Source organism: Pseudophryne corroboree, chromosome 1 (genome assembly GCF_028390025.1).
Source record: "Pseudophryne corroboree isolate aPseCor3 chromosome 1, aPseCor3.hap2, whole genome shotgun sequence".
NCBI classification, from domain to species: Eukaryota; Metazoa; Chordata; class Amphibia; order Anura; family Myobatrachidae; genus Pseudophryne; species Pseudophryne corroboree.
Window position 1 is genome coordinate 846,782,584 of NC_086444.1, and position 288,358 is coordinate 847,070,941.

The 288,358-nt window shown below is 46.4% G+C and overlaps 1 protein-coding gene and 1 long non-coding RNA gene across 12 annotated transcripts; one reads left to right on the forward strand and one right to left on the reverse strand.

Moving 5' to 3' along the window:
* Positions 1-63,919: 63,919 nt before the first annotated feature.
* LOC134912839 (uncharacterized) lies at positions 63,920-73,226 on the reverse strand. Of its 4 annotated transcripts, none has more exons than XR_010176988.1 (4): positions 72,826-73,226; positions 70,765-70,889; positions 65,170-65,237; positions 63,920-64,306 (listed from the first exon to the last, which is right to left on the reverse strand). It is a non-coding gene; the product is annotated as an uncharacterized LOC134912839 (long non-coding RNA). The 4 variants fall into 4 exon arrangements; XR_010176990.1 differs by lacking the exon at positions 72,826-73,226 and adding an exon at positions 72,525-72,744; XR_010176989.1 differs by lacking the exon at positions 72,826-73,226 and adding an exon at positions 72,154-72,517.
* Positions 73,227-73,245: 19 nt separating this feature from the next.
* Positions 73,246-207,869, forward strand: SEC31A (SEC31 homolog A, COPII coat complex component). Of its 8 annotated transcripts, none has more exons than XM_063919932.1 (29): positions 73,247-73,396; positions 84,220-84,299; positions 115,751-115,874; positions 117,334-117,532; positions 118,529-118,624; positions 131,072-131,212; positions 131,310-131,452; positions 131,828-131,927; positions 133,161-133,322; positions 139,648-139,800; positions 140,758-140,994; positions 141,307-141,381; positions 143,056-143,094; positions 146,346-146,423; positions 146,741-146,816; positions 151,596-151,774; positions 153,028-153,154; positions 156,262-156,407; positions 158,630-158,803; positions 166,235-166,384; positions 167,554-167,646; positions 168,164-168,308; positions 168,992-169,324; positions 170,698-170,736; positions 172,480-172,535; positions 193,628-193,900; positions 194,105-194,224; positions 194,747-194,818; positions 207,333-207,869. In XM_063919932.1, the coding sequence occupies exons 2-29, from the start codon at positions 84,221-84,223 to the stop codon at positions 207,510-207,512; spliced, it is 3,789 nt and encodes a 1,262-aa protein (XP_063776002.1). In that variant the 5' UTR covers positions 73,247-73,396; position 84,220; the 3' UTR covers positions 207,513-207,869. The 8 variants fall into 8 exon arrangements, with proteins under 8 accessions (XP_063776008.1, XP_063776009.1, XP_063776002.1 ...); XM_063919934.1 differs by having other exon boundaries at positions 168,992-169,279; XM_063919933.1 differs by lacking the exon at positions 73,247-73,396 and adding an exon at positions 73,776-73,990.
* The last annotated feature ends 80,489 nt before the right edge of the window (positions 207,870-288,358 follow it).

A 288,358-nucleotide genomic window follows, 5' to 3' on the forward strand; every position in this document is an offset into this window, starting at 1 on the left:
TGTGCAAAAAATCACAGCAGCTATCAGGTCTATGGTGGCCAATCCCGGGATCGGCGGGATCCCGGGATTTAGGCCCAAAAATGGCCAGGATTCAATCCCGGGATTGGAAGCTCCAATCCCGGGGATTGAGGGATCAGCGTTGTGCTTCCTCCAGACCTCAGTTAAAGAACTGTGCCCAAAGGAGACGGACAGTACGAGGAAAGGATTTTTGTTAATCTAAGGGCAAGATACATACCAGCCCACACCGTACAACATGGAATATACAAACCAGTTAACAGTATGAAACAAAACAGCATCAGCCAGAGACTGATCAAAACTAACATAACCCTTATGTAATCAATAACGATATTCAAGCCTCTTATTTTCTCTTACGTCCTAGAGGATGCTGGGGACTCCGTAAGGACCGTGGGGTTTATAACAAAGCTCCAGACCGGGCGTGAGAGTGCGGATGACTCTGAAGCACCGATTGAGCAAACATGAGGTCCTCATCAGCCAGGGTATCAAACTTATAGAATTTAGCAAAAGTGTTTGAACCCGACCAAGTAGCTGCTCGGCAAAGTCGTAATGCCGAGACACCTCGGGCAGCCGCCCAAGAAGAACCCACCTTCCTAGTGGAAAGGGCCTTTACCGAATTTGGTAACTGCAATCCAGCCGTAGAATGAGCCTGCTGAATCGTGTTACAGATCCAGCGGGCAATAGTCTGCTTAGAAGCAGGAGCGCCAACCTTGGTGGCTGCATACAGGACAAACAGTGCCTCTGTTTTCCTAACCTGAGCCATCCTGGCCACAAACTTTTAAGGCCCTGACTACATCAAGAGACTTGGAATCCTCCAAGTCACCCATAGCCACAGGCACCACAATAGGTTGGTTCAGATGAAACGATCAAACCACCTTAGGTAGAAATTGAGGACGAGTCCTCAACTCTGCTCTATCCACATGGAAAATCAGATAGGGGCTTTTGTGAGACAAAGCCGCCAATTCGGACACCCGCCTTGCAGATGCCAAAGCTAACAACATGACAACTTTCCAAGTGAGAAATTTTAACTCAACTGTTTGAAGAGGTTCAAACCAGTGTGACTTCAGGAACTGTAACACCACATTAAGGTCCCATGGCGCCACAAAAGGAGGCTGGATGTGTAGCACTCCCTTTACAAAAGTCTGGACTTCTGGGAGAGAAGCAAATTCCTTCTGAAAGAATATTGACAGGGCCAAAATCTGCACCTTAATGGAGCCTAAAATTAGGCCCATATCCACTCCTGTCTGCAGAAAGTGGAGAAAACGGCCCAGGTGGAAATCTTCCGTAGGAGCATTCTTGGCTTCACACCAAGATACATATTTCCTTCAGATACAGTGATAATGTTTCGCCGTCACCTCCTTCCTAGCTTTTATCAACGTAGGGATGACTTCCCCCGGAATACCTTTCCTAGCTAGGATTTGGCGTTCAACCGCCATGCCGTCAAACGTAACCGCGGTAAGTCTTGGAACACGCAGGGCCCCTGCTGCAACAGGTCCTCCCTGGGAGGAAGAGGCCACGGATCTTCTGTGAGCATTTCCTGAAGATCTGAATACCAGGCCCTTCGAGGCCAAACAGGAACAATGAGTATTGTCTGGACTCTTTTTCGTCTTATGATTCTCAGTATTTTTGAGATTAGTGGAAGAGGAGGGAATACATAGACCGACGGAAACACCCAGGGTGTCACCAGGGCGTCTACCGCTACAGCCTGAGGGTCCCTTGACCTGGAACAATACCTCCGAAGTTTCGTGTTGAGGCGTGACGCCATCATGTCTATTTGAGGAAGCCCCCAACGACTTATCTCTGCAAAAAACTTCTTGATGAAGACCCCACTCTCCTGGATGGAGATCGTATCTGCTGAGGAAGTCTGCTTCCCAGTTGTCCACTCCCGGAATGAAGACTACTGACAGCGCGCTTACGTGATTTTCCGCCCAGCAAAGAATCCTGGTGGCTTCCGCCATTGCCACTCTGCTCCTTGTCCCGCCTTGGCGGTTTACATGAGCCACTGCTGTGACGTTGTCCGATTGAATCAGAAGAGGTAGGTCGCGAAGAAGTCTCCGCTTGTCGCAGGCCGTTGTATATGGCCCTTAATTCCAGCACGTTGATGTGTAGACAAGCCTCATGGCTTGACCACAGTCCCTGAAAATTTCTTCCTTGTGTGACTGCTCCCCATCCTCGGAGGCTCACGTCCGTGGTTACCAGAACCCAGTCTTGAATGCCGAACCTGCGACCCTCTAGAAGGTGAGCACTCTGCAGCCACCACAGGAGAGACATCCTGGCCCTGGGGGACAGGCTTATTTTCTGATGTATTTGTAGATGGGACTCCAACCACTTGTCCAGAAGGTCCCACTGAAATGTCCTCGCATGGAACCTGCCGAAGGGGATGGCCTCATAGGCCGCCACCATCTTTCCCAGTACTCGAGTGCATTGATGAACTGACACTCTTTTTGGCTTTAACAGGTCTCTGACCATGCTCTGGAGTTCCTGGGCTTTTTCCGTTGGGAGAAAAAGACTCTTCTTTTCCGTGTCCAGAATCATGCCTAAAAATGATAGCCGAGTCGCTGGAATCAACTGCGACTTTGGCAGATTTAGGATCCAGTCGTGTTACTGCAGCACGCTCAGGGAGAGTGACACGCTTTTCAGCAACTGATCTCTCGATCTCGCTTTTATCAGGAGATCGTCCAAGTATGGGATAATTGTGACTCCTTGCCTGCGTAGGAGCACCATCATTTCCGCCATTACCTTAGTGAAAATCCGGCAACGTCTGAAACTGGTAATGACAGTCCTGTACAGCGAATCTCAGGTACGCCTGATGAGGATAAATGGGGACATGAAGGTATGCATCCTTTATGTCTAGTGATACCATAAAATCCCCCCCCCCTTCCAGGCTGGAGATCACTGCCCGGAGAGATTCCATCTTGAATTTGAACCTTTTTAGATACAGGTTTAGGGATTTTAGATTCAGAATGGGTCTGACCACAAATAGGGTTGAATAGTACCCTTTCCCCTGCTGTATTAAGGGAACCTTGATAATCACCTGCTGTCGACACAGCTTTTGTATTGCAGCTAAAACTATTTCTCTGACGTCCTAGTGGATGCTGGGAACTCCGTAAGGACCATGGGGAATAGCGGCTCCGCAGGAGACTGGGCACAACTAAGAAAGATTTAGGACTACCTGGTGTGCACTGGCTCCTCCCTCTATGCCCCTCCTCCAGACCTCAGTTAGAATTTTGTGCCCGGCCGAGCTGGATGCACACTAGGGGCTCTCCTGAGCTCCTAGAAAAGAAAGTATATTTTAGGTTTTTTATTTTCAGTGAGATCTGCTGGCAACAGACTCACTGCTACGTGGGACTAAGGGGAGAGAAGCGAACCTACCTGCTTGCAGCTAGCTTGGGCTTCTAGGCTATTGGACACCATTAGCTCCAGAGGGATCGAACACAGGCCCAGCCTCGGTCGTCCGGTCCAGGAGCCGCGCCGCCGTCCCCCTTACAGAGCCAGAAGCAAGAAGACGTTCCTGGAAATCGGCGGCAGAAGACTTCGGTCTTCATCAAGGTAGCGTACAGCACTGCAGCTGTGCGCCATTGCTCCCCATGCACACCACATACTCCGGTCACTGATGGGTGCAGGGCGCTGGGGGGGGGGCGCCCTGGGCTGCAATATGAGTACCTTGCTGGCAAATACCACATAATATAGTCATAAAGACTATATATGTGTAAAATACCCCTGCCAAATATACATTTAAAAAGCGGGAGAAGTCCGCCGGAAAAGGGGCGGGGCTATCTCCCTCAGCACACTGGCGCTATTTCCCCTCACAGCTCCGCTGGAAGGACGCTCCCAAGGCTCTCCCCTGCAGTTTCCAGACTACATAGGGTAAAAAAGAGAGGGGGGGCCACTAAATTTAGGCGCATATTATATATATATATATATATATATATATATATATATAGCTGCTATAGGGAAAAATCACTTGTGTAGTGTGTATCCCTGCATCATATAGCGCTCTGGTGTGTGCTGGCATACTCTCTCTCTGTATTCCCCAAATGACTTTGTGGGGTCCTGTCCTCGTTCAGAGCATTCCCTGTGTGTGTGCGGTGTGTCGGTACGGCTGTGTCGACATGTTTGATGAGGAGGCTTATGTGGAGGCGGAGCAGGGGCCGGTAAATGTGATATCACCCCCTGCGGGGTCGACACCTGAATGGATGGACATGTGGAAGGAATTACGTGACAGTGTCAACTCCTTACATAAAAGGTTTGACGACATAGCAGATGTGGGACAGCCGGCTTCTCAGCTCGTGCCTGCCCAGGCGTCTCAAAAGCCATCAGGGGCTCTAAAACGCCCGCTACCTCAGATGGCAGACACAGATGTCGACACGGATACTGACTCCAGTGTCGACGATGATGAGACTAGTGTACATTCCAATAGAGCCACCCGTTACATGATTACGGCAATGAAAAACGTGTTGCACATTTCTGATATTACCCCAGGTACCACAAAAAAGGGTATTATGTTTGGGGAGAAAAAACTACCAGTGGTTTTTCCCCCTTCTGATGAATTAAATGAAGTATGTGAAGAAGCGTGGGCTTCCCCCGATAAGAAACTGGTAATTTCTAAAAAGTTACTAATGGCGTACCCTTTCCCGCCAGAGGATAGGTCACGTTGGGAGACATCCCCTAGGGTGGATAAAGCGCTCACACGCCTGTCAAAGAAGGTGGCACTACCGTCTCCGGACACAGCCGCCCTAAAGGAACCTGCTGATAGGAAGCAGGAGGCTATCCTGAAGTCTGTATATACACACTCAGGAATTATACTGAGACCGGCTATTGCTTCAGCATGGATGTGCAGTGCTGCAGCTGCGTGGTCAGATTCCCTGTCGGAAAAATAAGATTTTACTCACCGGTAAATCTATTTCTCGTAGTCCGTAGTGGATGCTGGGGACTCCGTAAGGACCATGGGGATTAGCGGCTCCGCAGGAGACTGGGCACAACTAAAGAAAGCTTTAGGACTACCTGGTGTGCACTGGCTCCTCCCACTAAGACCCTCCTCCAGACCTCAGTTAGGATACTGTGCCCGGAAGAGCTGACACAATAAGGAAGGATTTTGAATCCCGGGTAAGACTCATACCAGCCACACCAATCACACCGTATAACTCGTGATACTATACCCAGTTAACAGTATGATAACAACTGAGCCTTTCAACAGATGGCTCAACAATAACCCTTTAGTTAGGCAATAACTATATACAAGTATTGCAGACAATCCGCACTTGGGATGGGCGCCCAGCATCCACTACGGACTACGAGAAATAGATTTACCGGTGAGTAAAATCTTATTTTCTCTAACGTCCTAAGTGGATGCTGGGGACTCCGTAAGGACCATGGGGATTATACCAAAGCTCCCAAACTGGCGGGAGAGTGCGGATGACTCTGCAGCACCGAATGAGCAAACTCTAGGTCCTCCTCAGCCAGGGTATCAAACTTGTAGACTCTTGCAAGAGTGTTTGAACCCGACCAAGTAACAGCTCGGCAAATTTGTAAAGCCGAGACCCCTCGGGCAGCCGCCCAAGAAGAGCCCACTTTCCTCGTGGAATGGGCTTTCACAGATTTAGGGTGTGGCAGTCCAGCCGCAGAATGTGCAAGTTGAATCGTGCTACAGATCCAGCGAGCAATAGTCTGCTTAGAAGCAGGAGCACCCAGCTTGTTGGGTGCATACAGGATAAATAGCGAGTCAGTTTTCCTGACTCCAGCCGTCCTGGAAACATATACTTTTCAGGGCCCTGACTACGTCCAGAAACTTGGAATCCTCCAAGTCCCAAGTAGCCGCAGGCACCACAATAGGTTGGTTCACATGAAAAACTGCTACCACCTTAGGAAGGAATTGGGAACGAGTCCTCAATTCCGCCTTATCCATATAAAATACAGATAAGGGCTTTTGATAAAGCCGCCAAATCTGATACACGCCTGGCCGACGCCAAGGCCCACAGCATGACCACTTTCCACGTGAGGTATTGTAGCTCCACGGATTTAAGTGGCTCAACTCAATGCGACTTCAGGAAATCCAACACTACGTTGAGATCCCACGGTGCCACTGGAGGCACAAACGGGGGCTGACTATGCAGTACTCCCTTAACAAAAGTCTGAAGTTCAGGCAGTGAAGCCAGTTCTATTTTGGAAGAAAATCGATAGAGCCGAAATCTGGACCTTAATGGAACCCAATTTTAGGCCCATAGTCACCTCTGACTTGTAGGAAGTGCAGAAATCGACCTAGCTGAAATTCCTCCTTTGGGGCCTTACTGGCCTCACAGCACGCAACATATTTCCGCCATATGCGGTGATAATGGTTTGCGTTCACTTCTTTCCTAGCTTTAAATAGCGTAGGGATGCCCTTTTCCTTCAGGATCCGGCGTTCAACCGCCATGCCGTCAAACGCAGCCGCGGTACGTCTTGGAACAGACAGGCCCCCTGCTGCAGCAGGTCCTGTCTGAGCGGCAGAGGCCATGGGTCCTCTGAGATCATTTTTTGGAGTTCTGGGTACCAAGCTCTTCTTGGCCACCCGGAACAATGAGTATAGTTCTTACTCCTCTCCTTCTTATTATTCTCCTTACCCTGGGTATGAGAGGCAGAGAAGGGAACACATACACCGACTGGTACACCCACGGTGTTACCAGAGCGTCCACAGCTATCACCTGAGGGTCCCTTGACCTGGCGCAATATCTTTGTAGCTTTTTGTTGAGGCGGGACGCCATCCTGTCCATCTGTGACCTTTCCCCACGGTGTACAATCATTTGGAAGACTTCTGGATGAAGTCCCCACTCTCCCGGGTGGAGGTCGTGTCTGCTGAGAAAGTCTGCTTCTCAGTTGTCCACTCCGGGAATGAACACTGCTGACAGTGCTAACACATGATTTTCCGCCCATCGGAGAATCCTTGTGGCTTCTGCCATCGCCATCCTGCTTCTTGTGCCGCCCTGTCGGTTTACATGAGCGACCGCCGTGATGTTGTCTGACTGGATCAGCACCGGCCGGTGTTGAAGCAGGGGTCTAGCCTGACTTAGGGCATTGTAAATGGCCCATAGTTCCAAAACATTTATGTGTAGGGAAGTCTCATGACTTTTCCATAGGCCTTGGAAGTTTCTTCCCTGTGTGACTGCCCCCCAGCCTTGAAGGCTGGCATCCGTGGTCACCAGGACCCAGTCCTGTATGCCGAATCTGCGGCCCCCTAGAAGATGAGCACTCTGCAGTCACCACCACAGCGACACCCTGGCCCTTGGAGACAGGGTTATCCGCCGATGCATCTGAGGATGCGACCCGGACCACTTGTCCAACAGATCCCACTGGAAGATCCTTGCATGGGACTTGGCGAATGGAAATTCTTCGTAAGAAGCTACCATCTTTCCCAAGGCATAGATGCACCGATACCTGTATTTGTATTAGGAGGTCTCCGTCTAGAGACGCCAACTCCTTGGACTTCTCCTCCGGGAGAAACCATTTTTATCCTGTTCTGTGTCCAGAACCATACCCAGGAACAGTAGACGCGTCGTAGGAACCAGTTGCGACTTTGGAATATTCAGAATCCAGCCGTGCTGTTGTAGCACTTCCCGAGATAGTGCTACTCCGACGAACAACTGCTCCCTGGACCTCGCCTTTATAAGGAGATCGTCCAAGTACGGGATAAGTACTTCGGCCATTACCTTGGTAAATACCCTCGGTGCCGGGGACAGACCAACGGCAACGTCTGGAATTGGTAATGACAATCCTGTACCACAATTTGAGGTACACCTGGTGAAGAGGGTAAATAGGGACATGCAGGTAAGTATCCTTGATGTCCAGTGATACCCTGAAATTTTCCAGGCTTGCAATAATCGCCCTGAGCGATTCCATTTTGAACTTGAACCTTCGTATATAAGTGTTCAAGGATTTAAATTTTAAAATGGGTCTCACCGAACCGTCTGGTTTCGGTACCACAACATTTTGGAATAGTAACCCCGGCCTTGTTGAAGGAGGGGTACCTTGATTTCACCTGCTGGAAGTACAGCTTGTGAATTGCCGCCAGTACTACCTTTCTCCGAGGGCAGCAGGCAAGGCTGATGTGAGGCAACGGCGAGGGGGAGTTGTCTCGAACTCCAGCCTGTATCCCTGTGATACTACTTGCAGAACCTAGGGATCCACCTGTGGGCAAGCCCACTGGTCCCTGCAGTTCCCGAGACGCGCCCCCACCGCACCTGTCTCCACCTGTGGAGCCCCAGCGTCATGCGGTGGACTCAGAGGAAGCGAGGGAAGATATTTGATCCTGGAACTGGCTGACTGGTGCAGCTTTTTCCTTCTTCCCTTGTCTCTGTGCAGAAAGGAAGCGCCTTTGACCCGCTTGCTTTTCTGAAGCCGAAAGGACTGTACCTGAAAATACGGTGCTTTCTTAGGCTTTTGTGAGGAAACCTGAGGTAAAAAATTTTCTTCCCAGCTGTTGCTGTGGATACGAGGTCCCAGAGACCATCCCCAAACAATTCCTCACCCTTATAAGGCAGAATCTCCATGTGCCTTTTAAATGCAGCATCACCTGTCCACTGCCGGGTTTCTAATATCCTCCTGGCAGAATGGACATTGCATTAATTCTGGATGCCAGCCGGCAAATATCCCTCTGTGCATCCTTTATATATAAGACAGCGTCTTAAATATGCTCAATGTTAGCAAAATATTATCCCTGTCTTAGCGTATTAATATTATCTGACAGGGTATCAGACCACGCTGCAGCAGCACTATTTATGCTGAGGCAATTGCAGGTCTCAGTATATAACCTCAGTGTGTATATACAGACTTCAGGATAGCCTCCTGCTTTTTATCAGCAGGTTCCTTCAAGGTGGCCGTATCCTAAGACGGCAGTGCCACCATTTTTTACAAACGTGTGAGCGCCTTATCCACCCTAGGGGATATCTCCCCACGTGACCTATCTTCTGGCGGGAAAGGGTACGCCATCAGTAACTTTTTAGAAATTACCAGTTTCTTATCGGGGGAACCCACGCTTCTTTACACACTTCATTCATTCATCTGATGGGGGAACAAAACACTGGCTGCTTTTTCTCCCCAAAAATAAAACCCCTTTTATGTGGTACTTGGGTTCATGTCAGAAATGCGTAACACATTTTTCATTGCCGAGATCATGTAACGGATGTTCCTAGTGGATTGTGTATATGTCTCAACCTCGTCGACACTGGAGTCAGACTCCGTGTCGACATCTGTGTCTGCCATCTGAGGTAACGGGCGTTTTTTTGAGCCCCTGATGGCCTTTGAGACGCCTGGGCAGGCGCGGGCTGAGAAGCCGGCTGTCCCACAGCTGTAACGTCATCCAGCCTTTTATGTAAGGAGTTGACACTGTCGGTTAATACCTTCCACCTATCCATCCACTCTGGTGTCGGCCCCACAGGGGGCGACATCCCATTTATCGGCCTCTGCCCCGCCTCCACGTAACCTTCCTCATCCAACATGTCGACACAGCCGTACCGACACACCGCACACACACAGGGAATGCTCTGACTGAGGACAGGACCCCACAAAGTTCTTTGGGGAGACCGAGAGAGAGTATGCCAGCACACACCAGAGCGCTATATAATGCAGGGATTAACACTATAACTGAGTGATTTTTCCCCAAATAGCTGCTTGTATACATATATTGCGCCTAAATTTAGTGCCCCCCCTCTCTTTTTAACCCTTTGAGCCTGAAAACTACAGGGGAGAGCCTGGGGAGCTGTCTTCCAGCTGCACTGTGAAGAGAAAATGGCGCCAGTGTGCTGAGGGAGAAGCCCCGCCCCCTTTTTGGCGGACTTGCTCCCGCTTTTTCTGTAATACTGGCAGGGGTAATTTTACATCTATATAGCCTCTAGGACTATATATGATGTATATTTGCCAGCCAAGGTGTTATTTATTGCCCTCAGGGCGCCCCCCCCCAGCGCCCTGCACCCATCAGTGACCGCAGTGTGAGGTGTACATGAGGAGCAATGGCGCACAGCTGCAGTGCTGTGCGCTACCTTGGTGAAGACCGAAGTCTTCTGCCGCCGATTTTCCGTACCTCTTCGTTGCTGCTGGCTCTGTAAGGGGGACGGCGGCGCGGCTCCGGGAACGAACACCAAGGTCGGGTCCTGCGGTCGATCCCTCTGGAGCTAATGGTGTCCAGTAGCCTAAGAAGCCCAAACTACCACCTGTTAGGTAGGTTCGCTTCTTCTCCCCTTAGTCCCTCGCTGCAGTGAGTCTGTTGCCAGCAGATCTCACTGTAAAATAAAAAACCTAAATATACTTTCTTTCTAGGAGCTCAGGAGAGCCCCTAGTGTGCATCCAGCTCAGCCGGGCACAAGAATCTAACTGAGGTCTGGAGGAGGGTCTTAGTGGGAGGAGCCAGTGCACACCAGGTAGTCCTAAAGCTTTCTTTAGTTGTGCCCAGTCTCCTGCGAAGCCGCTAATCCCCATGGTCCTTACGGAGTCCCCAGCATCCACTTAGGACGTTAGAGAAACATTGATACCCTAGACAGGGACACTATATTGCTAACCGTAGAGCATATTAAAGACGCTGTCTTATACATGAGAGATGCACAGAGGGATATTTGCCGGCTGGCATCTAAAATAAACGCAATGTCCATTTCTGCCAGGAGAGGATTGTGGACTCGGCAGTGGACAGGAGATGCAGATTCTAAAAGGCACATGGAAGTTTTGCCTTACAAGGGTGAGGAGTTGTTTGGGGATGGTCTCTCGGACCTCGTTTCCACAGCAACAGCTGGGAAGTCAGCATTTTTACCCCATGTTCCCTCACAGCCAAAGAAAGCACCGTATTATCAGGTACAGTCCTTTCGGCCCCAGAAAGGCAAGCGGGTTAGAGGCGCGTCCTTTCTGCCCAGAGGCAGAGGTAGAGGGAAAAAGCTGCAACATACAGCCAGTTCCCAGGAACAAAAGTCCTCCCCCGCTTCCTCTAAGTCCACCGCATGACGCTGGGGCTCCACAGGCGGAGCCAGGTACGGTGGGGGCCCGTCTCAAGAACTTCAGCAACCAGTGGGCTCGTTCACGGGTGGATCCCTGGATTCTACAGGTAGTATCTCAGGGGTACAAGCTGGAATTCGAGACGTCTCCCCCTCGCCGTTTCCTCAAATCTGCCTTGCCGACAGCTCCCCCGGACAGGGAGGCAGTGCTGGAGGCGATTCACAAGCTGTATTCTCAGCAGGTGATAATCAAGGTGCCCCCTCCTTCAACAAAGATGGGGTTACTATTCCACAATGTTTGTGGTACCGAAACCGGACGGTTCGGTGAGACCCATTTTAAATGTAAAATCTTTGAACACTTATATAAGAAGGTTCAAGTTCAAGATGGAATCGCTCAGAGCGGTGATTGCAAGCCTGGACGAGGGGGATTACATGGTGTCACTGGACATCAAGGATGCTTACCTGCATGTCCTCATTTACCCTCCTCACCAGGAGTACCTCAGATTTGTGGTACAGGACTGTCATTACCAATTCCAGACGTTGCCGTTTGGTCTGTCCACGGCTCCGAGGGTATTTACCAAGGTAATGGCCGAAATGATGATACTCCTTCGGAAAAAGGGAGTTTTAATTATCCCGTACTTGGACGATCTCCTTATAAAGGCGAGGTCCAGGGAACAGTTGTTGATCGGAGTAGCACTAGCTCGGGAAGTGCTACAACAGCACGGCTGGATCCTGAATATTCGAAAGTCGCAGCTGGTTCCTACAACGCGTCTACTGTTCCTGGGGATGGTTCTGGACACAGAACAGAAAAAAGTGTTTCTCCCGGAGGAGAAGGCCAAGGAGTTATCGTCTCTAGTCAGAGACCTCCTAAAACCAAAACAGGTGTCGGTGCACCACTGCACGCGAGTCCTGGGAAAGATGGTGGTTTATTACGAAGCAATTCCATTCGGAAGGTTTCATGCAAGGATCTTTCAGTGGGATCTGTTGGACAAGTGGTCCGGGTCGCATCTTCAGATGCATCGGCTGATAACCCTGTCTCCAAGGGCCAGGGTGTCGCTACTGTGGTGGCTGCAGAGTGCTCATCTTCTAGAGGGCCACAGACTCGGCATACAGGACTGGATCCTGGTGACCACGGATGCCAGCCTTCGAGGTTGGGGGTGGGGGGCAGTCACACAGGGAAGAAACTTCCAAGGACTATGGACAAGTCAGGAGACTTCCCTACACATAAATATTCTGGAACTAAGGGCTATTTACAATGCCCTAAGTCAGGCAAGACCCCTGCTTCAACACCAGCCGGTGCTGATTCAGTCAGACAACATCACGGCGGTCGCCCATGTAAATCGTCAGGGCGGCACAAAAAGCAGGATGGCGATGGCAGAAGCCACAAGGATTCTCCGATGGGCGGAAAATCACGTGTTAGCACTGTCAGCAGTGTTCATTCCGGGAGTGGACAACTGGGAAGCAGACTTCCTCAGCAGGCACGACCTCCACCCGGGAGAGTGGGGACTTCATCCAGAAGTCTTCCAAATGATTGTACACCGTTGGGAAAGGCCACAGGTGGACATGATGGCGTCCCGCCTCAACAAAAAGCTAAAAAGATATTGCGCCAGGTCAAGGGACCCTCAGGCGATAGCTGTGGACGCTCTAGTGACACCGTGGGTGTACCAGTCGGTTTATGTGTTCCCTCCTCTGCCTCTCATACCCAAGGTACTGAGAATAATAAGGAGAGGAGTAAGAACTATACTTGTGGTTCCGGATTGGCCAAGAAGAGCTTGGTACCCAGAACTTCAAGAAATGATCTCAGAGGACCCATGGACTCTGCCGCTCAGACAGGACCTGCTGCAGCAGGGACCCTGTCTGTTCCAAGACTTACCGCGACTGCGTTTGACGGCATGGCGGTTGAACGCCGGATCCTGAAGGAAAAGGGCATTCCGGAGGAAGTCATCCCTACGCTGATTAAAGCTAGGAAGGAGGTGACCGCAAACCATTATCACCGCATATGGCAAAAATATGTTGCGTGGTGTGAGGCCAGAAGGGCCCCAACGGAGGAATTTCAGCTGGGTCGATTTCTGCACTTCCTACAGTCAGGGGTGACTATGGGCCTCAAATTAGGTTCCATTAAGGTCCAGATTTCGGCTCTGTCGATTTTCTTCAAAAAGAACTGGCTTCACTGCCTGAAGTTCAGACGTTTGTTAAAGGAGTGCTGTATATTCAGCCCCCTTTTGTGCCTCCAGTGGCACCTTGGGATCTCAACGTGGTGTTGGATTTCCTTAAGTCACATTGGTTTGAGCCACTTAAAACCGTGGAACTAAAATATCTCACGTGGAAAGTGGTCATGCTGTTGGCCTTGGCTTCGGCCAGGCGTGTGTCAGAATTGGCGGCTTTGTCATGTAAAAGCCCTTATCTGATTTTCTATATGGATAGGGCAGAATTGAGGACTCGTCCCCAATTTCTTCCTAAGGTGGTATCTGCTTTTCATTTGAACCAACCTATTGTGGTGCCTGCGGCTACTAAGGACTTGGAGGATTCCAAGTTGCTGGACATAGTCAGGGCCCTGAAAATCTCTGTTTCCAGGACGGCTGGAGTCAGGAAAACTGACTCGCTATTTATCCTGTATGCGCCCAACAAGCTGTGTGCTCCTGCTTCAAAGCAGTCTATTGCTCGCTGGATCTGTAGTACGATTCAACTTGCACATTCTGCGGCTGGACTGCCGCATCCTAAATCTGTAAAAGCCCATTCCACGAGGAAAGTGGGCTCTTCTTGGGCGGCTGCCCGAGGGGTCTCGGCTTTACAACTTTGCCGAGCTGCTACTTGGTCGGGTTCAAACACGTTTGCTAAGTTCTACAAGTTTGATACCCTGGCTGAGGAGGACCTTGCTTTTGCTCATTCGGTGCTGCAGAGTCATCCGCACTCTCCTGCCCGTTTGGGAGCTTTGGTATAATCCCCATGGTCCTTACGGAGTTCCCAGCATCCACTAGGACGTCAGAGAAAATAAGAATTTACTCACCAATAATTATATTTCTTGTAGTCCGTAGTGGATGCTGGGCGCCCATCCCAAGTGCGGATTGTCTGCAATACTTGTATATAGTTATTGCCTAACTAAAGGGTTATTGTTTAGACCATCTGTTGAGAGGCTCAGTTATTTTTCATACTGTTAACTGGGTATAGTATCACGAGTTATACGGTGTGATTGGTGTGGCTGGTATGAGTCTTACCCGGGATTCCAAAATCCTTTCCTTATTGTGTCAGCTCTTCCGGGCACAGTATCATAACTGAGGTCTGGAGGAGGGGCATAGAGGGAGGAGCCAGTGCACACCAGGTAGTCCTAAATCTTTCTTAGTTGTGCCCAGTCTCCTGCGGAGCCGATATTCCCCATGGTCCGTACGGAGTTCCCAGCATCCACTACGGACTACGAGAAATAGAATTACCGGTGAGTAAATTCTTATTTTCCCTCTCTGGGGGAGAAGCTGGCAAAGCAGACTTGAAAATTCGGCGAGGAGGCACTTCTTCGAATTCCAGTTTGTAGCCTTGGGATACAATTTCTAACGCCCAAGGATCCAAATCTGACAGAACCCAGACCTGGCTGAAGAGTCGAAGACGTGCCCCCACCGGCGCAGACTCCCCGCAGTGGAACCCCAGCGTCATGCAGTGGATTTTGTAGAAGCCGGGGAAGACTTCTGCTCCTAGGAACTAGCCGTAGCAGGCATTCTTTTCCCTCTACCTCTTCTGGACTTATGCGACCGAAAGGACTGCATCTGATATTGAGGCGTTTTCTTTTGCTGTGGGGGAACATAAGGCTGTTAGGGTCTCCTGCCCTGTGCTGCCACGTCGTCATGGCAACCGGGAGACAAGTGCTAGCGGAGTGACCTGAGCGCAGCTGATACTCCGGTTCGGGTCTTTTGCTGTGCAGTGGTTATAGGCTCTGTGCATGGCAGGGGATCCGGTGCTGGTTTTTGTGCTCACAGTCTGTGAGGTCTGAGTGGGGCGTGGACAGCACCTGCTTTATAAGGCCTCTTCTCAGGGTAAGCAGATGCTGCTGAATCTTTGTTGGTTAGTCAGTTTCTGAAAGTTAGCCAGTACTGTGTAGCTTTGTATTTGTTTGTTGCTTACTGCAAATAGGCCTGGGGATTTGGTATTACACTCTGCCAATCCAGACCTAGCAGTAAGACTGGAGTCAGTCGTTTAGCTTGCTGGGGTTCTGTTACTACTCTGTGAACTTAGCAAGTTTGCGGCTGTATTCTAAGACTTGCCTGTCTAATCCTGTCTCACTTTGCTAGGTGTCAGGGGTCAGTTTAGTGGCAGTAAGCTGAACCTGTGCACTGCAAGTGAGAATTAGGATTGTGGAGACTCTCCTTGTGTCTATCATTCCATCTCTGACCAAGGAGTTTACTGCCACACCCGTTGGTAACCCTTTAGGGTTTTGCTGTTGCCCTTAGCAACAGCATTTCGGGTTCTCTACGTATTAAAACACAACATCTTGCTTTTCTCATCTGAGCAGTTCTAATACAAGGGAGATACCCAGTTCCTTAGCCTCTGGGCTTCTCTGTTCACTTTGTGTGTATTTTGTTACCCTATCACCTTCTGTGTACGTTATGTCATATTCCCCAGTCTGTCTGTAAGTCCATTTGTTTTGCATAACAGTTCAAACACCAGTACATTCCTGCAGGCACTGGAGTGCATAACAGTCCTGACACCAGTACTTTCCTGCAGGCACTGGTGTGCATAACATATTCAGCAGCCTAATACTCCTGTTGAAATTTTGTGGGAATATGGAGCATACCCCTCAAAATACGTTGCAACAGGTGGTCGATCAGGTGCAGGTCCTGACTCGACAATTTAATGATTTGTCCATTAAAATGCACACCTCCCAGGCTGCTGGCGGAGCTCCCGCAACAGCAGCACCTGCAGGGGTTAAGGAGCCGAAAGTAAATCTCCCGGATCGTTTTTCTGGAGATCGCTCGCAGTTCTTTTGTTTCAAGGAGAGCTGCAAGCTATACTTCCGGCTTAGGCCTCAGTCTTCTGGGTCGGAGATTCAGCGGGTGGGCATAGTGATTTCCTTGCTACAAGGAGACCCACAGGTCTGGGCATATGGGTTGCAGCCTGACTGTCCGTCGCTTAAAAGTGTTGATGCTTTTTTTACGGCACTGGGCATGTTGTATGATGACCCTGACAAGACGGCCTCAGCCGAGGCTCAGATTTCGATCCTTAAGCAAGGGCGAAGGCCAGTTGAGGTTTACTGTACGGAGTTTCGGAGGTTGGCCCATGATACCCAGTGGAATGACCCAGCCCTGAGACACCAGTACCGAAGAGGTCTTTCTAACCAGATAAAGGACCAACTGGTACAATATCCCTTGCCTGATAGCTTGGATCAGCTCATGCAGTTATCCATCCGGGTGGATAGACGGCTGAGAGAGCGTAGGCTTGAAAGGGAGACTGAGATTTCCTTCCTTCCCAAGGGATCCTCAGACTCTGAGGAATTTTCCGAGGAGCCTATGCAGATTGGGGCTACCCGCCTCTCCTCGCGTGAGAAGACGCGGAGGAGACAGCAGGGGTTGTGTTTGTACTGTGGGAATAAAGGTCATGTGGTAGTATCATGCCCAGAAAAGCCGGAAAACTTCAGGGCCTGAGGGTGATGGGAAATATCCTGTCAGGCCAGAAGTCAGAATTTCCCAAGAAGACTTTTATCATTCCGGTGACCTTGAAGATCCTCGGTCAAACTGTCAAGACTGAGGCCTTTGTGGACAGTGGGGCCGACGGGGTTTTTATGGACCGCCAATTCGCCCTGAAACACTCTGTTCCCTCAGTACCCTTGGCATCGGAAATTGAGATTTGTGGGTTAAACGGGGAACCATTATCCCAAGGTAAAATTACCTCTTGCACTAGCCAGATTTCTTTGTTTATTGGAGCCACACACTCTGAAAAATTGTCCTTTTATGTGACTGTCTGTACTTTTGCCCCATTGGTGTTGGGGTTACCCTGGTTAAGGGCCCACAATCCTCAATTTGACTGGGTCTCTGGGGAGATTCTTAGTTGGGGTACTGATTGTTTCAGGAGTTGCTTGAGCCTTCCAGTCAGGCTCTCGCAGCTAAGTTTGCCAGGATTGCCAGGGTGTTATGCAGATTTTGCGGACGTGTTCTCCAAAAAAGTTGCAGAGGTACTACCTCCCCATCGCCCCTATGACTGTGCCATTGATTTGTTGCCAAATGCTAGGCTTCCCAAGAGCAGGTTGTACTCCCTGTCACGTCCTGAGACTCAGGCTATGGCAGAGTACATTCAGGAGAACTTGGCTAAGGGATTTATCAGACCTTCACAGTCTCCAGTTGGGTCGGGGTTCTTCTTCGTGGGTAAAAAGGACGGTTCGTTGCGACCCTGCATCGACTTCAGGGAATTGAACCGTATCACGATTAAAAACTCATACCCACTGCCTCTCATTTCGGTCTTGTTTGACCAGCTTCGTACTGCCACCATTTTTTCTAAGATTGACCTACGCGGTGCGTACAATCTAATCCGAATAAGAGAGGGGGATGAATGGAAGACTGCCTTTAATACCCACTCAGGGCATTATGAATATTTGGTGATGCCTTTTGGGCTCTGTAATGCCCCGGCAGTCTTCCAGGATTTCATGAATGATGTGCTCAGGGAATATTTGGATAGATTCTTAGTTGTATACTTAGATGACATCCTAATCTTCTCCCATTCCCTGGAGGAACATCGGAAGCATGTACGCTTAGTCCTCCAGAAACTCAGAGACCACCGGCTTGGGGCGAAGCTGGAGAAGTGCGAATTTGAAGTTTAGCAAATCGCATTTCTAGGATATATTATCTCCCCAGAAGGTTTCCAAATGGAGGGTTCCAAGGTACAGGCAGTCCTGGATTGGGTGCAGCCCACTAGTTTGAAGGCGCTTCAGCGTTTCCTGGGCTTTGCGAATTTTTATAGACGATTTATCGCTGGATGTTCGTCTATAGTGGCGCCCTTGGTGGCACTCACTAAGAAAGGGGCGGATGTTGCTCACTGGTCTTGTGAGGCTAAAGCGGCTTTTGCCCGTCTCAAAAGGGCATTTGTTTCGGCCAAGGTGCTGCGACACCCAGATCCAGAGCGTCCTTTTGTGGTGGAGGTGGATGCCTCTGAGATGGGTATTGGGGCAGTGCTTGCTCAGATGGGAGTGTCTGATAATCGCCTTCATCCCTGTGCTTACTTTTCCCGTAAATTTTCGCCTGCCGAGATGAATTATGACGTGGGTAACCGGGAATTGTTGGCTATTAAGGATGCACTCGAGGAGTGGAGACACTGGCTTGAGGGGGCTAAGTTTGTGGTCTCAATTCTCACTGACCATAAGAATCTGGCATATTTAGAGTCAGCGAAGCGTCTCAATGCCAGGCAGGCACGATGGGCTTTGTTTTTTGCTCGCTTTAATTTTTTGATAACATATCGCCCTGGGTCAAAAAACATCAAGGCTGATGCGCTCTCGCGGAGTTTTGCTCCAATCCAGGAGACCACCGAGGAGCCGTTGCCCATTGTTTCCCCATCATGTATTAAAGTGGGCATTACCCAGGACCTCTTATCATTAGTCCTTAGAGCACAGGAGCAGGCTCCTCCAGACCTTCCGGTAGGTCTTTTGTTTGTGCCTCCTAGGTTAAGACAGCGAGTGTTCCTGGAATTCCATGCCAAGAAGTCTGCAGGTCACCCGGGTATTGCCAGAACTCGGGAGTTGCTATCTAGGGCGGTGTGGTGGCCCTCGGTGGCTAAGGATGTGGATCAGTGGGTTCGGGCATGTGACATCTGTGCCCGAAATAAGACTCCTAGAGGGGTTCCTGTTGGCCCATTACATCCACTCTCTATCCCATCTAAGCCATGGACCCACATTTCAATGGATTTTGTGGTGGACTTGCCCAAATCCTCGGGGATGACAGCCATCTGGGTTGTCGTTGACAGGTTTTCGAAGATGGCGCACTTCGTTCCACTGGTTGGGCTGCCATCGGCCAGACGCCTGTCTGAATTATTTATGCTGCATGTTGTGCGTCTCCACGGGTTGCCACTTGATGTGGTCTCTGACCGCGGATCCCAGTTTGTGGCCAAATTCTGGAGGGCATTTTGTTCCGATCTCCAGATTTCTGTCAGCTTGTCGTCGGGCTACCATCCGCAGTCTAATGGGCAGACTGAAAGGGTGAACCAGTCCTTGGAGCAGTTCCTCAGGTGTTATGTCTCCAAGTGTCAGACTGACTGGGTTGCTCATCTGTCCATGGCGGAGTTTGCCTATAACAACGCGGCTCACTCTGCTACAGGGATCTCTCCCTTCCTTTGTGTGTATGGGCATCATCCTAAGGCCAATTCTTTTGACCCCCTGGACTCCACGCCTGGTGGTTCCTCTGTGGTTTCGGTCCTTAGAGGTATTTGGCGGAAAGTGAAGAAAGCCCTTGTGTCTGTGTCATTAGTGACCAAAAGGGTTTTTGATAAGCGGAAAAGACCCTGCAGCTTCAAATTAGGAGACTTCGTCTGGTTGTCTACCAAGAATTTGAAGTTGAGACAGCCATCTCATAAGTTAGGCCCCCGGTTCATCGGCCCTTATAAGATCACCAGGGTTATCAATCCGGTGGCATTTCAGTTAGATCTGCCCCGTTCTTTGGGTATCAATAAAACATTTCATTGTTCCCTTTTAAAACGGGCGATTAGTAATCCTTCTTCCAGTGGAAGACCTTCCCCTCTTCTGATACGTGGCCAGAGGGAGTTTGTTGTTGAAAGGATTCTTGACTCCAAGGTGGTTCGGGGTCGGCTGTCATTTTTGGTGCACTGGAAGGGGTATGGCCCGGAGGAGCGGTCGTGGGTACGCAGTTGTGATCTTCATGCCCCCAGACTGATACGCTCTTTCTTCTCGCAGTTCCCCGATAAACCCGGTGGTAGGGGTTCTTTGACCCCTCGTCAGAGGGGGGGTACTGTTAGGGTCTCCTGCCCTGTGCTGCCACGTCGTCATGGCAACCGGGAGACAAGTGCTAGCGGAGTGACCTGAGCGCAGCTGATACTCCGGTTCGGGTCTTTTGCTGTGCAGTGGTTATAGGCTCTGTGCATGGCAGGGGATCCGGTGCTGGTTTTTGTGCTCACAGTCTGTGAGGTCTGAGTGGGGCGTGGACAGCACCTGCTTTATAAGGCCTCTTCTCAGGGTAAGCAGATGCTGCTGAATCTTTGTTGGTTAGTCAGTTTCTGAAAGTTAGCCAGTACTGTGTAGCTTTGTATTTGTTTGTTGCTTACTGCAAATAGGCCTGGGGATTTGGTATTACACTCTGCCAATCCAGACCTAGCAGTAAGACTGGAGTCAGTCGTTTAGCTTGCTGGGGTTCTGTTACTACTCTGTGAACTTAGCAAGTTTGCGGCTGTATTCTAAGACTTGCCTGTCTAATCCTGTCTCACTTTGCTAGGTGTCAGGGGTCAGTTTAGTGGCAGTAAGCTGAACCTGTGCACTGCAAGTGAGAATTAGGATTGTGGAGACTCTCCTTGTGTCTATCATTCCATCTCTGACCAAGGAGTTTACTGCCACACCCGTTGGTAACCCTTTAGGGTTTTGCTGTTGCCCTTAGCAACAGCATTTCGGGTTCTCTACGTATTAAAACACAACATCTTGCTTTTCTCATCTGAGCAGTTCTAATACAAGGGAGATACCCAGTTCCTTAGCCTCTGGGCTTCTCTGTTCACTTTGTGTGTATTTTGTTACCCTATCACCTTCTGTGTACGTTATGTCATATTCCCCAGTCTGTCTGTAAGTCCATTTGTTTTGCATAACAGTTCAAACACCAGTACATTCCTGCAGGCACTGGAGTGCATAACAGTCCTGACACCAGTACTTTCCTGCAGGCACTGGTGTGCATAACAAAGGCAAAAAAATAAGAATTTACTCACCGGTAATTCTATTTCTCGTAGTCCGTAGTGGATGCTGGGTACTCCGTAAGGACCATGGGGAATAGACAGGCTCCGCAGGAGACTGGGCACTCTTTAAAGAAAGATTAGGTACTACATCTGGTGTGCACTGGCTCCTCCCTCTATGCCCCTCCTCCAGACCTCAGTTAGGGAAACTGTGCCCGGAAGAGCTGACATTACTAGGAAAGGATTTGCAATCCAGGGTAAGACTCATACCAGCCACACCAATCACACCGTACAACTAGTGATAACTATACCCAGTTAACAGTATGAACAATAGATGAGCCTCATTCAACAGATGGCTCAGAACAATAACACTATAGTTAAGCAATAACTATATACAAGTATTGCAGAAGTCCACACTTGGGACGGGCTCCCAGCATCCACTACGGACTACGAGAAATAGAATTACCGGTGAGTAAATTCTTATTTTCTCTGACGTTCTAGTGGATGCTGGGTACTCCGTAAGGACCATGGGGATTATACCAAAGCTCCCAAACGGGCGGGAGAGTGCGGATGACTCTGCAGCACCGAATGAGCAAACTCAAGGTCCTCCTCAGCCAGGGTATCAAACTTGTAGAATTTTGCAAACGTGTTTGATCCCGACCAGGTAGCAGCTCGGCAAAGTTGTAAAGCCGAGACCCCTCGGGCAGCCGCCCAAAAAGAGCCCACCTTCCTCGTGGAATGGGCTTTTACTGATTTAGGATGCGGCAGTCCAGCTGCAGAATGTGCAAGTTGAAGCGTGCTACAGATCCAGCGAGCAATAGTCTGCTTTGAAGCAGGAGCACCCAGCTTGTTGAGTGCATGCAGGATAAACAGCGAGTCAGTTTTTCTGACTCTAGCCGTCCTGGAAACATAGATTTTCAGGGCCCGAACTACGTCCAGCAACTTGGAATCCTCCAAGTCCCGAGTAGCCGCAGGCACCGCAATAGGTTGGTTCAAATGAAACACTGATACCACCTTAGGGAGAAATTGGGGACGAGTCCTCAATTCTGCCCTGTCCATATGGAAGATCAGATAAGGGCTTTTACATGACAAAGCCGCCAATTCTGACACAGGCCTAGCCGAAGCCAAGGCCAAAAGCATGACCACTTTCCACGTGAGATACTTCAACTCCACGGTCGGAAGTGGCTCAACCAATGTAATTTTAGGAAATCCAACACTACGTTGAGATCCCAAGGTGCCACTGGAGGCACAAAAGGGGGCTGAATATGCAGCACTCCCTTAACAAACGTCTGGACTTCAGGCAGTGAAGCCAGTTCTTTTTGAAAGAAAATAGACAGGGCCGAAATCTGGACTTTTATGGATCCCAATTTTAGGCCCATAGTCACTCCTGACTGTAGGAAGTGCAGAAATCGACCCAGCCGAAATTCCTCTGTTGGAGCCTTCATAGTCTCACACCAAGCAACATATCTTTGCCATATGCGGTGATAATGTTTTGCTGTCACATCCTTCCTAGCTTTTATCAGCGTAGGAATGACTTCCACCGGAATGCCCTTTTCCATCAGGATCCGGCGTTCAACCGCCATGCCGTCAAACGCAGCCGCGGTAAGTCTTGGAACAGACAGGGCCCCTGCAGTAGCAGGTCCTGTCGGAGCGGCAGAGGCCAAGGGTCCTCTGAGATCATTTCTTGTAGTTCCGGGTACCAAGTTCTTCTTGGCCAATCCGGAACGATGAGTATAGTTCTTACTCCTCTCTTTCTTATTATCCTCAGTACCTTTGGTATGAGAGGAAGAGGAGGGAACACAAACAGACTGGTACACCCACGGTGTCACTAGAGCGTCCACAGCTATCGCCTGAGGGTCCCTTGACCTGGCGCAATATCTTTTTAGCTTTTTGTTGAGGCGGGACGCCATCATGTCCACCTGTGGCCTTTCCCAACGATTTACAATCAGCTGGAAGACTTCTGGATGAAGTCCCCACTCTCCCGGGTGGAGGTCGTGCCTGCTGAGGAAGTCTGCTTCCCAGTTGTCCACTCCCGGAATGAACACTGCCGACAGTGCTATCACGTGATTTTCCGCCCATCGGAGAATCTTTGTGGCTTCTGCCATTGCCATCCTGCTTCTTGTGCCGCCCTGTCTGTTTACATGGGCGACCGGCCGTGATGTTGTCTGACTGAATCAGCACCGGCTGGTTTTGAAGCAGGGGTTTTGCTTGACTTAGGGCATTGTAAATGGCCCTTAGTTCCAGAATATTTATGTGTAGGGAAGTCTCCTGACTCGACCATTGTCCTTGGAAGTTTCTTCCCTGAGTGACTGCCCCCCCAACCTCGGAGGCTTGCATCCGTGGTCACCAGGACCAAGTCCTGAATGCCGAATCTGCGGCCCTCGAGAAGATGAGCACTCTGCAGCCACCACAGCAGAGACACCCTGGCCCTCGGGGACAGGGTTATCAACCGATGCATCTGAAGATGCGATCCGGACCACTTGTCTAACAGATCCCACTGAAAGATCCTTGCATGGAACCTTCCGAAGGGAATCGCTTCGTAAGAAGCTACCATCTTTCCCAGGACTCGCGTGCAGTGATGCACCGACACCTGTTTTGGTTCAGGAGGTCTCTGACCAGAGATGACAACTCCTTGGCCTTCTCCTCCGGGAGAAACACCTTCTTCTGTTCTGTGTCCAGAATCATACCCAAGAACAGCAGACGCGTCGTAGGAACCAGCTGCGACTTTGGGATATTCAGAATCCAGCCGTGCTGTTGTAGCACTTCCTGAGATAGTGCTACTCCGACCAACAACTGCTCCCTGGACCTCGCCTTTATAAGGAGATCGTCCAAGTACGGGATAATTATAACTCCCTTCTTTCGAAGGAGTATCATCATTTCGGCCATTACCTTGGTAAATACCCTCAGTGCCGTGGACAGACCAAACGGCAACGTCTGGAATTGGTAATGGCAGTCCTGTACCACAAATCGGAGGTATTCCTGGTGAGGTGGGTAAATGGGGACATGTAGGTAAGCATCCTTGATGTCCAGTGATACCATAAAATCCCCCTCTTCCAGGCTTGCAATAACCGCCCTTAGCGATTCCATTTTGAACTTGAACTTCCTTATATAAGTGTTCAAGGATTTAAAATTTAGAATGGGTCTCACCGAACCGTCTGGTTTCGGTACCACAAACATTGTGGAATAGTAACCCCGTCCCTGTTGAAGGAGGGGAACTTTGATTATCACCTGCAGGAGGTACAGCTTGTGAATTGCCGCCAGTACTACCTCCCTTTCCTTGGGAGTACCTGGCAAGGCTGATTTGAGGCAACGGCGAGGGGGAGACGTCTCGAATTTCAGCTTGTGTCCCTGAGATACCACTTGTAGAACCCAGAGATCCACCTGTGAGCGAACCCACTGGTCGCTGAAGTTCCGGAGACGGGCCCCCACCGCACCTGGCTCCACCTGTGGAGCCCCAGCGTCATGCGGTAGACTTAGTGGAAGCAGGGGAGGATTTTTGTTCCTGGGAACTGGCTGACTGGTGCAGCTTTTTCCCTCTACCCCTGCCTCTGGGCAGAAAGGACGCGCCTCTGACCCGCTTGCCTTTCTGGGGCCGAAAGGACTGTACTTGATAATACGGTGCTTTCTTAGGCTGTGAGGGAATCTGAGGTAAAAAGGTCGACTTCCCGGCTGTTGCTGTGGACACGAGGTCCGAGAGACCGTCCCCAAATAATTCCTCACCCTTATAAGGCAAAACTTCCATGTGCCTTTTAGAATCAGCATCACCTGTCCACTGCCGAGTCCATAATACTCTCCTGGCAGAAATGGACATTGCATTAATTCTAGATGCCAGCCGGCAAATGTCCCTCTGTGCATCTCTAATATATAAGACTACGTCTTTAATATGCTCTATGGTTAGCAAAATAGTGTCCCTGTCAAGGGAATCAATGTTATCAGACAGGGAATCAGACCATGCTGCTGCAGCACTACACATCCATGCTGAAGCAATAGCAGGTCTCAGTATAGTACCGGAGTGTGTATACACAGACTTCAGGATAGCCTCCTGCTTTCTATCTGCAGGCTCCTTTAAGGCGGCCGTATCCTGAGACGGCAGTGCCACCTTTTTTGATAAGCGTGTGAGCGCCTTGTCCACCTTAGGGGATGTCTCCCAGCGTAACCTATCCGTTGGCGGGAAAGGGTACGCCATTAGTAACCGCTTAGAAATCACTAGTTTCTTATCTGGGGAACCCCACGCTTCTTCACACAATTCATTTAACTCATCAGATTGGGGAAAAGTCACTGGCTGCTTTTTCTCCCCAAACATAATACCCTTTTTTTGTGGTAACCGGGTTAATGTCAGAAATGTGCAACACATTTTTCATTGCCGTAATCATGCATCGGATGGCCCTTGTGGATTGTACATTTGTCTCATCCTCGTCGACACTGGAGTCAGACTCCGTGTCAACATCTGTGTCTGCCATCTGAGGTAGCGGGCGTTTTTGAGCCCCTGATGGCCTCTGAGATGCCTGGGCAGGCGCGGGCTGAGATGCCGGCTGTCCCAAAGCTGCGTCATCGAACCTTTTATGCAAGGAGTTGACACTGTCGGCTAATACCTTCCACATATCCATCCACTCTGGTGTCGGCCCCAAAGGGGGCGACTTCACACTTATCGGCACCTGCTCCGCCTCCACGTAAGCGTCCTCATCAAACATGTCGACACAGCCGTACCGACACACCGCACACACACAGGGAATGCTCTGACTGAGGACAGGACCCCACAAAGTCCTTTGGGGAGACAGAGAGAGAGTATGCCAGCACACACCAGAGCGCTATATAACAGAGGGATTTACACTATATACAAAGTGAATTTTCCCCCAATAGCTGCTTATATCACAATTTGCGCCTAAATTTATGTGCCCCCCCTCTCTTTTTTACCCTTTCTGTAGTGTATACTGCAGGGGAGAGCCTGGGGAGCGTCCTTCCAGCGGAGCTGTGAAGAAAAAATGGCGCTGGCTGTGCTGAGGAATATAGCCCCGCCACTTCAGCGGCGGGCTTCTCCCGCTTTTTTAATAATAATTATGGCGGGGGATTAGGCACATATACAGTTTAGAACTGTATTATGTGCATTTTGCCACTTAAGGTATGCTTATTGCAGCCCAGGGCGCCCCCCCCCCCCCCCCCAGCGCCCTGCACCCACCAGTGACCGGAGCGTGTGGTGTGGGAGCAACGGCGCACAGCTGCAGTGCTGTGCGCTAACTTATTGAAGACCGGAGTCTTCAGCCGCCGATTTTCTCCGGAATCTTCCGTCTTCTGGCTCTGCAAGGGGGACGGCGGCGCGGCTCCGGGAACGGACGATCGAGGTCGGGCCCTGTGTTCGATCCCTCTGGAGCTAATGGTGTCCAGTAGCCTTAGAAGCACAAGCTAGCTGCAAGCAGGTAGGTTTGCTTCTCTCCCCTAAGTCCCACGTAGCAGTGAGTCTGTTGCCAGCAGATCTCACTGAAAAATAAGATTTTACTTACCGATAAATCTATTTCTCGTAGTCCGTAGTGGATGCTGGGGACTCCGTCAGGACCATGGGGATTAGCGGCTCCGCAGGAGACAGGGCACAAAACTAAAGCTTTAGGATCAGGTGGTGTGTACTGGCTCCTCCCCCTATGACCCTCCTCCAAGCCTCAGTTAGGATACTGTGCCCGGACGAGCGTACACAATAAGGAAGGATATTGAATCCCGGGTAAGACTCATACCAGCTACACCAATCACACCGTATAACTTGTGATCTAAACCCAGTTAACAGTATGACAAACGTAGGAGCCTCTGAACAGACGGCTCACAACAATAACAACCCGATTTTTTTTTTTTTTGTAACAATAACTATGTACAAGTATTGCAGACAATCCGCACTTGGGATGGGCGCCCAGCATCCACTACGGACTACGAGAAATAGATTTATCGGTAAGTAAAATCTTATTTTCTCTGACGTCCTAAGTGGATGCTGGGGACTCCGTCAGGACCATGGGGATTATACCAAAGCTCCCAAACGGGCGGGAAAGTGCGGATGACTCTGCAGCACCGAGTGAGAGAACTCCAGGTCCTCCTCAGCCAGGGTGTGCCCCTGACCAAGTAGCAGCTCGGCAAAGTTGTAAAGCCGAGACCCCTCGGGCAGTCGCCCAAGATGAGCCCCCTTCCTTGTGGAATGGGCATTTATATATTTTGGCTGTGGCAGTCCTGCCACAGAATGTGCAAGCTGAATTGTACTACACATTCAACTAGCAATCGTCTGCTTAGAAGCAAGAGCACCCAGTTTTTTGGGTGCATACAGGATAACAGCAAGTCAGTTTTCCTGACTCCAGCCGTCCTGGAAATCTATATTTTCAGGGCCCTGACAACATCTAGCAACTTGGAGTCCTCCAAGTCTCTAGTAGCCGCAGGTACCACAATAAGCTGGTTCAGATGAAACGCTGACACCACCTTAGGGAGAAACTGGGGACGAGTCCGCAGCTCTGCCCTGTCCGAATGGACAATCAGATATGGGCTTTTGTGAGACAAAGCCGCCAATTCTGACACTCGCCTGGCCGAGGCCAGGGCCAACATCATGGTCACTTTCCATGTGAGATATTTCAAATCCACAGATTTGAGCGGTTTAAACCAACGTGATTTGAGGAATCCCAGGACTACGTTGAGATCCCACAGTGCCACTGGAGGCACAAAAGGGGGTTGTATATGCAGTACTCCCTTGTCAAATTTCTGGACTTCAGGAACTGAAGCCAATTCTTTCTGGAAGAAAATCGACAGGGCCGAAATTTGAACCTTAATGGACCCCAATTTGAGGCCCATAGACACTCCTGTTTGCAGGAAATGCAGGAATCGACCGAGTTGAAATTTCTTCGTGGGGCCTTCCTGGCCTCACACCACGCAACATATTTTCGCCACATGTGGTGATAATGTTGTGCGGTCACCTCCTTCCTGGCTTTGACCAGGGTAGGAATGACCTCTTCCGGAATGCCTTTTTTCCCTTAGGATCCGGCGTTCAACCGCCATGCCGTCAAACGCACCCGCGGTAAGTCTTGGAACAGACATGGTACTTGCTGAAGCAAGTCCCTTCTTATCGGCAGAGGCCCTGAGTCCTCTGTGAGCATCTCATGAAGTTCCGGGTACCAAGTCCTTCTTGGCCCATCCGGAGCCACGAGTATAGTTCTTACTACTCTACGTCTTATAATTCTCAGTACCTTTGGTATGAGAAGCAGAGGAGGGAACACATACACCGACTGGTACACCCATGGTGTTACCAGAACGTCCACAGCTATTTCCTGAGGGTCTCTTGACCTGGCGCAATACCTGTCCAGTTTTTTGTTCAGGCGGGACGCCATCATGTCCACCTTTGGTCTTTCCCAACGGTGCACAATCATGTGGAAACAACTTCTCGATTAAGTCCCCACTCTCCCGGGTGGAGGTCGTGCTGAGGAAGTCTGCTTCCCAGTTGTCCACTCCCGGAATGAAAACTGCTGACAGTGCTATCACATGATTTTCCGCCCAGCGAAGAATCCTTGCAGTTTCTGCCATTGTCCTCCTGCTTCTTGTGCCGCCCTGTCTGTTTACGTGGGCGACTGCCGTGATGTTGTCCCACTGGATCAATACCGGCTGACCTTGAAGCAGAGGTCTTGCTAAGCTTAGAGCATTGTAAATTGCTCTTAGCTCCAGTATATTTATGCGGAGAGAAGTCCCCAGACTTGATCACACTCCCTGGAAATTTTTTCCCTGTGTGACTGCTCCCCAGCCTTTCAAGCTGGAATCCGTGGTCACCAGGACCCAGTCCTGAATGCATAACTGTGGCACTTTAGTAGATGAGCACTCTGCAGCCACCACAGAAGAGACACCCTTGTCCTTGGAGACAGGGTTATCCGCTGATGCATCTGAAGATGCGATCCGGACCATTTGTCCAGCAGATCCCACTGAAAAGTTCTTGCGTGAAATCTGCCGAATGGAATCGCTTCGTAAGAAGCCACCATTTTTCCCAGGACCCTTGTGCAATGATGCACTGACACTTTTCCTGGTTTTTGGAGGTTCCTGACTAGCTCGGATAACTCCCTGGCTTTCTCCTCCGGGAGAAACACCTTTTTCTGGACTGTGTCCAGAATCATCCCTAGGGACAGCAGACGTGTCGTCGGAGACAGCTGCGATTTTGGAATATTTAGAATCCACCCGTGTTGTCGTAGAACTACTTGAGATAGTGCTACTCAGACCTCCAACTGTTCTCTGGACCTTGCCCTTATCAGGAGATCGTCCAAGTAAGGGATAATTAAGACGCCTTTTCTTTGAAGAAGAATCATCATTTCGGCCATTACCTTGGTAAAGACCCGGGGTGCCGTGGACAATCCAAACGGCAGCGTCTGAAACTGATAGTGACAGTTTTGTACCACGAACCTGAGGTACCCTTTGTGAGAAGGGCAAATTTGGACATGGAGGTAAGCATCCTTGATGTCCAGGGACACCATATAGTCCCCTTCTTCCTGGTTCGCTATCACTGCTCTGAGTGACTCCATTTAGAATAGGTCTCACCGAGCCGTCTGGCTTCAGTACCACAATATAGTGTGGAATAATACCCCTTTACTTGTTGTAGGAGGGGTACTTTGATTATCACCTGCTGGGAATACAGCTTGTGAATTGTTTCCAATACTGCCTCCCTGTCGGAGGTAGACGTTGGTAAAGCAAACTTCAGGAACCTGCGAGGAGGAGACGTCTCGAATTTCCAATCTGTACCCCTGGGATACTACTTGTAGGATCCAGGGGTCCACTTGCGAGTGAGCCCACTGCGTGCTGAAACTCTTGAGACAACCCCCCCACCGCACCTGTTTGTACGGCCCCAGCGTCATGCTGAGGACTTGGCAGAAGCGGTGGAAGGCTTCTGTTCCTGGGAATGGGCTGCCTGCTGCAGTCTTCTTCCCTTACCTCTATCCCTGGGCAGATATTATGGGGACGAAAGGACTGAGGCTGAAAAGACTATGTCTTTTTCTGCTGAGATGTGACTTGGGGTAAAAAAGGTGGATTTTCTAGCTGTTGCCGTGGCCACCAGGTCCGATGGACCGACCCCAAATAACTCCTCCCCTTTATACGGCAATACTTCCATGTGCCGTTTGGAATCTGCATCACCTGACCACTGTCGTGTCCATAAACATCGTCTGGCAGATATGGACATCGCACTTACTCTTGATGCCAGAGTTTCGCATATATAGAAATGCATCTTTTAAATGCTCTATAGTCAATAAAATACTGTCCCTGTCAAGGGTATCAATATTTCCAGTCAGGGAATCCGACCAAGCCACCCCAGCGCTGCCCATCCAGGCTGAGGCGATCGCTGGTCGCAGTATAACACCAGTATGTGTGTATATACTTTTTAGGATATTTTCCAACCTCCTATCAGTTGGCTCCTTGAGGGCGTCCGTATCTGGAGACGGTAACGCCACTTGTTTTTATAAGCGTGTGAGCGCCTTATCCACCCTAAGGTGTGTTTCCCAACGCGCCATGACTTCTGGCGGGAAAGGGTATACCGCCAATAATTTTCTATCGGGGGAAACCCACGCATCATCACACACTTCATTTAATTTATCTGATTCAGGAAAAACCACATGTAGTTTTTTCACACTCCACATAATACCCTTTTTTGTGGTACTTGTAGTATCAGAAATATGTAACATCTCCTTCATTGCCCTTAACAAGTAACGTGTGGCCCTAAAGGAAAATACGTTTGTTTCTTCACCGTCGACACTGGAGTCAGTGTCCGTGTCTGTGTCGACCGACTGAGGTAAAAGGACGTTTTAACGCCCCTGACGGTGTTTTAGACGCCTGGACAGGTACTAATTGGTTTGCCGGCCGTCTCATGTCGTCAACCGACCTTGCAGCGTGTTGACATTATCACGTAATTCCTTAAATAAGCCATCCATTCCGGTGTCGACTCCCTAGAGAGTGACATCACCATTACCGGCAATTGCTCCGCCTCCTCACCAACATCGTCCTCATACATGTCGACACACAAGTACCGACACACAGCACACACACAGGGAATGCTCTGATAGAGGACAGGACCCCACTAGCCCTTTGGGGAGACAGAGGGAGAGTTTGCCAGCACACACCAAAAACGCTATATTATACAGGGACAACCTTTATATAAGTGTTTTTCCCTTATAGCATTTTAATATATATATACATATCGCCAAATAAGTGCCCCCCCTCTCTGTTTTAACCCTGTTTCTGTAGTGCAGTGCAGGGGAGAGCCTGGGAGCCTTCCCACCGGCCTTTCTGTGAGGGAAAATGGCGCTGTGTGCTGAGGAGAATAGGCCCCGCCCCCTTTTCGGCGGGCTTCTTCTCCCGTTTTTCTGAGACCTGGCAGGGGTTAAATACATCCATATAGCCTCCAGGGGCTATATGTGATGTATTTTTAGCCAGAATAAGGTATTATACATTGCTGCCCAGGGCGCCCCCAGCAACGCCCTGCACCCTCCGTGACCGTTGGTGTGAAGTGTGTGACAACAATGGCGCACAGCTGCAGTGCTGTGCGCTACCTTCATGAAGACTGAAAAGCCTTCTGCCGCCGGTTTCTGGACCTTCAATCTTCAGCATCTGCAAGGGGGGTCGGCGGCGCGGCTCCGGGACGAACCCCAGGGTGAGACCTGTGTTCCGACTCCCTCTGGAGCTAATGGTGTCCAGTAGCCTAAGAAGTCAATCCATCCTGCACGCAGGTGAGTTGAACTTCTCTCCCCTAAGTCCCTCGATGCAGTGAGCCTGTTGCCAGCAGGACTCACTGAAAATAAGAAACCTAAAAACTTTTTCTAAGCAGCTCCTTAAGAGAGCCACCTAGATTGCACCCTGCTCGGACGGGCACAAAAACCTAACTGAGGCTTGGAGGAGGGTCATAGGGGGAGGAGCCAGTACACACCACCTGATCCTAAAGCTTTAGTTTTGTGCCCTGTCTCCTGCGGAGCCGCTAATCCCCATGGTCCTGACGGAGTCCCCAGCATCCACTTAGGACGTCAGAGAAATAAAAAAACCTAACAAATACTTTCTTTATAGTGAACTCAGGAGAGCCCACTAAGTGCATCCAGCTCTGGCCGGGCACAGATTCTAACTGAGGTCTGGAGGAGGGGCATAGAGGGAGGAGCCAGTGCACACCAGATGTAGTACCTAATCTTTCTTTAAAGAGTGCCCAGTCTCCTGCGGAGCCCGTCTATTCCCCATGGTCCTTACGGAGTACCCAGCATCCACTAGGACGTCAGAGAAAGAAGATTTACCCGCGGTAGCTGTGGAAACCAGGTCCGCGAGGCCCTCCCCAAATAAAACCTCACCTTTGTAAGGTAAAGTTTCCATATGTCTCTTTGAATCGACATCACCCGTCCATTGGCGGGTCCACAGGGCTCGCCTAGCAGAAATTGCCATTGCATTGGCTCTTGAACCCAACAGCCCAACGTCTCTCGCAGCGTCTCTCATATATAACGCTGCGTCTTTAATATGACCCAAGGTCAATAAAATGCTATCCTTATCTAGGGTGTCAATGTCAGATGACAAGTTATCTGCCCATGCTGCTATTGCGCTACATACCCATACCGACGCTACTGCCGGTCTGAGCAAGGCACCCGTATATGTATAAATTGATTTTAAGGTAGTCTCCTGTCTGCGATCAGCAGGATCCTTCAGGGCTGCCGTGTCTGGAGATGGTAGTGCCACCTGTTTGGACAAGCGCGTTAAAGCCTTGTCCACCCTGGGCGAGGATTCCCACCGTAACCTGTCCTGTGCGGGGAAAGGAAACGCCATAAGAATTCTCTTAGGAATCTGCAGTTTCTTGTCCAGAGTTTCCCAAGCTTTTTCAAATAAAGCGTTCAGCTCATGAGATGGGGGAAAGGTTACCTCAGGTTTCTTCTCCTTAAACATGCATACCCTCGTGTCAGACACCGAGGGGGTCCTTTGATATGCAAAACATATTTTATTGCAATAATCACATAATGAATACTTTTGGCCACCCTTGGGTGTAACCTCGCATCATCGTAGTCGACACGAGTCAGAATCCGTGTCGGTATCAGTGTCTGCTTTGTCCAATCTTTTATGTAATAAAGACACATTTGCATTTAAAACATTCCACATATCCAACCAATCAGGTGTCGGCATCGCCGAGACCACAATCATCTGCTCCACCTCCTCCTTAGACGAGCCTTCTGCTTCAGACATGTCGACACACACGTACTGACACCCCCACACACACTGGGATATACAATTATGGGGACAGCCCCCCAGTAAGGCCCTTTGGAGAGACAGCGAGTATGCCAACACACACCCAGCACCACTGGAATAAAATCCAAGACTGTACAGCACTCTTATAGAATAAATAATACACTCACTGCGCCAATTAAATGTGCCCCACCCTCTTTTTGCCCTCTGTACTTGCTCAGCAGGGGAGAATCCGGGGAGCAGCTTCTCTGCAGCTTGCTGTGGAGAAAATGGCGCTGGTTAGTGCTGGAGGATCAAGCTCCGCCCCCTCAACGGCAGGCTTCGGTCCCGCTCAAATTCTTTATACTGGCGGGGTTTTTTCAATATACTGCCTCCGCAGTATTTAATATATTAGCCAGTGTCCCTTGAGGTTAATATTGCTGCCCAGGGCGCCGTGTGTGTGTGGGAGCAATGGCGCGCAGCGTTACCGCAGCCCGGTACCTCAGTGAAGATCTGAAGTCTTCTGCCGCCTGTGAAGTCTTCTTTCTTCTTATACTCACCCGGCTTCTATCTTCCGGCTCTGTGAGGACAGCGGCGCGGCTCCGGGACGAACAGCAAGGACGACACCTGTGTTCCGACCCTCTGGAGCTAATGGTGTCCAGTAGCCTAAGAAGCAGAGCCTATCAGTTAAGTAGGTCTGCTTCTCTCCCCTCAGTCCCACGATGCAGGGAGCCTGTTGCCAGCAGTGCTCCCTGAAAGTAAAAAAATCTAACAAAAATAAGATTTTACTCACCGGTAAATCTATTTCTCGTAGTCCGTAGTGGATGCTGGGACTCCGTAAGGACCATGGGGAATAGCGGCTCCGCAGGAGACTGGGCACAACTAAGAAAGCTTTAGGACTAACTGGTGTGCACTGGCTCCTCCCACTATGACCCTCCTCCAGACCTCAGTTAGGATACTGTGCCCGGAAGAGCTGACACAATAAGGAAGGATTTTGAATCCCGGGTAAGACTCATACCAGCCACACCAATCACACCGTATAACTCGTGATATTATACCCAGTTAACAGTATGAACATAACAGAGCCTCTCAACAGATGGCTCAACAATAACCCTTTAGTTAACAATAACTATATACAAGCATTGCAGACAGTCCGCACTTGGGACGGGCGCCCAGCATCCACTACGGACTACGAGAAATAGATTTACCGGTGAGTAAAAATAAGAATTTACTTACCGATAATTCTATTTCTCGTAGTCCGTAGTGGATGCTGGGAACTCCGTAAGGACCATGGGGAATAGCGGCTCCGCAGGAGACTGGGCACAAAAGTAAAGCTTTAGGACTAGCAAAAGACTAAAGAAAGTCAAGCAAGTCCCCTGGGCGCAGAGCCGCCTGTACACTTCTGGTATCAAAATAAATGCCACCACATTTATAAAACACAGATATTTAACACAATAAATAGACACCAGATTGCGTCCTAGGCGCTTAAAAAATAATTAATTTGTACAATACGTTCCTTTATGGAGATGGGATGGCCTCAAAATTGGTTTCCGTCTTGTATTCTAATCTCATCCGGTTGTATTTGTCAGATTGTGTTTGGTCTGTGTCCCCGGAGGGGGCGCTAGTGGGTCAGTGGAGGTAGGAGGAAAGAAACGAGGAGGTTGAATAACGTTTCTGCGCATAAGCGCAAAGGTATTTTATTAAGCAGATGATTTTAACAGTATTGAAGCAGAAATAATAATAACAGATGAAAAGTCAATTGCTCAGTATGATAACTGAAAAGTCTATGGCAGTGAATGGCAAATGAACTTGAGAAATAATATCCGGTAATATATAAACAACAGAATGAATGTTAATGAAATGGTTCTGGCTTGGAAACCAGTGCAGGGTTTTAAAACAGGAAACTTTAGGCAGTAATGGAAATGGCAAACCTTAGCATAAGCAGGAGTCCGACTCACAGTGCAGGTGATGAGGCACTGGCAGCAGCAAGCTGTGTCACAGGTGGAGGAATGAACACACCTGGAGTCAGTCTTCAACTGCAGGCTGAAGCACACAAGGTGGTGATGAGTGTGAAGCCTTATGCAGGTTGCAGGTATTGCTGGGCCTTGAAGTTCCACGGAAGAAATGCAGAATGACCAGGAGTATAAGTTCTAGCAGAGAACCAGGAACTCAGGAGAAGACAGGAACCGATCCTTTCATGTAGGTAGTCAGAATGACACAAAGTCCAGGATGCCTGTGAGGTGAAACTGTAGCCTCCTATATACCCCATGGTGTGCAGGGATTGGATGGAGGAAAGGAAAGTGGGTGCGGCCACGCACCGGATTGGCCGCAGCATACTAGCTTGTTTGGAGACTGTCATGGCGGCGCCCACGCCGCGGCCTAGCGGGGACGCGGCGCGCACACGCCTACTGGCTCAGGAGTACCCCCAGGATCCAGATGATGTCCCATGGCAGGGGCATAGGTGACAGGTGACCGCAGGGAGCCAGGACGGAGTCCGCAGCGGCGGACGGATGCCAGCCTGGTAAGTCGATTCCTGACAGTACCCCCTCCTTTAGGGGTGGACACCGAACACCCACGTGGTTTGGAGGGATGAGTGCTGTGGAAGACACGGACCAACCTAGGAGCATGGACATCAGATGAATTCACCCAGCTTCTCTCCTCTGGGCCATAACCGAACCAATCGACCAGGTACTGGAGACGTCCATACCGGCAACGAGAGTCCAGAATCTTGCTGATCTCAAATTCCACGCCCCGCTGAGTTCGAACCTTGGGACCTGCTGGAAGAGTATTCTGAAAGCGGTTTAGGACTAGAGGTCTGAGGAGAGAAATGTGAAAGGCATTAGGAATACGAAGTGAAGGTGGTAATTTCAACTTGTAAGCCACTGGGTTGATGACACTCTCAATAGGGTAAGGACCAATGAAGCGTGGTGCGAACTTCATGGATGGAACCCTGAGACGAAGGTTGCGGGTTGATAACCAAACCCTGTCCCCCGGTTTCAAATGGGGAACCGCACGTCTTTTACGGTCAGCATAGATCTTGTATCGACTGGAGGCTTTTTTGAGGGAAACGTGAATTCTTTTCCAAATGGAGGAAAACTGGGTCAGAGTAGTAGTGGCAGCAGGAACATCCATGTGAGGGAGTTCTTGGAATTCAGGTACTCGGGGATGTTGCCCATAGACTGCAAAGAATGGTGTTGTGTCTGTAGCAGTATGGTAGCGAAAGTTATGGGCAAACTCGGCCCATGGGAGCAGATTAAACCAATCATCCTGGGAGGATGTCACATATAGCCGTAGGAAAGTCTCAAGTTCCTGATTGACTCTCTCTGTCTGCCCATTCGTCTGAGGATGGTATGAAGACGAGAATTTCAATTTTATCTGCATGGCAGAACAGAGGGCCCTCCAAAACCTCGCTACAAACTGTACCCCCCGATCAGATATTATTTCGGAGGGTAAACCGTGTAAACGGAAGATCTCCTGTAGGAAGATCTGGGCAAGTTTCGGGGCAGAAGGGAGACCCTGGAGAGGAACGAAATGAGCCATTTTGGAAAATCTGTCCACTACAACCCAAATAGTGTTATGTCCCTGAGAAGGTGGAAGATCAGTAATAAAGTCCATTGATAGGTGAGACCAAGGACGACTAGGGACTGATAAGGGTTGTAACTGACCTGCTGGAGACTGACGAGGAGTCTTGTGCTGCACACATTTAGGACAGGATGCCACGAAATCCTGGATGTCCACTTTCATCTTTGGCCACCAATATGAGGCAGAAAGGAACTTGAATGTCTTCAGGACACCAGGATGACCAGTGAACTTGGATTGGTGGGCCCAAGCTAGCAACTTGGGACGGAGTTCTGGGGAAACAAAAGTCTTACCCGGAGGTGGAGCTGGAGAGACTTGAGAGGTAGCGAAAACCACGGGACTCAGGATGGAATGTGGCACAGAGTCAGATGTTCCCTCGTCTGATTCCATGGACCGGGATAATGCGTCGGCTTTCACATTCTGTGAACCTGGGCGGAAATGAAGCCTGAAATTAAAACGTGAGAAAAACATAGCCCACCTGGACTGGCGAGGGTTAAGGCACTGAGCTGCTTTTAGGTATAGCAGGTTCTTATGATCCGTGAAGATGTTAAACGGATGTTTGGCCCCTTCTAGGAGATATCTCCATTCCTCGAGAGCCAGTTTGATTGCCAATAACTCTTGATCTCCCACGGAGTAGTTAGCTTCTGCAGGAAGAAACTTGCGAGAGTAGAATCCACAAGGGTGGACTTTCCCATCAGATCCCTTCTGGGAGAGAACAGCTCCAACCCCAACATTAGAGGCATCTACCTCCAACTCGAACGGCCTGTTGACATCTGGCTGAGACAGCACTGGAGCAGACATAAAGGCTAGCTTGATCTTCCGGAAGGCTGCCAAGGCTTCTTCTGACCAGTTGGAATGATCTGCCCCTTTCCGAGTCAGGTTGGTAATAGGAGCGATGAGAGTGGAGAATCCTCGAATAAATTTTCTATAATAGTTGGCAAAACCCAGGAACCGCTGGATAGACTTGAGGGAGTTTGGAATGGACCAATTGGCAATGGCTTCCAATTTTGCCGGGTCCATCTGAAGATCCGATCCAGAAATTATATACCCCAGGAAGGGTATAGAGGGAACTTCGAAGGTGCATTTGGATAATTTCCCGTAGAGACGGTTCTCACGAAGACGTCGGAGAACTTCACAGACTTGTAGGCGATGGGATGGAAGGTCTTGAGAAAAGATAAGAATATCATCTAAGTAAACAACGAGGTACTTATACAGGACATCACGAAAAATTTCGTTCACGAAGTGTTGGAATACCGCTGGAGCATTACTCAACCCAAATGGCATTACCAGGTATTCATAATGGCCGTCTCGAGTGTTGAAGGCTGTCTTCCACTCGTCACCACTCCGGATTCTGATGAGATTATAGGCACCGCGGAGATCTAACTTGGTGAAGATGCGAGCCCCCTTAACTCTATCAAACAGTTCGGTAATGAGTGGTAAAGGATAACTATTCTTGACGGTAATGTCGTTGAGACCCCGATAGTCAATGCATGGACGCAGTCCTCCATCCTTCTTTTTGACAAAGAAGAAACCTGCACCAGCGGGTGATGATGACGGGCGGATGAATCCTTTCTGAAGATTCTCTTTAATGTAGTTACTCATCGCCTCTGTTTCAGGAACAGACAAAGGATAGGTGCGCCCCCTGGGTGGCTTCTTGCCAGGAAGGAGATCAATGGGACAATCCCATTCCCTATGGGGCGGCAGAATATCAGCAGCCTTTTCGCAGAAGACGTCTGCGAAGTCTTGATAAACTGCTGGGAGACTTAGCTGTGACTTCACTTCGGTAGACTTAATAGGAAACACTTGGGCTAAGCAGGAATGATGACAGTGGGAACCCCATGAGGTAAGCTGCAACGTTGTCCAGTCGAACTGTGGGTTATGTAGCTGGAGCCAAGGCATGCCCAAGACAATCTCCTGGGTGGCTTGAGGAATGACCAGGAACTTGATAATTTCTGAATGGAGAAATCCAACTCCCAGAACCACTGGGGTAGTTTGATGTGAAATGTTCCCTTTGGAGATTCTACTACCATCCACAGCAGTGATGTATACAGGACAAGAAAGTTCACAGGTAGACAGGCAAAATTTGTTTACCGCAGCTTGGGTGATAAAATTTCCTGCAGCACCGCAGTCCACTAATGCTGACGCAGACTGGAGCCCAACGGAAGTTTCTAGCGTCACTGGAATAATGAGATCTTGTGGAGAAGGAGCTTGACTGAATGATCCTAACTTGACTCCTCCCTTACAAGTCAGGATCTGGCGTTTCCCGAACGCATCGTGCAGGAGTTAATTTGATGACCCGCAGCAGCACAGTATAGGCAGAGCCTCTCTCGTATTCTTCTTGCCCGTTCCTCAGGGGTTAGGCGGGACCTATTTACCTGCATAGGCTCGTCAGAAGAAGAAGGAGGCTGGAACTGTACAGGAGGTATGGACCTTACTCTGCGAGGCTCACTCCGAGCGCGTTCAATATTGCGTTCGCGGATGCGAGAGTCCAGCTTTATACACAGGGAGATCAAGTCAGACAGTTGAACGGGAATGTCACGGGTTGCCAGTTCGTCTTTGATCCGATCCGAAAGTCCGTGCCAGAAAGTTGCTACCAGAGCTTGGTTGTTCCATTGGACCTCTGCAGCCAACGTCTGGAACTGGATGACATATTGTCCCATGCTTCGGTTACCTTGACGAATTTGGATCAGGTCTGCCGAAGCTGATGTTGCACGACCAGGCTCGTCAAAGATCCGTCTAAAGGTTGACACGAAGTCAGAGTAGTTATTGATCAGAGGGTCAGCACGTTCCCACAGAGGAGACACCCAACTCAGAGCAGATCCAGAGAGCAAGGAAATGATGTAGGCAACCTTGGACCTTGGCGTAGGAAAGTTATGTGGCAATAACTCAAATTGTATTTCACACTGATTGAGAAACCCGCGACATAATTTAGGACTGCCATCATATTTGCTCGGCACGGGCAGGTGCAGACGTGACATTGGAGCTGATGCAGCCAACACAGAAGAATTTACAGCACTGGCAGGTGCTGAAGTAACAGGTACAGTAGGTGAGAGCACACTGGGCAGAGATTGCTGCAGTGTATCCAGTCGGGAGGACATCCCTTGTAGAAAGTGAAGCATCTGCTGCTGCGCAACCTCTTGACCATCCAGACGGGAGACCAGATTTTGCAAGGCCTCTGACCCCACACTCCGTCCACCATCCGAGTCCATCGATCCTGGACTTACTGTCAGATTGTGTTTGGTCTGTGTCCCCGGAGGGGGCGCTAGTGGGTCAGTGGAGGTAGGAGGAAAGAAACGAGGAGGTTGAATAACGTTTCTGCGCATAAGCGCAAAGGTATTTTATTAAGCAGATGATTTTAACAGTATTGAAGCAGAAATAATAATAACAGATGAAAAGTCAATTGCTCAGTATGATAACTGAAAAGTCTATGGCAGTGAATGGCAAATGAACTTGAGAAATAATATCCGGTAATATATAAACAACAGAATGAATGTTAATGAAATGGTTCTGGCTTGGAAACCAGTGCAGGGTTTTAAAACAGGAAACTTTAGGCAGTAATGGAAATGGCAAACCTTAGCATAAGCAGGAGTCCGACTCACAGTGCAGGTGATGAGGCACTGGCAGCAGCAAGCTGTGTCACAGGTGGAGGAATGAACACACCTGGAGTCAGTCTTCAACTGCAGGCTGAAGCACACAAGGTGGTGATGAGTGTGAAGCCTTATGCAGGTTGCAGGTATTGCTGGGCCTTGAAGTTCCACGGAAGAAATGCAGAATGACCAGGAGTATAAGTTCTAGCAGAGAACCAGGAACTCAGGAGAAGACAGGAACCGATCCTTTCATGTAGGTAGTCAGAATGACACAAAGTCCAGGATGCCTGTGAGGTGAAACTGTAGCCTCCTATATACCCCATGGTGTGCAGGGATTGGATGGAGGAAAGGAAAGTGGGTGCGGCCACGCACCGGATTGGCCGCAGCATACTAGCTTGTTTGGAGACTGTCATGGCGGCGCCCACGCCGCGGCCTAGCGGGGACGCGGCGCGCACACGCCTACTGGCTCAGGAGTACCCCCAGGATCCAGATGATGTCCCATGGCAGGGGCATAGGTGACAGGTGACCGCAGGGAGCCAGGACGGAGTCCGCAGCGGCGGACGGATGCCAGCCTGGTAAGTCGATTCCTGACAGTATTGTACCGTAATTATTCAAACATGTGGAAGAAAAAAATAGCATACAATGTGTAGTATTTCTAATAGTCAGATGATCGTAATAGAAAAGATGCTCCACAGATATCTTGCGTACCCCACTCACAATAAGGTGAATGTAGGTGTATCCATAAAGGTATCTTTTAATATGGTGATATTAACTGCATCCAGACAACCAAACACTGTGTAGTGGTGGTTTGATAAAACACAGGCGTACCCAAAACTCACACGAAGGAAGCAGAGGGCACTCCTTGAAAGGTATCTTTTATATTTCTTCAAAAATTAAAGCGTACCCCAACTCACACTGGCACGGAGGACTGTAATCCTATCAAGGTTTCTTTATTCCGTAATGGTGCTGTCAGTAGACTTCAGTATTTTGGTTTAATGACTCGCCGATATACGGAGGAAGGGAAAATAATAACAAACAATGTGTGATATTGTTTCAAACCAAAAAATGCACAGGATAGAAGGCACCAGTGTTGCGTGGGACAGTCGTGTTTAACGTACCCCACTTACATCAGCAAAAGGATAATAATAAGCCCATAAAGGTATCTTTCATACGAAGACTATCATAGACCATGGAATAAAGGCTTAATCTAGAATGGATTGCTGTAGGCAGGCGTACCCCAACTCACACTGGATAGGTGACACACGTTCCTATAGCAGTATCTTTCACACCATGACACTCTAATGTAGGCGTACCCAAACTCACGTTGCAATGGAATAGATGAATCCTATCAAGGTATCTTTTGTGGGCTCAAAAAGCCTTTCTCCAATCAGTGTAGAATATTAGACAAATTCCCACATAAGAAATATGTTGTAAACTCTCCAGAGGAAATTCCAAATAAAATATCCAAAAAAAATTTTTTTGTACTTTATTCCGATCTGACAGAACAGCAGGTTTTTCAAATACGGGAAAAATCCAAGTTCAATACAAAACAATAAATGTCCATAAAAAAGTTATATTCAAATACCCAAAAAAAGGGATAAAATCTAAAAAAAGAAAAAATAGGAAAAAATGGAAATCTTGCTACTCACAGTCCAGATAATGTCGACGCGTTTCGGTCGTGAGACCTTTGTCAAGACATATCTGGACTGTGAGGAGACTAGGTATTTATAAGACCACTGTCCTATCTGTGAGTAGCAGGAAGTGATGCCGTCAATTAGCCAACTTCCTGTTCCTTGATTTCATTAATCATAACATTATGAGCAAAAGTTACAATACAAATAAGAAACATTACAGTTAGTGTAATATTATAAAAAGTATATCCATAAAATACATATATTCAACACAGAAGCATTCATTCCTAGACGATCGCGCTGGTTGCGCTTGGCCTTGTGGGATCTGTAGTTTTCTACGTCTAATTTAAGGTCCATATATGGTGTTTCCGCCGGAACCGGAAGTGGAAATGACGTCACGGACACTCGCGTCAGCGCTTTTTTTCACAGTGCATCCTGGTCTTGGTAGTTTAATGTCCCGGACTCAACGGATCACTGTGTACTATAACAATGTAGTGTTCCCGCTGTAGCCGGAAGTGACGTCTCGGCCGCTCATGTCAGCGCAAATGTCCCAATGCATTCTGGTCTTTGTAGTTTAATGTTCCGGACTCGGTAACTGTGTATCATAACAGTGAAAAGAGCATTTAGAGGAGGATACAAAGATCGATCACCGCATTCTGGCAATCTGTATATTGTTTTTAAAAACCATATAATAAAACAGTATCATATGTTGATGATTAGTGAGACATTAATAACATCAATTTGAGAAAATAAAAATGACAAAAAATAAATATAATAGTAAAAATAAGGTTTAAAAACCGCTCCTTAATGGAACATTTTCCAATCTCATTTATAAACAAGTGATATTAGCAACCCTCATACAGCCCCTAATTCCTGTTATTTTCAAATATATATATTAGGGTGTTCTTGGTTGTATCGTAGTCTAAGGTATATTTAAGATATATTTATAAGAACCATTTGAGCTCAAAGTCGCTGTTGAGCCCTGTTGGAATAAGAGTGTTATATGTGAAGATAGCTTTCATTTCTGCTTTGGCAAGTTGAGACAATGTATCCCTATGTCTAATGTTATTTTTAATGTGTTTAATTCCATAAAAGCCCACAATATTGGAAATTGCGCAGTTGTGGAGCTTTTTAAAATGTAGTGAAAGTGAATGGGTCTCCAGACCTTTTCTAATATTTCTTATATGTTCGCCCATCCTCACTTTCAAATCTCTCGTAGTTCTTCCGATATAAAAAAGCGAGCAGGAGCATTTAATAGCATAAACTACATTTTTAGTGTGACAAGTGATAAAATCTACGATTTTCACTTCAGTGTCGTTTATGCAAATGCTTTCGATCTTATTATGTCCCTCGCTGGAAATATTTTTACAACCTTGACACCCCCCACACCTGTAAAAACCTTTTGAGGTGATCCTTGATAAAGGTTGTACTGAGGGAAAACTGCTGGAGACAAGTTTGGATTTCAAATTTGGTGCTCTACGGTATATATGGATAGGTTTTTCTGGAACAAGGGTGCCTATGACAGGGTCTTTCCGTAAGAGGTCCCAATGTTTCCTAAATACCCCTTCGATCATACGGTGTTGAGAGGTAAATCCAGTAATGAATGCCCAATCGAATTTGGAATCCTTTTTTGGGTCCGGATCGCTGTTGATTTTTTTCTCAAGAAGGCTCACTCTGTTAATATCCTTAATTTTGGCTTTGACGGTATCGATCTTGTCTCGATCATACCCACATGCCACAAATTTTTCTGTCATGGCATGTGCCTGTATTTCAAAAACTTTATTATCAGTACAATTACGTTTAAGACGTTTAAATTGACCTGTAGGAATTGAGTTCAACCAGTTGTTGTGGTGACAACTGGTGGCCTCAATGAAAGTGCCAGAATCCGTTGGTTTGGAGTATGTTCTGGTGTGAATTATATTGTCTTCTATGTAGACTGTTATGTCCAGAAAGTTAATACTTATATTACTGTTTTCAAAAGTGAGTTTAATATTTAAATTATTGGTGTTCAGAAAGGAACAGAATTCAGATAAAGAATCCATTTCTCCCTTCCAGACGAAAAATATGTCGTCTATATATCTGGCATAGGACACCAGATCCGCCCCAAAAGGGTTGTTGGACCAGATGTTGTTCAGCTCCCACAAACCCATGAACAGGTTTGCGTAGCTTGGGGCGAATCTGGTGCCCATAGCCGTGCCAGTTTTTTGAATATAGAAGTCACTCCCAAACATGAAAAAATTGTTATTGAGAATGAAGGTTATGCCTTCTATCACCAACTCTTGAAGGTTTTTGGATAAATTGGACATATTGAGAAAATGTTTAACTGCTTGTATACCATCTGAGTGGTCAATGATGGTATAAAGCGAACTTACGTCCGCTGTTACCAGGATGTAGTTGCTCTGCCATTGGATCTTTTCCAACTGACATAGGAAATCCCCAGTGTCTTTCAAGTGTGATCTATTTTGAACCACTAATGGTTGCAAAATAAAATCAATGAACTTGGAGAGGTTGGATGTTATCGAATCAACCCCTGAGATAATGGGTCTCCCCGGTGGTTCTGTTGCATGTTTATGTATTTTCGGCAGGATATACATCACTGGTACTGTAGGATTCTCGATGTAGAGAAATTTCGCCTCCTTAGTAGTGATTGTACCCTTTTTCTCAAACTTGTCTATCATTTCCTTGAGTTTGGATAAGACTTGTTCAGTGGGGTTGTTTCTTAATTTCCTGTATGTAGATACATCATTCAGTTGGCGTAAGACCTCTCCTTCATAGTTCTCAAGGTCCATGAGGACTATGCCTCCACCTTTATCTGTAGGTTTAATGACCACAGTATTCAAATCTTTTAAATCTTTTAGGGCTTTTCTTTCCTTATATGTAAGGTTGCACCTTGATTGTTGATTCTTTTTGGTAGATTTGTCTGAGAGATGTTTGCAATCTTCAATGACTAAAGATCCAAAAGTCTCTATAAATGGGCCCTGTAGATATTTGGGATAAAAAATAGATTTTGGCTTGAAAGGGGTCACTGATGATGGTTCTACTTCATTATTAGCCTCCTGATTTGCAAAAAAATTCTTGATCGTTAATTTCCGTAAAAATCTCTGTATATCAATATAGATATCGAAGGGGTTGGTAAAATTGGTAGGGGAATATTTCAAACCCTTTTCCAACACCTTTGATTCAACACTGGTAAGTGTATGTGAACTTAGATTAAAAATTTTTACTGCTGAAGAGGTTTGTGAGGGTGCATCTGGGATGATTTGAATCGGTTTCTTATTTTTCCGAATTCTTTTCTTCTTACATTTCCCTTTGTGTTGTTTCTGCTTGCCCCCTCTCTTACCCCTGCGGGTTTTGTGACTAACTATCTCTGGTTGTAGGAATCTCGATTCCTCCCTAAAAAATGGCTCGTTCCCTCCAATGGTGAAGACATTAGACGTATACACGGAGTCTCTTCGGTTTCTCAGTGGTCTTTCTCTGTTGTTTCTTTTGGGGATTTCTCTCCATTCAGGTGTGTGGTTCCTTGTGGACTCAACCCGGTTTCTATAAGTGAAATGTTCCCTATAAGGTCTATAGGTTTGGGATTGGAAACCCTCATTTTTGGGTATGTACCTATTGCCCAATACGTTTTGTTGTTGTATGGGACTCCTTCCCCTCCTTGTTCTAAATGGAACTGTTCTTTTTAGCGGCCTATCCGATATTTTCATTAGTCTTGGGCTGAGCATTTCTTGTGAGGCCTCATCGGGAACAGTCAGTTCCTTCTTGTCCCTATTAAATTTCTTTAATTTTTTATCTATGAGTTGTTTTTGAGATCTTTTTATTTTTATTTCGATGTCTTTCTCACACTCCTTGTACTCCTTAGAGTCACAATACGGAGTCACAAGGGATTTGAGAATACCAATTTCATCTTCTAGTTTAGAGAGTTCTTTTTTTCTTTCCCTGATGATTAATTTCATCAGGGAAAGGGAACAGTTCTGTAGAATATTGTCCCATTCAGTCCTAAACTCCTCATTAGCTGAAGTAAAGGTAGAGGTTTTCGTAATTTTAAGACCCCGTGGGACAAGGTTATTAGCTAGGTATTTGTCCAGGGTAGCCACCTCCCACCAAATTTTACTCTCCTTTAGTAGGGTAGTTTCTAACTTTCCCATAACTGAGTCTAGATTGTAGTCTAAAAGTTCAGTAGCTTCTCTATTGTCTCCAAAGACATTTTCAAATAATGCAGTACGTTGGTCTCTGTACGTGAACATTTTTACAAAAGTTGCTGCCGAATGGGACTCGCTTTAACAATGGTGAGAAAAATGGAACAGCAAAAGACTAAAGAAAGTCAAGCAAGTCCCCTGGGCGCAGAGCCGCCTGTACACTTCTGGTATCAAAATAAATGCCACCACATTTATAAAACACAGATATTTAACACAATAAATAGACACCAGATTGCGTCCTAGGCGCTTAAAAAATAATTAATTTGTACAATACGTTCCTTTATGGAGATGGGATGGCCTCAAAATTGGTTTCCGTCTTGTATTCTAATCTCATCCGGTTGTATTGTACCGTAATTATTCAAACATGTGGAAGAAAAAAATAGCATACAATGTGTAGTATTTCTAATAGTCAGATGATCGTAATAGAAAAGATGCTCCACAGATATCTTGCGTACCCCACTCACAATAAGGTGAATGTAGGTGTATCCATAAAGGTATCTTTTAATATGGTGATATTAACTGCATCCAGACAACCAAACACTGTGTAGTGGTGGTTTGATAAAACACAGGCGTACCCAAAACTCACACGAAGGAAGCAGAGGGCACTCCTTGAAAGGTATCTTTTATATTTCTTCAAAAATTAAAGCGTACCCCAACTCACACTGGCACGGAGGACTGTAATCCTATCAAGGTTTCTTTATTCCGTAATGGTGCTGTCAGTAGACTTCAGTATTTTGGTTTAATGACTCGCCGATATACGGAGGAAGGGAAAATAATAACAAACAATGTGTGATATTGTTTCAAACCAAAAAATGCACAGGATAGAAGGCACCAGTGTTGCGTGGGACAGTCGTGTTTAACGTACCCCACTTACATCAGCAAAAGGATAATAATAAGCCCATAAAGGTATCTTTCATACGAAGACTATCATAGACCATGGAATAAAGGCTTAATCTAGAATGGATTGCTGTAGGCAGGCGTACCCCAACTCACACTGGATAGGTGACACACGTTCCTATAGCAGTATCTTTCACACCATGACACTCTAATGTAGGCGTACCCAAACTCACGTTGCAATGGAATAGATGAATCCTATCAAGGTATCTTTTGTGGGCTCAAAAAGCCTTTCTCCAATCAGTGTAGAATATTAGACAAATTCCCACATAAGAAATATGTTGTAAACTCTCCAGAGGAAATTCCAAATAAAATATCCAAAAAAAATTTTTTTGTACTTTATTCCGATCTGACAGAACAGCAGGTTTTTCAAATACGGGAAAAATCCAAGTTCAATACAAAACAATAAATGTCCATAAAAAAGTTATATTCAAATACCCAAAAAAAGGGATAAAATCTAAAAAAAGAAAAAATAGGAAAAAATGGAAATCTTGCTACTCACAGTCCAGATAATGTCGACGCGTTTCGGTCGTGAGACCTTTGTCAAGACATATCTGGACTGTGAGGAGACTAGGTATTTATAAGACCACTGTCCTATCTGTGAGTAGCAGGAAGTGATGCCGTCAATTAGCCAACTTCCTGTTCCTTGATTTCATTAATCATAACATTATGAGCAAAAGTTACAATACAAATAAGAAACATTACAGTTAGTGTAATATTATAAAAAGTATATCCATAAAATACATATATTCAACACAGAAGCATTCATTCCTAGACGATCGCGCTGGTTGCGCTTGGCCTTGTGGGATCTGTAGTTTTCTACGTCTAATTTAAGGTCCATATATGGTGTTTCCGCCGGAACCGGAAGTGGAAATGACGTCACGGACACTCGCGTCAGCGCTTTTTTTCACAGTGCATCCTGGTCTTGGTAGTTTAATGTCCCGGACTCAACGGATCACTGTGTACTATAACAATGTAGTGTTCCCGCTGTAGCCGGAAGTGACGTCTCCCCAAAAAAAGGGATACAATCTAAAAAAAGAAAAAATAGGAAAAAATGGAAATCTTGCTACTCACAGTCCAGATAATGTCGACGCGTTTCGGTCGTGAGACCTTTGTCAAGACATATCTGGACTGTGAGGAGACTAGGTATTTATAAGACCACTGTCCTATCTGTGAGTAGCAGGAAGTGATGCCGTCAATTAGCCAACTTCCTGTTCCTTGATTTCATTAATCATAACATTATGAGCAAAAGTTACAATACAAATAAGAAACATTACAGTTAGTGTAATATTATAAAAAGTATATCCATAAAATACATATATTCAACACAGAAGCATTCATTCCTAGACGATCGCGCTGGTTGCGCTTGGCCTTGTGGGATCTGTAGTTTTCTACGTCTAATTTAAGGTCCATATATGGTGTTTCCGCCGGAACCGGAAGTGGAAATGACGTCACGGACACTCGCGTCAGCGCTTTTTTTCACAGTGCATCCTGGTCTTGGTAGTTTAATGTCCCGGACTCAACGGATCACTGTGTACTATAACAATGTAGTGTTCCCGCTGTAGCCGGAAGTGACGTCTCGGCCGCTCATGTCAGCGCAAATGTCCCAATGCATTCTGGTCTTTGTAGTTTAATGTTCCGGACTCGGTAACTGTGTATCATAACAGTGAAAAGAGCATTTAGAGGAGGATACAAAGATCGATCACCGCATTCTGGCAATCTGTATATTGTTTTTAAAAACCATATAATAAAACAGTATCATATGTTGATGATTAGTGAGACATTAATAACATCAATTTGAGAAAATAAAAATGACAAAAAATAAATATAATAGTAAAAATAAGGTTTAAAAACCGCTCCTTAATGGAACATTTTCCAATCTCATTTATAAACAAGTGATATTAGCAACCCTCATACAGCCCCTAATTCCTGTTATTTTCAAATATATATATTAGGGTGTTCTTGGTTGTATCGTAGTCTAAGGTATATTTAAGATATATTTATAAGAACCATTTGAGCTCAAAGTCGCTGTTGAGCCCTGTTGGAATAAGAGTGTTATATGTGAAGATAGCTTTCATTTCTGCTTTGGCAAGTTGAGACAATGTATCCCTATGTCTAATGTTATTTTTAATGTGTTTAATTCCATAAAAGCCCACAATATTGGAAATTGCGCAGTTGTGGAGCTTTTTAAAATGTAGTGAAAGTGAATGGGTCTCCAGACCTTTTCTAATATTTCTTATATGTTCGCCCATCCTCACTTTCAAATCTCTCGTAGTTCTTCCGATATAAAAAAGCGAGCAGGAGCATTTAATAGCATAAACTACATTTTTAGTGTGACAAGTGATAAAATCTACGATTTTCACTTCAGTGTCGTTTATGCAAATGCTTTCGATCTTATTATGTCCCTCGCTGGAAATATTTTTACAACCTTGACACCCCCCACACCTGTAAAAACCTTTTGAGGTGATCCTTGATAAAGGTTGTACTGAGGGAAAACTGCTGGAGACAAGTTTGGATTTCAAATTTGGTGCTCTACGGTATATATGGATAGGTTTTTCTGGAACAAGGGTGCCTATGACAGGGTCTTTCCGTAAGAGGTCCCAATGTTTCCTAAATACCCCTTCGATCATACGGTGTTGAGAGGTAAATCCAGTAATGAATGCCCAATCGAATTTGGAATCCTTTTTTGGGTCCGGATCGCTGTTGATTTTTTTCTCAAGAAGGCTCACTCTGTTAATATCCTTAATTTTGGCTTTGACGGTATCGATCTTGTCTCGATCATACCCACATGCCACAAATTTTTCTGTCATGGCATGTGCCTGTATTTCAAAAACTTTATTATCAGTACAATTACGTTTAAGACGTTTAAATTGACCTGTAGGAATTGAGTTCAACCAGTTGTTGTGGTGACAACTGGTGGCCTCAATGAAAGTGCCAGAATCCGTTGGTTTGGAGTATGTTCTGGTGTGAATTATATTGTCTTCTATGTAGACTGTTATGTCCAGAAAGTTAATACTTATATTACTGTTTTCAAAAGTGAGTTTAATATTTTAATTATTGGTGTTCAGAAAGGAACAGAATTCAGATAAAGAATCCATTTCTCCCTTCCAGACGAAAAATATGTCGTCTATATATCTGGCATAGGACACCAGATCCGCCCCAAAAGGGTTGTTGGACCAGATGTTGTTCAGCTCCCACAAACCCATGAACAGGTTTGCGTAGCTTGGGGCGAGTCCGGAACATTAAACTACAAAGACCAGAATGCATTGGGACATTTGCGCTGACATGAGCGGCCGAGACATCACTTCCGGCTACAGCGGGAACACTACATTGTTATAGTACACAGTGATCCGTTGAGTCCGGGACATTAAACTACCAAGACCAGGATGCACTGTGAAAAAAAGCGCTGACGCGAGTGTCCGTGACGTCATTTCCACTTCCGGTTCCGGCGGAAACACCATATATGGACCTTAAATTAGACGTAGAAAACTACAGATCCCACAAGGCCAAGCGCAACCAGCGCGATCGTCTAGGAATGAATGCTTCTGTGTTGAATATATGTATTTTATGGATATACTTTTTATAATATTACACTAACTGTAATGTTTCTTATTTGTATTGTAACTTTTGCTCATAATGTTATGATTAATGAAATCAAGGAACAGGAAGTTGGCTAATTGACGGCATCACTTCCTGCTACTCACAGATAGGACAGTGGTCTTATAAATACCTAGTCTCCTCACAGTCCAGATATGTCTTGACAAAGGTCTCACGACCGAAACGCGTCGACATTATCTGGACTGTGAGTAGCAAGATTTCCATTTTTTCCTATTTTTTCTTTTTTTAGATTTTATCCCTTTTTTTGGGTATTTGAATATAACTTTTTTATGGACATTTATTGTTTTGTATTGAACTTGGATTTTTCCCGTATTTGAAAAACCTGCTGTTCTGTCAGATCGGAATAAAGTACAAAACAATTTTTTTTGGATATTTTATTTGGAATTTCCTCTGGAGAGTTTACAACATATTTCTTATGTGGGAATTTGTCTAATATTCTACACTGATTGGAGAAAGGCTTTTTGAGCCCACAAAAGATACCTTGATAGGATTCATCTATTCCATTGCAACGTGAGTTTGGGTACGCCTACATTAGAGTGTCATGGTGTGAAAGATACTGCTATAGGAACGTGTGTCACCTATCCAGTGTGAGTTGGGGTACGCCTGCCTACAGCAATCCATTCTAGATTAAGCCTTTATTCCATGGTCTATGATAGTCTTCGTATGAAAGATACCTTTATGGGCTTATTATTATCCTTTTGCTGATGTAAGTGGGGTACGTTAAACACGACTGTCCCACGCAACACTGGTGCCTTCTATCCTGTGCATTTTTTGGTTTGAAACAATATCACACATTGTTTGTTATTATTTTCCCTTCCTCCGTATATCGGCGAGTCATTAAACCAAAATACTGAAGTCTACTGACAGCACCATTACGGAATAAAGAAACCTTGATAGGATTACAGTCCTCCGTGCCAGTGTGAGTTGGGGTACGCTTTAATTTTTGAAGAAATATAAAAGATACCTTTCAAGGAGTGCCCTCTGCTTCCTTCGTGTGAGTTTTGGGTACGCCTGTGTTTTATCAAACCACCACTACACAGTGTTTGGTTGTCTGGATGCAGTTAATATCACCATATTAAAAGATACCTTTATGGATACACCTACATTCACCTTATTGTGAGTGGGGTACGCAAGATATCTGTGGAGCATCTTTTCTATTACGATCATCTGACTATTAGAAATACTACACATTGTATGCTATTTTTTTCTTCCACATGTTTGAATAATTACGGTACAATACAACCGGATGAGATTAGAATACAAGACGGAAACCAATTTTGAGGCCATCCCATCTCCATAAAGGAACGTATTGTACAAATTAATTATTTTTTAAGCGCCTAGGACGCAATCTGGTGTCTATTTATTGTGTTAAAGCTTTAGGACTACCTGGTGTGCACTGGCTCCTCCCCCTATGACCCTCCTCCAAGCCTCAGTTAGGATACTGTGCCCGGACGAGCGTACACAATAAGGAAGGATTTTGAATCCCGGGTAAGACTCATACCAGCCACACCAATCACACCGTATAACCTGTGATCTGAACCCAGTTAACAGCATGATAACAGCGGAGCCTCTGAAAAGATGGCTCACAACAACAAAAACCCGATTTTTGTAACAGCAACTATGTACAAGTATTGCAGACAATCCGCACTTGGGATGGGCGCCCAGCATCCACTACGGACTACGAGAAATAGAATTATCGGTAAGTAAATTCTTATTTTCTCTGACGTCCTAGTGGATGCTGGGAACTCCGTAAGGACCATGGGGATTATACCAAAGCTCCCAAACGGGCGGCAGAATGCGGATGACTCTGCAGCACCGAATGAGAGAACTCCAGGTCCTCCTCAGCCAGGGTATCAAATTTGTAGAATTTAGCAAACGTGTTTGCCCCTGACCAAGTAGCTGCTCGGCAAAGTTGTAAAGCCGAGACCCCTCGGGCAGCCGCCCAAGATGAGCCCACCATCCTTGTGGAATGGGCTTTTACAGATTTAGGCTGCGGCAGGCCTGCCACAGAATGTGCAAGCTGAATTGTACTACAAATCCAACGAGCAATAGCCTGCTTAGAAGCAGGAGCACCCAGCTTGTTGGGTGCATACAGGATAAACAGCGAGTCAGATTTTCTGACTCCAGCCGTCCTGGAAACATATATTTTCAGGGCCCTGACTACATCCAGCAACTTGGAGTCCTCCAAGTCCCTAGTAGCCGCAGGTACCACAATAGGCTGGTTCAGGTGAAACGCTGAAACAACCTTAGGGAGAAATTGAGGACGAGTCCTCAATTCTGCCCTGTCCGTATGAAAAATTAGGTAAGGGCTTTTATAGGATAAAGCCGCCAATTCTGACACACGCCTGGCCGAAGCCAGGGCCAACAGCATTACCACTTTCCATGTGAGATATTTTAAGTCCACAGTGGTGAGTGGTTCAAACCAATGTGATTTTAGGAACCCCAAAACTACATTGAGATCCCAAGGTGCCACTGGAGGCACAAAAGGAGGCTGTATATGCAGTACCCCCTTGACAAACGTCTGAACTTCAGGAACTGAAGCCAGTTCTTTCTGGAAGAAAATCGACAGGGCCGAAATTTGAACCTTAATGGACCCTAATTTTAGGCCCATAGACAGTCCTGTTTGCAGGAAATGCAGGAAACAACCCAGTTGAAATTCCTCTGTAGGGGCCTTCCTGGCCTCGCACCACGCAACATATTTACGCCAAATAGGGTGATAATGTTTTGCGGTTACATCCTTCCTGGCTTTGATCAGGGTAGGGATGACTTCATCCGGAATGTCTTTTTCCTTCAAGATCCGGCGTTCAACCGCCATGCCGTCAAACGCAGCCGCGGTAAGTCTTGGAACAGACAGGGTCCCTGCTGGAGCAGGTCCCTTCTTAGAGGTAGAGGCCACGGGTCCTCTGTGAGCATCTCTTGAAGTTCCGGGTACCAAGTCCTTCTTGGCCAATCCGGAGCCACGAGTATAGTTCTTACTCCTCTCCGTCTTATAATTCTCAGTACCTTGGGTATGAGAGGCAGAGGAGGGAACACATACACTGACTGGTACACCCATGGTGTTACCAGAGCGTCCACAGCTATTGCCTGAGGGTCCCTTGACCTGGCGCAATACCTGTCTAGTTTTTTGTTGAGGCGGGACGCCATCATGTCCACCTTTGGTTTTTCCCAACGGTTCACAATCATGTGGAAGACTTCTGGATGAAGTCCCCACTCTCCCGGGTGGAGGTCGTGCCTGCTGAGGAAGTCTGCTTCCCAGTTGTCCACTCCCGGAATGAACACTGCTGACAGTGCTATCACATGATTTTCCGCCCAGCGAAGAATCCTTGCAGCTTCTGCCATTGCCCTCCTGCTTCTTGTGCCGCCCTGTCTGTTTACGTGGACGACTGCCGTGATGTTGTCTGACTGGATCAGCACCGGCTGACCTTGAAGTAGAGGTCTTGCTAGGCTTAGAGCATTGTAGATGGCCCTTAGCTCCAGGATATTTATGTGAAGTGATGTCTCCAGGCTTGACCACAAGCCCTGGAAATTTCTTCCCTGTGTGACTGCTCCCCAGCCTCTCAGGCTGGCATCCGTGGTCACCAGGACCCAGTCCTGAATGCCGAATCTGCGGCCCTCTAGAAGATGAGCACTCTGCAACCACCACAGGAGAGACACCCTTGTCTTTGGTGACAAGATTATCCGCTGATGCATCTGAAGATGCGACCCGGACCATTTGTCTAGCAGATCCCACTTGAGAATCCAACCGTGCTGCCGCAACACTATCTGAGATAGTGCTACCCCGACTTCCAACTGTTCCCTGGATCTTACCCTTATCAGGAGATCGTCCAAGTAAGGGATAACTAAAACTCCCTTCCTTCGAAGGAGTATCATCATTTCGGCCATTACCTTGGTAAAGACCCGGGGTGCCGTGGACAAGCCAAACGGCAGCGTCTGAAACTGATAGTGACAATTCTGTACCACAAACCTGAGGTACCCTTGGTGAGAAGGGTAAATTGGGACATGTAGGTAAGCATCTTTGATGTCCAGAGACACCATATAATCCCCTTCTTCCAGGTTTGCAATCACTGCTCTGAGTGACTCCATCTTGAATTTGAACCTCTGTATGTAAGTGTTCAAGGATTTTAGATTTAAAATTGGTCTCACCGAGCCGTCCGGCTTCGGTACCACAAACAGTGTGGAATAATACCCCTTTCCCTGTTGCAGGAGGGGTACCTTGATTATCACCTGCTGGGAATACAGCTTGTGAATGGCTTGCAATACTGCCTCCCTGTCTGAGGGAGACGTCGGTAAAGCAGACTTTAGGAAACGGCGAGGGGGAGACGTCTCGAATTCCAATTTTTACCCCTGAGATACCACCTGAAGGATCCAGGGGTCCACTTGCGAGTGGGCCCACTGCGCGCTGAACTTCTTGAGACGGGCCCCCACCGTGCCTGAGTCCGCTTGTAAAGCCCCAGCGTCATGCTGAGGACTTTGCGGAGGCGGGAGAGGGCTCCTGTTCCTGGGAACTGGCTGTGTGCTGTAGCCTTTTTCCTCTCCCTCTGCCACGGGGCAGAAATGAGGAGCCTTTTGCCCGCTTGCCCTTATGGGGCCGAAAGGACTGCGCCTGATAATACGGCGTCTTCTTATATTGAGAGGCTACCTGGGGTAAAAATGTGGATTTTCCAGCAGTTGCCGTGGCTACCAGGTCTGATAGACCTACCCCAAATAACTCCTCCCCCTTATAAGGCAATACTTCCATGTGCCTTTTGGAATCCGCATCACCTGACCACTGCTGCGTCCATAACCCTCTTCTTGCAGAAATGGACAGCGCGCTAACTCTTGATGCCAATCTGCAAATATCCCTCTGCGCATCACGCATATATAAAAATACATCTTTTAAATGCTCTATAGTCAGTAATATACTGTCCCTATCTAGGATATCAATATTTTCAGTCAGGGAATCCGACCACGCCACCCCAGCACTGCACATCCAGGCTGAGGCGATTGCCGGTCGCAGTATAACACCCGTGTGAGTGTATATACATTTTAGGATATTCTCCTGCTTTCTGTCGGCAGGTTCCTTTAGGGCGGCCGTATCATGAGAGGGTAGTGCCACCTGTTTAGACAAGCGTGTGAGCGCTTTATCCACCCTAGGGAGTGTTTCCCAACGTGCCCTATCCTCTGGCGGGAAAGGGTATGATGCCAATAACCTTTTAGGAATTATCAGTTTTTTATCGGGGGAAACCCACGCCTCATCACACACTTCATTTAATTCCTCGGATACAGGAAAAAATAAGAATTTACTTACCGATAATTCTATTTCTCATAGTCCGTAGTGGATGCTGGGGACTCCGAAAGGACCATGGGGATTATACCAAAGCTCCCAAACGGGCGGGAGAGTGCGGATGACTCTGCAGCACCGAATGAGAGAACTCCAGGTCCTCCTCAGCCAGGGTATCAAATTTGTAGAATTTAGCAAACGTGTTTGCCCCTGACCAAGTAGCTGCTCGGCAAAGTTGTAAAGCCGAGACCCCTCGGGCAGCCGCCCAAGATGAGCCCACTTTCCGTGTGGAATGGGCTTTTACAGATTTTGGCTGTGGCAGGCCTGCCACAGAATGTGCAAGCTGAATTGTACTACAAATCCAACGAGCAATCGTCTGCTTAGAAGCAGGAGCACCCAGCTTGTTGGGCGCATACAGGATAAACAGCGAATCAGATTTTCTGACTCCAGCCGTCCTGGAAACATATATTTTCAGGGCCCTGACTACGTCCAGCAACTTGGAATCCTCCAAGTCCCTAGTAGCCGCAGGCACCACAATAGGCTGGTTTAAGTGAAAAGCTGAAAACCACCTTAGGGAGAAATTGAGGACGAGTCTTCAATTCTGCCCTGTCCGTATGAAAAATTAGGTAAGGGCTTTTATAGGATAAAGCCGCCAATTCTGAGACACGCCTGGCTGAAGCCAGGGCTAACAGCATTACCACTTTCCATGTGAGACATTTTAAGTCCACAGTGGTGAGTGGTTCAAACCAATGTGATTTTAGGAATCCCAAAACTACATTGAGATCCCAAGGTGCCACTGGAGGCACAAAAGGAGGCTGTATATGCAGTACTCCCTTGACAAACGTCTGAACTTCAGGAACAGAAGCCAGTTCTTTTTGGAAGAATATTGACAGGGCCGAAATTTGAACCTTAATGGACCCCAATTTGAGGCCCATAGACAGTCCTGTTTGCAGGAAATGCAGGAAACGTCCCAGTTGAAATTCCTCTGTAGGGGCCTTCCTGGCCTCGCACCACGCAACATATTTACGCCAAATACGGTGATAATGTTGTACGGTTACATCCTTCCTGGCTTTGATCAGGGTAGGGATGACTTCATCCGGAATGCCTTTTTCCTTCAGGATCCGGCGTTCAACCGCCATGCCGTCAAACGCAGCCGCGGTAAGTCTTGGAACAGACATGGTCCCTGCTGGAGCAGGTCCTTTCTTAGAGGTAGAGGCCACGGGTCTTCCGTGAGCATCTCTTGAATTTCCGGGTACCAAGTCCTTCTTGGCCAATCCGGAGCCACGAGTATAGTCTTTACTCCTCTCCTTCTTATGATTCTCAGTACTTTTGGTATGAGAGGAAGAGGAGGGAACACATACACTGACTGGTACACCCACGGTGTTACCAGAGCGTCCACAGCTATTGCCTGAGGGTCCCTTGACCTGGCGCAATATCTGTCCAGTTTTTTGTTGAGGCGGGACGCCATCATGTCCACCTTTGGTTTTTCCCAACGGTTCACAATCATGTGGAAGACTTCTGGGTGAAGTCCCCACTCCCCCGGGTGAAGATCGTGTCTGCTGAGGAAGTCTGCTTCCCAGTAGTCCACTCCCGGAATGAACACTGCTGACAGTGCTATCACATGATTCTCCGCCCAGCGAAGAATCCTTGCCACTTCCATCATTGCCCTCCTGCTTCTTGTGCCGCCCTGTCTGTTTACGTGGACGACTGCCGTGATGTTGTCCGACTGGATCAACACCGGCTGACCCTGAAGCAGAGGTCTTGCCTGACTTAGGGCATTGTAAATGGCCCTTAGTTCCAGGATATTTATGTGAAGTGACGTTTCCATGCTTGACCACAAGCCCTGGAAATTTCTTCCCTGTGTGACTGCTCCCCAGCCTCTCAGGCTGGCATCCGTGGTCACCAGGACCCAATCCTGAATGCCGAATCTGCGGCCCTCTAGGAGATGAGCACTCTGTAACCACCACAGGAGAGACACCCTTGTCCTTGGAGACAGGGTTATCCGCTGATGCATTTGAAGATGCGATCCGGACCATTTGTCCAGCAGATCCCACTGAAAAGTTCTTGCGTGGAATCTGCCGAATGGAATCGATTCGTAAGAAGCCACCATCTTTCCCAGGACCCTTGTGCATTGATGTACTGACACTTGGCCTGGTCTTAGGAGGTTCCTGACTAGGTCGGATAACTCCTTGGCCTTCTCCTCCGGGAGAAACACCTTTTTCTGTACTGTGTCCAGAATCATCCCTAGGAACAGCAGACGTGTCGTCGGAATCAGCTGCGATTTTGGAATATTTAGAATCCATCCGTGCTGTCGTAGTACTACTTGAGATAGTGCTACTCCGACCTCTAACTGTTCTCTGGACCTTGCCCTTATCAGGAGATCGTCCAAGTAAGGGATAATTAAGACGCCTTTTCTTCGAAGAAGAATCATCATTTCGGCCATTACCTTGGTAAAGACCCGGGGTGCCGTGGACAATCCAAACGGCAGCGTCTGAAACTGATAGTGACAGTTCTGTACCACAAACCTGAGGTACCCTTGGTGAGAAGGGCAAATTGGGACATGGAGGTAAGCATCCTTGATGTCCAGAGACACCATATAGTCCCCTTCTTCCAGGTTCGCTATCACTGCTCTGAGTGACTCCATCTTGAACTTGAACCTTTTTATGTAAGTGTTCAAGGATTTCAGATTTAAAATGGGTCTCACCGAGCCGTCCGGCTTCGGTACCACAAACAGCGTGGAATAATACCCCTTTCCCTGTTGTAGGAGGGGTACCTTGATTATCACCTGCTGGGAATACAGCTTGTGAATGGCTTCCAATACCGCCTCCCTGTCGGGGGGAGACGTTGGTAAAGCAGACTTCAGGAACCGGCGAGGGGGAGACGTCTCGAATTCCAATTTGTACCCCTGAGATACTACCTGCAGGATCCAGGGGTCCACTTGCGAGTGAGCCCACTGCGCGCTGAAATTCTTGAGACGGGCCCCCACCGTGCCTGAGTCCGCTTGTAAGGCCCCAGCGTCATGCTGAGGACTTGGCAGAAGCGGGGGAGGGCTTCTGTTCGTGGCAAGAGGCTGTCTGCTGCAGTCTTTTTCCCCTTCCTCTGCCCCGGGGCAGATATGAGTGGCCTTTTGCCCGCTCGCCCTTATGGGGACGAAAGGACTGAGCCTGAAAAGACGGTATCTTTTTCTGCTGCGAGGTGACTTGGGGTAAAAAGGTGGATTTTCCAGCCGTTGCCGTGGCCACCAGGTCCGATAGACCGACCCCAAATAACTCCTCCCCTTTATACGGCAATACTTCCATATGCCGTTTGGAATCCGCATCCCCTGACCACTGTCGCGTCCATAATCCTCTTCTGGCAGAAATGGACATCGCACTTACTCTTGATGCCAGAGTGCAAATATCCCTCTGTGCATCTCGCATATATAGAAATGCATCCTTTAAATGCTCTACAGTCAATAATATATTGTCCCTGTCCAGGGTATCAATATTTTCAGTCAGGGAATCCGACCAAGCCACCCCAGCACTGCACATCCAGGCTGAGGCGATTGCTGGTCGCAGTATAATACCAGTATGTGTGTATATACTTTTAAGGATATTTTCCAGCTTCCTATCAGCTGGTTCCTTGAGGGCGGCCGTATCAGGGGACGGTAACGCCACTTGTTTTGATAAGCGTGTGAGCGCCTTATCTACGCTAGGGGGTGTTTCCCAACGCGCCCTAACCTCTGGCGGGAAAGGGTATAATGCCAATAACTTTTTAGAAATTAGCAGTTTTTTATCGGGGGAAACCCACGCTTCATCACACACCTCATTTAATTCATCTGATTCGGGAAAAACTACGGGTAGTTTTTTCACACCCCACATAATACCCTTTTTTGTGGTACTTGTAGTATCAGAAATGTTCAAAACCTCCTTCATTGCCGTGATCATGTAACGTGTGGCCCTACTGGAAAATACGTTTGTTTCCTCACCGTCGACACTGGAGTCAGTGTCCGTGTCTGTATCGACCTGAGGTAACGGGCGCTTTAGAGCCCCTGACGGTGTTTGAGACGCCTGTACAGGTATTAACTGATTTGCCGGCTGTCTCATGTCGTCAACTGTCTTTTGTAAAGTGCTGACACTATCACGTAATTCTTTCCATAAGACCATCCAGTCAGGTGTCGACTCCCTAGGGGGTGACATCACTAACACAGGCAATTGCTCCGCCTCCACACCATTTTCCTCCTCATACATGTCGACACAACGTACCGACACACAGCACACACACAGGGAATGCTCTGATAGAGGACAGGACCCCACTAGCCCTTTGGGGAGACAGAGGGAGAGTTTGCCAGCACACACCAGAGCGCTATATATATACAGGGATAACCTTATATAAGTGTTTTTCCCTAATATAGCTGCTGTATATATTTATATGCCAATTTAGTGCCCCCCCTCTCTTGTTTTACCCTGTTTCTGTAGTGCATGACTGCAGGGGAGAGTCAGGGAGCCTTCCTCCAACGGAGCTGTGAGGAAAAAATGGAGCCAGTGTGCTGAGGAGATAGGCTCCGCCCCTTTTTCGGCGGCCTTTCTCCCGCTTTTTTATGTAAAAATAGGCAGGGGTTAAATACATCCATATAGCCCAGGAGCTATATGTGATGTATTTTTTGCCAAAAAAGGTGTTTTTATTGCATCTCAGGGCGCCCCCCCCCCCAGCGCCCTGCACCCTCAGTGACCGGAGTGTGAAGTGTGCTGAGAGCAATGGCGCACAGCTGCGGTGCTGTGCGCTACCTTAGTGAAGACAGGACGTCTTCTGCCGCCGATTTTCCGGACCTCTTCAGTCTTCTGGCTCTGTAAGGGGGACGGCGGCGCGGCTCCGGGACCCATCCATGGCTGGGCCTGTGATCGTCCCTCTGGAGCGAATGTCCAGTAGCCTAAGAAGCCCAATCCACTCTGCACGCAGGTGAGTTCGCTTCTTCTCCCCTTAGTCCCTCGATGCAGTGAGCCTGTTGCCAGCAGGTCTCACTGAAAATAAAAAAAACCTATTTAAACTTTTACTCTAAGCAGCTCAGGAGAGCCACCTAGATTGCACCCTTCTCGTTCGGGCACAAAATCTTAACTGAGGCTTGGAGGAGGGTCATAGGGGGAGGAGCCAGTGCACACCAGGTAGTCCTAAAGCTTTTTACTTTTGTGCCCAGTCTCCTGCGGAGCCGCTATTCCCCATGGTCCTTTCGGAGTCCCCAGCATCCACTAGGACGTTAGAGAAACTACAGGCAGTTTTTTCTCACCAAACATAATACCCTTTTTAGTGGTACTTGTATTATCAGAAATATGCAAAACATTTTCATTGCCTCAATCATGTAACGTGTGGCCCTACTGGAAGTCACATTTGTCTCATCATCGTCAACACTGGAGTCAGTATCCGTGTCTGTGATCTGAGGTAACGGGCGTTTTAGAGCCCCTGATGGCGTTTGAGACCCCTGGACCGGCACAAGCGGAGTAGCCGGCTGTCTCATATCGTCAACTGCCTTTCGTAAAGAGCTGACATTGTCATGCAATTCCTTCCATAAGCTCATCCACTCAGGTGTCGACTCCCTAGGGGGTGACAACTCTATTATAGGCAATTGCTCCGCCTCCATCTCATTTTCCTCCTCAAACATGTCGACACAATCGTACCGACACACCGCACACACACAGGGAATGCTCTGATAGAGGACAGGACCGCACTAGCCCTTTGGAGAGACAGAGGGAGAGTATGCCAGCACACACCAGAGCGCTATATATAGACAGGAATACCACTATATAACGTGCTTTTCCCTTTATAGCTGCTATCAAAACTGTGCCAAATTAGTGCCCCCCCTCTCTTTTTTACCCTTTTCTGTAGTGCAGGACTGCAGGGGAGAGTCAGGGAGACATCCTTCCAGCGGATCTGTGATGGAAAATGGCGCCCGTGTGCTGAGGCGATAGGCTCCGCCCCCTTCTCGGCAGCCTTTTCTCCCGCTTTTTGGTGAATTCTGGCAGGGGTTAAAATACATCCATATAGCCCTGGGGGTTATATGTGGTGTATTTTCGCCAGCCAAGGTGTTTTACATTGCTGCTCAGGGCGCCCCCCCCCCCCCCCTAGCGCCCTGCACCCTCAGTGACCGGAGTGTGAAGTGTGCCTGAGGAGCAATGGCGCACAGCTGCAGTGCTGTGCGCTACCTTGTTGAAGACTGATGTCTTCTGCCGCCGATTTTTCCGGACCTCTTCTTGCTTCTGGCTCTGTAAGGGGGCCGGCGGCGCGGCTCTGGGACCGGACTCAGAGGCTGGGCCTGTGTTCGGTCCCTCTGGAGCTAATGGTGTCCAGTAGCCTAAGAAGCCCAAGCAGGCAGGTTCGCTTCTTCTCCCCTTAGTCCCTCGATGCAGTGAGCCTGTTGCCAGCAGGTCTCACTGAAAATAAAAAACCTAAAACTAAACTTTCACTAAGAAGCTCAGGAGAGCCCCTAGTGTGCACCCTTCTCGGCCGGGCACAAAAATCTAACTGAGGCTTGGAGGAGGGTCATAGGGGGAGGAGCCAGTGCACACCAGGTAGTCCTAAAGCTTTACTTTTGTGCCCAGTCTCCTGCGGAGCCGCTATTCCCCATGGTCCTTACGGAGTTCCCAGCATCCACTAGGACGTCAGAGAAATCTTATTCTCTCTAACGTCCTAAGTGGATGCTGGGACTCCGTAAGGACCATGGGGATTATACCAAAGCTCCCAAACGGGTGGGAGAGTGCGGATGACTCTGCAGCACCGAATGAGAGAACTCAAGGTCCTCCTCAGCCAGGCTATCAAATTTGTAGAATTTTGCAAACGTGTTTGCCCCTGACCAAGTAGCAGCTCGGCAAAGTTGTAAAGCCGAGACCCCTCGGGCAGCTGCCCAAGAAGAGCCCACTTTCCTCGTGGAATGGGCTTTTACAGATTTAGGCTGCGGCAATCCAGCCGCAGAATGAGCCTGCTGAATTGTGCTACAAATCCAGCGAGCAATAGTCTGCTTCGAAGCAGGAGCACTCAGTTTGTTGGGTGCATACAGGATAAATAGCGAGTCAGTCTTCCCGACTCCAGCCGTCCTGGAAACAAAGTTTCAAGGCCCTGACTACGTCCAGTAACTTGGGAGTCCTCCAAGTCCCTAGTAGCCGCAGGCACAACAATAGGTTGGTTCAAGTGAAAAGCTGATACCACCTTAGGGCGAAACTGGGGACGAGTGTTTCTCCCAGAGGAAAATAGCTTCCTACGAAGCAATTCCATTCGGCAGGTTCCATGCCAGAACCTTTCAGTGAGACCTGTTGGACCAATGGTCCGGATCGCATCTTCAAATGCATCGGTTGATAACCTTGTCTCCAAGGACCAGGGTGTCTCTGCTGTGGTGGCTGCAGAGTGCTCATCTCAAAGAGGGCCACAGATTCGGCATACAGGACTGGGTCCTGGTGACCACGGATGCCAGCCTTCGAGGCTGGGAGGAGCCAGTGCACACCAGTTAGTCCTAAAGCTTTCTTAGTTGTGCCCAGTCTCCTGCTAATCCCCATGGTCCTTACGGAGTTCCAGCATCCACTTTGGACGTTAGAGAAAAGTATTTTCAGAGAAACGCAGTAGAGATCCCCTGCAGTGCATCCAGTTTCCTCTGGGAACAGGATCTAACTGGGGTCTGGAGGAGGGGCATAGAGGGAGGAGCCAGTGCATACCCATCTAAAGTCTTTAGAGTGCCCATGTCTCCTGCGGAGACCGTCTATACCCCATGGTCCTTACGGAGTCCCCAGCATCCTCTAGGACGAAAGAGAAAGCATGAAGCTCAGGCAGGTAATTCCACAAACATAGGAAGGAGGCAGATGACTGGGCTTAGTATCGTAAAGATGTTGCAAACAATACAGCCTTACCTTGAGTGATTGTTTCAACAGTGATGGTCAATGCGAGGACTACCTTCTATGACCAGGCCAAATCTGTAGAGCAAGTTCTTAGACTGCCATACACTAGAAGATTACAGTTCCAGCCAGCTAGTTGGAGCAATAATCCTGTGTAGGTGCAAACATGCTACCACTAGTGTATATTCATTTATGTTACATATACCCTTCCATTGCAGCTGCATTCACAGCTTCCAACACTTAAATATTTATTCAGTAAGTGGGTGCAGCATGCTGTATTGTCTAATATGAATGCAGAATTAACAGCACACAAATTCGCTAGGAGCCCAACTGCGTAATTGGTTTTATTTTTTCATTATTTATTAAACATTCACAATGACTTATCAAAAACAAAGGCTCAGCTATAACAAGCTCAAGTATAATGTATACAAGAACCCTAACTAAATCATGGGGCCCTTAACTCATTCTCAGTTACACTGGAAAAAAACAAAATACTCACTATTGATATACTGTTTTAGAGTAGTATGTAGTCCATTAATTGCTACATTTTAAGTTTTCAGAATTAATTTAACACAGGACAACAGTTACATAGCTCAACATAAAATCCATTTTGGCATCCAACATGAATCTTCATAAATAGATTCTTCAATACTGTAGTATCCCGATCAGCAGTGCTTCATCTGCAGTCAGTTCTTGGTCACCTGTGAAAACAATATTGTCAGACCTAGTTGTTTTACTAGTAATTCCTCATAAGTACCACTGGCAGTGTGTGGAGTTTCTTTGCTTTTTTTTTTGGTCTGGATAGCCTACTACAGTCCAGTTACACACAGTAGGTAGTCTAATCTAATCAAAGAGGGGCAAGGGAGAACTGGAGGGGGAGGGGGGGGATACCCAGGGAACACCAGGGATAACACCACTAGATAACGGTTTTGAATATACCCTGTAACTCCATGGGGGAAAGAAGAAGAAAAAAAAAAAAAATCACACAAGATAGACAGCGCTTAGCTCTAGAAAAAAAAAGCTCATGTCCTCATACAAATAAATTGCTAATCACAGAATATCATGATGTGAACAGCAGTAAAAGGTTTTAATCATTGGACATAGCTAAATACATTGAGAGCAATTAAAGTAGCAATCTGCACTGAATAGATGGGAGGGTATCATGATCGCGGCACTTGGGATGCTGGCGGTCAGAAGTCAAACAAAAGAATCCCGATGTTCAGGACCCCAACACCTTTTAGGTACGTATGCCAACCTTTTCCTACTACCCCCCTAACCCTCCCTACCTGCAGCCGCAGCCTCACACCCTAGCACTCTCTCTCCCCCCCCCCCGCATGCTTCCGATCAGGAAACCAGCCCCGGCAATGTGGGCTGTGTCGGTATATGGACTGCTGACATCCCGAACACTGAAAAACTAACTGGACCCTGAATACACAAGTCAATAAAGATCATCAACTAACATCTCACCTCTTAACGTTTCTAATCTATTCCAAGATTTTAAGATACAATTGAAATTGTTAGATGTGATTGAATCTAGAAAATTCTAAAAAGTTAGTAGACTTACCTCCCCTAAGGAATCCTCCTCAGACATTTTTGCTTCAGAACCTGGCCAGTTTCACCAGCACACGTCATCTGTAAGAGGGCAATGAACAAGTTTAGAACATACCAGTGATCTCAGTAACTTCTGAATAGTTCTGCATCGATGCAGTCTTATGATTTGCTAGAATCAGATGATCCAAACCACGGGTGGACAAATCAGCTGTCCTCCAGCAGCAGAACTACACATCCCAGTATGCCCTGCCACAATTTTCTGGTCATGTTAAATTCGATGCAGGGCATGCTGGGATGTGTAACTCAACAGCAACTGGAAGGCCGTTTATGGACCACCCTGAGCCAAAATAATTGGTAAGGTGATAAGACTAGTTTCTTTACCAATGGCTGCATTAAAATGCCTCTAGAGGAATTGCGGCTCCACAGGAGATTAGTTCTCTAATTCAGAACAACCCGTTACTTGTTTTACATTGGTTACTTATAAGTGTAATAGTGCCTTTCTACAAGGGTTTTTCAGTAACCTTTCCTTCCAACAGACATACCATAGTACCAATAAGGATATATCAAATCCTATAGATATGCATCATCCTACCCCTCTGTTACATGCTCACTCTCTACCACATCTGTGAACTCCTGTCTGTCCCTACCCTTTAAAATGTAAGCTCTCATGAGCAGAGCTGTCTACCCTCATGTGCTTTGCCTTCCCTTAGTTATACTATCATCTACTTCATACAATGGCAGCTATCCCGTTATTTCTGCCACAATAAGCTAAAAAGATTGTTATAGCAAGTTTGGCGAGGCCAAGTGGGAGCAATCAGAATGACAGTGTTGCCCTCCAACTTCTGCTTGTGGAGAACCCATGTAATTGGTGAGATAGGAGGAAAGATGGAAAAAGAAGCAGCGTCCACTTGACCCTCAGAGTGACTCCTGGATCTTTGGTACGGGAGCAGTATTGCTTATTTTTGTGACGGAAGGCAATCATGTCGATGTCCAGACATCCCCGTGATTCACCAACATCTAGAACACGACTAGGCGAAGTGACAACTAGTCCGAGTGTAAGTCTTGCAGGCTTAGAAAGTCTGCCACCCAATTTAACTCCTGGGATGTTGCCTGCAGACCGAGGTGGTGGGAAGGAGAGCCCACTGAAGAATTTGGCTTAACTCCCAGCAAGGCTCCTCTGCTGCAGGTTCCAGCACACGATGACAGTCGTGTTGTCAGATGGGACTTTGGCTTGTGCTGAAGAAACTTTGCCTGACACAGGACACTGTACATTGCCCAAAGCTCCAGCACGTTAATTGGTAGCAACACTACCTGGGATTCAGATGTTTGTTGACCCCGCCATAGCTCCCCAGCCCCTTAGGCAGGCCTTGGTGGTCTGCGAAATGGACACCCCTTGTAAAAATGAGGCATGGAGCCACCACATCAAGTGGCACACCTTCCAAGATAGGAGGAATGTCTGGAATTGAAGCTGAAGATGGGATTGGTTTCATCTGGACAGAAATTACAATTTGAAGGAAGGATCTGGAGTTGAACATAGCATATTCTTCCAAGTCAATGGTGGAGGCCAAAGTACCCAGGGTCTTCATGCAGGTGTGGATAGTCACCCTGCGTTGGCGAAAACCTCTCAAATTTTGCCCTATAACACGATTACCACATCCCTGGTAAGAAACACCCTTTGAACTCTAGAGTCCTTGAGGGCTCTCAAGTGAATTATCTCCAGAGACAGAGATTGTGGGTTTATTCCAATTCATCAGTCAACTGTGCCACTGAAGAAGGTCCACAGTCACTCAAAGATGTTCCTGAAGGGCCTTTGGAAATTGGGTTAAAAGAAGGAGGGTGTCCAAGTAGTGAAGCATACATACCCCTTTAAAGATCCCAGATGTAGCCATAATATCCATGATCGTGTTCACTTTAGGATTTTTTTAGGGTAGGGTGCCGAGCATTGAAGAGGGCACATTTTTGATGCGACGCTTTGCACACAAAGCATAGCGCATTTTTTTCCAGTGCTGAAGCAGTTATAATCCATATGTGTTATAAAACAGAAAAGTTAAATGGGTACAAATATATAGGAAAAAAATAAGTCTGTTCTACTAGGGAAATACTGTAAGCAGTACATGCTCACTGCTTACCCTGTTATTTCACTCTTTATCAGAGTGCTGTGTTATTTACAGTGCCTCCTCTGCCATCCAGTTGGCTAAGGATAGAAATTGTGTTACAATTTCAGAGGTGGGAAAGGCATAGACAACATTGTAACATGCACTCTGACTGTTGCATTCTGTATACAAGGGGGTGATTTATGGTCCTGCAGGGTGCACTGAAAAAGGACAGGGTGCTTTTTTCACATTTCAACAATGGGCAGGGTGCTGCACCCTGCTGAAACAGCCTAGAAGGAACACTACATGATTTCCGTAAACAATCAAGGTGTCGTGGAAAGCCCAAACGGCAATGCCCAGAACTGAAAATGATCCTCCTGCATTGCAAACCTGAGGAATTGCCAATGATCGTTAAATGTAAGTAGGCATCTTAGATTTCTAAAGAAGTCATGAAGTCTCCCGGTTCTATTGCCAGAACGATGGAGAAAAGAATCCATCTGGAATCATGGATGACCAAGACACGGGTTGAGCAAATTCAAGTTGAGTATGGGGCAGGAGCAGCTGTCAGGCTCCTGAACTAGAAACTGGGTGATCTAAAAACTCCCCTCTTCAACGAGGAAGAACTGGCACTATGACGGGGATGTAGTTATGCGACTGGTGGTCAGGATCCCGCCGTCAAAGCAGATGCCGGAATCCCCATCTCTGTCCAGCCCGACAGTCCTTCCTTGCAAAGGAAATGCAATGCTGCCAGTCAGCACTCCAAGTACGCAGACAGAGCACCAATCTGGCAGCTACAGCCAAAACTTATGAGGTCAGCAGGCCAGAGTCAATAGCCGCTTCACCCAAACAAACATTTGCCTCACGGATGATGTCCACCCTAGAGACGTGCACAAAAACACCTCCAGCGAGTCTGTCCAACGGCCCCGGCCATCCAAAAAGTAGTAGTCAGATGGACGGAGTGCTGCACCTGCATTGGAAAAAAATAGATTTCAGAAAAATTCTCCAATTTACTATCCATTGGGTTTTTAAGAGACAAAGTTAGGAATAGAAAGAGCAGTGGATTTTGCCAAATGAGCAATGTGGGCATCCGCTGGAGATTCCCCATTTAGCCTTCCCCGCAGATAAAAGGCAAAAATAAAAAAAGCATTTGGACACCATAAAATGCCTCCTTTGATGTGTCGAAGCCTCCGTAAGAAGATCCTAGAGCAGTGAAGTAGGAATGACCACAGTCTCCTTTTTCTTTTGTTTAAAAAAAAAAAAAAAGGAGTAGCCTCGGCAGGGGGATTGGAGTCTGTAAGGACAGCTCTACCTGCCTTGATTAAGGCATCAACGTGCACCTGGCACAATGAGTCTTCTGGGACAGAAGACGTTTCCACTTTTGACGTTACAAACCTCATCATCTGCACATCCTCTGGACATGAGGGGCTGGGTCTCTTCTGGATGACTTCCAGTTAGATGATCCAGCATCTGTTAAAGATAACTGGACACCTGTACTAGACCTTGTACTGATTGGGAAAATTAATGAACTCACGACGGTTCCTTTAAGGCCACCTCGGACACCCCAGTAACAAAAGTAGTAGACGCAGTAGGTGCACCAACATTAGAAGTAGGCACTTTTGGGGCAGACTGAGAGGCCTGCAGCTGGGTAGTTAAGTGCAGCATAGTCTGCAACAGAGCAGATGCCAGGCTGGTTATTGACGGGGACTCAGATTACAGTCACACTGCAGAGATTAAATAGCCGCTAAACAGGTCTGACAAGCAACTGTGCACAACACAACAGGGCCCCCAACCCCTGGGGGATCTTGGCTGCATGACCCCTAGAAGACTCAGTAATGCGTTCCAGGGAATACCATCACACACTTTCAGATACATAAACAAGTGTGCTCAAAATGGTAAAAGGCAACAAATGTCTTTAGATGATCACCTAAAACAATAAGTGGTACCTAGCAATGTATTACAGATAAGGCTCCTTATAAACAAATAAGTGTGCACCCAACTTCATTGAACAGCAAGAGGTTGGAAAACAGGTAGATATTCTGTAGAAACAATATTATAGAAAACACATTAAATGCAGGAAAAAATTAATGGGCAGTAGTGCTCAATCAGCTGCAATAGGGGGGAGAGGAGCCAAATACTAAACCTAACTGCAAGACTAATGTACACACGGTGAGATTTTTTCTTGAGATTTTGACTATATAGTCAAAATCGCAAGAAAAGTTAGTGCAAATCGCAAGGTGAAAGTCACCTTGCGATCCCGATGCGCGGCCCCGCCAGGTCGGCATCGCAAGAAAAGATAGACTGTGCAGGCAAGTCAATCCTTGCTAGATCGGTGTACTATCTAGTTCATCTCACATGTCAATGACATCTCACATAAGCCAAAATCTCACATAAGCCAAAATCGTAAGCACACATAGGACAGATTTTGACTAACTTTTCTTGAGATATGGACTATGTGTGCTTACGATTTTGGCTTATGTGAGATTTTGGCTTATGTGAGATGTTATTGACATGTGAGATGAACTAGATAGTACACCGATCTAGCAAGGATTGACTTGCCTGCACAGTCTATCTTTTCTTGCGATGCCGACCTGGCGGGGCCGCGCATCGGGATCGCAAGGCGACTTTCACCTTGCGATTTGCACTAACTTTTCTTGCGATTTTGACTATATAGTCAAAATCTCAAGAAAAAAATCTCACCGTGTGTACACAAGGTTCAGGGGAGGCAGAAGCCTGTGTTTCGCTCTCTGTACAGCAAGACAGTGAGAAAATGGCTGCCCGACATCTCCAGATAAGAGAGGAGCAGCAGCAGCCCTGTGGAGGGGTGTAGTATGGCTGACGGTCAGCTTACCGACGCCGGGATCCCGGCAGCATACCGACGCCGGGATCCCGGCGGGGAGGGGCAAGTGCAGCAAGCCCCTTGCGGGCTCGCTGGCGACCTGCGGTCGCCACGGGTTCTATTCCCTCTATGGGTGTCGTGGACACCCACGAGTGGAAATAGTCCCTGTTGGTCGGCATGCCGACCATCGGGATACTGAGCCGGCGGGATGGTGGAGGAGGTCATGTGACTGTCGGTCAGCAGACCGGCGGTCACATGAATACCACCCCTGTGGAGGGTAGCCTGCATGAGTGGATGTGCCAAGGGATGGGGGAGGAGCTAGTGGGAGAGTTTACCTTCCCCTACCTGACTAACCACAGGGAATGTATCACGCTCATTTGAGTGCCCCCATTACAGCTATATTTGGTGGCCAGCCACAAAGACATGTTCCCTGAAAGCAGGGAGTCGCCTTACCTGTCCCCGATGTTAAAGGGGGAACACTGAAGAGCTACCTTATTCGTCCTCAGCCAGATAAAATGCTAATCATGGTTAAATCATGATGTGAACAGCAGTAAAAAGGCTTTCATCATTGGACGAAGGTTAGATAAGCTTTTCATTTTCTTTAGAAAACCCAAATTTGGCTAGTTATTTTGTTTTTACCAGTTCCACCATCTTACAATATATGAATGTTACCACTGACCTGTTCACTATGCTATCCAGATAATATACAACCAGCATTTCAGCTTGAATTTTTCATGGTGGTTTGTGCAATTTACACTGGTCCTTCTTTGATACAAAAGTGAACTGCATGAAGCAGACAGACATCTGAAATAGAACACAATAAACGTATTACATACAAGGGGGTCGATTCTATTCGGCAACTAATGAATAGCGCCGGGAATTAGCTCCCGACGCTATTCAATACAGCAACTAATTACCTGCAATTGTCGGGAATTCTTCTCTCATCCCCGGGGGATGAGAAGAGAAACCCGACAAAAGTGCTGCCTCGCGGCCGGCGCGAGGCTGATTCTGTCGGGAATCAGCCTCGCGCCGGGGAGTTAAGTCGGAGAATGTCCGTTCTCCCGACAATTCAACCTGTTTTGTCGGCGAGAACGGGCCATCGCCGACGTAACTAGTTGCTGAATTGAATAGCGTCGGGAGCTAATTCCCGGCGCTATTCATTAGTTGCCGAATAGAATCGACCCCAAGGACTCATTTATCAAGCTTTTCACTGATCAGATTTTCACATCCTCATAAAAAAAGGTAGAATCACAGCAGTCATGATGTGAACAGCAGAGAATGTTTAATCACTGGATGTGGAACACAAGTGACAAGCAGAACAGCAAAGGAACAGAATATAGCATTGTAAACTTTGCAAGAGGATACAAATGTAATAGGGTGTGAGAATCAGAAAGCAAGATTTTGAGCATGTTCTCCTATTTGTTTTTGTTTTTTTATTATAAGTGCCAAACATTTACATGGCAAAACCAGCTTGATTTTGCCATGTAAATGAGTGGCACATTAAAAAGAAAAAAACAGGAGAACTCAAAATCTCACACTTCCCGATTCTCACATCCTACTACATTCCCCCATAGTGTTTGACAAAATTGTTTACACCAGTAAAAAACTACTTCAATATTCATTTATACTGGTTATAGACAATGCACATATCCTGAGGCGAGAGCTGAAATGTGCTAAAACTATGTGGGTTGGGCGCCCTAAACTGGACTTTGGACGGATTTAGCCACATTACACAGACAAAACCCATGCACATACCCTCCAACTGTACCTTTTTTAATCGTCTGTACTGATTTTTGGCTCTAAACTCCCATTGAAAGTATAGGAAGAGGGGCGTGGCCTTTTTGAGTTAGTACAGATTAATGAGGCAGCTGTATGAAAGCTTACCCTAACGTTCCTTATGTGCAATTGGCACTTCACCGCATTTTCACGGTGTTATGAACTTACTGTTATCACTAATGTACGAATGCTGCTCCCATCCAGTTAAATAATTTAATTTAAATAATTAGTTGCAGGGGTGGCGATGCAATCATTCCCCATCCGCTGTGTCCCTGCACATGCGCAATTGTACCTGTTGCCCAGCGTCTGCACATGAGCGCTGGATGGAGACGGACATCGGGCTTCCCTACCCAGGCAGCCGTGACATGGCTGAGGCAGGCGCATCTTGTAAACTGGCCTCAGTGTCCTTAGTCAGCGGCCACTCAATGCGCCCAATCTCAGTGAATGCAGACTACCGCCATTTAAACAGAGCAGGCGGTGGTGCGGGTTCCTAAATCAGCGGTCGCGCAATGTGCCCGGCAAATGCAGGGAGGCGCCGCACTACATATACTCTGTTTAAAATCCCATAGCGATCCTGAGCCACAACGGCAACGAAATGGACGACAATTAAATTGCTCAGGTGAAGGCCCACAAATACTGAATCGCCCCATAGACTTGACTCACTATTCCATTAAACAGGGACTCAGAAATTACACAGGTTCTATAGCTGCTTGGAGTCAGCCATCCTCGGAACCTGTGTAATTCATTAGTGTCCGGGTTCAAAGGGACACAACGAGAGAGGGCGCGCACATACTGTATATAGCACACGCTCCAGTGCCTCCCCGTGGCTGCAACTGGGGGTCATACACCCGCATAGCTCATATACCCCTCCCGCACAGTTACTACGAGGAGGCGGCCACCTAGCCTAGAACATGTTGAAATACAGTGAGCACCAGCGTTATCTCCGGAGCACAGCCCCACTCACCTCCGCGCCCGATGTCCACAGCTCAGCAAATGGCCGCACGCGCTCGAGTCCTGCAGACACGAGGTCTGTAGAGGGGGCGGGCTACACGCGGAAGTAGGTCACAGGAAGGAAATACGCAGCAGGAAGTTACTGCACAGTTACGCCATATTTGTGTTTGGCAATGGGTATCCTCCTTCCTAGCTGTGTTATATGACTGAGTAGTACTGTAGTTACTGGTATAGCAGCGCAGTGTGTGGGCAGTGCACGGTGTGAGCGGCGTTGCAGTGTTAGCAGCGGAGTAATTGCCCCGGTGATGTGCGGGAGCCGCCTGCGTGTCACAGGCAGTGTTATTATCAGTCTAGCGCTGCCAGCGGCTGCGGCCTGTGTGGGCGGGGCTCTGGGTGCCACGTTGAGCAGGACGTGGAGGGAAGGAGGCTGGGCACAGCTGATGCTGGGAGCGGGGCAGCCGGCAGGGAGAGGCGGTGATAATACGTGAGCAGCAGCCTCAGCGACCCGGACCCTGCTCTCCTCACTCGCCGCCCCGGACACCCCGTACCCCCACTCTGTGCTCTGCCTCCTGCTCCGCGGCTAGGTGAGTGTGCCGGGCCTCCGCTGGGATCGGGCTACGGGGCTGACCGGCTCCCCAAAGCCGATGGGCTTCTGTGACAGCTGCCGGTATCTCCCCCCATATACCTGTCTCCCGTACAGCGCCGGCAGGGGCCGCTGTGCAGAGTGAACTCCCCGGCTGTGGGTAGCTGTAGGTGGCAGCAGAACAGCCGATTGCCCCCTGCCAGCGCATACCTATGGCCGCTGCCTACTGCTGCCCTGTATGGCGCCTGTATATTCAGCACCCGGGCAGAGCACTGCACCCGCATCCCTCCGCAGCGCTCTCACCCCTCTGTGCTGCTCTCCGGCTAGCCGCCGCACAATGTGGCTGTACGGAGTGTTAGGTGGGGCTGCGGATGAGTGCGGCGCTGTGCCGGTGGGTACCGGGCAGTGTGCGTGTGATCTCCGCATCAGTCCGGGTCAGGCTGCCCCTGAGCAGGGTTACACGAGCCCTGCTGCTGCTGTGGCCTAGCAGATGGAGCGTACCTTTGCCCTGCATTGGGGGCCGGCAGCGCCGAACATGCAGCCCACTACTGATGGCAGTAACTCACTGATTGTAACTGAGCGCGGAGACACGCAGGTGTGTGCCAGGGGGAGACTGTCTTATGCTTCTTTATTTTTATCAATATTAAAAAAACTACTTGTTTATAGTTTACATAAAATTCAGACCTCTTCCAATAAACTAATGCACTCTTGTAAAAGTATAGTGTACCTACCGGTAATGGCTGTCACCTGACCCGTGTGTGTGTGTATTTTGCATGGAACATTTATTTTATGTGTAAAACTTCATGCTTTTCATTCTTAGGGTACAATTCAGTTGTTTCCCCTGCGACTGTCACTAGTGAGCAGCTGATGGAGCAATTAAATTGTTGCTCGGTTCTGGGGGACGCATTTCTTTTCCCTGTCTCCTTAGGTGGCGAGAAGAAATGTGTGAAAACTCCATGGTTTTGGCACCATAAGGGGTCTATTCATGTAGAAAACGAAAACATAATTGCTACTTATCACTATACATCGCATCTCTTCGATGCGATGTATAGCTGTGATAAGTAGCAATTCATGTATACTCACCATTCCGACGATGCGCTGCGGTGTCTGGGGCTCCTGCGGTGAGGTCTTCTCCAGCGGTCCCTCCTGCTATGCGCGGAGTCCAGCGGCGGGTCCCTTTGTGCATGCGCAGCTTGATGACCTCCCGGCAGGCCGCAGTGGTTGCTGGGAGGTCGGGGGGTGGAGCCAGCGCGAGGTGCCGAGCTGCGATCAGGGAAGCATTGAGCTTCCCTGACGTCTCCGCACTACAGTTCAGGTTACGCCGTCCTCAGATGGCGAACCTGAACTCCATGGAGAAGCGGAAAGCAGAGCTTTCCGCACCTTCATGAATTGCACTCACCACACAAAGGTATGGTGATGCGATTCAGGCACAGAGCGGGGGTACCGCTGGAGAAGTCAGAGACTTCTCCACGGTAACCGGCTCTGTGAATTGCGGTAAGCAGAGAAAAGCCCTGTTTAACGCAAAACAGGGCTTTTCACTGCTGCATGAATAGACCCCTAAGTGTGATAACTAATGGGCGAATGGAATAGTTTACTTGCTCCATTGGGCTCCCATTAAATATAGTGACCTCCATAACAATTGAATGACCCCTTTTAATGCCTGAAAGTTGTTATAAATAAATAATGACCTCCTAAAGTCAAGGGTTTTTGGTTATATTGTAAACTGGGCAGGTTCATTGGCATTGAAAGATGTATGATGAAGCCCCGTTAGGTTTCTGACTGACAGAGAAAGGCATATACTAGGGTCAGCCTTTGATGATCTGAGTTTAGGCTACTTTCAAACTTTTTTTTCTGAAGAAGTTTTAAGGCCACACACCTAAAGATTTTTTTCAACCTGGTAACTATTTGGATAGAATGAAATATCTGGTAATCCATGGGAGCAAATGACAATCAGCTGTTTGCTCCCAAGTGGATGAAAATGGTCGTTGAGACGGGTGGTATTCATGTGACCGCCGGTCGGCTGACCGACAGTCACATGACCTCCTCCACCAGCCCGACGGCTCACTATCCCGATGGTCTGCATGCCGACCAACAGGGACTATTTCCACTCGTGGGTGTCCACGACACCCATAGAGTGGGAATAGATACCCACCGAGCCCGCAGCGTGGCGAGCGTAGCGAGCCCGCAAGGGGCTTGCTGCACTCGCCCCTCCCCGCCAGGATCCCGGCGTTGGTAAGCTGACCGCCGGTCAGCAGTACTACACCCGTTAAGACAAGTTGGTAAAATCCATTTAAATCAGATAATTTGCCTGATTGACTGTTTTCCAGTGTTTTGGAGCAAATGTCATTTGCTCCCATGCATTACCAGATTTATGTTCCATCCAGCCAACTAGTTACCTGGTCATAAAAATAATCTTTAGGTGTGTGGCCAGCTTTAGTTTCTTTGACAGAAGGGACTACTTTTATGGCCATAGTAGTTATAAGCAGTTGTTATTCTTACTGTTAAGGGTAGGCTTACTATCTGTCGGGCTTGCAAAGCCACCACTGGATTTCAAAGGGTATTAATTATGCTAAATAAGTGTGCTTAATTATTGCCTTTGAAATCAATCCGTTAAACCTGGTGATTATCGTCTGCTTTATAAAGCCAACTTTTAGTAAATCTGCTACTTATACTCCTTTCACACATAAAACCTGTCTCCAACCCGGGACACTGAGCACAGGATGAAGACTGTTTTTAGGTCGCTTACCCCTTGCACACCGGGGGATGGACCCGGGTTGTCGCCATTCACACTGGACCTGGGTCTTCCATCTTATAGTGGATGCATGGAGATGATAGTATCTTCAAGCGCTACTGAGCCTAGCAACCAGTTCCTTTTTCATACTTTACCATCCACGTGGACTACGATTGGGAATCGTAAGCTGGGCCGAGCGCAGTGGAAGCAAAGCAAGGCTCCTTGCCCGAAGTGTGGTGCACAAAGTGAGCCCGTGAGTGTATACGTTTGCAATCATTGTGTTCACATAATGTCGGCCAAAAAATGTAAAAAAAACCCCCTTGCATGAAGCATGGCGAGCGAAGTGGTACACTAATGGGGTTTTTTTGTGGCAGAAAAGTGACAAAACACCCCCCAAATAAAAAAATTCTACTTTTTTTGTGTTGACCATTTCCATGCCGACATTTTGATCAGTCAACCTAATGCATATCTACCATTGGTGGTAGACCTATTGACCGTAGATCTAATAATCCACACCTGTCTAAATCAGTGATGGGCATCCTGATGGGTTTCAGGCGCCACATTGGGTGTAAGGGTGGTCATTGGAAGGATGCCATTGCAACATGCCCTGCAATGATATTGCTTATAAACAATCTAGGTTGCACGTTGTCTAATGATCTCTGCAACTGACACGTATGCTGTGTCATCACCAAACTTCAAGAAACTGTCATTGGGGCTCAGAGGGCAATGATTGCACCATTGTTCACACTTGTTATGATCTATTGGTTTCTGTTGACCATTCGTAAGTGGGCAACATGTTACTCATAATCTCCGTAATAAGTCTTTAATGACATATTGTCAAACGTTTTCAACAAGTGTTGCAAGATAAAACAAAACAAATATAATAAGACAGGAGGGAGTTTGGTTTGCAGATGAAGGCTGCAGGTCTCGGGTGCTATACAGCTGTCAGATCGCACCTAGCTCCGAAGCCCAGTTTAACGCAACTTCTGCTTGCACCTCAGGAGGGTGCAAGTAGAATTCTGCAATGTGCAGCATCAGGGCTTGTCCGGGGTAGCAATTAAATTGCCCCCCAAAATTTTGTTTAAAAAACACACGCATCATTAAACTGGTGCAGAAATCCAACATAGTAAAAAAAAAAAGTGCAGAGAGAATATTGGTCCATTCACATCAGTCCCTGCCCCAGTGGAGCTTACACTCTATATTCCCTACCACATGTACACACAGACACATTCACACTAAGGTTAATTTTGTTAGAAGCCAATTGACCTACCAGTATATTTTTGGATTGTGGGAGGAAACCGGAGTACCCGGAGGAAACCCACGCAAGTACGGGGAGAATATACAATCTCCACACTGGGCCATGGCCAGTGCTGTGAGGCAGTAATGCTAACCGTTTCACCATCCATATATATACACACACAAACGTGCACAGAAACCCTCATAAATATGTAATTTAAGTTAATGGTTTACAACTAGTTAAACTAAAACTAAACTTAAAAAAAAAATGCTGATATTACTGTTTGCTTAATCAATGATGCCTCTTTGTTAAAGCTACTGTTCTTCAGGCTATTTAATGTTACGCTTCAGTCAAAGTGAAGCGATATCAAGTGTTTTTTTAATGACTTAAATAAGGCTCCTCCTAGCTTGATGTAATAGGGGATACAAAAGCCACAGTGAATCAGGCACTTGTTAAAACCATAAATTACCCTTAATTAAGCAAGAAATGTCACACTATGCTTTAAAGCCCCGTACACACAGGGGAGATGTGTGCTGAGCGATCTGTCACAGACCGCTGAGCACACATCTCTGGACACTCAGCACAGCGCGATGTGTGCTGAGCGAGGGGAGGACGGCGACGGCGGGGCCGCTCATTTCACTCAGTGGTGAAATGAGCGATCTCACTAGATTTGGCATGCATGTCGCCGGCACCCTACACACGGAGAGATTTGTGCTTAATTTATTAGCTATCTAGTATTTTTCTTAACAATCTAGAATTTAAGCACGGATCTCTCCGTGTGTACCCCCCTTAAAACTTGCAATATCTTATCTGTCCATTAGCGTTTTGAATTGCCTCTCTTTGTTGTCAGTGGTTTCACAATTTAAGAGTGGCTGAGTAGTTTAGCAATTGTCAGAATTTAAACCTAGCTAATTACTACATTGCTTAATTGCATTGTACAAATTTAGCAGAATATTGTACTTTACGGACTCATTACCTTATTGTATAGAACTTTCTGTAGCCAAAAACTGGAAATATCTTCTAAAATCAGTTTGCAAGGATCACGGTTATTTAGGCTAGGCCTCCACATACATTTTTTTTTTTTTTTGTGTGTCGTTTTTGTGTCGTTTTCTTTGTAAAGTGACCGGGAACCCCAATTAGTGTACCGTATCGCCTGAGCACCTCGCTCCACTACCGCTGCGCTCAGCACAGGATACTATTCCCAATCATAGTCCATGTGGATCGTAAAGTATGATAACGGAAAAAAAAAAAAGAAAAATGTGAAAAACTCATGTCTCTGCAATGAGTCCGTTAAGTATACAAGTACCTAATTTATTTGGCTGCAAAGCATGGTTTTGGGTTTTTTTTTGTACGACTTAAAATACTTAAGTGTAAACTAGTATTCCTCTTGTCAGTTCCTATGCATAGCGCAATTGCTGATAAGGCTTGCAGTTACTCATTCTATATCCTTTCACACTTGGACATAAAGCTGACAAAGTGCAAACTTCAGCTTTTGCTTTGTGACATGCTCTGTGTCAGATCGAGTGTAATTATTTTAATGCTGTATTGGTATTACATTTATGAAGTCTGAGCTGTTCCTTAGCAGTGTACTGTATAGTAGTATTACAATATTGTTGATCATAGAAAAGGCATTGTTTGCAAAAACTGTAACGTTCTCGCAAAATAAAGTCAAGTTATAAAAAGAAAACCTACCTAACCCCAAACTAAGATAATGAATTTCATGGTGATGATAGCCTGAAGGTAAATCTGCTAGGTATCACACATTATGGACCTGGACTTGTACAATAAATATAAATTCCAAGGAATACTGTTTACACATAAATGCCAAATCTTTGCTAAGGCCGTTTTAACCAATAAATATTGAATTGTACGTAAAATAATCGGTATCTAGTAATTTTTTGCTAGTATTACTGAAAATAGAGCTGTGTGTACAAATAAAAAGTGAATGATTCTCTTTAAATTTCAGCATGTATACAGTATAAATCCTCATTAAAAAAAACATATCATTCTGGTGTCCAAACATTTTAAATGTACTGTATATAAATCAAGATAAATAAATCCAAAATAATAAAAGAAAATGTGCTGCTGTGCGCAGTGTAACTGCCGGATTTACTGCGCTGGGTAAAGCTAGTTAGCCTCGGGCTTTAACACATGGGGCTATTCAATTACAGCACCTTTTCCTTGCATGGTAAATTACCCGCTACCATGCGTTAACCCATAGAATCTGGGATAAGTTCTTGGAGCTATGGGTTAATGGCTTTGCGGAAACCGCAATCAGGGCAGTTAACGCGGATTTGTGTTAGAGGATCATAAGGCTCAAGTAGAAGTCCATATTAACTGCAGCCTGCAGTCTATAATTGAATAGCCCCGGCAGATCAATTGGCCCATGGTAGGTAATTAACTGTTGCTAACTGAATCCGGCACTAGCAGTGTGAAAGTGATTCAATGTATATTGGCACATTTAAAGATTTTCATAAAGGTAAATCTTCTTATAACACTTTCACACAGAAACCATATTGCTGGGTCAAGCATTTTGACTCAGTAATTTGCCGGATCAATCCAGGTTCTTTTCTGTGTAAAAGGGTCAACCTGGAGTTCGACCCTGGATTTTTCTAGGAGAATCCTGGGAATATGTGACCCGGGTTGACCCTTTCACACAGAAGAAGGTCCCGGGGTATATCCGCAAATTATACCCCTTTCACACCGCACAAATAACCCGGTATCGACCCAGCATATTGTTGGGTCGACACGGGTCAGTGTGCGGTGTGAAAGGGGCATAGCCGAAATCCCGGGTCGCCTGACCCGGCAATTCAACCCGGGATTAAGCAGTGTTATTCCCAGGTTGAATACCTAGTCAATGGCAGCGTAAACGGGCTCCCGGGTGGATGAGACCCGGGACCCGTTCACTACAACAGGGAGAGGCGGCGCGGAGATGAACTCATCTTCCAGTGCCGCCTCCACCCCCACTGCTGCCTCCGCCCCCCGCCACTATGGCAATCCGCCCAGCATATTGCTGGGTCAGGGAAGCCAGCGGCAGCGTCCAATGCCGGTTCCCACCCAGGAAGGTCCCGTTTCCAATTCCCGGGTGGGATCCGGCATTGGCAGTGTGAAAGGGGTATCACAGGGTCCAAATGCTTGATCCAGCAGTTTGGACTTCTTTGTGAAAGGGGGTGTACAGGCAGGGACTGTCAGACAACCAGTGCTGCAAATGCCAGGTCCTCTTCGCTCTGCTAATGCACGCCATCTCTCCTGCCAACTGATTACCTCCTCCCACGCCTACATACAAGATTTTGTATGGAATTCTCTACCTCTCCCCATCCGTCTCTCCACCTCTCTACATAACTTCAAACGGGCTATCAAGACACACTTCTTCACCAAACCCAGCCAACTCTCCTCCTAACCCTCTTGTCTGTGCTCACTGTCTACCCCTTCTGTGTCACCCCGGTCTGTCAGCCCTTCACCTTTTAGATTGTAAGCTCACAAGAGCAGGGACTTCTTTCCTCATGTGCCTTTCCTTTTCTTACTTACACAATCTTATACTCCATACTCCCTTTGATGGCACCTAACCCCTGGTTTTCTGTCTTATATTGTCTTGAACTGTAAGTGCTGTTTTCTTGTTTGCTCATTTGATTATGTACTATGTAATGGGCGCTGCGGATCCCTTGTGGCGCCATATAAATAAAGGATAATAATAATAAAAGCTGGGGTTTCTGCAAACTTCTGTGTGAAAGTGGTATCATTGAAAAAATAAAGTGAAATGGTGCCCATACACTTGTGAGATATTAGGTGCTATCCTTCGATTTCGACCGCATCTGTGAGGGAAATCGAAGGATTGTATGCACATTTAAGGTATCGTGAGACGCGATGCGCGGACACGCCACTCGAATGTTGCGTCTTGTGATAGTATGTGCTGCACATAATATTTCTCGCATCGCAGTGCGATCGCATGTTTTTTTTTAAACACATGCAATATATCGCACTGCGATATGCGATGGGCACGTCACCGCTGAGTGGGAGCCCATCACGTGATTACCATGCGATCTATAGCATGATCGCATGGTAATCACTTTGGCATTTCAGGTGCGATTTCATAGCACCTAAACTGCCGGTCCGATGCCCCGCGATGTCGCGGGGCATCGCACAAGTGTATGGGTACCTTGTACTATCTAGTACAAAGTAAAGTCAAAATTGGCACTTAGTCAAAATCGTACATAGACAAAATCTCAAGCACAGATAGTCAAAATCTGTACTATCTGGGCTCTAGGGGAGTTCAAGGGAAATCGCATAGTCAAAATCGGACATAGCAAGGGTCTCACCGTGTGTACACACCTTGCTTGAATGAGTTGGGGTAATTCTGAGTTGATCGCAGCAGCAAATATGTTAGCAAATGGGCAAAACCATGTTCACTGCAGGTGGGGCAGATATAACATTTGTAGAGAGAGTTAGATTTGGGTGGGGTGTGTTCAAACTGAAATCTAACTTGCAGTGTAAAAATCAAGCAGCCAGTATTTACCCTGCACAGAAACAAAATAACCCACCCAAATCTAACTCTCTCTGCACATGTTATATCTGCTACACCTGCAGTGCACATGGTTTTGCCCAATTGCTAACAAACTTGCTGCTGCGATCAACTTGGGATTACCCCCATTGTGCTTTTAATAGACTCCTTGTAGATAATCAGGAATGCAGTAATCACCATCAAGCAGAAGGAGATCCTCTTTGGAAATCTAAATTCCTTACTTATCCCAAACTGCAATCTCATCCTAGTTCCCTACGTAAATGTAGTAGGCCTATTATTGTGGACAATTGAATTCCCCCTCACTATAAAAGTATTTGAGGTTCTAAAAATGTGTCAAATTACTGTTATGTACATTTTTCTAAAGCTGAAAAAAATATAGTAAGCAAGTGTTTTTCTTCAAAAATAAACGTGCTACTTAAATTTGGGGTACATAAAAATGGGTATTAGTACATACTGTATTTGGGTAATTTTTAAGTCTGTGTTAAAAAAGTTGGGATAAAAACCCAGTAACTCCAACCTGCAAACCTAAAACACTTGTCTCACTCAAAAAGCACCCCCATACACCTGTTGTATTCCTTGTACCCCAATTTCCTGCATATTTCCACCAAAAAAAAAGGACATGTAAGTATCGGGACAATTAAGCAAATTAAAAACTTCTAAGTGCCTAATTAGTCATTAATGGGGGTGTTCCAGCGGCTCTGAACCAAGGCCAGACATTTTTATTTACAATAGGGCTTTTCCCAAACTTTTCACCTGTTCTGGAAGTGGGGAAAAGACATTTGCGTTAAACCTGTGGAGAATTATTGTAGATCCATTTTTCCAATTAATGGGAAAGGTCTGTTCTCGCGAATCACAATAAAAGCCTGTTTTTGCAGACAATTGAATTCCACTCAGTGGTTATTTATTAAAATTGTAATAATATTAATATATAGTCATATTAGTGTTCATGTTAGGCTGTTTTAGCAGGTCACATGCCCTACCCCATTTTTTAAAGGGCAAAATGTGCCCTGCCCCTTTAGCAGCCTGCCGCATGAATAGATGCTGTGTGAATGGCACAGAGAACAACAGTATCCTGACACTGGAGACAAAGCATAAAGTTCAGCGCAGCTGTAGATTAGTCACTATTAGTAATGTTATAATGACTGCTGTATAGCCAGATATACATCACACTGGCCACAGTGTCTTCCTCCGACATCACTGCACAGAGCCTGCCCCCTTGACCCATCACATGCGGCCTCTCACCTTGGCGGATGTCTCCGTTGCTGCTGCCGGGTAAAGGGACTTTGAGCACTAGCAAGCATGGCTCTACTTCTCAGCCAGCACACCTGAGGGCTGCATACTGGTTGAAAAACACTTTACTAGACAATATTTTAAATGATTTGCCCGGTTCCAACGAATCGGAGTGACAAACTGTTTAAATCATCCAGTGTACGTATGTCGCTGTTGATGAACGCTTCCGTGGGTCATCGGCAATATCCTCTGCCGGCCCTACATGCACAGCTGATGGGGGAAATCGTTAGCGAGGGCCATGCCGCTGAATGCAACATGGCCGCCTCTGTTTTTGCCGGCATCGGCAAGTGCATATGTACAGTACTTTCTGATGCTGGGTCCCTTCCCTGGGTACACACATTGTCTAGTGTGTACCCAGCTTAAGCATGGGAGCAATTACAAGACATAGGGGCATATGTACTACACCATGGAGAGGGATAAAGTACCAGCCAATCAGCCCCTGTCATGTTACAGGCTGTGTTTGAAAAATAACAGGAGCTGGGTGGTTGGTACTTATATCTCTCCACTTTATGACTCTCCAACTCTTAGTACATAGAGCCCTTAAGCTCTTGATTGAGCATGATATACAAGTACAGTAGGTTTTTATATATCATATGTGTTAACAATTTTCATCTCATTCCAGTCCATGGAGTGAGTCAAATCTTTTTTTGTGAAATTAGCTCCCAGTCTAAGCGCCCAGGAGCTATTCAGTCACTTCTCTCATCAAGCCCTGTGGCTGTACTCATTGCTGATTTCTTCTGAGGTGCGAGCTGAAATCCGCGTTACGTATGGTTTCGGAGATAATCAAACTCTGACTGCTGCATGGTGCCCAGTACTTAGCCCTGGAGCTACAGCTTAATGTGTCTAATTTCGGGCATTATCACTGGAAATAGCGCGTGGGAAATAATTGAATCTCCCCTATATGTCCGCAGCTTTGATTTGGGTGCAAACCAAAAACTGGTAGCCTATCTACAGGAAGCCACCGCCTGAAAGTTTTGGATTGAGTTGTGCTTTATCCACTCTGAGTACTGATAAACTGTTCTTAATGGTCTGTTTTTGTTTATGCAGAATGAAGCTTAAAGAGATTGATCGTACTGCAATGCAGGCCTGGAGCCCCTCCCAGCAGCATCCAATATACCTAGCAACAGGTGAGTATTGGAGAAGTTTTAATTCCATTTCAAACTGTTTTGTAATGGCAGCAGTGAGCTTTGTAAATAAGGTGACTGCATCATATTTCTAAATCTCTTCCTCTAATATGACTATATTATAAATATTATACTTTGGGATTGGCATTGTTTGTGAAGAATTAGGTTTTTGCTTTTCTTTTATTTCTGAATTATTTATTTAAAGGGACACCACTGTTGTGTGAAGTCAAACGTAGAAACACTATTATGTACTTGTGATAATGATATGAGTTGTTGCATACATTTATGTGACTGCCTCCCAGCATTTTGACATGAATAATTTGCTAGACATTACAGCTTGTAGTGTCCTTTCTTTCACCCAACTTTCTCTTCCATCAGCTGTAAATAGATAATGCTGTCAATCTTCTTAGAGACTTATATTTCTAACATCATTTAAAATACCTCTTGTATTCTCTCACAGCTGCCCTAAATATTGAGGCGTACTGGCACCTCAAGTTACAATAGCCAAAAATGAAAGGAAAGGAACAAATCTATTTAGATATTCATTGTTTAATACAGTGGAAATAAAGTATGTCGAATACACTGTATATAATAGTTTTTATGTTATATTTTGTTAAGATGCTCAGATGAGTATTTGGTACAGATTTAAAAAAAAAGAAAGTTTGTTTAGTTGTATTTAGCACTGACATGAATTGGTGTTAGTTGCATGAAAAAATTGCTATTTGCTCCTGTTGATGTACTCTCCATGTTGCAATAAGATAACTCAGAGAAACATTTAATTTCTGTATTGTTCTATGTGTCAATATTTGATGAAACAATGTACATTCACACAGTATTTATTTGTTTTATTGTTATCTGGAGTGTTATTACATATATGTACAGTGTATTTAATAACATTACTTATTACAAGTCACTGTGCCCATCTCATTTATGTTTAAGAGATAGACAAGGATGCTGGCTTCAGTTCACTTAATAGTTTCACTGGCTCACTGCCTTTGGAGCCATTTATTCCATTTTGTTTGCAGAATTTCTGCATTAACATTGATATGACGCTGTTAAAGGCTATGTATAGTTAAGCATCTCAAGGCCAGTTTTTGTTCCCACCTATTTGTCTCTACACCAGCAGTGTTTCAGCTCTTTCAGTGCATAAAGGGCCTAATTCCGAGTTGATCGCAGCAGCAAATTTTTTAGCAGTTGGGCAAAACCATGTGCACTGCAGGGGGGACAAATATAACATATGCAGAGAGAGTTAGATTTGGGTGGGTTATGTTAAAACTGAAATCTAAATTGCAGTGTAAAAATAAACAGCCAGTTTTTACCCTGCACAGAAACAATATAACCCACCAAAATCTAACTCTCTCTGCACATGTTATATCTGCCCCCCTGCAGTGCACATGGTTTTGCCCAATTGCTAACAAACTTGCTGCTGCGATCAACTCAGAATTACCCCCAAAGTCTCCCAAACAAGTCCACAGTCAGAGCCGGCCCTAACCAATATGATGCCCTAGGCAAGATTTTGGCTGGTGCCCCCTAGCATCACCGCTGGTTCCGCCTCTGACCTTGCACCTCTTTCTCAGCACCATTACCCCTCACCTATAGCAGTCCTTATTTTGGTGTTTGCATCCCCTATATTTTAAATAGGAACAGTTCGCACATTTGATGCACAGCCCAAAAAGGTGTGTGTTTTTGCTGGCAAGAGGCATGGCCACACAATAGTAACCCCAATTCCAATTACACCACACAATACTGCAACTTTATTCACATATGATCATGCGATAGTGTCCATAATTCATATTACATCCCACAGTAGTATCACTTTACCTTATAAACGTTACTCCTCACAGTAGAGCCCCTTATTCACATTACATCCCACTGAATTGCTCCTTATTCACATTACACCACACCATATTGCTCTTTATTCACATTAGATGACACAGTAGTGCCCTTTCTATACGCAACGCCACATAGTTGAGCACCTTATACACATAATGCCATACATTAGTAATGCATTTATACACATAATTCCACACAGTAATGCACCTTACACATATGAGACACATTATTAATGTCCTTATAAACATAATGCGCCTTACACATTATGACTACCTTTATTAATGCCCTTTTACACATAATGTCCCTTACACATATGCCGTACATTATTTATGCCCTTATACACATAATGACACACATAGTGCCCCCTACACATTTGCTGCACATTATTAGTGCCCCTATACACATAATGACACACATACAGTAGTACCCTGTTACACATATGCTGCACATTATTAATGCCCTTATACACATAATGACACACATAGTGCCCCCTACACATATGTTGCACATTATTAATGCATTTTTACACACATAATGATCCTTACACATATTCTGAACACTACTGCACAACCAACCCAATCACATGCACACAGCACTCACACTGCCACTAACACTGTGACCTCTGCCTCTGCTTGGATACAGATGTGTCCTCATAAATCTTGCCTCAATGCCAACATCGGGCACCTTTTTTTTATGAATATGCATCTTATTTGCATTGCTATGTGGCTAGGATGCACAAGCAGCTTCTGTTGATTAAAATGATATGCAGCATGCATATATACTGTGTGAGACTGTGGCTGTGTCTGCATATGAAATGCTACACACAGAATATAGGCATGTCGCATATCATTTTAATCAGCAGAAGCTTCTGATGCCCCTAGGCATATCAAATGCCCTAGGCAATTGCCTAGTTTGCCTATGCCTATGGCCGGCTCTGTCCACAGTGCTGCATTACCAGCGTTGTGTACCTTACAGCTTATTGCTTGTCTTTTTCTGCCCTATACATAATTTGCTACAGCTGTCATCAATCTGTTGCTGGTAATCAAGGGGCTCTGTGCAGCAGAGTCTGTAAAAGAATAGGTTATCACACCATCCAACATGATATGGCTACTGGATATGACCAATCAGAATTCTGTTTCTTACATTCTACTTCTTTGAAAATCAGAATAAAAACTGTTGCCGTGTTATTTAAGGGTTGGTCAGCCTTCACGTTTTTAATAGAAAAAAAATCTTCAGAAAAGGGAGCTAATCTTTTTTTATTTTTTTTATTTTTACCAAAGATGTCCTTAGCCATTCTAAATATATATCTATATATACATACTGTTTATTGAAGTAAGTTTTCGATGTGCATAGTAAAATATGATATACTACAGAATTGGGCAAACTTCCCTTCCAAGTTTTACCTACACAAATTTGCACAAATCAATATACAGAAGTGGGTACTTATTGTTGGTAGCATTGAGACTGCCACTGTGCCTTTTTGGCTGGTGTCCATTATTAAGGGTGGCACCCCACTTACTGTATTCCTTCAAAGTAAACCGGTATGATGTAAGGAACAAATCTGTGTTTTACTAATTGAATTTGTAACGCAAGCACAATGTTTTGCGTAGATTATAATCCATGCCAGCACAAGAAGCGGCACTGTTTTTGCATTTTTGCTGTATGGATAATGCTTGTAGGCCCACTGTTAACATGAATACAGCTTCCTATACGAGTCAGGAGGTTAGACTTTTCATGAGAGCAGAAGCAAATCCTTGATTTTTCATTTGGAACTACACCTTTGCTCTTGAGCGTTCTTCTTATTCTCTGCAAAGACCAAATACATATATTGCAAGCAGTTATATAAAAACTCTATACCACTAACATAGAAGTGCATTGGCTTTAACAGCTCTTCAAATGCTTTTTCATTTTTTTTTCTTAAACATGTTCCAATGTATAGAGTGTGTCTAGATAGACAGTCAATAGATGGACCCCATATGGTCGACATGCATAAGGTTGACAGGTAAAAGGTAGACGGTGCTTTAGGTTGAAAAAGACAATTGTCGATACAAGTGTTTCTCCTGCTGGGTCCTCAGGTTATCCACAGGATAACATTGGGATATGAGGTAGCGACAGCGGATTTGCACCAATCGATCAAAGCTTTCGGCCTCCCAGAATGCAACGGGCCCGTCCCTATATCCCCACCTCCTGGCTCATGCAATTCAGTTTTTTGTTTGGTGTGGCAGGAGCCGGACTGTGGTCAATGGGCTGCTGGTTTTCAGCAGCCATAAGTTTATTTTATTTTATTTTATTTTTATAGTCTTACTATATTTTTTTGAACGATCTTTCTATCTTATACGTACCTTAGAAAGAGTTGCTCCAACAACTCCCTGCCGGATCGCAACAACGCTTACCCACGTGTACAGTGCTGTTTCGGCAGACGTCTGTGTAGGATGTACTAGCAAGTCCAACAGACGTTACCAAGCTGTGGCCAGAGCACGGGGAGAAGGTAAGGCATCGGTTCCGCTTAGTAGGGGAAACTCGAGACAAAGCCGCACTGTTTCGGGATGGAGACTACTGAACAGTCGCTGACGCTACTGCCACCTCGGGTGCACCAGCGCTAGGCCTCAGGGATCATAGGCCCCGGGGTAGTATGAGACCGCGATCCTTAGGGTTGATGTCAGCAGTGGGGAGTAAGACGCTTCCTTGGTCTACCCCTCCCCCCCTCCCGGTTCATGACCAGTTTCCTCCATGAACTGAGTTCCCGCTTCCGTCTGAGGTGCTGTGTATCTAAAAGGACCCAGTCGCAGCATAGGCAGCTGTATGACTGGTGCATCTGTGTTTACTGTAGGTTCACGGGGCGATTGTGTACACTAATAGCATCTGAATCCACTCAGCGTTCACTAACGTATCGATTGATCCTGGTAGCAGGGTGAAGTCTCCCTGTATCCCATTCTCCTGAGCCGGGTGATACAGCACTAAGGGGGTCATTCCGAGATGATCGTATCTGTGCTAAATTTAGCACAGCTACGATCATTCACACTGAGATGCGGGGGGGACGCCCAGCACAGGGCTATCCCTCCTCACATGTCAGTGCCGCCCCCCTCCCCCCCCCCCCGCAGAAGTGCCAGCGGCGATGCCTTTGAACTTCAAGAGTAGCTCTCGACCAGTGCAGCTTTAGCGTGCTGGCCGGGAGCTGCTCATCGCTCCCCGGCCCACAGCGGCTGCGTGTGACGTCATGCAGCCACTGCGGCCCGCCCCCCGTACAGTCCGGCCATGCCTGCGTTGTCCAGACCACGCCCACGAAACGGCGGCCAAGCGCTGCCGTTCCGCCACCCCCGCTCAGCGACTGCCTCTGCCTGTCAATCAGTCAGAGGCGATCGTAGTGGCCTGGCGGCCTTCGGCCGTCTGGCATGCGCCGGCACACTGCGGCGGCGCATACGCAGTTCTGACCCGATCGCACCCCTGCGATAAACTGCAGCGTGCGATCGGGTCAGAATGATCCCCTAAGTCTCTGTCTACCTTTGGTACGAATAGTGCCTGATGTATATGACTCTGTAAACTATTGCTGCTGTTTTCTTTCGCTGTGCGACCGAATACATTTAAACTCCTATATAAGGTAATGTAGTATTATGTTTCTCCTACATACTTGAAATGTATATGTAGTTGATCATGTGCTCATATTGCTTATTATACTAATGTATAACCTGTGGCTGATTGCTAGTGTGATTGCTGACTTTACTATTTTCTGTCAGTTTCTGTGTATTCCGATCCTCAATGCTGGTGCAAAGCAGGGAGGGATCGGATTGTATGTCACTTTAACAAGTTTTAAAGTGATTTCAGTCACAATTTGTGTAGTTAACACTGTAAAGGTGTGTGATTTATTTATAATGTCTGAGAGACAAGGTTGAGGAGGATACACTCTCCACAGCAGCACCAACACTCATGTCATGTTTGTTTTGCAAAGCTGGGTTAACCTCTCAGGATCTGGTTCAAAATGGATTATGTGCAAATTGTTTTAGCTTTCACCAAAGCCTCTTGAATAATCCGAGGCAGGCACAGGTTCAGGTTGAACCCCCGTGGGCCACTTTTGCACAGACATTATCCAGTATAGCTGAGTGGATAATTCCAGTTTCCGTACCAGGGATAAGTTACCCTATTAACCCTACATGCAACATTCCACCTGGGGGTTATCACATCCAGTACAGGAATTGGCAGCCTCTCATCAGAAACAGGCTGAAAGGCTGGTGGTAAGTAAATCACATAGACATGAAACAACATCTTCACAGTCTACACTTGTTTCAGATGAGGACTCATCGCACTCCAAGTCTGCATACAGAGATGAGGAGGAAGGCCTCAGCTCAGTGGATATTCCTGAGCTAACTAGTGCTATGAAAGCCATTTTGTCCTTAGAGGAGGCAGCAGAGCCTTTGTTAAAATCTAAGGCACCTGTGTTTAAATGTCCCAAAATAGTTAGAACAGAGTTTACTGGGTCAGAACAGCTGACGGAAATTATGCAAGAGGCTTGGGTTACACCCAGTAAGAAGTTTAGAATTCCGAGGAAATGGAATTCCCATTATCCTCTTCCGGCTGGGGAAAAAGGGAGGTGGCTCCCAAAGTAGACACACAGTTCATCTGATTGGTGCGAAAATCTACATTACCTCTGCCTTCAACATCATTAATTGATGTCACGGATAGGAAAATAAAACCATTTTCTCCTTGTCTGGGGCAATCATAAGACCAGCCATGGCTTTGACTTGGATGGCAAAAGCAGTGCCAGCATGGGCTGATGCATTGGAGGATGACCTTTCAATGGCATCTAGAGAGCAAAAATCCCATATTGCACATATCAAACAGGCAGCTATTTTTATGGAAGAAGCAACCTTTGATATGGGTATAATTGCCTCTCGGGCATCAGCCACAGCAGTAGCGGCTCGCAGAGCATTTTGGCTACGTACATTGAAAGTTGACTCAGAATCTAAGAAGGTTCTGGAGTCTTTGCCTTTTACTGGAGATACTCTTTTTGGTAAATAATGAAACAGTATTTTGGATTCAGAAGCAGACTCCAAGAAAGTGAAGTTTCCTTCCACACATAAATCCAAGCCTAGATTTCCAGTTTCTCTGCCCTTTCGGACTCAAGGGAAAGCAGAAGGAAAGGGTTATGGCAAACCGTCTCAATCTGACAAGTCTGGTAAGACAAAAAAAAGCATTGGGCTACTAGAAGGCCGGCTTCCAAATCAAAAGATAAACCATCAGCCTGATGGTGCGGGCTTCCACCTGGGGACCCCAGAGTGGGAGGCCAACTTCTTCAGTTTGCTCAGATCTGGCAGCAGTCTACCACAGATGCCTGGGTGCAAGAAGTGGTATCTCACGGTTATGCGTTTGCTTTCAAGAAACACCCTCCTCCAAAGGTTTTTTCGTACCAGCCCATCTTCGGTGGAAACGAAGGCCATGGCTTTGCAAGTGGCAGTTCAGAAGTTGCTTTCATTCAGGAGTGATAATTCCAGTTCCTCCTGCACAACGAGGACAAGGTTTTTTTCCAACCTGTTTCTAGTCCAGAAGCCAAATGGGTCGTTCCGGCCCATACTCAATCTCAAAGTGCTGAACAAGTACATTTGGGTGTCTCAGTTTCATGTGGAGACTTTATGTTCCATTATTTTGGCCATGGATCCGGAGGATTTTATGGTATCCCTGGCTATCCAGGATGCTTACCTTCATATTCCTATAGCACTGTCCCATCAGTGCTATCTCAGGTTTGCTATCCTCCAGCAACATTTTCAGTTTCAGGCCCTACCATTTGGACTGGCCACAGCTCCCAGAGTGTTCACCAAAATTATGGTGGTAATGGCATCTTATCTCCGTCAGCAGGGGAAAAGGATTTTTCCATACCTCCTACGATTTATTAATCCTGGCACAATCTCAGGAATTGCTTCAGTGTCATCTGCGGCAGACAATAGCCTTTTTGCAGAGACATGGTTGTCTCATAAATTGGGCAAAGTCGTCCCTGGTTCCGTCACGTAACGGATATCTCACTTGGGGGCTGTGTTGGATTTGGGTCTTCAGAGAGTAATTTTACCTCTGAACAAAATATCCAAAATTCAGTCAAGGATTCAGGAGCTGCTACACAGTCAAAGGGTATCCATTCACGTAGCACTGCGTTTGATGGGGTTGATGGTGTCGACATTCGACATGGTGGAGTATGCTCTGTTCCACTCGAGGCCTCTGCAACATCTGATTCTTTCCAAATGGAATGGTTTTCATCAGGCAATAAAAACGCAGACTATGGTCCTTCCTCTGTAAGTAAGGAGGTCATTAGCCTGGTGGCTGCAGACATTCCATCTGGACAAAGGGAGACCCTTTTGGATATCAGATTGGGAAATTCTGACAACAGATGCCAGCCTTCAGGGCTGGGAAGCGGTGTCAGGAAGAAGTTGCTTCCAGGGGCAGTGGACTAAGGAAGAGAGTTGCCTGCCAATAAATATATTAGAACTTCGGGCAATATATATGGCACTTATTCAGGCAAAGGACATACTTCAGGGGAAACGAGACCAAATCCACTCGGACAATGCAACGGCACCTCAACCATCAGGGAGGAACTTGCAGCCAAAACGCAATGAAGGAGGTAAGTCACACGTTAAAGTGGGCAGAACTTTATCATCCAGCCCTGTCCGCAGTGTTCATTCTGGGAGTCCTAAACTGGGAAGCGGATTTTCTCAGTCGACACGCCATTCATGCAAACGAATGGGCTTTACACCCCGAGGTCTTCCAAATTCTGGTAGACAAGTGGGGGTTACCGGCGATAGATCTCATGGCGTCCTGTCAAAACAACAAAGTTCCCGCATATGGGTCATGTCACAACTGAGGGCCTGAGCTGACGGGAGGCAGCCTCAGTTGTAGGGACTGAGGTGTAATGGAACCTGGCAGGTTGTATCAGACCCCTAGACATGTAGAAGAATTGCCCGAAGGCGTGACCACGACAACCAGGAATAAAAGTCAATGATGTTTATTTATGACAACTCCGCAACACAGCAGCAATAAAAGAAAACGTAAAAGTCAGCAAAGAATAAATACAGTTCCTGAGTACTACAGCATGGCAGGAGCCACAGGGCACTGGTAGTGTGAGATAGTTCTTATGATCTTCTAGATGGAAAGTCCTTACCAGGCCCGGCTGTAGCAATGGAGATAACCCAGGATTATACCAGCTGGTGTTCCAGGAAGAGCTGGGTTGCTGAAGGTAAAACAGCTGCTGTGGATACTGGCTGGAACCAGACTGTTGTTAGCACGGAGTGGATACTGGCTGGAACCAGTTAAATAATAAATGAACTTTGGGAGCGATGAAATGTGAACTGAAATGTAGAACTTGAGAGCGGAGAAATAATAATTCCGGTGGAGAGTGGTAAAGTGTAGAAAGGACACCGGCCCTTTAAGGGAAGCTGTACTCTGCTGGAAGCTGAGGCTGGAAGCAGGTAGTGTTGTAGCTGGAAACAGATGAATCCACAATGGATTGGAGAGTCAGGCTACACCGCAGGTGGAATGCTGGTGCGGGTCTCTATGGTGGAAGTCTTGAGACAGGAGCTGGAACCTGGAAGACAATCATAGAAGAGAGACAAACAGGAACTAGGTTTGACAACCAAAGCACTGACGTCTTCCTTGCTCAGGTACAGCTTACTTATACCTGCAGCAAGGAAGGGGTTGGCTAGGCAATTATGCAAATCAACAACACAGACAGCAGATTGGTGGAAATGATCAGATGACAGAATCCAAGATGGCTGCGCCCATGCAGACACTTGGAGGGAAGTTTGGTTTGTAATCCATGTGGTCTGGGAAACAGTAATGGCGGCGCCGGCCACCGGAGACAGGAGACGCCAGGCTGATAGATGCACATTTAACCACGCGGGCACAGCGGAGGCCGCGGCTGATGAAAAGACCACTCTGTATGTGGAAACTCAGGAACAGCGGAATCCGGTCCTGGAACGCTGAGCCCGCCTTAGGAGGCATCTGAAGGGTAAGTAATGGCGTCCAGATACCCGGATCGTGACAGCACCCCCCCCTTTAGGAGTGGCCCCAGGACACTTCTTAGGCTTTAAAGGAAACTTTGCGTGGAAATTTCGGACCAAGGCAGGAGCATGGACGTCAGAGGCATTGGTCCAAGAGCGTTCTTCAGGACCATAGCCCTTCCAGTCAATGAGATACTGAAGTTGACCGTAACGGTGACGTGAGTCCAGGATCTTGGCCACTTCATACTCAACGCCTCGTTGAGTTTGGACTTTCGGAGTTGGTGGAAGTGAGGAATGAAACCGATTCAAGATTAGCGGTTTCAACAGGGAAACATGGAATGTCCTGGGTATTTTTAAGAAGGGAGGTAACTGGAGTCTGTAAGCAACAGGATTGATGACTTGATCAATTTTGAAAGGACCGATGTAGCGAGGTGCAAACTTCATACTGGGAACTCTTAACCTCAAATTCTTCGTGGATAACCATACCCGATCACCCACCTTGAGAGCAGGAACTGCTCGACGCTTCTTATCCGCAAACTTCTTGTACCTGAACGATGCCTTGAGCAGAGCTGATCGTACGCTCTTCCAGATATTGGCAAACTGATGCAAGGTGATATCCACTGCGGGAACAGAAGTTGCTGGAAGCGGTTGGAACTCAGGGACTTTAGGGTGGAATCCAAAGTTGGTGAAGAATGGTGTTGAAGAAGATGAAGAATGATACTGGTTGTTATGACAGAACTCGGCCCAGGGAAGTAATTGAACCCAGTCATCTTGAGAGGAGGACACATAGATGCGGAGGAAGGCCTCCAAGTCCTGATTCACCCTCTCAGTTTGACCATTGGTCTGAGGATGGTAAGCCGTGGAAAACTTTAACTTGACTTGGAGGACTTGACATAAACTTCGCCAGAATTTGGCTGTGAATTGAACTCCTCGATCTGAGATAATTTCTTCTGGAAGACCGTGGAGTCGGAAGATCTCTTGTATGAATACTTGAGCCAACTTGGAAGCTGACGGAAGACCGGTGAGAGGAATGAAGTGTGCCATCTTGGTGAACCGGTCAACTACCACCCAGATGGTATTGAACTTGTTGCACATGGGCAAATCTGTAATAAAATCCATCGACAAATGGGTCCATGGTCGACGGGGAACAGATAGTGGAACCAGTTGCCCCGCAGGCGACTGGCGGGATACTTTATGTTGAGCACACTTTGGGCAAGATGCAATAAACTCCAAAACGTCCTTTTTCAGAGTTGGCCACCAATAGGACCTAGAGATAAACTCCAGGGTTTTTTGGATACCTGTATGTCCGGCAAAACGGGAAGCATGGGCCCAATGCATGAGCTTCTTCCTTAGTGTCGGCTTCACAAAACTTTTCCCTGATGGGGGCGTAGAGTCCATCCCTACCGTGGAGAATGCCAACGGATTTATAATAGGATGCTTGTCTGAAGACTCTGACTCATTTTCTTGCTCCCATGAGCGGGAAAGGGCATCGGCCTTGCGATTCTGAGAGCCCGGACAGAACTGGAGTTTAAAGTCGAACCTGGAAAAGAAAAGTGCCCATCTGGCCTGACGAGGGTTGAGACATTGTGCGCCTTTTAGATATAGAAGGTTCTTGTGGTCTGTAAGGATGGTGATTGAATGAGAAGCTCCCTCCAACAGATATCTCCACTCCTCTAGAGCGAGCTTGATGGCTAGCAACTCCTGGTCGCCAATGGCATAGTTGCGCTCCGCTGGGGAGAACTTCCGTGAGAAGAAACTGCAAGGATGTAAATGACCATCTTTAGCCCTCTGAGATAACACCGCTCCTACTCCAACGGAGGAGGCATCCACCTCTAAGATGAAAGGAGAGTCGATGTCAGGCTGTTTCAGGACAGGTGCAGAGATGAACCTCTGTTTTAAAAGATGAAAAGCTTGCATGGCTTCTTCAGACCACTTGGACGGGTTAGCACCCTTCTTGGTGAAAGCAGTAATAGGCGCCACAATGGTGGAAAAGTCTCGTATAAACTTTCGGTAATAATTGGCGAACCCTAAGAACCTCTGGACCCCTTTGAGGGTTAAGGGTACCGGCCAATTCTGGATTGCTTGTAGTTTCTCAGGATCCATCTCTAGTCCGGAACCAGACACAATGTACCCTAGAAACGGAATGGACTTGACTTCAAAGACGCATTTCTCTAATTTGCAGTAGAGATGATTGACACGGAGACGGGACAGAACCTCTTTAACCCAAAAACGATGTTCCTCTAAATCGTTGGCAAAAATGAGGATATCGTCTAGATAGACCACGACATGACGGTATAGAATGTCTCTGAAGATCTCATTGACAAAATGCTGGAAGACAGCTGGAGCATTGCTCAATCCGAAGGGCATGACGAGGTACTCATAATGTCCGTCACGGGTGTTAAAGGCGGTCTTCCACTCGTCACCCTCACGGATCCGGATGAGATTGTATGCACCTCTCAAGTCCAGCTTTGTAAAGATGGTAGCTCCGCTAACTCTGTCAAAGAGCTCAGTAATCAGGGGTAAAGGATAACGGTTCTTGATGGTAATGTCGTTCAAACCTCTGTAGTCGATGCACGGCCGCAGACCACCATCTTTCTTCTTTACAAAAAAGAAGCCTGCGCCGGCTGGAGAAGAAGAAGGTCGAATGAACCCCTTTGCTAGGTTCTCTTTAATGTATTCCTCCATAGAATGCGTCTCAGGCAGAGACAACGGATAAGTTCGGCCTCGAGGTGGAACCTTCCCTGGAACGAGATCAATCGGGCAGTCCCATTCTCTATGAGGAGGAAGGATATCAGCAGAAGCTTTACTGAACACATCCGTGAAATCTTGATATGGAGGAGGTGGAACATCAGACGACCTGGGGGAGGAAGAACAGACAGGCAATACTTTAAACAAACATGTCTCAGCACAGGAGGAACCCCATGCCAGGATTTGCGTAGTCGTCCAATCAATTGTAGGATTGTGAAGACGGAGCCATGGAAGGCCCAGGACCACAGGATGTGTGGCTCTTGGAATCACTAAAAAAGAAATAAGTTCGGAATGAAGAACTCCCACTCTCAGACGAACTGGTAGAGTCCTTAAAGAAATAACTGCATCAAAAATTTTGCTGCCATCCACGGCAGTTAAAGAAATGGACGAAGGAAGTCTCTCGGTGGGTAGGGACCACCGTTTAACATAGGCTTCGGTAATAAAGTTCCCAGCTGCTCCGGAATCAAGGAGGGCAATGACGTTCCGATAACGTTGAGCAACTTGAAGCGAGACTGGGAGATTACAATCTTGAGGAGATGGAGAGGAGATCATTACTCCTAGCCGGCCCTCTCCTTGGCGAGCTAGGGTCTGGAGTCCTGGACGTTTGGGACAGGCAGTAATGGTGTGAGATGGAGCTGCACAATAAAGACAGAGAGACTTGGAGAGGCGTCTTCGGCGCTCAGCAGGAGTTAAACGGGAACGACCAATTTGGCTGGACTCATCTTTAGATGATGACAGTTGGCGAGGAGGAGGAGCAGAAGATTTTGGAGCAGATGATCTTACACGCTCAGTTGCTCTCTCTCTGAAACGTAAATCAACTTTCGTGCAGAGTGAGATTAGCTCATCTAACTTGGAAGGTAAGTCTCTGGTAGCTAACTCATCTTTAATACTCTCAGATAAGCCATGCCAGAATGCAGCATACAGGGCCTCGTCGTTCCATGCCAGTTCGGATGCCAGGATCTGGAACTGTATAAGATATTGTCCTACAGTACGTGATCCCTGGCGCAAACGGAGAATCTCAGATGAAGCTGAAGTTACCCGGCCTGGCTCGTCGAAGATACGCCTGAATGTTGACACGAATGTAGTGTAGGAGGATAGCAGGGTGTCGGACCTCTCCCATAACGGTGATGCCCAATCAAGGGCTGAGCCACTGAGAAGAGAGATAATGTAGGCAATTTTTGTACGGTCACTGGGAAAATTGCCAGGTTGTAGCTCAAACTGAATCTCACACTGGTTGAGAAATCCCCTGCAGAATCTTGGAGATCCGTCAAATTTTGCTGGCGTTGGAAGATGAAGACGTGGAGCAGAAATGGGTAAGGTGGGTGGGGTTATAGCTGGAGTCACTGTGGTTGACGCACCGGACGCGTCTGATCCACGGAGGGTTGTCTGAATCCCATCCAGCCGAGTAGAGAGATCCTGGAGACAGCGGATGATGTGGCCCTGTGCAGCCTCCTGATGTTCAAGTCGGGCTGCCAGTTCTTGCATCGGCCTGGCCGCTTGATCCTGATCTCCGGCTGGATTCATTAGGTCAGTGCTTACTGTCACAACTGAGGGCCTGAGCTGACGGGAGGCAGCCTCAGTTGTAGGGACTGAGGTGTAATGGAACCTGGCAGGTTGTATCAGACCCCTAGACATGTAGAAGAATTGCCCGAAGGCGTGACCACGACAACCAGGAATAAAAGTCAATGATGTTTATTTATGACAACTCCGCAACACAGCAGCAATAAAAGAAAACGTAAAAGTCAGCAAAGAATAAATACAGTTCCTGAGTACTACAGCATGGCAGGAGCCACAGGGCACTGGTAGTGTGAGATAGTTCTTATGATCTTCTAGATGGAAAGTCCTTACCAGGCCCGGCTGTAGCAATGGAGATAACCCAGGATTATACCAGCTGGTGTTCCAGGAAGAGCTGGGTTGCTGAAGGTAAAACAGCTGCTGTGGATACTGGCTGGAACCAGACTGTTGTTAGCACGGAGTGGATACTGGCTGGAACCAGTTAAATAATAAATGAACTTTGGGAGCGATGAAATGTGAACTGAAATGTAGAACTTGAGAGCGGAGAAATAATAATTCCGGTGGAGAGTGGTAAAGTGTAGAAAGGACACCGGCCCTTTAAGGGAAGCTGTACTCTGCTGGAAGCTGAGGCTGGAAGCAGGTAGTGTTGTAGCTGGAAACAGATGAATCCACAATGGATTGGAGAGTCAGGCTACACCGCAGGTGGAATGCTGGTGCGGGTCTCTATGGTGGAAGTCTTGAGACAGGAGCTGGAACCTGGAAGACAATCATAGAAGAGAGACAAACAGGAACTAGGTTTGACAACCAAAGCACTGACGTCTTCCTTGCTCAGGTACAGCTTACTTATACCTGCAGCAAGGAAGGGGTTGGCTAGGCAATTATGCAAATCAACAACACAGACAGCAGATTGGTGGAAATGATCAGATGACAGAATCCAAGATGGCTGCGCCCATGCAGACACTTGGAGGGAAGTTTGGTTTGTAATCCATGTGGTCTGGGAAACAGTAATGGCGGCGCCGGCCACCGGAGACAGGAGACGCCAGGCTGATAGATGCACATTTAACCACGCGGGCACAGCGGAGGCCGCGGCTGATGAAAAGACCACTCTGTATGTGGAAACTCAGGAACAGCGGAATCCGGTCCTGGAACGCTGAGCCCGCCTTAGGAGGCATCTGAAGGGTAAGTAATGGCGTCCAGATACCCGGATCGTGACAGGTCAAGAACAAAGGATCCCAAAGCAATCTTTGTGGATGCCCTGTCAGTGAGGTGAGACTTTCGTCTTGCCTATGTGCTTCCACCAATCGCCCTGTTACCCAGGGTGATGCGAAAGGCAAAAAAGGATGGGGCGCCGTGATACTAATAGCTCCGGCTTGGCCCAGAAGACATTGGTACACAGGTCTGCAGAGGTTGTCGATGGATGCTCCATTCCTACTCCCTCAACGTCCAGATCTACTGTCTCAGGGTCCTTGCTATCACAAGCACCTGGATCGACTGTCTTTGACGGCGTGGCTCTTGAGACTGCCATCTGAAAGCAAGAGGATTCGCACAACAGGTAATTCAAACAATGCTCAGAGCAAGGAAACCTTCCTCAGCTCACATCTATAGAAACATAGAAACATAGAATTTGTCGGCAGATAAGAACCACTTGGCCCATCTAGTCTGCCCCCTTTCCCCTGAACCTCCCCCCCTCCAGTCTCAGTGCATGTTCTCGTGTCCTATTGCTTCTCTTCATTTGGAGAATGTTTCCCTCCTGGACTTTGTTAAAACCCTTGATATATTTGAAAGTTTCTATCATGTCCCCCCTTTCCCTTCTCTGCTCCAAACTATACATATTGAGATTTCTCAGTCTTTCTGGGTATGTTTTGTGATGTAGGCCATGCACCATTTTAGTTGCCCTCCTTTGTACAGTTTCTAATGTATTAATATCCTTTTGAAGATATGGCCTCCAGAACTGAATACAGTATTCTAGATGAGGCCGTACCAATGACCTATTCAGTGGCATTATTACTTCTTTCTTTCTGCTGCTGATTCCTCTCCCAATCTATCACCGAATATGGCATGCCTATATTCAGTGGTGCAGTGACTGGAAATTTGATCCCTAGGTCTTTCAGAGTTTCCAGAGTCCTAGCATTCCTTCAGTTAGGAATGGACAAAGGTCTAAGGGTGGCTTCCTTGAGAGTGCAAGTGTCAAAATAGACTGTATGGTTCCAAAAGAAAATTGATGTACGCACTTTTTTTTCCAGGGAATGCTGCACATTCAACCTCCTTTTGTTCCTCCTACAGTGCCTTGGGACTTAAATTTAGTCCTAAAGGCCCTTTAAGTTGCCCCATTTGAACCACTAAAACGAGTGGATTTTAAATGGTTGCCAGCTTAAGTTCTCTTTCTACTAGCTATTGCCTCAGCTAGAAGAGTTTCAGATTTAGGGGCATTGTTATGTCACCCTCCTTTTCTGATTTTTTTTTTTTATCCAGATAGAGAGGTTCTCAGAACCAAATCTAGGTATCTTCCTAAGGTGGTGTCTAAATTCCACCTTAACAAAGAAATTGTAGTCCCAGCATTCCAAGGGCCGGACCTTTCTGCGGAAGATGCATCGTTGGATGTAGTCCGTGCTTTAAGGATCTAGGTAGATCGTACCAGTGCCATCAGAAAGACAGATACTCTCTTTGTTCTCTACGGATTTCACAAGAGAGGATGGCCTGCTGACAAGCAGACACTGGTGAGGTGGCTTCGAATGACTATTTCAGAATCATATTCTCAAGCTGATCTCCCTGTTCCGGCTAATGTCTCTGCTCACTCTACTCGTAAGGTAGGTCCCTCATGGGCAGCACAACGGGATGCTTCAGCAGAATAGATATGTAAGGCAGCCACATGGTCTTCCATTAACACATTCATTAGACATTATGCCTTTGATACCTTTGTCTCTCAAGACGCTGAATTTGGGCAAAGAATTCTCCTGTCCAATCAGGAGCGTCCTGTAAATACCAAATTGCTTTCTAACAAATATTTAAAATGCCCACTCTAATATATACTACAGACGCCAGGCGCATCTTATTACCATATACGATGAATGTGCACTATACATCGCAAAACACTGCATCCCATAAGAGAAAACAATACACCCACACATTATCTGAGTTCCAAAGCTCATTGATGTACATATTTGTTAATAAAAGGATATGGATTCAATATATTACAATGTCAAGTATACATATAGTTAATTGGTTACAATTCATACAGTAAGCAGTTAATACATACAGTTACAGGCCAGCATACCATACCATTCCCTCAATGCATCTTCCTCTTAATATATCTCTCTCTCTCAGCAAATAAATACAGGAACTGATCTAGAAGCACCTCCATCATCGTCTGGCACAAAACAGCAACTGGCAACTGTGTGTCTCTGTAATGTGTTATCTAGTTTTGGGGGAGGGAACTGTCTCATTCATGATGAGTCACTAGTCTGTTCGTATGCTAAACAGGTTTAGCCTTGAAGACATCAAAAGGGGCTGACCTGAGCTTCCTGTCCACTACCTGTTTCTGTAAATGTCTATTGTCCTAATATGTGATTTTAGCTTTCATACATTTAATCATAACTCCTTGTTGCAATGTCCTACAACTTAATAACAAGTATCAAATGAATCTACACATTAATCTGCTTGCTTTAATACCAAATATGACAGGCCTATCTTGCTTCGTTCCAATAATACACATACATGACATTACTCCATTATATAATGTTAAATCATTATGATGTCTGGCGCTTGATATTATTATAATTATGTACTGTATGAAATAAGTGTCGAATCCATCTCTGTGGCATGTCCGTGTAAATGCGTGTGTTACCATATATTGCTGTGCTCTCTGCGCGTATTTGCAAGTATAGCAACTCGTGTGTGTAGTCTGTATGTTCTTTCTATGTAATATTTTTTACTTCGACAGTCCACCCTTTGGCAGCAAACAATAACTGCCATCAATTATTAACATAAGAAAAAAATATTTCAGACAATAATCGGTGACTTAGACACAAATATGTATTCATTTCACAAATCAGACACTTGACTATATTTGGGGAAGACCGGGAGGAGGACGAGACATCCTCTATATGCACTCAGCGGTCACGGGGACCACTGGTTGGGTGTGGGACAACATTCAACCTATAGAATATGCTGGGACAGTGCTTTGGCCTATAATGTCTGATTTGCGATGAACATTTCACACATACATGTACCTACGTCTTTGTACACTGATGTTTGGATTCGATTGAGGTTCTGCTGGGTAGATGAAGAAGACAAACAAATTGTGAAAGTGACATATAAAATTTTCATGATCTACATATTCCTATCATTTTCTGAACATTGTTTCCATTTCTGGAACGTATGCTAGGTCTGTTTAATAATTGAACAAGGGTTATAAGTAGTGTCCTTCCTAAATAACATAAACCTTCGGAGTTCGGGGAGAGCCACTCATAAACCTTTCTTCCACATATATTAATGAGCCCTTTATCTGCAATGTGTGAATAGCCATTGTCTGATTGTTCCTGATTACCTCCGAACTCCATAACTACTAGACCTTTGATTTTTTTCTCTGACTTTAACAAACTGATCGGCTAATCCTGGGATCCTATAAGGAAATCACTCCTTCCTCCAGAACCAGTTCCAGTCCCACACTCGACTCCTCATAAAAAAACCTCGCAAAAATAGAATGTCCTGAAAAAAAAATGTTTGTCAGCGGGAAAGAGAGAAAAGAGAAATAGAACAAAACAACTCTTGTTCATAACAAATCAATTACAATGACTGGTCTTTCTGCAATCCTTTAGTACGCTCAGGTAGTGTTCAACAGTGCCGCCTCTCAGTCTTCACGGAACAGAGTCTCTGGTGATACTTTTGCGATCTCACTCCATTTACGAGTTCCTTCCGGACTACCAACTTTCCTGCAATGGGAATCGTGGACCCAAGTCTCTCTCTTGGCTACTTTCACTGGGATAGTGCTGTCAACAAAACTTGGTATGGTCCTTCCCACCTGTCTATTAGGCAACCTGAGCATAAGAACAGTCACACAGTCTCTTGGTTCACAATCAAGACAGTTAGTATTTGGCATACCAGCAATCAACAGTTTCAAGTTCTTTTGTCAAGTTCTCAAATGCTGGCTCATCTCAATAAGGTACTGTACGGTCACCTCATTGGTGTATTTCTGATCATTGTGCGGATCAATCATGACATGAGGTTGTCTTCCAAAAACAACCCAAAAAAGACACAAATACCAAAACCAAAACAAAAATAAATTTCGAAGAGGGTGATTCGTTAAGTGAAGATCTGGGAGTGGTTCCGATGCTACATAATACTAGTGGCAGTATCTATGATCACAATAGTACAATTTCAAGCTTTGCTCCTACTTCTAGGGGTACCATTATCTACGCACAAATTTCTGCGCAATTTTTCATTGCGGTAAACACAGCAGCATCCGTGGCGGCAGGATATGCCTCTACCCAGTTTTTGAAAACATCAGTGCACACCAATACATAACAATAATTCCTAAAGGGTGTTAACTGTACGAAGTCATTGTGTGTTTGCAGTGTAGAGTACCATGAGCATAACTCAAAAAAAAAAAAACATCTCTAGAGAAGAGAAAGAAGAAGAAAATAAAAAAGAAAATGTCAGGTTTGTCATTCACCAACAGGCATATCAGTGTCTATACAAAATTTCCCTTCACCAGTATTCTCATCCTTCCTCCACCCTTTGGGCATGACAGGGCACACTGCAGTAATACTGGTGTTATCCTGTTGGGATATACTGGGTTCGGGCAGTTGGTGACAGACGAGTTTGTAGAGGTGTAGAAGATTTTATAAAAATTTGACAACTGGATTGGGCACTACGGGGAAGTGATTCTCTACTTGGTCTACTCCCCTTAAAAAAAAAATCTGTGTTTATCGTATCGCTATTGGGACTATCCCAGCCATCAATCCAGTGTCCTGTCCATCCTAAGTTCATAGGGACCCCGGTATCTGTGAGATAATTTCCTCTACCTGTGATGGACATGAATCTAGAACCATGAAATGTAACATTAGTCTTCGTGGGTGTCTAACATACTTTGTACTTCCTGAGCGGGAGCACAGTATATGTATCTCATATCTAACAATGGGGGTAATTCCAAGTTGATCGCAGCAGGATTTTTGTTAGCAATTGGGCAAAACCATGTGCACTGCAGGGGAGGCAGATATAACATGTGCAGAGAGAGTTAAGGTGTGTACACACGGTAAGATATTTTCTTCCGATTCTGACTATATAGTCAGAATCGGAAGAAAATATAGTGCAGATCGCAAGGTGACAGTCACCTTGCGATCCCGATCCGATGCCGATGCGCGGCCCCGCGCGGTCGGCATCGGAAGAAAAAATAGGCTGTGCAGGCAAGTCAATCCTGACTATCTCTATAGAAGAGATAGTCAGGATTGAAATCGCACATAGCCAGCATCGCAAGCACAGTTATTATGTGCTTGCGATACTGGCTAAGTGCCGACCCGGCCCCCTGTCGCACGGTGAGAATCGGATAAGTCCGAATCTCACCGTGTGTATGCACCCTTAGATTTGGGTGGGGTGTGCTCAGTCTGCAATTTAATTTGCAGTGTAAAAATAAAGCAGCCAGTATTTACCCTGCACAGAAACAATATAACCCACCCAAATCTAACTCTTTCTGCACATGTTATATCTGCCTCCCCTGCAGTGCACATGGTTTGCCCAATTGCTAAAAAAAAATCCTGCTGCGATCAACTTGGAATTACCCCCAAAATTAAGTTAATCAGGGGCCATTTCTGCTAGGAAAAAGTAGCAAAAGTTTAGAGGCCCCATCTTAACCCCAGCAAGTTTTGTCAAAGGGTAATGTTGCATTTATTTTGTTCTTCCCATTAGCCGAATCTGTGTTTTCTATAGGGCTTATGATTCCTTACTATATGTCCCTTGGTCCCGTCTGTGTGTTTATTAATGTGGCTTGTGTTTTCTGTCTAGGGGTTCTATATTGACTATGTGTTCTACTCCTACAATCTCTGGCAAAATGCCCTTTCTTCCTACAAGTGTAACATATTATTGACCATTAGGGATCTGGGGTTTGGACTGATGGGTCTTTCCTGTATGTGCTAGTATACTTACCGTCCTCAACCTCTCCACCTGTTGTTCTCTGCGACTAGCACTATTCTTGTGATGTTCAATAGAACACTCTCTAAGATTAACTACTGTGACCCCTTTTCAATTTTGCAAAGAAGTCTGCACCCTGCCCTGAATGCCTTATTGAGCCCGTCCATTAGCACAGAGACAGCCACCTCCCATTTGCCGAATTAGTGTTTACCAGTGATCTTATCCAGATGGAGAGTTTTCTATTACTGCAAAAGACAAAAAAAAAAAAGTTTAACAACCTTCTAGGTCATGCGAAGTATTCATTCAATACTTCTCATCCCATATTAAGGGTCTGTACATGGTCCAACAAACATTTCCGAGCTCATCTTGACTAGGGGCATTACTAGGAATGAATACTTCTTATATGGTAACTGAAAGAAATACCTGGGGGTTACCTTGTCTCTGTCCGCTTTCCTACTGGCAAATACTAATGTGCGGAAAGGTTTTTCTCCATTTCTGACGTTACTTTCTTGATTTTTTTTTTTTGGGGGGGTTTTACTATATATGTACACAAATGATACCATACTTACCTGTTCCACTGGTCTCAGCCACTTCCCCCGCAGGCTACTGCTCTTCTTTTACCGGTCGGATACTCCTCTGAGTGCATGAGAAATGGCTGAAAACAATCAGGTCACCTTCTCCTCCTAAATAAAACTTCAACATTCATTAGTCATATATAGGTTACAGTCATATTTTTCATATTTTTATTATTTTCTATAGTTTGTATGCTGGCCGTAACTGCTTCCACATCTACGTATGGCGGTGTACTTGCATTCTCTTTTTTTTTTTCCTACTTGTTTATTGTTGCTACAAGTTCAAACAGTTCTTATATTTCCATTCTTGTCTTATATGACTTTGGTTAGACATACCACCTGCAATACCTTAGGATCAAACTCACCAACCCCTCTTGCTGCCACAGGTTTAAACAATTTGTATGTCTGACCCTTTGTTTTCTGGATTTTATCAGACATATTTTAATACCTACATTCTGCAGTACCTCTGGTTCAAAGCTGCCCACCCTAGGGAATGGTACCCTATCTTTGTCAGTCATACGTAACCATTCATTGCAAAAAGAAACCTGCTGACCCTCTCAGTCGCAATTCTGACCTTCTCGGTCCCGAGTCTGACCTTCTCGGTCCCAACTCTTCTGCCTGAACCCTGGCTGCCATACGTCCCTTAGTTGAGCAACTGGCTCCCATAATTTGTGGGTCTTGCCTTCTCGGCTAATCCCACAAATACCAAAATACTCAATATAAGGCGACGGTGAAAGTTCTCCGAGCGTTTTCACCCACGTTGGCCGGTACTACCATACACCGTCGATACCGAAGGCAATGTACAAAACTTAGGGCCCCTAATTGACCTATATTTACTGGAAGTTTTTAGGAATAACTTATCCTTTCCAGTAAAGTATCTGTCGTTGGAGATTTTCCTGAGAGAGACCAGCGAAAACTCCCTATGCACTTTTTATACAGAAATCACGCTTGCGTATGCTCTACACGGCGCTAATGATACCGCGATTTTACGCAAAAGCTCGTAAAAAGGGTATCAAGTTGCGCAATATATCGCACCCACAAACGCGCGGTCCAATCGCACAGCGTATAGGTACTTGTTACCTATCTGCCGTACGACCACTGGAATCGAATCACAAGCTGCGAAACCTCAGCCGGAGCGTATCAAAAAACTATATGGGTCACAATTAACAATTCCTTACCATGTTCCTGTGTAAGTCTCCTCACGACTTACGTATTCCAATCTATATTAATGTGAGTCAGCCGCCTCACGCCGCCAAGCCTCCACTCACTTGGTGTACCAACTACGGGATCCCGAATTCCCGGGGTTCAATACGTTCACTCCTACTTTCGCTCACTCAAATACACTTTGTTTTTCTGTACAGAAAATGTTCACTCGGCATGATTGGCAGCTTTAACCCCAGAGGCAATACAGTTTACACAAAAGTTTTATACTAATCTGCTTTAGAAACCGGGTAGTTTTGTGCTATTGTAGCATGGCTACTGTCCCACCTTTTAACTAAATGACACTATTATGTAATTTGTACTTCGCGCCCGCACTCTTACGCACTTTGCGTAAACACGCGACTGTGCGTGTCTTTTACGCTGCGTGCGCAGTCCTGTACTTTGTCCGAGACGTGTACAAAACCCTGCGTCCGCAATAAAACAAATCACACAACTCTATAAATGTGAACAATACTAATTACTATTGCCCACTAGACGCAACTTGTTCTGTATAAACTTTTATGCAGACCTGCATTTGTGTCTTTACACTTACTTCCTTAAAATACTGTTATTTAAAATGTATCTGTATAGCAAGCAAATGTATCCGATTTCACACAGATCTATAATGACTACAATAATCTATAATTTAAATTATATGATTCAGATTGGATAGCTATCTTGCAGAACATACACTGATATAAATATACACATAATTATAATAATATTATATATATATGTATCATTCACTGGCCTTCTATGTGACACCTTATCTCTTATTTGTATATCAAAGCTATGTGCTTTTCACTGCTAAAAAAAAAGCAGTTACACAGGTTAATTTGCATTTCAATGGCTATCCTATAGCAAACAGAGTTAACTAAATCCTGGGAAAGAAGAAGGGAAAAAAAAGAAGAAAAAAAAGTATTTTTTCTTTTTTTTTTTCCTGTGTGCAATTTCTTACACCAAGCCAAGCATTTATCTCACCATTTACTCTCACTAGGCCCAATTGAAACTATTTATAATTGACTATGGCATGGGTTAAATAAATGCATTGGTAACTCATAAATGGTGCTTGATGTGACAAAGGAAACTGATTGTTCTGAGTAGACTAAAAATCAGCTATTTAGAAAATGACCTTCCTAAAATGGCCACTGCTCCTCCCCCCTTCCACATCCATGAGGTTTACACAAGATGGTGGACAGGCCATGTGGTTAGTCTAAAATGGAGGACAGACCATGCGGCTTCCTTTGTCACAAAGAAATCTCAAATTATACAAGCACCAGAAGTTATTTTAGACCTGAGTTTAAAAAAAAACTATTTCAAGGCTATGCAGCAAGTTTTAAATGTACTTTTAAATCAACTTAACAGATAAACAATCCAATCTGAATCAAGCACAATATGACTTATTTGAACTTTGTTTTGCAACAATAAAAATACATTTTAGCATTTTAAATATTATGAGAAACACATTGTCCCTTGAATTTTCATATCATTGGCTTACTGGTAACACAACAATACACGTGGATGTTATTCATCAGCGTCGCGATGCGTCCATCGGTGCCGGTTGATTACAAACGCGGCTGTGATGTACAGTGCATCATTAAGACCATGATATCCCGGACGAGCACCCATCTGTAAATACCAAATTGCTTTCTAACAAATATTTAAAATGCCCACTCTAATATATACTGCAGACGCCAGGCGCATCTTATTACCATATACGATGAATGTGCGCTATACATCGCAAAACACTGCATCCCATAAGAGAAAACAATACACCCACACATTATCTGAGTTCCAAAGCTCATTGATGTATATATTTGTTATTAAAAGGGTATGGATTCAATATATTACAGTGTATAGTATACATATAGTTAAGTGGTTACAATTCATACAGTAAGCAGTTAATACATATAGTTACAGGCCAGCATACCATACCATTCCCTGAATGCATCTTCCTCTTAATATATCTCTCTCTCTCAGCAAATAAATACAGGAACTGATCTAGAAGCACCTCCATCGTCTGGCACAAAACTGCAACTGGCAACTGTGTGTCTCTGTAATGTGTTATCTAGTTTTGGGGGAGGGAACTGTCTCATTCATGATGAGTCACTAGTCTGTTCGTATGCTAAACAGGTTCAGCCTTGAAGACATCAAGAGGGGCTGGCCTGAGCTTCCTGTCCACTACCTGTTTCTGTAAAAAGCTGCTAGCTGAACGCAGCGAAACGCGTCAGGTGTACAGGGGACCCAAAGTCAGAGACTACTAATTGGAAGACCGAACCACCCCCCACATAAATTCCGGATCGCCATATACGAATTGGAGGACTCAAATAGCAGATTGGACCGACAACTTCTACAATCCGCATTGCATGAGGAGCTCACCATTCAAAATCCAAGAGCACGGACTCCTCTAGCGGTGATTGCTATCCTATGGGACACTGCTTACCTCCTATACATTCATATATACCGGACTCAGATCGATCTGGGGGATCAATTTGGAACGGACTCTTCCACTCACCGATTAAATCCCATTCTGACCAATTGGGTAACCCCCTTTTTTTATTACATCTACTGTATGATTTTATCAAGTTTTATCTATGTTGCATGCATTTTATGACATATTGATCATAAGAACTTAGTGATATTATCTGTTAATAAATTGTACTAGTAATATACTAATATCATTATTGTCAGAACGTATTCATTTAGCGCAGCCTTCCATTTTTCTTTGTCTATTTACCTTGTGGGGGTGACTCCCCCTTTTTTAAGGCAGCAGCTTGGTGAAACACCTTATACCCAAAGCGCCCGAGTACCCTTGGGTAATCAAACATTTACTGTTTCTGTAAATGACTATTGTCCTAATATGTGATTTTAGCTTTCATACATTTAATCATAACTCCTTGTTGCAATGTCCTACAACTTAATAACAAGTATCAAATGAATCTACACATTAATCTGCTTGCTTTAATACCAAATATGACAGGCCTATCTTGCTTCATTCCAATAATACACATACATGACATTACTCCATTATATAATGTTAAATCATTATGATGTCTGGCGCTTGATATTATTATAATTATGTACTGTATGAAATAAGTGTCGAATCCATCTCTGTGGCATGTCCGTGTAAATGCATGTGTTACCATATATTGCTGTGCTCTCTGCGCGTATTTGCAAGTATAGCAACTCATGTGTGTAGTCTGTATGTTCTTTCTATGTAATATTTTCGACAGTCCCCACCACTAAATTGCTTTGGGACATACCAATGTTATCCTGTGGATCCTGCAGGAGAAATAATCGTTATGGTAGACTTACCGTTGATAACTCTATTTCTCCTAAGTCCACAGGTAAGTCCACAGGGATCCCACCCTGACGTACCTGATTTGAGGATCCTTTCACCTACTAACCTCTTCCTTCTTGTACGGAAGGGTGTGCATGTGTGTTCTTCTCGCCTGATTAGGGCTCTCTATGATGCTTCTGCCTTGAGCTTTGTAAAACAACTGAATTGCCTGAGCCAGGAGGCGGTGATATAGGGATGGGCCCGTTACATTCTGTGATGCCGAAAGCTTTGATCGTTTGGTGCCAATCCACTGTCGCTACCTCATATCCCAATGTTATCCTGTGGATCTTGTGGACTTAGGAGAAATAGAGTTATCAACGGTAAGTCTACCATAACGATTATTTGGGGGGTTTTCACATATTTTTCAACTTTTACTTGATCTACCATCTACATGAACTACAATTGGGAATAGTAAGCTGTGCCGAGCACAGTGGTAGCGAAGCAAGGCTCCTTGCCCGAAGTGTACATACACTTGAGCATATACCCGTGAGCATATACGTGTGCCATAATTCTGGTCAATTATGATGACAAATAGAAAATTACACCAAAAAAATATAAAAAAACTTGCGTTAACTTTTTTTGTTAACCATTTCTGTGTCAACCTTTTGACCCTGTCAACCTTATGTACCTGTCTACCTTTTCCATGTCGACCCAGTCGACCTAATGCATGTTGACCATATGGAGTCGACCTAATGACTGTCTATCTAATTCCTGTAGATAGTCTGTAACACAACAGCAGTAGTTGTACCATAGTGCCAGTTTCCAGTAGCTGCTTTAATATTGGTGGTTGAGAATGTTTCTGCTTTATTATGATAGAGCAACATTATTATCTTTTATGTGGCACCACAAAGTGCGGGATTCAATTGGCCTTGATAGTTTACCATGCAAGGAAAAGGTTGTAGCCTCGGACTTTTATGGCCAGAGCTATTTATTTACAACCCCTGTTCCTTGTGCAGAAAACCTGTGGCTAATGCACGTTAACCCAGTATCTGAAACGGGTGGTCTTCAGTATGCCGTCGGTCGGGCTCCCGGCGACCAGCATACCGGCGCCGGGAGCCCGACAGCCGGCATACCGACAGCCGGCATACCGGCACTTATTCTCCCTCGTGGGGGTCCACGACCCCCCTGGAGGGAGAATAAAATAGTGTGGCGCGCATAGCGCGCCACCGTGCCCATAGCGTGGCGAGCGTAGCGAGCCCGCAAGGGGCTCATTTGCGCTCGCCACACTGTCGGTAAGCAGGCGGCCGGCCTCCCGGCGCCGGTATGCTGGTCGCCGGCGCCGGTATGCTGGTCGCCGGGAGGCCGGTCGCCGGCAGATCGTAGTGAACCCTCTGAAACTATGGGTCAGCGTGTTCACGGCACCCGCATATAAGGGCACGTAACGCAGATTTTTGTTCGAGTTTCCCTCAGGCTCAAACAGAAATCCGCTTTGAGTGCAGCCTCAGGGCTTGTCATGGGCTACAATGGAATAGCCCCAGCCACTACATTAGCCCGCGGTTAATTACCATGGATTATTGAATCCGGACCCAAGTGTCCCTAGTAGTGATGAGCGGGTTCGGTTCCTCGGAAACCGAACCCCCCCCGAACTTCACCCATTTTACACGGGTCCGAGGCATACTCGGATTCTCCCGTATGGCTCGGTTAATCCGAGCGCGCCCGAACGTCATCATCCCGCTGTCGGATTCTCGCGAGATTCGGATTCTATATAAGCAGCCGCGCATTGCCGCCATTTTCACTCGTGCATTGGAAATGTTAGGGAGAGGACGTGGTTGGCGTCCTCTCCGTTTATTAATCTTGAATTCTTGATGCAAAAATATTTGTGCTTATTGCTTAATTGTGGGGACTGGGGAGCAGCTGTATTATATAGGAGGAGTACAGTGCAGAGTTTTGCTGACAGTGACCACCAGTATACGTTGTCTGCCTGAAAAACACTCCATATCTGTGCTCAGTGTGCTGCATATATCTGTGCTCACACTGCTTTATTGTGGGGACTGGGGACCACCAGTATATTATATAGGAGGAGTACAGTGCAGAGTTTTGCTGACCAGTGACCACCAGTATACGTTGTCTGCCTGAAAAACACTCCATATCTGTGCTCAGTGTGCTGCATATATCTGTGCTCACACTGCTTAATTGTGGGGACTGGGGAGCAGCTGTATTATATAGGACGAGTACAGTGCAGAGTTTTGCTGACCAGTGACTACCAGTATACGTTGTCTGCCTGAAAAACACTCCATATCTGTGCTCAGTGTGCTGCATATATCTGTGCTCACACTGCTTTATTGTGGGGACTGGGGACCACCAGTATATATATAGGAGGAGTACAGTGCAGACTTTTGCTGACCAGTGACCACCAGTATACGTTGTCTGCCTGAAAAACACTCCATATCTGTGCTCAGTGTGCTGCATATATCTGTGCTCACACTGCTTTATTGTGGGGACTGAGGACCACCAGTATATTATATAGGAGGAGTACAGTGCAGAGTTTTGCTGACCAGCGACCACCAGTATATATAGCAGTTCGGTACGGAAGGCCACTGCTCTACCTACCTCTGTGTCGTCAAGTATACTATCCATTTAGATTCTATACCTGTGGTGCATTTTAGTTTTGCAGTTTGCTGACAGTGACCACCAGTATGTATAGCAGTACGGTACGGAAGGCCACTGCTCTACCTATCTCTGTGTCGTCAAGTATACTATCCATCCATACCTGTGGTGCATTTCAGTTGTGCGCAGTATATATAGTAGTAGGCCATTGCTATTGATACTGGCATATAATTCCACACATTAAAAAATGGAGAACAAAAATGTGGAGGGTAAAATAGGGAAAGATCAAGATCCACTTCCACCTCGTGCTGAAGCTGCTGCCACTAGTCATGGCCGAGACGATGAAATGCCATCAACGTCATAGTAGAGAGTATGTAAAATCCAAAAAACAAAAGTTCAGTAAAATGACCCAAAAATCAAAATTAAAAGCGTCTGAGGAGAAGCGTAAACTTGCCAATATGCCATTTACGACACGGAGTAGCAAGGAACGGCTGAGGCCCTGGCCTATGTTCATGGCTAGTGGTTCAGCTTCACATGAGGATGGGAGCACTCATCCTCTCGCTAGAAAACTGCAGTGCCACTCCTAGATGGACCAGGTGTTTGTGTCGGCCACTTGTGTCGCTTAGCTTAGTCACACAGCGACCTTGGTGCGCCTCTTTTTTTCTTTGCATCATGTGCTGTTTGGGGACTATTTTTTTGAAGTGCCATCCTGCCTGACACTGCAGTGCCACTCCTAGATGGGCCAGGTGTTTGTGTCGGCCACTTGGGTCTTTGTGTCGGCCACTTGGGTCTCTTAGCTTAGTCACACAGCTACCTCATTGCGCCTCTTTTTTTTCTTTGCATCATGTGCTGTTTGGGGACTATTTTTTTGAAGTGCCATCCTGTCTGACACTGCAGTGCCACTCCTAGATGGGCCAGGTGTTTGTGTCGGCCACTTGGGTCGTTTAGCTTAGTCTTCCAGCGACCTCGGTGCAAATTTTAGGACTAAAAATAATATTGTGAGGTGTTCAGAATAGACTGGAAATGAGTGGAAATTATGGTTATTGAGGTTAATAATACTATGGGATCAAAATGACCCCCAAATTCTATGATTTAAGCTGTTTTTGAGGGTTTTTTGTAAAAAAAAAAAACGAATCCAAAACACACCCGAATCCGACAAAAAAATTTCAGGGAGGTTTTGCCAAAACGCGTCCGAATGCAAAACACGGCCGCGGAACCGAATCTAAAACCAAAACCCGAAAAATTTCCGGTGCACATCACTAGTCCCTAGTCCCGTAAAGGGAGAATTACAGAAATACACATAACATAATAAGGTTATAAGTTTTCTCTCCTTTCTGCTCAAGTGATTGTGGGACACTATGAAAATGTCTCAGTGGAAGTAATTTCACAAGTGTTTAATCTGCAATAATGTCAGTTCCTGTTTCTTGAACAGGTCACTTCAAAGCATGATGCATGCTGGGAACTTACTACCTCTTCTTCCTGCTGTTGTGCCTATGTAGATGTGAAGTGAAAGGGAGGAGGGAATGTGTGGCTGATAAAATACTACTATTCTAGGGCTTTGCAATGTTGCATATGTGATTTTTAAATCCCATTCTAACATAGTTGTTTTTTGGGGCTGCTTTTGCCCCTTTTCCTCTAAAATGCTGGGTCTTACCTGGGTTGTCGAACACTGGTCCAACAGCCAGATCAGACCCCATTCACAACACAGGCTGGACTTGGAATATCGGTGGGTAGACCACTTTCATGCTGCGCTCCTGTGCACTCTTTCTGTTCTGCCGGTGCTTGGAGATGACCCGGCTTTTTCTATACCAGATGATACTAGCTACCCAGGTCGGATTCCTGGGTCACTGGACCTGGATAATTTTTGAAGGACCCTTTCCCACCAAGCCAGGACTCTGATAGACCCAGCAGTAACCTGGGTTATTGCAGTAGTGGAAAAGGGATATTATGGTGACTTAGTGCATGGTATTTGCCAAGTCATGATTTAAGTATGTTTTAAAGCATGCATGTCCAAACTGCGGCCCTCCAGCTGTTGTGAAACTACATATCCCAGCATGCCCTGACACAGTTTTGCTGTCAGAGAATGCTAAAGCTGTGTCAGGTCATGCTGGGATGTGTAGTTTCTCAACAGCTGGAGGGCCGCAGTTTGGACATGCCTGTTTTAAAGACTATTTGAATTGAAACCATTCTTGTATATAAAGTAGTGTTCATTCTAGCACCCTGCACCTGCCACAACCCGTGCAGTTCCTCTTTTCTGCCTGGGGTGTCCCACTCTGCTCTGGTGCTTCTATACGCTCTGATCTGTATCTCAGTGCTGAGATACAGACCAGTGTGTGATAAAAGCACCAGAGCAGAGAGCGACACCCCAGGCAGGAAAGAGGAACTGCACGGCTTGTGACTGGTGCAGGGTGCTAGAATGAACACTATAGAGTAGCATAACTTGGCAGTGAAGACACCCAGTCCCCTTCATTACAGCCAGGTTTTAAGGATATCCATGTGTCCGTGGTGAGAAGTAGTAATTGCAACGCACTTGCGCCAATTGTCCATAATTGCATTGATCTCTAATATTCTTTCGCCTTTATTTATATTTCTTGCCAGGAACATCTGCTCAGCAGCTAGATGCTACATTCAGCACAAGTGCCTCCTTGGAGATCTTTGAACTAGATTGGGATGATCCCTCACTGGACATGAAGTCATGTGCTACAGTTGAATCCTCTCACAGGTAATGAATGCAATAGAAGAAAAAGAAGAAAGCTCATTGCTTATATAGAACTCCTGCAAATACAAAGTATCAAAAATCAGTAAATGAAATAATGGTAATTAAAAATACAAAATTAATATAATGAGAAACACGCTGCAGTGTTGAATCATAAATATACAGTATAAGTTACAAAAAAGGAAAGAAATATTTATTATAATCCACATAAATGTCTAAATAATATTTAAAAAAAATTATATATATATATATATACATACATACATACATACATACATACAGCGTGGGGCTCGGCACTCTCCGCATACACACTTTTACTTGTTCCGTTGCCCTCCGTATTAGGGGGGTATAGCAACTCCCCAATGATACAAACACGTGAACGGCGGCACTCGGAAATTATGACACTGCACAGAAAGCTTGTAGCCTTGTGGCTACAAGCTTTCTGTGCAGTGTCATCATTTCCGAGTGCCGCCGTTCACGTGTTTATCATTTCCGAGTGCCGCCGTTCATGTGTGTGTGTATGTATGTGTATATATATATATATATATATATATGTGTGGAGAAGAAAGGCGGCACTCGGAATAATGTGGTGAAACGAAACCACTCAGTGTTTAATACACACTTTTACTTGTTCCGTTGCCCTCCGTATTAGGGGGGTACAGCAACTCCCCAATGTATTCCTTCTGTATTCAATTGTTTTATGGTTGCCCACTGGAGCAATTCAATTGTTTCCTCTCCCCCTTGGGTGTGCATACCACATGTGCTCGCTCATTAATACTGGGTTTAGCCGCACAAAGCGTCTAAACCCACCTAAACAAATGTTTGGGCACCTAAAGTGTTGACTTACTGCACATTTCAACACGCCACCCCATGAGGCTGTGAGATGAAATGTGTATGTGTGTGTGCCCCACTGCATGCATGCCTAAGCGGAGCAGCAATTAAATTGCTCGTTTGGTGCCATCTAATGGCAGTGAAAAACAATTGTATTCCTCCAATAGTGTGTAAACACAATTCACATTTGATAAGTTGTGAAGTCCCATCTGATGACTGCATATTAGATGGGATGACGCAATTTACAACACCGGTTATATTAACCATACAATGATATATCTTACGGCGGATCTTGCAGTGTGTATGCAGACACAATATATTGATACATTGTATCGGCCCATCGCTGGATTGGCAGATGTTTGTACCCAGCTTAGCTGTACATCTGTCATTTCATATGGGAATTTTGAAACTTCATTATAGAGTAGCACTTGTACACAAGGAGCACCATGAGGAAAATTATTTAAGGGCATTAAGATGTGGACAATGTTTCTTTGTCTGTGCGAAGTCAGTTTTTAGGTTAGTGTCTCTTTTTAAAGTTATTAATGCTGCTTAATCTTTAAACGCAACCCATTTTGACATTGTATATTCTCATAAAAGGTCTTGACTTGTTGTTGCTCTTGTGACCTTATTTCAGGTTCCATAAGCTAATTTGGGGGCCACACAGAATGGACTCGGACAGCAGTGTTTCAGGCATTTTAATAGCTGGAGGCGAAAATGGAAATGTCATTCTTTACGACCAAGCTAAGATTTTGGCTGGTGATAATGATGTAGTGATCACTCAACAGGATAAACATACTGGACCAGTAAGAGCTTTGGATGTGAACACATTTCAGGTTAGATACGTTACTTTTTCTATTGTATATCTTTTGGACATTAAGGAGTAAAGCAATAAAATGCAAGTACATTCCTAATGTTTTTATTTCTTTTTCCAAGCCTGAAATATAACCGTTTCTGTCATAATAACATCCCTTAATGATTGCCCTATATCCTGGGTTTCTTTACCTTTAGCATGTGTACTCTAGGGGGTTCCTCGTGTTGATTCAATGGTACTTCAGTGTTTTAAATCTGAAATATAGTAATAAATAATAAAACACATACAAAACTAATTAGATTCATTTTAAAGCATTTTAAATTACATTGAATGTGTATAAATTTACTAACGTCAAAGGCTAAATTGATTATATTTCCACACATTAGGAGATACTCTGTATCCACAAGCACACTTTAAGGTATACTTGGTAAATATTTATTAATGCATGGGGGTTCAAAGCCGATATTCAGGAACCCTGCCCTATACTGGTGAACGTGAACATGCCTAGTTCTGAACAGTCTTATACACATTCCCTCATTCGGCCAGTAGTGCTAAAAATAAATTTTACCATACCACAGTGGTGTTACTAGTATCGTTATCATTGGTGTACCAGAAGTCTTTTGAATCCCTTGTTACATATGACGAAATATTCACATACTATCCATGAGTGCTCCAACTTTTTGTAAGAATAATGTCTTTGAACATGCCTCAGCATGCAGGTGACCAGAGTGTCTATTGATTCACCACTTTATCTTGAATTATGCTTAGCTGTAACCAGGATTGTGCAGCAGGGGCAGCTTTCTAGGCCACACAGAAAGTTTAGTTATAGGCGTGATTGATTAAAATTGAGTGCAAGGAGGATCAGTCCTCTCTCTCTTATACCAGGTGCTAAAGTTTCTAGTTACTGCTGTGGTTGACACCAGCTTTCTTATTTTTTTTTTTGCCTTACATAGTGCTTTGATTTATGTGTCACATTTGTTGATTAGATAACAATTCTTTCCTGTTTTCCTATTTGTAGACAAATCTCGTAGCTTCTGGTGCTAATGAGTCTGAGATTTACATCTGGGATTTGAATAACTTTGCTGTTCCCATGACACCCGGCGCCAAATCTCAGGTAAGAGACATTGTTTATATGTTTAATTGTCTGGTCTTAATAATTACAACCATTAAGGTGTTACTAAGTAAGTTTTAGTTTATGTTCCCTTAAATATTTACCACACTAAAGTCATGATGTGAAAACACCTAATTACATATGGCATAAAGAGGGATAATTGTATTACCGCACAGATTGTTCACTGAAAATAGATTTACATGATTAGTTCTCCGTACACAAAAGGAATGCTCATTTGGTTAAATCTTGTCCTGGGACTGTTGTGCAGATTATGTAACCAGGTTCCTTTAAATTGCTCTAGTGGTTTGCTGAATAGCTTCTTGTACATGGACATCCTGTATATTTTTTTTCTTTTCAATCAAGACTCCTCTACATACAGTATACTTCTGGGAGCAATTATCCTCAACTGTACGCTTTTGTAGTACTGAGAAATTCGCCTCTATTACCTTTTCGAGACCACTTTGACTTTACTTTTCTTTCTTTTTTTTTTATATGCTGTTTTTTAGGGGGACACAAACGGGTGTGGATCAGTATCTACACTAATAAGGTCTACAGTCAATAGGTTGACCACTAATGGTCAACAGGGTCAAAAGGTCAGCATGGAATAGGTAGACAGTAGAAAATGTCTACAGTGTCAAAAATCTGACATGGAATTAGTCGACTGAAAAAAAGTAGTTTTGTCACTTTTCTGCCACAAAAATCCCCATTAGTGTACCGCGTTCGCTCGCCATGGTTCAAGCACAACCCAAAAAGAAGCTCTTCTGAGGACTTTAACAGTAGTATTGGTTAAACTCTGAGGATGCGGAATTAATAATGGATCGTGTTCAGCTCTTTGGTGACTCCTGATCACAATCTATGTCTGGCCCCCTAGGTAGCACCCATCACTAGGCAAAGGATATTGGAGGTTATTCAGGTTGCATCGCTAAGCGATGCTAATTGATGCGACCACAATAACTCCGCCGGCGGCGCCACTGTGCACGTGCAGGCACCGTATTGCATGTGCGCAGCCAGCAAATGCGATTGGCGCACAATGAGTGCGAATATGTGTGGGGGGTGGCATTGGAGAGTTGCGGGGGTGGCGCGTGGAAAACGGGGGCGGGTCTGCTGTGTTTTCTGGGTGGCTGCTTGACAGGGGGTTATCCATAGTTGCTACGACCACAATTAAATTGTGGTCGCAGCCACTGGGCAGGCCATTCTGCATGCTGGACGGCCTTGTCCTGCGATGGGCGGCCCCCAGCATGCGAAAGAAAGGAGTGCGGATTCTTCTTTTTAGCAAAATCTGCAATCCACACTGAATAATCCTCATTATTGGATGTACTTTTACAAACAATCTCTGAAGCATTTGTGATTCTCATGGGTTCCCAACCAGAACACAGTGCTATGACATTTCAGGACTCCAGGTTCCTATTGTTGTCTGCTGTGCTGTGTCATCAGAATCACAGAGATTTTTCCTCCAACCTTTTAATGGTTTCTTCTGCAGAAGAGATTCAAGACGGAGTCGTTTTGGTGATTTAGGCCATGAGAGAGTTTTTGGTAACATTTGGAAAAACGTGCCTACATATTATATTTGGAGCCAACTTTTATAGAAGCAGACTTTCAGTTTTGGAATCTTTCTTTTGTTGTTGGCTCCATGTGCTTTTACCAAGGCTTTTGCCTCTAGTACGGTGCTTCAGTGTAGTTTCTGTTTTTGTGGTGAGGGCCCAATCCAAAGAGCTGATGTACATAATATTTGGCCTACTATTTTAGCTCTAGGAGTTGTACTTCTGGTTTATAAATGGAACCAAATCATTGCTGACAGCATCAACTTTACATGATGCTACTGGGTGTCCATTTTATGGTACTTTTATAGATGCTTCTTCCTCTTGATAAAACTTGCTCTGTGCAAGTGCTGATCTCTCCGCTTTTGGTCAACCTGCGCTACAATCCTGTACTGCAAGAGGGTGGTGGAGACATTGGGGGTGACTCAGATCTGATCGCTGCTGTGCGATCAGGTACTAACTGCGCATGCGTATACACCGCAACGCGCACACGCGAAGGACAGCAACAAAGGGCATCGCTGGTCAGCGACGGGATGGTGCAAAAAATCCGATCGCACGGGCGTTCACAATGTGATTTGACAGGAGGAAGCCGTGTGGGGGTGGTAACTGACCGTTTACTGGGAGTGTCAGGGAAAACGCAGGCGTGCCCAAGCGTTTTCAGGGATGGTGTCTGACGTCAGCTCCGGCCCCGATCAGCCTGTTCTCATCGCACTGTAGGAGTAAGTCCTGGGCTGCGCAGAGACTGCACAAAGTGGATTTTTGCAGCTCGGCGTACACATGCGATCGCACACTTGCAGCTGAATTTACACTCCCCCTGGAGGCGGCGACTATCTGAATGCAGGACGGCAAAGTTTGCAGCGCAGCGATCAGATCTGAATCACCCTCTTTGTCTTTACACTGTTTGAATACCTTTATATACTCCCTTCCACATGAATATTATTCAAAATGCACCTCTGTTCGTGGGACGGGTCATTTGGGCATCTTGAGTGTCCTATTCAGTCTGGTTGCCTCCTTTGGTTTGGTGGATGGATCTCTTCCCATCTGTCTGCAGTGATACCTTCTCAGTCCCATGTAGTGAGATAACCACTACAAACTTTAGCCTCCTGCTATAGGATATGGTATATGTAGGGTACATGGTTTTCTCAGGAGTCCATCTTGTCAATCTATGCCCAGGCATGTGCCTAGTGGAAACAATATGATAAAAAAGACCTTCCAGATAAGGTGTTCCATGGGAACAGAACAAAGGAGATCAGTACCACACTGCAGGACTTTTTGAACCAGGTTCAGGGTCTACAAAGAAGAGGATATACAATAAGTGAATATGGCCACTGTTTTTTTTGTTTTGTTTCTTAACAGACAAAAAATTCAAATGTTCTTGGATGCACCAGCATTGTCCATGGATCTTATCATCCACAATTCATGAGTTCCATCACTTGGACACACGGTTTGTCATTTACAAACCTTATAGGAAGGGATGCAGTGCCTCTTTGCAGTGTGGCTGAGTTTTGTTTTAAGGCAGCAATTTGGCAGGCCTGTTATGTGATGGGTGACTGTTTACCCCAGGTTGACAGCCCTTCTTAGGCCATACATCATTGAGTCTTGGAGAACAAAGTTTGCACAGCAGCCACCTGGTAGTCCATGCATACTTTTTCCAAATTTTACAAACTGGATGGCAGGGGTGTATCTAGGGGACCGAGCGCCCCTGGCAAAATAAGGGACTGGAGCCCTCCAAGGCCCTCATTCCGAGTTGATCGCTAGCTGCTTTCGGTCGTAGCGCTGCAATTTGTTGAAAAAGTGGCACTTCTGCGCATGCATATGGTGCGCACTGCGAACGCGCGTCGTACTTTCACACAAAACTATGCAGTTGCACACAAGGTCTAGCAACGCTTTTCAGTCGCACTGCTGATCGGTGAGTGATTGACAGGAAGTGGGTGTTTCTGGGCGGAAACTGACCGTTTTTTGGGGAGTGTGTGTAAAAACGCAGGCGTGCCCGATAAAAACGGGGGAGTGGCTGGCCGAACGCAGGGCATGTTTGTGACGTCAAATAAGGAACTGAACAGTCTGAAGTGATCGCTAGCTAGGAGTAAGTTTCGAGCTGCTCAGAAACTGCACAGCCTTTTTCTCTGACGTCCTAGTGGATGCTGGGAACTCCGTAAGGACCATGGGGAATAGCGGGCTCCGAAGGAGGCTGGGCACTCTAGAAAGATCTTAGACTACCTGGTGTGCACTGGCTCCTCCCACTATGACCCTCCTCCAAGCCTCAGTTAGATTTCGTGCCCGGCCGAGGTTGGATGCACACTAGGGGCTCTCCTGAGCTCTTAGAAAGAAATAGACTTAGGTTTTTTATTTTCAGTGAGACCTGCTGGCAACAGGCTCACTGCAGCGAGGGACTAAGGGGAGAAGAAGCGAACTCGCCTGCTTGCAGCCGGATTGGGCTTCTTAGGCTACTGGACACCATTAGCTCCAGAGGGATCGACCGCAGGCCCAGCCTTGATGTTCGGTCCCGGAGCCGCGCCGCCGTCCCCCTTACAGAGCCAGAAGCAAGAAGATGGTCCGGAAAAACGGCGGCATGAAGACATCAGTCTTCACCAAGGTAGCGCACAGCACTGCAGCTGTGCGCCATTGCTCCTCTCACACTTCACACTCCGGTCACTGAGGGTGCAGGGCGCTGGGGGGGGGCGCCCTGAGGCAGCAATAAAAACACCTTGGCTGGCAAAAATACCTCAATATATAGCTCCAGGGGCTATATATGAGGTAAATACCCCTGCCAGATTCCATAAAAAAGCGGGAGAATAGGCCGCGGAAAAGGGGCGGAGCTATCTCCCTCAGCACACTGGCGCCATTTTTCCCTCACAGCTCCGCTGGAAGGAAGCTCCCTAGCTCTCCCCTGCAATCTACACTACAGAAAAGGGTTAAAAAAGAGAGGGGGGGCACTAAATTTAGGCGCAGTATACATTATATATAAAAACAGCAGCTATAGGGGACATAACTCAGTTAGTCCCTGCATTATATAGCGCTCTGGTGTGTGCTGGCATACTCTCACTCTGTACCCCCAAAGGGCTTTTGTGGGTCCTGTCCTCGTTTAGAGCATTCCCTGTGTGTCTGCGGTGTGTCGGTACGGCTGTGTCGACATGTTGAATGAGGAGGCTTATATGGTGACGGAACAGAGGCCGATATATGTGATGTCGCCCCCTGTTGGGCCGACACCAGAGTGGATGGATAGGTGAAAGGTATTAACCGACAGTGTCAACTCCTTACATAAAAGGGTGGATGACGTAACAGCTGTGGGACAGCCGGCTTCTCAGCCCGCGCCTGCCCAGGCGTCTCAAAGACCATCAGGGGCTCAAAAACGCCCGCTCTCTCAGATGGCAGACACAGATGTCGACACGGAGTCTGACTCCAGTGTCGACAAGGTTGAGACATATACACAATCCACTAGGAACATCCGTGACTTGATCCCGGCAATAAAAAATATGTTATACATTTCTGACATTAACCCAAGCACCTCTAAAAATGGGTTTTAGGTTTGGGGAGAAAAAACAGGCAGTGTTTTGTTCCCCCATCAGATGAATAAATGAAGTGTGTGAAAAGCGTGGGTTCCCCCGTTAAGAAACTGGTAATTTATAAAAAGTTACTGATGGCGTACCCTTTCCCGCCAGGAGGATAAGTTACGCTGGGAGATATCCCCTAGGGTGGATAAGGCGCTCACACGGTTGTCAAAAAAGGTGGCACTGCCGTTTTAGGAACGGCCACTTTGAAGGTACCTGTTGATAAAAAGCAGGAGGCTATCCTGAAGTCTGTATTTACACACTCAGGTACTAGACTGAAACCTGCAGATCGTGCTGCTGCAGCGTGGTCGGTGACCCTGTCAAGCATACTAGTTTGCTAATATGAGAACATATTAAAGACGTCGTCTTATATATGAGGGATGCACAGAGGGATATTTTGCCGGCTGGCATCCAAAATGAATGTAATGTCCATTCTGTCAGGAGGGTATTAGAGACCTGTCACTGGACAGGTGATGCTGACTTAAAAAGCGCATAGAGATTCTGCCTTATAAGGGTGAGGAATTATTTGGGGATGGTCTCTGGGACCTCGTATCCACAGCAACTGCTGGGAAGAAATATTTTTACCTCAGGTTTCCTCAAAACAGACAAAGGTACAGTCCTTTCGGCTTCAGAAAAGCAAGCGGGTCAAATGGCGCTTCCTTTCTGTACAGAGACAAGGGAAGAGGGAAAAAGCTGCACCAGTCAGCCTGTTCCCAGAATCAAAATTCTTCCCCCGCTTCCTGTGAGTCCACAGCATGACGCGGGTGCTCCACAGGTGTAGCCAGGTACGGTGGGGGGCCGTCTCAAAAATTTCAGCAATTAGTGGGCTCGCTCACAGGTGGATCCCTGTTTCTTTCAAGTAGTATTTCAGGGGTACAAGCTGGAATTAGAGATGTCCCCCCCCAGCCGTTTCCTAAAATATGCCTTGCTGACAACTCCCTCAGGCAGGGAGGCTGTGCTAGAGGCAATTAATAAGCGGTATTCCCAGCAGGTAATACTCAAGGTGCCCCTACTTCAACAAGGACGGGGTTACTATTCCACACGGTTTGGGGTACCGAAACCGCATGGTTCGGTGTGACCCATTTTATATTTAAAATCCTTGAACACATACATAAAAAAATTCAAGTTCAAGATGGAATCGCTCAGGGCGGTTATTGCAAGCCTGGACGAGGGGGATTACATGGTATCCCGGGACATCAAGGATGCTTACCTGTATGTCCCCATTTACCATCCTCGCCAGGAGTACCTCAGATTTGTGGTACAGGATTACCATTACCAAGTCCAGACACTGCCGTTTGGACTGTACATGGCACCGAGGGTGTTTTATCAAGGTAATGGCCGAAATGATGATACTCCTTCGAAAAAAGGGAGTTTTAATTATCCTGTAATTGGACAATCTCTTTATAAGGGCGAGGTCCAAGGAGCAGTTGGTAGTCGGGGTAGCACTATTTTGGAAAGTGCTACAACAGCACGGTTGGATTCTAAACAGTCCAAAGTCACAGCTGGTTCCTATGACACGTCTACTGTTCCTGGGGATGGTTCTGGACATAAACCAGAAATAGTGTTTCTCCCGGAGGAGAAAGCCAAGGAGTTGTCATCTCTAGTCAGAGACCTCCTGAAGCCAAAACAGGTAGCGGTGCATCGTTGCACGCGAGTCCTGGGAAAAATGGTAGCTTCCTACGAAGCAATCCCATTAGGTAGGTTCCATACAAGAACTTTTCAGAGGGACCTGTTGGACAAGTGGTCCGGATCGCATCTTCCGATGCATAGGCTGATAACCCTGTCTCCAAGGACCAGGGTATCTCTACTGTGGTGGCTGCAGAGTGCCCATCTTCAAGAGGGCCGCAGGTTCGGCATACAGGACTAGGTCCTAGTGACCATGGATGCCAGCCTTTGAGGCTGGGGGGCAGTCACACAGGGAAGAAACTTCCAGGGACCTTGGTCAAGTCAGGTGATTTCCCTACACATAAATATTCTGGACCTGAGGGCCATTTACAATGCCCTGAGGCCGGCAAGGCCTCTGCTTCAAAACCAGCCAGTACTGATCCAATCAGACAACATCACGGCAGTCGCCCATGTAAACCAACAGGGCGGCACAAGAAGCAGAATGGCGATGGCAGAAGCCACAAGGATTCTCCGATAGGCGGAAAATCATGTGTTAGCACTGTCAGCAGTGTTCATTCCCGGAGTGGACAACTGGGAAGCAGATCTTCTCAACAGACACGACCTCCACCCGGGAGAGTGGGGACTTCCTCCAGAAGTCTTCCAAAGGATTGTACACCATTGGGAAAGGCCACAGGTGGACATGATGACGTCCCGCCTCAACAAAAAGCTATAAAAGATATTGCGCCAGGTCAAGGGACCCTCAGGCGATAGCTGTGGACACTCTGGTAACACCGTGGGTGTACCAGTCGGTTTATGTGTTCTCCCCTCTGCCTCTCATACCAAAGGTACTGAGAATAATAAGAAGGCGAGGAGTAAGAACGATACTCGTGGTTCCGGACTGGCCAAGAAGAGCTTGGTACCCAGAACTTCAAGAATTTATATCAGAGGACCCATGGCCTCTGCCACTCAGACACGACCTGCGGCAGCAGGGGCCCTGTCTGTTCCAAGACTTACCGCGGCTGCGTTTGACGGCATGGCGGTTGAACGCCGGATCCTGAAGGAAAAGGGCATTCCGGAGGAAGTCATTCCTACGCTTACTAAAGCCAGGAAAGAGGTTACAGCAAATCATTATCACCGCATATGGCGGAAATATGTTGCATGGTGTGAGGCCGAAAGGGCCCCAACAGAGGAATTTCAACTAGGTCGATTTCTGCATTTCCTGCAAGCAGGAGTGACTATGGGCCTTAAATTAGGTTCCATTAAGGTACAGATCTCGGCTCTGTCGATTTTCTTTCAAAAAGAACTAGCTTCAGTACCTGAAGTTCAGACATTTATAAAAGGAGTGCTGCATATTCAGCCCCCGTTTGTGCCTCCTGTGGCACCTTGGGACCACTAAAGACCGTGGATCTGTAATATCTCACTTGGAAAGTGGTCATGTTATTGGCCTTGGCCTCGGCCAGGCGAGTATCAGAATTGGCGGCTTTATCATGTAAAGGCCCTTATCTGATTTTCCATATGGATAGGGCAGAATTGAGGACTCGTCCCCAGTTTCTCCCTAAGGTGGTGTCAGCGTTTCACCTGAACCAGCCTATTGTGGTGCTTGCGGCTACTAGGGACTTGGAGGACTCCAAGTTGTTAGACGTGGTCAGGGCCCTGAAAATATATGTTTCCAGAACGGCTGGAGTCAGAAAATCTGACTCGCTGTTTATCCTATATGCACCCAACAAGCTGGGTGGTCCTGCTTCTACGCAGACTATTGCTCGTTGGATTTGTAGTACAATTCAGCTTGCACATTCTGTGGCAGGCCTGCCACAGCCAAAATCTGTCAATGCCCATTCCACAAGGAAGGTGGGCTCATCTTGGGCGGCTGCCCGAGGGGTCTTGGCTTTACAACTTTGCCGAGCTGCTACTTGGTCAGGGGCAAACACGTTTGCAAAATTCTATAAATTTGATACCCTGGCTGAGGAGGACCTGGAGTTCTCTCATTCGGTGTTGCAGAGTCATCCGCACTCTCCCGCCCGTTTGGGAGCTTTGGTATAATCCCCATGGTCCTTACGGAGTTCCCAGCATCCACTAGGACGTCAGAGAAAATAAGAATTTACTCACCGGTAATTCTATTTCTCGTAGTCCGTAGTGGATGCTGGGCGCCCATCCCAAGTGCGGTTTATCTGCAATACTTGTACATAGTTATTGTTAACTAAATCGGGTTATTGTTGAGCCATCTGTTGAGAGGCTCAGTTTTTTCATACTGTTAACTGGGTTTCATATCACGAGTTATACGGTGTGATTGGTGTGGCTGGTATGAGTCTTACCCGGGATTCAAAATCCTTCCTTATTGTGTACGCTCGTCCGGGCACGGTGTCCTAACTGAGGCTTGGAGGAGGGTCATAGTGGGAGGAGCCAGTGCACACCAGGTAGTCTAAGATCTTTCTAGAGTGCCCAGCCTCCTTCGGAGCCCGCTATTCCCCATGGTCCTTACGGAGTGCCCAGCATCCACTACGGACTACGAGAAATAGAATTACCGGTGAGTAAATTCTTATTTTTTGGAGCAGTTCTGTGATCCTTTCGGTCGCACTTCTGCTAAGCTAAGATACACTCCCAGAGGGCAGCGGCCTAGCGTTTGCACTGCTGCTAAAAGCAGCTAGCGAGCGATCAACTCGGAATGAGGGCCCATATTTGAAATAAGAAAGGTGCATGTGCAAAAAAGGGACATACTCTTTTGGGAAAGGGGCGTGACCATACAATAGTTCCCCATATTCAAATTATGCTACACAGTAGTAACCCTTATACACATCATGCCCACACAGTAGCAGTTTTCTTTACACATTATGCCCATACAGTAATTCTTATAACACTGAGGAGATATCAGCAGTGCCTGGCCTGGCTGAGGATGCAATGCCACCCAAGGCCAGGTAGTATAATCAAATAGTAGTGGAAAGAAGTGTAGTGCAGCGCACTACCCAGTGGTGCAAGTAGAAACAAATGGGCGTGGCCAATGAAAATGGGGGCATGATACACATATGACCCCAGTACTGTAGTGCCAGATACACATATGCCCCCAATAGTACCAGATACACACATGCCCCCACAGTGCCAGATATGCCCCCACGGTGCTAGGTATGCCCCCACGGTGCCAGATATGCCCCCACATTGCCAGATATGCCCCACAGTGCTAGATATGCCCCCACAGTGCTAGAGACACATCTTCCCCCACGTTGCCAGATATGCCCTCACAGTGCCAGATACGCACATGCCCCCACAGTGCCAGATATGCCCCCAAGGTGCCAGATATGCCCCCACATTGTCAGATATGCCCCACAGTGCTAGATATGCCCCCACAGTGCTAGATACACATCTTCCCCCACGTTGCCAGATATGCCCTCACAGTGCCAGATACACACATGCCTCCATGGTGCCAGATATGCCCCCACAGTGCCAGATGTGCACCACAGTGCTAGATATACCCCCACAGTGCCAGATACACATATGCCCCCGCAGTGCCAGATAAGCCCCCACATTGCCAGTTATGCCCCCACAGTCATGTAGTCATAGTCCCCATCCCCCTCCCAGCACATAGCCATAGTCCCCTCCCAGTAAATAGCCAAAGCCTCCACCTCCCCAAGCAATAGCCGTAGTCCTCCCAGCACATAGCCGTAGTCTCCACCTCTCCCAACACACTCATACACTAGTCCCCCCCCCCTCCCATCACATAACAATAGTTCCCTGCCAGCACAGATAGCCATAGTCCCCCCTCCCTGCACATAGCCCTTCACCTCCCCAGCACATAGCCATAGTCCCCATTCCCCTCCCAGCACATAGCTGTAGTACACCCCTTAGCACATTGTAGTAGTCTCCCCCACTCTCAGCACATACTGTAAATAGCCTACCCACACAGCACATAGTCCTAGTCCCCACCCCACAACATCCCAGCAGATAGCCGTAGTGTCTGGCAATACCTGCTGTGCCGAGCTGCCTGGTGTGGAGGGCAGAGGATCGCTCTGCAGTCAGGAGCTGGCGCCGGTGTCGGGCACCGCACCAAACTACGTGAAGAAACTGAAAAAAGAAAACTACAGCTCCCAGCAGCCCTTGCTGCCGGGAGCTCCCGAAAGCAAAGGTTGCTGGGAGTTGTAGTTTATTTTCAGTTTCTTCCCTGTAGTGCATTTGCATCAGCTCCTGCCTGCTGAGCAATCCTCCACCCTCCATCCTAGGCAATGCACAGGCAGCTTGGCACAGCAGGTATTGCTAGACACTATGGCTTAAGGGATTCTACCCATTGGCCAAGGGTGGCACCGTCAGGCGGCGCCCCCTGCTCAGCTGGCGCCCCTGGCGAGTGCCATCCTGGCCAATGGGTAGATACACCCCTGCTGGATGGTGCCACCTACGTGGAAGCTGTCAGTGGTGGAAGAGACCCCTAGGTGGCTGGTTGTTATTACGCAGTAGTTTCCTCCCAAGGAAGGTGGACTTTCCAATGTCTTTGTCATTTTAATGCTTTAAGAGAGAAGTGGATTTGTAGGGGACACATACCACTGCAGAATTATTGGTCTCTGTTGCACTCTGCTCCTTTTCTTGTCTTCTTACAGGGCTACTTTGTAAACTGAGAATGAGCAGGGGAATTGAGGGGAGCTGTAGGAAGGAGGAGGCGTAAGACGTAGCATATATAGAAAAATTAGAAGTATGACAAAGGTGCTTTAATCAAACAACAAATTATCACACAATATGATTAAAATACTTATTCAAATTGGTTCAGTCCAATAATATGATCCAATATCCTCCAAGCTGCTGATTGTTTATATGTTTATTTGTTTGGTCTTATAATTATTACCATTAAAGAGTCACTTATAGTTTTAAAAATGTTCCTGCGTTCTCGCCAAAACACGCAGGATCTGGGATAAGTTCCTGGACCTAAATTTTTTAGCAAAAAAATGGGGATGATAGGGATAGTCATCTGGGATTTTCTTCCACCTGCCTCAGGCCGCGGTATATTAGAGAGGCTAACTGAATATCCCCCTATGTGTGAAATATATAAACAAAATGGGTGTGGTATGTTAGGTAGATTAGACTTAGGTCGACAGTGTCTAGGTCGACCACTATTGGTCGACTGTAAGTAGGTCGACATAGTTTCTAGGTCGACGGGGACTCTAGGTTGACATGTACTGGGGCGACATGAGTTTTTTTACTTTTTTGGTGTCGTTTTCTCCATACAGTGATCGGGAACCCCAATTAGTGCACCGTGTCTATGCAGCCATCTGCGTTCATCTCTAAATTTCTCCCTTTGTACCTTCATTAAGTTATTGGTGGATTGGAAGACAGCGGGCAGTATTTATAGTAGTAGTTTTAATTTTACTTGCAGAATTCTTACTTTCTGAAATAGTGTATGTGGAAGTATGACCGCTCTATGGGGGTAATTCCAAGTTGATCGCAGCAGGATTTTTGTTAGCAGTTGGGCAAAACCATGTGCACTGCAGGGGAGGCAGATATAACATGTGCAGAGAGAGTTAGATTTGGGTGGGTTATTTTATTTCTGTGCAGGGTAAATACTGGCTGCTTTATTTTTACACTGCAAATTAGATTGCAGATTGATCACACCCCACCCAAATCTAACTCTCCCTGCACATGTTATATCTGCCCCCCTGCAGTGCACATGCTTTTGCCCAACTGCTAACAAAAATCCTGCTGCGATCAACTTGGAATTACCCCCTATGATCTTTACCCTAAATTGTGGAGTAATTTATTAAGCTAATGAGTGTAATCTTTGTCAGCCTCTAGAAGATATCAGCTGTATTGCATGGAACAGGCAAGTTCAGCACATCCTGGCTTCCACCAGCCCAAGTGGTCGGGCCACTGTCTGGGACCTCCGAAAAAATGAGCCTATTCTAAAAGTCAGCGACCACAGCAACAGGGTATATTAAGTAACTAAACCTGTGATTAACTTTCTTTGTGAAAAATAATTATTTGTTTTTGTAAATAAAAAAAACATTTACTCTCTGCTTGGATCAGATGCATTGTTCTGGAATGGCTTGGCACCCTGATGTTGCTACCCAAATGGTCTTGTCTTCAGAGGATGACCGGCTCCCTGTAATACAAATGTGGGATCTTCGTTTTGCCTCTTCTCCGCTGCGTGTTATGGAAAATCATACAAGGTATGAGTGATCTTTTTTTCCTTTTGTTCTCTAAATGAGTTCCCCTTATCCTAATAGGCTTTTCATATCTTTCTTTAATAGCATCTTCAGTCTTTGAAGTCTACGATGGAGGATACTGCTTAATCGTTATCTTTAGTCAGCCTATACTGTTTTGAAGTTCTTCCTTTTATGAAATTTAGATCTAATTTTCTTGGGATAAATTACAGAAAAATGCCTAATGCTCCTGCTTTATCATTCCACTTTAATTTGAGGAATGTATTTTATTGTTCTGCTGTTGTAAATAAAGCACTGCTTCCTGAATGCTTTGCTTTTATGCAAATATTTTAATATTCTCAATGACCATATTGGTTTCTAAATTATATGCTTTCTACTCAGGGGCATTTTGGCTATTGCTTGGAGTGCTGCGGACCCAGAATTACTTCTGAGCTCTGGAAAGGATTCAAAAATACTGTGTTCAAATCCGAACACTGGAGAGGTGAGTCGTACACTGACAATGGGTTGTTATTCCTTGTAGCTTTTCTTTGTTACTACGGGTGTAGTTTGTTATGCCAGCGGTGGGGATCCCGGCGCCCTGCATACTGGCGCTGGGATTCCGACTGCCGACATGCGCAACTGAGCCCCTTCCAGGCTCACTGCAGGCACGGTGGCACACTACGCGTGCTACGCCATTTATTCTCCGTCCAGGGGGGTCGTAGACCCCCAAGAGGGAGAATAGTTGTCGGTATGTCAGGTGTCGGGGATTCCGGCGCCGGTATACTGAGCGCCGGGATCCCAACAGCCGCCATACTGAATACCACCCATTACTACACATCACTCCTCATACAGTGGATCTCATTCCATGCTGTTACAAATATAAAAAACACACCCTTTTAAATACATTTAAATGTGTATGTAAATATATGTGTGTGTGTGTATGTATATGTGTGTGTGTGTATATATATATATATATATATATATATATATATATATAAAATACGTGTGTATATATATATATATATATATATATATATATATATATATATATATATATAAAAAAATGATGGAGGTAGTCTAATATTACTGAGTGGAGTATGTAATAGTCAACTTGGAGCAATATTTTTCAGCCCGTATTAAGGTGCTTTGGCCTTTGCTTGCACAGTGTACTAAGCAGATTTAATTTGCTTATCTTCCAAACCCCATATGTCGATCTGTTTACACTGTAGCAAATGCAGCTTGGGGCAGCAGGTGCAGTGTCGGGGGTGGCAGAGGATAGGAGGCCATAGAATCCTATGGGTTTTTTTTGTAGTTCTATCAGTGTATGTAATGAAGTGTGTAGTCATTAGTTGTTGTTTTTTAGGGTGGGGTGAGGGGTGGGGGGGTTTCTACAAGGCTTTTAGTTGTAAAAGTTACAGGGTAAGCCAGGCTTTTTAATATTCTGCATGATATTTAGCTTTTTGCTAGTTTATTTTCCTTTTGTTAATATGTCATGGTTTAATCTGTCATCATTAATTCTTATGCAAATATTAACAACATTCTCTGCTCCGTAAATAAATGCTCTTAAATTTAAGTGACCAATTACAGAAAATGAGGTGAATGCGGTTAGATGGTATTTGGTAATTTCCTTTAAATTTTAGATTATAAACCTGGTGCTGGGAACATTGCCTGAAATCTTGTGCCATCTATTGATGTGTGTTTCTAAGGCTAACCTGCTTATTCAATGTTTTTCTAGGTTTTATATGAGTTGCCAACAAACACTCAGTGGTGCTTTGACATCCAGTGGTGCCCTCGGAACCCAGCTGTTCTCTCCACTGCCTCTTTTGATGGACGTATTAGCATTTACTCCATTATGGGAGGAAGTAATGACAACCTCAGCCAGGTGCAGGCAGATAAGGTAAATGACATCTCATACTCTATCTAGCAAGGTACATACAGTAGATGAGACATCCTATTTCACCTTCATCCAGTCCGGGGGACACTGTTACCATGTGGGTTTATTGAAGTCGCAGGATCTGGACACTTGAATGGTTAGCTTTATTTTTATTTTTTTAAATTGTTTATTTAATTTTCAAGTTATACAGGGTTACATTGTTACATTAGCCCCCCCACAACAGGTGGGGAGGGTATATCTGTGGAATAACAATATTTTTACAGAAGATATATAATCCAAAAGCAGAGATAGTGAGGTTCCCTTGTCGGAAGAAAAAAAGAACATTGTGGTGATAATAAAGGGAGTGGTGATGACGTATACATTGAGAACGACCAAAGCACTTTAATTAATTAGTAACCGGGGAAAAAGAAAAACATGCTCGTGGTTGTATCAGTAGAGAGAAGAAGAATGAAGAAAGGGCGAGGAATGAAGAGAAAGGAAAGGAAAGACAAGGAAAGTATAGAGTAGGAAGAAAAGAGGCAGGGTTGGGGGTTCCGCCAGCACGACGCCATATACAGCAAGTATAGCTCGAAGCGCCAGTGTAAAACAGGGGGTAATGCTCAAGGTAAACGAAAGGGCAGCATGTAGGACGGTCACACACCTGCTCTGTGGGAGGCGAAATTGCTAAAATCACAGGAGGATTGCTGCGGAGCCCCCAGGGGTGCGAGCTCTACGTGCTGGAGCTTGAGAGTTAAACCACAATTCCCAAATCACTAGATACTGGAAAGATCTGTTGTGTAGGTATGCAGTGATTTTTTCCATGCTTGCGAAGTACCATACTTTATCAATGACCATCTTAATAGGGGGGGCCTCCTTCTTTTTCCATTGGAGAGCAATTGAGCAGCGAGCAGCATTTAAAATCTGTGACAGTAATTTACCGGTATTTGGAGGTGTGTTAATAACGGGGAGACCCAGTAGAAAAGACCAAGGGTCTTTAGATATCTGAGATTGGAGCACTGTACTTATCAAGTGTGCGACTGAGTCCCAAAATAACATGATCTTGGGGCACGTCCACCAGATGTGAAGGAAAGAGCCATGTCCGCCGCACCCTCTCCAGCACGTGGGCGAAGAAGAAGGAAATATCTTGTGGAGTCTAGAGGGGACTAGGTACCACCTATATAGTACCTTGTAAGCATTTTCCTTCACTAGCGTTGAAATGGAGGATTTTGCGGCAGCCGTGAAGACATCCGACCAATCATGGTCTCCAGGCGGCGGACCAAGATCCCGCTCCCACTGGAGAACAAAAGCCGGGATCGTCGGCTGCACTTCAACCTGGAGAAGGGAGTACAGTAGGGAGATGATTCCTCGAGCAAGCGGTTTATGATAGCTATATGATTCTAGAGTGGATAAAGGTTGGAACGGGGAAGAATTCGATATAGAAGAGACAAAATGTCGTATCTGGAAGTAGGTAAAAGGGTTCGCCTCCTGGAAATCATATTTCGCTATGATGTCCGATAGGGGCGCGCATGTACCCCCAGACAGAACATCCCATACAAAGCGGATATTCTTTTCCATCCATGGACGAGATCGAGTCAGAGATTGACCCGGGGTGAAGGAAGGATTATCCCATAATGGGGTAAGTTGAGAGGGAGATGACAAGAGGTGAAAGCGCCGAGTACAGTAGTCCCATATCTGGCAGGAAAATTCCAGCACTGGGTGCAGTTGCAAATGGGGGGATCTAGTTTTGGGGGAGGATACGAGAAGAGACGACAAAGACGTAGTATGGCCCAGTGCAGATTCTAGCTGTAGCCATCTAGTGGACTGAGCAGGGGCGAACCAAGCGACGGCTTGGCTAAGATGAGTGGCCAAATAGTAAAGGCGGATATCTGGGAATCCTCTTCCGCCTTCCTGTACTGGTTTGCGTAAGGTGGCGAAACCTATCCTAGGGGTCTTATTTTTCCAAACGAAGCGGAGAAACCAAGAGTGAACTTGCGCTAGGACAGAGTCCGGGACTTTCACAGGCAGCGTCTGAAATAGATAAAGTAGGCGGGGGAGTATATTCATTTTCAGAGCTATGATACGACCCAACCAAGATATAATTAGGGACTGCCATTTATGAAGATCGGCCTTGATGTTGACCAGCAAAGGGGCGAAGTTTGCCTTATAGAGGTCCCCATAGCGGTGCGTGATGTATATTCCCAGGTAACGGATCTTAGAAACACACCAAGAAAATTTAAAGTTGGATTGCATGTGAGCTAGGTGGGTAGAGGGAATATGGAAGGGGAGAGCTTCCGTCTTGGACCAATTGACCTTATATCCCGAGACATGTCCGTACTCCGAGAGAAGCTGGAGAAGGTTCGGCAGTGAAGTATGTGGTGAGGAGAGCGAAAGAAGGACATCGTCCGCGAACAGGGAAATCTTGTAGACTGAGCTCCCCACCTCTACACCCCCAACATCATTTGAAGTCCGGATGTGTGCGGCCAGCGGTTCTATTATCAGAGCAAATATCAGGGGTGAGAGTGGGCATCCCTGTCTGGTGCCGTTGGAGATATCCAAAGGGTCCGACAGTACTCCATTCACGGATACCCGTGCTGACGGGGCCGAGTATAGAGCCTGAATCCCCGTGAGAAATTCCCCTCGAAAGCCAAAATGAGCAAGAGTTTCGAACATAAAGGGCCATCCTATCCTGTCAAATGCTTTCTCCGCGTCCAGAGAAAGCATAAGAGCAGGGGTACGGGTAAGGTTGATATGATGAGCAAGGCTGATGACCCGTCTCGTATTGTCGCGGGCTTGACGACCCGGGATGAATCCCACCTGGTCATTATGGACAAGGTGGGGCAATACGTTGTTCAATCGAAGGGCCAAGATTTTCGCGTATATCTTAATGTCCGAGTTGAGCAGCGATATAGGTCTATAGTTAGCGCAGTTGGTTGCATCTTTGCCATCCTTGGGAATAACTATGATCTTGGCCTCCAGAGCCGATTTAGAAAAAGAGGCACCCTGTAGGACAGCATTAAATAGGGTCGAAAGGTGGGGCATAAGCTGGGGCAGAAAAGTCTTATAGTAGACGGCAGAGAAACCATCTGGGCCGGGAGCTTTGTTGGGTTTCAAATCTTTAATGACGTTGGCAATTTCTTCATCGGTGATTCTAGTGTTCAAGTTCGCGGAGATCGTTGGGGATAGATGAGGTAGATGGCATTGGGACAGAAAGGCACGCACTTCCGTAAGAAAGTCCGGACTAGAATGTGAGGGCCCGTAAGCATTATATAACTTCTTATAGAAGCTAGAGAAAGTCTCGGTGATACGCTTGGGATCACAGGTTTTCTTCCCAGGGGAAGATTGAATAGACTGAACATTGTTCCTTGCCAACTTAGTCCGAAGCCGCGAAGCTAGTAGCCGATCCGCCTTATCCCCCTTTTCGTAGAAAGACTGGTTGAGCCATTTCAAGCTAGTTTCCACCTTAGCCGTCAAGAGCATGTTCAATTCGCCCTTGGCAGAGGACAGAGCAGAGAGATCCGCTTCTGCCCCTGATGTTTTGTGTTTCAGCGAAAGGGATGTGACCAAGTCCGAGAGTTCCCGGATACGGTTGGTTCTAGCCTTCTTGTTAAAAGAGGAGGCACTAATCAGGCAACCACGTAAAACCGCCTTGTGGGCATCCCACAATAACATAGGAGAAATAGTCGAGGACGTGTTTGTATGAAAGTAATGAGAAATTTCGGCTGCTATGTGGGCCTTCGTTTGAGGATTAAGAAGGAGTCTGTCATTCAGCCGCCACGTAGGGTGGCGAGCGGGAGGGTGCGGACCTGGGATGTCCACCGTGACTGGGCCGTGGTCTGACCACGTACTAGGGTAAATGGAGGCGTCTAGGATGCATTGGGCAGGTTCTGTACTCAGAAAGAGCATGTCCAATCTTGTATAGACATCGTAGATAGAGGAGTAGTAAGTGTAATCCCGAGCGGTCGACTCCTTCACTCTCCATGTATCGAAGAGAAGGTGTCGGGATAGCAAGAGGTTCAGAGCAGCTGCATTACGTGAGTGAGAGGAGCGCATTGATCTGGGTAAAGGTTTAGATCTGTCCAGGGTGCTATCCAGGGTCACATTAAAATCCCCACCTAGAACCACATTGCCGCGTCTGTGCAGAGCTAGTAGGCCATTCAGGGAATGGAAAAAAGGGGCCTGAAGTTGGTTTGGAGCGTAAACATTCAGGAATGTGTAGGGGGTCCCGTACAACAGTCCCACCAACAATAGGTATCTACCCTCAGGGTCCCTTAATATGTTGGAGGGGGTAAAAGCAAGGTGGCTAGCAAAGAGTATAGAGACCCCCTTCTTTTTGCGTATAGGATCGCAAGCATGGAATGTGTGTGGGAATGTTTTAGACCTAAGTTCAGGGTGTGATGTGCCCGAAAAGTGGGTCTCTTGTAAGAATATAACATCGCCTCTGAGTTGTTTGAGGGTTTGAAATAGGAGAGAGCGCTTGTGTGGACTGTTCAGGCCCTTCGTGTTCAGGGAAACTATTCTAAGAACCATGGGAAGTGATTGGGGCACCACTCAGACTGAAGCGCACCGGCGGGATCCCCGAAGAGAAAGGTGGAGGAGAAGGGAAGAAGACCTGAGAAGAAAGAAGATAGGTAAAAAGAGAACAGAGGAGAGACAGATGTATGGTAGTGATAGCAATGAACAAACATAGAGAGTCTATTCTCATTGGTCGGACCCAGGGAAAAAACAGGCCTGCGGGCCAATTTCGTCCGACGTCGACCCTAAGGGCCGAATGGGGGATGGGTGAACCCAGCCGCTCAGAGGAGAGGATTGTGAGCAACGGGTTCCGTGTGTGGGCAAAACCCATGCAGAGCGCAAATTGTATTTAGTAGGCTGAAGGAGCTATAGGGGGAAGAGAGCGGGGGGGGGGGGGAGGGGAGGGGAGGGGAGGGGGGGGGGGGCGAGGAGGGGGAGCAAAACTAAAAGAGCAGAGTGTAAATATGGTGTGACGTCTATCCGACCTCAAAAGAGATGGAGGCTCGTGGGTCCCCACTACCCAAGTCACAGAAGAATAAGCATATAAACGCAGGGGAGGGAGGGGGGGGGGGGGGGGGGAAGAGAAAAAAAAAAGAGAAAAAACAAAAAAACAAAAAAACAATACACCAAAAGGGAACAGTATCGTTACGACCATTTAGGAGCGCATAGGAGAGAGCGGGGGCCGGTCGGGACACCCGGGCTCGGGGGCCGCACGGCCAACCGCGGAGGCCCCCGGTCCCAGGGCTCGAACAGGCCCAGCCCCCACAGACATATACATGTTAAAAACAGGAAACATTAACTAAACATAGGGGTCCACCGAGTGTGTGGACGCTGATGGAGCATCAGACGACATCTGGAGATCCCGTGATAGCCGTTGCGGGGGAGAGGCCCGCACAGGGGCCGCGCCAGTTGTAAAGTCATGTGCCCTTAGGAGTGTGGGAGGCAGAACCAACTGTGTTCCAAACGGGGGACGGGGCCTTGGGGGAAGGAGAGGTGTCGACTGGGGGAGGGCGTTGCGAGGCAGACAGAGGGCCAGAGATGTTCAAGTGGCGGAGCAGTTGGAGGGCCTCGTCGGGGGATCTAGCAGAGAGGACTTTACCATCAGATCGGACCTGTAGGGCAAAGGGGAAGCCCCATCTATATCTGATATTGTTATCTCTTAGGGTTTTGGTTATGTCCTTTAATTCTCTTCGTCTATTCAGCGTGACCGGTGACAAGTCCTGGAAAACTAGGAGGTCGGAGCCCTCGAAAGATATGGTTGGAGACATCCGAGTTTTGGCGTAGACTTGGTCTTTGACCGCAAAATAGTGAAAACGTAGGATTACATCCCTCGGTGTTTTAGCATCTTGGGATCTAGGACGTAGGGCCCTATGTGCCCTATCTAGGAGTAGCATATCGTCAGGGATTGAGGGAACGAGTGAGCGGAACAGGCGGAGCAAGTAATTAGAGAGGTGGGACTGTTCTACCGTCTCGGGAACGTTGCGGATCCGGAGATTGTTCCGCCGGCCTCTATTATCTATATCTTCTTGCTTATCTGCTAGTAGCATAACATCTGTACGCATTTGGGCCATCTCCTGTTCCGATTCTTGTTGAAAAGCGATAAGCTCCTCTTGTTTCCTTTCAACAGCGTCAACTCTGGATCCCAGGTTGTCCACGTCTGTTTTGGTTAGCTTTATTTATCCCTTCTTTCAAATAATAATTTGACTCATTATATGCGAGTGTGACATTTTTTACAGCATTATAATGTTTTCAATTCTAAAATAAAAATTATTTATAAGATTTCATGTATGTACATTTGAATGTTATTGTGTCATTTAATGAGTTATTTGCTGTGCAGCTGTCTTCATCTTTTGGGAACATGGACCCATTTGGCACCGGACAACCGCTTCCTCCTTTGCAGCTCCCCCAACAGCCCACACAGCAGAGTACGGTTCTTCCTTTGAAAAAACCTCCAAAGTGGCTGCGTCGGCCTGTTGGAGCCTCCTTTTCTGTAAGTGAGGATCAACGTGCAATATTAGCTATAACAGATTAATTTATGAAAAACGTCGGGATGCTTTCCGAGTTCTTGTTTTTTATTTTTTTACTGAAGTATTTTTATTAAAGATGCAGAGAGAACATTTTTCATTACAGATCATTCGAGTCAGTGTAAACAATCACAATGGCATATTAACATATGGTCTATAATAATAATAATAATAATAATAATAATAATAATAATAATAATAATAATAATTAATTCATTAAAACAATAATATAGGGAAAAAGAAAGAGGGGAAGAGGTAATGCCAAATATAAACTCTAAGATAGTCAGTCAGTATGTATACAATCAAGAAGTACACACATGGCCTTAAAACCCTCACATTTAGGAGGCCATGAGAATACAACAAGAATTCAGTAAAGACTGAGTTCTTGTTATTCTTCAAGTTCTCTGAGTGTACTTTATACTAACTGAATCTAGATGTAGTATGGCATTCTCTTCACTAGAGGGCCCAGCCCAACATAAAATAAAACTATTCTACTAACCTATAACAGTATTCTTTGATATTTGAGTCTTTCCTTTGTAAATTGATTGGGTGATGAGAATTTGTGCAGAGAGCGCTCTCTGTATTCTGATTGCACAGTCAGTGTCCAACTTATTATGTTTATGTCCTGTGCAACGAGTGGGGAGAGATTATCCAAAACTTCCCTGAAGAGAGTCCCTATGATTTTTTATTTGATGTATAGAAGATAACCTAGGAAAAAATGTTACGAATGTGTTAGCTAGCTGAAGCTGGTGGGCTACTACGTCCAGGTGATTTTTCCAGGGCTCTGCTAGCTCTGTAATACTGCGTTTTGGTCATTCCATATTTCTTACTTAAAGATATGCTTAACTATAAACTAAACATTATATTGATCATTTTTAAGTACATGATGTAGATATCCTAAGATTTCTTCTCTCTGCACACAGTTTGGGGGGAAGTTGGTAACTTTTGAGGCAGAGAAGACTCAACCAACACAACAGCATCCACAAGCACCCCAGCACTTCCATGTGTATATCAGTCAGGTGGTCACAGAGGAGGAGTTCCTGAACCGCTCTAACAAACTCCAGGATGTGGTGGGCACAGGGGCATTCTTCGAATACTGCCAGAAGAAAATCGATGAGGCCAAGAGTGACTTTGAGAAAAATGTGTGGTCCTTCCTAAAGGTGAGCCTGCTGTCCCCAGCTTTATGCCTGTTTTCTAGCTTTCCATTCAGGCGCTGTTGTTGGTGTGCATGGACATAGCTAGTTGCTGGTGTTGTTTCATTTAAAGTCCATTAGTCCAATTATTCTAGATTTTTTTTAAACACCGGAATAACGTTTTTCTGCTGATGCAGCCTCCAGAATATTTGTTCCTCCTAATCAGTTGTAATACTCTAGATCCCGGGACGGGGTATTTAGGTGTTAAATGCCCAATATCATAGAAGTACAAGAAACTGAAGATTTTCAAAGGCTTCATATTTCTTTATTATTTCATAGGTAAATTTTGAAGATGATTCTCGGGGCAAGTATCTGGAGCTCTTGGGATTCAGAAAGGAGGATCTCGGTGCAAAGGTAAGCTAAGAGTTTTCACTAGTAACTGACTGATGGATACATGCATATATCGTTAGTGGCGTCACGCAAAATTACCAATTCAATTTTAAAAAGGTTGGTAGTTTTGTGTAGTAACTAGCATGGCTAAGGCTTCAGCTGCAAGTCAGACTTACCATTTTCACTACGTGTAATTTCTGCTCACTAATCTCCTGGTGAGGTCATGATCACTGGGCTTGTGTTCTGCCTCTTTGTTTCATGCCAGGTGACTCTGTATTGATCCATTTTTATTTCACCTTTTGTATCTACTGTGCGCTGTTTGTTCAACTCATTTTATGTCCAGATTCTGTTTCTGTGAGGAAATGCGGCTTCTATAACTATGCCAAACTTCGTAGATAGAACTGTGTCTTCAGCCATTTGTAGTCTCATCCAGTTTTTCTATAAATTCAGAGGTAGAGTAACTTCTAACCAGTCTCTCTCTCTCTCTCTCTCTCTCTCTGGACTTCGTATATCAGAAAGTTCATGGCTCTTTGTTCTTAAGTAATTCATTGTTCATGGTTCTGGAAGTATGGCACTTTTGCTGAACAATATGCATGTTTCTCAAACTCACCTATTTATATTAGGTTAATGCACTTCATTAGATTCCTCTTGTAAGGAGAAAGCTGTATTTTACTGTTACCTCATAGGTGCCCACATATGGGCCAATTCTGACGTTCTGTCAGTGAGCCTGATTCATAGATGACATAGAACACAATGCAATGTGTAAAATTGCTAATACTACAGAAGGAAAAAGGCACCTGCTGCCAGTATCTGCAGTCTAAGTGAGTGGCATGCCCCTGTTTTTTGGGGAATGCTGGCCATCTCTGACCACCCTAAACATCGGCAACCTGTCAGTCAGAATAGGGCACAGCTCACGTTCCCGCAGGACACATTCTGCATATGGGCAGAATGGGTCCTGCGCATGTTCAGCCACCCCGCCATCGGATATATAAGCAAACCATTGGGTTTGCGTACAACTCTGAGTGAGGTCCAGTGTGCCCAGAGGATGACAGCTATAGCCCTGTCTGTGTGGACCTCTGCTGACCATATATCACATAATGGGTAATGAACCCGTTGATTTTGAGAGGAACATTATTTAGCGTTGCAGTGGTTTTGGCGCAAGACACGATGAAATATGGAGCCAGTCACCCAGTACTGGCTGTAATATCTGCATATGAGGCTGGTTTTACAATCCATTAATTTTTATTCCCTTTTAAAGCTGTGGTCCCAGGTAGGAGATAAGCTAATAAGTAATTTTGTGTATTAATTGCACTTCTTTTATCCTGGTATTTTTTAAGGCTAAGTACTTACATGTTCAAGCACTGGGATTACCTTCAGCCAAACACGAGGCATGACAGAAGCTGTAATCTTAAACAAGGCACTGCATTACAATGTTTGGGAAAAAGAAGATGTTAAACTCCCTCATGCTAAATGTAAAAATGCTTTTGCATTACTGTAATAAGTTTTGAATTTAATAACTATAACTATACTCGCACATAACGCACAGCAGGTGCATATGGCAACAGAGGCACCTAGAATGAAGTGTACTGAAGTCTGTGAAGTGAATCCCTTTTTACTTGTAAATGTAAAATTCTTTAGAACCACAAGAAAATCACATAATTGGGTTTCTAAAAACAATGTTTTGTTCACCCACTCCAGATTGCATCAGTTCTGAGCCACGAAGATGGAAAAGATCAGGTAAGTCTAACACTCAATAATAATCACTGAAAGTGTCGTAGTTTTCTTCCAAGATTGGAACGTGTCCTGACTTATAACAGTCACAGTGCATTTATTGTTGTCATTATGCTGTATTTATATTTATAAATCTGTCTACAATCTTGTAGAGTGTCCAAAAATTGCAGGCGTGTATATCTCTAATCTGCTTTATGTCTATACAGTATGTCAGCCTTTCACCCCGTATATGTGTACAGTAAAACTGAAAATTACACCAGAATCAGACTACAGTAATGAAAGTACTTGCATGATGTATCTATAATGGAGAATTTGTTGATGTAAAAGTTAATTATTTCCCCCCCAAGTCCATTATCCTATCACAAGAGTGCTCTATTTATCCTGCATAATCAAATCCTCCAAACTTTGTACTCACATTAGTTATTCCTGGTAATTTAAATCACACCTAAACATTGTTGCAGTCTTCAAGGTGAAAACCAACCCTAAAAACAAATAGGAAACGAAACTGTTCAGTTTAAAATGAAAAAAGTTTTATTGTACATTTGTACTATAGCATTTCTCACATGTACAATATATAATCAATTTGTACAGCACTGTTACATTGGTGGCTCTTTACACTGATTACATTTAAGGTGCATACACACGGTGAGATATTGACTATCTCCGATTTTGATTTTGCGATTTCCCCTGAACTCCCCAGATCCCCGAACCACCGATATGGACTATCTTTACTTCAGATTTCGACTAAAGGGGGGTACTCACGGAGAAATCTATGCTTTAAAATCTAAGCAATCTGACTAGATTGCTTAGATTTTAAGCACAGATCACTCGTGTGTAGCCCCCTCAACGATAGCGATGCGCAGCCCCGCACATCGCTATCGCCGCTGCTAGATTGAGCCTGCATGCAGGCCAATCTAGCAGGTCGCTCACTTCACCCGCTGGGTGAAATAAGCGGCCCCCGTCCTCTCCCCTCATCGCTCAGCACACATTGCGCTGTGCTAAGCGGCGGGAGAGATGTGTGCTGAGCGGTTCGCTCAGCACACATCTCTCCCGTGTATACTCCCCTTATGTGAGATTTTGATAAGTGCCAATTTTGACTATACTATGTACTAGATTGTACACAATATAGTCAAGATTGACTTGCCTGCACAGTCTATCTCTTCTTGAGATTCCGACCCCAAGGGAGTGCGCATTAGTATCACAAGCTGTGTACACACGGTGCGATTTACACTAACTTTCCTTGCGATTTTGATTATAAAGTAGTAAAAATTGTAAGGTTACATAGCACCGTGTGTATGCACCTGTAGAGCTAGATAAGTGTAGACCACAGGTTCTCAAACTCGGTCCTCAGGACCCCACACAGTGCATGTTTTGCAGGTCTCCTCACAGAATCACAAGTTACATAATTAACTCCACCTGTGGACCTTTTAAAATGTGTCAGTGAGTAATTAATACACCTGTGCACCTGCTGGGTTACCTGCAAAACATGCACTGTGTGGGGTCCTGAGGACCGAGTTTGAGAACCACTGATGTAGACCAGTGGTTCTCAAACTCGGTCCTCAGGACCCCACACAGTGCATGTTTTGCAGGTAACCCAGTGGGTGCACAGGTGTATTAATTACTCACTGACACATTTTATAAGGTCCACAGGTGGAGTTAATTGTCACTTGTGATTCTGTGAGGAGACCTGCAAAACATGCACCGTGTGGGGTCCTGAGGACCGAGTTTGAGAACCTGTGGTGTAGACAATTGGTTGTGGAAGTTATGTGGTCTATGTCCTTGTTTGCAAAGATAATTAACTTTAGAAGCATAATACACACTTTTTTTATTAATTGAAAAATAGTATAACTATGTTTTGGAATGGATGTGTTTAGCCAAATGTAGCTTGCCATAGGTTTTTGTTTTGTTTGGTTTGTGCTTACTTTTTACCGATCTGTGAACAAGTGTTTTTTTTTTTTTTTTTTTTAGCTTATTTTAAGAATTGGCATATTCATTTGCCCATTTAGTATAATCATACTCTAAAACTGAATACTGTTTGAAAATTGTCAAAGTACCAGAATACCTATGCCTTACAAGGAAGTAAGGCAATGTGATGCCAGACCTGGTATCAATTATTGCCAACCTAGATAGTGGCTAGTACCTGCTAGTTATGAGCAGATAAAGGAGGGGTAGTAATAAAAATGTTTGTGTGTATAAATATATATCTGATTCATATAAAGCCATAGCACCTTGATTAAAGTCATTATTTTTGGTTTACCTGTACGTGGCATCTATCCTAGGCATAATGAAAATTGATATAAAAAGTGCTTCTTTCTACATTAGTTCTGTATATATTTTCTTTTACTAAGAATTATATGAGCCCTGGATGGGAGCAGTCATAGGGCCTAATTCAGACCTGATCGCAGCAGCAAAATTGTTCTCTAATGGGCAAAACCATGTGCACTGCAGGGGGGTAGGGGGGGGGGCAGATATAACACGTGCAGAGAGAGTTAGGGTTGGGTGGGTTATATTGTTTCTGAGCAGGGTAAATACTATTTTTTCCACTGCAATTTAGATATCAGTTTGAACACACCCCACCCAAATTTAACTCTCTGCACATGTTATCCCCCCCCCCCCTTCCCTCTCCAGCGGTACACATGGTTTTGGCCATTAGAGAACAAATTTGCTGCTGCGATCAGGTCTGAATCAGGCCCATAGTAACTACTATTTCTGACCTGTCCAGTGACATGTAGTATGTAGTGTTTCAAAGATGGTAAGTGATGAAGGGGGCATTTGTGTTTGTGTGTGTGTGTGTGTGGGGAGGGGATTGTTATATCGTTGGTGGAGTTGTCAGAGTTTCCATTTGAGTCCTCTCTACCCCATAATGATCTGGTACTTGCAATATGCACTCTGTACTGCCCTTCACTTTGCTTGCTTTTTCTAGAAATGAGAAATCATATCAATGCTTAAAGTAATGCACAACGTAATGTGAGCATTAGTTCATGGCAAAAGCATGTTTAAAACAACTTGAATTTAAAATATGAATTTGATAACCATCTGTAAACCAACATTCACTTTTGAAACGTCATAGTTTTTTTTTTTGTGTGTGGCTATTTTATCATTTAAAAAAAAAAAATTGTTGAAAGTTTGTATTTACTGGCTAGGTGGACATGTGAAATTGAAAGTACCATGCAACTTGCCATGAACTGTTGTCATCTTTTTTGTAATCTTTATATCTTTCAAACTTTTTTTTTTTCCTTAAAATAAATTCGTATAAGGCTGCAAAAGAATCAGACCGAACTGTAGAGAGTTATGAGGAAGAGGGTGAGCCTGCAGAAGAGCTGATCTTGGGGGAGGTACTTGATTTCTTTCTTTAATGCTCCTGCAATCTATCCTGAGCTCTCCATGCTGCTCTCTGGCTTTGTAATCATTGGGACTTATTAGCCACAATCAAAAGCCAATTAAAATGTCTTTGCGGTTAGTATATGGTTGTATATGCTTACTTAAATTCTGTTTTTATGGTTGGTTACATTAATTCAGCTGATTTGCATTGCTAATTGGTTGTTCTGTTGCTTTGAATACCAGCAAAGCCTATGCTGCCTATATACCTTTTAAGGTAAACCCACTGTTGTGCCGTACTTATATTAAATCTGTTTTTGTTTTTCTACCTTAGAATCTAAATGTGGATAAAAGAGAGGGTGGTGATGCTGTGCCGCCAGGTGAAACATTTAATATATCAGTGAGCGGAGGTAAACTTATTATCAATTTGTTGCAGTCTTTGGCTTAAAGGGAAACATTGGTGCCTTGGGCATACTGATCTGTGTCCTTTTCCATGTCCTGTGTATATGCTAATGATAGAATGATAGGAAAGTTCAGATGAGTTTTTTTTTTCTTTATATATTTTTTTTAAGGCTTTTTTATATGCTCAGAATGTAGTACAACACATGCACAGATTAGGAACATTTAATGAAATGAATGGAACCTTGCGCAACATACTGTATGGCATATACACATCCCTACAAATGCAAAGTTCAAAAAGTAAGGCGTTATAGACTTTACGTGAAATTAAATACTGTATGCACTGATACTTAATATATGTGGTCATTCCGAGTTCCGCTAGCTAGTTTTAGCAGCCATGCAAACGCTATGCCGCCGCCCACTGGGAGTGTATTTTAGCTTAGCGGAAGTGCGAATGGTTGTATCGCAGAGTGCCTGCAAACATTTTTTATGTAGTTTCAGAGTAGCTCAAAACCTACTCAGCGCTTGCGATCACTTCAGACTATTCAGTTCCGGATTTGACATCACAAACCCGCCCAGTGTTCACCCAGCCATGCCTGCGTTTTTCCTGGCACACCTGCGTTTTTCCGCACACTACCTGAAAACGATCAGTTGCCACCCAGAAACGCCCACTTCATGTCAATCACTCTGCGGCCAGCAGTGCGACTGAAAAGCTTCGCTAGACCTTGTGTGAAACAACATCGTTCGTTGTAATAGTACATTGCGCGTGCGCATTGCGCCGCATACGCAGAAATGCCTTTTTTTGCCTCATCGCTGCACAGTGAACGAATGCAGCTAGCGATCAACTCGGAATGACCACCATAATACAGCTACAAATAGGTTGGTATTTAGTGGAAAGTATTTGATAGCTATAATGGGTACATGTATCGCATTTAGTAATGTATATCAGGTATAAAAGTCTCCATGTTTGATAGCTGCTAAGCATGACCCAGCATGAGCTGTACCAGTCAGTAAGATTTCAGGCTATAGGACACCTAACGCATACATTGCCTGTGCTTCTGATTGATAAGCAAATACATTTATATATGAAATCCAATACATTTTAACATCTGTCCATCTGCGTGTTTACATGGATACTGTATCTTTATTAGTACACTTAATTATCTGTAAAGCATAAAACGTTTATTGATTACAATTTTTTTTCTCAAATGCTCATCCCATTGCATGTGGATGTGGAATTAGTGAACTGTGTATGATGTGGCTTGTTCTCTTTTAACTGCTTCTTTTGAACTATTCTACACTATGTAGACAAAAAGTGATTGGACACTGACAGTAAATAGATCAACAGGATTTTATTGACGTCAGTACTTTGTAGGTCCACCACATGCAGTGATTACTACAGACACCTTTCTTGGCAAACTGTCCACAAGTTCCAGACAACAGGCAGTTTGTTTTCCCATTCTGCCTTAAGTACCGTGACCAACTGAAACGTTGAAGAATTTAAAGTTGGTCTAGAATGCACCCGCTGCTCCGATTCGTGCCCGAGGTTCTCAGTGGGGTTAAGAGCTAGACTCTAAGCTGGCCAGTCCATCTGGTTTACCGAACGTTCTGTGTACCGGTCCAGCGTCGCCCTGGAAACATGATATCACGCAGCATATGATGGTCCCTGTGACAGGACGGTACCGTACGAAAGCACTCGCCGCTTTCGCGTCCCGTGGGCTGCGCACAGAATGGAAGGTCACGCCGCACGAGGCCTGACCACATAGGGGATTCCCACTTACCGTCAGTAACCGCCTGTTACTGACTCCACCCACTGCGCTGTGGGCGGGTTCTCGCTGCCACCACCAAACTCCTAACCTGCCGTGGCGTTTGGAACCACGGTTCTGCTCTGTATGTGCCGACGCACTGCCTTACCACAGCTGTGTGGTGCTGACGAATCCCCACTAGCCACTTGCTAGGCCTCTACCGGTAGCTGGCGGAAGGCGGAGCTTGGAGACGCTAGGTGCTTCCCTGGACAGCCGGAGGACGGGGCTAGGTTTGGCCTAACCCTGTTGGTCACAAGATGAAGCAGTCTTCTTGAGGCAATGATGTTTATTGCTCAATAACCTTTAAAAAGGCTCCTCCCTATTGCTAGGGGCAACAGCATACAATCAGATGTTTTTCAGCAGAATAAGATGTTACAATACACCTCCTATGGGCCAACTGCCCTCCTTTTATCCCTCTCCAAGACCCCTTACCACAGGGGGTAAGCCCGCCCTGTGGTGCACAACCAATCAATGTTTACCCATGAGCTGTGCATGCCTTGGTCTCATGCACAGCTACATTGTCCCCTATGGACAGTGGGGAGTGGTCGGTCTCCTTTGACTCTCCCATCTTGGAGAATCAGGATACTCCCCGGTGCCGTTCAGTCTGGCTGGGGGAAGTTTTCCCTCCTAAATCTGACCTCCAGAAACCTGCCCGGGACCCATCTCACTGCCTGCAGCCTGGATTTGGGCTCCAGAGCTGGGCAGCCTGGCTCCCCGGTCCAGGTCTCTTGGCCACTACGGGTGATCTCCATGGAGCTCCAAGAAACCACTCACCTTGTTTCATAGCTGAGCTGCTTCTCTCTCTCCCTGTGCCCCTTGGAAGTGTGAGGCTGGATGGGAAAGCATTCCGTTTTTGGGGAAAAGGTCTGGGAGAATCCATCAGCCTGCACAGCCATGGATTCCCCCCTCCTGGGACACACAACCAAGTAAGTGCAATTTACCTTGAAATACATTACATTTAAATCACACTGTACATGTTATACATTTAAATACACTCTGAGCCTGCACAGGCTCCACATACCTAGGCACTGCAGTGCCTTACAACACACTGTACTTTCTATTATTTTACACAATGTCTGGTTTGTGGAATACTGTGTCCTAGTCCTGCAGCCTGGCTGCTAGGACCCTGTCTGTGCTGGCTCCCCTAGCCCTGCAGCCTGGCTGCTAGGGCTCTCCCAGTGCTGGAGGTATGGGCTGGCTTCCCCCACCCTCCAGCCTGCCTGCCTGCCACTGGGGTCCAGGGAGCTGGCTCTCCCTGTCACCCCAGTGTGGCACTAACTTCGTGGCCTCGCCGCACGCAGCGGCGCACCCCCCTGTACTGAAGCCCGGCGGCCCGGGACACTTGTCCCGGCCGCCGTGACTCTGGCTCTGTTGTAGCGCTGAGGCGCCGGGAGCGTAGCTCCCGGACCCCAGCGCTCATCAGCCTGCTCGCCAGCCTAATTGCACCCACGCCGCTAGGGAGCCGGCTAGCCCGGTCCCCGTGTGCGGTGCACCCCCCTGGCCGCCCGGCAACCCGGGACGTTCGTCCCGGCTGCCGCGGCTGGCCACCCGTGCTGGGCTGAGGCGCCGGGAGCAGATCCCGGCCCCCAGCGGCGGCACACACAGAGAGCACTGCAGCGGGAGCCGAGCTCCCAGCCGCAGCGCTCACCCTTCTCCCCGGCGCGCACACAGTTGGTGCGCCCGGGGCTTCACTGACCGCTGCCGGGAGCGGAGCTCCCGGACTCCGGCGGTCGGCGGCTCCCTCTCTGCCCCGGCGCGCACACACTGCTGAGCGCGCCGGGGCTGTCTTCCCTGCCGTGGTCTCCGGAGAGGTCCGGGACCACGGCACATTTAAAAATACATGTTTTTAAACATTTTACAAACACGGCGCCTAGCGCCCACACTATTTAAACCTGGCGCCAAGCGCCCATTGTCTTCTAAAATGGCGCCGGGCATTAGGGGTTAACCCCTTCAGTGCTGCGGCGGCCATTTCCCTCGTGGCTGGAGCCTCTCCGGCCACAGTCCCCATTTCAGACTAGGTTAGCTCCTTCCGGCAAGCCATTTTGTTAGCAAATGATCTAATCAGTGCCCCTCTACCCGTTTTATACCTTCACGAACACGTGTCTGCTGCAGGAGCACACTATTTAGCTTGTGCTGGAGTGGGTGCTTTGTACAGTCACTTTTGTCTACACAGTGTATTTATCCAGTTGCACAGTTGGGGGAGACTGTGTAAAAACTGCTGACAATTTTTGACCAAAACCTACAAGATGCATACTTTCTGTGTAGACTTTATAGCTGTTTAAGAAATATTTCCCAGGTGGTCTTCTCAAACCGAGTCTTATCAGGAACACAGTAAACAAAAATAATATTTTTGTGGCATTACACTTAAAGCAGCAATTCTACATAAATGTTTTTCTTCCTTAAATTGGCGGTATCTTTTAAAGTCTGTACCTGGTTATCATCTATATATTAAATCATTAGTGGCTAGAATCAAATGTACAAATATGCAAATAATGACTTGTCTGAATTCCTTTCTATAGGCTATGTCACTGATTTTTCCATAGTTCTCATTGTTATGTACTGTATAGGAAGCCTCTGTGATTTTGTGATGGCAGAAGGGGAGACTTTGCAGTGCACAATTAGACATTGCTCAGTCTCTCTGTACATTACATGTACCATGTGACTGTGGTTGTCATGGTAATCATATGACAGAGCAGGAACCATGCTGAACTGAAAATCATTACTAGCATTCTGAAGTAACAAACAAGGAAATTGGTAATTACCAAGCTCCTTCCTAAATCCTGCCACAGTTCCCTATTAAAATAATTAAAATAACAAAAAAACTCCATAGTATTGCTGTGTTTAAAGGTCTGTTGCTCTCAGTTGATGGAGGCAAGTACGCTTCTGCTATTGGCACCCTGTACTTTATAAACAGTGCACTTGAATTGTGAGTGTGTGTTCTTCTATTACTACCACTTCTTATTGGCTAATTTTCTCTGTTTGTAGATGTAGATGGACTTATTACTCAAGCACTGCTGACTGGTAACTTTGAAAGTGCAGTTGATCTTTGTTTGCATGATAATCGCATGGCAGATGCGATAATACTGGCCATTGCTGGTGGACCTGATTTACTGGCTAGGACTCAAAAAAAGTACTTTGCTAAGACACAGAGCAAAATAACAAGGGTATGTATGTATGTATGTATGTATGTATGTATGTATGTATGTTTCTTTAACTGGAATTGGTAATATTAATCAGTTGTGGCCCATAGTAGTAATGCTCATGGTTCATAGCTGTAAGATTGTACAAAGCTTCTCTATCGAAATGCAATTATAAAATGTTTGGTGTATAAAGCTTGCCGTACTGTATATTCCAATTTGCTGTTTAATGCAAAATGTTTGGAGTTTCAAACTGCATGGGGTGGGCTAGTTGCTGCTTTGTGCTACCAAAATGTAAAATCCAATAATCCACCGAAGCCTTGAAAACCACTCCAGTGGGTTATCTTACACAAGAGTGCAGGTGTTATTGGGCTTTTAACACGTTAAAAAGATAGATGCCACTGTAATATTTGGCATCTTTATGATTATCTTATTTAAAAATCAAAATAGATAGGTCTACACGTTTTGGAAAGTATTAATTTAATTTATCAAAGTCTATCCTCCTGTATCGGGGTGGTTAAATGGTATATTGCCCCATTAGGGTCCATCTGAACCTCTTGCAACATGTCTAATAGGTTACAGCGGTAGGAAAATCTTGCTCATTTTTTGCTCAGATTGAGATGTTCCTGCCAGATATCCTGTATTGTATTAGTAGTGTACATTGAACCTCGTCGTACATAGAATATTCCCCTTATTGTTTTAGTGAAACTTGTGATAGAAAGGATACATATTTGGAGTTTTTTTTTTTTAGCATTTTTTTATATCACTTTTGATAACATACCTCTAACTTATTTCACATCAGACTCTGCAAACACTTACAGGGTGATTTAATTGTTTCTGCCACCCACAGCCGCTATTTAGCTGTTGTTGGTGATGGGTTTAATAGCATGATTTCTTCAGCGTCCACTAGGGGGCCCAGGGAGAAACCTATGGACTCAAAGAGAAAGATTTACCTAGGTAAGGACATAAATCTTGTTTTCTGCTCATAGGATCCTGAGAAATCAACAAAAAGTCCTGGCTTTGATCGCCCAAACTACAGTTTGGGTGCGTTAACCAGGACTACTGCTAAATGCATTTTTTGTGGCGTGACAAGCGTAAAGAAAAAAATAACTATTGAATATCTACCCATATGATTAGACTTGGGATAAGATGCGGCCAAGCACACAGAAACAATTGAATCACCTCCTTAATTTCCATGCCTCTTGCTGACAGAATTTATGCTGCTTTTATACTTATTTATTTATTTGTTCTTACACTAATGAGACGTGTATGTGTGTTAGCTGATCACTGCTGTAGTAACCAAGAACTGGAGTGAGATTGTTCAGTCATGTGACCTGAAGAACTGGAGGGAAGCTTTGGCTGCAGTACTGACCTATGCAAAGCCTGAAGAATTTGCCTCTCTGTGTGGTATGGTTTGACATCTATATTTTGATTGCACTAAGTGGTTATCATCATAATGATTGCATGATCTGTTCCATTCATTCTTAAAATATTCATATGTCATGTTTTTGTTTTTCTGTTCATACTGTAAATGTGTGTACACACTGTGCGATTTTTCTTACAAGTTTGACTATAAAGTCAAAATCGTAAGAAAATATAGTGCATATCGCACCGTGTGTATAGTCCTTGCGATGCCGATGCGCGGTCCCGCTGGATCAGCATCGCATGGAAAAATAAGACTGTGCAGGCAGCCCAACATTGACTTTATCGGCAGGTCCGGGTTCCAGCCTCGTCGACTAGTCAATGTTGGACATATACGGCGCATCGCGCCGTGTGTACACACCTTAAGTAATCATTTTCTTTTGAATATGTTTATTGAAAAGTTTTCACGTAATAAACAAAGAAGAAAATAATAACACAAAATTAATGAACAAAAAGTTAAGAGTCACAGGCACAAACACATTACAAAAGGAAGGATAGTAATCAAACATGATCAGCAACATAGATGAACAATTGCTTCATCAATATAAGGTAAGGGCATGTAGTAATAGGAATAAAGGAGAACAGACAGCATAATACGTAAAAATGTTTTAAAGGAAATAAAGGTGAAGCAGCAGAGAAATCCATAGGACACAAAGTTACACTTTATGGTATATGGGCATGTGGGAATGCAGTCAATTTGCCGGCTGACGGGATCTCGGCGGTCAGGATACAGACGCCGGAATGCTGAAAGCCAGCAATGCAACAGCCGGAATCCCGGGGCACTATTCCCACTCGTGGGTGTACACCCATAAAGTGAGAATAGAACCTTTGGCGAGCCACCACCCGCAGCGAGCCCACAAGGGTACTCTTTGCACTCTCCCCGCCCCCGCTGCCGGCATTCCGGTGGACGGGATGCCGCTGTCCGGATCTTGACAACCAGCATCCCATGCGCCGGTAAATAGTATGTAACCCGGGCGTGTGAGTCCGGAGCATAGTTCAAAGTCCAGATGTAAATTTAGAAGCAAATTTTGAAGAGATGATTGTCAAAGAGCCCAGACACTATGGGGTATATGCAATTTTTACATTCGACACAATTCGACCGTCGAATTCCGGCCGGCGGGTGCCGGAATTCGACATATTCAATAAAAAACGGATTCGACAGTCCCGCTGTTGAAAAACGGACCAATTGACGGTAGTGTGTGTCCTGGATTCGACTTTTTGGACGGCACAAAAATGGTTAAAAATCTTTGAAAAAAATTGCGTGGGATCCCCACTCCTAAACATAACCAGCCTCGGGCTCTTTGAGCCGGTCCTGGTTGTAAAAGTACGGGGGAAAAATTGACATGGGATCCCCCGTATTTTTAGAACCAGCAACGGGCTCGGCGTCCGGTCCTGGTGCAAAAAATACGGGGGACAAAAAGCGTAGGGGTCCCCCGTATTTTTAACACCAGCACCGGGCTCCTATAGCTGGAGAGATAATGCCACAGCCGGGGGACACTTTTATACCGGTTATACGAGTCACCCCTGGCCGAGGTACCCTGGAGGAGTGGGGACCCCTTAAATCAAGGGGTCCCCCCCTCCAGCCACCCAAGGGCCAGGGGTGAAGCCCGAGGCTATCCCCCCCATCTATGGGCTGCGGATGGGGGGCAGATAGCCTTGTGTTAAATAAAAGAATATTGTTTTTTGCAGAAGAACTACAAGTCCCAGCAAGCCTCCCCCGCAAGCTGGTACTTGGAGAACCACAAGTACCAGCATGCGGGGGTAAAACGGGCCCGCTGGTACCTGTAGTTCTTCTGCAAAAAAAATACCCAAATAAAAACAGGACACGCACACCGTGAAAGTACCTCTATCAGCGCCTCTATCCTTTTCCATTCGTGGAAAAAACTTTTTAGTCCCTTTGTTACATTGTGGGAGGAGCATACCCACCTTAGAGGCTGCAGATATCTAAATATTATCAGCTGGCGCTGGGTGATTTTTCTTTAAATATACTGCTGAAGGGATGAATTTACTCAGTCAAACCTAGGCCAAAAATACATAAGGAAGGTTTAAACAATTGTATTTTATTATGTAAATTTAGATTCAAAATTTACGAAAAAACAGAATCTCTGCAGGTGTCTCGTACCAAAAAGATAGGTGTATGAGGATTGAGGAGACATTTTTAGTGGGCAAATACAGCCAGGAGAAGGGGACCACCTCTATCAGTTGTGGAGAGAGATGTTTTCACAACAAATTACCAAAGAAGGATATTCTCCATTAACTCAATCAATCAAATTCTTTTTTGGCTTTTCTCTGTGTATCCCCATCTATGGAATTCCATAACAAGTAATAACCTAGAGATTGCCTGACTAGAAACGTATTCCGAATTGTAGTTTTTATTGTTTTGTCCTTATTGAGTAATCTAATCAACTCATAACTGTAGTGTTTTTGGCTCTGTGGGTTTCACATAAATCTGGCCAACCCAGGATCTGGATCGGCGTGATCCCGGGATTCTGGCCTAAAATTGGCCGGGATTCAATCCCGGGGATTTTGGGATTGGCCACCACTTTAGTGTTTTCTATATCGGGCAGCGTTGAGTGTCCTCAGGAGGATCAGACAATGCCCAGCTCCCCCTCGCTCCGGCTGGGCGCACTGAGCAGCGTGATGTGAAGTCAGAGGTCACGTTGCGCTGCCAGCCACCTGCACACCCGCCGGACCTTACCACCGCACTGCATTGCCCGCCCAGCCGCGGGACTTTGCCGCCGCCCTGCACTGGCCGTCGGACCGCACAGCAAGTGGCCCACCCTCCCTCCCGTCCAGATTAGGGTGAGTTATCTGGGCTGGTCAGGGCAGGGGGGGTGGGACACATTGAAAAGCAGCCAATCCCGGGTATCCCAGGAATCGGGATTGCCGGGATTGAAAAAATGGCCCGGGATTGGCCACCCTACCTACAGCGTAATCAGGCAGGCACATGATTATTTCTCATCCTCTGCAACCCACCCCAAATGCACTTGACCACAACAGTTTAGGATAGCAAATTGAACATTTAAAAATCTTTTCTTTGGTAGTAGTTAGATAAAAATGCTGTCTTTGACTTTTCATCACTGTCATTTCAGATCTGTTAGGCTCTAGACTTGAGAATGAGGGTGACCTTTCCCTCCAGACACAAGCATGTCTGTGCTACATCTGTGCAGGAAATGTAGAGAAATTAGTGGCCTGCTGGACCAAAGCCCAGGATGGAGCAAGCCCTCTCTCCTTGCAGGTGAGTGTGTTATGAGTTGCTGATACCTAGACTGCAGGATTGTAGTGGTTTGATTTGAAAAATCCTTATTCTTCACAATTTAGAGACAGAAGATGCCTGGAAAGTATAACATGTTCATGATAAAAATCAGATGAAAATTATTTTGCACATTTTGAGTCTGGAAGAAATGTTTTGCTAAAGCTGTGGAACTATGGGGGGGTATTCAGTTAGTGGCGAAATCACAGCAGTTTACTGCAATTGCCGTTTTCGCCATTTTCACGTCTTTTTGCTGCAAAAATTTACTTTTCGCGGGTATGTGTGCTTCCGCGATTCACACTTTTCAAATGCAAATGAGCAAAACCAGGATTGGCGCAAAAATTGGTGCCGAAAGTGAAAAATGGGTAAATTTGTCCATACCCCCAAAAAAGCTAAACTAGCATTGGATAATAGTATAAAAGTGTATTATTTGTTATAATAAATGTATTTCCAGTACGTAAATTGGGTCAAATGGCTGTTATATTCATTTATTATTATTTTTTACTTAAAAATGATAGCAATTTTTTTTTTAAGCAAAATATATGCTAACATTTATTTTGGGGTTCATAAAAATGGGTATATATTTGGGTCATTTTAGGGACGTTAAAAAGAAAAAAAGTTGAAACATACCAATTACTCCCACCTGCAAGTCTAAAAACACTTGTCCCACTCATAAAGTACCCCAATGTATGCCTCATACCTTTTACCCCAGTATCTATCATTTTGTGCTTTTTCACCCCAAAAATGACATGCATTATTGGTTAATAAAAAATTATTATAAAACTACAGGGGGTTGTCCCAGGGATCAAGAAACAAATCCCGACATTTTTAACTTAAAATAGGGATTTTCCCCAAGTTTATCACCTACTGAGAGTTGGGGAATTGAAATTAGCAGACAACGGTGATCTGGTGAATTTACTGAGATTCTCTGCAATTTTGCATCTTTTTACCCCCAATATGCGTTTCTGATGCTAATTGAATTCCCCCCTATTGTCTTGGTTTTTTTTCTGGGATGACCTTTTTAGTGTGGGTAAGCCTGTACATATAGAGCCTGAGTATGAGATGAGATTAAGCAAAAAGAAACGAGTAACTATGCACCTGGACAATCCATGTTGCACTCAAAGGGTACACATACATGTATTTTTTGTATGCAGGGTAATCACTGACTGCTTTTGCACGCAGCCCACAAATGCTGGACAGCTTTATTTTTACACTGCAATGTAGATATGAGTTTTGTTACTACAACTTGAGCCACACAACTTCTCAGTAAAAATGTATGCGCCCAGTCTGTTTAGAAAGGTGACTGTAGCAGAGTATTGATGATATGTGTTATATGTGGCATCTCCCCTAATCCTAGTAACCATTTTCATATCACCTCTGACTATAAGCATCTTTCTCTAGGCCTCCTCATCCTCTGTCCCCTCTAAATTTGCCTCTGAAAATAAAGCTTAGTGGTCTTTATGATTGTGACCAACCACTCAGTACACCTTTTGGTTACAACTTGACGCCTTCCGAATAAAGGGCTATAGCTTAAAACTGCAATAATAGTTTTCAGAATCAACTTCTTCACATTTATGTTGTTCCTGAATGTGGCAATTCTGCATTATTACTTTAAACCAGGAGTAAAAGCAATTTGTATTACTGCAAATCCTAGTCTCTAAATCTTACTTTGTGGGGTATTCAGTTAAGAGACGTTTTTTTCGATTGGTCAAAAAATGGCACTAATTCGACAAAGGGTACTCAATTGCGAGCATTTTCACCCATGCTGTTTCACAATTTTTTCTTGTCGAATCGTCATGGACAAAAAATGCACCAAACAACGATACACATGGTTTTCACCAGTGCCAGATTTTTCAACCATTCGAAAAAACGTCATGGGCATAGAATTCGGCCTAAAAACTGGTGAAAAGTGTAGTTTTTCGACTGGTCGAATAAACTGCACTAACTGAATACCCCCTTAGTATCTAAAAAGAAAAAAAGAATAGCGTTCTGCTAAAAAGCTATATACAAATTCTTAAACCACAGCAAAAGTTTTTCTTCAAAGCTACAGAGCTCAATGTTTATTTCTTCAGTGCTATAAAATTCACCATCTCAGATCTTAGAAGTGATAACAGGAAGACGGAGGTGTGTGTAGCGGCTTGTACACTATAAAGGGAGTGTGTTATCTGAACTCTGTTTTTCATTTATCTTATTATGCATTTCTTCAGGATCTCATAGAGAAGGTGGTTATCCTACGTAAAGCAGTGCAGGTCACGCAAGCTGTGGAGACACATGATGTGGGAGCCCTGCTGGCGGAGAAGATGAGTCAGTATGCCAACTTGCTTGCTGCTCAGGGTAGCCTTGTAGCTGCTATGGCCTTTTTGCCCAGTAACACCAACCAGGTGAGGCTAAGGATGGGGGTTGGGTATTTGTTTTTTGTTTTTATACCTCATTTTACTTAGGTTCCCCCTAAACAGTTGACATTAAACATTGTTGACAACGATAGCCTCTCATGTGTACACACAATAGTCACAATACCTGTAGTACCCAGTCTGGCTGTTGGGTCCCCATTGTGAGACTGTGTGTAGACCAGATCCTTATTTGCCCTGGTCCTTCTCTGAAGATGATCACTGGTAATTGCATACTCAATACTAGTGTGAATGGTAGTTCTCCGGATTCCTGAGGAACAGGAATTATGTGAATACTGTCCACCATTAAAAATAGAATTTGAAACAAACGGTTAAGTTATACAAAAGAGAATTTTAAAATAACGTTTACTCTGATCTGTCCTCAGCTCACCAAGACCATATCACTTATTCTACTTTATGCTTTGGTGTCGTGCACTCCTCCATTATTGTTTTAATGCGCTGAAGGGTGAATGTTCCTCCAAACTTACAGAAAATGGTCCACCCTACAATTTGGTGTACTCCTATTTCCCCTTTGCTCCCCTTGGATGCAGTATGTAGCCTACTTTTAGGGAAAATATTGCCCTTCAGTCACATATGTGATATCCCTAAGCTCCATATACATAATAGAACCACCGATGCAACGCCCCATACCACATCTCCAAGTAATGAACAAACTGCCAATTATATTGCCACGTGTAAGTGGCTAGAGTTCTCAAATGACAGATCACATGATTAATACCAGAATATAGTAATAGTAAAAGAAAAGCTAAAATTTCATCATAGTTATTTTTTTTCTCCTCTTCAATCGAATTACTATTGTGTCAAAAATGAACAATCGATGGGCGTTTTTTGTGGGTTTTTTTAAGGTAGCCAGTTAGTGTTAAAGATCAAACCTGCACCTAGTACTTAGGCCATTCATGTGTGCAATTTTATATATATATATATATATATATATATATATATATATATAAATATATATATATATATAAATCCTGATGAAGGGGATTTGTTCCCCGAAACAAAAATCTCTGAGTGCCGCCTCATTTTTGATCTACATATGGGGGTTGCCAAACCCAGATGGAGGGCACCAGAGTAAGCAAGCCCTAGGGGGCATCCAGAGTGCCGGCGTTACGCTGTATGGAGATATATATATATATATATATATATATATATATATAAAATATACAAACAAATCTAAGACCACAGCACTCGCCACCCCAGAAGCGGGGTGCAATGTCTGCACTCACCACTCATAGTCAGGTGACTAGTGTACCTTTAAAAGCCATAAGGTATGTGGCAGGTGCACATTCAACCAAGTAGTCATGTTTGCAGTTATATTATGTGTGATGCAGTTGTTAGGTTTTAATTTTTAAGACTCTGTGATAGTGTAGGACCTGCATGAAGGTGGGGTTTCTTGGCGAGCGGTTTGCAGGCTTCCGTATATTGGCCAATCCACTAACTAAACCCCCATCATTTATTTTTCTCTATCGTCCTAGTGGATGCTGGGGTTCCTGAAAGGACCATGGGGAATAGCGGCTCCGCAGGAGACAGGGCACAAAAAGTAAAGCTTTAGGATCAGGTGGTGTGCACTGGCTCCTCCCCCTATGACCCTCCTCCAAGCCTCAGTTAGATTTTTGTGCCCGGCCGAGAAGGGTGCAATCTAGGTGGCTCTCCTAAAGAGCTGCTTAGAAAAGTTTAGCTTAGGTTTTTTATTTTACAGTGAGTCCTGCTGGCAACAGGATCACTGCAACGAGGGACTTAGGGGAGAAGAAGTGAACTCACCTGCGTGCAGGATGGATTGGCTTCTTTGGCTACTGGACATTAGCTCCAGAGGGACGATCACAGGTACAGCCTGGATGGTCACCGGAGCCTCGCCGCCGGCCCCCTTGCAGATGCTGAAACAAGAAGAAGGTCCAGAATCGGCGGCATGAAGACTCCTCAGTCTTCTTAAGGTAGCGCACAGCACTGCAGCTGTGCGCCATTTCCTCTCAGCACACTTCACACGGCAGTCACTGAGGGTGCAGGGCGCTGGAAGGGGGGCGCCCTGGGAGGCAATGAAAACCTATTTTTGGCTAAAAATACCTCACATATAGCCTCCGGGGGCTATATGGAGATATTTAACCCCTGCCAGAATCCGTTAAGAGCGGGAGACGAGGCCGCCGAAAAAGGGGCGGGGCCTATCTCCTCAGCACACAGCGCCATTTTCCCTCACAGAAAGGCTGGAGGGAAGGCTCCCAGGCTCTCCCCTGCACTGCACTACAGAAACAGGGTTAAAACAGAGAGGGGGGGCACTAATTTGGCGTTAGAAATATATAAAAAAGATGCTATAAGGGAAAACACTTATATAAGGTTGTCCCTATATAATTATAGCGTTTTTGGTGTGTGCTGGCAAACTCTCCCTCTGTCTCTCCAAAGGGCTAGTAGGTCCTGTCCTCTATCAGAGCATTCCCTGTGTGTGTGCTGTGTGTCGGTACGTGTGTGTCGACATGTATGAGGACGATGTTGGTGAGGAGGCGGAGCAATTGCCTGTAATGGTGATGTCACTCTCTAGGGAGTCGACACCGGAATGGATGGCTTATTTAGGGAATTACGTGATAATGTCAACACGCGGCAAGGTCGGTTGACGACATGAGACGGCCGACAAACAATTAGTACCGGTCCAGACGTCTCAAAAACACCGTCAGGGGTTTTAAAACGCCCGTTTACTTTAGTCGGTCGACACAGACAGGGACACTGAATCCAGTGTCGACGGTGAATAAACAAACGTATTCCTTATTAGGGCCACACGTTAAGGGCAATGAAGGAGGTGTTACATATTTCTGATACTACAAGTACCACAAAAGAGGGTATTATGTGGGATGTGAAAAAACTACCGTAGTTTTTCCTGAATCAGATAAATTAAATGAAGTGTGTGATGATGCGTGGGTTCCCCCCGATAGAAAATATGGGCGGTATACCCTTTCCCGCCAGAAGTTAGGGCGCGTTGGGAAACACCCCTTAGGGTGGATAAGGCGCTCACACGCTTATCAGAACAAGTGGCGGTACCGTCTATAGATAGGGCCGTCCTCAAGGAGCCAGCTGACAGGAGGCTGGAAAATATCATAAAAAGTATATACACACATACTGGTGTTATACTGCGACCAGCGATCGCCTCAGCCTGGATGTGCAGAGCTGGGGTGGCTTGGTCGGATTCCCTGACTAAAAATATTGATACCCTTGACAGGGACAGTATTTTATTGACTATAGAGCATTTAAAGGATGCATTTCTATATATGCGAGATGCACAGAGGGATATTTGCACTCTGGCATCAAGAGTAAGTGCGATGTCCATATCTGCCAGAAGATGTTTATGGACACGACAGTGGTCAGGTGATGCAGATTCCAAACGGCACAAAGGTGTATTGCCGTATAAAGGAAGAGGAGTTATTTGGGGTCGGTCCATCGGACCTGGTGGCCACGGCAACTGCTGGAAAATCCACCGTTTTTTACCCTAACTCACATCTCTGCAGAAAAAGACACCGTCTTTTCAGCTTCAGTCCTTTCGTCCCTATAAGAGTCATATCTGCCCAGGGATAGAGGAAAGGGAAGAAGACTGCAGCAGGCAGCCCATTCCCAGGAACAGAAGCGTTCCACCGCTTCTGACAAGCTCTCAGCATGACGCTGAGACCGTACAGGACCCCTGGATCCTACAAGTAGTATCCCAGGGGTACAGATTGGAATGTCGAGACGTTTCCCCTGCGCAGGCTCCTGAAGTCTGCTTTACCAAGGTCTCCCTCCGACAAGGAGGCAGTATGGGAAACAATTCACGAGCTGTATTCCCAGCAGGTGATAATTAAATTACCCCTCCTACAACAAGAAAAGGGGTATTATTCCACACTATATTGTGGTACTGAAGCCAGAAGGCTAGGTGAGACCTATTCTAAATCTAAAAAAATTTGAACACTTACAAAGGTTCAAATCAAGATGGAGTCACTCAGAGCAGTGATAACGAACCGGGAAGAAGGGGACTATATGGTGTCCCGAGACATCAGGGATGCTTACCTCCATGTCCCAGATTTGCCCTTATCACTAAGGGTACCTCAGGTTCGTGGTACAGAACTGTCACTATCAGTTTCAGACGCTGCCGTTTGGATTGTCCACGGCACCCCGGGTCTTTACCAAGGTAATGGCCGAAATGATGGTTCTTCTTCGAAGAAAAGGCGTCTTAATTATCCCTTACTTGGACGATCTCCTGATAAGGGCAAAGTCCAGGGAACAGTTGGAGGTCGGAGTAGCATGATCCCGACAACAAGTCTCCTGTGCTTAGGGATGATTCTGGACACAGTCCAGAAAAAGGTGTTTCTCCCGGAAGAGAAAGCCAGGGAGTTATCCGAGCTAGTCAGGAACCTCCTAAAATCAGTGCATCATTGCACAAGGGCCATGGTAAAAAAATGGTGACTTCCTTCGAAGCAATTCCAGTCGGCAGATTTCATGCAAGAACTTTTCAGTGGGATCTGCTGGACAAATGGTCCGGATCGCATCTTCAGATGCATCAGCGGATAACCCTATATCCAAGGACAAGGGTGTCTCTCCTGTGGTGGTTACAGAGTGCTCATCTTCTAGAGGGCCGCAGATTCGGCATTCAGTTTTGGATGTTGGTGACCACGGAGGCCAGCCCGAGAGGCTGGGGAGCAGTCACACAAGGAAAAAAAATTCCAGGGAGTGTGATCAAGTCTGGAGTCTTTTCTCCACATAAATATAGCTAAGGGTAAATTTATAATGCTCTAAGCTTAGCAAGACCTCTGCTTCAAGGTCAGCCGGTATTGATCCAGTGGGATAAAACATCACGGCAGTCGCCCACGTAAATAGACAGGGCGGCACAAGAAGCAGGAGGGCAGTGGCAAAAACTGCAAGGACTTTTCGCTGGGCGGAAAATCATGTGATAGCACTGTCAGCAGTGTTTCATTCCGGGAATGGAAACTGGGAAGCAGACTTCCTCAGTAGGCACGACCTCCACCCGGCAGAGTGGGAACTTCATGAGGAAGTTTTCCACATGATTGTAAACCGTTGGGAATTACCAAAGGTGGACATGATGGCGTCCCGTCTGAACAAAAAACGGGACAGGTATTGCGCCAGGTTAAGAGACCCTCAGGCAATAGCTGTGGACGTTCTGGTAACACCGTGGGTGTACCAGTCGGTGTATGTGTTCCATCCTCTGCTTTTCATACCTAAGGTACTGAGAATTATAAGACGTAGAGGAGTAAGAACTATACTCATGGCTCCGGATTGGCCAAGAAGGACTTGGTACCCGGAACTCCAAGAGATGCTCACAGAGGACTTATGGCCTCTGCCGCTAAGAAGGGACTTGTTTCAGCAAGTACCATGTCTGTTCCAAGACTTACCGCAGCTGCGTTTGACGGCATGGCGGTGGAACGCCGGATCCTAAGGGAAAAGGCATTCAGGAAGAGGTCATTCCTACCCTGGTCAAAGCCAGAAAGGAGGTGACCGCACAACATTATCACCACATGTGGCGAAAATATGTTGCGTGGTGTGAGGCCAGGAAGGCCCCACGAAGAAATTTCAACTCGGTCGATTCCTGCATTTCCTGCAAACAGGAGTGTCTATGGGCCTCAAATTGGGGTCCATTAAGGTTCAAATTTCGGCCCTGTCGATTTTTCTTCCAGAAAGAATTGGCTTCAATTCCTGAAGTCCAGAAGTTTGTCAAGGGAGTATTGCATATACAACCCCCTTTTGTGCCTCCAGTGGCACTGTGGGATCTCAACGTAGTTCTGGGATTCCTCAAAACACATTGGTTTAAAACCAGTCAAATCTGTGGATTTGAAGCATCTCACATGAAAAGTGAACATGCTCTTGGACCTGGCCTGGACCAGGCCGGTGTCAAATTGGTGGTTTTTTTCTCAAAAAAGCCCATATCTGTTTGTCCATTCGGACAGGGCAGAGCTGCGGACTCGTCCCCAGTTCTCTCCCTAAGGTGGTGTCAGTGTTTCACCTGAACCAGCTTATTGTGGTGTCTTGCGCCTACTAGGGACTTGGAGGACTCCAAGTTGCTAGATGTGGTCAGGGCCCTGAAAATATAGGTTCCAGGACGGCTGGAGTCAGGAAAACTGACTTGCTGTTATCCTGTATGCACCCAACAAACTGGGTGCTCTTGCTTCTAAGCAGACTTTTGCTAGTTGGATGTGTAATACAATTCAGCTTGCACATTCTGTGGCAGGCCTGCCACAGCCAAAATATGTAAATGCCCATTCCACAAGGAAGGTGGGCTCATCTTGGGCGGCTGCCCGAGGGGTCTCGGCTTTACAACTTTGCCGAGCGGCTATTTAGTCAGGGGCAAACACGTTTGTAAAATCCTACAAATTTGATAACCTGGCTAAGGAGGACCTGGAGTTCTCTCATTCGGTGCTGCAGAGTCATCCGTACTCTCCCGCCCGTTTGGGAGCTTTGGTATAATCCCCATGGTCCTTTCAGGAACCCCAGCATCCACTAGGACGATAGAGAAAATAAGAATTTACTTACCGATAATTCTATTTCTCGGAGTCCGTAGTGGATGCTGGGCGCCCATCCCAAGTGCGGATTATCTGCAATACTTGTACATAGTTACAAAAATCGGGTTATTATTGTTGTGAGCCATCTTTCAGAGGCTCCGCTGTTATCATACTGTTAACTGGGTTCAGATCACAGGTTGTACAGTGTGATTGGTGTGGCTGGTATGAGTCTTACCCGGGATTCATAAATCCTTCCTTATTGTGTACGCTCGTCCGGGCACAGTATCCTAACTGAGGCTTGGAGGAGGGTCATAGGGGGAGGAGCCAGTGCACACCACCTGATCCTAAAGCTTTACTTTTTGTGCCCTGTCTCCTGCGGAGCCGCTATTCCCCATGGTCCTTTCAGGAACCCCAGCATCCACTACGGACTCCGAGAAATAGAATTATCGGTAAGTAAATTCTTATTATTGATGTTGTGAGGATAAGTCAGCGTGCTATGGTGAGTGCTGAATTTTCGGTTTTTATATATATATGTATATACATGTGTGTGTGTGTGTGTGTGTATATATATATATATATGTATATATATATATATATATATATATATATAGATATATATAAATATATGGATTTAGGTTAAACTCATGTATCATGAGCATTCGTGAATAGGTTAGTGCAGACTTTTTTTTATCCGGAATATATTGAGCCGAATTCATACATTTACAAGGGTGTGGCTTAAAATACCTGAACAATTGTGCTTACACTGACCTGTGGGGTGTTATACAGTGTTCCTATTTAGAAATGTTTTATGCAACACCTCACTTCATTAAAATGCTTAAGTACAAAGCTAGGCATAGGACCTCTTATGGTTTACCCCACAAACTTTACTTATGGTATAGTGTTTGTCTGTACTAAACCTGATGATTTCTGCTTCCATTAGCTGAACATTGTGCAGTTGCGTGACAGATTATCTCGAGCGCAAGGAGAGAATGCTCCTAGTATTACAGCACCTCGTGGAGGACCAGCTGGTGTACCCCAGCCTATGTCAGCACACATGAAACCAACACCTGACAACCAGTACTACCCTCAGGTAAAGGCACACAGATTTTGAATTGAAGTCTTCTTAATACTGTTTAATACATGTATACTTCAGAAATGGAGATTATTCCTTAACTATTTATGGTACTTTAAAAATACATTTTTGTGAGATTGTTGATGATCAAGAAACATGTCAACACAATTAAGACTCATTTGCAAATAAATGTGTGGTGTTCTAGTAAGTATGTCTACTTTGTCACATTAAAGAGCTCCAAGGGGTACAATACCCTATGTTTTGCACCTGATGTTTTATCTCCTGTAATTAGATACCGCCCCAAGGGTAGTAACATTTTATCTATAAACCCACCTCCCCCGGCTAACAATTAATCATTAATCTTATTTTATGATAATATTTTATGGTAATACTAATCTGTCCTGGAGATATCCGGGTGGGTCAGTATTGGTCCATTCTCCTGCTGCACCCATCCAATTAGGCGGTATCGACGCATTTGTCAACAGCACACATTTTCAAAATGCTACTTGCAGCAGCATAAGTATAGATCATTAGGATCTGAAGAAGTAGTAGCTCTAAGAATGGAGCAGTATCTTATTTGCTGGGGAGAGGCACTTTATGCTAAAATGTGACTGAAATTCCTTAGTGCAGTGGTCACCCCAACGGTTCAGGTTTTAGGTATGTCCATGGCTCAGCACAGATGGTTAAATCAAATTGACTGAGGTGCTAATTAAGTCACCTGTAGGCAAGCATGGATATACTTTAAACCTGGACTGTTGGGGAGCCTTGAGGACCGCGTTTAGGAACCTCTGCCTTAGAGGTTTTATTTTTCATTACATGATACAGTAGCATAATGACCAAAATGAGAACGTCTGCAACAATTTCCTTGCTCTTTCTTTTGGAGCAGCTGGAGGTTTTGCATCTCAGAGATGAGAGTATTTTTATTTTGTACGTAGCCAGATAGTGGTGACAGTCGTCTGATAATAAAGATAAACTATTAAGAAACAAGCATTTTTCACATACATGGTGATCCAAGTTTACAGAATACCCTGTGCTTTAGCTTAAGTTTACCTCAACGCACAACTGGGATTTAATTTGGTATTATTTTTCTGTCTAGGACCAAAGGAACACATGCCCTTGTCCAAGACACATTTCAGTTCTTATCTCTTAGTTTTTCCAGTGATTTCTTATGTCTTTGTTTACTTCAGGCTAGAATTGCCCCTACTGTCACTTCCTGGAGTAACAAAAACCCTACTGCCCTTGCCAGCTTTGCACCTGCTGACTCCTCCTTTGACACACAGGTATTACATTGCAACCCTCAGCAGATTTACTTCTTTCTCCCCCCCCCTCCCCCCCCCTATTTTTGCTTGCAAATCTATTGGGCATGCGCTTACTCTGCACAATAGTGTGTCCTGGAATCAAGAAATCATTTATACAGTGCTCTAAGTACACAAGTTCCACGTTGCACAGTATGTTTGTCGGAGGGAAAAGAGCTAGTAAAGTTTACACACCCTTTACTTTGGCACATAACATTAGGTTTAAGATGTAGCCTTATTTCATCTGAGTACCCATTGGAATACAGCTGATCTCTGTGGAGCTCAATAATTTCCAGCTAAATTGTCACAGATAGATATAATGATGAACCCAAATGCTTACACAATGCGACAAACAAGAGTGCATGAATGGAGCCATATTCCTAGAGGAATCCGCTAATAATTGAAAGACAAATATGATTATATTCTTACAGCTTGTTTGTAATTATTTATAGAGAAGCTATAGTTAAGTGGACGAATCATTTTTTCATTTTCTTTTTTGCAGAGAGAAAATGCCCCACCAGCTGGCTTTAATATACCTGGTACCATGTATCCGTCTCCCCTAGGGGCTACAGGACCACCACCAGATATGACCAGCAATCCTTATAACATGAGCTCACAGATGGGTCCTCGGCAACCATATCCACAGAGTATGTACCTGTGTGTGCACACAATAGTCTGGTTTGGCCATGCAAATGTGAAAATGCCTGTCACTAATGATCTATAATATCTACTTTCCTACGTAATATATGTTCATCGGATCCTATTTCTCTCATTTTCACTAGTTCACTATGGCGGTGCTTCTCTTTACAGAGCAGGTGCAATAGTGACTGACATGTTGGTAGACTTGCTGTGTGTTTATTCATGCACAAGAGTAGCCGGTGATTTCACAGCAGCTGAAATTGCTGCAGTCTCAGCCGTTTTACTTGGGAGGGTTTTAAGTTCTCTAATGATTAACGGAGCTGTAATGCGGTGAAAGGTTAACACTGCACAATGTATTTACCTTTATGGTAATAACTGAAAATCTCTGTATTTCTAGTACCCTAATGGGAGGGACAGTAGTAGTCGATGGGTCACAAGCTGTATGTCAGTGTTGGTATATAATCTTGTATATAACCAAGCATGTGGTTTATGGTTAGTAGTACTTTATATAGTGGTAGATCATTTTTTTTGTTTTCTCATTGGTCTTTCACAGTGCCTTTTATCCATTATTTTTAAATTGATGAAATAAGGTTTCACATTTTTACGGTGATTTTATGCCATAATAGTGTTGTGTTCACTCTAACAATATATAGACTAACATTGTTTCTTGTTTCTTCTTTCTTCTGTGTAGACTATCCACAGTCACAACAGTATTCTTATGGTTCTGGGGGACAAGCTGTCTATAATCCCCAAGCATCAACCTCAGTACCTTCTGCCTCCCCCTACCATACCTCTCCTTATGCCTCGTCTTCCCACTCTGCTCCTCAGCCTCACTATTCTATGCAACCTCAGTCCTCTCAAGTGTCATCGTCTTCTCCTTCTTCCACTTTCCCTCCTCCTGGAGCATCCTTCCAGCATGGCGGACCTGGAGCTCCTGCTGCCTCTGCTCCTTATGCAATGCCTCCTCCTGGACCTACAGGTACTCTGCCTGCTGCCAGTGAACTGCCTGCATCCCAAAGAACAGGTCTGAGCATGAAATGGGGGGTTGGTGGGAGCATGGGATTTACAGCTATTTTGTTACGACAGGAAGTGGAGAATATAAATGCATGTGTCTACAGTTTAGTGCTCTGCATCTGCTATGTGTTATAGCCAGGCGTATAGAGACGTTTGTGTGCTACACATTTTGTTGTCTTTCTTTTTAGTTACAGTATGTTATGTATAGATTTTTTTTTTCTTTGTTTACTTTCCATTATGCTTGGTCTTATTCTGTTCGCCATCAGTTTACTATCCTTTAGCGTCTAGTATAGTAGTGACTTAAAATGTTCATCAAGTACTCCTGACAGTACTTATTTATGTACAGATGAACCAGCACTTACGGATCTTGGTATGGGTCATGATTTATTGGAATTATAAAGCTTGTCACACACACAGGATCGGGCTGTGTGTCCCCAGCATAAGATCTGTAAAACATTCTCTGTTAAATAAGTACTTGATGGAAAGTTTGAAAAACAGTGATCCAGCCAGCGTTTTGACTGGTTCCACATCGGCCGTGTTATGTCTTGTGATATACTGTTTGAATTTAAGGTTTCAGCATGCTGTATAGAAACACATGAAATACAATAGGAAACTTTTACCTGCCATGTGAAACAGGCCTCAGCTGAACCTGCTCTATTTAAAGCTAGGCTTACACACTATGCAATCCGCCGTGCTGCCCGACGGCGGATGCGGCCGACGGGCTACCTGGCGGTGGGGGGGGGGGGGGGGCAGTGACGGGGGGAGTGAAGTTTCTTCACTCCCCCCGTCACCCGGCTCCATAGCAGTGCATGCAAATATGGACGATATCGTCCATATTGGCCTGCATGCACAAGCGACGGGGCACCAACGATGAACAAGCGCGGGCCGCGCATCGTTCATCGTTGCTGCCTCCACACTGAAAGATATGAACGGTATCTCGTTCATATCTTTCTGTAATATCGCCCAGTGTGTAGGGCCTATTAGACAAGTACATAATGTAACATTTTAGTGTCTAGAAGGGTCATGTATATTTTCTGAGTATGTACTCCATAGGAGCCAATAGTGGAATTGGACTTAAGCAGTCAAGTCTATAGGAATATACTTCCTATAGACTTGATATTGTTCTGATGTAGCTAGTCTCCCCACACATAAAACAGAACTGACTGCAAAATTGATTTTTATTTATGATTGAATATTGTCACCACAGGACAAACAAGCATTATACTCACTGCCCATTAATAATAAATGCCTGCTCCTGAAGTTTATCACTTGTTTTATATGTAAACTGTACTGTATACTGTAGTTTTCTCTCGTTTAAAAAAAACAACAACAAAAACAATTGTAGATTATAGCATGTAAGTGATGTTTACATCTCATCTGCAGAATTTTCCTTTGTTCAAGATATGACAACTTACCTGCAAGGTGAATAAACTGCAGCAAGTGCTGAATCAAGCAGAAGATGACATTATATAAACATTTCTGAAAATAATTTCTTATAACTTTCATAGCTATTCATTTTTATAAACGGAATCAGTAAATTACATTCCTCTATGCATTTGAATTGAACACCAAGCTGAAGGTGCCTAATGCCCTTCAGTGGTTTTCCTGACTAATCTAAGTGACTAATTTTACATGTTCTAACCCCACTATCTGTTATTTAAAGAAAAGCTAATATCAAGATACATTTATATCATGATTAAACAAGCCTATTTCAAGGAGATCAATTTTTAGACATTAGTGAATATGAAAGCACACTAAACAAAGCTACAATTTCTGTGAATCCCAGTTTTTCAGGAAATTAACCCCTTTACTGCTGAGCCCATTTGACACTTTTTGGACTGGTCATATTTCAGTGTCAATATCTGTAATTATTTATATGGTACCCACACAAATTATAACTTTTTTGTTTTTTTTAGTGAATTGTTTACCTTGTGTGGTATAAAGTGTATATCTGTCTCAGGAATAAATGTTTAGCTGCCACACAGTAATGAGATGGGGTGCACTGTCCTATATTCCTATATATTTTGTACGTGAAAAGGAGCAGGCTGCTTCCACTCCTGCTTTTAGTCCAGATAAATTGAGGTTTTGATTAGAAAGGCGTAATCAAGGCCAGACTAGCTGTTTCCAGTTAACCTCATGGTCCATTCCACTGGGTGGTAGGCTCTGCTTAGGTGGGACAGCTTAAACTGAACAGCTTTGCAAACCTGCAGCATACTTAAATCAACTCCATTATATAGATAAAAGGTGTTTGCAGCAATAAATTCTGCCCTTGGCTGAAAAAGGCCTGGAGGCTATATTAAGTGATATCCAGCCATGCTTTAAGCATTGGGATTCATCTGTTGTGTTTTTGTCCCCTTACAATTCTGAATGACAGACCTTTTTTCCCCCAAAAATTTAGCAGCTAGCAGGAACTGTATTTATTGTTGTGGCTTCTATTACCTTTCCTTGGCTAGTGGTAAACTGCACAGTGATAGGAGCTTTGATTGATGGGAGAATGGTCTTCAGCTAATTAGTACTTTGCCACCTATGGATGGTGACTTAGGGGCAGACTTATCAAAGCTTGGAGAGGGATAAAGTACCAACCAATCGGCTCATAACTGCCATTTTTCAAACAGTATGTAAAATGACAGGAGCTGATTGGGTGGTACTTTATCTCTATCCAAGCTTTGATAAATCTATCACTTAAATCCATTGTCTGTTTCCGCCAATTTGATTTGAATAAGTGGATCTTACCCAACAAATCATTATTTCTGTAGGTCAAGGAAACAGGTTGCCGAGTTGCAAATATGTATTATTGTTGTGTAAAGCTGGGTACACACTAGTCGATATGTTGCCCAATCCCGTGGATCAGAGAGACATATCGGGTACATTGTCTAGTGTGTACTCATGATATGCACGCTCTCACGGAACGCTAGCGACATCGCCCATCGGACAGATCATGTCAAGTTCATGTATCATCCCAATGAACGTGTGTTCTTGAGAATAGCTTTTCTTACAATAATCTAAATCTATCAGTGCCAAGAGAACACCTATTTTTAAATTGATTTATTTTGTTATGGTTACTTTCTGCTACACTAAGCAGTTTAATTGCGAATTATGACTTAGAGTAAAAAGAATGTCAGTTCCTTGCCTTTATTAAAAGCTGACGACTGATCTCTCTTGCAGGGCCTCAGAATGGATGGAATGATCCGCCTGCGCTCAGCAGGAATTCAAAGAAAAAGGTTTGTGATCACATAATGCCTTCTTGTCGTATTAGATAATGAAACAACCCATATACCTAAGGGCACAGACCCATATACCTAAGGGCAATCTAGCACAGACTGCTCAGCACTCATCTCTCCCTCCGCTCAGCACAGCGCGATGTGTGCTGAGCGAGTGGGGTGCACGGGGGGGGGGGGGCACTCATTTCACTCAGCGGTGAAATTAGCGACCTGCTAGATTGTGTCTCCATGCAGGCCAATCTAGCACTGGCGATAGTGAGGCGCGGGGCAGCTCATCGCTATCGCTGTGGGGCATACACACGGAGAGATCTAGTCAGATTGCTTAGAATTTAAGCACGGATCTCTCTGTGTGTACCACCCTTTAGAAATCAGGAGTGCACATTCACACACGTCTTGGTCATCTTTTACTACTGCAGGGGGGAGAATTGCCACTGGTGATGTCGGTGGTAATATCACAATGGTGGCCTTTTGACACCAGGTGGGGTGTAAAGCACCACTAGGAATATTTTTGATAACTAAAGTATTAAAATGTTTTTAATTCAATTATTTAAAATCTCAAAATTTGGGGACACTTTTGAAGAAATAAAAACAATTATCCGTTAAGTGAATAATAAACATACCTTAACCCTCCCCTGAAGTAAGGTCAGATCACCCCCCCCCACTGCTAGAGCTTTTTTCAGTGCCTATGTGTAAGTAGCATGCCAAGTGCCGGAATTGATTGATGTATAGTGTTAGAAATAAATACCCTTATGCCTTTTGATATTTAATCTATATTATGTATCAGTTATGTAGTCTTACTTGCGGCTGCCATAGTGATCTCTCTCAAAGTTGACTGTACCATATGCACTGAGAGCAACCAAAAATAATTCTCTGATCAGAATATGCTGTCTCTAAAAAAAAATGCCACTCTAGCGCTATTGGAAGGCTTTTTAACACTTTCATAGATATATCTCTAAACTAAGGAAAACACTAAAATATAACATTTCTTCTTACTCCACTTGGGGGTATAGGGATAACATTGGGTATAGCTGGAGAGGAGAGACTGGGCACCAAGTCTCTCTTCTCTTACGTCCTAGAGGATACTGGGAATCCATTCAGTACCATGGGGTATAGACTGGTCCACTAGACGCCTTGGGCACTTTAAGAATTTGATAGTGTGCGCTGGCTCCTCCCTCTATGCCCTTCCCTCTATGCCCCTCCTACCAGACTCCGTTTAGAAAATGTACCAGGAGGAGCCGGTCATGTCGCTGGAAGCTCCCGAAGAGTTTTCTGCATTTATTTTATCTGTTTGTTATTTTCAGGCAGGACTGGATGGCACTAGCCTGCCTGCTTCGTGGGACTTAGGGAGGGGAACGGCCCAACCTCTTGAAGGGTTAATGGTCCCGTTCCCCGCTGACAGGACACTAGCTCCTGAGGGAACTATTCGCATGCCCCACCACGGCAAACGTACATTCCCGCAGCACGCCGCCAACCCTAACAGAGCCAGAAGAAAGAAGAGTGGTGAGTACTAAGCCGGCGTCCCGGTTAGCGGGTCGCCGGCCATTATGGCGGCATGAGGGTACGGAGACGCACAGGGGGCAGATGACTTTCCAGACTCGGTACACAGTGCGGACGCACCGATTCTGAGGGAGCGAACAGAGTTTAAGTATACTACGGGTGTACACAGTACCCAGACTGGTGTTACAGACTTAAAAGGCGACTGACTCCATTTTAAGCACTAAAATTACCTCAGTATAAAAAAGCGGGAAGACCGCGTGCCATTGAAGGGGCGGGGCTTCACTATGAGCAGATCCAGCAGCTCACCAGCGCCATTTTCCCTCTACAGTGGACACAGACTCTGACTGACAGGGACGCGCAGCTCCTCCGGAGAGACTCCAGATTACCTCAGCGGTAGCAGTGGGGGTGGGGAGGGGGGGGGGGTGCTTACTAGTGTACTAAGTCCCCAGTCTGGGTACTTAGTCTGCGACCCGGCTAAGATTGGCATTAGCAGTAAGGGCACTGTGTGCTGGCTCCAAGCTATCTCTGTGTCTCTCTTGAAGGGCTCTTTGTGGGTTAATTGTGCACTTAACCTTTTCCTGTGTGTGTGTGTGCTGTCACTGTCACAGTCTGTGAGACAAAGAGTGCGTTTCAGGTAAGGCACAGTGTTCCTCTTCTCCAGGGAGTTCACTTCTGTGCAGCGTACCTTCCCAGGCTGGCGTGGCAGAGCCAGCTTGGCAGGTTTCCGTTATGGGAATGATTTCCAATATTTCTACTAAGTTGTCACGCAATGAGAAAGAGATGCAATACTTAAGAAAATCGATGACTGAGTTTATGAACAGCATCTCAGAGTACCCAAACCAGCGTCTCAGTCCCCTGCCATTTGTCCGCAAAAACGTCCTTTGGCCCCTATCCTGCAGTCTGACTCTGATGATGATGGGTCAGTCATGGAGGAGCGGGAGGTGGACTTAGAGGTGGGGGAGGCTACTCTGTCACAGGAAATAGAGGCTCTCATAGAAGCTATCAGAGAAGTTCTGCATGTCCCTGATAAGGTAACAGAGGAGACTGAGGATCTTATTTTTAGTAAAAAAGAAATCCTCAGCCGCTTTTCCTGTGTCAAAGGAACTAAATACCCTGTTTGAAGAACCGTGGGTTAATCCTGATAGGAAATTTCAAATCCCTAAAAGGTTGATTTCATCTTTTCCCTTTCCTCCTGAGGATAGGAAAAAATGGGAAAATCCACCGATAGTGGATGCATCAGTATCTAGGCTGTCACGGAAAATTATATTACCTGTCCCAGGTGCAGCCTCCCTAAAAGACACGGCTGATCGTAGAATTGAGATTACCCTCAAATCTTTGTATACAGCTACTGGGGTGGCCCAGAGACCCACTATAGCATGTGGGTGGAATAGTAAGGCTATCGCCAAATGCTCGAGTAACCTAATTGAGGGGTTAGGTACCTTGCCTCGGGGAGATTATTTTACTCCTACAACATATACAGGACTCTGCAAATTTTATGGTGGAAGCCATAAAAGAAATAGGATTGCTTAATGCATGCACCAGTGCTATGACAGTGTCAGCACGAAGAGGCTTATGGTTACGCCAGTGGACTGCTGATGCGGATTCCAGGAAAGGTGTGGAAGGCCTACCCTTCACAGGAGAGGCCTTATTTGGAGATGAACTAGACAAATGGATCTCCAAAGCTACTGCGGGTAAGTCTACGTATCTTCCTTCAGCAGCTCCCGCAGCCAGGAAGGCCTACTCAGGACCTAATCCACTGTCCTTTCGGACTGCCAAGTTTAAGGGCAAAACCAGAGGTTCTTCTACAGCCACCAGAGGTGCTAGAGGTAAACCACGAAAACCAACAACTGCCGGTTCACAGGAGCAGAGCTCAAGCTCTGCTTTCTCAAAGCCTCCAGCATGATGGTGGGCCGCGATGCCTGGAGGACTGGCAGGTGGGAGCCTGACTAAAATTTTTTAGTCACATCTGGACAACATCATGCCAGGATCCCTGGGTCATAGATCTTATTTCCCAGGGCTACAGACTGGAGTTTCAGGAGCTAACACCTTACAGATTCATCAAATCAGGCTTACCAGTTTCACAGGAAACAAGTTTAACCTTACAGGACACCATTCAGAAACTGGTACAGACTCAGGTTATTGTTCCAGTTCCACCTCATCTCCAAAACAAGGGTTATTATTCAAACTTGTTTGTAGTACCGAAGCCAGGCGGTTCGGTAAGACCGTTTTTAAACCTCAAGTCGTTGAACCCGTACATACGAGTGTTCAACTTCAAGATGGAGTCTCTGAGAGCAGTGATCTCAGGTCTGAAGGAGGGGGAATTCCTAGTGTCTCTGGATATCAAGGATGCGTACCTTCACATTCCGATCTGGCCGCCTCATCAGGCTTATCTACGGTTTGCACTGCAGGACTGCCGCTACCAGTTCCAGGCCCTGTCATTTGGTATCTCCACGGCACGAGAGTGTTCACCAAGGTGATGACAGAGATGATGTTTCTACTCCGCAAACAGGGAGTGAACATAATTCCGTACCTGGACGATCTTCTGATAAAGGCTCAGAATTGGATTCTGCTAACCATAGACGCAAGCCTCAGAGGTTGGAGAGCAGTCACCCAGGGGGTGCAGTTTCAAGAAAGATGATCAAGTCGGGAAGTAGTCCTTCCAATAAACATCTTGGAACTCAGGGCAATCTACAACGCCCTTCTGCAGGCCTCATCTCTACTTCGGAATCAGGACATTCAGGTCCAGTCGGACAATGTAACGGCGGTAACGTACATAAACCAACAGGGCGGAACGAAAAGCAGAGCAGCACTGTCAGAGGTGTCAAGAATTCTCCTCTGGGCGGAAAAACTCGCTGTGGCGTTGTCGGCGGTCTTCAGTCCGGGAGTAGACAACTGGGAAGCAGACTTCCTCAGCAGACACGACCTGCACCCAGGGGAGTGGGGCCTCCACCCGGAGGTATTCTGGTGGTTGACAAAAAAGGTTCAAGCAATACTCATTGCTCCGGACTGGCCTCGAAAGGGCCTGGTACGCAGATCTTCTTGAGATGCTGATAGAAGATACGTGGCCTCTACCTGTATGCAAGGATCTTCTGCAGCAGAGCCCGTTCGTCTATCAAGACTTACCGCGACTACGTTTACGGCATGGAAGTTGAATGGCTGATTCTAGCCAGGAGAGGGATTCCTGACAAGGTCATCCCTACTATGATCCAAGCCAGGAAGGGGGTAACGTCTAAACATTACCACCGTATATGGAAGAAGTTTGTTTCTTGGTGTGAGAGCAGACAATATTCTGCGGTGGAATTTCATCTGGGACGTCTCCTGCTTTTTCTGCAGTCGAGAGTGGATGTGGGCCTACGCCTAGGCTCTATTAAAGTCCAGATTTCGGCTTTGTCTATTTTCTTTCAGAAACAATTGGCTTCTCTCCCTGAGGTCCAGACGTTCTTGAAAGGTGTTCTGCACATCCAACCTCCCTTTGTGCCTCTCACGGCACCTTGGGATCTCAATTTGGTGCTGCAGTTCCACCAACCATACTGGTTTGAACCGTTTACAGGAGGTTGACGTAAAGTACCTTACGTGGAAGACCGTCACACTGTTGGCCTTGGCCAAAGCAAGACGTGTGTCGGAACTAGGGGCATTTTCTCACAAGAGTCCCTACTTAATTTTCCATGAGGACAGAAATGAACTCAGAACTCATCAGCAATTTCTTCCTAAGGTGGTATCCGCTTTTCACATCAACCAACCTATTGTGTTCCGGCTGTGACGGACCCCTCTGCTACTTCTAAGTCTTTGGATGTTGTGAGGGCTTTGAAGGTGTATGTAAAGAGAACAGCTCCTCACGGAAAATCCGACTCGCTGTTTATCCTCTGTGATCCCAATAAAATTGGGTGTCCGGCTTCAAAGCAGTCTATCGCACGCTGGGTCAGGCTCACTATCCAGCATGCTTATTCCACGGCAGGATTGCCGGTTCCAAATTCTGTACAAGCCCACTTTACTAGGTCGGTGGGTTCTTCTTGGGCGGCTGCCCGGGGTGTCTCGGCGTTACAGCTCTGCCGAGCAGCTACTTGGTCAGGTTCGAACACGTTTGCTAAGTTTTACAAGTTCGATACTTTGGCCTCTGAGGACCTTCAGTTTGGTCAATCAGTTCTGCAGGAACCTCAGCACTCTCCCACCCGGTTTGGGAGCTTTGGTACTTCCCCATGGTACTAAATGGATTCCCAGTATCCTCTAGGACAGTGATTTTCAACCTTTTTTACTCGCGGCACACCGAACAATATTTTGAAATTGCCAAGGCACACCATCAGTTCCCCACAGAAAAAAAAAAAAAAAAACACACATTGGCCCTCATAGTAAAAAAAAATCCACATATACGTTGGCCTACACAGGAAAAACAATCACATTGCTCCCCACATAAATCATATTGCTCCCTATATAAATGCTATTGCTCCCCACATGAATTATTCACATTGTTCCCCACAGGAGAAGAAAAAAAACAAATATTAGCCCCTACTGGTCAGCTGTCCTCCACCCTGTCCCTCAGTGGTGGGGGTTGTTCATAGTGGAGTGCTGCGAATACTGAGCAGTGGGCGGTCGGGCAGGTGTGGATGTGGGTGGGCAAGAAAGCTGTGAATGCAGGCGGGAACTGGAAGATGTGTATACAGGCGGGTGGGCTGGCTGGATGGTGAGACTCGGCGGCCGTGACCTATGATATCACACCGCAGCGTCTTCAAGGCATACGTCATGGCCGGAGCACGACTGATCCTCTAAGAAGAGCCCGGGCCAACAGCTTCCTGAAGGTGCAGGAAGCTGCTCTGGCTCCGCGGCACACCTTGCAACTGGTCGCGGCACACTAGTGTGCCGCGGCCCACTGGTTGAAAAAGCTTGCTCTAGGACGTAAGAGAAAATAGGATTTTAATTACCTACCGGTAAATCCTTTACTCGTAGTCTGTAGGGGATACTGGGCACCCGCCCGGTGCTTCTTTCTTCCTGCACAATTACTTGGTTAAGTATTCTGGTTTGTTCAGCTGTTGCTGTTCGTGTTTCACATTTGGTTAGCATGGCTTTCCTATTGTTCTGTGTGCTGGTTCGTAATCTCACCAGTTTCCTTATCTATCCTTCCATCAAACTATGTCCGTCTCCTCGGGCACAGTTTCCTAAATTCAGTCTGGTAGGAGGGGCATAGAGGGAGGAGCCAGCGCACACTATCAAATTCTTAAAGTGCCCAAGACTCCTAGTGGACCCATCTATACCCCATGGTACTAAATGGATTCCCAGTATCCTCTATGGACTATGTGAAAAGGATTTACAGGTAGGTAATTAAAATCATATTTCTCCTTCGTCCTAGAGGATGCTGCGGACTCCAAAAGGACCGTGGGGTATAGACGGGATCCGCAGGAGACATCGGCACACTATAAGACTTTGAATGGGTGTGAACTGGCTCCTCCCTCTATGCCCCTCTTCCAGACCCCAGTTAGATTCTGTGCCCAGAGGAGACTGGTCACACACAGGGGAGCTCTACAGAGTTTCTCTAAAAAGACTTTTGTTAGGTTTATTATTTTCAGGGAGCACTGCTGGCAACAGGCTCCCTGCTTCGTGGGAGTGAGGGGAGAGAAGCAGACCTACTTCTGTGAGTTCAAAGGCTCTGCTTCTTAGGCTACTGGACACCATTAGCTCCAGAGGGTCTGATTACTTGGTATAGCCTAGCTGTTCGTTACCGGAGCCGAGCTGCCGTCCCCCTCACAGAACCTGAATTAAGAAGCCGGGTGAGTAGCAGAAGCAAGAAGACTTCAGAGGCGGCAGAAGACTTCAGTTCTTCCTTGAGGTACCGCGCAGCGGTCGCACTGCGCGCCATTGCTCCCACACAAACAAGGCACTACATGGGTGCAGGGCGCAGGGGGGGCGCCCTGGGCAGCAATAAAACCTCTAACTGAGACTGGCAAGTTGGTATACAGTGCATAGGCACTGTATACAGACCCCCGCCAGTATAAAGAAAAGCGGGACAAAAGCGTGCCATTGAGGGGGGCGGGGCTTCGTCCTCCAGCTCTAACCAGCGCCATTTTATCTCCACAGCTTGCTGCAGAGACACTGCTCCCGGCCCTTCACTGCTGTCACAGTAACAGGGTGCAAAAAACAAGGGGGGGGGGGGGGGGCACAGCAATTTGGTGTTGGTTATTATTATATAAAAGCGCTTATAGATCTGGGGCATTATTTAATCCTTTCAGACCGGTGAGGCGCTGGGTGTGAGCTGGCAAACTCCCTCTCTGTCTCTCTGAAGGGCCTTACTGTGGGTCTGTCCCATATAGCCCAGTGTGTTTGTGGGTGTCGGTACGCGTGTGTCGACATGTCTGAGGCTGAATGCTCTTCCCAGGAGGAGGCTGTGGTGGGGGCTGAACAGAATGAGGGAGTGACTCCGTCGGCACCGCCGACTGCTGATTGGGTAGTGATGTGGAGTGTTTTAAATACAAGTGTGGCTTTGTTGCACAAGAGGTTGGACAAATCTGAGGCTCAGAACCAAGCATGGAGACAATCCATGGGAGATGTTTTGTCACAATCTCAGACCCCCTCAGGGTCCCAGAAACGTTCATTTACACAGATAGCAGACACAGATACCGACACGGATTCCGACTCCGGTGTCGACTATAATGATGCCAAGTTACATCCTAAGGTGGCTAAGAGTATTCAGTACATGATTGTGGCAATAAAAGTGTAACATATCACAGAAGACCCCGCTGTTCCTGAGACAAGGGTCTGTATGTTTAAGGGAAAGAAACCTGAGGTAACGTTTCCTCCCTCTCATGAACTGAACGCTCTTTTTTTGAAAAAGCTTGGGAATCTCCTGACAAGAGACTACTGATTCCCAGGAGGTTTTCTATGGCGTATCCATTTCCCTCGGGGGATAGGTTACGGTGGGAATCCTCCCCTACAGTGGACAAAGCCCTGGCGCGTTTGTCCAAGAAGGTGGCGCTACCGTCCCCGGACACGGCAGCACTTAAAAGATCCTGCCGATCGTAAGTAGGAAACTACCTTGAAATCTATTTATGTCACAGGGACGCTGCAGTCTATCTAAAGGACGCTGCGAAAGATATTGGCCTCTTGGCTTCAAGGGCCAATGCCATGGCAATCTCGGCTAGGAGGGCGTTGTGGACGCATCAATGGAATGGTGATGCTGATTCTAAAAAGGCTATGGAGGCTCTGCCCTTCAAAGGTGAAGTTTTGTTTGGTGAAGGCCTCGCGTACCTGGTTTCTACAGCTACGGCGGGTAAGTCGTCCTTTTTGCCTTTTGTCCCTCCACAGCAAAAGAAAACACCTCAATACCAGATGCAGTCCTTTTGGTCTCATAAATTCAGGAAAGGACGAGGATCCTCTTTCCTTGCTGCTAGAGGTAAGGGAAAAGAAAAAAGATCGCCGGCTGTGGCAATCTCCCAGGAGCAGAAGTCCTCCCCGGCTTCTGCCAAATCCACCGCATGACGCTGGGGCTCCGCTGCGCGTCTTCAGCTCTTCAGTCAGGTCTGGGTTCACTCGGGCCTGGATCCTTGGGTGCTGGAAATTGTGAACCAAGGATACAAACTGGAGTTTTCAAGACGTGCCTCCGCACCGATTTTTCAAATCGGCCTTGCCAGCTTCTCTTTCTGAAAGAGAGGTAGTGTGTGCGGCAATACAAAAGCTGTGTCGGCAGCAAGTCATTGTCGCGGTACCCCCGTTACAGGAGGAAGGGTTTTATTCAACCTTGTTCGTGGTCCCGTACCCGGATGGCTCGGTCAGACCGATTCTGAACTTAAAATCCCTCAATTTGTATTTAAAAAGATTCAAATTCAAGATGGAATCTCTCCGAGTGGTGATCTCCAGTCTGGAGGGGGGGATTTTATGGTGTCAGTCGACATAAAGGATGCTTACCTACATGTCCCCATATATCCTCCACATCAGGCGTACCTGAGGTTCGCTGTTCAGGATTGTCACCACCAATTTCAGACGTTGCCGTTTGGTCTTTCCACGGCCCCGAGGATTTTCACCAAGGTAATGGCGGAAATGATGGTACTCCTGCGCAATCAATGGGTCACAATTATCCCGTACTTGGACGTTCTCCTGATAAAGGCGAGATCACAGGAGCAGTTGCTAAAAAAAAAAGTTGCGCTCTCCCTGACGGTTCTGCAACGACATGGCTGGCTCCTAAATTTGCCAAAGTCGCAGTTGATTCCGACAACATGGCTGTCGTTTTTGGGCATGACTCTGGACACGGAACTACAGAGAATTTTTCTCCCGTTGGGAAAAGCTCTGGAACTCCAGAACATGGTCAAGAAGCTTCTGAAACCGAGAAACTGAGTGTCGATTCATCAATGCACTCGAGTGCTGGGGAAAATGGTGGCGGCCTACGAGGCCATTCCGTTTGGCAGGTTCCATGCAAGAACTTTTCTGTGGGACATGTTGAACAAGTGGTCTGGGTCCCATCTACACATGCACCGGAAGATAAGCCTGTCCCCCAGGGCCAGGATTTCTCTCCTGTGGTGGCTCCAACTTTCTCACCTTCTAGAGCAGGGCTGGCCAAACCGGTCCTCGAGATCTACCAACAGTTCATGTTTTCCAGGCCTCCTGGAGATCTGTAGAATTGTCAGTTAGGAATGAATGCAGCACATCTTAATTAGTAATGACTACACCTGTGCACCAGCTAGGTGGTCTGGAAAATGTGAACCGTTGGTAGATCTCGAGGACCGGTTTGGCCAGCCCTGTTCTACAAGATTGGATCTTGGTGACCACGGATGCGAGTCTCCGAGGTTGGGGAGCAGTCACACGGAGTAAATTTCCAGGGAAAATGGTCAAGCCAAGAAGCTTGTCTACACATAAACATGCTGGAATTAAGGGCCATCTACAACGGCCTTCTACAAGCGGAACATCTGCTGCGCGGCCTACCCGTCCTGATTCAGTCGGACTACATAACAGCGGTGGCGCACATAAACCGCCAAGGCGGAACAAGGCGCAGAGCGGCGATGGCGGAGGCCACAAAGATTCTTCGCTGGGCGGAAAAACATGCAAGCGCTCTGTCAGCGGTCTTCATTCCAGGCGTGGACAACTGGGAAGCAGACTTCCTCAGCAGACACGATCTCCATCCAGGAGAGAGGGGTCTTCATCAAGAGGTCTTTGCAGAAGTGACAGGTCGTTGGGGAATTCCTCAAATAGACATGATGGCGTCTCGCCTCAACAAGAAGATTCAGACGTATTGTTCCAGGTCAAAGGACCCTAAGGCAGTAGCTGTGGACGCTCTAGTGACACCGTGGGTGTTTCAGTCGGTCTATGTGTTCCCTCCACTTCCTCACATCCCAAAGGTGATAAGGATCATAAGAAGAACAAGGGTTCAGGCGATACTCATTGTTCCAGATTGGCCACGGAGGGCCTCGTATGCGGATCTTCAGGAATTACTCATAGGAGATCCCTGGCCTCTTCCTCTAAGAGAGGATCTATTACAGCAGGGGCTGTGCGTGTTCCAAGACTTACCGCGGTTGCGTTTGACGGCATGGCGGTTGAACGCCAAATCCTAGCTCGAAAGGGTATTCCCGGAGAGGTCATCCCCACTCTACTGAAAGCTGGAAAGGAGGTAACGGCGAAGCATTACCACCGTATTTGGAGAAAATATGTGTCTTGGTGCGAATCCAAGAAGGCGCCTACGGAAGAATTTCAGCTGGGTCATTTTCTCCATTTTTTGCAAGCTGGTGTGGATGCGGGCCTTAAGTTAGGCTCCATTAAAGTGCAGATCTCGGCCTTATCTATTTTCTTTTAAAAGGAATTGGCCTCGCTTCCAGAAGTACAGACTTTCGTGAAGGGCGTGCTGCACATCCAGCTTCCATTTGTGCCCCCAGTGGCACCATGGGACCTTAACGTGGTGTTACAGTTCCTTACGTCGCATTGGTTTGAACCTTTACAAAAGGTTGAGTTGAAATTTCTCACTTGGAAAGTGGTCATGCTATTGGCCTTGGCGTCCGCAAGGCGGGTGTCAGAGTTGCCGGCTTTGTCTCACAAAAGCCCCTACTTGGTTTTCCATGTAGATAAAGCGGAGTTGAGGACTCGTCAACAATTTCTCCCAAAGGTGGTTTTTTTCATTTCACATGAACCAACCTATTGTGGTACCTGTGGCTACTGAAGCCTTGGCTGAGTCAAAGTCTCTCGATGTAGTCAGGGTTTTGAAAATTTATGTAGCCAGAACGGCTCGTATTGGGATAACAGAGGCGCTGTTTTGTCCGGTATGCTTCAAACAAAGTTGGGGCTCCTGCTTCTAAGCAGACTATTGCACGCTGGATCAGTAATACGATTCAGCATGCTCATTCTACGGCTGGATTGCCGTTACCGAAATCGGTGAAGGCCCATTCCACTAGGAGGGTGGGCTCGTGTTGGGCGGCTGCCCGGGGTGTCTCGGCGTTACAACTTTGTCGAGCAGCTACTTGGTCGGGTTCAAACACTTTTGCAAAATTCTACAAGTTTGATACCCTGGCTGATGAGGATCTCATGTTTACTCAATCTGTGCTGCAGAGTCATCCGCACTCTCCCGCCCGGTCTGGAGCTTTGGTATAGACCCCATGGTCCTTATGGAGTCCCCAGCATTCTCTAGGACGAAGGAGAAAATAGGATTTTAATACCTACCGGTAAATCCTTTTCTCTTAGTCCGTAGAGGATGCTGGGCGCCCGTCCCAGTGCAGACTTTTTCCTGCAGTACTTGTTAATGGTTATTGCTTTTGTTACACAAAGGTTGTGTTTCGGTTAAGGTCAGCCTGTTGCTGATCTCTTTGGTTCACGCTGTTACCTGGTTTTAGTTAAATGCCATGTGGTATGGTGTGTTGTGGTGTGAGCTGGTATGTATCTCACCCTTAGTTTAACAAAATCCTTTTCCTCGAAATGTCCGTTTCCTCTGGGCACAGTTCCTATAACTGAGGTCTGGAGGAGCGGCATAGAGGGAGGGACCAGTTCACGCCCATTGAAGTCTTAAAATGCCCATGTCTCCTGCGGATCCTGTCTATACCTCATGGTCCTTTTGGAGTCCCCAGCATCCTCTATGGACTAAGAGAAAAGGATTTACCGGTAGGTATTAAAATCCTATTTTTCCAGCAGCCCAGGACTTCTTCTCGACTATACCCCAGCCACAGGCAGGCTACTTTGAGTTTGGTGTCGGCAGGAGTGGGCACCGTTTGTGGGTGGCTGTTTTTAAGAGTCCCCCATTACGTTTATTTCTTTTCATTTTACATTTACTTCAGAGCGGTCCTATAAGGACACCTCATAGTCACTCCAACACCCAGCGCCGGTGGCGGCAGCAACAGCCACTGGGTTGGGGATTTATACTGCAGGATTCCAGGAGGGACAGCACACTCACAGCTCCCAAAACATGCATCCGCAGTCAGATGCTCAGGGACAGGTAATTGCGGCTCCCTGCTTGCAGGGAGCCACTGTTCACCGCCGTTGTGGGAGACCACCGACAGTGCTGGTTGTGAGGGCATTGGGTATCGCGGCTCCACTCAGTAGACTACAAGAGCACTAAGGGAACAAGATACCGCTTACAGTGATGGCAGCCATAGCCCTGGGGTCCACACCAGAGAGAGGGAGACAGGCTCCTCCTGTTAGTACCCATACTCATAAGCACATTCTGCATCAAAGGTTATATTGACATATACCATTTTCAGAAAAACATCATCGGCTAAACACCAGCATGGACAAAAGTGTAAACTGAGGGCCAGAGACAAAAAGGCATTGAGGATGATTGTGGCCAAGAATAAGAAGACTATCACTGCAAAAGTGACTGCTTAACTGAATTCCCATGTTTCACACCCTGTGTCTACTAGAACAGTCAGGAGTGAACTCCACAAGTACGATATTCATGGGCGAGCTGCAGTTGCCAAAACACTGGTAAAACCGGCGAATGCCAAGAAGTGGAGAGAGTAGTGTAACACTCATAAATCATGGACTGCCGAGCAATGGAAGACTGTCAACTGGTCGGATGAATCGTCATTTACCCTGTTCCCAACCGCAGTACGAGTATACGTGTGGAGAACACCAAGCCAAGTGTACGATCAGGACTGTCTGGTATCAAGAGTGAAGCATGGTGGAGGGTCGGTGATTATTTGGGCAGTCATATCATTGTATTCTGCCTGCACCATTATCACTGTGCTCGGTTCAGTCACTGCCAAGGACTGTGTAGACATTTCGTCCGACCTGGTATATCACATGGTGTAGACATTGTTTGCGGCAGGTAACGCCTGATATCAAGCTGATCAGGGAATGATTGATCCAGCTCGTGTTGTCCAATCGTGTTTTTCTGAGCATCTCATTTTGCATGGCCTCACCAATCACCGGACCTTAATATCATAGAGCCCCGTTTTCTACCGCCATCATCACTCCAGGAACTTTAACAAGTTTTGCATGAAGAATGGTTTAAGATTCCATTGTCAACCATCCAGGACTAATATTTGTCAATTCCAAGGAGAATTCAGGCCATCATTCATGCTAGCGGTGGCCCAACTCCTTATTATGTGATAAAATCATTCTTTGCCTTGGTGTATATATGTATATGTCTTCCAAGAACGAAGATCCCAAGGAGGTGGGCATTCCTGTACAGCGCAGTTGTAAATGTGATTTCTCCCCAGGATCCGGAAATTGTGTCTGTTGCTTCACGGTTACTTTGTGGAATGCTGCTTCTGCTGCGGCGTCCAGTCAGGAATTGGCTTGGGCTTCTACGTTGACCCAGGTAAAGTCTCATTTAGTTAACTAGCTTGCAACGCCGGGACAGCTCCGCTTGCTAGCCTTGATCCATCTGCCCTCCCTCTTACCCAAGCTTTGCGTAGTCAGACTACGCAGCTGTCTACTGTAGAGCCCCATGGATGCAGTTCTTTACTCAAACCATGTAGGGGTTGGTGCAGGTGTGAGCATCTTTTCCGCAGATGTTAGGCAAGGATAGGGCATCCAAGCACAGGCCGTCTAGTAGGGAGAGGTTTCCTCAGAGCATGAGACTAGCGTTTCCGTCACAGTGAAGACTTCCTCAGTACCTGACATCTCTCTCACAGGCACTTGCCAGAGCGGTTTGATCGGTATTCCAGGTTAGGTATTCCAAGCAGACTTCTAGGTCCAAGGCCTTAGCATTCCAGCGTCGGAAATGAGTGACAATGGAGTTCCCCTCTTCTGGCCAGCTTCAGGACCTCCTTTGCAGAGGCGTGGACTCACCCTAATGGGTGCTTCCAGTTGTCTAAGCACCTTGCAGAGCAAACCAAGTGGGAGACGCCTTCTCCGCTTGATGCCCACGTTGTCTGTCTTGTTAGATTGTCAACCTTGCCTATTCCAAATATGCCTTTACTTAGTGATCACACAGATAGAAAGCTCGAGAACTTTCTTAAAATTGCCTATACCAATGCGGGTGCTACTGCACGCCCAGCACTTACGCTGGCCTGGATGGCTAAGGCCCTTGTGCATAGGCTCTAGAAGATGGTGTCTCCTCTGCTACTAGCAGGAAGGAATTATTGTCCATTGTGAGGCTCATTAGGGTGACAGGCTCTTACTTCGGTGAGGCAGCCATTGATATGGAGGTGTTGATCTCTAAGATGCTGGCATCCACTGTGGAGGCTAGGAAAGCACTCTGGCTGCATTCCTGGCCCGCAGACACTGAATCCAAGAAAGTGTTACAGACGCTCTCATATTCTGTGAACACCCTCTTTGGTCAGGAGTTAGGCAAGGTGGTCTTGGATGGTGGCAGCTTCTAAGACTGCCTTTCTTCTGTCAGCGGCACCTCCCAAAGCCAGAATTTTTCGTGCCTTTCATCCGCAGGGAAAGGCTAGATGTCAGGCATCTTCTAGATTCCTGAATTTCTCCTCGAAGGGATCTAAGCAGCAAGAAGTCTTGGTTCACCAGATGACCCACTTCTAAAACAGCCTGACAGGGCAGGCCTCCTCCTGGGTGACCCCATTTTGGGAGGCCGGCTTCTGCATTTCGCTGATGTGTGGATGGAGACCACAACGGACACCTGCGTCAGATATGTAGTCTTCCATGGTTATGCACTGATGTAAGAAGCATCCTCCAGCATGGTTCTTTTCCATCGGATGTCCAGAGGATCCAGGAAAAGCAAGAGCTCTCAGGGAGTCTGTTCACTCCCTTCTGGCCTCCAAGGTCATCATCCCGGTTCCCCCATCTCAAAGAGGTACAGGTTTCTATGCCAACCTCTTCCTAGTCCATGTTCCGGACAGTTAGTTTCGGCCTATCCTCAATCTGAAGGCGCTAAATCGGTATCTGTGGGTTCCCGGGTCTCCCAAGGATGGAGGATGATGTCTTGCCACCGGTTGTTCCAGGGATGGTGGACGGCTCAAGAGAGCCTGCTTACCCATCAATGTCCTGAAATTCAGAGCGGTGTACAAGGCCTTTGCTTATCTCAGCCTCTCCTCCAGGGGCGTCTGGGTAAGGTGCAGTCGGACAACACGACAGCCGTCGCTTACATAAACCACCAGGGTGGCACTCGAAGTCGCGGCACCATGAAATAGGTCAGTCATATCCTCAGTTGGACAGAGCATCACCTTCCGGTTCTGTCGGCGGTGTTCATTCCCGACATACAGAATTGGGAAGAAATCTCACTGAGTTGCCAGGATGTACTATCCGGCGAGTGTGCTCTACAGCTGAACGTCTTCCAGTTGCTAGTCCACCATTAGGTCCTCCCGGACATAAACGTGGTAGCATCTCAGCACAACCACCAGCTGCTGAGGTACCGTTCCTGCTCACGGGATCTTGAAGCTCTCCTGGTAGACATTCTGGTGGTACAGTGGACATTACCACTCATCTACAGCTTTCCTCCAATTTCGATGATCCAGTGGGTGCTCCGCAAGTTCAAATTTGAGGGCTACACGCGAATCCCGGTGGCTCCAGATTTGCCGCGGCGGGTGTAGTACACAAATCTTCTGGGCCTCTCAGTCGGTGCTCCTCTGTGGTCGGATCTTCTGTCCCAGGGCCCATGCGTCAATCCAAATCTGGTTTGTCTTGCTTTTACTGGGTGGCTCTTGAGACATCCATCTTATGAGAGAAGGGGTTTTCCAGAAGGGCCATTCATACCATGCTTAATGTCCAGAAGTCTTCTTTGGCTAGAATTTATCATCATGTTTGGCGGATCTACTTTGCATGATATCTGGCCAGGGGTTTCAATCCCAGATCATTCTGGATCTCGCGAGTCCTTCCTTTTCTGCGGGCAGGTCTGGATTTGGGGCTGCAGTTCTTTTCTTTAAAAGTACAGGTCTCCGCCCTATCTGTCCTCTTACAGCAACAGATTGCACTCTTACCGGATGTACGGATGTTTTTTCAGGGTGTCCTCCATTTGCAGTCACAGTTTGTTCCTCCAGGGCTCCTTGGATCCTGTCCTTGGTTTTTCAGCCTCTACAGTGCATTCCCTTTGAGCCTTTGGTTGTGGTGGACGTTTGTTGGCTTACATGGAGGACTCTTACTTGCCATTACGTCGGCCAGGCTGGTATCCAACTTGAATTCCTCATCTTGTCTCTCCCCCTTTCTGATCTTCCATTTTTATTGGGACATTCTGAGGACTTACTTCGTGGTGTCTTGATTCCATATCAACTTGGAAATTGTTGTTCTGTCTTTCAATACTCTGGACTCTTCACCAGAGGAAGCTTCCCTGGATGTCGTGAGAGCTCTATGGATTTGATTCTTTGCCCACACTTTCATTAGTTTCTATGCATTTGAAACATTCAGACACAGCCTTCCAGTGAAGGGTTCTCAGTGCAGCTCAGGAGTGTCCCCTTCTATAGGGAGACAGCTGTAGGATACCCCAGTGTCATCTCTGTGCCCCCTAGTGTAGAAAGAAGAAAATGAGGTTTATGTTCTTATCTTGGTAAATCCTTTTCTTTGACTCCATAGGGGGCACAGGACGCCCATCCTGACACACCTGGCTTGCGTGGTTTAATCCTGTGATACCAGTTCTCCGCACACCTTTCCTCCGTGTATGTTTCTGAGTGTGTGCCGGTCTTACTTCTCCCTCTACTTCTCCTCTCCATGGGCTTGCTAATTTTACTGGCTGGGCTGGGAGCGGAGCATAGAGGAAAGGGAGCCCTGGACTGCTGGGAAAAAATAAGTAACTATTTGGAGTCCAGACTCCCTTCTCTAGGCCATACCCAGTGTTATCCCTGTGCCCCCTATGGAATCGAAGAAAAGGATTTAACAAGGTAAGAACATAAATCTCCTTTCTCCTTTAGAATGTAGCTTGCTGCCATTTATCATCAATTAGTTAGTTACATCTTTTACACAGACCTATTACCTGGTTTTCTTTTTTTGTGATAGGAATATTAATAGTGACTTACACGAGGAAAGGGACTGATGTACCTGAATAAAGTTATCTAATTGTACAGTAGAGCATAGTATGTTAGAGCTATAAAGGTGAATAATAACAGAAATAGAAAATGCAATCTTTGGATCTTTGCAAAATTTGAGAACTTTCACAATTGAAACATGTTAAGTAGGGAAGTCCTTCCCACCCCATTTCGGTAATCCCGGTCGGGATTGAAAAAAATCTTAAAATGGCCATACATCTGAAGATATATTGTCATATTTGACTGGTTGGAAAGAAAATCTGGTAATGGATGAAAGCAAATGACAATTGTCCATTTGCTCCCAAACACTGGAAAACTGATAAAAATGGTCAATCAGACAAATTGGTTAAATCCATTTGATTTAACCAATTTGTCTGAACGATCGTTTTTTTCATGTTTACAGCATTTAGGAGCAAATGGTCAATTGTCATTTGATTTTATCCATTACCAGGTTTTCATTCCAACCAGCCAAATCTGACAATAAATCTTTAGGTGTATGGGCAGCATAAATCCTGGGATTCAATTGTACAAGGATCTGTTATTATTCTGTTTTCTACATACATTATGACATATTTATCCACTGTCCTCTGTGCCATCCGTCTTCCCCCACCTGTCGCCATCCGTCTTCCCCCACCTGTCCTCTGTGTCATCCGTCTTCCCCCACCTGTCCTCTGTGTCATCCGTCTTCCCCCACCTGTCCTCGGTGCCATCCGTCTTCCCCCACCTGTCGCCATCCGTCTTCCCCCACCTGTCGCCATCCGTCTTCCCCCACCTGTCCTCTGTGCCTTCCGTCTTCCCCCACCTGTCCTCTGTGCCGTCCGTCTTCCCCCACCTGTCCTCTGTGCCGTCCGTCTTCCCCCACCTGTCCTCTGTGCCGTCCGTCTTCCCCACCTGTCCTCTGTGCCATCCGTCTTCCCCCACCAGTCCTCTGTGCCATCCGTCTTCCCCTCCTGTCCTCTGTGCCATCCGTCTTCCCCTCCTGTCCTCTGTGCCATCCGTCTTCCCCTCCTGTCCTCTGTGCCATCCGTCTTCCCCTCCTGTCCTCTGTGCCATCCGTCTTCCCCTCCTGTCCTCTGTGCCATCCGTCTTCCCCTCCTGTCCTCTGTGCCATCCGTCTTCCCCTCCTGTCCTCTGTGCCATCCGTCTTCCCCTCCTGTCCTCTGTGCCATCCGTCTTCCCCTCCTGTCCTCTGTGCCATCCGTCTTCCCCTCCTGTCCTCTGTGCCATCCGTCTTCCCCTCCTGTCCTCTGTGCCAATTGTCTTCCCCTCCTGTCCTCTTTGCCATCCGTCTTCCCCCACCTGTACTCTGTGCCGTCTGTCTTCCCCACCTGTCCTCTGTGCCGTCCGTCTTCCCCACCTGTCCTCTGTGCCATCCGTCTTCCCCCACCTGTCCTCTGTGCCATCCGTCTTCCCCTCCTGTCCTCTGTGCCATCCGTCTTCCCCTCCTGTCCTCTGTGCCATCCGTCTTCCCCTCCTGTCCTCTGTGCCATCCGTCTTCCCCTCCTGTCCTCTGTGCCATCCGTCTTCCCCTCCTGTCCTCTGTGCCATCCGTCTTCCCCTCCTGTCCTCTGTGCCATCCGTCTTCCCCTCCTGTCCTCTGTGCCATCCGTCTTCCCCTCCTGTCCTCTGTGCCATCCGTCTTCCCCTCCTGTCCTCTGTGCCATCCGTCTTCCCCTCCTGTCCTCTGTGCCATCCGTCTTCCCCTCCTGTCCTCTGTGCCATCCGTCTTCCCCTCCTGTCCTCTGTGCCATCCGTCTTCCCCTCCTGTCCTCTGTGCCATCCGTCTTCCCCTCCTGTCCTCTGTGCCATCCGTCTTCCCCTCCTGTCCTCTGTGCCATCCGTCTTCCCCTCCTGTCCTCTGTGCCATCCGTCTTCCCCTCCTGTCCTCTGTGCCATCCGTCTTCCCCTCCAGTCCTCTGTGCCATCCGTCTTCCCCTCCTGTCCTCTGTGCCATCCGTCTTCCCCTCCTGTCCTCTGTGCCATCCGTCTTCCCCTCCTGTCCTCTGTGCCATCCGTCTTCCCCTCCTGTCCTCTGTGCCATCCGTCTTCCCCCACCAGTCCTCTGTGCCATCCGTCTTCCCCCACCTGTCCTTTGTGCCATCCGTCTTCCCCCACCTGTCCTCTGTGCCATCCGTCTTCCCCCACCTGTCTTCTGTGCCATCCGTCTTCCCCCACTTGTCGCCATCCGTCTTCCCCCACCTGTCGTCTGTGCCGTCCGTCTTCCCCCACCTGTCCTCTGTGCCGTCCGTCTTCCCCTCCTATCCTCTGTGCCATCCGTCTTCCCCCACCTGTCCTCTGTGCCATCGTCTTCCCCCACCTGTCCTCTGTGCCATCCGTCTTCCCCCAGCTGTCCTCTGTGCCATCCGTCTTCCCCCAGCTGTCCTCTGTGCCATCCGTCTTCCCCCTCCTGTCCTCTGTGCCATCCGTCTTCCCCCACCTGTCCTCTGTGCCATCCGTCTTCCCCCACCTGTCCAATGTGCCATCCGTCATCCCCCACCTGTCCACTGTGCCATCCGTCATCCCCCACCTGTCCACTGTGCCATCCGTCTTCCCCCACCTGTCCACTGTGCCATCCGTCTTCCCCCACCTGTCCACTGTGCCATCCGTCTTCCCCCACCTGTCCACTGTGCCATCCGTCTTCCCCACCACCGCACATTGATGATGCTACCATGCAATGTGCTCCCAGTCTCTCAGTTAGTATATACGGGTATTTTTGGGAATCAAAAACATCTGGGATTACTGGATTGGCTTTTATTATTTGAGCTCCATTAGATAGATCTATTTTTGTTGTGTTTAAATCTCCTAAAAGACACATAAAAGCATTAAACTATCAAAGTAACTTTGCTAAGTGTGTGTGTGTGCTGCGGGCTGGGTGGCTTGCTACACTCACCACAGGATCTGTTCCCATTCTGTGGGTGTCGTGGACATCCACGAGTGGGAATAGTCCTGTTTTGCTGGGACTCCGGTTGGCAGCATTGTCGGCTGTCGGGATTCTGATGTCTGTATCCTGACCGCCAGGATTCCAACAGCTGGCAAATTGAACGAATCCCCTTTATATATTTAGCATTTTTAGATACACTTTCGATCAAAATGTATGTGACAGTTACCAGCATATTTAACATATTCATGCTTTGCAGAGCGAACTCACTTTGCCTACACAATATATCTGTTTATTTTGTCATTTGGAAACCTGTGTGTTATAGTTACAGAACAATAAATGATGTCCTGTGTATTGGATAATTATTAGTGAAATCTTATTTTGTTTATTTTTTCTTGCAGGTTTTAGAAAACTATATGCCCCCACCTCCGATCACAGCTCCCATAATGAACCCTTTGGCAGACCCACAGTCCCAGCAGCAACAAGTCCCGGTGTCTGGAGCTCCTGTCACATCAGTACCATTTCAACCCTCTCAAATACCCCTTGGGCAGCCAGATTTACAGAACACATTCCCAAACATGCCACCTCACATGGGACAACCTGGTGTGCACCTTGGTTCCTCAAAGCCTAATACTGAAGGTGCTCCAGGTGCACCAATTGGCAACACTATACAGGTTATTGTTAATAATGTAATTGACAGTTTTCAAAACCATTCCAAGCCATCCTTCACTATTAGATTATACCCTCTATAATCAGTTTGCATATGTTTTCTTCTTTTGGGTTTAGTGAGCATCAGTGTAAAGAAGAATCTGGCTTCTCACAACTAGAATGCATATTTGTTTAGCCATGTATTTGGAGTGTTTATGTGTATGTTTCAGACCATGCACACGCTGCCCGCTGAGAAAATCAGTAAGAACCCCATTCCTGAGGAGCACCTTATCCTGAAGACCACGTTTGAGGCACTGATTCAGAGATGTTTGTCTTCTGCCATCGACCCCGTATGTAACTTTCTCCATCTTTCAAATGACTAGGCCAAAAACATGAATACGTTCTAGGTGATGCTATTATCTATTGCCATAATAGTTTATTTTTGGTTACACGAATAACAGATTGTTAATTTCCTGAGTGTCCACCATGTAGATCTTTGCAAGGCTCATTTATATTTTTGCAAAATAGTCATTTTAGAATCTGGAATTTTAATTGAATATTGCCAAACACTTCCTTTATAGAAATATCTGTTAATGTGTTACAGTTATGAATGTGAGCAATAGCTGTATGTCAGATTTGTGTGCCCTCTGTAAGAACAGAGCAGCAGTTATCTGATTAAGTTTGCTTTTCCATAGTAACACTACGCCCACATACTGTTCCCCATAAGCCACTGCATGCACCTGTTACAGAAAATCTGTATTTATCCGTATTTTCTGCTTGATTATTTTCCCACATTGCAGAAGGTCCAATGGAATTGTGGTTACTGCCATTGTTTTAATCTAAGGTTTCCTTGCTTTCATTGTCTTTATTAGCAAACCAAAAGAAAGTTGGACGATGCTAATAAGAGGCTGGAGTCCCTATATGACAAACTAAGGGAGCAAACGGTAAGTCTGTCACGCTTTGCCATATGGTTGCTCATTATGCTGCTGCACTCCCACTGGCATATCAGGCAGAATGTGGTTTATTTATAGCTTTCTATCACTTTCATATTACCTTTCCTATCCATCAGTCAGCTTCAGCGTCTCCTTGGAAATACCACTGTTCCACAGTCTAGATCTAGTTGGCTATAGCAGAATGCTTGTAGTAACATTGAGAACGCTGTATATGTATTTGAGTTTGTATTACAAACGTATGTACAGTGTGACGATGCAGGATTAGATTGCAGTGTTCAGGGTCAGAGTGAGCATACCAATTTTCTCTAACGTCCTAGAGGATGCTGGGGACTCCGTAAGGACCATGGGGAATAGACGGGCTCCGCAGGAGATAGGGCACTTTAAGAAAGCTTTGGATTCTGGGTGTGCACTGGCTCCTCCCTCTATGTCCCTCCTCCAGACCTCAGTTTTACACTGTGCCCAGAGGAAGATGGGCGCACTGCAGGGAGCTCTCCTGAGTTCTTTGCATTAGAAAGCATTTTTGTTTGGATTTTTCTATTTTTACAGGGAGCACTGGCAACAGGCTCCCTGCATCGAGGGACTGGGGAGAGAGGAGCAGACCTACTTAAATGATAGGATCTGCTTCCTCAGCTACTGAAGACCATTAGCTCCAGAGGGGGTGAACACAGGTTCGTCCTGGGCGTCCACCCCCGGAGCCACGCCGCCGTTCTCCTCACAGAGCCAGAAGAACAGAAGCAAGAAGACGTCTCAGGCGGCAGAAGCCTTCAGCGGCTTCACTGAGGGTAACGCACAGCACCGCAGCTGTGCGTCATTGCTCCACACACCTCACACACTCCGGTCACTGTATGGGTGCAGGGCGCAGGGGGGGGGCGCCCTGGGCAGCAATAATAACACCTCAAAACATGGCAAAAGATATATACATGTACAGCTGGGCACTGTACATGTATATAAAAGAGCAACCGCCATTTTTACACAAATTTGAGCGGGACCGAAGCCCGCAGCCGAGGGGGCGGGGCTTCTCCCTCAGCACTCACCAGCGCCATTTTTCTCTCCACAGAACGCTGAGAGGAAGCTCCCCGGACTCTCCCCTGCTTACACACGGTGAAGGGGTGTTTAAAAGAGAGGGGGGGGGGGGCACATAATTGGCGGATAAGATATTATACAGTGCTGCTGGGGAAAAATATTTTGTGTTGGTCTCCAGGGTCATTGCGCTGGGGTGTGTGCTGGCATACTCTATCTCTCTGTCTCTCCAAAGGGCCTTAAAGGGGATACTGTGTTCAGAAAAGAGTTTCCCTGTGTGTATGAAGTGTCGGTACGTGTGTGTCGACATGTTTGACGAAAGGCTCGCTTAATGTGGAGGGGGAGTGTTTGAATGTCAGGTCGCCGTCGGCAACGCCGACACCGGACTGGGTGGATATGCTGAATGTCTTAAATGCAAATGTGAATCTCCTGCATAAAAGGTTAGACAAGGCTGAGGCTAGGGATCAGTCAGGTAGCCAGACCGTGCCTGTCCCTGTGGCGCCAGGACCTTCAGGGTCTCAAAAGCGCCCCATATCCCAGGTCGCTGACAAAGATACCTACACAGATACTGACTCTAGTGTCGACTATGAGGATGCAAAATTACAGCCGAAGGTGGCAAAGGGTATTCGATACATGATTATTGCCATAAAAGAGGTTTTGCATATCACTGAGGAACCCCCTGTCCCTGACACGAGGGTTTACATGTATAAAGGGAAAAAGCCTGAGGTCACGTTTCCGTCCTCATTTGAGCTAAGCGAATTGTGCGAAAAGGCTTAGGAATCTCCGGATAGGAGACTACATGTTCCCAAAAGGATTCTTATGGCGTATCCTTTTCCACAGAAGGATAGGATACGATGGGAATCTTCGCCAAAAGTAGACAAGGTACTGACACGCTTATCCAAGAAGGTGGCACTGCCTTCTCCGGATACTGCTTCCCTCAAGGATCCTGCTGATCGCAAGCAGGAAATTACCATGAAGCACATTTACACACATTCAGGAACTATCGTTAGACCGGCCATGGCGTCGGCCTGGGTTTGTAGTGCTGTCGTGGCATGGGCAGACTCCTTATCTACGGAGATTGACACCTTAGATAGGGATTCCATTCAAATGACCATTGAGCATATCAGAGATGCTGCCTTGTATATGAGGGATGCTCAGAGAGACATTTGTTTACTAAGCTCCAGAATAAACGCTATGTCTATTTATGCTAGGCGACTCTTGTGGACCCGACAGTGGACGGGAGACGCCGACTCAAAGCGACATATGGAGTCATTGCCTTACAAGGGGGAGGAGTTGTTTGGAGAAGGCCTCTCGGACCTTGTCTCTACTGCTACGGCCGGTAAATCGAATTTTCTCTAACGTCCTAGTGGATGCTGGGAACTCCGTAAGGACCATGGGGAATAGCGGGCTCCGAAGGAGGCTGGGCACTCTAGAAAGATCTTAGACTACCTGGTGTGCACTGGCTCCTCCCACTATGACCCTCCTCCAAGCCTCTGTTAGATTTCGTGCCCGGCCGAGGTTGGATGCACACTAGGGGCTCTCCTGAGCTCTTAGAAAGTTATAGTCTTAGAATTTGTTATTTTCAGTGAGACCTGCTGGCAACAGGCTCACTGCAGCGAGGGACTAAGGGGAGAAGAAGCGAACTCGCCTGCTTGCAGCCGGATTGGGCTTCTTAGGCTACTGGACACCATTAGCTCCAGAGGGATCGACCGCAGGCCCAGCCTTGATGTTCGGTCCCGGAGCCGCGCCGCCGTCCCCCTTACAGAGCCAGAAGCAAGAAGATGGTCCGGAAAATCGGCGGCATGAAGACTCTGTCTTCACCAAGGTAGCGCACAGCACTGCAGCTGTGCGCCATTGCTCCTCTCACACACTTCACACTCCGGTCACTGAGGGTGCAGGGCGCTGGGGGGGGCGCCCTGAGGCAGCAATAAAAACACCTTGGCTGGCTAAAATACCTCAATATATGGCCCCAGGGGCTATATATGAGGTAAATACCCCTGCCAGAATTCCATAAAAAACGGGAGAATAGGCCGCGAAAAAGGGGCGGAGCCTATCTCCTCAGCACACTGGCGCCATTTTTCCCTCACAGCTCGGCTGGAGGGAAGCTCCCTGGCTCTTCCCTGCAATTCTACAGTACAGTAAGAGGGAAAAGAGAGGGGGGGCATTAAAATTGGCACTGTATACAGTATATTATATAAAAGCTATTAGGGACATAACTCAGTTAGTCCCTGTATATATATATAGCGCTCTGGTGTGTGCTGGCATACTCTTACTCTGTCCCCCCAAAGGGCTTTTGTGGGTCCTGTCCTCGTTTAGAGCATTCCCTGTGTGTCTGCGGTGTGTCGGTACGGCTGTGTCGACATGTTGAATGAGGAGGCTTATATGGTGACAGAACAGAGGCCAATATATGTGATGTCGCCCCCTGTGGGGCCGACACCAGAGTGGATGGATAGGTGAAAGGTATTAACCGACAGTGTCAACTCCTTACATAAAAGGGTGGATGACGTAACAGCTGTGGGACAGCCGGCTTCGCAGCCCGCGCCTGCCCAGGCGTCTCAAAGGCCATCAGGGGCTCAAAAACGCCCGCTCTCTCAGATGGCAGACACAGATGTCGACACGGAGTCTGACTCCAGTGTCGACAAGGTGGAGACATATACACAATCCACTAGGAACATCCGTGACGTGATCCCGGCAATAAAAAATGTGTTATACATTTCTGACTTTAACCCAAGCACCTCTAAAAATGGGTTTTAGGTTTGGGGAGAAAAAACAGGCAGTGTTTTGTTCCCCCATCAGATGAATAAATGAAGTGTGTGAAAGCGTGGGTTCCCCCGTTAAGAAACTGGTAATTTATAAAAAGTTACTGATGGCTTACCCTTTCCCGCCAGGTGGATAAGTTACGCTGGGAGATATCCCCTAGGGTGGATAAGGCGCTCACACGTTTGTCAAAAAAGGTGGCACTGCCGTCTTAGGATACGGCCACTTTAATAGGTACCTGTTGATAAAAAACAGGAGGCTATCCTGAAGTCTGTATTTACACACTCAGGTACTAGACTGAGACCTGCAGATAGTGCTGCTGCAGCGTGGTCGGTGGCCCTGTCAAACAGGGATACTAGTTGGCAAACATAAAAACATATTAAAGACGTCGTCTTATATATGGGGGATGCACAGAGGGATATTTTGCCGGCTGGCATCCAAAATAAATGTAATGTCCATTCTGTCAGGAGGGTATTAGAGACCTGTCACTGGACAGGTGATGCTGACTTAAAAAGCGCATAGAGAGCCTTATAAGGGTGAGGAATTATTTGGGGATGGTCTCTGGGACCTCGTATCCACAGCAACTGCTGGGAAGAAATAATTTTACCTCAGGTTTCCTCACAGACAAAGGTACAGTCCTTTCGGCTTCAGAAAAGCAAGCGGGTCAAATGGCGCTTCCTTTCTGTACAGAGACAAGGGTAGAAGGAAAAAAGCTGCACCAGTCAGCCTGTTCCCAGAATCAAGATTCTTCCCCCGCCTCCTGTGAGGCCACACCATGACGCGGGTGCTCCACAGGTGTAGCCAGGTACGGTGGGGGGGCCGTCTCAAAAATTTCAGCAATTAGTGGGCTCGCTCACAGGTGGATCCCTGTTTCTTTCAAGTAGTATTTCAGGGGTACAAGCTGGAATTCGAGATGTCTCCCCCCAGCCGTTTCCTAAAATATGCCTTGCTGACAACTCCCTCAGGCAGGGAGGCTGTGCTAGAGGCAATTAATAAGCGGTATTCCCAGCAGGTAATACTCAAGGTGCCCCTACTTCAACAAGGACGGGGTTACTATTCCACACGGGTTGGGTACCGAAACCGCATGGTTCGGTGTGACCCATTTTATATTTAAAATCCTTGAACACAAAAATTCAAGTTCAAGATGGAATCGCTCAGGGCGGTTATTCCAAGCCTGGACGAGGGGGATTACATGGTATCCTGGGACATCAAGGATGCTTACCTGCATGTCCCCATTTACCATCCTCGCCAGGAGTACCTCAGATTTGTGGTACAGGATTACCATTACCAAGTCCAGACACTGCCGTTTGGACTGTACATGGCACCGAGGGTGTTTTATCAAGGTAATGGCCGAAATGTTGATACTCCTTCAAAAAAAGGGAGTTGTAATTATCCCGTACTTGGACAATCTCGTTATAAGGGCGAGGTCCAAGGAGCAGTTGGTAGTCGGGGTAGCACTATTTTGGAAAGTGCTACAACAGCATGGTTGGATTCTAAACAGTCCAAAGTCACAGCTGGTTCCTATGACACGTCTACTGTTCCTGGGGATGGTTCTGGACATAAACCAGAAATAGTGTTTCTCCCGGAGGAGAAAGCCAAGGAGTTGTCATCTCTAGTCAGAGACCTCCTGAAGCCAAAATAGGTAGCGGTGCATCATTGCACGCGAGTCCTGGGAAAAATGGTAGCTTCCTACGAAGCAATCCCATTAGGCAGGTTCCATACAAGAACTTTTCAGAGGGACCTGTTGGACAAGTGGTCCGGATCGCATCTTCCGATGCATAGGCTGATAACCCTGTCTCCAAGGACCAGGGTATCTCTACTGTGGTGGCTGCAGAGTGCCCATCTTCAAGAGGGCCGCAGGTTCGGCATACAGGACTAGGTCCTAGTGACCATGGATTCCAGCCTTTGAGGCTGGGAGGCAGTCACACAGGGAAGAAATTTCCAGGGACTTTGGTCAAGTCAGGTTATTTCCCTACACATAAATATTCTGGACCTGAGGGCCATTTACAATGCCCTGAGGCCGGCAAGGCCTCTGCTTCAAAACCAGCCGGTACTGATCCAATCAGACAACATCACGGCAGTCGCCCATGTAAACCAACAGGGCGGCACAAGAAGCAGGATGGCGATGGCAGAAGCCACAAGGATTCTCCGATAGGCGGAAAATCATGTGTTAGCACTGTCAGCAGTGTTCATTCCCGGAGTGGACAACTGGGAAGCAGATCTTCTCAACAGACACGACCTCCACCCGGGAGAATGGGGACTTCCTCCAGAAGTCTTCCAATAGGATTGTACACCATTGGGAAAGGCCACAGGTGGACATGATGGCGTCCCGCCTCAACAAAAAGCTATAAAAGATATTGCACCGGGTCAAGGGACCCTCAGGCGATAGCTATGGACGCTCTGGTAACACCGTGAGTGTACCAGTCGGTTTATGTGTTCTCCCCTCTGCCTCTCATACCAAAGGTACTGAGAATAATAAGAAGGCGAGGAGTAAGAACGATACTCGTGGATGGCCAAGAAGAGCTTGGTACCCAGAACTTCAAGAATTTATATCAGAGGACCCATGGCCTCTGCCACTCAGACAGGACTTGCGGCAGCAGGGGCCCTGTCTGTTCCAAGACTTACCGCGGCTGCGTTTGTCGGCATGGCGGTTGAACGCCGGATCCTGAAGGAAAAGGGCATTCCGGAGGAAGTCATTCCTACTCTTACTAAAGCCAGGAAAGAGGTTACAGCAACTCATTATCACCGCATATGGCGAAAATATGTTGCATGGTGTGAGGCCGAAAGGGCCCCAACAGAGGAATTTCAACTAGGTCGATTTCTGCATTTCCTGCAAGCAGGAGTGACTATGGGCCTTAAATTGGGTTCCATTAAGGTACAGATCTCGGCTCTGTCGATTTTCTTTCAAAAAGAACTAGCTTCAGTACCTGAAGTTCAGACATTTATAAAAGGAGTGCTGCAGAGTCAGCCCCCGTTTGTGCCTCCTGTGGCACCTTGGGATCTCAACGTGGTGTTGAGTTTCTTAAAAATCACATTGGTTTGAACCACTAAAAACCGTGGATCTGAAATATCTCACGTGGAAGGTGGTTATGTTATTGGCCTTGGCTTCTGCCAGGCGAGTATCAAAGTTGGCGGCTTTGTCTTGTAAAAGCCCTTATTTGATTTTCCATATGGATAGGGCAGAATTGAGGACTCGTCCCCAGTTTCTCCCAAAGGTGGTGTCAGCGTTTCACCTGAACCAGCCTATTGTGGTGCCTAGGCTACTAGGGACTTGGAGGACTCCAAGTTGCTAGACGTTGTCAGGGCACTGAAAATATATGTTTCCAGAACGGCTAGAGTCAGAAAATCTGACTCGCTGTTTATCCTATATGCACCTAACAAGCTGGGTGCTCCTGCTTCTAAGCAGACTATTGCTCGTTGGATTTGTAGTACAATTCAGCTTGCACATACTGTGGCAGGCCTGCCACAGCCAAAATCTGTCAATGCCCATTCCACAAGGAAGGTGGGCTCATCTTGGGCGGCTGCCTGAGAGGTCTCGGCTTTACAACTTTGCCGAGCAGCTACTTGGTCAGGGGCAAACACGTTTGCAAAATTCTACAAATTTGATACCCTGGCTGAGGAGGACCTGGAGTTCTCTCATTCAGTGCTGCAGAGTCATCCGCACTCTCCCGCCCGTTTGGGAGCTTTGGTATAATCCCCATGGTCCTTACGGAGTTCCCAGCATCCACTAGGACGTTAGAGAAAATAAGAATTTACTCACCGGTAATTCTATTTCTCGTAGTCCGTAGTGGATGCTGGGCGCCCATCCCAAGTGCGGTTTATCTGCAATACTTGTACATAGTTATTGTTAACTAAATCGGGTTATTGTTGAGCCATCTGTTGAGAGGCTCTATTGTTTCATACTGTTAACTGTGTTTCATATCACGAGTTGTACGGTGTGATTGGTGTGGCTGGTATGAGTCTTACCCGGGATTCAAAATCCTTCCTTATTGTGTACGCTCGTCCGGGCACAGTACCTAACTGAGGCTTGGAGGAGGGTCATAGTGGGAGGAGCCAGTGCACACCAGGTAGTCTAAGATCTTTCTAGAGTGCCCAGCCTCCTTCGGAGCCCGCTATTCCCCATGGTCCTTACGGAGTTCCCAGCATCCACTACGGACTACGAGAAATAGAATTACCGGTGAGTAAATTCTTATTTTTTACCTTATGTTCCCCCGCAGCATGCTAAGAAGGTACCGCATTATCAAATGCAGTCCTTTCGTTCCAATAAAAGCAAGAAGGTAAGAGGAACGTCCTTTGTTGCCAGAGGTAAAGGCAAGGGAAAAAAGCTGCACTCGGCTAGTTCCCAAGAGCAGAAGTCCTACCCTACTTCCACAAAGTGCACCGCATGACGCTGGGGCTTTCCGGGGGGGGGGGTCAGATCAAGTGGGGGCACGTCTTCGTCTGTTCAGCCACATCTGGGTTCTCTCACAGGTGGATCTCTGGGCAATAGAGATTGTTTCCCAGAGATACAGACTGGAATTCGAAGACATGCCTCCTCGCCGGTTTTTCAAATCGGCTCTGCCGGCTTCCCCTTCGGAGAGGGAGCTGGTGTTAGCTGCAATTCACAAATTGTACATTCAACAGGTGATAGTCAAAGTTCCTCATCTCCAGCAAGGAGAGGGTTATTATTCATCCCTGTTTGTGGTACCGAAACCGGACGGTTCGGTCAGACCCATTTTAAATCTGAAATCCCTGAACCTGTACTTGAAGAGGTTCAAGTTCAAAATGGAATCGCTCAGAGCGGTCATCGCCAGCCTGGAGGGGAGGGGATTGGATGGTGTCTCTGGACATAAAGGATGCGTACCTTCATGTTCCGATTTTCCCTCCTCACCAGGCGTTCCTGAGATTTGCAGTACAGGACTGTCACTACCAATTTCAGACGTTGCCGTTTGGTCTTTCCACGGCCCCGAGAATTTTCACCAAGGTAATGGCGGAAATGATGGTGCTCCTGCGCAGGCAGGGCGTCACAATTATCCCGTACTTGGACGATCTCCTCATAAAGGCGAGATCTCGGGAGAAGTTGCTGGACAAGCGTGTCTCTGTCCGTGAAGACGTTGCAGAGGCACGGCTGGATTCTCAATTTACCGAAATCCCAGCTAGTCCCTGCAACGCGTCTGACCTTTTTGGGCCTGATTCTAGACACAGACCAAAAAAGAGTTTTTCTTCCAGTGGAGAAGGCTCAGGAGCTCGTAGCTCTGGTCAGGAACCTATTGAAGCCAAAAAAGGTTTCAATGCATCATTGCACGAGGGTTCTGGGGAAGATGGTGGCTTCATACGAGGCCATCCCCTTCGGCAGGTTCCATGCAAGGACCTTTCAATGGGACCTATTGGACAAATGGTCTGGGTCCCATCTACACATGCAAAAACGGATCACCCTGTCTCCCAGGGCCAGGGTGTCTCTCCTGTGGTGGCTGCGCAGTGCTCACCTCCTGGAGGTTCGCAGGTTCGGCATTCAGGACTGGGTCCTGGTGACAACGGACGCGAGCCTCCGAGATTGGGGAGCTGTCGCACTAGGAAGAAATTTCCAGGGTCTCTGGTCAAGCCTAGAGACTGGTCTCCACATCAATGTCCTGGAGTTGAGGGCCATATACAACGCCCTACGCCAAGCGGAGGAATGGCTTCGGAACAAACCGGTTCTGATTCAGTCAGACAATGTCACGGCAGTGGCTCATGTAAACCGCCAAGGCGGCACATGGAGCAGAGTGGCCATGGCAGAGGCGACCATGATTCTACGCTGGGCGGAAGGCCATGTAAGCGCACTATCAGCAGTGTTCATCCCGGGGGTGGACAACTGGGAGGCGGACTTTCTCAGCAGGCACGACCTGCATCCGGGAGAGTGGGGACTTCATCAAGAAGTCTTCACACAGATCACGGATCGGTGGGGACTGCCTCAGATAGACATGATGGCGTACCGCCTCAACAAAAAGCTATGAGGTATTGCGCCAGGTCAAGAGACCCTCAGGCGGTTGCGGTAGACGCTCTGGTGACACCTTGGGTATTCAGATCAGTCTATGTGTTTCCTCCTCTACCTCTCATACCCATTGTGTTGAGGATAATAAGAATAAGAAGGGTCAGAACAATCCTCATTGTTCCAGATTGGCCAAGGAGGACTTGGTATCCGGATCTGCAAGAGTTGCTCACAGAACATCCGTGGCCTCTTCCTCTAAGGCAGGACCTGCTGCTGCACGGGCCCTGTCTGTTCCAAGACTTACCGTGGCTGCGTTTGACGGCATGGCGGTTGAACGCCGGATCCTAGCGGAAAAAGGGATTCCGGAGGAGGTCATTCCTACCCTGATCAAGGCTAGGAAGGACGTGACGTCGAAACATTATCACCGTATATGGCGAAAATATGTTTCTTGGTGTGAGGCCAGAACTGCTCCTACGGAGGAGTTCCAGTTGGGCCGTCTGCTTCACTTCCTTCAAACGGGAGTGAATTTGGGCCTAAAATTAGGGTCCATAAAGGTTCAAATTTCGGCCTTATCCATTTTCTTTCAAAGAGAATTGGCTTCTCTTCCTGAAGTACAGACTTTTGTGAAGGGCGTGCTGCATATTCAGCCTCCCTTTGTACCTCCGGTGGCGCCTTGGGACCTTAACGTGGTATTAAGTTTCCTCAAGTCACCTTGGTTTGAACCACTCAAAACAGTAGAGTTGAAATACCTCACTTGGAAAGTGGTCATGTTGTTGGCCTTAGCTTCTGCAAGGCGGGTTTCGGAATTGGTGGCTTTATCATATAAAAGCCCAAACCTGATTTTTCACGTGGATAGGGCAGAGTTGAGGACTCGTCCTCAATTTCTGCCCAAGGTGGTCTCATCTTTTCATATGAACCAACCTATTGTGGCTACACGGGACTTGAAGGATTGCGAGTCCCTGGATGTGGTCAGGGCTTTGAAGATTTATGTGACCAGAACGGCTAGGATCAGTAAGACCGAAGCTCTGTTTGTTCTGTATGCGGCCAACAAGGTTGGCGCTCCTGCTTCAAAGCAGGCTATTGCTCGCTGGATCTGTAACACGATTCAGCAGGCACATTCGTCGGCAGGATTGCCATTGCCTAAATCGGTTAAGGCCCATTCCACTAGGAAGGTGGGCTCTTCTTGGGCGGCTGCCCGAGGGGTCTCGGCACTACAACTGTGCCGAGCTGCTACTTGGTCGGGGTCAAACACCTTTGCAAAGTTCTATATGTTTGATACCCTGGCTGAGGAGGACCTCCTGTTTGCTCAATCGGTGCTGCAGAGTCTCTCTCCTGCCCGTTTGGGAGCTTTGGTATAATCCCCATGGTCCTTACGGAGTCCCCAGCATCCTCTAGGACGTTAGAGAAAATAAGATTTTACTTACCGGTAAATCTATTTCCCGTAGTCCGTAGAGGATGCTGGGCGCCCGTCCCAAGTGCGGACTTCTTCTGCAAGACTTGTATATAGTTATTGCTTACATAAGGGTTATATTATAGTTGATCGGGTTTGAACCGAGGCTATGTTATTGTTCATACTGTTAACTGGGTAGTTTATCACAAGTTATACGGTGTGATTGGTGTGGCTGGTATGAATCTTGCCCTTAGATTTACAAAAATCCTTTCCTCGTACTGTTCATCTCCTCTGGGCACAGTTTCTCTAACTGAGGTCTGGAGGAGGGACATAGAGGGAGGAGCCAGTGCACACCCAGAATCCAAAGCTTTCTTAAAGTGCCCTATCTCCTGCGGAGCCCGTCTATTCCCCATGGTCCTTACGGAGTCCCCAGCATCCTCTACGGACTACGAGAAATAGATTTACCGGTAAGTAAAATCTTATTATTTCCTTCCACAACGTTAGCACGTTTCAGTGGGAGAAAACACTGTACCAGATCTTACATCATTAGAAAGCAAATGAGTATTTCCATCATTTGTCACCGGAGTGCAAATACAATGAGATAAATAGCTTCAGCATCACCATTTGTTTGACAAGTGTTCTAAATACTGCATCGACCAAATACCTATACCAAATTAAGCATAAACACAAGATATGAAATACCAATACAAGCGTGAACTGCATCGATAGAATGACTAGTAGCACAAAATGAGTACAGATTCCGTGTGTAGTAGAATAACTTGCGTAAATAACATTGCAGCATAAAACAATATATTGAAAGGATGTGGACATGAGAGTTACAGTAGTCCGAGCCCAGCTCGGGAGAGCTTGCAAGCTTTACACCATTATGTCCCTTTTTTATTCATTTTCGTTACTTTGTTAGTAGATTAGTACAAGTATATCATGGTTGCTTAAATACTTCTGTTTTGCAAAAAGAGTCCATGACCTGCCCTTACAGGTGTGGTACTGGACAGATCAATATCTCTCCATCTGTTTAAGCACAGTGGTTATATCTACACTTGTGGGGCAGTGTGCTTACAACAATCAGACTCTTCCCCAATTTTTCCCTAGTGCCCCTGTTACTTTTGTGAGGGGGGGCTGATCACTTCTGCAAATCTTGAGGAAAAACTTGCTAAATTTGTCCTTAGAGGGGTAGCAAAGGGATGCCTGTTACTTCATCTGCCCACCCACTTTCAGCGCAGGAATCCCACTATCTTTTATTTGAATGGATCTGTTTGTTCTCAAAATTACTTTTTAGACTTGTATACTGTTCCTGTGTAATGGGCATGTTTTGTAACGTTCTTTCTTCATGTACATCATTTGTGTAACCACTCTTTTTGTCTCCGTCACAGCTATCCCCTGCAATAATTGCAGGTTTGCACAACATTGCCAGAAGTATTGAGTCTCGGAACTATATGGAAGGGCTGAACATGCATACTCACATAGTTAGCACCAGTAATTTTAGTGAGACCTCTGCCTTTATGCCGGTACTCAAAGTAGTCCTTACCCAGGCCAACAAACTTGGTGTGTGAGTTCTTTTCTCATAAACTTCTTCTTGAAGGGGAAAACCAAGTTTCTACCCCGTGCAATGGATGATGGATCATGGACTAGCATGGTTTTAGAATTTCCAGAACTGAAGACCAACTGACTCCAGAAACAATTTTTAAACTTTATTTTTTATTCAATTTTTTTTTTTTTTTTTAAAGCTCTATTTCTCCAAATATTAATGTATTTCATGGATTATTCACAGCATGTCATTATTCAGGTTTCTACAATCATGATATTGAATATCTGACCAGGGCTTTTATATTTTAATGGTTCACATTTCAGAAAGATTTGGTTGCCAAATTATATCATCTAGAATAAAGTATGTGGTCCAAAATCATAAACAGTTTGGTTTTCCTTTTTTCTTTTTTTTTTTCTTTTCATAATTCTATGATATTGAACTTTTTAAAGCTGTTACACAGTGTGTACAAATCATATAAGCTTTAAAATAATAGGATTTTAATTACCTACCAGTAAATCCTTTTCTCGTAGTCCATAAGGGATATTGGCGAAATCTAGTACGATGGGGTATAGACGGGGTCCAAATGAGTAGATGCACTTTAAATTTCTTCAACTGGGTGTGCTGGCTCCTCCCCTCTATGACCCCTCCCACAGGCAGTTATAGGTAAAACAGTGCCCAAAGGAGAAAGGACATACTTGAGAAAAGAAACATAACAACAATGAGTGGTGAGATTTATACACCAGCACACCACTAACATAAAACAACCAGCAACGGCCGGTAATAAAACAGCAACAATTGAACAGGTAACCATACAAGAGACAACCTGCAGAAAAGTCAACGCACTGAGGCGGGCGCCCAATATCCCTTATGGACTACGAGATAAGGATTTATCGGTAGGTAATTAAAATCCTATTTTCTCTGACGTCCTAGTGGATGCTGGGAACTCCGTAAGGACCATGGGGAATAGACGGGCTCCGCAGGAGACTGGGTACTCTAAAAGAAAGATTAGGTACTATCTGGTGTGCACTGGCTCCTCCCTCTATGCCCCTCCTCCAGACCTCAGTTAGAATCTGTGCCCGGCCAGAGCTGGGTGCTCCTAGTGGGCTCTCCTGAGCTTGCTAGAAAAGAAAGTATTTGTTAGGTTTTTTATTTTCAGTGAGATCTGCTGGCAACAGACTCACTGCTACGTGGGACTGAGGGGAGAGAAGCAAACCTACCTGCTTGCAGCTAGCTTGTGCTTCTTAGGCTACTGGACAACATTAGCTCCAGAGGGTTCGAACACAGGGCCTGACCTCGATCGTCCATTCCCGGAGCCGCGCCGCCGTCCCCCTTGCAGAGCCAGAAGACAGAAGAGAAGCGATGAAATCGGCGACAGAAGACTCCTATCTTCATTAAGGTAGCGCACAGCACTGCAGCTGTGCGCCATTGCTCCCACAGCACACCACACACTCCGGTCACTGTAGGGTGCAGGGCGCTGGGGGGGGGGCACCCTGGGCAGCAATTATAATACCTTTTGGCATAAAATACACATAATACAGTCTGTTAACTGTATATGTGTAAAAAACCCCGCCATTAAGTTACAGAAAACGCGGGACAGAAGCCCGCCGCTGAGGGGGCGGGGCCTTCTTCCTCAGCACACCAGCGCCATTTTCCCTTTACAGCTCCGCTGGAAGCAGCTCCCCAGGCTCTCCCCTGCAGTATCCTGATACAAGAAGGGTAAAAAAGAGAGGGGGGGCACATAAATTTAGGCGCAAATAAGATATTTAAGCAGCTATTGGGTAAATCACTTTTTATAGTGTGAATCCCTGTGTTATATAGCGCTGTGGTGTGTGCTGGCATACTCTCTCTCTGTCTCCCCAAAGGACTTTGGGGGGTCCTGTCCTCAGTCTGAGCATTCCCTGTGTGTGTGCGGTGTGTCGGTACGGCTGTGTCGACATGTTTGATGAGGAGGGTTACGTGGAGGCGGAGCAGGGGCAGATAAATGTGTCGGGGGCGACACCTGATTGGATGGATATGTGGAAGGTCTTAACCGACAGTGTCAACTCCTTACATAAAAGGTTTGATGACGCAGCAGCCTTGGGACAGCCGGGGTCTCAGCCCGCGCCTGCCCAGGCGACTCAGAAGCCGTCGGGGGCTCATAAACGCCTGCTAGCTCAGATGGTAGACACAGATGTCGACACGGAGTCTGACTCCAGTGTAGATGAGGATGAGACAAATGTACAGTCTACAAAGGCCATCCGATGCATGATTACTGCAATGAAAGATGTATTGCACATTTCTGACATTAACCCCGTTACCACCAAGAGGGGTATTATATTTGGGGAGAAAAAGCAGCCAGTGACTTTTCCCCCATCTGATGAATTAAATGAATTGTGTGAAGAAGCGTGGAGTTCCCCTGATAAGAAACTAGTGATTTCTAAGAGGTTGGCGTACCCTTTCCCGCCAACGGATAGGTTACGTTGGGAAACATCCCCTAGGGTGGACAAGGCGCTCACACGCTTATCTAAAAGGGTGGCACTGCCGTCTCAGGATACGGCCGCCCTAAAGGAGCCTGTGGATAGAAAGCAGGAAGCTATCCTGAAGTCTGTGTATACACACTCTGGTACTCTACTGAGACCTGCTATTGCTTCAGCCTGGATGTGTAGTGCTGCAGCAGCATGGACTGATACCCTGTCAGACAACATTGATTCCCTCGACAGGGATACTGCTTTGCTAACCCTCGAACATATAAAAGACGTCGTCTTATATATGCGGGATGCCCAGAGGGACATTTGCCTGCTGGCATCTAGAATTAATGCAATGTCCATTTCTTTTTCATCCACTAGGGGTCACTGGAGTACTCTTGGGATATGGACGGCTAGAAGATTTTATTAATTTTTACTTTTTACTTTTTACTATAGCACATCCCTTCCCAGTTTCTGGAAAAACATGGGTCCGGGATAGTGCCGCTGCACGGGCAGCGCATGGCGTGTCGGTCCTCACAAAGAGCACCCTCACAGCCACAGGCCCACTGGCTCCTGCAACAGCTGGACGGAGCTTACAGAAAGAAGCCCCGTCACAGCCATGAAGAAGTGATCAAAGAGCTGGACGGAGCTTACAGAAAGAAGCCCCGTCACAGCCATGAAGAAGTGATCAAAGAGCTGGACGGAGCTTACAGAAAGAAGCCCCGTCGCAGCCATGAAGAAGTGATCAAAGAGCTGGACGGAGCTTACAGAAAGAAGCCCCGTCGCAGCTATGACCGGAGAGCTCTGAGCTTAGAAGCCCGTCGCAGACCTCCTACAAAAGGTATGCTGGGGAAACGGGGCGGTCAGCGCAGGCTGCCGCCCCGCTGTGTGGGGTCCGTTGATGCGCCCGCTCACTACCGCTCACTGCCACTTAGCCCAGCCGCTCCGTCCAGCGCTCCGTCTGACGCTCCGTCCTCCCAGCCCAGGCGCTCCGTCCTCCCGCCAGGCGCTCCGTATGGGCGCTGTATGGAAAGTGCAGCGCCCAGAGGGGGAGACCCGCCGCAGCTCGGCTAGCGACAGCTACGCGCCCCGGCCAGCCGCCCTCCGCTACTTTGAATGTCTCTCGCCTCCCTGCAATGAGCTTCCCGGCTCACCGCTAAGACAGCGCTACAGGGAGTACAGAGAGGAGGGGGGGGGGGACCTGGCTGAGTACAGCGCGGCTGCAAGGGGAAAGAGCAGGCTGCCATATCTATAGGAATGTTAATACAAAATTAACTGCAGGCAGTGTTTATATTAACTGGATTGTGACCTGCCTGTGATTATGCAGGGTATAATAGGCTATTGAGCCTATATTAACACTGAAGACATGTATCCTGCATGTGTTTATTACTGTTTACTGGACAGTGATTATCACTGTATAATAGGCTATTGAGCCTATATTAACTGCAGCAGGTATTGTAACCTGTCCTGTGATTTTCAGTGTAAGCATGGCATGGGGGTCATTTTTAATCATGTTTCCTGTTTCTTCCAGTTTGTAATTCCAGAACATTCCTGTCATACATCTCTACTCCACACGGAGGCGCAGGGGTGTTAGTGGGAATTTTGGTTCAGGTTTCACATAGGCTAGCCATGTGAACTGTATTTCGACATAAATATATATATATATATATATTACACACCTTAAGTAAAGACTTTACTGGGTTGTGCAAGTGTCTGGCCTTTGGCTATTGTGTTGTCTGTGTGTATAAGGAGTAAGGCTCCAACACAGACTTAAAACAAGGTTTACTACAATGTCTGTACATAAATCTACCACAGATTCAGTTGCGTTGTAGGTTTCCACTCCGGAAGCCTGTTCATTCCCAGATCCTATGTTAAGCATTGGCAATTCAAATTGACTCCGTTCGACAGGTAAGATCGGAGTCTCGGAAGTTACTCCGCCAGCTCTAACGGAGGAGTCTCAGACTTTCCAAAGGTCCAACTTCCTTTTGGGTACCAGGGTGTTAATTTAACTGGTCTTATCATTTAATGCAGTCTGACAAATTCTATGTCAAACCTCACAGCGATAACTACGAGTGAGAAGGGTACATTAGACCAGCAGTCAGATAGTGCGGGGTTTGGGCAACCATACATTGCTAATGACCAGCGAGTCAATGTCTCAAATTTACAGAGACTAAGGAGACTCTAACATCTAATCCGTCGAATTTAATAAACGACAGATCTTCAATGAGTTTCTTATTTAGAATATCTGACTAAGATTTAAGTCTATTTACCCGTTTCCACATCTAAATGGGTGAATCCGCCATTGGTGAATTCGTCTGTGTCAAACATTATAAAGACCCAAGATACATTTGGGTCACTAGGCGCTCTATGTATGGAAACAATGACGATCACATTAGACTTATCGTTAATAAGAAGCTGCAGAGTATCTCTGTAAAGCTTCTGCTGACGCCTGTTACCTCGATTCTCGCTTTTTATCGTCGCTAGTTTCAGCACGACAAGGCCAGAAGTTGTTTGGTACTAAATTTGATATTCAGGCCAAGGCGGGGGGGGTAAAGTCTAGCCATTGCCTCCTCCGGTATCAAAACGGAAGTACTTTGGTCCGGCGTTTAAAGTCTTTAGACTTCACTCTTTTCAAGGCTGTGGTACAAAAACAGTCACAACTTGTAACGCCAGGGCGCTAAAGTCAACAAGCCAGTGGCTTGACGGCCTCTTAGGCCATCTCGAATTTCCAATTGTGGAAGCGCGCCTTTACACGTTACATTTGCCGGGTTTCCAGACATCCACTCATGGATGTATCCGCTATTTAAAGGTTAAAAGACAAGACTGCCTCTGTCGGACGAAATTAGGCGTTTTGGCAGGTTGCCATTCAGTCTCTGCTGGTTTCAGCTGTTTTTATTTCCAGGCCTAGTACACCAACAGAGTCAGGGTTACTTATTCCCTCTGTTTGGGGTACCGAAGCCGGAGGGCTCCGTCGCAGTCTCAATCAGCAAGTCACTTACTACAGTTTGAAAATGGATTTCTGCGGGTTAGTATTTGCATATTTGGAGCCACAAGATTGCATGATTGCGCTTGATCTTCAGAATGCGTATTTACCCATTCCGGTTTGGTCACCGCATCACAGGTTCTTGCGTTTTGCAATACGCCACAACCATTAACGTTTCAGGTTCTACCGTTTGGCCTCTTGTCAGCGCCTCGGGTATTCACCAAAGTGAGGTTGGTGATGATAGCTCATCTCAGAGCCCTGGCAGTGACAATCGTTCCATACTTAGACGATCTGCTCATAAGAACTCTGTCTCAACAGAGGTTCCTCTTACTTGCGCTACTAACGTACACCACGGTTGCAGTGTCAAGTTCAAAAACAATCGCATCTAATTCCGTCTGAACGACTTCAATTCCTAGGTATGAGTATAGATACGGTAAATCAAAGAGATTTACCTACTACACCAGAAAGAACAGATTATACCATCTAGTACAATTAGTGCAACAGCCACGCACACTAGCGGTACATTGGTGTATTCGCCTATTAGGAACAATGATGTGTTTTCGAAGCGCTTTAGTTCGCCGGGTTTCACTCGCGTTTCCCACAGGGGGGCGAGGGTGTCTATACTCTGGGCGAGAGTCTCAGAGGTTGAAGAGTTGTAGTTAAAAAGATCAGCGACAAGGGTTCTAAAACGGATCACGACAGATTGCTGTCTATAAATGTCCTGGAACTCCGTGCAATTTACAATGCACTACATGCTTCGCTTTCAGTCTGTCCACGTGCAGTCAGACAACGCAACGGGAGTTGCATACACAACATCCAGGGAGGACCGAGAAGCCGCATGGCAATGCGGGAGGTAGCTCGAATCCTCAACTGCCCAGAATACCACAAGGTGATATTGTCGACGGGGTTCATTCCGGGAGTGGACATCTGTTAGACAGATGATCTTAGCCGTCGGGATTTTCATCCAGAAAACTGGGCATTAAATCCAGAGGTGTTTCACATGTGGGTCCACAGGTGGGGTTACCTTCAGGTGTACATGATGGCATCTCGCCACAATTACAAACGCTCAGTATGTGTACAGAACGACAGATCACAAGGGCAGTGGCGGTGGAGGCTCTCACATTCGCGTGGTCGTACAGCCTCGTGTATCTGGGTCCACCGTTTTCCGCTGCTCTCTCCGTTGCTAAAACGGATCATAAGACAGTTCGTCACAGTCATACTAGTGATATCTCATGGGTTTCGGAGAGCTTGCTTCTCGAATCTCCAAGGAATACTCGCACACGATCCTTGCCCGCTCATACTACGTCCAACCTGTTACAACAGGGACCGTTCTTTTACCCCTATTTACCTATGTACCGCGGCTGCGGTTGACGGGGTGGTGGTTGAGACCGCCCTCTTAAGAAAAGAGATAGGGCATTACAGTATCGGTTATACCAACCATGTTACGAGCTAGGAAGCTGGTTACGGCAGCTCATTATTACAGAATTTGGTGTGCCTATATAGGTTGGTGTGAAGCTCTGAAGTTTCCGACATCTTTCAAGTTACCCGTATTCTGTTATTTTACAGACGGGGTGGGATGGAGACCTGCGTTTATCTACACTGAGGGTGCAGGTATCTGTGTTGTCAATTTATTTTCAAAGACGTTTGACTCTATTGCGTCGGTACACACCTTTCTACAAGGTGTCATCAGAGTGCAGCCTCCATTTATCCCACCTACAGAGCCATGTGACTTGAAGCTGGGTTCAGTTTTCTTACAGTTTTCATATTTTGAACCCTTACAACAAATGGGGATTAAGTTTCTCACTTGGAAAACTTTTTTTCTTCTAGCCTTAACTTCGGCAAGGGTTTTGTTTTCAAATTTGGGTGCCTTGTATTCCAAGCCACCGTATTTGGGTTTCCTCATGACAGAGCGGAACTTCGGACGAATTCCGATTTCTTATTTTTCACATCAATTAACCAATAGTGTTTCCTGTGTTGACAGCACGTTCTAGAATTCTGAATGTGGTCCGCGCATTACGCGTTTATATGTCCCGAACGTCTACAGTTCGTAATATGGATACGTTGTTTGTTCTCTATGATGCTGCCAACTGGGGTTAGCCAGTTTCTCAGCAGACATTATCCAGTTGGATAAAACTGACTACACGTCAGGCTTACCTTAAGGCTAAGTTACAGTCGCCTACGTCAGTAATAGCTCATCCCACAGGTTCTGTGGGAATGTCATGACCAGCTGGTCGTGGAGCTTCTACGACGCGGCTACATAGTCTTCAGTGCACACGTTTGTGCGCGTTTACAAGTTTTGAAACGTTTGCGGCATCAGCATCTAGCTTTGGCCGCCTACTGTTACAGGTGTCAAACAGCTCTCCCGCCCACGAGGGAAGCTTTGGTACGTCCCAAGAGTACTCCAGTGACCCCTAGTGGATGAAAAAGAAAATAGGATTTTGGTACTTACCAGGTAAATCCTTTTCTTTGAATCCATAGGGGGCACTGGACGCCCACCCAGAGCAGTTTTACCTGGGTTGTATTAAGCTCAGAGGAGCTTATGGTACCACATTTTCACCGATTGGTTCAAATTATAAAGGTCTATCGGTTATGGTGTCAACTGTTTAGTTGACAGTAACGTTATGTGTCAACTTTGTTGTTGTCCGTTATGTTATAGGAATTCTCCATTGTCAACCTCTCTATAGTTCCTGTTCGCTCAGTAAAAAACACTGAGGTCGTACACTGAGGTACTCTGGGATATGGAGGGGTGGAAAGTTCTAAATTTAAATATTCAGTGCCTTTGTTTCTGCTAAGCCGTCCATATCCCAAGAGTACTCCAGTGCCCCCTATGGATTCAAAGAAAAGGATTTACCTGGTAAGTACCAAAATCCTATTTTCTGCCAGGAGAGTATTATGGACTCGGCAGTGGACAGGTGATGCTGATTCTAAAAAACACATGGAGGTTTTGCCTTATAAGGGTGAGGAATTGTTTGGGGACGGTCTCTCGGACCTCGTATCCACAGCAACAGCTGGGAAGTCGACTTTTTTGCCTCAGGTTCCCTCACAGCCTAAGAAAGCACCGTATTATCAAGTGCAGTCCTTTCGGCCTCAGAAAGGCAAGCGGGTCAGAGGAGCATCCTTTCTGGCCAGAGGCAAGGGTAGAGGAAAGAAGCTGCACCAGGCAGCCAGTTCCCAGGAACAAAAATCCTCCCCTGCTTCCACTACGTCCACCGCATGACGTTGGGGCTCCACAGGCGGAGCCAGGTGCGGTGGGGGCGCGTCTCCGAAACTTCAGCAACCAGTGGGTTCGCTCACAAGTGGATCTATGGGCTGTACAAATTGTATCTCAGGGATACAAGCTGGAGTTCGAGGCGACTCCCCCTCGCCGTTACCTCAAATCTGCCTTGCCAGCTGCTCCCAGGGAAAGGGAGGTAGTACTGGCGGCAATTCACAAGCTGTACCTCCAGCAAGTGATAATCAAGGTCCCCCTCCTTCAACAGGGATGGGGTTACTATTCCACAATGTTTGTGGTACCGAAACCGGACGGTTCGGTGAGATAAAAGAAATTCAAGTTCAAAATGGAATCGTTCAGAGCGGTCATTGCAAGCCTTGAAGAGGGGGATTTTATGGTGTCGCTGGACATCAAAGATGCTTACTTGCATGTTCCCATTTACCCACCTCACCAGGAGTACCTCAGATTTGTGGTACAGGACTGTCGTTACCAATTCCAGACGTTGCCGTTTGGCCTGTCCACGGCACCGAGAATATTTACCAAGGTAATGGCCGAAATGATGATACTCCTTCGGAAGAAGGGAGTTATTATTATCCCGTACTTAGACGATCTCCTCATAAAGGCAAGGTCCAGAGAGCAGTTGTTGGTCAGCGTAGCACTCTCTCAGGAAGTGTTGCAACAGCACGGCTGGATTCTGAATATCCCAAAGTCGCAGCTGATTCCTGCGACGCGTCTGCTTTTCCTGGGCATGATTCTGGACACAGAACAGAAGAAGGTGTTTCTCCCGGTGGAGAAGGCCCAGGAATTGTCATCTCTGGTCAGGGACCTCCTGTACCCAAAACAGGTGTCGGTGCATCACTGCACGCGAGTCCTGGGAAAGATGGTGGCTTCTTACGAAGCAATTCCCTTCGGCAGGTTCCATGCAAGGATCTTTCAGTGGGATCTGTTGGACAAGTGGTCCGGATCGCATCTTCAGATGCATCGGTTGATCACCCTGTCCCCGAGGGCCAGGGTGTCTCTGCTGTGGTGGCTGCAGAGTGCTCATCTTCTCGAGGGCCGCTGGTTCGGCATACAGGACTGGGTCCTGGTGACCACGGATGCAAGCCTCCGAGGATGGGGGGCAGTCACTCAGGGAAGAAACTTCCAAGGACAGTGGTCAAGTCTGGAGACTTCACTACACATAAATATACTGGAACTAAGGGCCATTTACAACGCCCTGAGGCAAGCAGAGCCCCTGCTTCAAAACCAACCAGTACTGATTCAGTCAGACAACATCACGGCGGTCGCCCATGTAAACCGCCAGGGCGGCACAAGAAGCAGGATGGCAATGGCAGAAGCCACAAGGATTCTTCGATGGGCGGAGAATCACGTGCTAGCACTGTCAGCAGTGTTCATTCCGGGAGTGGACAACTGGGAAGCAGACCTCCTCAGCAGGCACGACCTCCACCCGGGAGAGTGGGGACTTCATCAAGAAGTCTTCACACAGATTGTAAATCGCTGGGAACTGCCACAGGTGGACATGATGGTGTCCCGCCTCAACAAAAAGCTAAAAAAATATTGCGCCAGGTCAAGGGACCCTCAGGCGATAGCTGTGGACGCACTAATGACACCGTGGGTGTACCAGTCGGTTTATGTGTTCCCTCCTCTTCCTCTCATACCCAAGGTATTGAGGATAGTAAGAAAGAGAGGAGTAAGAACTATACTCATCGTTCTGGATTGGCCAAGACGAACTTGGTACCCAGAACTACAAGAAATGATCTCAGAGGACCCATGGCCTCTGCCTCTCAGACAGGACCTGTTACAGCAGGGGCCCTGTCTGTTCCAAGACTTACCGCGGCTGCGTTTGACGGCATGGTGGTTGAACGCCGGATCCTAGCGGAAGAGGGCATTCTGGATGAAGTTAGTCCTACGCTGATAAAGGCTAGGAAAGACGTGACAGCAAAATATTATCACCGTATATGGCGAAAATATGTTGCTTGGTGTGAGGCCGGGAAGGCCCCTAAAGAGGAGTTCCAGCTGGGTCGATTCCTGCACTTCCTACAGTCAGGAGTGACTATGGGCCTAAAATTAGGATCCATAAAGGTCCAGATTCGGCCCTATCTATTTTCTTTCAAAAAGAACTAGCTTCACTGCCTGAAGTTCAGACGTTTGTTAAGGGAGTGCTGCATATTCAGCCCCCTTTTGTGCCTCCAGTGGCACCTTGGGATCTTAACGTTGTGTTGGATTTCCTGAAATCACACTGGTTTGAGCCACTTAAGACCGTGGAGCTAAAGTATCTCACGTGGAAGGTGGTCATGCTGTTGGCCTTGGCTTCAGCTAGGCGTGTGTCAGAATTGGCGGCTTTGTCATGTAAAAGCCCGTATCTGATTTTCCATATGGACAGGGCAGAATTGAGGACTCGTCCCCAATTTCTCCCAAAGGTGGTATCAGCGTTTCATTTGAACCAACCTATTGTGGTGCCTGCGGCTACTCGGGACTTGGAGGCTTCCAAGTTGCTGGACGTAGTCCGGGCTTTGAAAATTTATGTTTCCAGGACGGCTGGAGTCCGGAAAACTGACTCGCTGTTTATCCTGCATGCACCCAACAAGCTGGGTGCTCCTGCTTCAAAGCAAACTATTGCTCGCTGGATCTGTTGCACGATTCAGCTGGCACATTCTGCGGCTGGAGTGCCGCATCCTAAATCAGTAAAAGCCCATTCCACAAGGAAGGTGGGCTCTTCTTGGGCGGCTGCCCGAGGGGTCTCGGCTTTACAGCTTTGCCGAGCTGCTACTTGGTCGGGTTCAAACACATTTGCTAAATTCTACAAGTTTGATACCCTGGCTGAGGAGGACCTTGAGTTTGCTCATTCGGTCCTGCAGAGTCATCCGCACTCTCCCGCCTGTTTGGGAGCTTTGGTATAAACCCCATGGTCCTTACGGAGTTCCCAGCATCCACTAGGATGTCAGAGAAAATAAGAATTTACTCACCGGTAATTCTATTTCTCGTAGTCCGTAGTGGATGCTGGGCGCCCGTCCCAAGTGCGGACTCTCTGCAATACATGTATATAGTTATTGCTTCACTAAAGGGTTATTGTTATGAGCCATCCGTACAAGGAGGCTCAGTTGTAGTTCATACTGTTAACTGGGTATGGTTATCACAAGTTGTACAGTGTGATTGGTGTGGCTGGTATGAGTCTTACCCTGGATTCCAAATCCTTTCCTTGTTGTGTCAGCTCTTCCGGGCACAGTTTCCCTAACTGAGGTCTGGAGGAGGGGCATAAAGGGAGGAGCCAGTGCACACCAGATAGTACCTAATCTTTCTTTTAGAGTGCCCAGTCTCCTGCGGAGCCCGTCTATTCCCCATGGTCCTTACGGAGTTCCCAGCATCCACTACGGACTACGAGAAATAGAATTACCGGTGAGTAAATTCTTATTTTCTCTAGCATCCATAAGAGATATTGGGGAATTAGTACGATGGAGATGTCCCAAAGCTTCCAGATTGGGCGGGAACGTGCAGAGACTTCTGCAGTACCGCCTGCCCAAACTGGGTATCTTCTTTGGCCAGGGTATCAAACCTGTAGAACTTCACAAAGGTTTTCTTCCCTGACCAGGTAGCAGCTCGGCATAGTTGCAAGGCCGAGAAACCATGGGCAGTCGCCCAGGAAGACCCCACCGATCTTGTAGAGTGGGCCTTCAGAGACTGTGGAACAGGTAAGGCTGCCGACACATAGGCCTGTTGGATAGTAATCCTAAGCCAACGAGCAATGGACTGCTTAGAAGCAGGGCAACCCTTTTTCTGCGCATCATATAGCACAAACAAGGAATCAGTCTTACTGATCCGAGCCGTTCTCTTGACATAGGGGGTAATTCCAAGTTGATCGCAGCAGGATTTTTGATGGCAACTGGGCAAAACCATGTGCACTGCAGGGGAGGCAGATATAACATGTGCAGAAAGAGTTAGATTTGGGTGGGCTATATTGTTTCTGTGCAGGGTAAATACTGGCTGCTTTATTTTTACACTGCAAATTAGATTGCAGATTGAACACATCCCACCCAAATCTAACTCTCTTTGCACATTGTTATATCTGCCTCCCCTGCAGTGCACATGGTTTTGCCCAGTTGCTATCAAAAATCCTGCTGCAATCAACTTGGAATTACCCCCATAGATCGTCAAGGCTCGCACAGCATCCAATGTCTCCAGAGGAGCAGAAGTGCCAGAACTTGACGGAACCGGAATAGGTTGATTCAAGGGGAATGCAGAGACGATCTTCGTCAGGAACTGCTGCCTAGTCCTGAGCTCAGCTCTGTCCTCGTAAAAGACCAGGTAGGGACTTTTACACAATAAGGCCCCCAATTCTGAGACACGCCTAGCAGAAGCCAGGGCCAATAACATCACCATCTTCCACATGAGGTATTTGTCTTCTATCGTTATCAGAGGTTCAAACCAGGAAAACTGTAGAAATTCTGTGGGAGGGGGCATAAAGGGGAGGAGCCAGCACACCCAGTGAAGAAATTTAAAGTGCACCGGCTCCTTTGGACCCTGTCTATACTCCATCCGGATTTCCCCAATATCCCTTATGGATGCTAGAGAAAAATATATTAAATCAGTGTTGTCATATGTGTAATAGAATATTTTCTATTAGATTGTTTTGAAAAATGGGAGAATATATATTTACTTGGTTCTGTCCTAGTTACGTCATCCTCAAATATTTACATCAATACTTCTTCACCTAGTTCAGGCATTCTCCCCCTCTGTCCTCAAGGCACACAAACAGTGCAGGATTTAGTGATTTACAGGCTTCAGCACAGATGGTTACATCCAGGCCCGGCGCTACCCGCTCAGCGAAGGGATGCAGTGCAGGGAGGCGCTGAGACGGAGAGGCGCTCCCCCTGCTCTGCATTCCTTCCCTGCTGCGCCGTCCTGTCCCCACTGCTGCTGCTGTGCCTGTATGACAGGCACTGGCAGCGGCGCTTATAGCATTAAAATCCTCCTCCCTCCGCTCCCCTCACCTGTGTGACAGGACAGCGCTGTGTATGGGACAAAAGGGGGCGGGGCTACACGGGACGGAAGGGGCGGGGCTAAACGGGCCCGGAAGGGGCGGAGCTACACTGACCAGGCTGCTATAGTGTACAGACTCAGAGGGAGACTGGCTTAGGTAAGTGAAGGGTGAGAGGGAAGTGTGTGTGTGTTGTGTCTGTGTGTGGTATGTCTGTGTGCGTTTATGTGTGCTTTAAGGACGCTACTACTACAGGGGGGGCATTACGTGTAACGTCGCTACTAATGGGGGGGGCCATTACGTGTAACAACGCTACTAATGGGGCCATTACGTGTAACAACGCTACTACTAGGGGGGTCATTACGTATAAGGACGATACTACTACTTGGGGGGGGCATTATGTATAGGATGCTACTATTACTTGGGGGGCATTACATATAACAATACTACTACTACTTGGGGGGCCTTACGTATAAGGACGCTACTACTACTGGGGGTGCACTATGTATAAGGATGCTACTACTACTGGGGGGGCATTATGCATAGGGATGCTACTACTACTGGGGTGCATTACATATAAGGACGCTACTACTACTTGTGGGGCATTACGTATAAGATGAATAAGATTGTGCTACATTGTGGCGTAATTTTGAATGGGGGTACTATTGTGTGGCTATGCCCCTTGTGAGACCACACCCCTTTTCTCGGTGCGCGCCAAAGGAATATGGGAGGGCACAAATTTATAGTTTGCAGGGGGGCGCCGAACACCCTAGCACCGGCCCTGGTTACATCAAAATAACTGAGGTGCTAATTAAGTCACCTGAGCTCAAATACACTAATACCTGGGCCAATATTTACTAAGAATTCGAGTTTGTCCGTTTTGTTTTTTTTTCTAAGTCCCAATCCGGGAATTCACTAAGCACCAATCTCGGCAGTGTTTGGACTATTCGTAATGGTTTGATTTGCAAAGTTCCGAAATACGAATGAATAGACCATCGGTCAAACACGGCTGTTATTTCATACAATACGGGCATTCACTATTCATTCGTATTTGGGTGTTAGTTTCTGAGTGCTCAAGTGCAGGTCTGTTTTTTTTCGATTCGTTAAAAAAAGCAGCAAAAAAATAGACCTGCTTTTTCCAGTCGAGTTTGGATAACCATGCACGGATCAGTGAGATCTGTGCATGGTTATCTATGGGAAAGGGTCTGTTTAGTGTAAAAACTGAAAAAAAAATTGCGTGGGGTCCCCCCTCCTAAGCATAACCAGCCTCGGGCTCTTTGAGCCGGTCCTGGTTGGAAAAATATAGGGGGGGAAATTGACAGGGGTTCCCCCATATTTAATCAACCAGCACCGGGCTCTGCACCTGGTCCTGGTTCCAAAAATACGGGGGACAAAAAGCGTAGGGGTCCCCCGTATTTTTAAAACCAGCACCGGGCTCCACTAGCCAGGTACATAATGCCACAGCCGGGGGACACTTTTATACTGGTCCCTGCGGCCCTGGCATTACATACCCAACTAGTCACCCCTGGCCGGGGTACCCTGGAGGAGTGGGAACCCCTTAAATCAAGGGGTCCCCTCCCTCCAGCCACCCAAGGGCCAGGGGTGAAGCCCGAGGCTGTCCCCCCCCCCCCCCCCCATCCAAGGGCGGCGGATGGGGGGCTGATAGCCTTTTGAAAAAATGTGAATATTGTTTTTAGTAGCAGTACTACAAGTCCCAGCAAGCCTCCCCGCAAGCTGGTACTTGGAGAACCACAAGTGTGAGGTAGCACACGGCAGAGATACAATGTTGCGCCTATGCGCTCCATTGTAGCCAATGGTGGGAACTTTGCGGTCAGCGGTTGACCGAAAGTAACCTCACCGCTGACCGCAAAGTTCCCACCATTGGCTACAATGGAGCGCATAGGCGCAACATTGTATCTCTGCCGTGTGCTGCCTCACAGACACTACAGGAGCACACAGCCAATCAGGAGAGTGCCACGACGTGGCGCTCCCTGATTGGCTGAAGGGACCCTCTTTGACAGGAGTCGGGGGGGAGGGTCCTGGCAGTCGGGGAAAAGGGTCCCATGTGTAAACATGGGACCCCTTTCAGTGCGTGGTCGGGTTTCCGTTTTATTATTTTGCCAAGTACGTGGATTATACAAAGGTCTGATTCTACACTGGATTCTGTGAGTATAATTTTTTTCACAGGTACCCCAAGGATTCTACATGGAGAAGAGGACCGAGCCTCGTGGGAACATAGGTAAGTATGTATGTATGGAGGTGTGCATGTATGTAATAAACTTATACTTTCACGGTGTGTGTGTCCTGTTTTTTGGGAGGTATTTTTCTAGTAGTAGTACTACAGGTACCAGCGGGACCGGTTTTCCACCGCATGCTGGTACTTGTGGTTCTCCAAGTACCAGCTTGCGGGGGAGGCTTGCTGGGACTTGTAGTACTGCTACTAAAAACAATATTCACATTTTTTCAAAAGGCTATCAGACCCCCATCCGCCGCCCTTGGATGGGGGGGACAGCCTCTGGCTTCACCCCTGGCCCTTGGGTGGCTGGAGGGGGGGGACCCCTTGATTTAAGGGGTTCCCACTCCTCCAGGGTACCCCGGCCAGGGGTGACTAGTTGGGTATGTAATGCCAGGGTCCAGTATAAAAGTGTCCCCCGGCTGTGGCATTATGTACCTGGCTTGTGGAGCCCGGTGCTGGTTTCAAAAATACGGGGGACCCCTACGCTTTTTGTCCCCCGTATTTTTGGAACCAGGACCAGGCGCAGAGTCCGGTGCTGGTTGATTAAATATGGGGGAACCCCTGTCATTTTTTTCCCCATATTTATTCAACCAGGACCGGCTCAAAGAGCCCGAGGCTGGTTGTGCTTAGGAGTGGGGACCCCACGCAATTTTTTTCTGATTTTTTAATACTTTAAGCAACTTTTTAAGGTACACAATGAAGCCCTGCACGGATCTCACAGATCCGGCCGGGATTTCTTGTGTTTTGTCAGGCAGTGTTTCACTCATCACTCCCGTAAAACACTGCCTGATATTACGAATCACATCGACATCGTAAAAAACGATTGTGCAAAACTCGGCAGCTTAGTAAATGATCGTATCAGGATTCAAAAAGTTGCAGTAAAATGCACCCGATACCATTCGAGTTCAAACACCCTTCAAAACAGCCAAAACACGAATCTTTGTAAATATACCCCCTGGACTGTTGCTGTGCCTTGAGGACGAGGTTGGTAATGCCTGACATAGGGGCAGATGTATTAACCTGGATAAGGCATACGGAGGTGATAAACCAGTGATATGTGCAAGGTGGTAACGCATCAGCCAATCAGCTCCAATATGTAAATTAACAGTTAAGAGCTGATTGGCTGGTGCGTGTATCACTTTGCATTTATCACTGGTTTATCACTTCCTTATGCCTTATCCAGTTTAATACATCTGCCCCATAGTTCTTTAAAGTATAATAACGCCAAACAACGCAACTTTATACAAGACCTGACTTTTTTTTTTAGTTCATAAATAAATATGGCCAGTGAATACTGTAGAAGTTTTAAAATGTATACATTGTTCCCAATGTTACACACACGAGTGTGGAAGAAATGTGGATTTGGTTGCGACTGAGTTTTTATTAACAGAAACGTCTAAAACTTTGTCAATCATAGTCCACTGTGTTTTTCTGAGGAAATTGATTATTTTCTGAAATGCATTAATGTGTTCGCTGGACTGCCGTAGAGACGCTTAGAAGGATCCATTCCGTAAGCTTAAGGCTGCAGCGGGATCATCTAGCCTGGAACACCCGGGACGTTACAGTGCACACTGAATACCTATACTCACGAGCCATGCGGTCCAGCCGGGGAGTTACAGTGGTACCATCTGTCAAACTTAAAGAAACCTGTATATGAAAGAACTGATGGGGACATATTGTAAGTGTTTTACCTGTTTTATGTGGCCTTGATGTCCGTGATATGAAGATATGTGGAATGAGATAACCGACTCAAAAATTTTGAGTATTATATAGAGAAAGTTTTATACAGTTGGATACATTAACAGTTATCCTTTTCCTTTTATATTTAGAGGGTTCCAGCTCAGTGGTCTACTACATTTTCTGATATCCAAATGAGTCCCCTGTCCTTAGGGTTACCATCTTCTTATTTTCCAATTTCCAGATGGGGTGTAACAGAAGTGTGACCAATCCTCAGAGAAGTTACAAACATTTTATTTGTTAGATTTCAGGCCACGTTCTTACCACTATAATAATGAACACCCTCAGAGGCGGATTTACCGCAAGGCAACACAAGCGGCTGCCTAGGGTCCGAAAAGTCCCAGGGGGACCCGTCCACCACTACCACCAGCCGGCCCACACACTTCTTGCTATTGTCACTGCACAGCTATAAACATCAGAGGGGAGCCTGGTCCCTGTGCAGCAGGAAGCACTGCAGCAAGGAGACCCGCAGCCCATAACACCGAAGCGGATTTATCACTATGCCAAAAGAAGTTGCCGGGTGCCTGCTCCGCCTTCAGCACACGCGGCTCTCCACTGTGTGGGGGGCGAAGAAGCAACTTCCTCCTCATCCCCAAAATCCCAGAGCCAGCCGCCCCTGCCACACACTCCCCGCCCGCAGCCAAGCACTTCCCCACCAGTGTGTGGTCGGGGAAGCCGGGCTGCTCTGCTTCCATGCTTTGTGTCTCTGCCTACCCACCCATGCTCTCTGTGTCTGTACTTGAATTTTGGAGTGGCGGCACCAGCAGCAGCAGCAGCCATGGTAACCACTAACCGGTGTTGACTGCAGCAGGCCGGAGACTACAGCACCATTCCAGCCCCGGGGAGGAGGAGGCAGCCAGTGACAGCGCTGCAAGAGGTGATTTGAGGCCGACTGTGTGGGTGATATTGGGTTGAGGGGCCTGGAGAGCAGCCAGGATGGAGGACAGATTGCTCAGCTGCAGCTCCTTCCTGCAGTTCTGCAATGGTGAGTACATGGGAGGGTAACTTTCACCCCATCACCCTGGCACTCAGTAGGTGCCAGCAGTTGTTGGGGCACTACAAGTCCCAGCATGCGGATTCCCTACCACAGCAAACTGGTACTTGTAGTTCCTTCACTGCTGGATGGTGATGATATCTATTTAATTGAGCACTACCTCCTCCTATCATGTAATGGGGCTCTAAGTAAGCACAACCATGATACACAGCCTAAATTCAATATTCCTTTTCTATAATACATGAACTTTTATGCCATAAACTGGTTCTGCTTTTATCTAGATACATTCATTTATATTAAGTATAGTAGGACCAGGTAGCGGCCATGACGCCGCCGACATGTGTTTCGCGCAATTTAGACTTTTTCAGGGCCCTGAATATTGAATTTAGGCTGTGTATCATGTGTCACGATCCGGGTATCTGGACGCCATTTCTTACCCATCAGATGCCTCCTAAGGCTGGCTCAGCGCTCCAGGACCGGATTCCATCTGTTATCCTGATGTGTACATTCCTGTATCCTCTCCTGTCACTCTGGGACGCTGTCACAGTAAACGCCATATTACACCTGGCATGGCGTCTCCCGCGGCCTCCGCCGCCGTCCCTGAACTTCTGCATGCAGAGTGTCTGAGTGGCGATTACGTCAGCCGCGGCCTCCGCTGTGTCCGCGTGGTTGGATGTGCATCTGTCAGCCTGGCGCCTTCTGTCTCCGGTGGCCGGCGCCGCCATTACTGTTTTCATTACCACATGGATTACAAACCAAACTTCCCTCCAAGTGTCTGCATGGGCGCAGCCATCTTGGATTCTGTCAGCTGATCATTTCCACCAATCTGTTCTCAGTATTGATAATCTGCATAATTGCCTAGCCAATCCCTTCCTTGCTGCAGGTATAAATACACTGTGCCTGAGCAAGGAAGGCGTCAGTGCTTTGGTTGTCAAACCTAGTTCCTGTTTGTCTCTCTCCTGTGATTGTCTTCCAGGTTCCAGCTCCTGTCTCAAGACTTCCACCATAGAGACCCGCACCAGCATTCCACCTGCGGTGTAGCCTGACTCTCCAATCCATTGTGGATTCATCTGTTTCCAGCTACAACATTACCTGCTTCCAGCTCAGCTTCCAGCAGAGTACAGCTTCCCTTAAAGGGCCGGTGTCCTTTCTACACTTTACCACTCTCCACCGGTATTATTATTTCTCCGCTCTCAAGTTCTACATTTCAGTTCATATTTCATCGCTCCCAAGTTCATTTATTATTTAACTGGTTCCAGCCAGTATCCACTCCGTGCTAACAACAGTCTGGTTCCAGCCAGTATCCACAGCAGCTGTTTTATCTTCAGCAACCCAGCTTTTCCTGGAACACCAGCTGGCACAATCCTGGGTTATCTCCATTGGTACAGTCGGGCCTGGTAAGGACTTTCCATCTAGAAGATCATAAGAACTATCTCACACTACCAGTGCCCTGTGGCTCCTGCCATCCTGTAGTACCCAGGAACTGTATTTATTCTTTGCTGACTTTTACGTTTTCTTTTACTGCTGCTGTGTTGCGGAGTTGTCATAATAAACATCATTGACTTTTATCCAAGTTGTCGTGGTCACGCCTTCGGGCAGTTATTATTCATGTTACTTACATGTCCAGGGGTCTGATACAACCTCCCAGGTTCCGGTACATCTCAGCCCCTACAACTGAGGCTGCCTCCCGTCAGCTCAGGCCCTCAGTTGTGACAGTAAGCACTGACCTAATGAATCCAGCCGGAGACCAGGATCAAGCGGCCAGGCCGATGCAAGAACTGGCAGCCCGACTAGAACATCAGGAGGCTGCACAGGGCCACATCATCCGCTGTCTCCAGGATCTCTCTACTCGGCTGGATGGGATTCAGACAACTCTCCGTGGATCAGGCGCGTCTGGTGCGTCAACCACAGTGACTCCAGCTATAACCCCACCCACCTTACCCATTTCTGCTCCACGTCTTCATCTTCCAACGCCAGCAAAATTTTACGGATCTCCAAGATTCTGCAGGGGATTTCTCAACCAGTGTGAGATTCAGTTTGAGCTACAACCTGGCAATTTTCCCAGTGACCGTACAAAAATTGCCTACATTATTTCTCTTCTCAGTGGCTCAGCCCTTGATTGGGCATCACCGTTATGGGAGAGGTCCAACACCCTGCTATCTTCCTACACTGCCTTCGTGTCAACATTCAGGCGCATCTTTGACGAGCCAGGCCGGGTAACCTCAGCTTCATCCGAGATTCTCCGTTTACGCCAGGGGTCACGTACTGTAGGACAATATCTGATACAGTTCCAGATCCTGGCATCCGAACTGGCATGGAACGACGAGGCCCTGTATGCTGCATTCTGGCATGGCTTATCTGAGCGTATTAAAGATGAGTTAGCTACCAGAGACTTACCTTCTAAGTTAGATGAGCTAATCTCACTCTGCACGAAAGTTGATTTACGTTTCAGAGAGAGAGCAACTGAGCGTGGAAGATCATCTGCTCCAAAATCTTCTGCTCCTCCTCCTCGTCAACTGTCACCATCTAAAGATGAGCCCATGCAACTTGGCCGTTCCCGTTTAACTCCTGCTGAGCGCCGAAGACGTCTCTCCGAGTTTCTCTGTCTCTATTGTGCAGCTCCGTCTCACACCATTAATGCCTGTCCCAAACGTCCGGGAAACTCCAAATCCTAGCTCGCCAAGGAGAGGCCCGGCTAGGAGTAATGATCTCCTCTCCATCTCCTCAAGATTGTAATCTCCCAGTCTCGCTTCAAGTTGCTCAACGTTATCGGAACGTCATTGCCCTCCTTGATTCCGGAGCAGCTGGGAACTTTATTACCGAAGCCTATGTTAAACGGTGGTCCCTACCCACCGAGAGACTTCCTTCGTCCATTTCTTTAACTGCCGTGGATGGCAGCAAAATTTTTGATGCAGTTATTTCTTTAAGGACTCTACCAGTTCGTCTGAGAGTGGGAGTTCTTCATTCCGAACTTATTTCTTTTTTAGTGATTCCAAGAGCCACACATCCTGTGGTCCTGGGCCTTCCATGGCTCCGTCTTCACAATCCTACAATTGATTGGATGACTACGCAAATCCTGGCATGGGGTTCCTCCTGTGCTGAGACATGTTTGTTTAAAGTATTGCCTGTCTGTTCTTCCTCCCCCAGGTCGTCTGATGTTCCACCTCCTCCATATCAAGATTTCACGGATGTGTTCAGTAAAGCTTCTGCTGATATCCTTCCTCCTCATAGAGAATGGGACTGTCCGATTGATCTCGTTCCAGGAAAGGTTCCACCTCGAGGCCGAACTTATCCGTTGTCTCTGCCTGAGACGCATTCTATGGAGGAATATATTAAAGAGAACCTAGCAAAGGGGTTCATTCGACCTTCTTCTTCTCCAGCCGGCGCAGGCTTCTTTTTTGTAAAAAAGAAAGATGGTGGTCTGCGGCCGTGCATCGACTACAGAGGTTTGAACGACATTACCATCAAGAACCGTTATCCTTTACCCCTGATTACTGAGCTCTTTGACAGAGTTAGCGGAGCTACCATCTTTACAAAGCTGGACTTGCGAGGTGCATACAATCTCATCCGGATCCGTGAGGGTGACGAGTGGAAGACCGCCTTTAACACCCGTGACGGACATTATGAGTACCTCGTCATGCCCTTCGGATTGAGCAATGCTCCAGCTGTCTTCCAGCATTTTGTCAATGAGATCTTCAGAGACATTCTATACCGTCATGTCGTGGTCTATCTAGACGATATCCTCATTTTTGCCAACGATTTAGAGGAACATCGTTTTTGGGTTAAAGAGGTTCTGTCCCGTCTCCGTGTCAATCATCTCTATTGCAAATTAGAAAAATGCGTCTTTGAAGTCAAGTCCATTCCGTTTCTAGGGTACATTGTGTCCGGTTCCGGACTAGAGATGGATCCTGAGAAACTACAAGCAATCCAAAATTGGCCGGTACCCTTAACCCTCAAAGGGGTCCAGAGGTTCTTAGGGTTCGCCAACTATTACCGAAAGTTTATACGAGACTTTTCCACCATTGTGGCGCCTATTACTGCTTTCACTAAGAAGGGTGCTAACCCGTCCAAGTGGTCTGAAGAAGCCATGCAAGCATTTCATCTTTTAAAACAAAGGTTCATCTCTGCGCCTGTTCTGAAACAGCCTGACATCGACTCTCCTTTCATCTTAGAGGTGGATGCCTCCTCCGTTGGAGTAGGAGCGGTGTTATCTCAGAGGGCTAAAGATGGCCATTTACACCCTTGCAGTTTCTTCTCCCGGAAGTTCTCCCCAGCTGAGCGCAACTATGCCATTGGCGACCAGGAGTTGCTAGCCATCAAGCTCGCTCTAGAAGAGTGGAGGTATCTGTTGGAGGGAGCTTCTCATTCAATCACCATACTTACAGACCACAAGAACCTTTTATATCTGAAGGGCGCACAATGTCTCAACCCTCGTCAGGCCAGATGGGCACTTTTCTTTTCCAGGTTCGACTTTAAACTCCAGTTCTGTCCGGGCTCTCAGAATCGCAAGGCCGATGCCCTTTCCCGCTCATGGGAGCAAGAAAATGAGTCAGAGTCTTCAGACAAGCATCCTATTATAAATCCGTTGGCATTCTCCACGGTAGGGATGGACTCTACGCCCCCATCAGGGAAAAGTTTTGTGAAGCCGATGCTAAGGAAGAAGCTCATGCATTGGGCCCATGCTTCCCGTTTTGCCGGACATACAGGTATCCAAAAAACCCTGGAGTTTATCTCTAGGTCCTATTGGTGGCCAACTCTGAAAAAGGACGTCTTGGAGTTTATTGCATCTTGCCCAAAGTGTGCCCAACATAAAGTATCCCGCCAGTCGCCTGCGGGGCAACTGGTTCCACTATCCGTTCCCCGTCGACCATGGACCCACTTGTCGATGGATTTCATTACAGACTTACCCATGTGCAACAAGTTCAATACCATCTGGGTGGTAGTTGACCGGTTCACCAAGATGGCACACTTCATTCCTCTCACCGGTCTTCCGTCAGCTTCCAAGTTGGCTCAAGTATTCATACAAGAGATCTTCCGACTCCACGGTCTTCCTGAAGAAATTATCTCAGATCGAGGAGTTCAATTCACAGCCAAATTCTGGCGAAGTTTATGTCAAGTCCTCCAAGTCAAGCTAAAGTTTTCCACGGCTTACCATCCTCAGACCAATGGTCAAACCGAGAGGGTGAATCAGGACTTGGAGGCCTTCCTCCGCATCTATGTGTCCTCCTCTCAAGATGACTGGGTTCAATTACTTCCCTGGGCCGAGTTCTGTCATAACAACCAGTATCATTCTTCATCTGCTTCAACACCATTCTTCACTAACTTTGGATTCCACCCTAAAGTCAATGAGTTCCAACCGCTTCCAGCAACTTCTGTCCCCGCAGTGGATATCACCTTGCATCAGTTTGCCAATATCTGGAAGAGCGTACGATCAGCTCTGCTCAAGGCATCGTTCAGGTACAAGAAGTTTGCGGATAAGAAGCGTCGAGCAGTTCCTGCTCTCAAGGTGGGTGATCGGGTATGGTTATCCACGAAGAATTTGAGGTTAAGAGTTCCCAGTATGAAGTTTGCACCTCGCTATATCGGTCCTTTCAAGATTGAACAAGTCATCAATCCTGTTGCTTACAGACTCCAGTTGCCTCCCTTCTTAAAAATACCCAGGACATTCCATGTTTCCCTGTTGAAACCGCTGATCTTGAATCGGTTTCATTCCTCACTTCCTCCAACTCCGAAAGTCCAAACTCAACGAGGCGTTGAGTATGAAGTGGCCAAGATCCTGGACTCACGTCACCGTTACGGTCAACTACAATATCTTATTGACTGGAAAGGTTATGGTCCTGAGGAACGTTCATGGACCAATGCTTCTGATGTCCATGCTCCTGCCTTGGTCCGGAGATTCCATTCCAAGTTTCCTCAAAAGCCAAAGAAGTGTCCTGGGGCCACTCCTAAAGGGGGGGGTGCTGTCACGATCCGGGTATCTGGACGCCATTTCTTACCCATCAGATGCCTCCTAAGGCTGGCTCAGCGCTCCAGGACCGGATTCCATCTGTTATCCTGATGTGTACATTCCTGTATCCTCTCCTGTCACTCTGGGACGCTGTCACAGTAAACGCCATATTACACCTGGCATGGCGTCTCCCGCGGCCTCCGCCGCCGTCCCTGAACTTCTGCATGCAGAGTGTCTGAGTGGCGATTACGTCAGCCGCGGCCTCCGCTGTGTCCGCGTGGTTGGATGTGCATCTGTCAGCCTGGCGCCTTCTGTCTCCGGTGGCCGGCGCCGCCATTACTGTTTTCATTACCACATGGATTACAAACCAAACTTCCCTCCAAGTGTCTGCATGGGCGCAGCCATCTTGGATTCTGTCAGCTGATCATTTCCACCAATCTGTTCTCAGTATTGATAATCTGCATAATTGCCTAGCCAATCCCTTCCTTGCTGCAGGTATAAATACACTGTGCCTGAGCAAGGAAGGCGTCAGTGCTTTGGTTGTCAAACCTAGTTCCTGTTTGTCTCTCTCCTGTGATTGTCTTCCAGGTTCCAGCTCCTGTCTCAAGACTTCCACCATAGAGACCCGCACCAGCATTCCACCTGCGGTGTAGCCTGACTCTCCAATCCATTGTGGATTCATCTGTTTCCAGCTACAACATTACCTGCTTCCAGCTCAGCTTCCAGCAGAGTACAGCTTCCCTTAAAGGGCCGGTGTCCTTTCTACACTTTACCACTCTCCACCGGTATTATTATTTCTCCGCTCTCAAGTTCTACATTTCAGTTCATATTTCATCGCTCCCAAGTTCATTTATTATTTAACTGGTTCCAGCCAGTATCCACTCCGTGCTAACAACAGTCTGGTTCCAGCCAGTATCCACAGCAGCTGTTTTATCTTCAGCAACCCAGCTTTTCCTGGAACACCAGCTGGCACAATCCTGGGTTATCTCCATTGGTACAGTCGGGCCTGGTAAGGACTTTCCATCTAGAAGATCATAAGAACTATCTCACACTACCAGTGCCCTGTGGCTCCTGCCATCCTGTAGTACCCAGGAACTGTATTTATTCTTTGCTGACTTTTACGTTTTCTTTTACTGCTGCTGTGTTGCGGAGTTGTCATAATAAACATCATTGACTTTTATCCAAGTTGTCGTGGTCACGCCTTCGGGCAGTTATTATTCATGTTACTTACATGTCCAGGGGTCTGATACAACCTCCAAGGTTCCGGTACATCTCAGCCCCTACAACTGAGGCTGCCTCCCGTCAGCTCAGGCCCTCAGTTGTGACATCATGGTTGTGAATGTGTAGCACTGCATGTGGGAGATACTGCACACAGAGTGTCACTGCAAGAGAGGTTCTCTTTGGAAAGTAATGAGTGATCAGATTAGTATCAGTTTAACCCAACCCTTAGTGTTGCTATACGAGAGATAGATTGTTACAGTAATGGGGATCCCTTTGGAGAGATTAGGCTGGCACTATTTCTATTCTTAATACTGTGCTGCCAGCCAACAAGTTACGTTACTGAATATAGGCCCTCATTCCGAGTTGATCGGTCGCAAGGCGAATTTAGCAGAGTTACACACGCTAAGCCGCCGCCTACTGGGAGTGTATCTTAGCATCTTAAAATTGCGACCGATGTATTCGCAATATTGCGCTCACAAACTACTTAGCAGTTTTAGAGTAGCTCCAGACTTACTCTGCCTGTGCGATCAGTTCAGTGCTTGTCGTTCCTGGTTTGACGTCACAAACACACCCAGCGTTCGCCCAACCACTCCCCCGTTTCTCCGGCCACTCCTGCGTTTTTTCCGGAAACGGTAGCGTTTTCAGCCACACTCCCATAAAACGGCCTGTTTCCGCCCAGTAACACCCATTTCCTGTCAATCACATTACGATCGCCGGAGCGATGAAAAAGCCGTGAGTAAAAATACTATCTTCATAGCAAAGATACTTGGCGCAGTCGCAGTGCGAATATTGCGCATGCGCACTAAGCGGAATTTCACTGCGATACGATGAAAAATACCGAGCGAACGACTCGGAATGAGGGCCATAGACTGACACAGTAACAGAAAGCTCTCTCTGACAATAGGGAGACATCTGAATGGGTGTAGTACGGCTGACCGGCAGTCTCCTGACCGCCGGTCAACTTACCGACGCCAGGATCCCGGCAGCATACCGACACCGGGATCCCGGTGGGGAGGGGCGAGTGCAGCAAGCCCCTTGCGGGCTCGCTGCGCTCGCCACGCAGCGGGCTCGGTGGCGACCTGCGGTCGCCAGGGGTTCTATTCCCACTCTACGGGTGTCGTGGACACCCACGAGTGGAAATAGTCCCTGTTGGTCGGCATGCCGACCATCGGGACAGTGACCCGTCGGGCTGGTGGAGGTCATGTGACTGTCGGTCAGCTGACCGGCGGTCACATGAATACCACCCATCTGAATGATATAAGATTTACTGGTAGCTGCAACAATTGTGTATATTTAAGCAAGCTCACACAGCAATCTAATTAATATATAGCTAATAACAATTACAGTCTGCATTAATTACAGCCTTGACATGCTAGTCAAGGAACAACTTACTGTTCAGAACTTTGTGCTCTTTTATACACTAAGCTATCAGTAATAAATCAAATATAGGGATAACCTAATTACTGTATAGTTACCCAGTTATAGGGTTGGCACATAATGATGTGATTTAACAACTACATGGCACTCATTGTAACAAATGCAGTTATTGTGGAAAGATACATTTCCCTCGATTTAAAATATCTATAGTAAAACCACTGTGTTTCTCAGTAGCCCCATTCAGAACATACAGGTGCATGTTTAATGCACATATATAATCAATATAGTGTGGACACATGAACATAATACACAGTTTGTATTATAGAGCTTATGAGTACTTTTCTTTATAAGGAGACACACTTGATGCTCCTTTCTTCTTTATGAAAAGCTCTCCCCAGCAACTACACTGTATCCTATTATAACAACAACAGCTACTGTGGGATATTACACTGACTTGTTTACAATAAAGGAAGCTATTGCTGTAGGAGTGACTTATTAGCTACATAGCAATCATTGCAACAAATGTAACTTGTGGAAGGATATGTCTCTCTCTACTTAAGCCTAATATAGACGGGCCGATGCGGGGAGAGATGTGTGCTGAGCGAACCGCTCAGCAAACATCTCTCTTGCCGCTCAGCACAGCGCGATCTGTGCTGAGCGTGCGGGGGGAGACGGGAGGTGCGCTCACTTCACCCGCTAGATTGGCCTGCACGGCAGGCCAATCTAGCAGCAGCGATAGCGATGCGCGGGGCTGCGCATCGCTATCGCTGTATGGGGTACACACGGAGCGATCAGGCTTATGTTCTAAGCAATCTAGTCAGATTGCTTAGAATATCGCTCCGTGAGTACCCCCCTTTAAAGTGATCTCTCCAGTAAAATAACTGTGTTTATTAATAGCCCCACTTAAACACTATATAGATATATATTTAATGCACATATACAATTACTATAGTGGATATATGTGAATAATACACAGTTTGCACTAATTATGATATATATAAATGTGCAATATTTATAGAACAGTGGGAGAACTATTAAATATTCCTATATATTCACATCATTCACTCAATACTCAGCATTTATTTATATGCTGACATTCTCTCTTCAGTAGCCACACGGTGCCTTATCATAATAGCTAGAGTTACTATAGGAGATTACACTGACTGGCTTGAAATAAGGGAAGCTACTGCTGGAGGAATGTTGTAGTGAATGATATTGAGAACTATTGCCAAACTCATGATATAACTATCACTAAATAATTAACAAATATTATAAAGTATTCGGCATTCTAATATTGGGCTAATCATCGTTAATTAATAAGCCAATAATTGATATAATGAACTGTACGAATACAGTATAGCCTGCTTAGGATACATTCAATTTGGATTAATAAAGACACGACACAGGTAGCGAACCTTGATTTTAATCATTTATTTTCATTTCACCATATATGGTAATTATATCACATAAGTTTATTGCACTTTCTTTATTTCGTGGTTAGACAGTTTTAACGAATCTATTAAAAGTAAATTTTTAATTTTCATCTGTGCGCCAGCAAAGAGACATTCTTTCCTCTTCTTTTTCTTCGTATAATTCAACTTGTCTCTGGTAGCACCCCCGAACGTCCAGTAATTAGTACCTAATTAAACTGACGGACATTTATCGGGGTTTCTCCTTCTTTTTCAAATAGCAAAGATTCAGAATTAAGTAGCTGGTGCAGAACATATCCCCTTCCCCCATTTCCCTATATACCTCAGACAGTCACTGACAACAATCACCTGCCACCACTATCCTGACATATTGCTCAATTTTGCACATATCGGGCAGTGTTTATACCTGACATGCGCATAACCGCAGTCGCTAGTGACGTCATCAACTTTGATTTGCTCGACATCAAAACTGACGATATCGCTAGTGACACCATGTATGCTAATGAAGGACGGAACAGTGATAGTTCCATCCTTCATCAACATCGCTCAATATGGACTCAGGTACTGATATGTCGGCCCATCGGTACACATTGCATCATTGTGTACTCATCTTAAGGGGAACAAAAATATAGTGTTATGGATTGTTTAAAGGAGATGTAGATGACATCCTGACGTTGGGGATCCTGGTGGTCAGAATGCTGACGCTGGAATCCCGAATGTAAGTATGCCTGGGAGGGTTAGGGTTAGGCTGCTGGCAAGGCAGATTAGGATTAGGGATCCCTTACACTTGTCAGGATTTCAAGCAATCGGGATGCTGGGGTCGGTATTCTGACCGCCGGCATCCTGACTGCCAGGCTCCCAAACCCAACCCGTTTAAAGAAAGGGGGCCCCAAATCAGTGTTTTGCTTAGGGCCCCATAAGGTCTAAATCCATCTCTCCCCCTCATGCCCCTTTTCAGATGCCAACAGAGACCCCCATGCACCTACATATCTAAGAGCACCCTCATGCCCTCTATATGCCTCAGAGCCCACTTAAGCCACTTTTTATTTACGGAAGCTACAGTATACTGTAGCTTAAATTTGTGGCTTTTTTATATTAAAAAAAATAATAATCACGATAAAAAACATGTTTTCTCTAACGTCCTAGTGGATGCTGGGAACTCCGTAAGGACCATGGGGAATAGCGGGCTCCGAAGGAGGCTGGGCACTCTAGAAAGATCTTAGACTACCTGGTGTGCACTGGCTCCTCCCACTATGACCCTCCTCCAAGCCTCAGTTAGATTTCGTGCCCGGCCGAGGTTGGATGCACACTAGGGGCTCTCCTGAGCTCTTAGAAAGTTATAGTCTTAGAATTTGTTATTTTCAGTGAGACCTGCTGGCAACAGGCTCACTGCAGCGAGGGACTAAGGGGAGAAGAAGCGAACTCGCCTGCTTGCAGCCGGATTGGGCTTCTTAGGCTACTGGACACCATTAGCTCCAGAGGGATCGACCGCAGGCCCAGCCTTGATGTTCGGTCCCGGAGCCGCGCCGCCGTCCCCCTTACAGAGCCAGAAGCAAGAAGATGGTCCGGAAAATCGGCGGCATGAAGACTCTGTCTTCACCAAGGTAGCGCACAGCACTGCAGCTGTGCGCCATTGCTCCTCTCACACACTTCACACTCCGGTCACTGAGGGTGCAGGGCGCTGGGGGGGGCGCCCTGAGGCAGCAATAAAAACACCTTGGCTGGCTAAAATACCTCAATATATGGCCCCAGGGGCTATATATGAGGTAAATACCCCTGCCAGAATTCCATAAAAAACGGGAGAATAGGCCGCGAAAAAGGGGCGGAGCCTATCTCCTCAGCACACTGGCGCCATTTTTCCCTCACAGCTCGGCTGGAGGGAAGCTCCCTGGCTCTTCCCTGCAATTCTACAGTACAGTAAGAGGGAAAAAAGAGGGGGGGCATTAAAATTGGCACTGTATACAGTATATTATATAAAAGCTATTAGGGACATAACTCAGTTAGTCCCTGTATATATATAGCGCTCTGGTGTGTGCTGGCATACTCTTACTCTGTCCCCCCAAAGGGCTTTTGTGGGTCCTGTCCTCGTTTAGAGCATTCCCTGTGTGTCTGCGGTGTGTCGGTACGGCTGTGTCGACATGTTGAATGAGGAGGCTTATATGGTGACAGAACAGAGGCCGATATATGTGATGTCGCCCCCTGTGGGGCCGACACCAGAGTGGAAGGTGAAAGGTATTAACCGACAGTGTCAACTCCTTACATAAAAGGGTGGATGACGTAACAGCTGTGGGACAGCCGGCTTCGCAGCCCGCGCCTGCCCAGGCGTCTCAAAGGCCATCAGGGGCTCAAAAACGCCCGCTCTCTCAGATGGCAGACACAGATGTCGACACGGAGTCTGACTCCAGTGTCGACAAGGTGGAGACATATACACAATCCACTAGGAACATCCGTGACGTGATCCCGGCAATAAAAAATGTGTTATACATTTCTGACTTTAACCCAAGCACCTCTAAAAATGGGTTTTAGGTTTGGGGAGAAAAAACAGGCAGTGTTTTGTTCCCCCATCAGATGAATAAATGAAGTGTGTGAAAGCGTGGGTTCCCCCGTTAAGAAACTGGTAATTTATAAAAAGTTACTGATGGCGTACCCTTTCCCGCCAGGTGGATAAGTTACGCTGGGAGATATCCCCTAGGGTGGATAAGGCGCTCACACGTTTGTCAAAAAAAGTGGCACTGCCGTCTTAGGATACGGCCACTTTAATAGGTACCTGTTGATAAAAAACAGGAGGCTATCCTGAAGTCTGTATTTACACACTCAGGTACTAGACTGAGACCTGCAGATAGTGCTGCTGCAGCGTGGTCGGTGACCCTGTCAAACAGGGATACTAGTTGGCAAACATAAAAACATATTAAAGACGTCGTCTTATATATGGGGGATGCACAGAGGGATATTTTGCCGGCTGGCATCCAAAATAAATGTAATGTCCATTCTGTCAGGAGGGTATTAGAGACCTGTCACTGGACAGGTGATGCTGACTTAAAAAGCGCATAGAGAGCCTTATAAGGGTGAGGAATTATTTGGGGATGGTCTCTGGGACCTCGTATCCACAGCAACTGCTGGGAAGAAATAATTTTACCTCAGGTTTCCTCACAGACAAAGGTACAGTCCTTTCGGCTTCAGAAAAGCAAGCGGGTCAAATGGCGCTTCCTTTCTGTACAGAGACAAGGGTAGAGGGAAAAAAGCTGCACCAGTCAGCCTGTTCCCAGAATCAAGATTCTTCCCCCGCCTCCTGTGAGGCCACACCATGACGCGGGTGCTCCACAGGTGTAGCCAGGTACGGTGGGGGGCCGTCTCAAAAATTTCAGCAATTAGTGGGCTCGCTCACAGGTGGATCCCTGTTTCTTTCAAGTAGTATTTCAGGGGTACAAGCTGGAATTCGAGATGTCTCCCCCCAGCCGTTTCCTAAAATATGCCTTGCTGACAACTCCCTCAGGCAGGGAGGCTGTGCTAGAGGCAATTAATAAGCGGTATTCCCAGCAGGTAATACTCAAGGTGCCCCTACTTCAACAAGGACGGGGTTACTATTCCACACGGGTTGGGGTACCGAAACCGCATGGTTCGGTGTGACCCATTTTATATTTAAAATCCTTGAACACAAAAATTCAAGTTCAAGATGGAATCGCTCAGGGCGGTTATTCCAAGCCTGGACGAGGGGGATTACATGGTATCCTGGGACATCAAGGATGCTTACCTGCATGTCCCCATTTACCATCCTCGCCAGGAGTACCTCAGATTTGTGGTACAGGATTACCATTACCAAGTCCAGACACTGCCGTTTGGACTGTACATGGCACCGAGGGTGTTTTATCAAGGTAATGGCCGAAATGTTGATACTCCTTCAAAAAAAGGGAGTTGTAATTATCCCGTACTTGGACAATCTCGTTATAAGGGCGAAGTCCAAGGAGCAGTTGGTAGTCGGGGTAGCACTATTTTGGAAAGTGCTACAACAGCATGGTTGGATTCTAAACAGTCCAAAGTCACAGCTGGTTCCTATGACACGTCTACTGTTCCTGGGGATGGTTCTGGACATAAACCAGAAATAGTGTTTCTCCCGGAGGAGAAAGCCAAGGAGTTGTCATCTCTAGTCAGAGACCTCCTGAAGCCAAAATAGGTAGCGGTGCATCATTGCACGCGAGTCCTGAGAAAAATGGTAGCTTCCTACGAAGCAATCCCATTAGGCAGGTTCCATACAAGAACTTTTCAGAGGGACCTGTTGGACAAGTGGTCCAGATCGCATCTTCCGATGCATAGGCTGATAACCCTGTCTCCAAGGACCAGGGTATCTCTACTGTGGTGGCTGCAGAGTGCCCATCTTCAAGAGGGCCGCAGGTTCGGCATACAGGACTAGGTCCTAGTGACCATGGATTCCAGCCTTTGAGGCTGGGAGGCAGTCACACAGGGAAGAAATTTCCAGGGACTTTGGTCAAGTCAGGTTATTTCCCTACACATAAATATTCTGGACCTGAGGGCCATTTACAATGCCCTGAGGCCGGCAAGGCCTCTGCTTCAAAACCAGCCGGTACTGATCCAATCAGACAACATCACGGCAGTCGCCCATGTAAACCAACAGGGCGGCACAAGAAGCAGGATGGCGATGGCAGAAGCCACAAGGATTCTCCGATAGGCGGAAAATCATGTGTTAGCACTGTCAGCAGTGTTCATTCCCGGAGTGGACAACTGGGAAGCAGATCTTCTCAACAGACACGACCGCCACCCGGGAGAATGGGGACTTCCTCCAGAAGTCTTCCAATAGGATTGTACACCATTGGGAAAGGCCACAGGTGGACATGATGGCGTCCCGCCTCAACAAAAAGCTATAAAAGATATTGCACCGGGTCAAGGGACCCTCAGGCGATAGCTATGGACGCTCTGGTAACACCGTGGGTGTACCAGTCGGTTTATGTGTTCTCCCCTCTGCCTCTCATACCAAAGGTACTGAGAATAATAAGAAGGCGAGGAGTAAGAACGATACTCGTGGATGGCCAAGAAGAGCTTGGTACCCAGAACTTCAAGAATTTATATCAGAGGACCCATGGCCTCTGCCACTCAGACAGGACCTGCGGCAGCAGGGGCCCTGTCTGTTCCAAGACTTACCGCGGCTGCGTTTGTCGGCATGGCGGTTGAACGCCGGATCCTGAAGGAAAAGGGCATTCCGGAGTAAGTCATTCCTACGCTTACTAAAGCCAGGAAAGAGGTTACAGCAACTCATTATCACCGCATATGGCGAAAATATGTTGCATGGTGTGAGGCCGAAAGGGCCCCAACAGAGGAATTTCAACTAGGTCGATTTCTGCATTTCCTGCAAGCAGGAGTGACTATGGGCCTTAAATTGGGTTCCATTAAGGTACAGATCTCGGCTCTGTCGATTTTCTTTCAAAAAGAACTAGCTTCAGTACCTGTAGTTCAGACATTTATAAAAGGAGTGCTGCAGAGTCAGCCCCCGTTTGTGCCTCCTGTGGCACCTTGGGATTTCAACGTGGTGTTGAGTTTCTTAAAATCACATTGGTTTGAACCACTAAAAACCGTGGATCTGAAATATCTCACGTGGAAGGTGGTTATGTTATTGGCCTTGGCTTCTGCCAGGCGAGTATCAAAGTTGGCGGCTTTGTCTTGTAAAAGCCCTTATTTGATTTTCCATATGGATAGGGCAGAATTGAGGACTCGTCCCCAGTTTCTCCCAAAGGTGGTGTCAGCGTTTCACCTGAACCAGCCTATTGTGGTGCCTAGGCTACTAGGGACTTGGAGGATTCCAAGTTGCTAGACGTTGTCAGGGCACTGAAAATATATGTTTCCAGAACGGCTAGAGTCAGAAAATCTGACTCGCTGTTTATCCTATATGCACCTAACAAGCTGGGTGCTCCTGCTTCTAAGCAGACTATTGCTCGTTGGATTTGTAGTACAATTCAGCTTGCACATACTGTGGCAGGCCTGCCACAGCCAAAATCTGTCAATGCCCATTCCACAAGGAAGGTGGGCTCATCTTGGGCGGCTGCCCGAGAGGTCTCGGCTTTACAACTTTGCCGAGCAGCTACTTGGTCAGGGGCAAACACGTTTGCAAAAATTCTACAAATTTGATACCCTGGCTGAGGAGGACCAGGAGTTCTCTCATTCAGTGCTGCAGAGTCATCCGCACTCTCCCGCCCGTTTGGGAGCTTTGGTATAATCCCCATGGTCCTTACGGAGTTCCCAGCATCCACTAGGATGTTAGAGAAAATAAGAATTTACTCACCGGTAATTCTATTTCTCGTAGTCCGTAGTGGATGCTGGGCGCCCATCCCAAGTGCGGTTTATCTGCAATACTTGTACATAGTTATGGTTAACTAAATCGGGTTATTGTTGAGCCATCTGTTGAGAGGCTCTATTGTTTCATACTGTTAACTGTGTTTCATATCACGAGTTGTACGGTGTGATTGGTGTGGCTGGTATGAGTCTTACCCGGGATTCAAAATCCTTCCTTATTGTGTACGCTCGTCCGGGCACAGTACCTAACTGAGGCATGGAGGAGGGTCATAGTGGGAGGAGCCAGTGCACACCAGGTAGTCTAAGATCTTTCTAGAGTGCCCAGCCTCCTTCGGAGCCCGCTATTCCCCATGGTCCTTACGGAGTTCCCAGCATCCACTACGGACTACGAGAAATAGAATTACCGGTGAGTAAATTCTTATTTAAAAATAATGAGGTATGGTTTTCACTTAAAAGAATTATATTAGCCTTGATACCAGCTCTACACCAGTGTGAATAAAATAACTATTATTTACCCAAAGTTTCTGATCCTCACTGTGCTCACTGCGTATGTTACTTAGGGATGTATGAAATGCTTTTATTTTCCTTTGATCATTCCCACATCCAGTGCAATAGAGCCTGCACTCACAAGTAATCTCTGCATAATGGCTTAAGCAGCCATGCTGCATATGGGATTTCATTTATAGAGACAGGTGATAGTACAGCGCACTGGTGCCCACATCTTAGAGAGGTCACTCTGGAGCAGGGAACGATGGGTAAGGACCTGCATAGCCCAAGGGAATGCTGTCCCTATAAGTCAGCAGCTGTTCTCATCAGTCCAGTCATATATATGCATTGCAAATATAGGGAGTCATTCAGAGTTGATCGCAGCAGCAAATTTGTTAGCAGTTGGGCAAAACCATGTGCACTGCAGGGGAGGCAGATATAACATTGCAGAGAGAGTTAGATTTGGGTGGGTTATTTTGTTTCTGTGCAGGGTAAATACTGGCTGCTTTATTTTTTACACTGCAATTTAGATTTCAGTTTGAACACACCTCACCCAAATCTAACTCTCTCTGCACATGTTACACCTCCCCCCCTTCCCCCCCAGCAGTGCACATGGGCCCTCATTCCGAGTTGTTCGCTCGGTATTTTTCATCGCATCGCAGTGAAAATCCGCTTAGTACGCATGCGCAATGTTCGCACTGCGACTGCGCCAAGTAACTTTACTATGATGAAAGTATTTTTACTCACGGCTTTTTCTTCGCTCCGGCGATCGTAATGTGATTGACAGGAAATGGGTGTTACTGGGCGGAAACACGGCGTTTCAGGGGCGTGTGGCTGAAAACGCTACCGTTTCCGGAAAAAACGCAGGAGTGGCCGGAGAAACGGTGGGAGTGCCTGGGCGAACGCTGGGTGTGTTTGTGACGTCAACCAGGAACGACAAGCACTGAAATGATCGCACAGGCAGAGTAAGTCTGGAGCTACTCTGAAACTGCTAAGTAGTTAGTAATCGCAATATTGCGAATACATCGGTCGCAATTTTAAGAAGCTAAGATTCACTCCCAGTAGGCGGCGGCTTAGCGTGTGTAACTCTGCTAAATTCGCCTTGCGACCGATCAACTCGGAATGAGGGCCATGGTTTTGCCCAACTGCTAACAAATTTGCTGCTGCAATCAATTCTGAATTAGGCCCATAGACTGATGGGACCCAAGTCCCAGACTCTCTTCAGATGGCAAAATTAAATCTCTATCCTGAGTACCTCTTGTATTCAACGTAGGCATCCATTCAGCATCAGATCAGTATGTTGTTGTCTGTAAATAAAGGAAAAATATTGAATGCACTTGGAGTTATATATATTCGTTATATAACGAATATATATATATATTAATTAACACAATAGGTATTTCTTTACCAAATAAAACATTTATCTTACATACACATACAACTTCCTAAAATTGCATACATTTCCTCTAATTGTTTATTTACAATATTTCAATTGACAGTTGCTGCCGCAGTCTCCCCGGAGGCAGCAGCGGATCACACATGCATGCAGGAGGCATCTAATTATAGTACTCTTGCAACATAATATATGTTAGTACTACTGCTGCATGCAAGGACACAGCAGCAATGCTAACACCTTGCAAATTGGAATCAGGTCCTAAGTGCATTAACCACTTGCCTGACATGGTCGCGTCAGATGCGACACACCAGCAAATGCCTTAGCTGATCTGGTCGCACAGGATGTGACCAGTCAGATACACAGTGTGTGCAGCTGCAGGGTAGAGAAACTTCCCGCTGCTGCAGATGTCGGAGGGACCGGAAGGTCACTCTGCCTCCCTGCACCCTTGCCATTGTCATCTTTTGAATATATTGGCACACACAACATGTGAACTATTGATCCAAAATTACATTTAATTCACTGCATGTCAGCCAAAGTGTAGACCATATAACAGTATAAATCATTGCTCTTTAGGAAAAAAAAATATTTTAATGAGCTTTAGTAAAGATAGGAAAAGCATACTGGAACATCTGATTCATTAAGGCACTGAATTATAAAGCTAAAAATAAATCACATTAATTCCAAGCCTGTAACATGCATTAATTGTCATACTACTTTCATCAGCATTTTCTTTTACTCATTACTTTGAAGTAATGGACACAGATAAAAAAATGATTCAAACATTTTATTTGAGGATTTGTACAGAATGTATAAGAAACTGGAAAGTTCAATATAATACTGATAGGCCAAACTACTTCAAAATAGAAACCACCAGTCTTATATTGTTAACAAATGTTCACTGTGTTAACAAACTATCAGAATTTATTGTAAAAATAAAAGACATAGAGGTCTATGTACTAAGCCTTGGTGAGAGATAAAGTGGACGGATATAAAGTACCAGCCAATCAGCTCCTAACTGCCATGTTACAGGCTGTGTTTCAAAAATTATAGGAGCTGGTTGGTTGCTACTTTATCTCCATCTACTTTTTCTCTCGCTTAGTACATACACCCCATAGTTAATGCATTAGTGATGGGAATAGACCCTACTCTTGGTTCAAACTCCCTACTCTTCTTTCTCTCTGCATCACTGTTTCTCTTCTTTAGTTGTCTCATTTTCCATCCCCCCCTCTCTCTCATTTAAAACTTTTCCTTCTGTTTGACTATATTTGAGTAGATGTATCAAGCCTTTGATTGAGAGAAAGTGGAAAGGTTGCCAATAGCAGCAGGGGCGTAACTAGAACTTTGTGGGCCCCATAGCAAAATCTTGAAAGCACCCCCTCCCCTACCCTAACCATTATACCATCCATACTGCTATGTAGTGCTTAAAGTGGTCCTAGAGAGGTGGTGGAACTTACCCCTCCCTCCCCGGCGCCAATGTAATAAAGGGGTTGCTTCCAAAAAAGGGTCATGTTCTTAAAAAGAAAGGGGCGTGGTCACACAATAGTATTCCCAATTCAAATTATGTTGCACAGTAGCACAATCTTATTCACATTACACGACAAAGTAGTGTCCTTTATTCACCACATAGTGGTGTCCCTTAAGCAGTGCCCCCAGTAGTAGTGCCCCTTATATGTTCCCAGGAGTGATGCCCCTTATACAATGCCCTCATTAGTAGTGCCCCTAGTAGTAATGTCCCTGTGTAGTATTGCCCCAGTAGTAATGACCCCTGAAGTATTGCCTCCTGTAGTAATGCCCCCAGTAGTAATGCCCTGTAATTATGTCCCCATGTAGTATTGCCCCCAGTAGTTATGCCCCATGTAGTATTGCATCCCAGTAGTTATGCCTCTTGTATTTTAGCCCCCAGTGTTAATGCCCCCGTAGTTATGCCCCCTGTAGAAGTGCCGCTTACACACACACACAAAAAAATAAACACAATACTCACCTTAAGCCCGCTCTTGCGTCCAACCACTGCCCTTCATGTGGCCGCGTGCTCCTCGGAACTATGGTACATCATGATGTCTCTCCCATAGTGCACACTGCCAGAGCCGGAAGCAGGAGCTCAATCTCAGCGGGCGCCCGGCATCTCCCTGCGGCTCCGGTGAGACATCCTGGGTTAGGTGAGCCATAGGAGGCGGAAATGGTTCCGTCTCCAAATGCAACTGACGGAAAGCAGTTCTACCCCGTTTTGGCTCACTTTATCCTCTGCTGCTATGGATGCTGAATGCAAGCTGCCATGTTCGGTGTATTGGAGGTGTACAGAACTCACCCTGCAAAGAATATGTGGTTTGCTGGCATAAAGAACATATTGGGGAGGGGGAGGAGAGTGAGTGTCAGCATAGGCGTGCACACGGGGGGTGCCTGGTGCGCACAGGCACCCCCTAATGTGCGCCACCCCCCACACGCCAAGCCTGCTGCAGCACAATGGAGTGATCACTGCTAATTCCTGCCTGTGGTACTCCCATAGGCGTGCGCAGCTTATTTTATTAGGGGGTGCACCGCAGGAGGGGCGTGTCTAACACTATTTTACATTATCTCAGTAATATCGCATGGCTTAATTTCTCCCTAGTTCCTACAAATAACATAGATATAATACACCCCAGAGAAATAAAATTAAACATAATGGTGTGACCACCGGCCGGTACTGACTGTCCGCTACGACATAACCCTGAGGCCTAGCTGCCACTGCACCCTATTGCTGCTTCCACTTCCCCAACCTATCCCTGACCCAGTGACGGAACTAGAGTGGTGGGCCTAGGTGCATATGCACCCCGACCCCTTGCACCCCCAAGCACCTACACCCTAAATTTGAGTGGGACATTCTGAAAAGTATGGGAGATGTAGGGGGCTGAACATTTGAGTTTTTTAATATAACACATATACAGTTTAAAATTAACACGTGCCATCAGAACCATATTTGCCTCTTTCTATGCCATCACACTCCTCTTCTGCAGTACACCAGCATTTGTCATACATGTCCCCATGCTCACAAGCTACTTACAGCAGTGTCCCTTACTGACATTACCCCACAATATGAGCCGAAATTCACATTACGCCACACAGTATGAGCCGAAATTCAAATTACGCCACACAGTATGAACCAAATTCACATTATGCCACATGGTATGAGCCAAAATTAACATTATGCCACGCGGTATGAGCTAAAATTCACATTATGCCACATGGTATGAGTCGAAATTCATATTATGCCACACGGTATAAGCCAAATTCACATTATGCCACACGGTATGAGCCAAAATTAACATTATGCCACACGGTATGAGCCAAAATTCACATTATGCCACACGGTATGAGTCGAAATTCATATTATGCCACACGGAATAAGCCAAATTCACATTATGCCACACGGTATGAGTTGAAATTCATATTATGCCACACGGAATAAGCCAAATTCACATTATGCCACACGGTATGAGCCGAAATTCATTTTATGACACACGGTATGAGCCATATTAACATTATGCCCAGAGCCGGCCCTAATCAATTTGATGCCCAAGGCAGATTTTGGCTGGTGCCCCTAGCACCGCCACTACAGATGTAGCCAGCCTCATCTTTGCCACGGTGTGTACCCACGGGCATACGCATCGCGGCAAGCTGCACTGAACGCTCTGTTGTGAATAGTTGCAGCCAACGTTCGCTCCATAGAAGTCTATGGCATGCGCGTGAATATGCACGCGTGCATCATAGACTAAGGCACATTAGTCACGCCATCCATGCCGCAATGATGGATGAGCGGCGGCAACATCTGTAGCTCCGCCTCTGACCCAGCACATCAGGCATCGCCCAGCATGACCATGAAGCCTTACCCCGCTGGAATAGACTGTGGTAGAAGTAAATGACTGCAGGTCAGGTGGCACCTCGACCACTGGGAGAGAAAGTGGGAGATAGAGAGATCCCTCTCCCAGAAGAGAGGGGGGAGGGAAAAGGAGAGAGGGATACGGAGAAGGAGAGAGACAGAGGGGCCCATTTATCAAAAAATATTTGCGGCTATGTCCCCTGAAAACACCCGTTTTCAGAAATTAGCCGCAAATATTAAGTTTCCCTGGTATGTATAAAGAAGGGATTGCAGCAGGTATCGGAGATACCTGCTGCGATCCCTCCATTTCTGCCCGCAGCCCCCATAGGTTTCTATGGGGGATGCAATGCTACACAATGTATCAATGTTCCCCGCAGCTCCTGCAATATTTGACTGCGATACCCCATTGTATCCTATGGGGTAAAGATCGGGGAAAGTAGAGCCGGCTGGGTTCCCTGAGAACCTTCCGCCAGAAATGCCTCACTGCATCGTGGTCACCTGAAGGGATTGCATATTGCAATGCGATCCTTTGCGGTAAGATCCTGCCCAGCTCACATTTAATATGTAATCCATGATAAATGGGCCCCATAGAGAGAGTGAGGGAGAGAAAGTAGGAGTGAGATAGGAGAGAGATATATGGGGTGGGGGTGGGGTGGAGGGAGAGTGGGGAAGGGGGAGAGAGAGAGGGGGAGGAGGAAAAAAAAGGGAGAGAGGGGGAAGGAAAGATATATATATATATAGAGAGAGAGAGAGATTTCATGAGAATGGAAATATAGTAAAAATACACCGACACCACACTGTCTCTGTGTCAGTTTCCTCATGGGTGGGGAGGGTGTCTGCAGCTGCTTTGTGCTTCTTCTGTCATGCTGCGGTTCTGTGATGCTGTGGCTCCTCCTGGATCATGTACACTATAGCAGAGATCTAACGGGGTGGGGTCCAGTGCTGGATTAAGGGGGGTCCAGGGGGTAAGTACCCCGGGCCCCTCTTTCTAAGGGGGCCCCCCATCCGGAGCTGCTGTCCACATTTGATTCTACTTGTCTCCAGGATCCACCGCCATCAGCAGCACTCCCAGCAGCAGCGGGAGTGCTGCTGCCCGCAGCGGAGCCTTAAGACAAGCAGAGTCATCCCCGCCTGCAATGGAATATGTGCCCGCATACTCACCACTCCGTCTGCAGCGCCAGTGTGAGTAGCGGCGCTGCGCAACTGACACTCGGGGATGAGACATCATGACGTGATGTCTCATCCCCTAAGGATTCAATGAGGAGCGGGACATTGGGAGGCGGCAGGACAGACTCTGAAGGTGCCTGTCAGCCCTGCGGTGATCAGTGGCGGGTATGTAACTGAGGGAAGTGGGGTGGGGGCGGCTGGGGGGAGAGAATCATTAAATATATTTTATAAGGTGTTAAATAGATTATTAAACATGTGATGGGGGCTCTTATATAATAATTATACAAGTTCACCCCTATTTAATGTTCCCCCACTTCATACATATTGAATGATTCCCTTAAATATTTCATGAGACCCCACCACGTTTAATAATGTATTTAGCGCCTTATAAAAAATAAATAAATAAATAAATATATATATATATATATTGTCAAAGTCAGAAAAATATCTCTATGCACACTACCATATTTGCACCTCACACAGGTCCGTGCTGCGCATGCGTACGCTCTCCCGTACGTGCGCATACTCACAGTCGCGGGCACCCGCAGGCGCATGGTATGCGTATTTACGGTAGAGTTTATGCGATCGTAGCGTGCGACTCAATCATTACATATTTTCACTAATAATGTATTTTGTAGATCATGGTCCCTTTTGATAGATTCTGAAAGTTTGGTTAATATAGAATGTTCATGAACAGAGAAATCCCTCTTTGTTTGATACGAAGGGTCAGACAGGAGTAATACAGTGGTGTTTAGTATCCATCGGAAGAATATTTAATTAGAAATATTCCGGTGTTGGTTTGAAGCAGATCAATCGCTCGTGCGAATAGTTATGGACATAAGAAGTTTATGAACATTTACTTTATTTGCACTTTATTACCCATGCGGCGGGAAACCCAGTTTCCCTCCCACCTGAGCTGTTGGAAATAGTCACAGCCCACCTGTATGAATCAACCTATGACCTTTTGTTATAATGCGAAGCCGAATTCCTGTGTCCAATGAACAATGAGATTGTAGGGACCATTGAATTGTATTGTGTGTGGGGCATAAATAGGCAGGCCGACCGTATCCAGTTCACTCTCTTCAACGGTTCTCATTGCTGATAATCGGGAGCTGGATATCGAGGCGCATGCGATCGTTTCCCTTTGTGCGTAAGTTTTCTCCGTAATCATATTGTCTTACTGTGAGCCATCTCTCTCTCTCTCTCTCCCTACTCTTTCTCTCGTATTTTCCTTTAATTTAATTGTATTGTATTTCCCGTGTAGTTATCTGGTTAGTTGGTTTATGTTATATTGTAGTGTATCATTTGTACTGTGATTCCTTTTTGCAAGTATAATAGTTATAATACATATAATAGGTTTTGGACCCTAAGCCCAGGTATCTGTGTATTCTTTATAGGGTTAAGTATTCTCCGAGCGTCGGTGACGCTCAAGCAGCTTTGTAGTTAATCAGGTTACACCAGGTTGCACTTACACTCTGTCTCTACACTAAGGTATACTGTGTATCTCATTGTTAAAGGTATAGATATAAAGGTTTTAACGTTGTAAGCGTCTGCACCGCTGGTGATCTCCTCGTGGTCCCGAGCGTACGCTACGCTATAGCGAATCATTACGTTAGTCGGCAGCCAATAGCGTGCCTGCCTGTGATCACTGGGCCGTAAGCGAACGTGACGCTTGAGCGTCTCGACTACGGTTGAGCGATCGCTACACAACTTGCGTACCCTTACGGTACTTCTAACGTAGATAGCGTACAGTGTTCTTAGACCTCTTAAAGTGTTTTATATACGATAAATATTCAGCTTTATCAATTGGCGGCTCGCCCGTCCTTCACATATCTGCACTAGGTAGATCAGCAGACATTATCCCTCAGCAAAGGGCGGGAGGTTGTATCCCTCGTAGTGCTGACAGGATAAGCGTCTGCTTCGCTTAGGTAAAGAGTGCTGAAGGAATCCGGGAACCGGAGGTAAGAACAAAACGCTAGTGTCTTTTAAAACTGTTTATTTTTCTGTCTTGCGTACACACGCACGCACACATATATATATCTGCATTTCTTTTTCTTTTTCATTTTCGTATATCACTCTCCTGTCTGCCAGTTTTATAGTTGATAGAAGTGCTAAAAGAGATTTGCCGTTATTTCATAGTTTAAGAGTAAAGGTAATATAGTTAAAAGATAGACAAACACACAGTTTTGCCTGGGAGATAAGGCGAAGTCAGTGTGTTGTGTGGTAGATGATCAAGGATCATCTACATTGATAAAAGTATAAATTGTGTTACGGTGGATCTTTGCTTTGCGTATACGTGTCTCTAACAAAGACTTGCGTACGCAATCCAAAGGCCGACGCACGCAGCGTACGTTACGCAACGGAGCGTCCGGTTACGCCCACGTAGCTCAAGTCACGATAAGTTGATAAATAACGCAAAGCGATAAATAACGCGAGGCGAGAAATAACGCAAGTCTATTTTTGGGTGTCCGAAATTTAATTAACAGATCCTGCTCCTAATTGGTAACACACCTGATCTAAAGAAAAATTTCTGCGCAGAAATAGAAATAGAAACAAAAGTGTACATGTGATGAGTGAGTGTTTTTACAATTTTTAAAGGTTGAACCACAAGAAAAGTCGAGTACTCGTGAGGTACATGCGTGTAAGTGACGTGCACGGTGGCTAGGGAGGCATCTCTGGTTAAATATACAATTTTGAGCATTAGAGTATAGCAGACCAGGAGGTCATACTGTAACAAGACCAGGAGGTCATACTGTAACAAGACCAGGAGGTCATAACAGACCAGGAGGTCCAGGTACAGCCGACAAGGAAGTCCGCTATACAGTTCACAGGCACAACACCGAAAAGGGTTGGTGCAACACCCATATAGGCCATATAAGCTCTGGCTGAAGGAATTCGCAGTCGTAAGTTTCGATTCCATTGGTCTTTCCGTACATAAGCTTAGTTGTTTGTGTACTGAACGACTGGACCGCACGTAAGTGTGTGCAGTAGTTAGTAATCTGACCTAATACCATTAGAGTAAAGGGGTCACAAACGCTATTTGTACACTCTAACGTGATTTGTGTAATTTTTTTTTATTTTAAGGGAAGTTTGCTGCTCACTCAGGAACTATCCAGCAACCAATAGTTACTGGAAAGAGTAAGTGTTCTTCGGATAACCCTCGCAGGTTCCAGTAAATAGAGGTTCAGGTCGCAGGGGCCCTAGGTCGAGTACGCCAGCACCATATCGGTGTGATCAGGTCGTATTGGTCGGCGTGGGCGAGTGAGTGGGGTACTCGGTAAACCGCCACCGTCAGCCTATTGTGGACATTTGGTTTTGCGTAAGGGTTGGCTAAATAAAGCAACACTTTCGAACTATGGGGGCCACTTGTTCAGGTAGGGGGCGATCAACCTCGGTTCGGGTTGATTCAGTGGTCCGACCAATTGGGTCGGCCAGGTATATAATGTGTGAGAAATATGGAAGTCACACAGAAACTTTATGTGATGAATGGGAGAGAATGACTGTACATGACGGGGAGAAATTCCCAAGAGTAGGTAGCTTCAGCTCAGAAGTGTTACAAAATTTAAGGAGGAGGATATGTCTCATAAAATCAACAAAGAGACGAATCCAGCATTATGATTATTTACAGTTGTGGCAACAGGAAGGTGAGATACAGAGAGGTTTGGCTCAGGCGGCGGGATCTGGCTCTAACAGAAAACTGATTGCCACGGCCCCACCGCCACCATACATATCAGGAGAGAAGTTGATTGCGGAGAAAGACGCACTAAGGTGTAACACAAAATCACTTAGTAACTGTGTAAATGTTAATGATAATGTTAACCCATTAACCCATGCAAGTATTAACCCGTGCAAGTTGTACCCTGTTTTGAACTTTCCTCAGGAGTGTGATCAAGAGGACGAATCGGCAACGATTTCAGCGCTCTCTCTAGCAGCCACCATAGCAGAGACCACAGTAGGCACAGCTCCACCCACGAGATTAGTAAAGGCCCCTAGCGGAGGGATAGGTGAGGTCGTATCAACTGGTAAGTACGGCACCATGCATTATGCTGAAACTATTTCACCACAGCCTGTAGAATCTACACAGAATGAGGTTGTTAGAATTACACCTGTTAGAGTAATAGCAGTGCCAAATGGGAAAACAGACACATCAGGAGCCACTCCCATTAGGAACATTGCCATGTACACCCCATTTTCCCGAATGGAATTAAGGACCATAGTGTCTGAATTTCCTGACCCTAGAAAAGATTTAGTTGCCAGTCAAAAATACATCAGAGACTTAGGTAACACTGTAGAGCCCAACAATAAAGACTGGCAGATATTGCTGAGAGCATGTTTACCCTCAAATGTCGACGCAACTCAATTTTTAGCTGATTGCGGACTAGATCATGATGTACCTCTTACAGATGTGTACAACCAAGATAATGTGAAAAGAATAAACTTGCAGTTAAAAGAGTATTTCCCAGCAGTAGCTAAATGGAATAAGATATTCTCCATTAAACAGAAGGAGTCAGAGACAGCTGCAGAGTATTTTCACAGAGCATTATTAGAAATGGCAAAATACACAGGCATAGAGGACATTAAAACAGACACAAACCATCGGGAAGTAGCAGTATCGGTACTGATGGATGGTTTAAAAGAGTCATTGAAGACTAGGGTACAGACCACACAACCATGTTGGCGAGGTCTGTCTGTGGCTACTTTGAGAGAGGCTGCTATTGATCACGATAGAAACATCACCAGACACAGGGAACAACAAGGTGATAAATTAATGTCAGTAAGTATACAGGCTCTGACCACAAGGCAGCCTTTGTTTGTATCACCAAATCCTGTGGGTAAGTCAAGTATGGTTACTTGTTATTCTTGTCACAAACAGGGACACATGGCACGAGATTGTAGAGTAAAGAATCCACGAAACTCATACCAACCCCCTAGACAACGACACGACACACGACATTGGGATCGGGGTCCACAGAAACGGAGTTATGAGCCACATACAGGGGAAACAAAAAGATATCCCCCGAACAGAGACTGGCATGCCTCTGGTAGTTCCCAGCTAACTCCCTCACAAGTAGTTGCTGCCAGCGGGATTCAGGAAGGTCACCATACCCAATAGGGGTGTGGCCATACCTGTAATCTGCAGCCAGTAAAATTAATTGCCAACCTTGGAAGTGAACCCGAGATCGCAATTAATGTAGCTGGTAAAACTTTAAACTTTCTTGTAGACACAGGGGCGGCCAAGTCAGTGATAAATTCGACAGTGGGCATGAGAACCACTGGTAGGACAATTCCAGCCATGGGAGTAACAGGAGTAGTCCAGCACTACCCTGTTAGCAAACCAGCCGAGATTACAATAGGGCCTTTGCATACCAAGCATTCCTTTTTGCTGGCTGCATCGGCACCAACCAATCTCCTGGGAAGAGACTTACTGTGTAAAATGGGGTGCATCATTTATTGTACTCCTGAAGGTGTATTCTTGGACATACCTGAGAAACACGCTCAGGAAGTGCGAGACATGTTAGACTCCCCATCAAAATTAATGTCACATACCATTATGACAAATAGGAATCCATCCCAAATAGAAGAGATGACATCTCAGATACCAGAGTCACTTTGGACAAAAGACGGACAAGACACTGGATTAATGGCAAACGTAGCTCCAGTAGTTGTACAAGTAAAAGATGGTAGGATAGCTCCAAAAATCCCACAGTACCCTCTGAAGCCAGAGGTGGAGTTAGGAGTTTACCCAGTAATAGAGCGCTTGCTACAACAGGGCATTCTGGTAAGAACGTCCAGCACTGCCAATAGTCCCATCTTCCCTGTTAAAAAGAGTGGGGGGAGAGGTTACAGACTAGTGCAGGATCTAAGGGGGATTAACAAAATAGTTGAGAGTCAGTTCCCCGTAGTGCCAAATCCAGCTGTCATCCTAATGCAAATCCCTCCCACTGCCAAATTTTTCACTGTTATTGACCTCTGCTCCGCTTTCTTTTCGGTACCTCTGCACCCTGACAGCCAATATTTGTTTGCATTTACATACAGAGGAGTCCAATACACGTGGACTCGATTACCCCAAGGTTTCATAGATAGTCCAAGTATATTTTCTCAGGCTTTGCATGATTGTTTACAGTCTTTCCAACCAGACAGTGGATCAGTATTGATACAGTATGTGGACGATTTACTACTGTGTTCAGATTCACTGGAAGCATCTCTGAAAGATACGAAACAGCTCCTGTTTCATCTTTCAGACACAGGACACAAGGTGTCCAAAGACAAGTTACAATTATGCCAAACTAAGGTAAAATATTTGGGACACTGTCTAACACAAGGACTGAGACACCTGACCGCTGATAGAATCCAAGCAATTAGAGACATGACTCTGCCACAAACCCAGCAACAGATCAGAACGTTTTTAGGAATGTGTGGGTATTGCCGTAATTGGATCCCAGGGTTTTCCATTTTGGCTTTACTTTTGCAGGAAATGGTCTCCTCAAACAAACCTGATAGGATTTCGCATACAGACGAGTCCGAAACAGCATTTGAGAGACTCAAACAGTGCCTAACGCAGGCACCAGCACTAGGTATGCCAGACTATGGGAAACCCTTTGAACTATACGGAACAGAAAGTGCTGGTTGCGCGGCAGGTGTACTAACCCAAAAACACGGTGATGCCAGCAGGCCAGTTGCATACTACAGCGCTCAACTAGACACGGTAGCGCGATCCCTCCCCACATGCTTGCGAAGCGTTGCTGCGATAGCATTGCTAGTGACAAAAAGCGAAGACGTCGTGCTAGGCCACAACCTCACAATCCATACGCCACATGCAGTATCAGCCTTATTGAATTCTGCCCAAACCAGACACGTCTCATCAGCGAGGTTTACAAGATGGGAATTGGCACTAATGGCCCCCGTAAACATCACCATAAGGAGATGCAGTGCATTAAATCCTGCAACGTATCTCCCGGGTGTGCCTGGTCAGGCACAAAGGGTGGAAGGTGAGAGTGATGGGGAAGGAGGATTTAATACAAAGGAAGATACACATGATTGTATGGAATATTTGACCCAAAATTTTACCGCAAGGCCTGACATCAGTGACAACCCACTGGAAGATGCAGAACTTACGTTCTACACGGACGGTAGTTGTCATAGACAGTCAGAATTGGGAGACTTGTGTACTGGATACGCAGTCGTAGATGACCAAGGCACCATAGAAGCGGAACCGCTAGGCCCACCTCACTCAGCCCAGGTTGCTGAACTGGTCGCCCTAACCAGAGCATGTGAATTGGCTAAGGGTAAGTCAGCCAATATCTACACCGATTCTAGATACGCATTCGGGGTAGTCCATGATTTCGGAGCCCTATGGCGCCTCCGAAATTTCATGACGGCAGCTGGTACACCGGTAGCGCATGCAGCTCACATAAAAAGGCTTCTAACAGCGATACAGGAACCCGACAAAGTGGCTGTTATCAAATGTAAAGCACATACATATAGCCAAGACCCGGTATCACTTGGTAACAGCCGAGCAGACGAAGCTGCTAAGTTAGCAGCTGCTACCCCCATACAGACAGACACCACACAATTGATGGTATTTAATACCATTAACACACAGAAGTTGTGTGAAATGCAAAATTTGTGTTCCACACAGGAAAAGGCAGTCTGGAAGGCAAAGGGATGTGGCCAGGAGTCCTCAGGACTCTGGACGGATGGACATGGTAAACCAGTGGCCCCCAGAGCATATCTTCCATGTCTGGCTGAAGCAGCTCACGGGCTGACTCATCTAGGCAAGGAAGGGATGCGCAAATTGGTGAGAGCATATTGGTGCGCCCCAGGATTCTCCTCTCATGCGAGTAAAAGAGCAATGTCATGCCTTACCTGTTTGAGAAAGAATATTGGAAAGGCAATACCTACAGAACCATCCCATATCCCACCTGCCGGCGGCCCTTTCCAGGTAATACAAATTGACTTTATACAATTACCCCCTTGTCGGAATTTGAAATATGTACTTGTTTGTATAGATGTTTTCTCAAATTGGGTCGAAGCATTTCCTGCGGCTACAAATACCGCTATGTTTACTGCTAAGAAAATTGTGCAGGAATTTGTATGTAGATATGGTATCCCTAGAATAATCGAAAGTGATAGGGGTACCCATTTTACAGGTGATGTCTTTCAAGGAATGTGTAAGTTGATGGGAATTGATAGCAAGCTGCACACTCCGTACCGTCCACAGGCGAGTGCGAAGGTCGAAAGAGTGAACAGCACTATTAAAAATAAATTGAGTAAAGTGATGGCAGAGACAGGATTGACATGGCCAGAAGCTTTACCCATTGTATTGTACAGTATCAGAACCACTCCCAGGTCCCCTCTTAATCTGTCTCCCTTTGAAATCTTGTTTGGTCGACAACCGCATGTCATGATTAACCCTCAGGATGATTTGAAATGTAACAATGAAGTAACTGTAAAGTACTTGATTAACATGAGTAAACAGTTAAGGAATCAAAATGATAATCTGAAGTTGGTGATTCCTGATCTACCTGATAGTAATTATCATGACATTGAACCTGGGGATTATGTAATGATACGGAATTTTCTACGCTCAGGTTGCCTTATTGACAGATGGGAAGGACCATACCAGGTCTTATTGACTAGCACTACAGCATTAAAGGTTGCTGAGAGAGAGACTTGGGTCCATTCATCCCACTGCATGAAGGTTGCTGATCCAGAGAAGTCCCGTGATAAGGAACAGACGGTAGAGGTTGTATCATTGGAGTGTCTGTTCCAGGAGGACTGAGGCGGCACCTGAGCCTTGAAGACCGAGAGCTGTTGTCGACTTCCCACTCCCTTTTATTATTTTCCTCCACTTCCCATCCCCTCTCCCTCAAATTTCTTTTTCCTCCTCATTCTTCTCCGTTTCCTCCTATAAGATGGACTTGCCCCAAGAGACTGTGATCCGGATTTTCCTGTTGACCATGATGTTGACCAGAGCAGTCTGTTCCGGCGAGAGTACCATGGAGGTCGATAGAGGTTCTGGAATGGGTTCTGATGATAAAGATGGAGGCGTAGTTTTCCAAGATCAACCTAACCAACAAGCAAAGGCGAGTATCAGAAAACGATCCGATAGCATTGACCATAGAAGGAATTGTGACGGATTGTTAGCTGAGGAAAACTGTATCTGTAGGCTCTGTAACAATGTCATTGAAGATGGGTGCATTAAGAAATGCCAATCCAGTTTTAATATCCATATGGACCGGCATCCATTGAGTGACTATCACTCCTTAGTGGGTAATGTGTTAAACAAAACAGATTGTTGGGTATGCTCTCAAGTACCTCAAGGTCATAGCAAATCAGGGCTAGTACCATTTCCTTTAACGATAGGGGAGGTACTTGAGTTAAATGGTGGGAGACCGGTGGACAGGAGGTTTAATATCTCCAGCCCTCCTAGTTTGAAGCTCCACCAATACCATGTGGATAGGTCCCTATTATGTTTCAACATCTCCAATCCCAGAAAGCCGGGAAATTGGGAAGTGTCATGGAGTAACCACACCATGACCTTTTCGCATAGAGCAGATAGAATGCCTACAGATACAGAGCTTGTACGCCACATAGCTAGTAGAGGAAAATCTTTCCGGTATAGGTACACCTTAGGAAATAGGATTACGAGAGTTGGAGAAGTATCACCAGGATACTGTGCACATATCGTACAACCTGATACGTGTATTAAGCAGATGGAAGAATTAGGGTTAGGAGATTTCACCTGGAAGGTGTGTAATATGGTTATGTCCTTCTCCGTCCCATATGTTCTCCCCGATGATGCATATTTCATATGCGGGAGAAAGGCGTACAAGTGGCTTGCCCCAAACTCTGAAGGATTGTGTTATATTGGAAAAGTATTGCCTGAAGTGATGACTGTAACACATGACAAAATGAAAGACATACATCGTGGTGCCCAAGCTCCTTATACTCACACCCATTACGAGCACGTTGTTAAAAGGCACCTGATAGAGAAGACAGAGCATCCGGCCTCTGATCTGATAAGTGAATCCACCGGGATTCAATTCTTAATCGCGTTAGATTTCACCCGCACCGCTAGAGGAGTGCTAAATTATAAATACATATCGGCGCTCGCAAATTTGTTAGATAATATCACTGAAATGTATGATGACACGTTTAGATATACTGGAAGGGAACTTCAAGCTTATAAAACAGAACTGGTGCAGCATAGAATGGTTCTTAATTACCTCACAGCAGTGACAGGCGGATATTGTGTTACATTAGCAACACAGTACGGCGTGAAGTGTTGCACGTATATCACGAATAGCACCGAGGATCCGGTCGAGGTCATAGACCAAAAGATGGACGATATTCTCCAATTGAAGTGGGAATTTCGCCGAAAACACAATCTCACTCTTGCTGCTGTAGGTAATGAGCTGACTGGTTGGGTGTCATGGTTGAACCCGCGAAATTGGTTCTCCGGTTTGGGAGACTGGGCTCAAGGAGTCATAATGGATGTTGGGAAGTTTCTCCTATGTATCTTAGGTGTTGTCATATCAATTGGCTTGATATTTAGATGCGGTCAGGCTTTAATGAAGTGCAAACATCGTACCAGGGTAATGAGTTTGAGGAGTGAAGAAACTGTAATTAACCTGGATTTGATTTATGACCCAATGATAGAAATAATGATGTAATGAAAATGCGATTATACGGTCCGTTTCTTTCACCTGTTTTTCTGTTTTTTCTCCAAGATAAAAAGACCCACTTGGACGAGGAAGTTGACGAGACGCTATACAGACAACGGATAGACCAAAGAAGAAGTTTTGACCATTTGAGATACGGACATTTGATGAACTTTGCCATGGATCCCCAGTTTCCCTAGAATTCTTAAACTTACGCTAGCCCAACATTTTTTTGTAAATCTAATGGCATTGACAAAGCTTTTTGCTCACACCTAATGGGCAACACAGCGCAAAGAAGACGACTTTCAACTGATACCGAACGAAACTTCAACCGACAGATGTACATTAACCTGACATAGAATACCACCGCATTTACCGTAATTATGTCTTTTCTTCATTTCTACAACCCTCAGGTAATGACACACATAGTATAGGGAATACAGGCACAGATATCAGCAATCACATATTCCCCCATTCATGTATCATCAACTAAAATGTGCTCCCCATTTTGTTCAAAACCCGAAAAGAGCTCGGTAAAGTTTGACAGCCCATCCACAGACCCGTACCACGGGATAAGAAGGAATTCAAATGTATACTTCGCAATACCTCGAAGCTTGATTTACAACACGTACGGCACGATGATACATGACCCCCCAAACATGGACTCATACACACATGCTTCTGCTATCTCACTAGGTCATACCCTCTTCCCACCTACTCCTCTCTCCTCCCTTACCCAACCATGGAAATGAATTAACCCCTGACATATATTTTTCTCCTTTTGAAATGTTTTAGAAGGTGGCAGTTATTATTGACTGCCAAAGGGTGGACTGTCAAAGTCAGAAAAATATCTCTATGCACACTACCATATTTGCACCTCACACAGGTCCGTGCTGCGCATGCGTACGCTCTCCCGTACGTGCGCATACTCACAGTCGCGGGCACCCGCAGGCGCATGGTATGCGTATTTACGGTAGAGTTTATGCGATCGTAGCGTGCGACTCAATCATTACATATTTTCACTAATAATGTATTTTGTAGATCATGGTCCCTTTTGATAGATTCTGAAAGTTTGGTTAATATAGAATGTTCATGAACAGAGAAATCCCTCTTTGTTTGATACGAAGGGTCAGACAGGAGTAATACAGTGGTGTTTAGTATCCATCGGAAGAATATTTAATTAGAAATATTCCGGTGTTGGTTTGAAGCAGATCAATCGCTCGTGCGAATAGTTATGGACATAAGAAGTTTATGAACATTTACTTTATTTGCACTTTATTACCCATGCGGCGGGAAACCCAGTTTCCCTCCCACCTGAGCTGTTGGAAATAGTCACAGCCCACCTGTATGAATCAAGCTATGACCTTTTGTTATAATGCGAAGCCGAATTCCTGTGTCCAATGAACAATGAGATTGTAGGGACCATTGAATTGTATTGTGTGTGGGGCATAAATAGGTAGGCCGACCGTATCCAGTTCACTCTCTTCAACGGTTCTCATTGCTGATAATCGGGAGCTGGATATCGAGGCGCATGCGATCGTTTCCCTTTGTGCGTAAGTTTTCTCCGTAATCATATTGTCTTACTGTGAGCCATCTCTCTCTCTCTCTCTCCCTACTCTTTCTCTCGTATTTTCCTTTAATTTAATTGTATTGTATTTTCCGTGTAGTTATCTGGTTAGTTGGTTTATGTTATATTGTAGTGTATCATTTGTACTGTGATTCCTTTTTGCAAGTATAATAGTTATAATACATATAATAGGTTTTGGACCCTAAGCCCAGGTATCTGTGTATTCTTTATAGGGTTAAGTATTCTCAGAGCGTCGGTGACGCTCAAGCAGCTTTGTAGTTAATCAGGTTACACCAGGTTGCACTTACACTCTGTCTCTACACTAAGGTATACTGTGTATCTCATTGTTAAAGGTATAGATATAAAGGTTTTAACGTTGTAAGCGTCTGCACCGCTGGTGATCTCCTCGTGGTCCCGAGCGTACGCTACGCTATAGCGAATCATTACGTTAGTCGGCAGCCAATAGCGTGCCTGCCTGTGATCACTGGGCCGTAAGCGAACGTGACGCTTGAGCGTCTCGACTACGGTTGAGCGATCGCTACACAACTTGCGTACCCTTACGGTACTTCTAACGTAGATAGCGTACAGTGTTCTTAGACCTCTTAAAGTGTTTTATATACGATAAATATTCAGCTTTATCAATATATATATACAACCTGCCACAGGAGGACGAGGCACAGCCAGGGGATGTGGTACCAACATGAGGGAAAGGGGCAACCCTGTTTTGAGTGCCCCGGGCCCCCTGGGGGCTTAATCCGGCCCTGGGGGTGTTCAGAACCTCGGGGCCCCTCAAATACACTGACAGACTGACACAAACCTTACCTTCTCCTTCTTAGCCGGGCTCCATGGGATGGCTGCTGTCAGAGATCCACCTGCACCAGCAAGAGAAGGCAGGGCTGCACAGTAGATTGCCGGGCTCAGGGAAAGTTGGGGGTGTGGTCTAATTGCGGACCTCCGTGGCCACGCCCACTTTTAACAAAAACCCCTCCAAATCAGTGTAGAAAGTCGCTGCTGCCCCAGTTAAACTGAGCAATGGCTCAGCATACTGTATTTCGGCTTGACCTGGCTGTGGCTGCAGCAGCGGAGGGGGGAGTACCGTATCTCCGATACCTGCTGCAATCCCTTCTTTATACATACCAGGGAAACTTAATATTTGCGGCTAATTTCTGAAAACGGGTGTTTTCAGGGGACATAGCCGCAAATATTTTTTGATAAATGGGCCCCTCTGTCTCTCTCCTTCTCCGTATCCCTCTCTCCTTTTCCCTCCCCCCTCTCTTCTGGGAGAGGGATCTCTCTATCTCCTACTTTCTCTCCCAGTGGTCGAGGTGCCACCTGACCTGCAGTCATTTACTTCTACCACAGTCTATTCCAGCGGGGTAAGGCTTCATGGTCATGCTGGGCGATGCCTGCTGTGCTGAGTCAGAGGCGGAGCTACAGATGTTGCCGCCGCTCATCCATCATTGCGGCATGGATGGCGTGACTAATGTGCCTTAGTCTATGATGCACGCGTGCATATTCACGCGCATGCCATAGACTTCTATGGAGCGAACGTTGGCTGCAACTATTCACAACAGAGCGTTCAGTGCAGCTTGCCGCGATGCGTATGCCCGTGGGTACACACCGTGGCAAAGATGAGGCTGGCTACATCTGTAGTGGCGGTGCTAGGGGCACCAGCCAAAATCTGCCTTGGGTATCAAATTGATTAGGGCCGGCTCTGGGCATAATGTTAATATGGCTCATACCGTGTGTCATAAAATGAATTTCGGCTCATACCGTGTGGCATAATGTGAATTTGGCTTATTCCGTGTGGCATAATATGAATTTCAACTCATACCGTGTGGCATAATGTGAATTTGGCTTATTCCGTGTGGCATAATATGAATTTCGACTCATACCGTGTGGCATAATGTGAATTTTGGCTCATACCGTGTGGCATAATGTTAATTTTGGCTCATACCGTGTGGCATAATGTGAATTTGGCTTATACCGTGTGGCATAATATGAATTTCGACTCATACCATGTGGCATAATGTGAATTTTAGCTCATACCGCGTGGCATAATGTTAATTTTGGCTCATACCATGTGGCATAATGTGAATTTGGTTCATACTGTGTGGCGTAATTTGAATTTCGGCTCATACTGTGTGGCGTAATGTGAATTTCGGCTCATATTGTGGGGTAATGTCAGTAAGGGACACTGCTGTAAGTAGCTTGTGAGCATGGGGACATGTATGACAAATGCTGGTGTACTGCAGAAGAGGAGTGTGATGGCATAGAAAGAGGCAAATATGGTTCTGATGGCACGTGTTAATTTTAAACTGTATATGTGTTATATTAAAAAACTCAAATGTTCAGCCCCCTACATCTCCCATACTTTTCAGAATGTCCCACTCAAATTTAGGGTGTAGGTGCTTGGGGGTGCAAGGGGTCGGGGTGCATATGCACCTAGGCCCACCACTCTAGTTCCGTCACTGGGTCAGGGATAGGTTGGGGAAGTGGAAGCAGCAATAGGGTGCAGTGGCAGCTAGGCCTCAGGGTTATGTCGTAGCGGACAGTCAGTACCGGCCGGTGGTCACACCATTATGTTTAATTTTATTTCTCTGGGGTGTATTATATCTATGTTATTTGTAGGAACTAGGGAGAAATTAAATTAAGCCATGTGATATTACTGAGATAATGTAAAATAGTGTTAGACACGCCCCTCCTGCGGTGCACCCCCTAATAAAATAAGCTGCGCACGCCTATGAGTGTCAGTACTCACCGTGCAAAGTGTATAATGTATGTGTGTTGGGAGGTCGGAAGTGGGCTACAGAGTGATTACAGTACTCGCCCCGCACATAATATGGGGGCGGGGATTAGAGCACATATTGTGGGTTGAGGGTCAGCACTTACAGTGCGATGTACAGTGTGTGTGGGGGATCAGTACTCACCCTGCATGGTGGTCCCGGTAGTAGTGGTCCAGTTGCCGGCATTCTGAGGTAACGAATCGGGGTGGGCAGGAACCGCAAATATAGGGACTGCAAGCAGGGCAGCAGGTGGGGGCTCTGGATGTTCAGCAGCATGTCTCCAGCAGGTTGAGAGCATATGACGTATGAATACCCCTGAGAAGCACAGCCTGGGGAGGCAGCCACTAATACGCTGCACTCTTACCTCTGTTTGACCCGTTCGGACTCAGTGCTGTTCTATGTGGGCAGGGTCTCTAATACTGAGCGCTTGTGTCTTGTCCGTGCTGCTGCTGTCCAGGGCAGATCTAGAGTGGTTCAATAAATAATCTACACACACACACACACACACACACACACACACACACACACACACACACACACACACACACACACACACACACACCCACCACCACCACCACCACCCCCACCCCCCTTGACACTTGCAGCAAAAAGCTGATGACAATTAGAAATAAATCAAAACGTTGATCTGCTTTTTGCTGCAAGTGTAAAGTCCCGTGAGTGTCGCCCAACCTCTACTCTGTACGTTATGGTGCATGCACACCTGGGGGAGCACCAGGGACCCAAATATGTCAGCTTGAGTGCCGGACATCAATGCCTTTATATATATATATATATATATATCTATCTCAAAAAAATAAAGGGAACACTTAAACAACACAATGTAACTCCAAGTCAATCACACTTCTGTGAAATCAAACTGTCCACTTAGGAAGCAACACTGATTGACAATCAATTTCACATGCTGTTGTGCAAATGGAATAGACAACAGGTGGGAATTAGCAAGACACCCCCAATAAAGGAGTTGTTCTGCAGGTGGTGACCACAGACCGCTACTCAGCTCCTATGCTTTCTGGCTGATGTTTTGGTCACTTTTGGAAGCTGGTGGTGCTTTCACTCTAGTGGTAGCATGAGACGGAGTCTACAACCCACACAAGTGGCTCAGGTAGTGCAGCTCATCCAGGATGGCACATCAATGCGAGCTGTGGCAAGAAGGTTTGCTGTGTCTGTCAGCGTAGTGTCCAGAGCACGGACGCGCTACCAGGAGACAGGCCAGTACATCAGGAGACGTGGAGGAGGCCGAAGGAAGGCAACAACCCAGCAGCAAGACCGCTACCTCCACCTTTGTGCAAGGAGGAACAGGAGGAGCACTGCCAGAGCCCTGCAAAATGACCTCCAGCAAGCCACAAATGTGCATGTGTCTACTCAAACGATCAGAAACAGACTCCATGAGGGTGGTATGAGGGCCGGACGTCCACAGGTGGGGGTTGTGCTTACAGCCCAACACCGTGCAGGACATTTGGCATTTGCCAGAGAACACCAAGATTGGCAAATTCACCACTGGCGCCCTGTGCTCTTCACAGATGAAAGCAGGTTCTCACTGAGCACATGTGACAGAAGTGACAGAGTCTGGAGACGCAAAAGAGAACGTTCTGCTGCGTGCAACATCCTCCAGCATAACCGGTTTGGCAGTGGGTCAGTAATGGTGTGGGGTGGCATTTCTTTGGGGTGGCCGCACAGCCCTCCATGTGCTCGCCAGAGGTAGCCTGACTGCCATTAGGTACTGAGATGAGATTCTCAGACCCCTTGTGAGACCATATGCTGTTGCGGTTGGCCCTGGGTTCCTCCTAATGCAAGACAATGCTAGACCTCATGTGGCTGTAGTGTGTCAGCAGTTCCTGCAAGACGAAGGCATTAATGCTATGGACTGGCCCGCCCATTCCCCAGACCTGAATCCAATTGAGCACATCTGGGACATCATGTCTCGCTCCATCCACCAACGCCACGTTGCACCACAGACTGTCCAGGAGTTGGCGGATACTTTAGTCCAGGTCTGGGAGGAGATCCCTCAGGAGACCATCCGCCACCTCATCAGGAGCATGCCCAGGCGTTGTAGGGAGGTCATACAGGCACGTGGAGGCCACACACACTACTGAGCCTCATTTTGACTTGTTTTAAGGACATTACATCAAAGTTGGATCAGCCTGTAGTGTGTTTTTCCACTTTAATTTTGAGTGTGACTCCAAATCCAGACCTCCATGGGTTAATAAATTTGATTTCCATTGATAATTTTTGTGTGATTTTGTTGTCATCAGCACATTCAACTATGTAAAGAACAAAGTATTTAATAAGAATATTTTATCCATTCAGATCTATGATGTGTTATTTTAGTGTTCCCTTTATTTTTTTGAGCAGTGTGTGTATATATATATATATATATATATATATATATATATATATATATATAATATACACATTACATACACACACACACAGATCTATACACACACTACATGTCCAGACATAAAATGATAGTCAAATAATTTGAGGGAACATGATAGATTCATACACTTTTACCATGATTAAACAAGTAGGATTAACCACTAATAAAGGTCAGTCTCAATAATAACCAGTGAGGCTTATCAGGGCCGGTTCTGGGGCGCTGCGCGCCCCGGGCGGCAATAGGGGGCATGTCTTTGTACAGGGGGCATGGTCAGTTACGCCCCTTGTACAGACTACTGTAGCGCTCTGAAATGTGCGGTGCGCGATGACGTCATCGCGCACCGCACAGTAAAGGACCTCTCCACGAAGGGAAACTAGTTTCCCTTCACAGCGGCCAGCGGCAGCGGGGGGCACAGCGGGCAGCGGGGGGCACAGCAGCAGCGGATCTTGCCCTGGTGCGGCGCCCTCCGGATGGCGCTCTGCGCCCTCCGGGAGGCGGCGCCCCGGGCAAAAGTCCTGCTTGCCCGTGGCAAGATCCGCTACTGAGGCTTATATAAATAGTAGAGTATCAGTTAGATAATCAAAATTGCGTAAGACAACACTAAATGTATGAAAGGTATGTCTTTGGTCATTTATATACATAGGAGTCATTCTGACCCGTTCGCTCGCTGCTTTTTATCGCAGCCGGGTACCCACTGCACATGTCGTAGTGCGCTGGCGCATGCTGCCAGACGGCCGAAGGCCATAGCTGGGCTGCGATCGCCTCTGCCTGATTGACAGGCAGAGGCGGTTGCTGCAGTGCCAGATTAAGGTCCACATGGGCCTGGAGCTGCAATTTCTGAAGGGCCTATTGCGTGTGTGCGCAGGAGGTGTGAGATCAGCATGGTGGGGGTGTGAGTACTGATGGGGGGTGTGGGGTGTGACCATTGTTGTGGGGGTATGGTCTTCAAAGTGGGTATGGCATATATGACGTATACACCACCTGTTATATTATTGATCACTGCATAACCCCCCTCCCCCGCCCTACACAATCTCATGGCTTATTAATTTTATTTAGAGTGTTTTGACAGAAACATATACCTGAAAATTAGTAATTACTCAATATCTAGCTTTGAATAAAGGGGGTAATTCTGAGTTGATTGTAGATGTGCTAAATTTAGCACATCTACTATCAGTTACTCTGACATGCGGGGGGATGCCCAGCACAGGGCTAATCCACCCCGCATGTCATGACCGCCCCTACCCCCCTTCACCCCCCCCTGCACAGGTACAAAATCACCGCACAGCGGTGATGCTTTTGTACTTGACAAGTAGCTCCCAGCCAGCGCAGCTCCTGCGCTCTGGCAGGAAGCTACTTGTCGCATCCCGGGTTGCAGAGGCTGCGTATGACATCACGCAGCCGCCACGGCCCGCCCCCCCAACGGTTCGGACGTGCCGCTGTTGTCCGAATCGCGCCCCGCCAACGGCGTTCTAAGTTCTAACGCCGTTGGCACGCTCCCTCCCGCCCTGCTATCGCCTCTGCCTGTTAATCAGGCAGAGGCGATCGCACCAGTGAGATGCTGATAGCTGGTTGCACATGTACAGTGCGCTTAGTAATTCAGACTGCGATCCCTGCCCCTGCATCGATCTAGTCTGAATTACCCCCAAAGTACGAGGAGCAGAACATGAAAACATATGAAATAATTATAATGGGCAGTACAGATAGTGTAATAGTTAGCATTACTGCCTCACAGCACTGAGGTCATGGGTTCCATTCCCACCATGGCCCCAACTGTGTGGAGTTTGTATATTCTCCCTGCGTGGGTTACTTCCGGGTTCTCCGGTTTCCTCCCACAATCCAAAAATATACCGGTAGGTTAATTGGCTCCCAGCAAAAATTAACCCTAGCATGAATGTGTGTGTACATGTGATAGGGAATATAGATTGTAAGCTCCACTGGGGCAGGGACTGATGTGAATGGCCAAATATTCTCTGTACAGCGCTGCGGAATATGTGTGCGCTATACAAATCACAGTGTACCCTGACCAAAATGCTGCAATAACACTGAACGCTGGTCACCTTCTATAATTATTCTCCATAGAGTGCTGCCGCTGCAGTGTTGCATGTATTACTGGCCCATTGCTATATGTACCTGGTTGGAGGGCACCTGCTTAATTTTTGTTATTGAACTTTTTGCAAAGTGCTGCTTGCTTTATATCTATAGTAATACAGTATATAAAATAGCCCTAATAAACACACATTGGAGGGAATTCAATTAGCATTGCGAGGATGTAGCTCCCAGGTTAAGTGCCTGAGCTATTCAGTTGAACGCATCATGGCCCTCATTCCGAGTTGTTCGCTCGCTAGCTGCTTTTAGCAGCATTGCACACGCTAGGCCGCCACCCTCTGGGAGTGTATCTTAGCTTAGCAGAATTGCGAACGAAAGATTAGCAGAATTGCGAATAAATAATTCTTAGCAGTTTCTGAGTAGCTTGAGACTTACTCCTACACTGCAATCAGCTCAGCCCGTTTCGTTCCTGGTTTGACGTCACAAACACGCCCTTCGTTCGGCCAGCCACTCCCCCGTTTCTCCAGACACTCCTGCATTTTATCCTGGCATGCCTGCGTTTTTCCGCACACTCCCAGAAAACGGTCAATTTCCGCCCAGAAACACCCACTCCCTGTCAATCACACTCTGATCACTTCAACGATGAAAATTCTTCGTTCGGACGTGAGTAAATCTACTAAGTTTTGTGCTAAAATACTTAGCGCATGCGCACTGCGTACCATGCGCATGCGCATTTTTGCCTTAATCGCTCCGTTGCGAAAATCGGCAACGAGCGAACAACTCGGAATGACCCCCAATGTTCAGCATTTAACCCAGGAGATGCACCTTGCCGTGACGAATGCCCAGGGCTTAGTTGCGGTAAACTGCACCTTATGAGTTAAGTGCACGGCGTGATGCTATTATAACACAGTAACACTGCAACTAGCCTTAAGGCAATACTTGATGCAGATTTCTGCTCGCCCCCTTGCATACTTGCCTACCTGACCCTCTCCATGAGGGAGAAAATGCTCTGTTCCTGGACTTTCCTGGTAATGTATGATTGACATCACCTGTGGTCAGGGCCGGATTTAGGGGGGGGCTAAGGGGGCGACCGCTCCACCTAACACAGTCATAGCCACGCCCACTTTTGAGCAGAAGAGAGCTCTCCGGGGAGAGCCTGAGGCAGAACGATGTGCTGCAGCCCATACCACAGCAGCACAGAGGAGCCAGGAGAGCAAGGGTTACAGAGCATTTGCCCCTCACTTGCTGGTGTGTGGGTACTAGGGCTAATAAATACAATTAATTACCCCTCAGCACAGTCACATGTACATAGAACAATCACAAAGCTCTATCTCAGTCTCACTCAAAAAGTTCAGTCAGAATTGAGAAAGGAGGATGGGAGGAGTTGGGACTGGAGAGGGGAGAAGTCAAGATTAAACAGTAACCGCCCCCCCCCCCCCCCTAATAGAAAAGTCTAGATCCGTCCCTGCCTGTGGTGAGCTTGGTAATTGATAAGAAAGGTGTTTCACCACAGGTGATGGCATTCATACATTACCAGGAAAGTCCAGGAACAGAGCATTTTCTCCCTCATGGAGAGGGTCAGGTAGGCAGGTATGCCCCCTTGGGATGCTGTGAGTAGAAATCTGCTAGTAGCAGGTTTACCATGTGAGCAAATGAATAGCCCAGGCCATACTTGCCTACTCTCCCGGAATGGCCGGGAGGCTCCCGAAAATCGTGTGACCCTCCCGGCCCCCTGTAAGAGCAGGCAAGTCTCCCGATTTGAGGGGTCCCCCCTGCCCGTCCGCCCACTTTGTGTGTAAAGTGGGCGGTCCGGGCAGTCAATGACGCAATTCTTGCTGAATCGCGTCATCATAGCCACGCCCCCTGCAGTGTAATGCCGGTGATCGCGGCATTACAGAGCGTGGGGCGTGGCTTAAAGGAGGCATCACCGTAACCCCGCCCTGTCCTGTCCTTGCTCCGCCTCCGGCCCACCCCCTCCTTATGTCACAGCGCTCTCCGGCCCGCCTGTTGAGCCGACCTGGCTGCTCTCTCCTGCAGAGAGCAGCCAGGATGTCGGTAAGTATGGCCCAGGCACTTAACCGAGGAGCTACATCCCTGCAATGTTAATTGACTTTCCCGCATTGTTTTCTGTAACTAACTTAAACACAACAACCTGCATTTAAGAAGCACCCAAAAAAAATTCAATAAGCCAACTGGATTGCACACACACCAACATGTGTGCTTGCATGTAGTCAAAGGCCTGCCACCCCCCCGTGACCAAACATCCCTCATCATATCTTAGGACAGCAGCTCCTGCTGACTCGCAGCATACAGATGATACCTGACTGCTGTCCCCAGATCTCTGTATAGTAACAATGCCGGAACCATTACCTTTACTAGCCCAGCCATGTCCCTTCTGTCACCGACGTCTGCTATCTGGGATCAGAGGGGATCGGTGTCTCCAGCCCTCAGTGCAGGTACCAGAACCCTGGCTCCTTATGCCGGGTACACACTAGAAAATGTGTGTACCCGTCGATATCTGAGACAATGGGACCAGGCAGTGGGGCAAGCATCGGCAAGTGCATACACACTTGCCGATACCGTCAGCGACGAATGACGGTGGGGGCCATGCTGCATTCGACAGCATGGCCCTCGCAAGTGACATCACCCGTCAGACATGCATGGTCATTCCGAGATGATCATAGCTGTGCTAAATTTACGATCATTCAAATTTATGATCATTCACACTGACATGTGGGGGGACGCCCAGCACAGGGCTATCCCGCCCCGCATGTCAGTGCCGCCCCTCCCCCCCCCCGCGCAGAAGTGCAAAGGCATCGCACAGCTTTAGAGCAACCAGGGGGCCACCACACTGGTGACACATTTTCAGGTGTGCAGGGGTTGAGTTTCGAGTGATTGGGGGCGGAGCTAATCGCGACCAGGGGGTTAAATAAACCAGGGACTTCCACACTGGTGTAATTGCTTCTAATGGCCTGGGGCGGAGCTTAGCGCGACTAGGGGCGGGGCTTAGAGCAACCAGGGAGTTCCACACTGCTCACTTCTTCTGATGGCCAAGTGCAGAGCTTAGCGTAGGCAGGGGGCGGAGTTTAACGTGGCCGGGTGGCGGAGCTTATAGAAACCAGAAGGACGTTCCGCACTGGTGACAGAACACTGCTTCTGATGGCCGTGGCGGAGCTTAGTGCGACCAGGGGGCGGAGCTTCTGAGGCTCCGAAGAGGTAATCGGCAGCCGGGGGTGTGGGTGCTTGGAGCAGCCAAGAGTATAATGTGCTGGGCTGTTCGTCACAATGGTGACAGGAAAAAAAAATTCTTGTCAGCACTGGCTGCACTGCAGGGGATGCCGTGGGCCTATTTTCATGAGAGGCTTGGAGCTGCAGCTCCATCCGCCCCATTGATAATCCGGCTCTGGGTTGCTGGGCGGGAGGGGGTGGAACGGCGGCGTTCATTCTGAATGGGCCAATCAGTGCTGAGGTGCCAGTTGTACATGTGATAGTCGTTGGCAAGGAGCAGGACTGCAGACAGGAAAGATTAGGCTGGCCTCTGCATGTGCTCAGGGGCAAACGCAGGATTTTCCTGGGGGGGGGGGTTCCAGATGATTGTCAGAGGCAAACGCAGGATTTGAAGGTGGGAAAGGGTGGGTTCCACACACACATACATACACACCCTATGAACACATACATATACACATGCACACATACATATACAGTATACATACACACCTACATACAGTGGGGGTAATTCTGAGTTGATCGCAGCAGGAACTTTTTTAGCAGTTAGGCAAAACCATGTGCACTGCATGGGGGGGGCAGATATAACATGTGCAGAGAGAGATAGATTTGGGTGTGGTGAGTTCAATCTGCAGTCTAAATTGCAGTGTACAAATAAGGCAGCCAGTATTTACCTTGCACAGAAACAAAATAACCCACCCAAATCTAACTCTCTCTGCAAATGTTATATCTGCCCCCCCTGCAGTGCACATGGTTTTGCCCAACTGCTAAAAAAATTCCTGCTGCGATCAACTTGGAATTACCCACAATATACACACAAACACATACATTCTGCACATACAAACACGTAAAACACAAACACCTACAGGCACACATATAAACACATAAGAACACTTACATATGTGATCCCCTGACGTTATGCCTCATGCTGGAAGAGCGGACCGCACAGACAGGCAGTCAGCGGTCACCGCAGGAGAACAGTCAGCGTGCAGTCAGTCACCGGGTAGGAGCCGTATGCTGCAATACATATGGGCACGCTGAGCAGCAGCGGAGAAAGGGCTGTGGCTAGCTGGCGCTCCAGTCCCCGGTGATTGAACCACTGAGCCTGGGGGGGCAGTGCTGTGAGGCAAGCAAGTCAGCCAGCTTCTAGGAAGTTCATGGCAGCGGAGGTGGTGGCGGCCGGGGGCTTGGGCAGGGCCCCTATCATGGGCCTTGGGAGTATCCTGGGTCGTGGCTGAGTTTGCATGCCTTGAAGGTAACTGGATGTTGCTGCCGCGGGCCCTTTAATCCCCAAGGGCCTCATTGCAGCGCACCGGCTACACTGCTGGTTGTTCCGCCACAGGGATGGGGGGGGCCTTAATCCGGCTCTGGTGAGGAGGACATGTGGGAGATGCTGTGTATGAGCAGCAGCTCCCACTCACTGAAAGACGCTGTAGGGAGACTTTGCAAGAGCTCCCTGCAGCAGCAGCTGCTATCGCGATCGTGGCCACAGCTTTTCTTGAGACTGAGACACAGCTGTCTCCGTATCTAAAAAGCAAATTCAGTCCATCAGGAGGGGTTTCTGTGCTACCAGAAACCCCCCCTGCGTGAGCTACTGGTGCTAGCACTAGTGCCAACAGTAATATATATGTAATAAAGTGTATTAAAATATTTATATATTGCTGTAAAGCGCATTGGTGTATAAAGCAGAGTATATTTAATAGTATGTGACATATTAAGATTTAAGATGTGTGTATTTTAAAGGGGAAAAAAGTGCACTTCTGTTTATTCTGTCATTAGTTTTAGAAACCAACTTCTGTGACTGTAGGAGTCGGATTCTACTCGCAATTTCCTGGCAGCAGGACCTTTCGATGTTGGTCAGTGCACCCCAGGTAATATGCAGATTCCTGGGGGAAGGTGTTAGTGAAGGGAAACTTCTGTGTGTATCTATGCAAAGTGTCAAGAAGGTTTGGAATGGATGATTTCCTATAAAGTGATATGTAGAGAAGGATGAAAACCATTTGTTCATTTAGGAAGTCAAATGCAAACTTTAGTGCTGCATAAACTATATAGCTAGATACTTTGAATTTGGGTGATAAATATATCAAAGGAGAATTGTAAATTGCCAGTTCCTGTGTAATGTGAGCTGTATTGTGTCTGCTGCCTATATATAAAGGATCTCTGAGCCCTGAGAGAGAGAGAGATCTCTTCTGACTGAGAATAGAGGAATACTTTCTGAGGCATCAAGAAGTTTGAACTGCTGTAACATCTTGTATGCTGTATCTCCTTGAAAGAGGGAAGAGTCTTCTTTAAGAATATTGGAGCAATAAACCACTTGCCTTCAAGACAACTGCCTTTCATCTTGCGACCAACAAGAATGCAACACACACAGTCCCGTTCTCTGACTGTTCTGGGTTGAGCCCAGCATCTCCAAGCTCCGCCCTTTGCCAGCTACCAATGCAGGGTCTGGTCAATGGTCAGTGACTAGTGGGCGATCACAGACACCAGTCCGGAGGTGTGTCAGCAGCGGGTGTGTCAGCAGCGTGTCTATGCATTCACAGCAGCAAGCGCTAACAGGAGCCTGAGCAGTAAAGCGGTTAGAGGGCTGATGGTGGCAGCAATGAGTCAGTAACAGGTGATTACTGAAAGTAAGAGGGAATCCCCTATTGGCCAGGTCTCTTGAGACCGCAAACTAATCTGTCATTGCCTGGCGTGGGCAACGAGGCACATCCAGTCACACCGTGCATGTGCAAATTTCTTTCTTTAGTGCATGTGCACCATACATGTGGGAGAGAGCAGCCTGGTCGGGGAGCAGGGGAGGGCTATGACGTGCATAGGGGGCGGGATGGAGGTGGGGTTATCGTGGTGCATCATTTAAGCCACACACCCTGCTCTGTAATGCTGCGATTACTGGCATTATACAGCAGGGAGCGTGGCTATGATGACGCGATTCAGCAAGAATCGCATCATCGACTGCCCGGACCGGCCACTTTACTCACTAAGTGGGCGGCCGGGCAGGGGGGGGGACTTGAAAAATCGGGAGACATGCCTGCTCTTCCGCAGGGCCGGGAGGGTCACCCGATTTTCAGGAGCCTCCCGCCCATTCCGGGAGAGTAGGCAAGTATGATGTGCACTATATAGAAATGCATAATCTGTCTGCATTTCCACTTGCATCTGTTAGGTTCCTGGTGCTCAGAACAAGGGAGATGTTATGAAGTGAGTCCAGAGCACCAGGACGTAATGCTGGGAAAGGGGAATGGAAAGGGAATAGCCCCTGGCACCCTATCTCCGTTGTCTCGCCCGTGCTGTCAGTACACTCTTGCGAGACTATGGTTGCTTGAGCCCATGGCAGCCGCGTTTGAAGGGCGGATTACGTCTGCCCAACTTCGATGCCCCCTCAGGTCTTAATGAGAGACAAAGAGTGAACCGAGACAGGGTGATAACAAGGGGCCTTCTAACTAAACAACAAGGCCAGGGGCTACTAACAAACCTAAAACCAAAGTATGTGCGGCTTGCCGCCAAAGGAAAAGAACAACAAAGGAAATGCTGACCACACGCCGACACAATACTTTTGTGTACCGGCGGTGACAGCATAAGCAGAACCCTCTGCAAAACACTAGTGACAGAAATAATAACGGAATACAGCGGCCTAGGCCGACGGACGCGGCAGAGCCGCTACTCACAGAACCGGTACGAATACTGGCAAACGGACAGGAACCCCCAATGCTGCCGACACAGACTCTCAGAACTGGAGGACAGGCAGAATCCCAAACGACAGACCGGTGGACACCAAGAAGCCAGAAACTCGACCAGGCATAGGCAAAGCCACAGGACTTCTGGACAGGAACGCTTCACGGCAGGACACGGGATCAGACACAGGAATCGACACAGGGACTGACACAGGAATCGACACAGGAAGCAGCTCGACAGACACTGCTACACAGGAGCTCAGGAACTGGCAGGAACAAGCTCAGAACTCAAGCAGACTGGAAACCTAGAAATATCACCAGCGTCTGTGAATTGCACTCAGCCAGCATATAACAGAGAGGCCTAATTAATAATGTCATGCAGCTGCCCTGTTGCATGACTCCAAACTGACAAGATGCAATTAGCAGCCAGGTGAGGCTGAACACATGGGAACAGCCTGCAATTACACAGACTGACCACTGACAGCAAACAATAATCCTCTAAACCAGAGCAAAGGGAAATCCTGGCCTGCAAGAGAACTATAAACATAAAATAGGAATGAACCACTACCTGTGGTTCATAACAGTATCCTCTCCTTAAGGGAGAGCTCCAAGCACCCCATGACACCCACGGGGAACATAAACAGAAGTATAACATAAAATACCTAACCGACATGCAAAACAAGAATGAGCCACAGCCGTGGCTCATAACAGCATCCTACTCAGAATCAGGCCCTATATAGGTCATATGTAACAAACTATGTAACTGCTTTGGGGCTAATTTACAGTTGCACATAAATTCATTTTATGAGGAGCAGTACGCTCCCACTGCAGCTTCTCGGACATTGGTGTTGCATTTATAATTTTCCTGCAATGCTTTTCAAAAGCAAACACATATGCATTATACCGATCTATGTTTTCTAATCAAAATTATCACTCTGTTCCTTTTCGAACTTTGATAGGCTCTCATACGCATCTATGGTAACCCATGTAATGTTCCCATTTGAGTATGTTTCCAAGACTAGTTATGCTGCTGCTGAATTTCATCTTCTGCTGAAAAGTGTGATCTGAGCTGAAAGAATTTCCCTCAGCAACGTCCATTCAAAAGCGGTTTGGATTTCTTCAAACTTATGCAGTGTAACAATGTTTTCTGTCAGAGGGATCACAGCCGCTTTATTCCACTTTGCCTGATGCAAGGTATGTCTAGACACATAGGTATTCCATTGAAGTTTGAAACAATTTTTAGGCTGGTGTTTAGTTTCTTTCACAGAAACTAAAGTCCATCTTTCACAGTTCTTTCTACAACAAATATTTCTCTGAATTTCTTTAGGGAATAGCCATTTTTAAAGTGAAAACCCTAGACCAGAGATTTTCAACCCTTTACAACTCGCGGCACACTGAACAAGATTTAAGTATTGCCAAGGCACATTCAAATATAATGGTGATGCATGGTGCAGATGCATATCCTATGATGTCATGTTGCAGCTTCTCCATAGGTAACACCTGAGCCACATCTGAGAAAGCCAGAAGAGCACAACACTGCCCGGGTCCAAAATAAGAACTGGCTCTGCAACCACTAAACCCACCAGTACTGATCATTCCAGGGCCTCAGTAGCCGCAAAACACTGACAGGCCTGGCTGTGCTTCTATGGCGGCACACCTGGAGACCGCTCAGGGCACACTAGTGTGCCACGGCACAGTGGTTGAAAAACATTGTTCTAGACAGTTATTTTATATGTATGCTGAAGTGACAATAATATTCACTGAGATCTTAATTTTAGGTGCCAAATAAGGATTGTTTCTGTATATTGAACACCACAGATGGAAGGCAGGCTGTAATCACAGCATTTTGCACAGTACTAACAACCTGTTACCAATATTTAAAATTTCCTGTCAGCAGGGCCGGTGCTAGTGGGTTCAGAGTGCCCTACAAACAGTAAATTTGCGCACTCTCCTACATAATAAAGGGACAGCGCAAGTACTGCATAAAAGTGGTGTGGTCTCACAAAGAAGGCCACACAATAGTACCCCCAATTCAGTAGCACAATCTTATTCACATTGCAACACATGTACCTTATTCGCATTACGACAGACAGTAGTGTCCCTTAGTCATGTTACGATACTCATTAATGCCTCTTATACACAATGCCCACCGAAGTATCCCTTATACATTAATGTCCTCAGTAGCAGTGACCCTTACACATAATGCCCCCTTACACATAATGCCCACAGTAGTAGTGCACCTTACATATAACGCTCACAGTAGTAGTGCCACACATTATGCCCACATTAATAGTGCCCCTTACACATAACAACCACAGTAGTAATACACATAATGTCCACAGTAGTAGTGCCCCTTACACATAATGCCCACAGTACCCACAGTAGTAGTGCCACACATAATACCCACAGTAGAAGTGCCTCTTACACATATATCCAGTTGGAGGGTGGGAGCCGGAGGGACATGACACTGAGAGACGTGCTTTCCATTGCCGGTGCCACTTTCTGTCATAGTTGGACAGGCGCATCGGCAGCCGGTAACAACAGCAGGGTAACAGAGCAACAAGAGCACCTCCTCAGCCCGGCACCTCCTTGCATTGCATGTCCTTGCTGAGCGGCTTGCGCCGGCTCTGCCTGTCAGATACAGACAGAAGGTGGAACAGATTTAATTCATACTTATTTGGTTGTCAAGCCTGCCATATAATGTGCATCAAGGGGGCGCTTTTCAAGATTGTCATAATAAGGATTATGGTGAATCAAGTGATAATCTTATTATCACACATTGCAAATGATGTCCCAGCCAATCAACTCCTGACTGTCATGTGTTCGTAACGAGTGATAACAAGAATATCTCTCTGTTAAATCTGCCCCAATATGTACAAAATAATGTACTGCTATTTATAGAATCACTAGATGCAGGATATGATATTTTTGTAGACAGAATTATGCCACTTACCTAGGAGATAGGCAAAGGGACGGGTTAAGAGTCAAATGGGTCTTGTGCTAAAAATGAACAAGAGCCTATTGTGAGAAGGGAAGGAGCTGTGACCAGTGATGTGTGAGTGTGGCCGGTGCCATGTGGGTGTGTACAGCTCTACACTATCAGCCATAATGTTTATCTAAATCGTAAAAAAAAGTGGCTGAATCTAGGTGTGAAGTGATTAGGAGGAGGGGCTGAATAGAACAGCTACCTGAGAAACTATATAAACAGTGACCAGAATCAGAGAGCGTGCTCTTTGTGAGAGGCGTGCATTATAAAGTGAGGCTTGGCTTATTAAGTGAGTTTGAAACAGCAGCAGGTGAGTATTCTCTGTCTATCCATATAGGGATTGTAATATTGTGTGAAAAAGGAGTGAGAATTTGGCTGTGTTTGTCTCTGTGCTTTCACTTGTGCTTTCTTAGAGTGTGAAAAGAAACTAGGAGGAGGAGTGGCTGAATCTAGGTGTGAAGTGATTAGGAGGAGGGGCTGAATAGAACAGCTACCTGAGAAACTATATAAACAGTGACCAGACTCAGAGAGCGTGCTCTTTGTGAGAGGCGTGCATTATAAAGTGAGGCTTGGCTTATTAAGTGAGTTTGAAACAGCAGCAGGTGAGTATTCTCTGTCTATCCATATAGGGATTGTAATATTGTGTGAAAAAGGAGTGAGAATTTGGCTGTGTTTGTCTCTGTGCTTTCACTTGTGCTTTCTTAGAGTGTGAAAAGAAACTAGGAGGAGGAGTGGCTGAATCTAGGTGTGAAGTGATTAGAAGGAGGGGCTGAATAGAACAGCTACCTGAGAAACTATATAAACAGTGACCAGACTCAGAGAGCGTGCTCTTTGTGAGAGGCGTGCATTATAAAGTGAGGCTTGGCTTATTAAGTGAGTTTGAAACAGCAGCAGGTGAGTATTCTCTGTCTATCCATATAGGGGTTGTAATATTGTGTGAAAAAGGAGTGAGAATTTGGCTGTGTTTGTCTCTGTGCTTTCACTTGTGCTTTCTTAGAGTGTGAAAAGAAACTAGGAGGAGGAGTGGCTGAATCTAGGTGTGAAGTGATTAGGAGGAGGGGCTGAATAGAACAGCTACCTGAGAAACTATATAAACAGTGACCAGACTCAGAGAGCGTGCTCTTTGTGAGAGGCGTGCATTATAAAGTGAGGCTTGGCTTATTAAGTGAGTTTGAAACAGCAGCAGGTGAGTATTCTCTGTCTATCCATATAGGGATTGTAATATTGTGTGAAAAAGGAGTGAGAATTTGGCTGTGTTTGTCTCTGTGCTTTCACTTGTGCTTTCTTAGAGTGTGAAAAGAAACTAGGAGGAGGAGTGGCTGAATCTAGGTGTGAAGTGATTAGGAGGAGGGGCTGAATAGAACAGCTACCTGAGAAACTATATAAACAGTGACCAGACTCAGAGAGCATGCTCTTTGTGAGAGGCGTGCATTATAAAGTGAGGCTTGGCTTATTAAGTGAGTTTGAAACAGCAGCAGGTGAGTATTCTCTGTCTATCCATATAGGGATTGTAATATTGTGTGAAAAAGGAGTGAGAATTTGGCTGTGTTTGTCTCTGTGCTTTCACTTGTGCTTTCTTAGAGTGTGAAAAGAAACTAGGAGGAGGAGTGGCTGAATCTAGGTGTGAAGTGATTAGGAGGAGGGGCTGAATAGAACAGCTACCTGAGAAACTATATAAACAGTGACCAGACTCAGAGAGCGTGCTCTTTGTGAGAGGCGTGCATTATAAAGTGAGGCTTGGCTTATTAAGTGAGTTTGAAACAGCAGCAGGTGAGTATTCTCTGTCTATCCATATAGGGATTGTAATATTGTGTGAAAAAGGAGTGAGAATTTGGCTGTGTTTGTCTCTGTGCTTTCACTTGTGCTTTCTTAGAGTGTGAAAAGAAACTAGGAGGAGGAGTGGCTGAATCTAGGTGTGAAGTGATTAGGAGGAGGGGCTGAATAGAACAGCTACCTGAGAAACTATATAAACAGTGACCAGACTCAGAGAGCGTGCTCTTTGTGAGAGGCGTGCATTATAAAGTGAGGCTTGGCTTATTAAGTGAGTTTGAAACAGCAGCAGGTGAGTATTCTCTGTCTATCCATATAGGGATTGTAATATTGTGTGAAAAAGGAGTGAGAATTTGGCTGTGTTTGTCTCTGTGCTTTCACTTGTGCTTTCTTAGAGTGTGAAAAGAAACTAGGAGGAGGAGTGGCTGAATCTAGGTGTGAAGTGATTAGGAGGAGGGGCTGAATAGAACAGCTACCTGAGAAACTATATAAACAGTGACCAGACTCAGAGAGCATGCTCTTTGTGAGAGGCGTGCATTATAAAGTGAGGCTTGGCTTATTAAGTGAGTTTGAAACAGCAGCAGGTGAGTATTCTCTGTCTATCCATATAGGGATTGTAATATTGTGTGAAAAAGGAGTGAGAATTTGGCTGTGTTTGTCTCTGTGCTTTCACTTGTGCTTTCTTAGAGTGTGAAAAGAAACTAGGAGGAGGAGTGGCTGAATCTAGGTGTGAAGTGATTAGGAGGAGGGGCTGAATAGAACAGCTACCTGAGAAACTATATAAACAGTGACCAGACTCAGAGAGCGTGCTCTTTGTGAGAGGCGTGCATTATAAAGTGAGGCTTGGCTTATTAAGTGAGTTTGAAACAGCAGCAGGTGAGTATTCTCTGTCTATCCATATAGGGATTGTAATATTGTGTGAAAAAGGAGTGAGAATTTGGCTGTGTTTGTCTCTGTGCTTTCACTTGTGCTTTCTTAGAGTGTGAAAAGAAACTAGGAGGAGGAGTGGCTGAATCTAGGTGTGAAGTGATTAGGAGGAGGGGCTGAATAGAACAGCTACCTGAGAAACTATATAAACAGTGACCAGACTCAGAGAGCGTGCTCTTTGTGAGAGGCGTGCATTATAAAGTGAGGCTTGGCTTATTAAGTGAGTTTGAAACAGCAGCAGGTGAGTATTCTCTGTCTATCCATATAGGGATTGTAATATTGTGTGAAAAAGGAGTGAGAATTTGGCTGTGTTTGTCTCTATGCTTTCACTTGTGCTTTCTTAGAGTGTGAAAAGAAACTAGGAGGAGGAGTGGCTGAATCTAGGTGTGAAGTGATTAGGAGGAGGGCCTGAATAGAACAGCTACCTGAGAAACTATATAAACAGTGACCAGACTCAGAGAGCGTGCTCTTTGTGAGAGGCGTGCATTATAAAGTGAGGCTTGGCTTATTAAGTGAGTTTGAAACAGCAGCAGGTGAGTATTCTCTGTCTATCCATATAGGGATTGTAATATTGTGTGAAAAAGGAGTGAGAATTTGGCTGTGTTTGTCTCTGTGCTTTCACTTGTGCTTTCTTAGAGTGTGAAAAGAAACTAGGAGGAGGAGTGGCTGAATCTAGGTGTGAAGTGATTAGGAGGAGGGGCTGAATAGAACAGCTACCTGAGAAACTATATAAACAGTGACCAGACTCAGAGAGCGTGCTCTTTGTGAGAGGCGTGCATTATAAAGTGAGGCTTGGCTTATTAAGTGAGTTTGAAACAGCAGCAGGTGAGTATTCTCTGTCTATCCATATAGGGATTGTAATATTGTGTGAAAAAGGAGTGAGAATTTGGCTGTGTTTGTCTCTGTGCTTTCACTTGTGCTTTCTTAGAGTGTGAAAAGAAACTAGGAGGAGGAGTGGCTGAATCTAGGTGTGAAGTGATTAGGAGGAGGGGCTGAATAGAACAGCTACCTGAGAAACTATATAAACAGTGACCAGACTCAGAGAGCGTGCTCTTTGTGAGAGGCGTGCATTATAAAGTGAGGCTTGGCTTATTAAGTGAGTTTGAAACAGCAGCAGGTGAGTATTCTCTGTCTATCCATATAGGGATTGTAATATTGTGTGAAAAAGGAGTGAGAATTTGTCTGTGTTTGTCTCTGTGCTTTCACTTGTGCTTTCTTAGAGTGTGAAAAGAAACTAGGAGGAGGAGTGGCTGAATCTAGGTGTGAAGTGATTAGGAGGAGGGGCTGAATAGAACAGCTACCTGAGAAACTATATAAACAGTGACCAGACTCAGAGAGCGTGCTCTTTGTGAGAGGCGTGCATTATAAAGTGAGGCTTGGCTTATTAAGTGAGTTTGAAACAGCAGCAGGTGAGTATTCTCTGTCTATCCATATAGGGATTGTAATATTGTGTGAAAAAGGAGTGAGAATTTGGCTGTGTTTGTCTCTGTGCTTTCACTTGTGCTTTCTTAGAGTGTGAAAAGAAACTAGGAGGAGGAGTGGCTGAATCTAGGTGTGAAGTGATTAGGAGGAGGGGCTGAATAGAACAGCTACCTGAGAAACTATATAAACAGTGACCAGACTCAGAGAGCGTGCTCTTTGTGAGAGGCGTGCATTATAAAGTGAGGCTTGGCTTATTAAGTGAGTTTGAAACAGCAGCAGGTGAGTATTCTCTGTCTATCCATATAGGGATTGTAATATTGTGTGAAAAAGGAGTGAGAATTTGGCTGTGTTTGTCTCTGTGCTTTCACTTGTGCTTTCTTAGAGTGTGAAAAGAAACTAGGAGGAGGAGTGGCTGAATCTAGGTGTGAAGTGATTAGGAGGAGGGGCTGAATAGAACAGCTACCTGAGAAACTATATAAACAGTGACCAGACTCAGAGAGCGTGCTCTTTGTGAGAGGCGTGCATTATAAAGTGAGGCTTGGCTTATTAAGTGAGTTTGAAACAGCAGCAGGTGAGTATTCTCTGTCTATCCATATAGGGATTGTAATATTGTGTGAAAAAGGAGTGAGAATTTGGCTGTGTTTGTCTCTGTGCTTTCACTTGTGCTTTCTTAGAGTGTGAAAAGAAACTAGGAGGAGGAGTGGCTGAATCTAGGTGTGAAGTGATTAGGAGGAGGGGCTGAATAGAACAGCTACCTGAGAAACTATATAAACAGTGACCAGACTCAGAGAGCGTGCTCTTTGTGAGAGGCGTGCATTATAAAGTGAGGCTTGGCTTATTAAGTGAGTTTGAAACAGCAGCAGGTGAGTATTCTCTGTCTATCCATATAGGGATTGTAATATTGTGTGAAAAAGGAGTGAGAATTTGGCTGTGTTTGTCTCTGTGCTTTCACTTGTGCTTTCTTAGAGTGTGAAAAGAAACTAGGAGGAGGAGTGGCTGAATCTAGGTGTGAAGTGATTAGGAGGAGGGGCTGAATAGAACAGCTACCTGAGAAACTATATAAACAGTGACCAGACTCAGAGAGCGTGCTCTTTGTGAGAGGCGTGCATTATAAAGTGAGGCTTGGCTTATTAAGTGAGTTTGAAACAGCAGCAGGTGAGTATTCTCTGTCTATCCATATAGGGATTGTAATATTGTGTGAAAAAGGAGTGAGAATTTGGCTGTGTTTGTCTCTGTGCTTTCACTTGTGCTTTCTTAGAGTGTGAAAAGAAACTAGGAGGAGGAGTGGCTGAATCTAGGTGTGAAGTGATTAGGAGGAGGGGCTGAATAGAACAGCTACCTGAGAAACTATATAAACAGTGACCAGACTCAGAGAGCGTGCTCTTTGTGAGAGGCGTGCATTATAAAGTGAGGCTTGGCTTATTAAGTGAGTTTGAAACAGCAGCAGGTGAGTTAGAATACAGCAACAGGTGAGTTTTAAAATACACCAAGTAACACACAAATTTGCAATACCATTCACATCTGATACAATGTTTGGCCTTGTGCAGTGCAATGGATGTAAAGCATTTGTTTGGAAAGAGGCAGCGTGGAGACTCAGCTGCTGTCCAATCTGTGAGCAATTTTCTCTGCTGAAGGAGGAGATAGCAAAACTGCATGCTGAGATTTGTAGGATGTCTGTGTCTTTGAAGCCTCCACTGCCTCAGAGAGCCACCAGAAGACATTCTGCCTGGACTACTGTGGGCTCTCAAGGGCAGAGATTTCCAGAGGGACACAGACACCTCCCGCAAGCGGTGACACTGCAAAACTCGTATGCTACTCTTGCAGGGCTGGAAGATACAACTAATAGAGGCACTACAGAACAGGAGGATATGGGGACATCTACCAACTATAGGAACAGGAAATGGAACAGGAAAATTGAATCTCCAAAAAGGACTGCACTTCTCTTGGGAGATTCCATTATTAGAGGAATACATCTGGGAAATGCAAATGAAGTAGAGAAACAAGTAAGGTGCTTACCTGGAGCCACAGCTCCAAGGGATAAAGAGCGCATGCTAAGAATTGTGAAGGCAGCAAGAAAAGATGGGGAGGTGGATGTCATTGTCCACCTAGGGACAAATGACCTGGCAAATGCTGAACTCATGGCTGTAAAAGATGAATTTAGGAAGTTAGGGACTGCTCTGAAGCAGGTGGCAACCACTGTATCTTTTTCAGAAGTATTGCCAGTACACAGAGGGGAAGACAAAACTCATTGCATCAGAAACTTCAATGTTTGGCTAAGGACATGGTGCAATGAGGAGAGATTTGGATTTATAGGCCATAGTCACACCATCTGGCAAGATAGGAGCTTATACAAAAGTGACGGCCTGCACCCATCTTCAAGGGGAACGAGAATACTAACAGAACAGTTTGGATGCTTCATCAAGAACTATTTAAACTAACAAAGGGGGGCAGTGAACCAAATAGGAATAAAGAAATCTGCTCCCCCAACACAGAGGTATTGTTTCTGCAGGCAAAGGGAATAGGAAGCATATCCACAGCAACAGAAGATAATTCAGATCAAAACCAAATAAAAATAGGCAGAGAGAAGAACATAGCTAGGAACAGAAAAAGCACAAACAAAACTCTAAAAGCTATGTGTGCAAATGCTAGGAGTTTAGGAAATAAAATCCTAGAACTAACTGCAATAATGACAAGGGATGATCTAGACATTGTGGCAATTACAGAGTCATGGTACAATGAAAATCATGACTGGGACATAGCTATACCGGGATATACTTTATTTAGGAAGGACAGAATTGGAAAAATCGGAGGAGGGGTAGCAATGTATGTAAAAAATGCCATAAATACTACATTAATACAAAGTATTGAAGAAAAAACTGAGGCCCTTTGGGTGACCATAGAAACAGGGGAAAAGTTGATTATTCGTATTGGCGTGATATACAGGCCACCAGGTCAGGAAGAGGAACTTGACAAGAACCTATTGCAGGACATAACTAAAATGGCATTAAAAGGAGAGGTAATAATCATGGGAGACTTTAATCTTCCTGATGTAAACTGGGAGGTGTCTGTTGCTAGTTCCACTAGAAGTAGGAACATTTTAAATTCCCTTCAGGGAGCATCCCTCCACCAATTGGTGAGGGAGCCCACTCGGAAAGACGCAATATTAGACTTAATACTTACAAATGGAGACAGATTATCGGACTTAAAAGTGGGTGAAAACCTGGGATCCAGTGATCATCAAGCAGTATGGTTCAGCATTAAGACAGAGACTGACTTGTCCCATACAAAAACAAAGGTGTTGGATTTTAGGAAGGCTGATTTTGTAGGGATGGGAAAATGTGTAAGTGATTCTTTGGCAGAGTGGAGGAACTTGGAAACAGTGCAGGAGAGGTGGGAAACATTCAAATGTGCAATATTGAAGGCAACAGACCTTTGTATCAAAACTGTTAGGAAAAACACAAGGAAAAGGAAGCCAGTGTGGTTTGCAAAAGAAGTAGCAAATATAGTGAGAGCAAAAAAGATGGCTTTTAGGAAATATAAGCAGACACAAAATAATGAAGACAAAAAGATATATCTTGTTAGACAGAAGGAGACAAAGAAGGTAATCAGATATGCAAAGGCACAAGCTGAGGAGAAAATGGCCCAGTCAGTGGGTAAAGGAGGCAAAACTTTTTTTAGGTATATAAGCGAAAAGAGAAAAACAAAAGGCGGAATTATAAAACTAAAGACGGACACTGGGAGTCTTGTTGAAGGAGACAATTTAATAGCAGATCATCTTAATGATTATTTTTGCTCAGTATTTACTACTGAAAGAGAGGGGAAGGGGCCACAGTTAAGTTGCAGGGATATTCAGGAAAATGAAACAAGTACATTTACAGAGGAGAAGGTCCTAACAGAACTCTCAAAGCTGAAAGTGGACAAATCTATGGGGCCAGATGGGATACATCCAAGGATACTAAAAGAACTTAAAGAGGTGCTGGTAGCACCATTGACAGAATTATTCAACCAGTCATTAGCTACAGGAGAAATTCCAGGGGACTGGAAAAGAGCAAACGTAGTCCCACTGCACAAAAGTGGAAGCAAGGAAGAGGCAAACAACTACAGACCAGTGAGTCTTACATCAGTAGTAGGGAAATTGATGGAAACACTCTTAAAAGAAAGAGTTGTAGATTATCTCAAATCCGGCAATTTACTGGATCCCAAACAGCATGGATTCACTGGGGGGAGATCATGTCAAACAAATCTTATTGACTTTTTTGATTGTGTGACTAAAGTGATGGATAAAGGTGGAGCCATGGATATAGCTTATCTAGACTTTAGTAAGGCTTTTGACACAGTTCCACATCGCAGACTGCTAAATAAACTTGAAAGTTTGGGATTGGATATTAGGATTATTGAATGGATAAGATCTTGGTTGAAGGATAGAAAACAGAGAGTTGTGGTAAATGGAGTGCATTCACAGGAGGGAAATGTTACCAGTGGAGTACCCCAGGGATCTGTACTTGGACCAGTGCTTTTTAATATCTTTATTGGTGACATTTCAAATGGCATTAAAGGGAAAGTATGCCTTTTTGCAGATGACACAAAGGTATGCAACAGGGTAGACACACCAGGTGGGGTAAAACAAATGATTGAGGATCTAGGTAGACTAGAGGAATGGTCAAGAGTCTGGCAATTACAGTTTAATGCCAAAAAATGCAAAATCATGCACTTGGGTCTCAAAAATCCTAAAGCTAAATACAGTATTAATGGCACTATACTGGAAACTACTGAGGAGGAAAGGGATCTAGGAGTCACTATTTCAGATGACTTAAAAGCAGGTAAGCAATGTAACAAGGCAATGAGGAAGGCTAGTCAGATGCTTGGCTGCATTGGGAGAGGAATCAGCAGCAGAAAGAAAGAAGTAATAATGCCACTGTATAGGTCATTGGTACGGCCTCATCTAGAATACTGTATTCAGTTCTGGAGGCCATATCTTCAAAAGGATATTAATACATTAGAAACTGTACAAAGGAGGGCAACTAAAATGGTGCATGGCCTACATCACAAAACATACCCAGAAAGACTAAGAAATCTCAATATGTATAGTTTGGAGCAGAGAAGGGAAAGGGGGGACATGATAAACTTTCAAATATATGAAGGGTTTTAACAAAGTCCAGGAGGGAAACATTCTCCAAATGAAGAGAAGCAATAGGACACGAGGACATGCACTGAGACTGGAGGGGGGGAGGTTCAGGGGAAATTTGCGGAAAAATTATTTCACAGAAAGGGTAGTGGACAAGTGGAATAGCCTCCCATCAGAGGTGGTAGAGGCTAAGACAGTAGAGCAATTTAAACATGCATGGGATAGACATAAGGATATCCTTACAAAGAAATAAGGATCAAATAAGGTTAGTGATAAAAAATAATAAAAAAAAAAAAAAAAAAGGGGCAGACTAGATGGGCCAAGTGGTTCTTATCTGCCGACAAATTCTATGTTTCTATGTTATGTTTCTATATTGTGAGCAAAAGAGAAATATTATTTTAATACTTATGATTTATGGCAGACAGCAGGGTCAGCTGGTCATTATCATGCTGTCATGATGATGGGCCTATTTTTATGTGGAGGCCTGGGGGTAGTCCCATCTTCCCACTGTTAATCTGGCCGTGGTT

What these genes read in the sequence shown, in the direction of transcription:
- SEC31A (XM_063919932.1), top strand. Translation starts at nt 84,221, where the DNA reads ATGAAGCTTAAAGAGATTGATCGTACTGCAATGCAGGCCTGGAGCCCC. An exon ending in TGGATGTGAACACATTTCAG is followed by an intron (nt 117,533 to 118,528) that starts GTTAGATACGTT and finishes TCCTATTTGTAG; the next exon opens with ACAAATCTCGTAGCTTCTGG. An exon ending in TGCCCAGTAACACCAACCAG is followed by an intron (nt 158,804 to 166,234) that starts GTGAGGCTAAGG and finishes TGCTTCCATTAG; the next exon opens with CTGAACATTGTGCAGTTGCG.